This window comes from Mytilus californianus, unplaced genomic scaffold (genome assembly GCF_021869535.1).
Source record: "Mytilus californianus isolate M0D057914Y unplaced genomic scaffold, xbMytCali1.0.p SCAF_9, whole genome shotgun sequence".
Classification (NCBI taxonomy): domain Eukaryota; kingdom Metazoa; phylum Mollusca; class Bivalvia; order Mytilida; family Mytilidae; genus Mytilus; species Mytilus californianus.
Genome location: NW_026262745.1, coordinates 21785277 through 22072494, shown reverse-complemented (window position 1 = coordinate 22072494; position 287218 = coordinate 21785277). Strand labels below are relative to the sequence as shown.

Here is a 287218-nt window from a genome sequence, read left to right as displayed (position 1 = left end):
TCGCTCACCTTGGTCTATGTGCATATTAAACAAAGGACACAGATGGATTCATGACAAAATTGTGTTTTGGTGATGGTGATGTGTTTGTAGATCTTACTTTACTGAACATTCTTGCTGCTTACAATTATCTCTATCTATAATGAACTTGGCCCAGTACCCTTGCAGAAATAAATCCTGACAACTTTTATAATCAGGATATCTCAAGATTATCCTGGGATATCCTGAAAATATCCTGTTAGGCATTAATTAAGCCCTGTTTTAAGGAAAAAACTTAATGGGAGAATTCCAGGAAATGTCAGGACTTTCAAATCAAGCAGCTTAAAACTGGGGGAATTCTCAGGATATCTCGAGACTTTTAAAAATCATATTATATAAACCAGGATATATCAGGACTTTTCCATCAACATTCATCCTATTTTCAGGACTTTTACAAATTCTATCTGAATGAAAAAAAAACCCAATAAAGTCCTGGATGATTCCTGGTATTGGGACTTAAGAAAAAATATAATCTGTATTACAAATTCAACCAAATAAAAAAGAAAATCTTTGGGACTGAAATTAACTATTGTTTGTTAAATATATATATATATATATAAATACCGCTTCGATTCCTAACATCACTGAAGAGACATTAATTGTCGAAATCCGGATATGGTGTACAAAAACCTTTGCGCCTTTTGTTTGCGGTATATCATCTTTTCCGGAAGTTTATTGTTTTCTGTTTAGTATTAAATTTATAATTAAGATCCATTTATTACATAGGTGATCTGTTTATTTGGCAATCGCCAATGGCAGTCAGCAGGGTTTAAGAACATTTGTTGTTCGACCTGTTAGTCAAATGCGTTTTGTTAAAATATACTTTTTCACTTTTTTGGTCTTTTGGAAAATGTTGTTTGTGCTGTATTTAGACACCTCTAACAAGAAATTTGTTTTGCATGCACACGTATAAAAATTGCGGTTTTTATTCAACGCAATCATAGGTCTGAACGTTGTTTTCAATTTAGACTTGTTTATATATATATATATATATATATATATATATATATTTACATTCACATGAATACACAGTGTTCTAGTCAGGATTTGAAAAGGGAAGGGTGCTCTAGTCAGAAAAAGGACAATTTTATGTGTAAATGTCATTGAAAAAAGGGCAATTATTTAAGCCTCATGAAATATTAGCATATAACTCAGGCACTAAGGTAAAATCAAGTTTCAGTTAAAGAGGAGTAGTAAAATACAATACTTATGACACAATTTTTTATGTTTAACTATAAAAATCTCGGGTCATTAGAAGTAACCAATTACATATAAACACTGCAGCTGATTTCGTAACCTTAGTGGCTAATGAGTTACATGTGAGTTTAACAGTTGGTTCCATCATTTGTTATAATATTACTATGTTATCTAAATTGTGTTCATTTCTTTTAAAATTGAATTATTATTTGAATGCACTTGACAGATCAATTAATGGAGGTAAAGATGAAAAAAAAAAGTTTCAAAATATTTATATTTTAAGTGTTTTCAGGTGAAAATTAATTAAAAGTAATATTTTAATATGCATTTTCATTCAATTTGTTATACTATTATTTTTGTTTACGGAAAAAAAACATATATTAATGGAATATATTGTGAAAAGGTGATAAAAAAGGGGAAGTAACTTATTATTTTTGTCAAACATTTTTATTTAATGACATAAAGCAAAGATTATTGGTGTTAATTAACATTGTGTTTGACACCAAAGCTGTCAGGTGAAGCCATGCACTTAATGGGTCACTTAATTTGACATTTTACACAGCTAGCTGAACTTCCTTTTCATGGAAGATTTACGAATTTCAGTTTGACAGTATTTCAAAGTCAGAAAAATGCTGAGATTTTCGCGATATAAACGGCAGGGAACCAGAGAAACACCAACGGCTGTTTTGCCAGACAAGCTGGTCCGTTTCTGATTTTCTGCAAGATCACATAAGAGCGTTTCTATTAATTATCACGGCACTTAGAAAATTATCAGATCAATTATAGGCCATTGATCGACATTGCAAAACGTTGGTTTCTCAACTTATGTAAAATGTAAACCAGTCATGACCACGTGTTTTTTTGGTAATTGTACTGAACAGTCCGACCCTAGAAAATACCGTCCTAGATAATGCGGCCACTATAGTTCATCCGCATGCACCCTGTGCCGATTAAATTAAAAGTTGTTCTTTCTTGTATTTAAAAACTGGCCAGTAATAAATATTTTTATGCGACACCTTTGATCTATTTTTATAATACCGTTACGGGGACGGATCAACTTCTGGCCGATATAATATGAGGCGAGATTGTCACTTCAAGTTAGCGCACTTGAGAAATACGTCATCAAAATGTGATTACGCTGACATGGAGGATCAAACTAGAAAATCCGATGCAGATGTTTTCAGATAAGTGCATTAAAAATTTAATTTAACATGTGAATATTATGATTAAATATAATTTATTGAGGAACTATGATTTTTTTATGGTTTTTATTTGAGCAAATCAACATCAGAAAGTCTGAAATCATAAACTGAAAATATATTTATTTTTAAGACTTTTAACTTAACAATGAATAATCTTCTTGTCGCATAACAGTCATAACTGGTAGATATGTAAAAAATTATTGAGTTGTGTGAATGGTTTATATTTGGTGAAAATAATAAGTCACTGGGTTTTTATCTTCAGGGGATAAAAAAGGGGGAGGGTAATTAATTTGATTCTAAATGGCTTTCAATGTACTGTATAAACATGCAATAATATTTCTGTAGAATTTGTAATTTTATTGCTTCAAAATGTCTTGAACAATTGATTCTTTGTGGACTTTTTTTTATACTTTTAGGGAATTTAATGATTAAATGGAGCTGCCAATTTTGATAGTACACAGATTACATGCAGATTCCAGTTACCTTTACTCAGCATTCAGCAATACAAGTTTGAAGTACAGAGACAGCCATTTTAATTACAGAAAGGAGGAGAACATGTATCCCTTATATCTGACACACAATTTTAATATTATGATGAATATTATAATATTTGAAACTGAACAGCTAGCATCATAAGCCATTGTGAACAATGCGTATCTAAATACAATTAAGACAATGAAATGCTTTACAGCTTAAAGGTATTAGTGAACATGGGGAGGAGGGGGTGGGGTGGGAACCATTTTAATTGCTAATTTAACAATATAATCAGCCATTAAAAATGGCCAACAAGTTTGCTAGTAGTACATTGTGTACTAGTATCTAATTTTGATGGAAGTTTAACATTGTTTAAGGATCTGACATTAAAATAAATATGAGTCATTTTTTTTTAATGGGAACTTGACAGCCATTGGCATTGAAATAAGCTATTTAACATGACCAATACAAATACTCATTACTTATTAGAGGGTGGTAAAGTGTTATTTTCGTGCTACATGTTTTGCCATTTTTATTTCACGTGCAGCTGTGAAAAAGGTTTGTTATTCACAGTGTTTCGTGAAATTGGTAAAAAGATCAACGTGCAAGAAATTTTTAATTGTTCTTTCATCGTGAAATGGCAATTTTATTTCGCGTTCTTCCCTGCAGATACCCCCCCTTTTACGCCCCTCTTATTACAATACATCTTGCTGTAATAAAATAATTAGTCAATGTAATTCATACCGCAATGTTTATATATACGTCACAGATTTGATACAAAGGCAATCATCTACCTTATGAGGAATATGGATTTAAACTATAATAAAAGAAAATATTTGCAAAAGAACAAATTTGTGCATTAAAAATAGATTTTACTCAAATTTTGTAATTCCTTATAGAATACATGCAAGGCATTATTGGTCCTGAACTAAGGACATTCTCATGATATTCACAGGATATACCAGGATTATCCCAGGGCCAACTTAATGCAAGCAAATCTGTAAATCCTGACATCTGGATAATTTCCTGAGACCAGGACCTGATGAATCCTGAGCACAGGAATATCACAGGATTCTTTACTATGGTATTTATGGTCTGGATGTCTCTGGATATCCCTGGAATATCCTTGTTCCAATACCGTCCCATGTTTAACCCTATCTCAGGATAAGGATATCTCAAGATTGCCCTGGGATTTTTCACAAGATTATCCTGAGATATCCTGGGGATATCTTGTGATATCCTGACCCATTTTCGCAAGGGGAGCTCACGTCAATAGATATAAACAATTCACCACAATTTCTTGCAAGTTGGTGAAAGCATTCTTGAGTTATTGTATGAAAACTGGAAAATCCCCCTTTTTTTAATTTATAAAACCCCACAACTCTTAAACATATAATCTAAAATTTATAAAAATATATTATATCATGTCAATAGAAATTAACAATTCACCAAAGTTTTATGCAAATTAGTTCAAGCGTATTTGAGTTAATGTCCAGCATGTTGATGAATGACGGACAGACTGACGGACAATGGTATACCATAATACGTCCTGTAAACCAGAGTTCGCGAAAACTTATTTTGACCCGTCAGTCATGGGACCGACAAAGCATGATTATTTGTCAGTCCTACAAAATTTTAGCCAGTCCTACAAAATCTGTCAATTTTATCCTGAAATAAAATTAATAACATATTTATTGAAAAATAACTTTATTAATATTAGTTCTATTCTTCGCACCCACAGGCAAATTAAAAATGAAGGACCAGTTCAGGTCTTCTGATTGTTCTTATTTAAAGTCATCTTCACTATCCATTTCATCATCTGAATCACTTTCTCGGCTGTTACAGTATTTGTTTGCTCCATTGTAGGGTTCAATGGCCGATTGTTTGCCAGGGATGGCTCTATGAACAAATTTAGTAGGCCACGTGTAGATCGCCGCTTTGGTTTGTTTATAATAAATCCGTAAACCAGTACCGGAAATTGGCAGCGGGTACATCTGATAACCGATGTAAACACTTATTGGAAACAGTTGCGGTACATCTAATAACCGATGTAAAAAAGTGCCAAAATAAGCACTACAACGGCCGTTTTTACATCGGTCATCGGGACCGGCACTAGCCTTCAAAATACTGGTCCGAGCCTCATTTTGACCGACAGGACCGACCATTTTCGCGAACTCTGCTGTAAACATGCATATAAAAATTAAGTTTCCCCTATATAAATAAAATAATTGATTTCGTTAATTTCAATGTATCTTGGGGAACACTGGTCTATCTTCAGCATATCAATAAAAAAAATTCAAAGGGTGAACAACAATGAAACTGCAGCAACCCAACAAAACAAATAACTAAAGGACATCTAGAGGTCAACAGTTGTTGATTTCAAAACAGATAAGTGTCTTTACTTTACTTGTTATTTTTGACATTCTGTTGATCCCCATGTCTGCTTATACAAGATATTTGAACACAAAAATTCTACATTAGAATGCCTAAGTAAAGTCACCTTAAGCTTGTACCCAAGACCTTGACTAAAATTAATTTGGCTCATTTAATTTTTATAAAATTTTGACACAATATTTGATTTGATCCTTTGAAAGAAATATAAAAATTTCAAAAATCAACAAATCACTTTATCGGAAAATTTCATTGGATACATAGCAGTTTGGCAAACTAATTTTGATCATTGAGAAGCTTAATATTTTCTTTAAAACAATACAATGCGATTAACGGTTTAGCCGATTTTACAGAGTTATCTCCCTGTAGTGTTGGGTATCACCTTAATGTCAGATATTTATTCAGTCTCTCTACAGGTCCCAAGTTTATCATCTTATCATAGAATGATAAAGAGGCAAATTGTTGCTGTGCTTTTTTTATTCAATTATTTTATGGGAAGGTTAGTGCATTCAAAAGACTACTTGTAAATCTTGAACTTGATGAATGCTAGAATTATTGGGCATACATTTTCTGATAGGTAAATTAAAATAAACAAAACATTTCGTCTGTATCCTGAACATGATGAAAAAGTCTTTTTGGTTACTCATTATATTGCATTTAGAAAGAAAACAAATTTATAATAATGATATCTATATATGAATACATAAATGTTTAAGACTTTTCTGTGCCCTTCGGGAATATATCTATTTGCAACTTTGAAAACATCTAGTCTGGTTTTTTGGAGACAAAATTTATTCATTTGCATCAATACATCTCATCTTAGTTGGTTGACAGTCAGAAACAATGCAAAAAAAACTTTATAAAATATTTTAAAGGGTTCCATGAACCCTGTGTTTTGCCTGTTATGTTTCTCTTGCTTCTTGTTAAGATTTAAAGATAATTCTTAAAAGCAAATTTGAGTTTTCCTACAATTTGTGATGACAGACAGATGCACAAACCATGCTGAACAGGTTATTTTTGTTATTTTACTTTTTATCATAGGAAAGCTTCTAAGGGCTGTTCAAAATTTGTATATATAATAATTGCACAAGTTTTGACAAAGTTATTGATGTCTTAATGAACTATTACCACAGACCGAGTCTTAAAGTTATAATATAGGGATACAGATGGATTATGTAGGATTTCTACATCTATCTTCCACAACAAAATGTTTAAGACAACAAAAATTACAGAAAAAATAATTTCCTTATAAATGTTCTCCAAATCATGCATGAAGTATGAAAGCTTCTGTCAACATTTTATAAAATTCTATGATGGTTATTGATGTCTAATTAATTTTAATCCAAGACTTTACCTAAATGTGAACTACAAATAAATGAAGAATGTGTCCATGAGACATAGATGATGTAACGTTATAAAGGGACATAACTCAAGAATGATAAAAGTGATAAATTTGATCAGAGTTTTGTGGTTATAAGCATTGTGTATAAGTTTTATACAAATTGGTTGAGGCAAACTTAAGAGAACGGCAACCAATTTCAGGAAGTACGAACAGACTCGCAAGGATAACACTTAATGCCTACTCCGTTGCAGTATTTTTATTTAAAAGCTATTATATTCCCATAGATACACACACACAAAATTCATAATGGGTTTGGCAACTGTAAGTGTAATGCTGATCACACAAGCAAATCCATTTACCACTAAAATACTAAAAAAAAAATTCTTAATGTTTTCTTTGACAAATTGGATGCTTATAGATCTTGAATAACAGACTTGTTATCTCTTAATCATAAAAAAGCTGCCAAAGTTTTATAAATTTCTATGAAGGTTTGACAAAGTAATTAATGTGCAACAAACTTTAACTCCAGACTGAATCTACTTGTAAAGTGTAAAAAAACAAAACAAGTCCATTTATCATGATTTATAAGTTAAATAAGGAAAAAAATATATTTAGAAAAGTTTGCTCTGATTACTGTATTTTGGTCATAACTTAGCTTCTGTCCTTATTTCCATGAAGATTTGACAAAATTATTGATGATTGAAAATCTTAACCTCAGACTGTATCTATGTTAGTTTTTAAACTAAGTCCATTTATCAGTAAATTACGGGAAGATGAAAATTATTACTTTCAAAATTTTAATTGCTCTGGATTACTGTTTTTTTGGTCATAAACAAACTTCTGTCCAAATATCCTAAAATTCGATGAAGGTTTACATAGTTATTGATGAATGAAAAACTTTAACCTCAAGACTAAATCTGAATGTTAACTGTAAAAATAACTAGTCAATTTAGCAGTAAAATACGAAAAAAAATCGTAAGGGTTCTGCAGAACCCAGTGTCTCGCCTACTTTTGCTGTTAATCGCACACTCAACAAAAATGAGGAAAACAATCAATAAAAATATTCATCTCGATACTATCTTTTGATTGTAAAAAGCTTCTGTCCAAGTTTGGTAAAAATCCAGATTAGATTATGAATCTTATAAATGTTTTAAAAACTTTAACTGCATACTGTATGTAATGTTTCCTGCCAGAAAAACTAAGTCCATTTATAAGTAAAATAAGGAAAAAATGGAATTTTATTTTTACAAAATTTACTTCTGGATACCATCTTATGATCATAAAAAAGCTTCTGTCCAAGTTTAGTAGAAATCCAGGATAGTTTAAGAAAGTTATTAAAATTTCAAAAGCTTTAACCACAGAGTGAATATTTGTGGACGCCACCGCTGACAGAATGTAGGATCGCTATGTCTCGCTTTTTCGACTAAAGTCGAAGGCTCAACAAAAATGGAGAACACCTCATAAGGAACATTCATGCTATGTTTGGTTTCATTCCATTCAGTGGTTCTCTAGAAGAAGACTTTTGTATGCATTTCCCACAGACCTATGTTAAACTAAGTCCCCTGCTGGTGGCCATCTTGGATGATGGATCGGCTACAAAGTAACATCACTTGCTCAACACCTCATAAGGAACATTCATAATATGTTTGGTTTTATTCCATTCTGTGGTTCTCTAAAAGAAGACATTTGTATGTATTTGCCATAGGGTCCTATGTTAAACTAAGTCCCCTGCTGGCGGCCATCTTGGATGATGGATCGGCTACAAAGTAACAACACTTGGTCAGCACCTCATAAGGAACATTCATGCCATGTTTGGTTCCATTCCATTCAGTGGTTCTCTTGAAGAAGTTCAGAATGTAAAAAGCGAACGACGGACAAAGTTTGGTCAATAATAAGCATCTGTCCATATTTCTAAAATTTCATGAAACATTGAGTTATTGATGTTGAAAAAAACTTTTCAACCACAGGCTGATCGAAACCTAAGTGTTGACCCTTCTCACAAAAGAATCTATGGATGCTCTCATGACATAAAAGTTGCAGGCTTGACAAAAAGTGTCAAGTTAAAGATTTGTTGTAAAGTCAATTCATGTTTCAATAAAAGAGGCTAATGTACATCACTTATGACAACAAAAAAATCTTCGAATAAACAAGGACCTGAACAATTTGAAATTAAAATATGATGAACATTTTTTTTTCTCGCCATTAAGTTTTTATCATTGTTTATAAATTGTTGCATTAGAAAGTGAATGAAAATTGTCTCCACAGGCGGATACCCAGTTGAAATTAAACAAGAATGAGTCGATAGTACATAGATGCCCCACTTGCACGATCATTAAATTCTATGTTCAGATGACTGTGAAATTTGGGTAAAAACTCCAATTTGGCATTACAATAAGAAAAATTCGTAAGGGTTCCGCGGAACCCAGTGTCTCGCCTACTTTTGGTGTTAATCGCAGGCTCGACAAAAAATGAGGAAAAAAGTTAATAAAAATATTCCCCTCTATACTATGTTTTGATTGTAAGTAGCTTCTGTCCAAGTTTGGTAAAAATCCAGGATAATTTATGAATCTAATAAATGTTTTAAAACTTAAACTGCAGAATGTATGTAATGTTGACTGGAAGAAAAACTAAGTCCATTTATAAGTAAAATACGGAAAAAATGGAACAAAATTTTATCAAAATTTCCTTCTAGATACTAGCTTTTGATCATAATCAAGCTTCTGTCCAAGTGTGGTACAAATCCAGGATAGTTTAAGAAAGTTGTTAAAGTTTTAAAAACTTTAACCACAGAGTGAATGTAATGTTAACTGGCAGAAAAACTAAGTCCATTTATAAGTAAAATACGGAAAAATGGAATTTTTTTTTACAAAATTTACTTCTGGATACTATCTTATGATCATAAACAAGCTTCTTTCCAAGTTTGGTAGAAATCCGGGATAGTTTAAGAAAGTTATCAAAATTTTAAAAACTTTAACCACAGAGTGAATGTAATGTTAACTGGCAGAAAAACTAAGTCCATTTATAAGTAAAATACGGAAAAATGGAATTTTTTTTTTACAAAATTTACTTCTGGATACTATCTTACGATCATAAACAAGCTTCTTTCCAAGTTTGGTAGAAATCCAGGATAGTTTAAGAAAGTTATTAAAATTTCAAAAACTTTAACCACAGAGTGAATGTAATGTTTCCTGGCAGAAAAACTAAGTCCACTTATAAGTAAAATACGGAAAAAATGGAATTTTTTTTTTACAAAATTTACTTTTGAATATAATCTTATGATCATAAACAAGCTTCTGTCCAAGTTTGGTAGAAATCCAGGATAGTTTAAGAAAGTTATTAAAATTTCAAAAACTTTAACCACAGAGTGAATATTTGTGGACGCCGCCGCCGACGACGACGCCGACGCCGACGGAATGTAGGATCGCTATGTCTCGCTTTTTCGACAAAAGTCGAAGGCTCGACAAAAATCATATTTTAGAGAACATGTGTACTACATTTCAAGTTGATTGGACTTCACCTTCATCAAAAACTACCTTGACCAAAAACATTAAGCGAAACAGACAGATGGGTGGAGAGAGGAATGAACGGACAGTCACAAACAAATGGACACACAGACCAGAAAACATAATGCTCCTAAATAGGGCAAAAAATAGAAATGGAACTCTTTGATTAATAAACAGCTGCGCCACGAGTGCATGATACGCCCGGTGTCTTGTGTGTAAAGTTTTATTCAATAATCATAAATAATTTCTGAGATACTGCAAGACATGTGAAAACCCCCCTTTTTTTTTTACAAAAAACTCAATAACTCTAAAATAAAATTTTGAATCATCACAAAAAAGTATACAAATCTTAAGATTAATATAACTAAGAAGTGTGTAAAGTTTTAAGCAATAATCATGAATCGTTTTTGAGATACGGCGCGACATGTGAACCCCCCCTCCCCCACCCTTTTATAACAAAACACTCAATAACTCTAAAATAAAATTTTGAATCATCATAAGAAACAACAATGTTTCATGAAATTTGGATAAGTGGTTATCAAGTTAGGGTGCTGCCACATGTCCACCCTGGACAGACAGACAGACAGACTGACGCCAGACATTTATTTATATACCATAATACATCCTGTCAAAATTTTGACAGGTGTATAAAAAAAAAAACTTGGTATATTTGAATTGTTTACATCTGTTTCTATGGGCGTTAAAAGTTTAATAAGGGTGCATAATTTAGGAGGTTAGGATGTTCTGAATTGCATATACATGTTTTTACTTAAATCATAGTATGGAGCTTCCAGATATATTGTAACCTTTTATATTATATAAAATTTTCATAAAACAGTCAATTGTTGTGGGTGCAAATACAAATCTTTTCTTGTGCAGAAACATAAATTCCACCAAAAACAATTTCACAGATGACAAACATTACAATTGGATCTTAAAAATACATAACATCAAAAACACTTCTATTTCTTGTGTGTTATCTAGGGATATAAGTGTTCAACCTCTGAAATTATACAGTCTGCCTTTTTACCAAATATTTAAAAAAAAAAATTAATGATTTTGAACTTTCTAAAATTCCATCTAACAACCGATAAGACAAGTCTTTATTGACTAATTGCAGAAGAGTACATTAAATGATGCTAATAGATACATTTGTCTTTTGATGCCTTGTTCCCACGTACATTTAATTTGAATTGATTTCAAATCGAATGCGAATATAATTCGCTAATCTGGTTCACACTCTTTTTCTTTAATTCGAATTGATTCGAATTGGCTAAATTACATTATCCAATTCACAGTAGAAATGCGGTTTTGTTCATACGAATTAAAAGTTAACGTCATTCAGACAGTAAAGCGAGTTTGATATCCATTGCAATTTGAATTAGAATTTTTGTTTGGAAGTAAAACATTTCGAATGCGAATTTATACTAATTCAAATTAGTTACAGCGAATCAAATTTGATTTACGTGTGATTATGCAGCATAAAATATTACTGGCATATATTAGGATCATAATGGTGCTATGTGGATAAATTTATGGGTTTTCAGGAGCTAAATTAGCATCCCTAATTTATTCCTACAATGGCTTCCGTTTTGTCGATTGTAAAAATTAGCTGGCATAATGGGGAGATAATTTTGACTAAGTAGAATACTGACTGTCCATTTTTGTATATTTTCAGATTCCTTTTTAGAAGACAGATGTCGTCACAATTTTATGCAGTTCTTTAGCTTTTTATATACCATACAATTGGATCATGAAGTCAGCCAATTTTGGAAACTAATTATTGACTGGATTAAGTCAATATTTCCATGTCAAATATTTTTTGTTCAACATTAATTGACCACAAGTCATCAAATTAGCCAATGCTGCTAAATTATCGACTTGAATAAGTCCATTCTGGCAACTATTTTATTTAGGTCAAATATATTTTGTTTAAAATTAAATGACTAGTTAAAGCAATATTTTGTTTAAAGGGGAGACAACAAATAAAACTTACAAATTAAGTCCCCTTATTTTCTAGTCCTAGCAAAATAACATATTTATGTCTGAAATTCCTTTAAATCTTTTAAAACATTTTGTTAAACATTTGATTTTTTTTCAACTTTTACTGTCGAATTGTAACCTATATTGCTTCTTAAATTAAATATCTACATCAAAGAAAAAGTTTGATAGTGAAAACATGTCAAAACTTTTTTCTCTCACTCAATACTGCCTACACATTAGTAATAAATGCTTTTTTTGGTGAGGCTGGGTGGATTTGTCAAATAAGTTCAGAAGTCTTAACGGTGGTAAAATAGATTTGTAAATTTTGTCTCTGTTTTGAGGTGGGGTTTTTTCATGAATGCCTAATCATGAACATATTTAAAAAACATCCAAGAGTGTCTACCTTAATTTAAAAGTGTTGGTTATAACAGTTTTTAGAAATCCAATTCAGTAGAGATTAAACCACAGGACCTGCCAGTCAAGACTCAAAGTGAACAAAACGAAATATTTTGGGATTAGGTTATCTAATGTTCTTTTTTTGTGTTATTTTAAAAGGTGCTCTTTTCTAAGTTTAGTTTAAACATATTTAATTAGAGTGGATTGGGAAACAAGTTGTTGCAACTTATATTAATCCCTTTTCACTTTGCGGATGCGAGTGCTGCCATGTAGTGGCATTTCTTTTTGTAAAAAGGGGGCAGAATTAAGGACAGAAGCTTTTTAAGGGATTTTTTGAATTTGAAGCAAAATAGAAGGTCAAATAAAAAGTGTGGGCACTACCAAGACATATAACACTGTATTACAAAGTTCACATGATTCATTTTTTTCTCATCTCAGTTTTACCAATATATTAATAAGGAGAAGTGGTATGAGTGCTCATCAGATAACTATTCACCAGAGTTTAAATGAAGTGGATATGTAAATCAATTATAGGCCATCATATGCTTTCCACAGCTAGGCTCACACCACAAATATTGATTATTCTTTTGTTTATCAAATTATGACAAAGTTGACGATTTGAAATAGCTTCAATTCACTTTTTGGACCTCAGGCCCCACTGACTTAGGTTGGGGCCACATAGAGTTATCCTCATCTGTCATACTGTTATTCCCCAAATGAACAATTAGACATTTTTTTTATTCTAAATGCTTTCACATATTGATCTGATTTTTAGTATGCGAGTCTACTATGACAAGTTACAGATCATGAATTTGCTATAGAAATTACTGATGTCACATTACACATGACAACATTTTTTGGACGATCCGGCATCTTAAAAGTGGACATGCTTTGGCAGAAAACAATTATTAGACTGGTTTGGGCAAAGAAAAAATCTGACAAAGTTGAGTGAAGATAATTGTAGGACACATTTGGGGAAAAGAAATTGTACATGTTTGGTTTAGATACCATTTTGTGGACACATTGCAGGGAAATGAACAAGTTTGAGACTGTTACATGTATATATGGATAACTTTTAATCCAGGAACATGTGAAGCTATTTTTTTTCTGGCAAAATACAACAATAAACGAAATACAAAGGTCTCCTTTTCTTGTAGAACTTAACCTGAGAATGACCATGGTCCAAACTTCCAGTACAGGGTAACCTGTGTTTATCTGACAAACTGGGGGACCAGAAAAAAATGTAAGATTAAGTAGTGTGTTGGAATACTCCGGTTTTTTCTGCTAGGATCGGCATGATTTGGACCAAGACAATGTGTCAGTTAAAGGCAGGATGTAGTAATACTCAGGTGTGGGATGTCTGGTTACACTGTATATATTTTGTGTGTTCCTCTAGGGAGGTTATTTTGCACCCTTGAACTATGTATCAAGAGACCTTACATACAATGTAGCACTCATTTCAGCTTGTCATAATAAATGTGCAATAATCTATTGGTCAGTACCACTTTTTACTTGTTTACTAATTCATTGAGACATTTTTCTGTTTCTATGAAAAGAGATTGTAAAATAATATAACTTACCATGGAGCAACTGGAGGTAGGCGGTTTCCCTGAACTACTACTACTACGTCTAATGCGTTGATTGCCATGTCTTTATGTTATTTGCTTTGTATTCTCTATGTGGGCTGAAAACAAAAATTGAAACCAATGGTGAAAATTTGTTTACGAAAAAATACAATCTTAAAAAAAATATGAAACAATCCTTAAATGTAACCACTTATTGTTAAGTTTTTACTTTTTTATAACAAATTTATTGACTGTTCATCCCAACTAAAAAATAATTTTCCCACCATTCACCATGCATGCACCCTTAAAAATTGATAAAAATACTAATTTTCTCAAACCCAAAAAGATAATTAATTAATCTTCCCAACCAAAATAAAATATTAGATATTAAAAAAATGAATGTGACAAGAGCAAAACTGAAAAGAAACAAAAAATGATTTAAATTCAAGGATTGTTTCTTAAGATTTGACCACCTGACCACTGCATTCAACCAATCATATGGCAGTCCATCCTGTTTTGTTACCCAAAACCATAGTAACTGAAGAATTAAGGAGGAGAGGAATTCTGTTTACACCAAAAAAAAAAAAAAAAATTCCTCCAAAAAAAGATACCAATAAAAATATGTCTTCCAATAATTCTATTGACCAAAGTCTACATATTTACTGAAACAATTGTTAAATAAAATTTAGAAACTATTTTATTACCAATTCAATGACCACAAAATTAGAAAATAAAGAATTCATTGTGTTTGAAAACAATTGCAGATTGTTATAAATATCAAAATTATCAATTTTCCTATAGATTTAATTTTTACAATTTCTGTTTTTTCAAGCATAAAATAAAGGATTTAAATGATACCAAATTATTTATAAAAGAAGTTTTTAAATGAGATATTCCTCCTCCTAAAACTGATGAATATGTAGGCCATGGACAGCAGCTACCATTCACATAGCTTGTCAGTGGCCTCCAAACTTTCTACAACAGCTGGAAACATCTCCAGCCAGTGGTAGTTGTACATGTACATGTTATTCTGCTAATATGCATTATACAAAAAATTATAAAGACAACGAAAACTAAATATATTAAACACAGTAAAATAGAATTATTTTGCTTGTGTGTATATTTTATTTAACTGTGTGTTTTAAAGACTGAGGTTTCTTTTGCATAGATTTAAGTTTGTTATGTATTGATTTAATATTTCTGTGAATTTGCCATTATTTTGTCTGCCCATCTTCGACTTGTGGTCAGTGATTTTGCATATAATTTGTCAAGTCTCTCTTCGGCTAGTGGTTGGTGATTTTGACATTATTTTGTCCGTTCCTCTTTGACTTGTTGAGTTTTAATTCTCCCTTTATCTTCAACCTTTTTTGTTTTACGATAACAGTTATCTCATATATATCTCTCAACAACATTACACATGTATATTTCATTTTTTTTATGAATTTTGTGTACAAAATCTGAATATGCTCAATATTTGATCAGTCTTGAAGAAAAACTTATCAAATAATATATTTTTAATCATTGTTGAGGGTTGTGAAGCCAGAAATTAAAGAAAAATATTTATGTCCAAATTGCACAAAACAAATTAAAAGTAAACTAACTGTTCATTAAAATTTGAAAATTAATAATAAAAAATTGCATAAAAATAAGTTTCACAACTCTCAATGAAATTTTAAATACCACAGAGAAGGGAAACAAAAAGACAGGTCTTAAAGAGTAAAATAATTTCCGTTATTACTGACAAAGAACTGTTCTGTGTTTATAATTAAAATATTTCTTTAATTAAGCAACATTAATATGAAAAAGTGTTGCTTGAGATCAAATTTTTGCAAATTTGTGCCAAAGTATTATTAAGCATCAGAAATATCAAAACTGCATAATTTGCTTTTCCATGTCACCCCCCCCCCCCAAAAAAAAATATATACACATCCCCAATTAAATTTTTTTTTATATACAATGTACTTTCAAATAAATGTGTATACTAAAATATATTAATTTACAGATACAGAAATAAGGAGATTACAGTGGTAAATATATGATTGCCAATGAGACAACTATCCACCAAAGTTAATATAAAAAAGAAGATGTGGTATGATTGCTAATGAGACAACTCCCCACATAAGACCAAATAAGATAGATTTGATATTTTTTTTATTTTCATGTGTATTATATTTTTCCATTTATTTTAATTTTAACACACAAAAAAACCCTCCTCTGTATGGCATTTAAAACAATATAGAGCTATACTCATGAAATGGATCAAGTAGTCAGCAGTCTAAAATCATGAAGATGTCCACATCTCTGTAGTTTCATCTCTTTACAACACATGTACACATCAACCATATTAATGTTCATTTTTGCATCTACATCAGTTTTACGAAATCGCAAGCATAAAATCAACAACAAAAACATGAACATCTGACCACTTCAACTAACCTATTTTAATTTGCAATGATTTCCGGGCGCGAAATCTATTTTATACCACGAGATCACATGACCAAAACATTCAGTTTTGGACCGTAAAGTGTATACTTAACAATATACGCAATTAACAGAGTTCAAATTCCACTAAAAAAAATCAACAAACAATCATGATAAATAGAAATACTAATCAAAATGTTAATTTCAACCTGTTTGCAAACAACTTAAAAGAAATGGGTTGCCTCAATCGCAATTGACCTTGAACTTTGTTTGATAACTCAGAAACTGCATATACTCCGATTTTTTGTTCCCTGCTTTAAAAGGATCGGTGTAACCATAAGAAATTGACTGACTCTTATTTCTTTTTTCTTTTTTTAAATGCTTGACAGATGCAAGAACGATAATCATAATCTAATCAGTATAGTAAAGAGCAGAACATCAGGAAGACCCCCCCCCCCAAAAAAAAAAAAAAACAACAACAACAAAACTACTTTAGTTTTGGCAGGAAAGAGAATACCAGTAAGGTCTGTCTATAGAACTCATTTTTCAAGTTAGCGGTTTCGTTTGTTATAATGGTGCACATTTTAGTTTTGTTTGGAATTTCTTTTGGTGTTTTGAGGGGGGCTTGGTAATGTTGCTGTCTCTTTCCATTTTGTAAGTTAAGTATGTCTGGCATTTTGTGCGCGGAGGTATCCATCTTGCAACAAGATAATCGAAGTTTCAAACAAAAGATGAAATCGCCATTGCAAATAGGAAAAACGACCAAAAGTCAAACAACAGCCCACAAAAAACAAGACACTGAGCAACATGAACCTTACAAAAACACTCGAGGAGATCTAAGGTGATACTTAATTTGAATTATATGAACACAAACTGCAAGTACAATTGGACTATGTTATCTAGTCGGTTGATGCAGAGACATACTAATTGTGTTATATATCTCTGGTTGATGTAACCGGCAGTAGTGTCCTTATCAAAAAGCCTTAATTATCATCTAGTTATATTAAAAATATTTGAACTTCAACATCATCGTCATGTTAGGTCAAAGTGTATTGTTATTTTTAATGGACTTTCTCAGGCACACAAAGTGACAAATAACACTTTCAAGAATTACTCTTGTGCTTCGTTTAACGATTCCACTTGTTTTACATCAGTATCATACAAATTAAAATCAAGCAATTAAGATCAGAATCATATGTTTTGTCTTTACTCTTGGCTAAAACCGCTGGATTTGATTTTCCCCTTAATTTTATAGACGTGTATTTAAACAGATGAGATTGAAGTGGTACTGATTGCTTCGGTTTATACAGATCTGGCTCAATATTGTTTGTTATAGTTTAATCTGTCTTTTGCGAAGGCATTTCAGGAGATTATTATCTAATTTTGTCTTTTCAATGATCTGTTATCCCTAATCGTTGGGAACCTTTTGCATACAGTTAGCAATCCTGGAATGCGCGTAAAGTATAAAGGATTTCTTAAGGTATGGGCATCACTAAGGTTGCGAGTTCGAAATCAGCAGTGCCAGGTGCGCTCGACTCTAATAATCAGTGGCGTAAAGGGCGTACACCCCCTCTTCGATCACCGAAAAGTTATTTCATAATGTTTTTTACGATTTATATGATGTTTTAGCTTAAATCGTCCAATATTTTTCGTATCGATTCGATCGGCGGTAAATAATCTGTTTTATGGAATTACGAACTCTTTCAAAAATCCTTGATTCGCCCCTGATGTCTGTTGTAGGCTATTCTAGGAATATGTCGTTATCACGAACATCCGTATCCGACGTTTTTATCGTTGAGTCGGAATTTACTCTCCTCCACCAGACACAACCTCGGAGTAGAAGCTCTCTATTTGGTTTTAACCAGCAACTGAATTTTAAAGGTGAAACCAGTCCTTTTTTTATCGTTATCTATCTATCTATCTATACTCCTGCGTCAGTATCAAATAAATTGTTAATCTAATAAAATCAATTCCACCGCAGTGGAGTGATACTTGTTTACACCATAAGAATAAAAGAATGTTGACCATAGATTTAAATGATTGGCGATATCAAACGATTCCATGTCACCACAAAAGGATCAGTTCGGTGAAACCGAAGGACGTTACTCCTGCAGAGGCATACATGAAGACTAAAAGGTGTGTGGAGTAGGAGGCAAAATTCTGAAAGTGTCAAGCAAAACTAATGTTTCCCAAAGTCTTGTAGTGACATTTTAGATTTTGAATACTAGTTTAACAGATACAAGTAAGGGATTTTTCTTGTCCCAAATCACTTTAATAGTTACAAAGATGTAGGAAGTGTGGCTGTACTTGTGGAAATCTGATAAAAGATAGAATAACATATAATTTTGGATTATGTCGGTAAACACTAAAAAGCAGTGTTGAATTATATAGCACTGGTCAGGAGAGTTTATTTTCTCTATACTATCTATTTTGTGAAAGTCATCTTCGCTGGCCAAGGATTATGAGGAAGGGACTGTTGGCTAGCGAATATGCTGAAAGTTTTGCATTACACAAGCTAATGGCTTTCCTGTCATTTCAAGTTTAATAGATCCGATTGGTTTGTACCAAATTTACGAATAGACTTTTTAGTCTGGGTGAACATGTTGATTGCAGAGTCTGTTGTTCGTGCTGTATGAATGCTGTAGAATGTGTCCTCATGCTTATAGTGTATGGACTTAAATTTAACATATGAGTTTTATACGGTATGGGGTTTTCTCATTGTTGAAGGCTTTACGGTTGCCTGTAATTACTTACATCCCCTTCATTTGAACTGAGATGGATAGTTGTCTCATTGACAATCATATCACATCTTCTTATTCTTACAATCTAATTAAAATTAAATCTCCTCACTCTCGGCGCTTATTTTTTATGCTTGGTCGCTCCCACGCAGCGACCAAGCATAACAAATGAGCGAGTGAGGAGATTTAATTTTAATTAGATTGTTATTCTTATATATATGGTGTATCTATTACTAGTAGTTGAAATTTGGCTTTGAACTACTTCTTAGTAACCAAGTACCGTGACAGTTGGCCAAAGCTTTGAATCTTGTATTTTTGTGATCTGTTTGTTGGCTTAGTAAGTTAGCACAAATCTAATGAAAAAGCAAGCTCTGTCAAACAGATATTTACAGTTTGTACTTGTGTTGATACACCACTGCCCTAGTAGGCTAAGGGAGGGTTGAGTGCTCATCAACATGAACCCCGTAACATTCTATACGTGCCTGTCCCAACTCAGAAACCTGCAATCCAGTGGTTGTTTCTCGTGGCTATCAGACGTATTTGTTTGGTGTACATTGTTGTAATATAATCAGGCAGGTGGTTTAGTTTTGGAACAATTGATATTTTGCATACCTGAGCCTTTTATAACTCGCATACGGTGTGGTTTTGGTGGAGATGGTAAATTGACCTGTATTTGTTCACATCTCTCTTCTTTGACCATTTTGGATAGTTGTCTCATTGGTAATCATCTCTCTTCTTTGACTTTTTTGGATAGTTGTCTCATTGGTAATCACGCCTCATCTCCTTATTTTCATACTTAATATTTACTAGTGGATCAAGGTCAGATGAACCCTATAAGACGGACTAGTATACCGTATCATAATTCTATAAACCAAATATAGATGATCAATTATCTACAGTTTTTGAAAAACTGGCCTCATAAAAAGATTAAGCCATGAAACTGAAGTCAAGATAAGATCCTAGTTAAAAATGTACAGTGTACAAGGAAAAATGAACCCAGTATATAGGAAGTGAGCCCTGTTTGGCAGAGATATATCAGGCATCATTTTGCTAACAGAAAAAAGTGCGGACTTAGTCAAACCAAAAGTCAAATTACTAAAACAAAATACAGTATGAAGTATTAATTAAGTCTAGATTTATTCATCCGCTATTGTTGAAAAGTACAAACGAGATCATGCCTACCTGGAGAAAAATGGAAATAAAACCTCTAATTACTGTGTAACACATATTACATGTACTTATATATGTCTTTTGCTGTTCACACTCAACCTAGTTCCTTAAGTTTACGAGATAACCACAAAAAAACTGTTAAAATTTACATTTCAGGGGCTGCAACTCCAAAACAGTATTCAGCTTTTTACTCGTTTAAATGAGCCCTAATCCTTTCTAGAAAAAAAGCACACAAAATTGGAAAATTGGTATTTCGGGGATAATAATTTCAACAGGTTAACTGATTTTTCTGAAACTCTCAAACCAGATCCTTAAGTTTACGAGATAACCACAAAAAAACTGTTAAAATTTACATCTTAGGGGCAGCAACTCCAAAACAGTTGGACAAATTTTTAAAGAAGATAAATTCAGTTTTTTACTCGTTTAAATGAGCCCCTAGTTTGAATGAGCCCCTATCCTGAGCACACAAAAAAAATGAAAATTAGAAAATTGGTATTTCAGGGACAATAACTTCAACAGGTTAACTGATTTTTTCTGAAACTCTCAAATTAGCCTGATACATATTGTTTTCCTAAAACAAACTTTTACTATTAAGTCGAACAACAGTGATTCATGACAACTTTCAAAACTGGGGTGTGTCGATCAAAATAGATTTTTCAGGGGCAATAACTCCAAAACAAGTTGATTATTTTTTTCCCTGTTTCTGAGTAGATATATCTGGTCATGTGGATCATTAATGCAATCTTCACTTTTAATCTATGTTGCTTTGGTTTTAATAAAGATAAGTTAATAAATTGTTGCTTTAACAAGGAAACTATGCAAACCAGTCAAGGCTCATGTACTATAACTAAAGTTGTAGGGCAAAATTACTTCGGGAAATAACACATGGCAATGTTACCTTTAAATATACCTGAACACAAACTATGTGAAAGTTTAAATGAACAATAACGTGGAGGCTGAACCATATACCTGTAATCGCCATGGAAGTGGGATGTGCATATTGGAATTTGATGCGACTGTCGTACAAGTGAGAGTTTTAGCTAGCTATAATATCAGGTTCAATCCACTATTTTCTACATAAGAAAATGCCTGTACTAAGTCAGGAATATGACAGTTGTTGTCCATTCGTTTGATGTGATTGAGCTTTTGATTTTGCCATTTGATAGGGGACTTTCCGTTTTGAATTTTCCTCGGAGTTCAGTATTTTTGTGATTTTTACCTTTTAATACTGTAAATTCAGAAATTATTGCGATGTTTTTATTATTGCGAAAAATGTGACAGGGTTATAACAAGGATTTGTATAGTAAGAAATCAGATGATCCCGTTCTTATACAATTACATATTAACAAGCATTCTGTGAGTATTGCCCGCCCTGAAAACACATAGTCCCTTACCCGTTAAAAAATCATTGTACAAGAGCAAAGTGCTATACCTTGTCATGGTGTAAACTATATAACAAATATCCATTCAATATCTTCAAGCATGATGATTAAAAATGTCGAAAAATGATTAATGGAGTAAATTTTTTAAGTCATAGGAGCATAACTATGCACTAAATCATTATACTGGACCAAAATTCGAACTTGATTTGTAACTTGTCCTAACAACAGTGCACACGCTGAAATGTCTCGCCTTCTTTACTTACCATTGATATTATGTTGATAGTCCTAAATAGAAAGCTTTACTACAACTATTACATAGACTTAAAGGGGCACTAGCTACGAGATATATTAAAAATCTAATATATTATTGTGTTTGCTCAATCATTAATGAAATGCATATTGTGAAATAATATTTCGCTTTTACTTTTAGCAGCCAGTATGGTTCAATTTTGTCAAAATAAGCTAAAATACATTGATTATGAATTATTCACTTGCAAGTGAATTATTCGACCTCATTGAATCCGTATTCATGTGAACTTCAATTTAACCCCTTAGCTTGAGATGGATAACACGTGAATTGTATGTGTAAAGTTATTTAAAGGAAAAGAATGTCAACATTGAAAGTTAAACAAAGGTAAATCATTAAGATTTGATTGACTGATTCAATCCACAGAAAATCATTCTTAAATGTACACAGGTAAAAACGATGATAAACACTTATTTTTCATCTATAATATGAAATTAAATAGACCTAGAATAATCAAAGAGCACGAGTTTGCTTAATCTATTTATATCTATATTTATGCTTACATCGCTTATATGGTCATCGGATGACTTTTGTGCCCCTCTTCTTGCCGACTTGATTCTTTATTATTATGAGGCTGACTCATACAGGAGCTTCTTAGGAAGAGAGATAAGAAGTTAGCAATATCCTTTAACTCTACGTTCCGCTATATAGATGATGTTCTCTCACTAAATAATACAAAATTTGGTGACTATGTTGAACGAATCTATCCCATCGAACTAGAGATAAAGGATACTACAGATACAGTTAAGTCTGCCTCATATCTTGACTTACATCTAGAAATTGACAATGAGGGTCGGTTGAAAACAAAACTTTACGACAAAAGAGATGATTTCAGCTTCCCAATTGTGAACTTTCTATTTCTATGTAGCAACATTCCAGCAGCGCCTGCATACGGAGTATATATCTCCCAATTGATACGATATTCCCGGGCTTGTGTTTCCTATCATGATTTCCTTGATAGAGGATTGCTGCTCACAAGGAAGCTATTAAACCAAGAGTTCCAAATGGTGAAGTTGAAGTCATCCCTTCGTAAATTTTACGGACACCATCACGAGTTGGTTGACCGTTATGGAATAACCGTTTCACAGATGATATCAGATATGTTCCTTATGTCGTAACTACAATACCCTTCCCTTTTCACGAATGTGACTTACCGAATTAGACTATTTACCGGATTTGTAATAACATAAGCAACTCGACGGGTGCCACATGTGGAGCAGGATCTGCTTACCCTTCCGGAGCACCTGAGATCACTCCCAGTTTTTGGTGGGGTTCGTGTAGCTTAGTCTTTAGTTTTCTATGTTGTGTCATCTGTACTATTATTTGTCTGTTGTCTTTTTATTTTTGGCCATGACGTTGTCAGTTTGTTTTCGATCTATGAGTTTGACTGTCCCTCTGGTATCTTTCGTCCCTCTTTTAGAGGTCAACTCGATAATTAATAAGATGGCGGTCTAGACTAAAACACACGAAACGAAGCTACGTATTTTCATACCCGTGCCCTTTTAATCGTTTATTTTAGACTTTTAATAGTTTGGATAAATGTTTTACATTGTTATAAATCAAATATTAGAATTTGATTAAAATCGGTGAACATGAATTTGACAGCTAGTACCCCTTTAATATGATCCAAGAAAATGAGGTCAAGGTCATATATACCAAGCATGAAATACATTTACAACTTACAATCATTCAATACACTAAATATAGCTAACTTATTGCTTAAAGTTTTTTAGAAACAAACTTAACCAGGAAAACTAAAAATTGACTAATGAACCATGAAAATGAGGTCAAGGTCAGATGATATATGCCAGACAGACACATACACGTTAAAATCCTTCCATCTAACAAATATAGGTGATCTATTGCTTATAGTTAAAGAAAAACAGACCAAAACACAAAAACCTCAACACTGAGAAATGAACCGTGAAAATGAGGTCAAGGTTAAATAAAACATTTGAGACTGACATGTACATCATAAAATATTTCTTTACAACAAATATAGTTGACCAAACTCGAAACCTGAACTTTGACCACTGAACCATGAAAATGAGTTCAAGGTCGGATGACCCTTACCAGTTAGTCGTGTACACCTTACAATCATTCCATATACCAAATGTAGTAAACCTACTGCTTATAGTATCTGATATATGTACTTGACCAATATCTTCACGCACAAAGAAAAAAAAAGTGTGGGAAATTGATTTGTGGACTGACAGATGGACAGACAGATGGAGTGCAAACCTAAAGACTCACTGAAGGGAATGTGGCCAAAGAACCTCTATGGAAATGAGATGTGCCATAGTTCATACCTATAACGCAGGTTCTTCATCAAGTAAGCTAATCACAAAAATAACATTGTTGATGCCACTGCTCCTGCCAACTCTGGAAACAGCATGCCCTTGTCTTGTGTCTTTGCCCCCACCCCCCCCCCCCCCCCCCCCCCCCCCAGTTAATTTCAGGGGCAATAATTCCAAACAAATCAACATGTTTTTCTAATATATCCAGGTTTGAACAGTTTGTGTAATGAACAGTTTTACCTTGTTAATTTTTTCTCTCCTTGCTCTAGTTATCTATATTTCATTTTCACCATTATATTCTATTTTAAGCCATATCGGCCATGTTTGTTGATGAGTCTAAAAACTTCAAAGACATCCTATAAATGAAGCAGAAAACTTTACTTCAATCCACATACTAGTGTCAGGCATTAGGTTTTAAACAAAATTTCAAAGACAACAAACAACAAGAAATGATTGTAACAGGATGCTGTTACGAAGTCTCCCAAACGAAGCTCCCATAATTCGTAATTCCCAGGGTCGCCTGACATTGGGCAAAGTCCAGTGAAAATTGGTTTGGTCCAGCAAAGTTATATGCATTAGTGATGCCTGGGGACTAACCCTGTATATCATTCAAATCATCATCAGAATATATATGGTTAAGGGGTGGGGATCTCAACCACTTACAAGATACTAGAACATTGGGGGTGGGGGGAACCCCTGGGGACTGACCCTATACGTCATTCAAATGTTAGAGACATGACAAACAGGAATATATATGGTTTAGGGGTGGGGATCTCGACCATGTACAAGATATTAGAATTTTCTAAAATGGCAGGGGGTCGGGATGACCCCTGGGGACTAACCCTGTATATCATTCAAACCATCTTGGCATGACAATCAGAATATATATGGTTAAGGGGTGGGGATCTTGACCACTTACAAGCTATTAGAACTTTCTTAAATGGCAGGGGGTGGGGGTGACCCCTGGGGACTAACCCTGTATTTCATTTGATGTGCTTTATCATGACAAACCAGAATATATATGGTTTAGGGGTGGGGATCTCGACCATTTACAAGATATTAGAATTTTCTCAAATGGCAGGGGGTCGGGATGACCCCTGGGGACTAACCCTGTATATCATTCAAACAATCTTAGCATGACAAAGCAGAATATATATGGTTTAGGGGTGGGGATCTTGACCACTTACAAGATATTAGAACTTTTTTAAATGGCATGGGGTGGGGGTGACCCCTGGGGACTAACCCTGTATTTCATTTAATGTGCTTTATCATGACAAACCAGAATATATATGGTTTAGGGGTGGGGATCTCAACCATTTACAAGATATTAGAACTTTCTCAAATGGCAGGGGGTCGGGATGACCCCTGGGGACTAACCCTGTATATCATTCAAACCATCTTAGCATGACAAACCAGAATATATATGGTTTAGGGTTGGGGATCTTGACCACTTACAAGATATTAGAACTTTCTTAAATGGCATGGGGTGGGGGTGACCCCTGGGGACTAACCCTGTATTTCATTTAATGGAATTTTTCATTTAGAACATTTTCAATTAAAAAGATTGTGTCTATCACAAACGGTTTTCAATTTCTAATCATTTGAAAATTTTAAAATATAAAATCCCATAGGGTTCTATAGTAAAACCCTCTTTTCTTTTTGCCCCTCAAAGTACCCCTTAATAAACCCCATTGCACAAACAAAACCCTGATTGCACCACTAGACATGTTAGTCTAACATATTGTGAAACCCTAAGTTAATCTGACAAGCGGTTTTGGAGAACGGGTGCCGACAAGTTCAAATTTAAAAGCAGCGGAAGAAGAAGAAGAAGAAGAAGAAGAATAATAATAATAAGAACTGAGCAAAAACAATAAGTCTTCCCAAACTTCGTTTGGGAGACTTAATAACCTGTTGGTCAGACAATGGAGGCAAAGTGGTGGCATTGAAGGCTCACAAGGCCTTTTGGCCAGGCGATGTTAAAATCATGTCCAATTTATACATTGCAATGATTCTATACTCCAAATAAAGTTAATATGTTCTAATAATTTGAAAAAATAAAAAATTAAAAAAATTGTCATTTTTATGCAGGTATTGTTTTATGATAATGATGTAAAACTATCTATGCCACATGGAAATTTCAAACCTTTAAGCATCTTATGTCCGACATTCTACCAAATGTACAAATGTTTGTATCTTTTTATTTTTAATGAGATAACTGTACAAACAATCGATTCATGGATTTCAGCAATATCAATAACAATAAAATATCACCAACAAATCACATGTCGATGATAATAAAAATACGGAAACTATCTTAAAAATATTTCTGTTTAAAAAATACAACAATTTCTGTCTCAAGTAAAAAATAAAATACTTTATCAATTAAATTCTGCTTTGTTACATGTTTTTTAAGTTACTTGTTTAGTGTAATTACTATGGACAGTTATGTTTTCAGTAAAAGAATGATTTTGTAACATGTAAAGTCATACCAAACAAAGTTAAATATATAGACTAATAGGAATTTTAGTTTCAATCTACTTTTAATAGTTAATGTAATATTTGGAAACACGGATACAAGAAAATTACCACACGAATCCGTTGCCCAATCTATATAATAAAACTAGACAGATTCAGACCTAATATGTATTAATCAGCAAAACATAGATCTTTCCTCGTTATGAAATGATATACATGATATGTACAAATGTAGATATATATAATTTGTAAAAAAATCTTGTTTGATATGTTTAACAACTATAAAATTGTAGAAGGGAAATTATATACATATAAAAAGGTCATAATTTAAAGGAATGTCATGAAAGTGTGAACATCTTTATATCAAACTAATGCAGACATGATTATTATATACTCCCTTGTTTCTGGTATAAATCTCATTGATTTTGTAAAAAAACCTTTTTGATGATTCAAACTAAAAAAGAAAATATTGTTTCGTTGCTTCCAAAATTTAAAATTTCTCAATTAAGGTAAATCTGGATGATTAATAATTTGTGTAACTAAAGTTTGAGATGCAAAGTTAACCTGCATTGAAAACACAGTTTATTCTGTATTGAAAATGAATCAAGAGAAGACAACTCTTTAATTACAACATTTCAATGAATTGGTTCCTAAAAATAAATAACACAAATGAGGTATCTATTGTATGCAACATTTGAAATATTAGCAAAATCATTATTTTACTTTATAACTTCATTCTACTTTCAGAAAGGCAGATTTTAGTATTTAGTTTTATAACAATTCTATCTTTAATATTCATCTTTAAAAAAAAGCAGTCTTTAACCAAAACAAAATTTAAAATCATAAAATTTCTCAATTCATCCCTTTTAAAAAAATCACTTATAAAAAATGAAGGAGTTTTAAGTTAAAAAATAATGTCATATAGAATTAAAGAAATGTAATTTTTCAAATTGAATCCATAAATTCACTTTAAAAACATTTTTAAATCTTGCATTTATATAGTAAAAAGATGTAAAACTATGTACATTTCAAAATTCAGCACTAAAATTATGTTGGAATTGATTAAAATACTGAAAAAAGTCAGGGAGAAAACCTATTTACAATATATTTGTGATGGTTTTCTGTCATATTCACAAAATTCTCCACTATTGAGTAAAAATTAAAAAAAGCTCTACATTTCTTTGTTATACAAGTACCCTGAAACTATGTGTGATAAATTCATTTTGAAATGTACTTCAAAGAGAAACAATCTTTATGATTCTAATATTGCTATAGTTTATAATTGTGAAGCTGGATTGTCATAAGCGTAAGCTGCTTTTCCAATGTCTGTTAACTGTGAGTCAGCATTGTATAATTTTTCCTTGGTATTAAGTCCCCAGTCAGCTGTTGGCGTTGTTACTATTCTAAGTCTCTGTAAATATAAATAATATGTGGTTAAGTTGATGTTTGATGCAATAATATGTGGTTAAGTTGACGTTTGGTGCAATATGTGGTTAAGTTGACGTTTGTTTGGTGCAATAATATGTGGTTAAGTTGACATTTAGTGCAATAATATGCGTTCCAGTTGACGTTTGGTGCAATAATATGTGGTCCAGTTGACGTTTGGTGCAATAATATGTGTTTAAGTTGATGTTTGGGGTGCCATTATATGTGGTTAAGTTGATGTTTGCTGCAATAATATGTGGTCCAGTTTACTTTGGTGCAATAATATGTGGTCAAGTTGACGTTTGGTGCAATATGTGGTCAAGTTGACGTTTGGTGCAATAATATGTGGTTAAGTTGACGTTTGGTGCAATGTTATCTACAGTGGTTATCAAAAATGTAGATTACTGTGAATCAATTATAATTCATGGAGTACTAATTTTCATGAGTTTTGTATGGATAGTTGAACCAAAAATTCTTTGAAAACAATAATGCATTTCACAGTGAGCAACTCTCACAAAGAAGACCTTTTTGGTCTCTGTCTCTGTCCTGTTTCAAAATACAACTTAGTTACCTTGCAAATTCAATTGCAATCTTTAGCACATGTACCCAATGTTTCATTGAATAAAATTCTTAATTTTTAAATCCAACATTGTGCTATTTACGAAGCAACACTGCCAAAAAACAATTAATTAAATAATTGAATATTTCAGTGTATACTCACTTCAGTGACTTTCCCAGGAGTGATGATGAATTTATAAACAAAGTACAAAGGTATAGGACATAACACTACGGCAGTCACACACCATCCAATAATCTGGGCGAATTCTGGCAAAAATATTCCATCTTTTACTTTAGGTGGTACATACTCGATTAGACAGTATGCAAACAGACCCTGTAATGTAAAGTCAACATGATACATAAGCAATGGTTAAAATATTACTTTAATTTAGGTACATAGTCAATCTCATAGTATACAAACCATGTAGCTTTTCCCAACAACATAAATTGTCAAAAATCTGTAAAATTTATTCAGTATGAGCAGTGAAAACAAGTAATGAATGAAAAATAGAATAGTCTTAAAATATTATTTTACACTATATAAGACCTCCTCTTTTCTTTTATTCCTAGATGCATGGTGTTTAATTTAGTAATAGTTAACTATACGTTTTTGTTTACTTTTGCTTGAACCTTTCTTTTTTTCCAGAGAAGTGGGATGTTGTTGGTTGTTGTGGTATTTTGTACTGTTCACAGCATGTTGTGGAATTTTGTGCTGATTTTTATCACAATATAGGCCCTTAGATAATTGAGCATTTTGATCTCTGTTGTGCACTACCTATAGCTTTGCACAATACAATTAAATAGGAAGTATAAAAATGTTAAGAAGAGTATATTTGAAAAGATTTCGAATACTCATAAAAACATTTTTGAATTGTTTTACATTGTTATTTTCGATTTTGATAAAATAGACATTTTGTTAAAGAGCAGAAAATAAAATAATTACTGTTCAAGAAGAATAAAATACACATGAGACTTTAAAGCTACTGGTGTAACATGTCAAGGCCAAGAAGAAACCCACCATGTGCACCAAAACATACATATGAGCACGACTATAATACTCACTTGCATAACACACCTCAAAGCCAAGAAACTCACAATTCAACAATACACATATGACTTTTATACTTACTGGTGTTATACATGGTAAAGCCATAAAGAAACATATCACTCCCAATCCAATACACATGTGACTGTTATATTTTCTAAGTTTTGGGAACTCATCCTGTATACATGTCAAAACTGTCTCCAATAAAGCAAACTGCAAAATAAAAATAGGCATTACATATCACAAAGCTCAAAGAATTACAGCCGATTTCAATGAGTGTGTAAGCAAAGGTAATAGTATTGGTTAGCTTGCTTGCTAGCTGAACCGTGAAGACTAGGTTAGGTAAACTATCCTCCTTTTAAGAGTAGACTAGTCCGATAGATTATCTGTTTGTAGGACTAAGCTACTTTGAAAGGAGGGTAGTATACCTTACCTTATAATGACTTCATGGTTCAACTAGCAAGCAAGCTAACCAAAGATATTACCTTTGCCTACACACTCAATGGAATTGGCTGTAACAGTTGATTCTGTTTCATACTAATCTATGACTATCTTACAAACTGGACTTGTTGGTATTTCATAGGGAACCAATGCTTTATAAAATAAAACTTGCCTATAGGTTTGCAAAGAAATAGTCCACAACAATATAATTATTCCTAAATCCATAAAAAATAAAAGAATCCACAGTATTATTATCATTGCACAAATTAAAAAAAAAATGTTGGGAATAATATTCAAGTTTTGTTAAGAGTATAAGACGAAATTATCATACTAATGTAATAGATGGGTTATTTCCAGTCAAAAATTAGAAAAAGTCCTGGTCTTTTACAAAATTTATTAGAAAAGAACTCCTGTATTTTATATTACCATTAAACACGATTTATAGGTGCAAAGGGGAGATAATCCTTTTCCTTTAAATAAAATGTACAACTATCTGTCTTACCTCACTGTCAAGTCCAAGTGTAAACAACATGAAGAAAAACAAAACAGACCATAATTGAGGTAGAGGTAGGTTAGACAATGCCTCAGGGTAGGCTACAAAGGCTAATCCATAACCTGTAACAGAAAAAAAATATAATTAATGAATTGTATTTTCTGCTAGAGATTTTTTTGTTTGTTTTAACAGATTCTGAACAGAGGATCATTTCTGAATTGTTGTGATAGTCTCAGTGGTATCAAATTCAATATCAAATATCATCTTTGATTAAAATCTTAAAGGAAAATATGAATTAAGAAATAATTCATGGCAGCTGTAGATTTGTGGCTGCCATGAATTATTTGGATTCTAATGGGACAAATTCAGTAATTTTGTTAACTGTGATAGCCCTATATGCAAGATACTGTTTTGGCTGTTCCATTTTACCCCCATATGATAATATTATATAATTTAATAAAACAAAAAAATTTAAATCGTATTTTTCACCTACATATGTTCTTCTAATGTAATTTTATTGCATTCTGAGATGTATAGAAGCTTTAAAACACTGAGTGTTTACATTTGATTTTTTGATTACAAAAACATACATATGATGTCACCTTGTTTCATTGCCATGCAAAGACGATAATATTTCATGAAATTTTCCTTTGATGAAATTTCAGCACGAAAAAAAAAAAAATTGAAATGGACTGATATGTTTATTTTGCTTTAGAATAGATATAACTAAATGGTATCTGAATCTTGGACTATATTCTGTGGGTTTTAATGTCAAAATTTGAGAATACCTGGTAGTATAATTAAGTAGGGCGTAACACAGAACAGCTAGTTTTATGTAGTTATGTGCTTGCGCTAAAAGTAGATATACTATGATTATGCTGGTTGACGATAACAGGTTGTCATATTAGAATTTAAATTTTAAAATAGCTTTACAAATAAAGACCTAAGGCATGCTACAAGAAAATTACAAAGTAATTTATGGCAAACTATTTCTTCATCTAAATCTATTCCATAATCTCTACAATGTATTGAAAAGTAACGTTTGATTAAAAATGGAAAACATCCTTGCTTACCTCCCCTGGCAACTTCTGAGACTTGAAGTCCTGTTTTCTTAGCTAATCCTCCAAATGTTGTAAAGATGACAAAACCTGCTATTATACTGGTAACCAGATCCATTACAGCGATTAACAAGGCATCACTATAAATATAAACCAGTGTTTAAATAATAAAACATGACTATTAAAACATACTATAAAGGCCCTACAGATGAAGCTAGAAATAAAAGAATTTGTCACACAAATGCCATGCTCAAGCTTTGCAATTTTCGAGTTAAAAGGGATCTCTAGAACGGTAAATGAATCACTACCCAAATTCAAACTGTCTGTAAGCATTGCATATGAATTTCATTAGTTTGTAGCACTGTGTATGAGTTTCATTAAAATTGGATGAGTCAAGCTTTAGAGTTAAGAGTGCAGAAACAAAATTGGACAGACAGAAGGTAATAGTTAACTATAATAAAAATAATTACCAAAAAAAAACTGACCATGTTAATTACATTACATCCCATCATATTTGATCATATAAATATAAATAAAGACTTAAATTTTCTGTCAAGGAAAATTAATCTTACTCATATACATTGTTGCTGAATTTGTTGTAACTTCCAAACATTATAATTCCACCAAACGATACACTGAGAGAGAAAAACATCTGTCCTGCTGCAGCAACCCATACCTATAATAAATAAATTATATACATGTATATGTTAGACTCAGATCGACGTCTGGTCTACAATCGACGTCCAATTCGGACGTCAAATTCTCAAATCGACGTCCAATTGTTTGATCCTCTAATCGACGTCCAATGTGCCGTCATGTATTGCCAAAACGATTTCCGATTTATTGTAGTCTTCTCTTATCGATGTTCAACATCAATGAATAATAAAAAAAGAAATTGCTGCACTTACACTTATACATGTACATGCATATTAATAAATGGCATATGCGTATACTTAAATAAGAACCCAACGACAAAGAAAACAAAACGACATATATATAGGGCAACACTCAGTCTTCAACAATGGACAAAATAAAGAAGTAAATGCCAACTGTTAGAGTATTATAATTTGGACTCTGTAAGAATTTTTTCAACAAATTCATTTGTTTTACACCTGGAGTGAAAAATATACAAAATAAATTGGCATTATGTTTTTATGTTGTGCTGTTACACCACTGTTTCAGGTTAGGGGAGGCTTAAGCGCTCACAAACATGTTAAACCCTGCCAAATATTTTATGTGCCTGTAGTCTAGTGGTTGTCCTTGGTTTATGTCTTGCATATTTGTTGTTCAGAATTTTCTTTTGTTATAGGTTAGTTTTTAGTTCTATAATAATTGTTTTATATGTTTCATGTCGTGACCTTTAATTGCCGACTTTATCATTCCATGATTCATTGTTGAAGGACGTACGGTATAGATATAAGAAGATGTGGTATGAGTGCCAAAAAGACAACTCTCCATCCAAGTCCCAGTTTATAAAAGAAAAACGTTATAGGTCAAAATACAGTCTTAAACATGGAGCCTTGGCTCACACCGAACATCAAGCTATAAAGGTAAAGGGCTATATAATTGCTTACATTCACTTCATTTGAACTCTGGTGTATAGTTGTCCAATTAGCAATCTCACCACATCTCACTGTTTTTAATAAGCTCTTAAATTACATAAAAATTGATATCACAACCTGTAAACATTGGTAATACATTTAAAAAAAAAGATTTTTAAATATATTTTATTTGTCACATAACCTATGTTTTGGTTGTAAAAATATTGACCTAGAACTGTCTTTACTACTTTTTATATTTATTCTTCTCGGACAATCCACGTTTCAGTTCTGTTATAAACTTTGCTTGTCCCCATTTCCGCAGTTTTGTTCATTTGTTTTAGATATATTTCCGTATAATACGGCATGTTGGCCAAAAATGTCTCGGCGTTTGCATCTTTCCATAGGTCCATTAAAACAGACAGCGATTAGAGAAGCTTAAATTTGGACGTCAATTAGAGGAGCCAAACATTGGACCTCGGTTAGAGGGGGATATAATTTGCCGCTGATTTGGAATCTTATTTTATTGTGACGTCAGCTTTGGACATCGATTTGAGGAACGGACGTCGATCTGAGTCTTACATATATATGTTGTAATACATAATTTTAAAGATAAAATAAATATGTCCTTCAAATTAAAGTAAAACTTTTTCCTTTATAATTTTTTCAGGGCTATTAAAGCAATGGAAGGCCCTAAAACATATTGTGGTACTAGACAGACATGAGTAAAGGCACTTTTTACAATATATCTCATAGTAAATAGTCTGCAGTCAGGAATATCAACCTCCTTAGTTTCCCCTCATAAGGTATCATTGAAACTCACAAGCTGAAATACAAATTGCCCCCAGCATAGAAGTGAATTTTAATTTAAAAATATTTACAAATTAATCTTAAGGTGGTACCAAACACCTTGATTAAAAAATTTCATTGGATATATAGAAGTTAGACAAACACTAATTCTGATCATTGAGAACCTAATATTTCCTTAACATAATACAACATTATTAAAACACGCAGCTGATTTTTAGAGTTATCTCCCTGTAGTGTTAGGTACCAACTTGAAAGAGTTACAAATCAAAGACTTCTCAAATTTTAGGTACCCATGGTATAAAAAAAACACTATCATTAATTGACAAACACAGGGAATTGAATTTAAAACAAAATTCAGTACAATTGTCTATGATGATAATGACCACTATTTCTGTAAGTATATCTTACAATCATGACTCATATATATATAACTTTAGATCTGCTAGTTTGGACCATTCAGGTATCAAAAAATATTTTACTCCATCAATAGCACCATCAAGTGTAGCTCATCGGATCAACAAAATCAACAAGATAACATATGGGAATGTGGCTGTGAAATATACAACCTGAAAAGATAAAAAGTAAAAGTTCCAGTCCAGCAAAAAATTAAAAAAGATTTATGGGTTGAAAACCTACAAATAAATTCATATATTAAAATGCTAAGTTATATCAAAAGCCACCTAAGTTCATCGAAAACAATCCCCCTTTACGGAATGCATCCAAATTGAATATTTGTAAAATGGACTTAATGGCATCCTGCACAAACTTTGAAAATGCGTCAATAGCTTCTAACAGAACTTTTATCTCCAAATGTTACAATTTCAAAGGCTATATTGACAGTATCAATGGTAATAACAGAACAATTACTCAATCTGTCTTGGTAAAGTAAAACATAGTTTGTCTGGCAAAAATAAACAAATCTTGTTAGCTTAGGAATGAGCAAATCACTGTCGATTAAAAATCTATTCATTTCAAAACATATGATGTATAAATTTGCAAGGCAAACTATGGTTAATCAAACAAATATAAATAAGATCACACACACTTCCATTTCAAAGGTGCTCCATCAAATTATATTGTCTTAAACACACAAAATATAAATGAATGTGCTCTATATTATTAGACATTGACTTGCATACATATATATCATAAAACTTACTTTTCCAGATGACTTAATTCCCTTTACTAAACAGAGAACAACAACAATCCACGACAACAGCAGACAGAGTGCTAACTTCCATTGTGGATTTCCTGTGTCTGAGTAGAAATCATCAGCCTTGTTCATTACAGTTTTACTGAAAAAGAAATTGTTCTTAGAATAGGGTGGTATTAATCTTACAGATAACATCCATTTCATATTTAAACTATTTGGATTGTTGTAGTTGTACAAAAGACAACTTTTACTGTAGATTCCTTTTTATTTGTTAGATATTAATTTTCTGGGTTTTGTTGGAATAGGTGAACCAGGAAATTAAATGCTTAACGATTACATGTACAAATGTTCTATTGCCTTGAACACAGACATTGGTAAAATCATGAAATAAAATACCCCAAGTAAATAGGCTACTTGCTAATTCCCGTAATTGACCCTGTAATTAAAGATCCCTTTTTTAGTTGTCTCCCTTATGAGGGACATTAATTTTTATTTACAATGGAGAGCCAGCAGAAAGAGCAAATTTACCTGTGCGTAATGTGAGTAATCTTTAAGGTTTTTAAATCTTATGATTACATTAATTTGTTGTTCAGCTAAATACTTTTGACATCAGAAATTTTTTTTAATGAAAAATTAGTTAAACCGACGATACATCACTTTCAATTCATCATGCTTTGCATTGGTAAATGCCAATTTTGTTCGGTATGGAACCAGTCGACGATTGACAAAGGGAAGTAATTTGTTTGAAAAGCATGTAATAACAGAAACAAATCGGTAATTGGCAAATGGACTATTGGTACCCACGAAAATTAAAGAATCCAAAGTATATAATTATATCTTTCTTTACAAAAATAAAGTTTCAGGCCGAAAGACGTGTCAATTTTTTAACCTGATTTCATTTTTAAAAAGCAGATTTTATATATACTACTGTAAAATTTATAAACTTAACAAACATCCTTCCATAAAATTTATGACCTTGAATACTATGACCTACTCAAAATACAGCTGTGCTACAGGTACTGGGACATCTCCTTGGTATGTGACATTAGTACCGTTAAATCCCTGGTCAAACAATATAGAATCTGTACCGTTCAAAAAACATCTACACGCTTTGTTATCAGTCAATAATTGTGTAATGTTCATAGAGCAATAGTCTAATCTCTGTGTCGACTGCTCCACACATCCTAATGGTAACCATTCCTACAATACAAACATTGGAAGGTTAACTACATCTAGGTCTTGTTACAAGAATGGCTATATATTAAAAGACAATTGTGATAATAATTAAACATCCAGTGGCAAATATTACATGAATAACTTTTATTTAGAAGAAGACACCAATGTATATGAATTGATATCTATAAACCCAGTTTTAGTTCTCATTTAATTGTTTTATAAAATGTTTCATGGTGATTTCAAAGTCGACTATAAAGTATTTTTTTCTCATTTTTTAAGACTGTCGGGTGACCTTTAATTGCATATATCCACATTATACTTATTTATATGGTGGATAGTTGTCTCATTGGCAATCATACTTCATCTACTTATTTTTATATGAGTACTTGGCTGAAACTCTTTGAGCCAAGTGGTTTAACAATCCCTGTCAAAATTTATGGTGGACTTATCATGGCAGTTTAGAACATATATGGTTCTGGCAATGGGATCTGAAGTTTTTTTAAATATATCTTAGAAAAAATAACTAAATAAGGTTTTGACATTTTAGCGCAAAACATGCCTGCTATATACAGTTACACAATATTGCAAATTCACATGTTGTAATATTTTTCATACCTTCAATAATCAAAATGAATTGATTAGTATGTCCCTAGTAAGCAGTGTTTTGTATAAATGCTCAAAATGGCAGCTTTAGGTCAGCTTCAGGCATTCATTTTAGTCAAATGTTCAGAAAAAGGCCATTATGTTTTATGAGACTCGAGTGCATATACTTGAAACTAACTGAATTTTAGTCAAGTTTAGTTACTTCTCGAAAATTCCCATAATGAGAAAAAAGCTTTTATGTCTCATTGGCAATCATCATACCACAATTCATTTCAATCTGTGGATTCATTTATTTTCTTGGGTATCAATTAGGGGGGATTGAGGAAAACTTACATTTTTGTTGATATTTGATTTCTTGATTTTGCAAACCTCTGCTTTCAAAGCCTATAGAAAATGTGCAATTCGTTGTACATTTATATTCGTGGTTCACCTGTACCCACAAAACCGACGAAAATTGGTATCCAACAAATAATAATGAATCCACAGTATATGGAAAATTGAGCAAAATTTTGAATAATAACTGTTTCCTCATTTTTATAATGTCCATCTTGAAACTGTTCCAAATCCCTAGTCTAGACCATACTTACATCTTCACAAACAGTCCAGGGTAGAGTTTTCTGCATGGAGGAGAAGAAGTAGATCAGTGTATAGGCCATGATCACATTATAGTAGATTGCAACTACTAAGGATATTAGAGCCATAGATATACCAATACCTGCAAAGTTAATACATTTGTATAAGATTTATATTCAGTGTATACATGTAGGCCATGATCACGTTATAGTAGATTGCGACTACTAACGATATTAGAGCCATAGATATACCAATACCTGCAAAGTTAATACATTTGTGTTATTTATATTTAATACAAAATAAATTATTTTATAACATGAAGAAATTGAAAATATTTTGTATTACGGTATGTAATAAATCTTTGTACAAAATTCATCATTTACAATACATTAAACCTGCATAAAATTATTTTGTATAAAATTCTACACCTATAGTTTTCTCACATTTACAAATGAAAATTGTAAATGTATTTCAGATATACTTCAATATTACATGTACCAGCAAACTTTTCTCATCAGATGTGGAAAAACAATATAAGTTTTTAATACCATTAGGCAAAATAAGATCAAAATAAAAAAAAATAATTCTAGATTGCCAAATTCCACAAAGAAACGTTTTTTGTAGGTGAATTAAAACCCTATTTTTATTTCTTTCAAACATCACATATCTTAAAAATGTCTCTCCATCATCATCTCAAATTTCAAAGATTGAAACACTAATTATAAATTAAACAAATAATAAACCAATGATTTTTATCTTCAAACCATGAAATATCAATTAACAAATACTACTACAAAAACACTATTACCTTTAGCACTTGGGTTCATTTTCCAAACCCCTGTTGGTCCTAAACTATAGAATTGACCCATTACTAACTCCATGAAGTACATGGGCTTTCCTATCAGGAACTGTAGGACTAAATAAGCAATCAGGAAGGCAGCTGAAATTAAGAAAAAAATGTGAATAAAATTCTCAAATATTAAGATATATGATTGTTTGTTGGTTTATTGGACTGAAAATTTGTATGCAAGTAACCCATCTTGCTGCCACAGTTGTGGACCCTGCTGCCACAGTTGTGGACCCTTTGTACACAGATCAAATATTGAAAAGATTGTCATCTGCAACAGTTAAAGCAGTTGGAAGATTTTTTCATTGACTGATTGAGTTCTTCCACCAAAATCTTTTTACTTATAAAACAATAAAACAATTTAGTAGTGACACAAATATAAATAGAGACAAGTTCTAGTTTTGGATTTCATATCATAGATAAAACTATATTGTAGTGACACAAATATAAATAGAGACAAGTTCTAGTTTTGGATTTCATATCATAGATAAAACTATATTGTAATTTACAATATAGTTTTATCTATGATATGAAATCCAAAACTAGAACTTGTCTCTATTTATATTTGTGTCACATTCTCATTAGAAATATTTAGGTGTGATGCGACTTGTGATGATGGTTAATTAAACATTTAATATGTGAATGGCATACAATACCATGATAAACAGGAGATGCTGATACTTTATAATGATTTCATGCATTATGCATTGTTGCCTATAGAAAAAACTTAAAATACTCAATAAATAAAAATTTTAGAGTATAAATCTCTATTTTTTTAGCATGAATCTGGCAGCTAATGACACTAATCATTTAACATGTTTAGTTTCCTTACAGACTAACAGACTCAGTATATCAGTTCGGCGAAACAGACATTCCGGTCAGATATGGGATTCACATGCAACCCCTCAAAAAAAAAATACACCAGTTTTTTTATTCATCAGGTTCATTTTAATGCTAAATAATTCTGTTGAAAATATTTTTTTCTCATAGCAAAAAAATGGACAAGATTATTGTTTTCAATCCAGATACGGCCAGAATTTTTGTTTAAGGCAAAAATCAGGGTCAGAATTGTTTCTCTAAAATATCTCAGACTGCCCCCTCAAATCAAATGGTCCGTACCTTAGACTTAAAATCTATATCTAGAGCTTACTGACTGGGGATCACTATTCAGCAATGTTATTAATGGGCTGGGGCGTGTGGGGTTAAACATGTTTTCGTACATGTAGGTAAATAATATTGCTGTGGAACTTTTTTTTCATTAGAGTGTAATAGAGTATTACTTTCTGTTGGGTGGAATTGCGAAATAGAAGTCAATACGTTCAACTTCTTGCTCAGTACTTTGTCGCTTTGAAGGCGTCATCCTCAGCCTAAGTAATGTGTTACTGTAATTTGAATTTCAAAATGTCTTAGTGACGTTTTTTTCGACGTACTGGTCAACTCCACCGTAGCGAATCACATGACTTTGGCATAATCAATAATATATTACAGTAAATACGAGCGAAAAATATCTTTATAAGTAAAGAATTGTCGCATAAAAATTAAATACACGGGAAATGGCAAAGTTCACGAAGTCTAGTCTGATTAATCATTTTACAAAAAAAAAAAAAAAAAGTGCAAGCAAAGGGGGGGCGTACGCCCTCTACGCCCCCCTCTGGATCCGCCACTGCTAACAGTTAATCTTTTCTTCTATAAAATCTGGCTTTGTGAAAGGGTTAAAAAGAGTTATGTCAGACAATGTAAATTTGCAATTTACTAATTCAGAACAATAAAAACTTTTAAGTCAGACTTTTGGTTAGAATAACTTGATTCTGTCTATGTATCTATTACAAGCTAGAAATTTAATGAAAAACCTGCAGTGTGAAGGTGTTAACCATAATTTACATACATGTATCTAGTCTACATGTTCTTACTGTTTTCTTGTCAAATCCTTTAATATTATGCTAAATTTCAGACTAAAATTAATCTTTACATTATAACATATGAAATAATTTTAATACATGTTTAAATTCAATCAGTTTTCACATTGGTAACACATGTACTTGAAAGACATGTCATTAAGTTGTCTACATTTCAATTTACAAATCATTTCCAAAGATTTCTTTCAGTGAGTCATAACTATACAATGTACAAATATACACCCAGTTAAGAAGCAGTAAAGATCGATCAGATTTTAAATATTTGGGTAAAACATGATTGTCTTTTAAAAAACAAAGCCATAAAAACCAATCAACTTAAATGATTTAGTCAAACAAAACCTGTTATACCAGTTATTGTCAGTACATTTATTCTTTAAAATATTCAACTCCTTTAATTTGTCCTTACATGTATATGAGATACATGCAGTGATAAAATATTATTGCATTCATTAATTTTTCCCATACATTTCAGCTGTTAAAATGATTGTAATTATTAGGTAAGAGTAGATTCTTCAAATTGACAATGACAATTTACCCTGATTGACCTTCAGTCAACTGTGGTAACTTGTTCGTAAAAATGAACATTGGGCTAGTCAGCCTAGTGGCCATGCAATATCTTACTATCTAGATCATTGATTATCAACTAGTATTGTAAAATAAGCGCTCCGATATATTTCACTTAACTATGTTAATTTAAATCATGCATTAATGTGTCATTCAATGGTATAGTTCTATTTATCATTTAATTAACGTAAGCTTTAACAGCTATAAACATGAATAACAGTAATACCTCCTCCATTTTCATAGGCCAGGTAAGGGAAACGCCATACATTTCCTAATCCTACAGAAAGTCTAATGCATGACAGAATAAACTCCCATTTGGAGCCCCATTGTCCTCTATCTTCAGTATCTTCGTCAACATTTACATCAACATCTCCATTCCGTTCTTTTGAGCCATTATTTACATTGTAGCTATCTTTTGTGTCTATCTGCAAATAAAAATGTAGAAAATAGCTTTAATAAATAAATCAGATTCATCTAGTCTTGAGTTATTACAAGTCATAGAATATATACATTTTGCATTTCTGGTTAAAATCCTGATAAGGCCTGAACAAAATATAGTTATATTATCTGCCTCGCTATCCCTTCCCTTAATTTTTATGCTGACCCTAACAGATACTATGAACATTCTATTGTTTGAGCACAATTTACAATGATTAAGTCCCAAAATTCTCCATGAATTGTACATGTTATATAGTGTTAAAAAATAAAACGATTTTACCTGCATTACCTCTTTTTTCTGCCAGGAGATAGGAACCATTAAAATCATGTGTGTATGTTTGTTTATTGGTAGCAATTTTATTTTCTTTCATTGATCGTTTACAGTAGATTCATTTATTTTCGTGAATATCAATTTTTTCATGAATTAAGCTAAAATTGCATTTTTGTGGATATTTGTTTTCATGGTTTTGACAAAGTCTGTATAAATGCCAATTTAAAATTTCTTCTTCATTGATCAGTTAATTTCGTGGTTTACCTGCAGTATATACCAACGAAATTGTTGTCCAATGAATGATAATGAATCCAGTTTTTATAAAAAAACTCAGTGATTTTCCTAGTATTTAGGGGAAGGGGCCCATATCCCGGCCAGGGCCCATGCAATTGGGAATAAAAGTTCGTGAAATGTTGGATTTGGGGAAAATATATTAGTTCATTTATACCGATGGCTCAAGGGGACATTTTAATTATTGACTGGCAATAAAATGAGACAATTTAAATCATGTTACAATAGTTAATTAGGCCAAGTGAAAATATATGTGTGGTTCCAGTTACATACTTTTAAGAAAAAGGGTCGGTAGGGCGGCAATTTTTTTATTTTTTTTAAATTTTTATTTTGGATTTCCAAATTTCGGAAAAAAATTGTGTGTTTACCGAAATTGATTGTAGTATTATACACGCCCCTACTGGAAGTTCGCCATTTTTACATGTAAAATTGAGAATGGAAATGTGTTTGGTTGTAAAATAAACAGTCATGTCATGTTTTAGTTGATTTTGTTGCATTCTGGATGACAGAAATCTATGAATTTAATTATATAAATTCACAATCCTCAAAATTTGATCGTTTTGAAAATTTATTTTTTAGAAATGAAAAAAAAGGTTCTAGGGTCGGGGGGTTTAGACTAGGGTCGGTCGGGTAACTGGAACCACACATATATTTTTATTTGGCCTTATCAAAGGTACCAGGATTATAATTTAATACGCCAGACGCGCGTTTCGTCTACATACATGTAAGACTCATCAGTGACGCTCAGATCAAAATAGTTATAAAGCCAAACAAGTTCAAAGTTGAAGAACATGGAGGACCCAAATTCCAAAAAGTTGAGCCAAATACGGCTAAAGTAATCTATTACTGGGATAAGAAAATGACTCTTTTGTGATGACAAGAATTTTTTTTCTTTCTAGAAACAGACCAACTTTATAAACCAATATCATCTGGATAGAAGATAAAATTATTCACACTCTTAATTTTGATACCAAGTTCTTTTGGGGGATTTTGGGTCTGCACTCTGCAGTATCAGATCAATGTATGCCAAAATCTAGTCCAAATAATTATGACGTCTGGCAAGGCTATTTTAATTTTTTTCTGGGACGCCTTCCTAGTGACAAGCCTTGCCAGACGTCATAAGTATTTGTACTAGCCAAAATCAGCAAATTGCTTCATGCAGACTCTGCCTCCTTCACCATTAAAATGAATTACCGAAATCCTTTTCTGCTATAAAAGATTCTCATGCATGCACTTGAATACAATCCCCGACTCTTTCGTAAGAATAATACTTATTTGTTTTATATAAAGGTCTCCTTGAGTTAATTGTTTTGCAAAATTTTTATTTTGAAAAACAACAGTGCACTAAACTATTATTACCGGAAGTTAATTTTCTAAAAATGAAACTGAAACGAGCAATGTGTAAAAATTTCCGGAAATGTAAAAATCTAACCTTTGTTGATCTTTGTTATCCTTCATGACTTACTTCGCTTTAGAAATATAAACATATATATCGCTCATGTAAAATCATATATAAAATATCATATACAACTGTAGCCAGTGATTGAGTTGGGGGAGGGAGATCAGGGGGTTCTATCGAGGTTCTATCAATCCAGAGACATATAATACGTATTATATGTCTCTGATCAATCTAATTAAAATTAAATCTCTCACTCGTTCATTTTTTTTATGCTTGGTCGCTGCGTGGCACGCAGCGACCAAGCATAAAAAAATGAGCGAGTGAGAGATTTAGATTAGCCCATCCAGACAGATATGTAGTAAAAATATTACTTACAGTAAAAAAGAAAAAAAAACTTTTCACACACTTGAATGTTTATTGTTACACATGAATTGTAAATAAAACTGTATGGAAAGATTTAATGTTAACAATATGTATACATGAAAGGAAATTTTAAATCTACATGTTTGAAGTGTAAAACAAGAGCGCACAGGCTGACAACTTTTACCTGCTTAACTGACCATGGTTGATTTTATGTTACAAGTTGAAAGATAAAGGTTTTACTATAATAATCATAAACACTCAACATTAGCAATGACTCAATGTAAATGAGGTCAAGGTCAAAAGCAATGTTACAGACGGACATGTACATCCGACAATCATTCCATACAATAAAATTGAAGGATGAATTTTGAAAAATAAAAGGCAGAACAGGAGTTTGAGTTAAAAAATAAGCAGGATGAGCAACTTGGTAAAAAAAAAGTCAAGATGACAATTTGTGTAAAAAAAGTAAGGATAAACAAGTAAAAAAGGCAGGACCGAATAGAGTAAAAAATAAAAAGGCAGAACAGAGATAACAACTAAAAAAAGCAGGACCAAATTTGTCATCCTAGCTAGCCCCCCCCCCCCCCTAAAAATCAAATGGTAGCTCCCTAACTATGTAGTTTACCAATTGCTTATAGTATTGGTAAAGCACTAGCCCAACCATTCAAACTTATATTTTGCCAATTAAGACACCATTTATGAACACTACACCCTGGCCGTATTGGTCACAACATTTTGGAACTTTCGGTCCTCGGTGGTCTTCAGCTTTGTACTTGTTTTGGCTTTCAAACTTTTTTCATCTGAGCGTCGCTGGTAATTCTTGTGTGGACGTGGCGCGCGTCTGGCATATTGAATTTTTAACCTGGTACCTTTTGTTGGCTATTATTCGTTTGTTTCTCTGTCCTATATTTTCTCCCATTTATTTGTATTGTAGTCCTGTCATGTAATGTTGTCATTTTAATGTTATAATTAACATTGCCATTAAAGCGGGAGGTTTTTTTTTATAATAAGCGGGAGGTTTGGCATGCCACAAAACCAGGTTCAACCCACCATTTTTTTTTCTTAAAATGCACTGTACCAAGTCAGGAAAATGGCCATTGTTATATTATAGTTCGTTTCTGTGTGTGTTACATTTTAATGTTGTGTTTCTGTTGTGTCGTAGTTTTCTTATATTTGATTCGTTTCCCTCGGTTTTGGTTTGTGGCCCGGATTTGTTTTTTCTCTATCGATTTATGAATTTCGAACAGCGGTATACTACTACTGTTGCCTTTATTTACAGTCGTTCCAAATATCAAAAGTAGTTGACCTATTGATAATAGTATTGGGAAAATTACTAGCCCAACCATTCAAACTTAACTTTGGCCAAAGAAACATGCATGAACATTGGAACGAGGTCAGAAAATACCTGCTAGACATAAATGTACATCTTACAGTAATTCCATATATCAAAAGTAGTTAACCTATAGATAATTTAATTGAGAAACCACTAGTCCAACCATTTAAACTTAACTTTGGCCAAAGAACCATGCATGGACATTAGATCGAGGTCAGAAAATACTTGACATAAATGTACACCTTACAGTCATTCCATAGATGAAAAGTGGTCGACCTATATTTAATAGTATTGGGAAACCACTAGCCCAACCTTTTAAACTTAACTTTGGCCAAAGAACCTTGCATGCACATTTGATCGAGGTCAGAAAATACCTGCTTGACATAAATGTACATCTTACAGTCGTTCCAAATATCAAAAGCAGTTTACCTATTGAAAATAGTATTGGGAAATCACTAGCCCAAACATTCAAACTTAACTTTGGCCAAAGAACCATGCATGAACATTAGACCGAGGCTAGAAAATACCTGCTTGACATAAATGTAAACCTTACAGTCATTCCATATATGAAAAGTGGTTGACCTATATATATAATTTAATTGGGAAACCACTAGCCCAACCATTCAAACTTATCTTTGGCCAAGGTACCATGCATGAACATTAGATCGAGGTCTGACAATACCCGCTTGACATAAATGTACATCTTATAGTCATTCCATATATCAAAAGTAGCTGACCTATTGATAATAGTATTGGTAAATCACTAGCCCAATTTTCAAACTATACTTTGGTTAAAGAACCATGCATGAACATGAGTTCGAAGTCAGAAATTACCTGCTTCACATAAAAGTACAGTCATTCCATATATCAAAAGTAGTTGATTCATTGATAATAGTATTTGGAAATCATTACCCCAACCATTCAAACTTAACTTTGGCCAAAGAACTATGCATAAACATTAGATCGTGGTCAGAAAATACCTGCTAGACATAATGTACATCTTACAGTCATTCCATATATCAAAAATAGTTGACCTATAGATAATGTAATTTGGAAACCACTAGCCCAACCATTTAAACTTAACTTTGGCCAAAGAACCATGCATGGACATTAGATTGATGTCAGAAAATACATGCTAGACATAAATGTACATCTTATAGTCATTCCATATATCAAAAGTAGTTGACCTATTGATAATAGTATCGGGAATTCACTACCCCAACCATTCAAACTTAACTTTGGCTAAGAACCATGCATGAACATTAGACGATCTTAGATCGAAGTCAGAAAATACCTGCTTGACATAAATGTACATCTTACAGTCATTCCATATACCAAAAGTAGCCAACATATTGCTTACAATAACTGCGAAACAGACTTAACCAGGAATACTCGACATTGAGCATTAAACCTTCAAAATGAGGTCAAGGTTAGATTAACCCCCCCCCCCCCGACAAATATGTAGTAAAAATATTGCTTACAGTAAAAAAAACTTTTCACACACTTGAATGTTTATTGTTACACATGAATTGTAAATAAAGCTGTATGGAAAGATTTAATGTAAACAATATATATGAAAGGAATTTTAAATCTACATGTATGAAGTGTAAAACAAGAGTGCACATGCTGACAATTTTTACCTAGTTAACTGACCATGGTTGTTTTTATGTTCGAAGTTGAAAGTTAAATGCTTACCTAAAATAATCACATACACTAAACATTAACATTGACCCAATGTAAATGAGGTCAAGGTCAAAAGCAATGTTACAGACGGACATATCCATCCGACAATCATTCCATACAATAAAATTGAAGGATGAATTTTGAAAAATTAAGAAGAACAGGAGTTTGAGTTAAAAAATAAGCAGGATGAGCAACTTGGTAAAAAAAAAGTCAAGATGACAATTTGTGTAAAAAAAAGTAAGGATAAACAAGTAAAAAAGGCAGGACCGAATAGAGTAAAAAATAAAAAGGCAGAACAGAGATAACAACTAAAAAAAGCAGGACCAAATTTGTCATCCTAGCTAGCCCCCCTAAAAATCAAATGGTAGCCTCCTAACTATCTAGTTTACCAATTGCTTATAGTAGTGGTAAAGCACTAGCCCAACCATTCAAACGTATATTTGGCCAAGGGACCATTTATGAACATTACACCCTGGCAGTATTGGTCACAACCTTTTGGAATTTTTGGTCCTCGGTGGTCTTCAGCTTTGTACTTGTTTTGGCTTTCAAACTTTTTTCCTCTGAGCGTCGCTGGTAAGTCGTGTGTGGACGTGCATGGCGCGCGTCTGGCATATTAAATTTTTAACCTGGTACCTTTTGTTGGCTATTATTCGTTTGTTTCTCTGTCCTATATTTTCTCCCATTTATTTGTATTGTAGTCCTGTCATGTAATGTTGTCATTTTAATGTTATAATTAACATTGCCATTAAAGCGGGAGGTTTGGCATGCCACAAAACCAGGTTCAACCCACCATTGTTTTCTTAAAATGCACTGTACCAAGTCAGGAAAATGGCAATTGTTTTATTATAGTTCGTTTCTGTGTGTGTTACATTTTAATGTTGTGTTTCTAGATCTGTTGTGTCGTAGTTTTCTTATATTTGATACGTTTCCCTCGGTTTGGTTTGTGGCCCGGATTTGCTTTTTCTCTATCGATTTATGAATTTCGAACAGCGGTATACTACTACTGTTGCCTTTATGTACAGTCCTTCCAAATGTCAAAAGTAGTTGACCTATTAATAATAGTATTGGGAAAATTACTAGCCCAACCATTCAAACTTAACTTTGGCCAAAGAAACATGCATGAACATTGGAACGAGGTCAGACAATACCTGCTTGACATAAATGTACACCTTACAGTTATTCCATATATCAAAAGTAGTTGACCTATATATAATTTAATTGTGAATCCACTAGTCAAACCATTTAAACTTAACTTTGGCCAAAGAACCATGCATGGACATTAAATCGAGGTCAGAAAATACCTGACATAAATGTACATCTTACAGTCGTTCCATTATATATCAATAGTAGTTAACCTATTGATACTAGTATTGGGAAATAAATAGCCCAACCATTCAAATTTAATTTTGGCCAAAGAATCATGCATTAACATTAGATCGAGGTCAGCAAATACCTGCTTGACATAAATGTACACCTTACAGCCATTCCATAGATGAAAAATGGTTGACCTATATATAATTTAATTGGGAAACCACTAGCCCAACCATTTAAAGTTAACTTTGGCCAAAGAACCTTGCATGAACATTTGATCGAGGTCAGAAAATACCTGCTTGACATAAATGTACATCTTACAGTCGTTCCAAATATCAAAAGTAGTTTACCTATTGAAAATAGTATTGGGAAATCACTAGCCCAAACATTCAAACTATTCCATATATGAAAAGTGGTTGACCTGGGAAACAGGCTTAACCAGGATTACTCGACATTGAGCATTAAACCTTGAAAATGAGGTCAAGGTTAGATTAACCCTCCCAGACAGATATGTACTAAAAATATTGCTTACAGTAAAAAAAACTTTTCACACACTTGAATGTTTATTGTTACACATGAATTGTAAATAAAGCTGTATGGAAAGATTTAATGTTAGCAATATATATGAAAGGAATTTTAAATCTACATGTATGAAGTGTAAAACAAGAGTGCACAGGCTGACAATTTTTACCTAGTTAACTGACCATGGTTGTTTTTATGTTGGAAGTTGAAAGATAAATCCTTACCTAAAATAATCACATACACTAAACATTAACATTGACCCAATGTAAATGAGGTCAAGGTCAAAAGCAATGTTACAGACGGACATGTCCATCCGACAATCATTCCATACAATAAAATTGAAGAATGAAATTTGGAAAAATAGGCAGAACAGGAGTTTGAGTAAAAAAAAAGCAGGATGGGCAACTTGTTAAAAAAAGTCACGATGACAATTTGTGTAAAAAACGTCAGGATAATCAAGTAAAAAATGGCAAGACCGAATACAGTAAAAAAAATAAAAAGGCAGAACAGAGATAACAACTGAAAAAAAAGCAGGACAAAATTTGTCATCCTAGCTAGCGCTAGCCCCCTACAAATCAAATGGTAGCTCCCTAACTATATAGTTGACCAACTGCTTTTAGTATTGGAAAACCACTAGCTTAACCATTCAAACTTATTTTTGGCCAAGGTACCATGCATGAACATTAGATCGAGGTCAGAAAATACCCGCTTGACAGTAATGTACATCTTAAAGTCATTCCATATATCAAAAGTAGTTGACCTATTGATAATATTATTGGGAAATCACTAGCCAAATTTTTAAACTATACTTTGGTTAAAGAACCATGCATTAACATGAGTTCGAAGTCAGAAAATACCTGCTTGACATAAATGTACAGTCATTCCATATATCAAAAGTAGTTGATTTATTGATAATAGTATTTGGAAATCATTACCCCAACCATTCAAACTTAACTTTGGCCAAAGAACTATGCCAAGGCTCCGTGTTGAAGGCCATACATTGACCCATAATGGTTTACTTTTATAAATTGTTATTTGGATGGAGAGTTGTCTCATTGGCACTCACACCACATCTTCCTATATCTATCAACATTAGATCGTGGTCAGAAAATACCTGCTAGACATAATGTACATCTTACAGTCATTTCATATATCAAAAATAGTTGCCCTATAGATAATTTAATGTGGAAACCACTAGCCCAACCATTTAAACTTAACTTTGGCCAAAGAACCTTGCATGAACATTTGATCGAGGTCATAAAATACCTGCCTGACATAAATGTACATCTTACAGTCATTCCATATATCAAAAGTAGTTGACCTATTGATAATAGTTTTGGGAAATCACTAGCCCAACCATTGACACTTAACTTTGGCCAAAGAACCATGCATGAACATGAGATCGAGGTCAGAAAATACCTGCTAGACATAAATGTACATCTTATAGTCATTCCATATATCAAAAGTAGTTGACCTATTGATAATAGTATCGGGAAATCACTAGCCCAACCATTCAAATTTAACTTTGGCCAAAGAACCATGCATGAACATTAGATCGAGGTCACAAAATACCTGCTTGACATAAATGTACATCTTACAGTCATTGCATATACCAAAAGTAGTTAACATATTGCTTTCAGTATCTGAGAAAAAGACTTAACAATGGAATACTCGACATCGACCAATAAACCTTGAAAATGAGGTCAAGGTTAGATTAACCCTCCCAGACATATATGTAGTAAAAATATTGCTTTCAGTAAAAAAAAACTTTTCACACACTTGAAAGTTTGTTGTTACACATAAAATGTAAATAAAGCTGTATGGAAAGATTTAATGTAAATAATATATATGAAAGGAAATTTTAAATCTACATGTTTGAAGTGTAAAACAAGAGCGCACAGGCTGACAATTTTTACCTGGTTAATTGACCATGGTTGTTTTTATGTTGGAAGTTGAAAGATAAATGTTTACCTACAATAATCACATACACTAAACATTAGCAATGACCCAATGTAAATGAGGTCAAGGTCAAAAGCAATGTTACAGACGGATATGTCCATCCGACAATCATTCCATACAATAAAATTGAAGTATGAATTTTGAAAAATAAAGAAAAACAGGAGTTTGAGTTAAAAAAAATAAGCAGGATGAGCAACTTAGTAAAAAAAAGTCAGGATGACAATTTGGGTAAAAAAGTCAGGATAAACAAGTAAAAAAAGGCAGGACCGAAGAGAGTAAAAAATAAAAAGGCAGAACAGAGATTACAACTAAAAAAAAAAGCAGGACAAAATATGTCATCCTAACTAACCTCCCTACAAAATCAAATGATAGCTACCTAACTATATAGTTGACCAATTGCTTATAGTATTGAGAAACCACAAGCCCAACCATTAAAACTTATCTTTGGCCAAGGTACCATGCATGAACCTAAGATCGAAGTCAGCAAATACTTTCTGGTCATAAATGAACATCTTGCAGTCATTCCATATTTCAAAAGTAGTTGATTTATTGATAATAGTATTTGGAAATCATTACCCCTACCATTCAAACTTAACTTTGGCCAAAGAACTATGCATAAACATTAGATCGTGGTCAGAAAATACCTGCTAGACATAATGTACATCTTACAGTCATTCCATATATCAAAAATAGTTGACCTATAGATAATTTAATTTGGAAACCACTAGACCAACCATTGACACTTAACTTTGGCCAAAGAACCATGCATGAACATTAGATCGAGGTCAGAAAATACCTGCTAGACATAAATGTACATCTTATAGTCATTCCATAGATGAAAAGTGGTTGACCTATATATAATTTAATTGGGAAACCACTAGCTCAACCATTTAAAGTTAACTTTGGCCAAAGAACCTTGCATGAACATTTGATCGAGGTCAGAAAATACCTGCTTGACATAAATGTACATCTTACAGTCGTTCCAAATATCAAAAGTAGTTCACCTATTGAAAATAGTATTGGGAAATCACTAGCCCAAACATTCAAACTTAACTTTGGCCAAAGAACCACCATGAACATTAGATCGAGGCCAGAAAATACCTGCTTGACATAAATGTACACCTAAGAGTCATTCCATATATGAAAAGTGATTGACCTATATATATAATTTAATTTGGAAACCACTAGCCCAACCATTTAAACTTAACTTTGGCCAAAGAACCATGCATGAACATTAGATCGAGGTCAGAAAATACCTGCTAGACATAAATGTACATCTTATAGTCATTCCATATATCAAAAGTAGTTGACCTATTGATAATAGTATCGGGAAATCACTAGCCCAACCATTCAAATTTAACTTTGGCCAAAGAACCATGCATCAACATTAGATCGAGGTCACAAAATACCTGCTTGACATAAAAGTACATCTTACAGTCATTGCATATACCAAAAGTAGTTAACATATTGCTTACAGTATCTGAGTAACAGACTTAACAATGGAATACTCGACATCGACCAATAAACCTTGAAAATGAGGTCAAGGTTAGATTAACCCTCCCAGACAGATATGTAGTAAAAATATTGCTTTCAGTAAAATAAAACTTTTCACACACTTGAATGTTTGTTGTTACACATAAAATGTAAATAAAACTGTATGGAAAGATTTAATGTAAATAATATATATGAAAGGAAATTTTAAATCTACATGTTTGAAGTGTAAAACAAGAGCGCACAGGCTGACAATTTTTACCTGGTTAATTGACCATGGTTGTTTTTATGTTGGAAGTTGAAAGATAAATGTTTACCTACAATAATCACATACACTAAACATTAGCAATGACTCAATGTAAATGAGGTCAAGGTCAAAACCAATGTTACAGACGGATATGTCCATCCGACAATCATTCCATACAATAAAATTGAAGTATGAATTTTGAAAAATTAAGAAGAACAGGAGTTTGAGTTAAAAAATAAGCAGGATGAGCAACTTGGTAAAAAAAAAAGTCAAGATGACAATTTGTGTAAAAAAAAGTAAGGATAAATAAGTAAAAAAGGCAGGACCGAATAGAGTAAAAAATAAAAAGGCAGAACAGAGATAACAACTAAAAAAAGCAGGACCAAATTTGTCATCCTAGCTAGCCCCCCTAAAAATCAAATGGTAGCTTCCTAACTATGTAGTTTACCAATTGCTTATAGTAGTGGTAAAGCACTAGCCCAACCATTCAAACGTATATTTGGCCAAGGGACCATTTATGAACATTACACCCTGGCCGTATTGGTCACAACCTTTTGGAATTTTTGGTCCTCGGTGGTCTTCAGCTTTGTACTTGTTTTGGCTTTCAAACTTTTTTCATCTGAGCGTCGCTGGTAAGTCGAGTGTGGACGTGGCGCGCGTCTGGCATATTAAATTTTTAACCTGGTACCTTTTGTTGGCTATTATTCGTTTGTTTCTCTGTCCTATATTTTCTCCCATTTATTTGTATTGTAGTCCTGTCATGTAATGTTGTCATTTTAATGTTATAATTAACATTGCCATTAAAGCGGGAGGTTTGGCATGCCACAAAACCAGGTTCAACCCACCATTTTTTTCTTAAAATGCACTGTACCAAGTCAGGAAAATGGCCATTGTTTTATTATAGTTCGTTTCTGTGTGTGTTACATTTTAATGTTGTGTTTCTAGATCTGTTGTGTCGTAGTTTTCTTATATTTGATACGTTTCCCTCGGTTTTGGTTTGTGGCCCGGATTTGTTTTTTCTCTATCGATTTATGAATTTCGAACAGCGGTATACTACTACTGTTGCCTTTATTTACAGTAGTTCCAAATATCAAAAGTAGTTGACCTATTGATAATAGTATTGGGAAAATTACTATCCCAACCATTCAAACTTTACTTTGGCCAAAGAAACATGCATGAACATTGGAACGAGGTCAGACAATACCTGCTTCACATAAATGTACACCTTACAGTTATTCCATACATCAAAAGTAGTTGACCTATATATAATTTAATTGAGAATCCACAAGTCCAACCATTTAAACTTAACTTTGGCCAAAGAACCATGCATGGACATTAGATCGAGGTCAGAAAATACCTGACATAAATGTACATCTTACAGTCGTTCCATTATATATCAATAGTAGTTAACCTGTTGATACTAGTATTGGGAAATAAATAGCCCAACCATTCAAATTTAACTTTGGCCAAAGAACCATGCATGAACATTAGATCGAGGTCACAAAATACCTGCTTGACATAAAAGTACATCTTACAGTCATTGCATATACCAAAAGTAGTTAACATATTGCTTACAGTATCTGAGAAACAGACTTAACAATGGAATACTCGACATCGACCAATAAACCTTGAAAATGAGGTCAAGGTTAGATTAACCCTCCCAGACAGATATGTAGTAAAAATATTGCTTTCAGTAGAATAAAACTTTTCACACACTTGAATGTTTGTTGTTACACATAAAATGTAAATAAAACTGTATGGAAAGATTTAATGTAAATAATATATATGAAAGGAAATTTTAAATCTACTTGTTTGAAGTGTAAAACAAGAGCGCACAGGCTGACAATTTTTACCTGGTTAATTGACCATGGTTGTTTTTATGTTGGAAGTTGAAAGATAAATGTTTACCTACAATAATCACATACACTAAACATTAGCAATGACTCAATGTAAATGAGGTCAAGGTCAAAACCAATGTTACAGACGGATATGTCCATCCGACAATAATTCCATACAATAAAATTGAAGTATGAATTTTGAAAAATTAAGAAGAACAGGAGTTTGAGTTAAAAAATAAGCAGGATGAGCAACTGGGTAAAAAAAAGTCAAGATGACAATTTGTGTAAAAAAAGTAAGGATAAACAAGTAAAAAAGGCAGGACCGAATAGAGTAAAAAATAAAAAGGCAGAACAGAGATAACAACTAAAAAAAGCAGGACCAAATTTGTCATCCTAGCTAGCCCCCCTAAAAATTAAATGGTAGCTTCCTAACTATGTAGTTTACCAATTGCTTATAGTAGTGGTAAAGCACTAGCCCAACCATTCAAACGTATATTTGGCCAAGGGACCATTTATCAACATTACACCCTGGCCGTATTGGTCACAACCTTTTGGAATTTTTGGTCCTCGGTGGTCTTCAGCTTTGTACTTGTTTTGGCTTTCAAACTTTTTTCATCTGAGCGTCGCTGGTAAGTCGAGTGTGGACGTGGCGCGCGTCTGGCATATTAAATTTTTAACCTGGTACCTTTTGTTGGCTATTATTCGTTTGTTTCTCTGTCCTATATTTTCTCCCATTTATTTGTATTGTAGTCCTGTCATGTAATGTTGTCATTTTAATGTTATAATTAACATTGCCATTAAAGCGGGAGGTTTGGCATGCCACAAAACCAGGTTCAACCCACCATTTTTTTCTTAAAATGCACTGTACCAAGTCAGGAAAATGGCCATTGTTTTATTATAGTTCGTTTCTGTGTGTGTTACATTTTAATGTTGTGTTTCTAGATCTGTTGTGTCGTAGTTTTCTTATATTTGATACGTTTCCCTCGGTTTTGGTTTGTGGCCCGGATTTGTTTTTTCTCTATCGATTTATGAATTTCGAACAGCGGTATACTACTACTGTTGCCTTTATTTACAGTAGTTCCAAATATCAAAAGTAGTTGACCTATTGATAATAGTATTGGGAAAATTACTAGCCCAACCATTCAAACTTAACTTTGGCCAAAGAAACATGCATGAACATTGGAACGAGGTCAGACAATACCTGCTTGACATAAATGTACACCTTACAGTTATTCCATATATCAAAAGTAGTTGACCTATATATAATTTAATTGAGAATCCACAAGTCCAACCATTTAAACTTAACTTTGGCCAAATAACCATGCATGGACATTAGATCGAGGTCAGAAAATACCTGACATAAATGTACATCTTACAGTCGTTCCATTATATATCAATAGAAGTTAACCTATTGATACTAGTATTGGGAAATACATAGCCCAACCATTCAAATTTAATTTTGGCCACAGAATCATGCATTAACATTAGATCGAGGTCAGCAAATACCTGCTTGACATAATACACCTTACAGCCATTCCATAGATGAAAAGTGGTTGACCTATGTATAATTTAATTGGGAAACCACTAGCCCAACCATTTAAAGTTAACTTTGGCCAAAGAACCTTGCATGAACATTTGATCGAGGTCAGAAAATACCTGCTTGACATAAATGTACATCTTACAGTCGTTCCAAATATCAAAAGTAGTTCACCTATTGAAAATAGTATTGGGAAATCACTAGCCCAAACATTCAAACTTAACTTTGGCCAAAGAACCACCATGAACATTAGATCGAGGCCAGAAAATACCTGCTTGACATAAATGTACACCTTAGAGTTCTTCCATATATGAAAAGTGGTTGACCTATATATATAATTTAATTTGGAAACCACTAGCCCAACCATTTAAACTTAACTTTGGCCAAAGAACCATGCATGAACATTAGATCGAGGTCAGAAAATACCTGCTAGACATAAATGTACATCTTATAGTCATTCCATATATCAAAAGTAGTTGACCTATTGATAATAGTATCGGGAAATTACTAGCCCAACCATTCAAACTTAACTTTGGCTAAGAACCATGCATGAACATTAGATGATCTTAGATCGAGGTCAGAAAATACTTGCTTGACATAAATGTACATCTTACAGTCATTCCATATACCAAAAGTAGCTAACATATTGCTTAAAATATCTGCGAAACAGACTTAACCAGGAATACTCGACATTGAGCATTAAACCTTGAAAATGAGGTCAAGGTTAGATTAACCCTCCCAGACAGATATGTACTAAAAATATTGCTTACAGTAAAAAAAACTTTTCACACACTTGAATGTTTATTGTTACACATGAATTGTAAATAAACATGTATGGAAAGATTTAATGTTAACAATATATATGAAAGGAATTTTAAATCTACATGTATGAAGTGTAAAACAAGAGTACACAGGCTGACGATTTTTACCTAGTTAACTGACCATGGTTGTTTTTATGTTCGAAGTTGAAAGATAAATGCTTACCTAAAATAATCACATACACTAAACATTAACATTGACCCAATGTAAATGAGGTCAAGGTCAAAAGCAATGTTACAGACGGACATATCCATCCGACAATCATTCCATACAATAAAATTGAAGAATGAATTTTGGAAAAAATAGGCAGAACAGGAGTTTTAGTAAAAAAAAAAGCAGGCAACTTGTTAAAAAAAGTCACGATGACAATTTGTGTAAAAAAAGTCAGGATAATCAAGTAAAAAATGGCAAGACCGAATACAGTAAAAAAAATAAAAAGGCAGAACAGAGATAACAACTGAAAAAAAAGCAGGACAAAATTTGTCATCCTAGCTAGCGCTAGCCCCCTACAAATCAAATCGTAGCTCCCTAACTATATAGTTGACCAACTGCTTTTAGTATTGGGAAACCACTAGCCTAACCATTCAAACTTATTTTTGGCCAAGGTACCATGCATGAATATTAGATCGAGGTCAGAAAATACCCGCTCGACATTAATGTACATCTTAAAGTCATTCCATATATCAAAAGTAGTTGACCTATTGATAATAGTATTGGGAAATCACTAGCCCAATTTTTAAACTATACTTTGGTTAAAGAACCATGCATGAACATGAGTTCGAAGTCAGAAAATACCTGCTTGACATAAATGTACAGTCATTCCATATATCAAAAGTAGTTGATTTATTGATAATAGTATTTGGAAATCATTACCCCAACCATTCAAACTTAACTTTGGCCAAAGAACTATGCATAAACATTAGATCGTGGTCAGAAAATACCTGCTAGACATAATGTACATCTTACAGTCATTCCATATATCAAAAGTAGTTGACCTATTGATAATAGTATTGGGAATAACTAGCCCAACCATTGACACTTAACTTTAGCCAAAGAACCATACATGAACATTAGATTGAGGTCAGAAAATACCTGCTAGACATAAATGTACATCTTACAGTCATTCCATATACCAAAAGTAGTTGACCTATTGATAATAGTATTGGGAAATGACTAGCCCAACCATTTAAACTTAACTTTGGCAAAAGAACCTTGCATGAACATTAGACCGAGGTCAGAAAATACCTGCTTGACATAAATATACATCTTACAGTCATTCCATATATCAAAAGTAGTTGACCTATTGATAACCGTATGAGGAAATCACTAGCCCAACCATTGAAACTTAACTTTGGCCAAAGAACAATGCATGAACATTAGATCGAGGTCACAAAATACCTGCTGGACATAAATGTACATCTTACAGTCATACCATATATCAAAAGTAGTTGACCTATTGATAATAGTATTGGGAATAACTAGCCCAACCATTCAAACTTAACTTTAGCCAAAGAACCATACATGAACATTAGATTGAGGTCAGAAAATACCTGCTAGACATAAATGTACATCTTACAGTCATTCCATATACCAAAAGTAGTTGACCTATTGATAATAGTATTGAGAAATCACTAGCCCAACCATTTAAACTTAACTTTGGCCAAAGAACCTTGCATGAAAATTAGACCGAGGTCACAAAATACCTGCTTGACATAAATGTACATCTTACAGTCATTCCATATATCAAAAGTAGTTGACCTATTGACAATAGTATCGGGAAATCACTAGCCCAACCATTGACACTTAACTTTTGCCAAAGAACAATGCATGAACATTAGATCGAGGTCACAAAATACCTGCTTGACATAAATATACATCTTACAGTCATTCCATATATCAAAAGTAGTTAACATATTGCTTACAATATCTGAGAAACAGACTTAACCAGGAATACTGACAATACTCGACATTGACCAATAAACTTTGAAAATAAGGTCACGATCAGATTAACCCTCCCAGACAGATATGTAGTTAACATATAGCTTACAGTTAAAAAAAATTCACAAACTTGAATGTTTATTATGACAAATGAATTGTAAATAAAGCTGTTTTTAAAGATTGACTGTAAACAATATATATGAATGGACATTTTAAATCTACATGTATGAAGTGTAAAACAAGTGCGCACAGGCTGACAACTTTTACCTGCTTAACTGGTCATGGTTGTTTTTATGTTACAAGTTGAAAGATTTTACTACAATAATCATATGCGCTAAACATTTGCAATGACCCATGTAAATGAGGTCAAGGTCAAATGATATCTCAGACGTACACGCAGGGGCGTAGCTACCTTTTAAATGAAGTGGAATCACAAACTATAGGGCGTGGGGTCTGGGGTCGCCTTAGGCCCCCAATAGGTCCAGGGCAAAGCCCTGGTAAGGGGACCAGGGGGCGAAGCCCCGAAATCCGCATATATAGCGTTAACAATCACAACCGTAATAAAACTTGTAAATATTTGTTGTGGTTTTTTGGTCAACTATTTGTTCAATTTCGAGTCGAATGAAGACTAAACATTGTTGTTAGCGTTTTTTGTACGCCACGAGAGCCTTTAAAATCACGGAGATTTGTTCCATATGCTAGTATTTGTATTGAGCAATGTAGATGTATAAAAAACAAACAATAAACATAAACACAATACTATATGTGGAGTTTCTGTTAGCATAAACATCTTTGGATACTTGGTGGACACATTCTACAATATTTTACTGAACATATGTATTTATATGTTTAAAAATTCTGTGGGTAAAATCTTCAAGAGAGAGAGAAAGGGATTTCTAATTATACGCAGTTAGGAATTCTCAAAGTTGAAATCAATGAACTTCTTCAGAGGGAATGGTACTTTGATCACGATCTTTTCATGATATACGTTTGTTAATCATCCAGCTAATTAACAAATACATATGTATTCAACCAGTTGTATGGCAATATATAGAAGATAACAGTGAAGATAGCGTATTAAAATTTTGGTGTTTCTTTCGAACAAGAATCAGCAGTTTAGTGTCCGATTCGGACAGAAAATTCATTATAAAATTTAATGACAAAATAGTCCAGTAAAACGAGTTAGAATTAACAATTTATTTAAATGCTTTTACAATCAATTATTCGTATAGCCGGCCCATATAGAAACGACTTCGATTGATTGATTGTTGGTTGCTTAACGTCCAGTGTATATATTGCCATACAACTGGTCGTATTTATTTTACCAAAAAACATCTTGTATATAGATTCGATAATTCGAAGTCGTTTTTTTGTAAAATAAATAAAAACGTAATACATGTACTGGAATATGTGTACTTTTTTATAAAATAACAGCAGTTCCAACTTTTCATCTATTAATTTACGGAAACTATTGATTGATTGAATGGTAATTAATGTCCAGTAGCAAATATTACATGCACACCGGGACGAGAATACGTTGAAGTGATGTGAAAATGAAGTATTCGTGTTATCAAATCCTACATGTACATACTTGGTCAATTTTGAACTAGTTCACAAGGTAACAGTCATTATTCCGGGATCGATACGAGTTGAAGAGTCTTCATTATAGTAAGATGTGTGCTTTGGGGCGGAGCGGAAAATAATCATTTTCAAGTTTTTTTGTTAACCCTGAAGGGATTATGTTGGTTTTTTTTGCACTTAAGGCGAGTATACGTTATGGTGGTGGTACAGACAAATATGTAGCTGTTTTTTCTAAACAATGTCCGTAATATAAAAAGTTCCGCTATGTTTACACCAGTTGTATGTATTTATCGTACACATACATGTCTTACAGGATTAAAAATTTCGCTGCATGTTTATTCCTCTTGCTTTTATTCTATGGATAGTTTTTAAAATGCATACATAGAAAGACCAATTCCTGTATGTTAACTTTGTCGTCTCTCTCTCTCTCTCTGTTTTTATGGGTTTTTTTTTTGTGAAAACGACGTGGATGCACGTGCTGTCATGCCTCCGGGTAGCTACGCCCTGTTAACACGTCTATGATTAATTGATGTACACCCAAAAAAATAATGTGTTTGTCAGTGATTTTATAGGTTACAATCATTCCATACAATATATATAGTTGTGGACCTATCCACGAAAACTTAACCGATTGACCAATGAACCACGAAATGGATACCTCCCGGACAGACATTACGCTTTACAGTCGTTCTATAGACTAACTTTAGTTTTCTTATTGCTTATAGTATTGGGGGAAAACTAACCAGACCATGCAAACTTAACTTCGGCCCAAGAACCATGCATGAAGATGGGATCGGGGTAAAAAAATATCTGCTTGACATAAATGTACATCTTACAGTCATTCCATCTATCAAAAGTAGTTAACATATTGCTTACAATATCTGAGAAACAAACTTAACCAGGAATACTCGACATTGACCAATCAACCTTGAAAATGAGATTAACCCTCCCAGACAGATATGTATACATAGTAAAGTTGACATGTTGCTTATAGTATCTTGGAAAATGACTGAACTACGGAAACTTGACACTGACATTTGAACATTGTACATGAAGCCAAGATCATATGCTGGCTGCCAGAAAGACATATATACATGCAGCTTACAATCATTCCATTTACAAAAAAGAAGACGTGGTTTGATTGACAATTTGACAACTCTTCTGTATTGATAAGAGATCAATTAATGTCTCAGTCAGTGATTTTTACAGCGGATGACCGCGAGGGCATTCCAGTGTATTGCTGTCGCCTAGATTTCCATTACGTATAACTTTCGTGTTGAGTTTTTAACCGATCTAAAAACATGATAAATACGCAGAAATCATAAAACCTGAGTATACTGATTTGTATCACTACAATATAATAGTTATTATGGTGAGGTTGAATTCCCTGTCATTAATTTATCATACACACGTATACTTGCCTGAGAAAATAATTATATCTGTACATTAACCTCACATTCTGGTATAGAGATGTGATATTTTTTTCTGAGACAAGTGCTTGTCAGACCATACACAAGAACTTGCGGTCATCCGATGTGCAGTACTTCATTGCTTTGATTATAGGTTACAATCATTCCATACAATAAACATAGTTGTACTCCTGCTAAAAGATCTATCAACGAGTTAAGCAGGTATTTATATTGTGAAGAGTTGTCGAAATCCGGATATGGTGTACAAATTTTAGCCCCTCATATTTGTGATTTACCGTCTTTGCCGCTAGTTTATTGTTTTTCATTTTGTATTAAATTAATTACTAGTATATAAAGATCCACTTATGTCTTTGTTACATCTTGTAATCCATTTATTTGGCAATCGTCAATGGCAGTCAGCAGGGTTAAAGAACATAGGTTGTTCGACCTGTTAGGGGACGACCATTTGATATTCAACTATATTTATGATATTCGAAAACATACAATTTTTAAATTATTTGTTTATTTTAAATAATACATGTATAGTCAAGTGATTATGTACCATTTAATCAGAATTAATCATCATCCTCTGCAGAAATAAATCTTCTATATTCCCAACTGCATATACATGTCATGCATCATGTATTGCATTATACATACATAGTATTAAAGTTTGGTTGTAACTAGCCTCTCTTAAAAGTATTTTAAATATTGAAACTGATATAACTTGAAAAACAAACAGTATTATTTATTTACTCACATGAAACAAACCGGGATTTCAGTACGTAGGTGAAACTGGACGATATTTATCAAAACGCACTCAAGAACATCTGTATCGTTTTAAAAGACCCAATAAATTCAAAAAGTATCATTTATCAACACCTTAAGAAGCACAATCATCCTATTAAATATTTAGAAGGTCAACCTTTAGAAGTAGTAAATAAGCAGCCTGGTGAATTTCATTCAAAGTTTGTACGATCACGGAAAATAATTTAATTAAATTGGATTAAAAAATTACAGACAGTCAACCCTCTCGGTCTTAATGATAATATCATGGGAGTTGGTAATATATCAAGAACCGATTCTGTTAACATTTTGGATATAGTTTCTAAAACTGTTCGTAAAAACCTTTCTCATGGTCGTAGAAAAAAATCGCAATCAAAGAAAATTTCGGACCAATCATACCAATATTTCGGACCTAATTTCTATTTCAAAAAACAACGACAGACATTATCTGTTAACAAAGCTGTGTTCATTACCGGTTAATAAGTTAAATAAAGTTTTAGAGGATTGCAACACAATTTCATATAGCAGTCCTAAGTATGAAATCGTTCAAATTATAATGGCATATTGTTATTCTAAACTGTTTCCCAAAATTGATCGCCCTGAAGATCATAAAAAACATTTCATTAAAATAAATTATGTAAATAAAGGTTTTGAATTTGTAAATATTGCCGGTATTTTTAACAACCATTCTGTTAAAAAACAAATTCCTGGATATTTTGATAATACTGAGCTCCCTCTTATTTAGTTATATTTACAAGAAATCTACCCGGAAATTTGTGTTTAATTATAGCCAATTGTGTAAAGATGTTAATATCAGTGAAAATACACCTACTTCATGTAATTACAGTAATTCCGAATACATTTATGGACCCATTTCCCATGTTATAACAGGAGATCTTAACATCGTTCAAGACCGAGAGTTAAAATCATTCCTCAGTAAAGGACCTAAATATCGCCCCCCGTCAATTATCAATTGGAATGAGTGTCGTAATATCATCCACGACTCACTCCGTACTTACTGTTCGAAATGGATAAAACGGGAAAAAGTTGACAAAAAATCTTTGGACTCTTTTTTTTAATTCAGTAATGAACATAGTTGATATACGTATTCAACATTTTAAAGAACATTTTACTCTTAACAATAACCATAATAAACCTATTTCTCGTATCAAACATAAACTAAAAGAATTAGCCAAGGAATTTGTTTTTGTCCCGACCGATAAAGCTGCTAATAATATTAGTATTGTTTGACGTAAATTTTACATTGAGATTCTGCAAAAAGAAATCACCAATTCACCAACATTCCAACTGACTCCATTTTCAGAAAACGACATCTGTAACAAACATAAACTTTTAGCTACCGCTTTACAAGCAGAACCAAATACAATGAAAGTCACAACTATGTATTGGCTTCCGAAGCTACACAAAACACCTTACAAATATAGATTTATTTCGTCTTCAAGCCATTGTTCAACTACTAAATTGTCTATTCTTCTTACCAGTACACTTGATACAATCAAAAACCTGATAATAAATTGTTCAAATAAGGCCTTCGAAAATAGTGGAATTAATTACTTTTGGAGCGTCAAGAACTCGTTGGAAGTACTTGACAAATTGCATGCTTATATTGGTGATTTTGAATCTGTTCAAAGTTTTGATTTTTCTACCCTATATACCACATTGCCTCACATTCTCATTAAGAAAAAATTTACACACCTAATTAAATGGGCATTTAAAAAGTCAGAATGTGAATATATATGTTCAAACTCTTTTAGTAGCAATAAACAAAAAAACTATGTCAATTGGACATGCTTTGATACTATATCTGCCCTTGAATTTTTACTAGATAACATTTTTGTTCGCTTTGGACATTCCGTATATCGTCAGGTTATCGGAATTCCAATGGGGACTAACTGTGCACCACTTATTGCGGACCTGTTTTTGTATTGCTATGAGTTACAATTTATGACAAAAATCAGCAAAGACCAATCGAAACAACATCTGATACACAAATTTAATAATACTTTTAGATATTTGGATGATATTTTGGCTCTCAATAATGACGACTTCAGTATGTATACTAAAGAAATTTATTCTATTGAACTGACTTTAAATAAAGCTAATATTAACAATGACCACTGCCCTTTCCTCGATCTTGATATCTATATCATTAACGGAAAGCTTGATACTAAAATTTATGATAAAAGAGATGATTTTTCATTTCCTATCGTTAATTATCCATTTTTAGATGGTGACGTTCCCTTGTCACCATCTTACGGTGTTTATATATCTCAACTTGTACGATTAGCTCGTGTATGTTACAATGTTTTAGATTTTAACGAGAGAAATTTATGTATTACTGAAAAATTATTACACCAGGGTTTTCGATATCACAAACTAGTCAAAACATTTACTAAATTTTATCATCGGTATAAGGACATCATTCGTAAATATAGCTCAACATGCAGACTTCTTATACGTTCAGGTATTTCACATCCAATTTTTTATGGAAATATTCTTTATAAAGCACAAAAATGTCAGTATTCACCTCAGAAGCTAACAAAACCTTTAAATAGACTTATTAAGAAGGGATATAGTTACGATACTGTTGTCAGGTCATTAAAGATTGCATATTTTGGCGTTAATATTGATTCACTTATAGGGTCTTTGCATCGGAACTAAACACATTTATTTAAAAACCAGTTGTTGGCATGACACGGGTTATGTTCTTCTCATATATGTTATGATGGTATGATACTAAACCCCTAACGGGAAGGATTGTGCCTGATATTCATATGATGAAGACATAATCTTTCAATCAGTTTAATTGAAGTCTGGAGCTTGCATGTCAGTTAACTGCTAGTAGTCTGTTGTTATTTATGTATTATTGTCATTTTGTTTATTTTCTTTAGTTATATCTTCTGACATCAGACTCGGACTTCTCTTGAACTGAATTTTAATGTGCGTATTGTTATGCGTTTTACTTTTCTACATTGGCTAGAGGTATAGGGGGAGGGTTGAGATCTCATAAACATGTTTAACCCCGCCGCATTTTTGCGCCTGTCCCAAGTCAGGAGCCTCTGGCCTTTGTTAGTCTTGTCTTATTTTTAATTTTAATTTCTTGTGTACAATTTGGAGTTTAGTATGGCGTTTATTATCACTGAACTAGTATATATATTTGTTTAGGGGCCAGCTGAAGGACGCCCCCGGGTGCTGGAATTTCTCGCTGCTTTGAAGACCTGTTGGTGACCTTCTGCTGTTGTCTGTTCTGTGGTTGGGTTGTTGTCTCTTTGACACATTCCCCATTTCCATTCTCAATTTTATTGTCAAACATATTTCGCCGAGCGGAGCGAGGCAAAATTTGTTTGAAGGGTTTGGGAGCCGCCGAAGGCCCAAGAAGATATAGAACAAATGATGCAAAATCATGCTTTCTGGGTGTGCCCCAGACCCTTTCTTAATCTGAAAATGCAAGTTTTGTTTTAATAATTTTTTGACAATATTTTGGTCTCAAATCAAAAGACCAATATGCATGATAAAGCAAAAATGGAATTCACATACTAGTAGTTAAGTCTGTGGTTGCTGTTTTTTTTTTAAACTCATGATCAAGTTCATAACAAAATTACTAAATTACAAAAGGAATGCAACACTAACAGAATACTGAAGACAAAAGACAAATAAATAAGAAACATCGATCACGAAAAATCAGGGCTACGTCTGAGGGAGAACAGAACTTGCTTCTTGCAAGGCACTCGCCGTGAACACAATTTGATATGGAGACAAGCGTTTGGTTTTGAAATTTCCTATACATGAGGCATTTGCCTCATTGTAGTTACGGCCCTGTAAATAAAAGTGAGGTAAGTGTTCCTGAGACAATATTCCTCAAGTTAAATGAAACCAATTTTCAGACATATCAAGTATATTTAAATAATATTTATACTTTTATTATTAGAAGATTTGATAAGTGTTTCTCGATTTTTTTGGGGAAAAAAGATGAATTTATGAAGAATCTGGGGCCATCTCATACTTTCGATTAGACCTGCTGAGTTATTTATTTTTAATACATTGCAAGTCAGGTAATTTATTTTCAAACTACCACAGAACAAACCATTTATTTTTGTGATTATCAAGGCTGAGTTATTTATTTTCAAAATCCTCCTGCCCCCCCCCCCCCCCCCCCCAGAATATCAAATGGTCGTCCCCTTAGTCAAATGCGTTTTGTTAAAATATACATTTTCACTTTTTTGGTCTTTTGTAAATTTGTTGTATGTGCTGTATTTAGACCATTCTACAACGAAATTTGTTTTACATGCTCACGTATAAAAATTTCTGGTTTTTATCCAACGCTTTAAAAAATATAACCCAACTGTAAAGCACTGCGCGAATTCGAACTACCCCTTTTCATTTATCCCATTCGGTGCCAAAGTTTTTAATGTTCTTATCCAAAATCTTTCCCGAGTGAGTCTTTCCTCCCTATACCAAGCAGTGTTGTGGTCAATGATTGTACTGGTCAGTCGATTGCAATCTGTCTTAGTGTGGCCAGGGGATCTCAAATGTCGACTGAGAGGGAGGTCTGGCTTGCATTGGTAGTCGCTACGATGACCGTTCATTCGTTTGTGAAACGGCTGTTCTGACTCGCCAACATACTGTTTACCACATTTACACTGTAAGAGATACACAACATTTGAAGTCTTGCAATTAACATTGCAAAATATGGTGTATTCTGTACCAGTGGAGTGACTGTTAAAAGTCTGGGTATCCAGTATTTGTTTGCAAGTCAGACATCGTTTGTTTCCTCAACCCTTGCAAGAGCCCACAGATCATCGGAAGAGCCTACTTGAGAGGATAAATCAGCTCTCACAAGCAAGTCTTTAAGGCTTTTTGGCCTACGGAAAGCCAGTACAGGTGGCTCGGGATATATATATATATATATATATATAAGACTCAAATCTAAGACTCAAATCTATGGTGGGTTCCAGATCTATGGCAAATTCCTAATCTATGGTTCATTTGATCACAAACGTCAAACAAATCATAAATCTATGGCAGTTTTGTTTTTGTTTTCTCCAAATCTATGGCAGATTTCGATAATACGTAATTTTAAGTAACGTCATGTTACGTCCAAGCCATCGCTAACAGTGACGGTTTCGTATATCGAAGGATAAGAAAAGGACAGTTTTCAAGGACTCTAATTCATAAATTAAATAATTTTTCAGAATTCGAAATTACGTTTACGGAAATCACTGCAGATGAGAGAATACGTAGCAGCAAAATCGCGGGTGCAGGCAATTTCACAACAAATGAATATGTTTTTGGTGTTTTCGCTATTTTTGTTTCGTGTTTGCAGAGACATATAATACAAGTATGTCTCTGGTGTTTGTAAATTGATTCTTGTTTCCGCTCCTTGTTTTCTTGTTCTCGTGTTTCCTGTGGTATCCTCACCATTAAATGTACAATTTTTCACTGTGCATTTTTAAAATCTGGAATTTTATAAAAAAAAAAATCTCTAATTAGTTCATTGTTTTTTAAAACTCCTTAAGTTTCGGGGATACTCAACCGTAAAGAAATACACCCGGGGCATATTTACGTTGCTTAGATTCGCTAATTTGATTGGTTAATGAAATGATTTTGTCACGCATGTCAAATTTAACTCTTTCCCTTAATTCGAGAAATATTGAGTAAGTGAGACGTGTTTTAAGTTTGAAGTAAAAAAGATAGAATTTAAATGATGGCAAATACAAACATTGAATTGACAATGAAATAGTTAAAACACAGTTTATAAAAAGATCCATCATTTAAATTTAGTACAATTATGAGTGGGTAAAAATATCATAATCTTGAGTACAAATCCCTGAGATTAAAGAGTATAATTATGTATTTCAACTTTTCCTGTGAATTTTATACTGCTGTCAATGTCAATCTCTGTATATGCTATAAGAAATCACCCCTAGACATGAATACATACTTGATGAGTGATAAATGATCCAATAAACGTAAACATCCTAATGTCAGAAAATATAAAATGTCCGACTCTATTACAAAGATCTTATATTTAATTGTTGATACGAATTAAACGTGCTTAAGTTACCAAAGGTGGCATTTTACTGCTATAAAGCCCTTGATTCACAGCTAATTTCAATGTATGTGAAGATCAGTCAAATAAAATAAACTACCATGAAAGATGATGTGGGTGTGCTTGAGTCTTTTTCTTTATGCAGGGTACCCAACAATTTTGACTAAAATGGATTTGGCTCATTTAATTTCCATAAAGTTTTGACAAACATGTTTATTTTGACCTGTTGACAAATATAAGAATTATTCAAGAATATTCATTGTTGATCCACACAATTATTTCTCTTTACTATTAGTATGCAATAAAAACTTTCAGCTGATATTTCAAGAGTCAACTCCCCTAGGCAGAGGTGGATTATGGGTAAAGCCCAGGGGTCCCGGCCCTGCCAAACTTTTGAGGGGGAAAATTTGGTTGATTATAAAATGAAGCAACCCTCTTAAGTAGTCAGTGCCCCCCCCCTTTATGAAAATTCATGGATCAACCACTGCTAGGTCTAACCCCTTGGAAGTCTAGTTGCAAATATTTTGTGTATATTCAGAACATAATATTGAATTAAGGGGCAATGGTATTACTTGTTAAGTTGAGTTAAATCTGATATGGACACATCAGGTTTTTGTCGAGCCTGCGACTTTTGTCGCAGAAAGCTCGACATAGGGATAGTGATCCGGCGGCGGCGGCGGCGGCGGCGGCGGCTACGGCGGCGGCGGCGTTAGCTAACTTCTTAAAAGCTTTATATTTTAGAAGGTGGAAGGTCTGGATGCTTCATACTTTGTATATGGATGCCTCATGTTACGAAGTTTCCGTCAGTCAAATGTCCAATGTCCTTGACCTCATTTTCATGGTTCAGTGACTACTTGAAAAAAAAGTTAAGATTTTTTGTAATGTTAGATTCTCTCTTATTATAAGTAATAGGATAACTATATTTGGTATGTGCGTACCTTGCAAGGTCCTCATGCCCGTCAGACAGTTTTCACTTAACCTCGACCTCATTTCATGGATCAGTGAACAAGGTTAAGTTTTGGTGGTCAAGTCCATATCTCAGATACTATAAGCAATAGGTCTAGTATATTCGGTGTATGGAAGGACTGTAAGGTGTACATGTCCAACTGGCAGGTGTCATCTGACCTTGACCTCATTTTCATGGTTCAGTGGTTATAGTTAAGTTTTTGTGTTTTGGTCTGTTTTTCTTATACTGTATGCCATAGGTCTACTATATTTGGTGTATGGAATGATTGTAAGGTGTACATGTCTAGCGGGCAGGTGTCATCTGACCTTGACCTCATTTTCATGGTTCAGTGGTCAAAGTTAAGTTTTTGAGTTTTGGTCTTTTTTTCTAATACTATATGCAATAGTTCAACTATATTTGTTATGTGCGTACCTTGCAAGATCCTCATGCCCGTCACACAGTTTTCACTTGACCTCGACCTCATTTCATGGATCAATGAACAAGGTTAAGTTTTGGTGGTCAAGTCCATATCTCAGATACTATAAGCAATAGGTCTAGTATATTCGGTGTATGGAAGGACTGTAAGGTGTACATGTCCAACTGGCAGGTGTCATCTGACCTTGACCTCATTTTCATGGTTCAGTGGTTATAGTTAAGATTTTGTGTTTTAGTCTGTTTTTCTTATACAGTATGCCATAGGTCTACTATATTTGGTGTATGGAATGATTGTAAGGTGTACATGTCTAGCGGGGAGGTGTCATCTGACCTTGACCTCATTTTCATGGTTCAGTGGTCAAAGTTAAGTTTTTGAGTTTTGGTCTTTTTTTCTAATACTATATGCAATAGTTCAACTATATTTGGTATGTGCGTACCTTGCAAGGTCCTCATGCCCGTCACACAGTTTTCACTTGACCTCGACCTCATTTCATGGATCAATGAACAAGGTTAAGTTTTGGTGGTCAAGTCCATATCTCAGATACTATAAGCAATAGGTCTAGTATATTCGGTGTATGGAAGGACTGTAAGGTGTACATGTCCAACTGGTAGGTGTCTTCTGACCTTGACCTCATTTTCATGGTTTAGTGGTCAAAGTTAAGTTTTTGAGTTTTGGTCTTTTTTCTAATACTATATGCAATAGGTCATCTATATTTGGTGTATGGAAATATTTTATGATGTACCTGTCAGTCTTGCAGGTTTTATTTGACCTTGATCTCATTTTCACGGTTCATTGCTCAGTGTTAAGTTTTTGTGTTTTGGTCTGTTTTTCTAATACTATAAGCAATAGGTCAACTATATTTGTTGTATGGAAGGATTGCAAGCTGTAGTACATGTCTGCCTGGCATTGTTCATCTGACCTTGACCTCATTTTCTTGGTTCATTGGTCAATGTTTAGTTTTCTTGGTTAAGTCTGTATCTTAGAGACTATAAACAATAGGTCAACTATATTTAGTGTATTGAATGATTGTAAGGTGTACATGTATTTCTTGTTTGGTTTATATGACCTTGACCTCATTTTCTTGGATCATGTTAAGTGTATGTGATAGTTGTAGTAAAGCTTTATATTTAGGACTATCAACATAATATCAATGATTAGTAAAGAAGGCGAGACATTTCAGCGTGTGCACTCTTGTTAATTTATGTATTGTATTTTATTGTTTGATATTGACAGTGTGTCTTGTGATTCTTTTATCATAAGGCTAAGTTTAAGTAAATGTCAAGTTTGCTAAATATCCATTATATGCCATCTATTTTAACCCCCAAAAACAAGTTTACTTTGAATTTAATGTTTTTGACTCATCAATCCTCTTCCTGTCATCACAACTTCTCTGAAACTACTAACAGAATTTCAGGCAACTTTGATTCAACTTTTTTCTTGGAGTAATGTCCCTTGGAACTAAGAATTTTTGCATAAATTTACTTAATACTACTGTGGCTGTTTGTCATTGTAACTCTTTTGAATCTGAACTACAAAATTTCATGAAACTTTGCAGATAATTAGGATATACTACATGTACATGATCAGTACATGTGTATGTGTATATATACAGGAATTTATGATTCATTTTTGTCGAGCCTTCGACTTTAGTCGAAAAAGCGAGACATAGCGATCCTACATTCCGTCGGCGTCGGCGGCGTCCACAAATATTCACTCTGTGGTTAAAGTTTTTGAAATTTTAATAACTTTCTTAAACTATCCTGGATTTCTACCAAACTTGGACAGAAGCTTGTTTATGATCATAAGATAGTATCCAGAAGTAAATTTTGTAAAAATAAAATTCCATTTTTTCCGTATTTTACTTATAAATGGACTTAGTTTTTCTGCCGGGAAATATTACATTCACTCTGTGGTTAAAGTTTTTAAAATTTTAATAACTTTCTTAAACTATCCTGGGTTTCTACCAAACTTGGACAGAAGCTTGTTTATGATCATAAGTTAGTATCCAGAAGTAAATTTTGTAAAAAAAAAAAAAAAACATTTTTTCCTTATTTTACTTTTAAATGGACTTAGATTTTCTGCCAGGAAACAACACATTCACTCTGTGGTTAAAGCTTTTAAAATTTTAATAACTTTCTTATACTATTTTGGATTTGTACCAAACTTGGACAGAAGCTTGTTTATGATCAAAATCTAGTATCTTGAAGGAAATTTTGTAAAAAAATAAACCCATTTTTTCCGTATTTTACTTTTAAATGGACTTAGATTTTCTGCCAGGAAACAACACATTCACTCTGTGGTTAAAGTTTTTAAAATTTTAATAACTTTCTTATACTATTTTGGATTTGTACCAAACTTGGACAGAAGCTTGTTTATGATCAAATGCTAGTATCTAGAAGGAAATTTTGTTTTCTTCCAGTTAACATTGCATTCAGTCTGCAGTTAAAGTTTTTAAACATTTATTAGATTCATAAACTATCCTGGATTTTTACCAAACTTGGACAGAAGCTTCTTACAATCAAAAGATTTTATCAAGAGGAATATTTTTATTGATTTACTTCTTCATTTTTGTTGAGCCTGTGATTAAAAGAAAAAGTAGGCGAGACACTGGGTTCCGCGGAACCCTTACGAATTTTTTTTAGGAGTTGAGCAACTTAAAACTTAGAATTTTGACCTTGATATACTACGGCAATAGTTTGTCATCAAAACTCTTCTGAAACAACACTACAGAGTTTCATGAAACTTTGTAGATAAGGACATAAATATGTAGATTTTAATATCCACAAAAAATTGATCCAACGACTTTATAATATTTATACCTGACTGTGGTATGGGCTTTGCTCATTGATGAATGCGGTGGCCGAGTGGTCTAAGTAGTTACTACGGTAATCACTAGCCAGTCAACACTGAGGTTGTGAGTTCCAACCCCGCTCATGCAGGTGCACTGGACTCCAATCTTAATTAGCTAGGATTGTCAGTTTTCCTATCGAAGGTCGGTGATTTTCTCCGGGCACTCCGGGTTCCTCCACCAATAAAAACTGACCGCCACAACATAGCCTAAATGCGGAGCTCAAAAGTGGCGTTAAAACACCAAAAATCAAAAAATCAAATCATTGATGAATGCTGTACAGTCCTATAGTTTGTCATTTGGTCTCTTGTGAAGATTTGTATCGTTGGCAATCATACCACATCTTTTTTTTAGCTCTCCTATCTTGAAAGGTCAAGTGAGCCAAATTCTCGTCACTTGTCGTCAGTTGTCCTTTTACAAAAATCTTCTTCCTTTAAAACAACTGTGCCAAATTTGACAACACTTGGCTGCAATCATTATTTGAATGTAAAGTTTAAAAATGTGTCTTGACACCCTGCCTGCTAACCAACATGGTTGCCATGACTAAAAATAGAACAATTCTGTTGTCAGTCTCCATAGTGATTGGTAACTTTGCTGTGACAACCAATTAAAAACTAATAATAAACATGGCAAAATCAATTAAAGTTTACTTGATGATCTTTTACCAGTAACTTTTTACAAAAAAAATTATAAAATGTATGTTCATGAAACACCAGCACACTCTAGCTCATACTTGTTTTAACCTTGAAAACTTAAAATGATAAATGGGTTGAAAGCGGTTAAAATGAAAGGAAAGAATAGAATTTGATCCAGTATGTGAGAATGCTGACATAGGTTCTTTAATTGTAAACAAAATAAAAATATTTGAAACAACATGCATCATGTACATTGGAAAATAATTTGAAATTTCTGACATAATGAAAAATTAAATTCAAATACCCTCTTTAATCAGTACAAATTATGGCTTTGTAAGTATCAATGTTGTTACTTCTAAATTACATGTATTTATCATCACTTTAACAAACATGTTAAGTTAAATTATGTTTTTGAATTCACCTTTTACATGATATGGCAAAGCATTCCTGATTTTAATACCACTTATAAAGAAAAGAGATTCTACACATTTGACATTTAAAAAATATCTAGAGTTGCTCTTTAAGTATATCTTTTCGTGGAAGTTATTGAAAAAAACATTTTTAATGGTAATTTTTGGTATATATTAACTCAGATAGAATTTTCTGATACATTGCCAGAAGATAGATTTGCTGATGTTTTTTTTTTGAAAAAATATTTAATAAAAAGTATCGGTCAAAACTGCCTAAATTTGCGTAGATTGTTAAAGACACACTTTTTTGTGAATAAAATAAAATTTTTGAGATAGAATTTTGAAATAAAATATTAGAAGGTACTAAGGTAAAGGCTGAATGCACTGCCCCCTATTTCACATCATGCGTGAACAGCATTTTTATAACATCAATATCAAATATTTCTTGTCGGAAGAAATTTTGCTACACGGTTCAACGGATTTCAGCTACGAACAAAACATTGAAATATTCTTGGCAGTTCAAACATTCATACTCAGTAGCAAAAGATTTGTCATATGATTACAATCATCTTGTTCAACAAGTAATACTTATATCTTAAATAATTGTGTCCGTTGATCAGAAACATACACTTTATTATTGTATATCTGATGTAAAAAAAAATTTTTTTTTTTTCTATTTTGTGTTCACAACCTTATTACATGTATATGTTTTGTTAGTTTTCCATCTAGTGTAACATTGTTAATTTTTCTACACTCTACTCCTTGAGTATTACAATATGAAATGTTCTTATTTGAATTAGGAAACGGATTAATATAAGCTAACTGCTTGTTTTTGGATCCTATTAATTATTCACTTGTATTAATATGTAAATGCCAATTTGTGTACATTACTTAACCTGAATTTAATTAATAAAATATGTTTACACTAATGGCTGAATGTTGTTTTCTGCTCTATGGTCAGGTTGTCACTTTGATAAATTCCATGTTTCTATTTTTATTTTATTTCAAATTTGCTTTAAGAAAATAAAAATAAAAAATGGTGAATAACTGACCTTGTTTTCTTGCTACAAAAAAATATGACAATTTCTCTATCATTTCTATTTAATAAAAATTACCTTTTGAGTTATCTACCCTTCAATTACTAAGTTGACAATTTGAATTTGAACGAACTCATTTATTTGTTTTTTTCATAAATCAGAATAAATCACTTGTTTTACTTTATTCAGATAAACAGATGAACCCATAAATTGCCAATCTGTCTAAAAATTTACAGATTTAAGCAAAGAACTAGACCTATAGTGAACTCATGTGAAGATCCAGCCATTTTCAAAAGCGGAGGGGAGGGGGTTCCAACCTTATGTCCCCATTCTAATGCATTGATAGTTTTAAAAAAACGGGTTCCAACCCCTGGACCCCCTCTGGATCTGCCACTGGTGAACTGCTATTTTACAATCCAAAATGGTAGTATACTGGTATCTATACTAAGTATTCTGAACATTTTAGTCATGAAAAACATCAAAGATGTAATTCAAACAAAGTTGTGTCACTCTGTTACATTAAAATTCAATAATTCTATTTTTTTAAAACACGATCACTTACATACACTTTTGTAACTATTAAAAAAAGTGAAACAAAAAATTAAATCCGTAACAAAATAAAATATATATAAAATGGGCCTGGGAGAATAAAGGATACAATAAACTCTACTAATTAAAAATGTTTAATTAATATAAATTCAAAAATTACCATTAGAAAGAAATATTTTAAGAATTATGAAAAAGCATGTTTGAACAAATTAGTTTTCAGTTTTATTCTTAAAACCTTTTAACAGAATGAATGTTTTGTAGATCATATTCATGAACTATGTAGTTCTCACTTACCAAATGCCTTCTTTCAATTGAAAAAACTTGACCATTCATGTTTAACATGGTTTGTGAGTATCTTACCTGGCCGTAGACCCCTGATTAGTTGTATCAGTGGCCAAATAATAGGAACAGTAAAGAATGCACTTTAAAAATCAGTGCTTATAAAAAGCAACTAATTTGATAGAGCTAATGGCTTTAGTAGAATTGGCTGATCCAAAAATATTCATGAGGGGCACCCACTGACTGCCTAAGAGGGGGCTTACTCTAGTCATGCTTTAATTTATATAAGGATTCCCTAAATAATCAACTAAATTATTTCCCACAAAAGACAATTAGTTACTTTGACTAAGTGACTTTTAGATTAAAAGTTATTCCTTTTTAAGCTCACCTGGCCCACAGGGCAAAGTGAGCTATTCTCATCACTTGGCCTCCGGCGTTGTCGTTGACCGTCATTATCGGTGTCCGTCATTAACTTTTTACATTTTGAACTTCGTCTTGAGAACCACTGAATGGAATGTAACCAAACATGGCATGAATGTACCTCATGAGGTGATGACCAAGTGTTGTTACTTTGTAGCCTATCAAACATCCAAGAGGGCCACCAGCGGAGGACTTAGTTTAACATAGGACTCTACTAGGAAATACATACAAATGTCTACTTTAAGAGAACCACTGAATGGAATAGAACCAAACATGGCATGAATCTCCCTTATGAGGTGATGACCAAGTGCTGTTACTTTGTAGCCGATCCAGCATCCAAGATGGCTGCCAGCGGAGGACTTAGTTTAACATAGGACTCTACTAGGAAATACATACAAATGTCTACTTTAAGAGAACCACTGAATAGAATAGAACCAAACATGGCATGAATGTTCCTTATGAGGTGATGACCAAGTGCTGTTACTTTGTAGCCGATCCAACATCCAAGATGGCTGCCAGCGGAGGACTTAGTTTAACATAGGACTTTACTAGGATCGAAATACATACAAATAGATATAAGAAGATGTGGTATGAGTGCCAATGAGACAACTCTCCATCCAAGTAAAAATTTATAAAAGTAAACCATTATAGGTCACAGTACTGTCTTCAACACGGAGCCTTGGCTCACACCGAACAGTAAGCTATAAAGGGCCCCAAAAAATTACTAGTGTAAAACCATTCAAACGGGAAAACCAACGGTCTAATCTATATAAAAAACGAGAAACGAGAAACACTTATGAACCACATCAACAAACAACAACTACTGAACATCAGATTCCTGACTTAGGACAGGTGCAAACAAATGCAGCGGGTTTAAACGTTTGAATGGTACCAAACCTTCACCCTTTTTCTGAAACAATAGTGTAACATCACAACATAGAAAGACACACTATAAAATATCAACTGAAATAGCTTAACTCAATCAAAGGACATATTAACACCATTGAACATACACTGAACAAATAATAAAAGTAACATGTTATATCGTTAAGAAATGTTAAACAATTAAAGAAAAACAATATGCTCGAACAAAAATACCATCCATTTGCAATAACTTTAAACACAGGTAAATGAAAATAATTTTGTTGTCAGGTATACGTGTACAGTACCAATAGAGAAAGGAAATAATATTACAAAATAAATAATTTTGATGTTCATAGTACGAAGTGAAAATTTATAGTTATACCAAACACTTATAAAAGCTGGTATATAGACCAGATATAACCCTGAATAACCTTAAATAACAAAAAAGCAATACAATTAGTATCACCAGGTCAAATGTCTACTTTTAGAGAACCACTGAATGGAATGAAACCAAACATAGCATGAATGTTTCTTATGAGGTGCTGACCATGTGTTGTTACCTTGTAGATGATCCATTATCCAAGATGGCTTCCAGGGGGGACTTAGTTTAACATAGGACCCTATTGGAAATACATACAAATGTCTACTTTTAGAGAACCACTGAATGGAATGAAACCAAACATAGCATAAATATTTCTTATGAGGTGCTTACCAAGTGTTGTTTCTTTGTAGCTGATCCATCATCCAAGATGGCTGCCAGCAGGGGACTTAGTTTAACAATTAGGACCCTACGGGAAATACATACAAATTTCTTCTTTTAGAGAACCACTACTTGGAATGAAACTAAACATGTCATAAATGTTCCTTATAAGATGCTGATGAAGTGTTGTTACTTTGTTTCTGATTTACAATTTATTGTGTATCTGCTATGTTTCATGCCCCTGTCACTCGGCAAAGGGGGCATGGATGTTACCTTATTTGACAGTCCTGTCGGTCTCACATTGGTTTCCTTTCTCTAACTGGAGGATGTACTTCGGTGAGGTTTTGGAATAAGTGTCAAATGTTCGGACTCCTTGGTTTTTTTCCATACAATACAAGGTGAAATATTTTGCCCCATAACACCTATTTATTTTTCAACATAAGACTTAATAGCTCATAAAAGGTTATTTGACAAAATTTAAGCAGATTCTTGATTTTCTTTCTTTTGATTTGAGACCCAAATAATACCAATGGAAATATAAGGTAAAAGTTCGAGTCGGCCTTTTCCCGCCATATTTTATAAATCAAATATCTCGAAAAGGAGCTCCATGACCTATCAATATTTTTAGCTTATTTTGATTCTTAACTACATGTAATACTCTTCCAGCTTAAAGTATTAATTTTGAATTCTTGATTTATTTGATTTTACCTTAGATCACCTAAGTACATCCTTAAGTTTGCCTAACATGTGTTTTGGTTGAGAATATAAAATAAAATTAAATAGTTAGTAAAACTATGCTTAGAATATTTTGTGATAATAGCTCTGTTGTATCCTTGAAATCTGGTGCAAATATTGCAAGTTGCTACCTGTTACACAATGAGTACACTGTAATACTGTATTGATAAGTAAAAATGACAAATGTTATAAAAAAGAAAACAGAAAGTTTGAGATGATCATAATGTTAAGAAGAAAATGCCAATAATAAATAAAAACAAATTATTATTGTGATTAAGAGAAACATATCTAGAGCTCCTAATCAGCTGTGTTTGTTGCATTATTATGTAACAGTTACTAAGAAAACCCAATTCAATTTTCCTCAGTGTTTAAAAACCCAATTCATTCGAAGGAGAACCCAATTATTTATTAAAACTATGCCTTACCAACCCTATTAGCCGCTGTCAAGTGCGTTATTTACCCTAAATAATGAATTATTTTTGCGTAATTTATTAATTTGTTATATTTGTAATTTTAAGAAAGATACTTTCGTCATTAAAAGTGAGCACCAATCAAAAAGCAATAGTAACTACTGGGACATTCTTGGTCACTTACATTAACGTTAATGTAACCGAAACAATATGGGTCAAGAAATTACAAATGGCAGAACTGAGTCCTAATATGAATCTTTAAATCATTTGTAACAATAAAAAATCGGCAACAGTTCATAAAATTTCTTTTAATTTACGCGGAATAGAAAATCACCTCTTGTGCCAAAGAGATAGTTATATAAATTATCTCAAAACTGACACTTATTCTGAGGAATATAGAAATGTCACCCATATTATTGATTCACTCATGGAGAAAGGAATAACTCTGTGTGCAATGGCACTCAGGTCATTAAATAACCATCCATCATTATGATCATATATTTATAGGGACTGTTTTGTTTACATGGACAATATTTTGGTTTATGTCACTAAAATTGGGTGATTAAAATAACTTTCCATGAATGATGTTAAATTGTTTTAACACATTCACAGAACTATAATACTGCGACATCGTACACATGACAATGAATCAACTTTACCCAAACAGAGTAAATGTCTCAATTTGAAAACCATGAGAAAAAAAAAATACATTCAGGAATAATTGGAGTGAAAAAGTCAATTCAACCTTTGCCTGAGGGGTGAACTTGAACAGATAATGCAAAAGGAAGAAATATTTCACTCAATTACATTAAAAATGGTTAGTAAAAACTCTTAATTGTTAAATTTTAACTGGAGCTCTGCATGTAATCCACTTAGCCAGTGTTCATGCAGAAATACAATAAGATAACTCTATCTAATTGAAATGATATTAAAATTGTCTCCCTTGTATATTGTCTATATCAAATTATATAACCAATAATATCTATCAACTGCTTTGGATACTTAATCAAAAACCAATTGCTTCAGTTTAATATAAAGATATTAAACTTTTTCGAGTTTTTGCTTAAATTTAATTCAAAGGAGTCAAACCAAAGATTAATGTACTGGATTGATTTTGATGAAATGGGTGTATATATTTAGTTTTTTCTTTATACAGTCAAATGTATGTGTTTCATTCTTTCTCATCTTTTATTGCCTTTAAATGATGATTTTTACCCTTTTTGCATTTTTATTGGGGAAACTTGTATAAAATTGATAGAGTCGGAATATTTTGATTGTAAAATTTTCAACAATATTTGATTTTCTTTTACAAATTTTTTAACACTTTTCCAATTACTGCAACAACCACAAGAACAATACTTTATTTTAAGAGGGTTACACAGTTAGCTATATAACTAATATAAAAATTCAAACAAAATGCAAACATATACATTTCATACATTTATGGTATAAAAGTCAAGTATGATAATAATGTTCAATACAACTTGATAAAATGTGATGAAAAAATAAACATGACAATAAGCTCTCAATATATTTTCAACAGGTTGATTTCAATAAATGATCTGTTATTTTGTATTTGAAAGAATTAACATTTGTAATATTTCTAAACCGTATTGGCAAATTGTTTCACAAGAATGGTCCAGAATATACAAAAGATTTTTAGAACAATTCTATTTTTGGTTTAGGGAGTTTGAGGTTTCCTTGAACAACAACTCTCCAAGGGGTATGATTTTCTGTCTGAAACATGATGAATTTGTTAATAATAAGACATGATGGGGCATTATTTTTGATTCATTTAAATGTCATCAAAAACTTGTGATATTTTATTCTCTGTTCAACTGTCATCTAGTGTTTGAATAAGGGCTCGGAAGGAGCAAAAGGGCCTGTTTCTGGTATTAATCTAGCGGCTCTCTTTTGTAATTTTAATATCCTATTTAAACCCTCACAGCTGCAACTACAAACTATACAACAAAATCAATTAGTGGCAAGATATAAGGGACGACATCAAAAGTTCAATGATGGATAACTGACCCCCCTCTTTAACTTAATTTGGGAAAAATTGATTGACCAATATGGATATATGTAAAAATCAATGTCGGATAACCAAAACTTGCAGCAGACCAATGCCCCCACCACCCCCAAACTATTTGATTTCAGTTTGTTATACTACATTGATCTTTTGATGTCGTCCCTAAGTATTATAGAATAATTTTCTGCAGTCTAGATTTAGAAATTTCTTAATCTTTAATAGTAGATATAGCCTAGATGAAATTTTTGAGCATTATTAAGGTATTTAGTTTAAAAATTTGTCTGATGATCCTGCCCGCAAACAAAGATGGCAGACATGCCTAAAAAATGAACATAGGGGAAAATGCAGGTTTTGGCTTGTATCTCTGAAACTAAAGCATTTAGAGCAAATCTGACAAGGATAAAAATGTTGATTAAGTTGAGATTTATCCAACCTGAAATTTTCAGCTTAATCAGACACTTTGTTGTTGGGTTACTGACCCTGAATTGGTAATTTTAAAGAAATTTTGCAGTTTTTGGTTATCTTGAATATTATTAAAAATAGAAATATACTGTAAACAGCAAGAATGTTTTTCAAAGAAAGATCTACAAAAAAGTCAAATCATCCAAATTGCCAATTGACTCCTAAGGGATGCCTATTTACTGACAATAAAAATATTATTCATCACTTTTAAAAGACAATGGTGCTTAAGTTGAAACATTTTTGCAATTGCTTACTAGAATTTCATCGTCATTAATAAATTAATCTGAAAAAACTGAGTTATTTCCCTTTGAAAAAGTATTGTGAAGTCTTGCGTTTGGTTTTAGCTTCCATCTTAATAAAACAACTGTCAACAACACATTTAGACGTCTTATTTCAAAGGTTGGAAACAACTTCAGGAAAAAATTCTGTTGAACATAATACCATATAGTGGGTTATTTTTTGCGGCGTGTAAATTTTTGTTTATTTTCGCAGATAGAACAAAATTGCCAAAATAAATTCCGCCAATTTAAAAGTGTACATGTATTATAAGTATTGATACAAGTTTTGAATCCGCCAAAATATTTCGTATACCTTATTCAATAATTATCACGCAATTTTACACTCGCGAAAATAACCTGTTATACGGTATACCTTATTACCAATAACTCTCAAAATCACCAAATACAGCTGAGTGAGTTTCACTTGTTTAATTGAATAATGTGCATGCTCAATTTTGGAATTGAAAGTTGTCATCCTCATTATTTAATGCAGGGGAGTTGGCTGATATAAATGAGATAAAATTTGTCAGGAGTATTAAGATTATTTGCCATTTCATGTTATTTGTTGTAGCTATGAATTTTGTTGGTTTCAAACATATAAAAAGGGAATATTGATTAATAATAATTCTCTCTTAGCTACCAGTTACAAATGTTGTTTCAATTTAAAAAAAGATGGCTCAAAATATTATTGTCTTGAAAGCCAAAAATTCCACCTCATTTTGGTCCATATACATGCATCCTTTGTTTAGTTAGTTGCCTATTTTATGTCAAGTGCTTGGTCAAGTGCATGAAATATATGTCATCTAAAAGAGTAGGGAAGACAGGAAGCAATATGAAGATTTTTACATCAAGATGACCATGAGGTCATTCCGATGTATTGCCATTGCCCAAATTTCAATTATGCAAATTAGTTTTGGGTTTTCAACCGATCTATAAAAATTATAGATCCGCGGACATTATCTAGTGCAAAATAACATTACTTATCGCTTGTTTAAAATTCATTTTTTCAATGGATACTCTTAAAAATATTTTTTTTTAAACACAATTAATAATATGAAAATGTTTTGTCTTTACACACATATATATATATATATATAAGTAAAAAATATTGATAATATCTATGCACACCTTGTGGAAGAATATCTCAAGCCGTTTACGATAACGTTTTGCGACACTCCCGACAAGGACCGATAACTCTGTAATTGTTTTTGTGGGAAAATATGAATGGCTTCTCATATCCAATCTTTAAGAAAAATCGATTTTTGTCGAGCCTTCGACTTCAGTCGAAAAAGCGAGACATAGCGATCCTACATTGCGTCGTCGGCGGCGTCCACAAATATTCACTCTGTGGTTAAAGTTTTTGAAATTTTAACTTTTTTAAACTATCCTGGATTTGTACCAAACTTGGACAGAAGCTTGTTTATGATCAAAAGCTAGTATCTAGAAGGAAATTTTGTTAACATTTGTACCTGTTTTTCCGTATATTACTTATAAATGGACTTAGTTTTTCTTCCAGTTAACACTCTGCAGTTAAAGTTTTTAAAAAATTTATTAGATTCATAAACTATCCTGGATTTATACCAAACTTTGACAGAAGCTTCTTACATTCTAAAGAGAGTATCTAAAGGAATATTTTTATTGATTTTTTTCCTCATTTTTGTTGAGCCTGCGATTAACAGCAAAATTAGGCGAGACACTGGGTTCCGCGGAACCCTTACGAATTATTTTACAGAAGAGTCACAGTTCACCATGCACTTGCACTGCACTATTATTAGAATAGTAGAATAGAATGATATACAAATGGATGAAAATTATTTATACATGCAACTGTTATATTAATATAATATATCACTGTGTATCATCAGTACAGCAGATATAGGTACTAACCAAGTGGGCATGATCGATTTTGACCTTACACAGTAAAGAAAATCTTTGTTTTGCTTTATCAATATTAAATGTACATTTCTCAACATTTGAAATTCCTGCTCCGAAGTAATTTTTGCATCGATTTTCCTATTTCTAAAACAACTTTGATATTCTAATAAGAACAATTAACTTGTTCATGAGCAAATAGTTGTGAATTTTAACACCAACTTTCTATTTCGATACAGTTGTTAAAAAGAAATAGTTACAAATCATAAACCTACCTGTGATTACTCATTCCTTGAACTTTTTGGGTAATAAACGAGTATGAAAATAAAGTTTTTGTGTATGGTGTACAGCAACTTAACTATGCACCGTACAGAAGAATGTCAATTATTGAAACAGCTATACTTATTACACACACACAGCCAGGCCTTCTATCAGAAAAAGAGTTGCAATGAATATAGAATTATATTGGATAAGACGAGCGCCAACTTCTTCGACAAGTATTTGCACAAGTTTTTAGTAATCGTTCTTGTTTTGGAAAAATAATGAGACATCTCTTATCAACCTACGACCAAATCATTTCTTAAAACAACAATTATGTTTAGATTGAAGTACACATTAATCTTTTGTGAACAAAACAAAGATTTTCATTTCCGTGTAAGGTCACTCTGCTTGGTTAGTACCGATATCCGCTGTACGATGATACACAGTGTATATTACAACAAACCGCAGTGTATACTCTGGGACTATTATTATTATTTTAGTATAATAATCCCAGGTATACTGATTTGTATCACTACAATATAATAGTTATTACGGTGCGGTTGTATTTCCTGTCATTTATTCACCATCCACGCACGAACTTGTCTCAGAAAAAAATATATCTCTGTACATTAACCTCAGTTTCAGGTATAGAGATGTGATCTTTTTCTGTGACATGTGCTTTTGACCAACCACAAGAACTTGTGGTCATCCGATGTCAGTACTTCAGTACTTTGATTAACTTACTGTGTTATTTGAATCAAATTGAAAATAATGTTGACCTTACAGATTAGTCAGTTTAGAGACTTTAATATTGCTATTTAAAAATATACAATTCCAAATGACATTGTATACCATTTTTTTTTTATATTGGTATCACGTTGTCTCTGTCGTCTGCGTTGTCTGAAGACACTTGGTTTCTGGACAATAACTTTAGTTTAAGTGAATGGATCTCTATTGAATTTAAACACAAGGTTTGAAACCACAAAAGGAAGATTGGGATTGATTTTGGGGGTTATAGTCCTAACAGTTCAGGAATTAGGGGCCAAAAAGGGGAAAAAAACAAGTAATTTTATAGTTTCCAGACAATTACTTGTGTTTTGGTGTATGGATCTTTCTGAAATGGTATTGCAAGTTATCACAACACAAAGGGAAGGCTGGGATTAAATTTGGGGGTAATTGCCTCAAACGTTCAGGAATTAGGGGTCAAAAAGGTGCAAAAAACAAACGTTTTTCTAATTTCCAAACAATTACTTGAGGTCATTATAAGTGTATGGATCTCTCTGAAATTGTACAGCAAGGTATCATACCACAAAGGGAAAGCTGGGATTGTGTTTGTGGGTAATTACTGAAAGGCGGGTTAACAATATTGGGGGTTGGGGGTGGGGATTTTTTTTTCTTTAAATTTTCCATTTTTCCATTGATTTATTTTTCTTGTTTGTATATTAAGGCAAAAAATACTGATATGACGGAAGATTATACACACCAAATATGATGTGTAAATTATTATATAAAGTATTGTAACATGAATGGTAAATTTTCCTTTGATCTTCTGGTGAGTTAACTCGGTTATTTTTAGTAGAGTGCGTTAACTGAATGATTTTTTAGTTATTTCACTCTCCAATCCCGCCGTAGAGAACTTCTCGTTTGAAAAGCAAAGAAGTGGAGGAGCTTAAACCAGTGTATTAACTTCCATCTCAAAAGTTGTTAATGCACAGTCTAGCTCCGCCTCCTTGGGGTAGTAATTAGGGAGCAACCATTTGAACTTCAAGGGAGCTATGTTTTTTTTTGTCTCAGTCGGAAATTTGTTTTCGCACAAAGCGCGATCAATCTTATTTAGTTTTTCAACACTATCAATCAAATTAATTTTTTAGCTCACCTGGCCCAAAGGGCCAAGTGAGCTTTTCTCATCACTTGGCGTCCATCGTCCGGCATCCTGCGTCCATAAACTTTTACAAAAATCTTCTCCTCTGAAACTACTGGGCCAAATTTAACCAAACTTGGCCACAATCATCATTGGGGTATCTAGTTTAAAAAATTCATAAGGGTTCCGCGGAACCCAGTGTCTCGCCTACTTTTGCTGTTAATCGCAGCCTCAACAAAAAAGAGATGAGGAAAACATTTAATAAAAATATTCCTCTCGATAAATTTTTTTATTGTAAGAAGCTTCTGTCCAAGTTTGGTAAAAATCCAGGATAGTTTATGAATCGATTAAATGTTTTAAAAAATTTAACTGCAGACTGTATGTAATGTTAACTGGAAGAAAAACTAAGTCCATTTATAAGTAAAATATGGATAAACAAGTACAAAATTTAATAAAAATTTCCTTCTAGATACTAGCTTTTGATCATAAACAAACTTCTGTCCATGTTTGGTACAAATCCAGGATAGTTTAAGAAAGTTATTAAAATTTTAAAAACTTTAACCACAGAGTGAATGTAATGTTTCCTGGCAGAAAAACTAAGTCCATTTATAAGTAAAATACGGGAAAACAGGATTTTTTTTTTTAATTTACTTCTGGATACTATCTTATGATCATAAACAAGCTTCTGTCCAAGTTTGGTAGAAATCCAAGATAGTTTAAGAAAGTTATTAAAATTTTAAAAACTTTAACCACAGAGTGAATGTAATGTTTCCTGGCAGAAAAACTAAGTCCATTTATAAGTAAAATACGGAAAAACAGGAATTTTTTTTTTTTAAATTTACTTCTGGATACTATCTTATGATCATAAACAAGCTTCTGTCCATGTTTGGTAGAAATCCAGGATAGTTTGAGAAAGTTATTAAAATTTTAAAAACTTTAACCACAGAGTGAATGTAATGTTTTCTGACAGAAAAACTAAGTCCATTTATAAGTAAAATACGGAAAAACAGGAATTTTTTTTTTACAAAATTTACTCATGGATACTATCTTATGATCTAAGTTTGGTAGAAATCCAAGATAGTTTAAGAAAGTTATTAAAATTTCAAAAACTTTAACCACAGAGTGAATATTTGTGGACGCCGCCAACGACGACGACGACGCTGACGGAATGTAGGATTGCTATGTCTCGCTTTTTCGACAAAAGTCGAAGGCTCGACAAAAATGTGTCCGATGACCTGGCTAACCAACCAAGACGGCCGCCATGCCTAAAAATAGAACATAGGGGGTAAAATGTAGATTTTGGCTCATATCTCTGAAAGCAAAGCATTTAGAGCAAATCTGACACGGGGAAAATTGTTAATTAGGTCAAGATCTATCTACCCTGAAATTTTCAGACAAATCGGACAACCCGTTGTTGGGTTGCTGCCACTGAATAAATAATTTTAATGAAATTTTGCAGTTTTTGGTTATTATTTTGAATAATAATAAAAAAAAGAGATAAACTGTAAAACAGCAATAATGTTCAGCAAAGTAAGATCTACAAACAAGTCAACATGGCCAAAATTGTCGGTTGACCCTTTAAGGAGTTTTTGCCCTTTATAGTCAATTTTTAACCATTTTTCTAAAATTTTAGTATTCTTTTACAAAAATCTTCTCCTCCGAAACTACTGGGCCAAATTTAACAAAACTTGGCCACAATCATCATTAGGGTATCTAGTTTAAAAAATGTGTCCAATGACCCTGCCAACCATCCAAGATGGCTGCCATGGCTAAAATAGAACATAGGGATAAAATGTAGATTTTGGCTTATATCTCTGAAACCAAAGCATTTAGAGCAAATCTGATAGGGGTTAAATTGTTTATCAGGTCAAGATCTATCTGCCCTGAAATTTTCAGACAAATCGAACAACCTGTTGTTGGGTTGCTGCCCCTGAATTAGTAATTTTAACCAAATTTTGCAGTTTTTATGCCCCACCTACAATAGTAGAGGGGAATTATGTTTTCTGGTCTGTGGGTCCGTTCTTCCTTTCGTTCGTTCGTCCGTTAGTCCATCCGTCTGTCCGTTCATCCCGCTTCAGGTTAAAGTTTTTGGTCACGGTAGATTTTGATGAAGTTGAAGTCCAATCAACTTAAAACTTAGTACACATGTTCCCTATGATATGATCTTTCTAATTTTAATGCCAAATTAGAGTTTTTACCCCAATTTCTCGGTCCACTGAACATAGAAAATGATAGTGCGAGTGGGGCATCCGTGTACTTGGGACACATTCTTGTTGGTAATTATTTGGAATAATTTTATATTTATAAGAGATAAACTGTTAACAGCAAAAACGTTCAGCAAAGTAAGATCTACAAATAAGTCAACATGACCAAAATTGTCAGTTGACACCTTAAGGAGTTAGTGCCCTTTATTGTCAATTTTTAACCATTTTTAACCATTTTTCTAAAATTTTAGTAATCTTTTAAAAAAATCTTCTCTGAAACTAGTTAGACAAATTTAACCAAACTTGGTCACAATCATCATTGGGGTATCTAGTTTAAAAAATATGTCTGATGACCCCGCCCACCAACCAAGATGGCCAACATTGCTAAAAATAGAACATAGGGGTAAAATGCAGTTTTTGGCTAATATATCTGAATCCAAAGCATTTAGAGCAAATATGACAGTAGTAAAACTGTTCATTAAGTCAAGATCTAACTGCCCTGAAATTTTTAGACAAATCAGGCAACCCGTTGTTGGGTTGCTGCCCCTGAATTGGTAATTTTAAGAAAATTTTGCAGTTTTTGGTTAATATCTTCAATATTATCTTATAGATAAACTGTAAACAGCATTTATGTATAGCAAAGTAAGATCTACAAATAAGTCAACTTGACCAAAATGGTCAATTGACCCCTGAAGGAGTTATTGCTCTTTATAGTAAATTTTAAACAATTTCGTAAATTATGTAAATTTTTGGTAAACTTTCACAAAATGTTTTCCTATGAAACTTCTGAGCAAAGTTCATTATAGATAAAGAAAATTGTAAACAGCAAGAATGTTCAGTAAAGTGAGATTGACAAACACATCATCATGACCAAAACACAATTTTATCATGAATTCTATTCTCGTTTATAATTTGTGTCCTTTGTTTAATATGCTGCTTGCGCATAGACCAAGGTGAGCGACACAGGCTCTTTAGAGCCTCTAGTTTCAATATTTAACACTATAAGTTGTGGGGGAAATCTGGATTCAGAATTTATTTTTTTTGTCATCTGCTTGACCAGAATAAATAAAACTTTTCATCAAATTGAGGATCAGAATATTATTTAGAAGAATAGAAAACATACCCCCCACATAAAATTCTATTTTCGTATATTGAACAAGCTTCAAACATTTGTCCCTGGACCTTACGTGAATTCAACACACAATCAATTAACTGATCTTCCCCAGTTTTGGGGAATGAAAGAACATTTTGATTTACCTTCATAATTGGTATTAGGGATATGTTTCCTTTTTATCACAACGTCCTTTGAAACTACAAGTCTTTTTTATGTTTTGATGGCAAATAATCATAGAATAAATTTTTGCAGTACCCTGCCCCCCCCCCCTCACCCCCCCCCCCCCCCCCCCCCCCCCCCCCCCCTTTTCTCTCCCAACCACAACCCTTTTTTCAAGTATTTTTGGGAAGAAAAAATAAATGACTATCGAGTATGAATCAAACAGCAACAATTCTTTGAATTTTAAACGTACCTTTATCGGACAAACAAATCCAACTGACATTAATTTTCTGAAATCATATATAGTATCACGCCACTATTTTATTGACGTATGATATCTAAAAGTGCAGAAAAGTTTTATTGTTTAGGGTTTAACCTTTAACATGTGTCATAGCCCATTAATGTTACAAATCATATATAGACACGCCTTACTCATTAACATATTTAATCCACTCAAAGCTACGCTCGTAAAAGGCGTGCTATATATATATAACTTATGCAATAGCAGGAAATCTTCAATTGCATAGTATTGTGCATTAGCAGGAAATCTTAAATTTCACAGTATTGCGCAATAGCAAGAAATCTTCTATTTCACACTATTGTGCAATAGCACAATATTGCACCAAAGCAATAAATCTTCAATTGCACAGTATTGCACAATAGCAAGAAATCTTCAATTGAAAATAAATACAAATATTTCTACCCATTTCAAATTTTTAAAGATCGATCTTTCACCACATTTATAGAAACCTATATTATTTAAAAAATTTGATCACAATCCAAATTCAGACAGTATCAAGCTTTAATGTTGTGTCCAAACTTGCACCAACTGTTCAGGGTTCGACTACTGGGGTCGTATCAGGCTGTGCTCAGCGAAGCATTTTGTTGTAACGTATTGTTGTCTATTAATTAACAAGCATAACTATGATCATTTTACTTTTCTGTATTTTCAGACAAAACGACAAAAAAAGCAAGAAAAATGATTGGTATACTATGTATGGTGAGAGAGCTCGTCGACTTAGTAGGTCTGTGTCCGTATGGTCCCTCGGTTAGACCATGTGTTGAGCCAGAGAGTAGTTCACCCCAGGTTCAAGGTTTGTGTCGTGATGAGCATGTTCCTTCCCCTGTGGTAGAGTCTCCTGAGCTACCAAGGGCTGCTGACCCCGAGCAGTGTTTGGTGGACCCCGTGTTGCATTGTTTTCAGCAATGCCATTTGAGGTAGAAGTCATTTCTACTTTGGATGACACTGTTGAAAATGATACAGCGGTGTTTGAGGAGGTAGAGGAACATGAGTTGGTCTTCGACAAAGATGATGCTGACCTTTTCTCAACCTGGGAACAGGAGCAGCAGCAGGCTGATGAGTTTTGGGAGGATTTGGAGAGGAGAGTTCTTGAGGTTTCAGAGGAGGTGGAGGCCCTATCCGAGGATTGTGGTGAGGTAAGACACAGGTTGGAGAGTGATGATGAGACTCTGCAGATGTTTGGCGCAAACTTGGAAAGTGAGGGTCGAAATCTGCAGATGCAGTATGTAATCTCCAGGAATTTACCTTGCTGTGGTCCTTTGGATTTAGAAGAAGGTGTAAGTGATGTGGAGGAGCTGTCTCTAGAGGATGACGAGGTCTTTACTAGTGAGCAGGATAGAGTTGTGATTTGGGACCAGGAAGGCAGAGCAGCTATGAGGAGAGTTTGGTTCAGGAGGCATTTCATGGAGAGTCATGGTCTGAATGGTTTTTGGAGGACTTTTAGAGGGTACAATTTGAGGTGTCGGATGTTTCAGCTTAGTATCGTGTGTTGTTGAGAAGAGTAGGTTCAAATTTGTATTTTTGTTAGTTTTGTCACTTTTGGCCAGTTGCCCCCAAATTACCTGACAAGTAATAAATGAATGACTGATGGTATTGATTGATCCATTGGTTGATGTTTTAGTGATGATTGTATCTTGAACACTTCATTGACGGTTTGGTCTTTTAATAGGTCATAACAGGTTAGGAATTTTCTGGCAAAAATGAAAACTATAAAAAGATAGAAGTAAACCTGCCCTTAGTCTTACTCCCCGAGTCCCCCCCCCCTCTACCCATGTACTCTACCCTTACTTTCTTTGTATATATATGTATATATGTGTAAATAAAAGCATGATTGTTTAATACAATTTTTAGTTAAGTCAGACATTGTATGTTACTAAAGGTAGATGTATAATGTTGTTGTAGTATGTTATCATCATTAGGATATCAGAGACCTTCATATGTACAGTAATGATGGAAATAGAGTATTAATTTTGTACAGCAAAAACATTCGGAATCACTAGTCATTTCGGTGCGAATTCTGGATTTCACTATACCCAAGGTAAAACTTGTAATTATCACATGACATCATCATTGAACTCAACACACCTGACTTTATCAGTAATGCACACCTTCAAATTTGATATGGATCAGACTTTGAAAAAAAAAACAGCAGAAATTAGGAACCGATCATCAATCTTTGTCAGTCAACATTTTTTGGTGGTGTTTCCCTTTTAATGACCTTTTTTTTTACCATATTTTGGACATATACTATTTATAGATAAAAAAAACTATGAATTATAAATAGATAGAATAAACTATAAATTATAAATAGATAGAATAAAAACTATATTATAGAGAGATAGAATAAAAACTATATTATAGAGAGATAGAATAAAAACTATATTATAGAGAGATAGAATAAAAACTATATTATAGAGATATAGAATAAAAACTATACTATAGAGAGATAGAATAAAAACTATACTATAGAGAGATAGAATAAAAACTATACTATAGAGAGATAGAATAAAAACTATATTATAGAGATATAGAATAAAAACTATACTATAGAGAGATAGAATAAAAACTATACTATAGAGAGATAGAATAAAAACTATATTATAGAGAGATAGAATAAAAACTATATTATAGAGAGATGAATAAAAACTATATTATAGAGAGAGAAAAATTTTAAAAGAATTTACAAATTATCAGCAAGACGAGATCTGTTTTGTGGAAAAAAAACTATATAGAAGATGTAGTGACAATGTACAACTGAAATGAATCAGTAAATGATTGAGATCAGAAAAGTCTCAAATTCCCAAGGTCTTAGAGATAAGAAAAGTCTCAAATTGCCAAGGTCTTAGAGATAAGGTTTAGAAAGGTCACATGTTTATGTTCTCCCAGTTATCGTTGCCATCTTACAATATCTTTTTCTTTTTGATAAACATGACTTATTTTTATTTGGATTTTTTCTAAACTATTTTGTAAAATGTAAAATAAAATAACACCTTTCTTAATTAGCTCTTAATGCACCCTACACCTGGAAACCTGGTATATGAAACTTCTTGTTTAATCATCCCTCCATGTCTAGTACATCAATATAAAACCATTTTATTCACAAAGTATCAAGGAACTAACCTTGGTGGGATAACTAACATGATACTTCCTAAATAGATTGTCTGGAAGATGTGTGAATGAATGAATGAATGAATGAATGAATGAATGAATGAGATAATAATAGAGAGCAGAGAGACAGATATCTTAAGGGTATTGTGTACTGTTCTGTGGAGGGAAGTTATTTAGGAATGTTTATAATTCTAGTAATTTTCAGAACAGTTTGGTATTTCTGAGCTAGGAAAAATTTACTATTCAAAGAAAAATTTATTAATGTCAAATTTAGAGTCAGATTAAATGTATAACTGTTCCAGTAGATTTTAAAGTCAATATTAATGAATTTATTCAATTTTTGTTTTGTGTTTAGCTTTCATAATTTTTTTTTTTTAATTTTCATAACTTTTTCTTCAGACCAGTTATTTATAGGTTTTTATTTTAGTATAGGTGCTGTATTATGAACATCGTTCTGAAGGGCATGACTCTGACCTTGACATCCTTGATCAACCTTGAGGGTCTCCTCTTTGAATAATGACCTTAAAAATCATCCCATAGTGCCATATCTATTTACATAGACCATGGTAAATTCTATAAAACCTGGTTAAGTCAAATGGTCCACTCCATGATGACAACCTGAACAAATTAAAAACCAGTGGCATTTGCCTTACTTGTTTCTTTTTATTGACATAATTGGTTAACATTACAATAATTACGACGGAGGAGCCAAAATTGTGTAAACATACAACACAACTGACTTAAAAATTCACACACTAAAAATTCACACACAAAAAATTCACACATTAAAAATTCACACACAACGAATTCACACACAAAAAATTCACACACAAAAAAATCACACAAGCAAAGAAATATGACAGTCACCAACAAAAAAAGTTCTTGGAGTTGACAGTACAGTAAAGTAAAACATAATGACATATACACTGGTAAAAAATCATTTTTCCCTACAGTTGGCGCAGTAGATACCTCTGCTTTATCTGACTGCATGACGTCCATACTTGTTTTATTTTAGAACTTACAATTGTCCAGTGAAGGTTATAGTTGTAAAGGTGTTTAGATCTCTTGTTAGTACAAGTTACAGTACTAATATCTGTCACTTAAGTAATACTGAGAATAAAAGTCACTACAACTGAACTTTTCCTGCATACGATTGGTTTCCTCACATTACTTGGTATTTTATGCAAAAGTCTATACTTTTTTAATATTTTGGTCATTAGTTTTTTCCCTGAAAGCTGAAAGTAACATTTCATTGAGATATTTTATTGGGACTGATTCAAACACAAAACATTGCAGATTTGTGATAAAAAATAACATAAAATTCGTTTTTATTATTTCATGTTTGTTAATTAATATCAAAAGTAACCTGCAATATATTTAATTTTAATTTGAAGCAATGTGTTGGAAAGATGGTCTCTGATAATTTGGTGGTGACAAACATTCTACTTTTATATAAAAAAAAAAAAAAAAAATACACTAATAAATATGTATAATAATTAATAGTTTTTTTCAGGTATTTTAATCCTTTCTTCAGTTTAATTTCAGAATGTTTCTGATAGACTGGATAGTGGTTGAGAAACACAGAACATCATCAGGATTTTGATGAAATCGTGATGAAGTAATGGATACATTATTTTCATGGGAAGGCGGAATTGAATTATATCGTGATGAAGTAATGGATACATTATTTTCATGGGAAGGCGGAATTGAATTATATCGTGATGAAGTAATGGATACATTATTTTCATATTTTCATGGGAAGGTGGAATTGAATTATATCGTGATGAAGTAATGGATACATTATTTTCATGGGGAGGGCGGAATTGAATTATATCGTGATGAAGTAATGGATACATTATTTTCATGGGAAGGCGGAATTGAAATATATCGTGATGAAGTAATGGATACATTATTTTCATGGGAAGGCGGAATTGAATTATGTCGTGATGGAAGTAATGGATACATTATTTTCACGGGAACTTTCCTTTTAAATATTTTGAATAAAAACATCAAAATTTATTAAATTGTAAACAAAATCACCAAAATTTTATTAATTTTAACAATAAAAACAAAATTTGTTAGATTTCAAACAAAATTTGGCAATTTTTAATTTTTTTTTTATTAAATTTCAAACAAATCACTAAAATTTATTAAAGAAGCATTAAAATATATCCATGTAATTGTTGATAAAGAGTAAAAATGCTTTTTTAAAGACATAACTAAGTAATTATCTTTTTCTGAATTAAAATATATAACTGTTCATTTTTTCCAAATTTGAATAAATAACCATTCCATTTCCTAAATTTAGATATCAAAATTTAGCTCACAATAACTAAATTAGTTTGAAAATTTTAATTTTCAGTGTTTCACTGAGATTTGGACTTCCAACAACTTGAATTTAACAATACTGCATTATTAAAGGGTATGATTGCAACATGAATACATTACTTACTTTTTTTTAAAATGTTTAAAAATTGAACACTAGCAAGTCAGTAGAACATTACCTATAAACTAGACATGAAACCCAATCACCATACCCAATCACCATACCCAATCACTATACCCAATCACCATACCCAATCACTATACCCCATCACTATACCCCATCACGTTACCTAATCACAATACCCAATCACGATACCCAATCACAATACCCAATCACGATACCCAATCACAATACCCAAGCACTTTCACTTAGCATGACACCCACAACCATTAACACTGTATGGATAGAATAAAAGGTAAAGTTTATACTGGCTTGCTGATGTTTTCTTCTTCGTTTTCTTTAGTTATCCCCTCGCCCCACATAGCAACAGCTTTATATATAGTTGACCTGGGACTGAGCTTTGGAGCAGGTTGGGTGGAATGAGGCAACGTCCAGGAACTGGAATTTGAGCTCAGAGGTCTTAGAGGAGAAGCCTAGGGGTCTGATGAAAGGGAGAGTGAGACTCCAGGCACTTGTATTTAAGGGCAAGGGGGTAGGGGATAGTTAACCCAAAACAAGTCCAGGGACTTATTTTTAAGGGCATGGGGGTCGGGGAGGGTTATCCCATGGGGGTCCAGGGACTTGTTTTTAAGGGCTTGGGGGTCAGGGAGGGTTACCCTATGGGAGTCCAGGGACTTGTTTTTATGGGATTGGGGGTCAGGGAGGATTACCCCATGGGAGTCCAGGATCTTGTTTTTAAGGGATGGGGGTCGGGGAGGGTTACCCCATGGGAGTCCAGGGACTTGTTTTTAAGGGATTGGGGGTCAGGGAGGGTTACCCCATGGGAGTCCAGGACTTGTTTTTAAGGGATGGGGGTCAGGAAGGGTTACCCCATGGGAGTCCAGGGACTTGTTTTAAGGGATTTGGGGTCGGGGAGGGTTACCCCATGGGAGTCCAGTGACTTTTTTTAAGGGTTTGGGGTCAGAGAGGGTTACCCCATGGGAGTCCAGGGACTTGTTTTTAAGGGTTTTGGGGTCAGGGAGGGTTACCCCATGGGAATCCAGGGACTTGTATTTAAGGGCTTGGGGTCAGGGAGGGTTAACCCATGAAAGTCCAGTGTATTTAAGGGCTTGGAGGTCAGGGAGGGCTACCCCATGGCCTAGTGTAATAGAGATGAAGTTGCTGGGTAAGGAGGGGAAGTAAGTAATGTGTTGGTGTTGTAATTTCACACTGTTCTGATACTGTTTAGTTGCTTTAAAGTTTGTGAAGTACAAATAACCCTGTATTTTTGGATGAAATGCATTATAAATTTCAAAATAATGAACACTTCCCTTTTCTGAATTTAAATAACACTTTCTGTTCTGGATTTTAAATAAATAACACTTTCTTTTCTGAATTTAAATAAATAACACTTTCTTTTCTGGATTAAAATAAATAACACTTTCTTTTCTGAATTTAAATATAAATATCACTTTCTTTTCTGGATTTTAAATAAATAATTCCTTTTATAGTTTTTAGATAAATAACCATTTCTTTTTCTAAATTTAAATAAATAAACCTTCCTTTTTCAAAATTTAAATAAGTAATCCTTCCTTTTTTAAAATTATAAATAGATAAACCATCGTTTTTATTAAATTTGAATAAATAACCATCTCTTTTTTTAAATTTGAATAAATAACCATTTCTTTTTCTAAATTTAAATAAATAACCTTCTTTTTTCTAAATTTGAAATAATGACCCCTTTTTTTGTGTGCTGGTGGTGTTACTACAGGTTTGTGTATGCGTCTAGTGTGGTTGGGAGTCATAGACTCTTACACTGCCGCTGGATAGCTTATATTCATAGGTGAAAAGAAAGCTGAGTGCGTAAGTCTTTCCATCCAGTACATAGCCTCTACACTAACAAGACTTCTACAGTGCCTCCCCGTGACAGCACATGGTAACTAGGATCTAGTGTCCTAGGCTTAACTGTAGAGGATCTCGGAGTAGCAAGGACCCTAGAGATGAAGTGTGTAGGCCGATCGACATGCGTACATCCCTAGCACTCATCAACCTTGCCCCAGTTATGGGTTAAATAGCTGGCTGAATGATGGTCATCAGCCTTGAAGGGATGTCTAGGAGAAGAAAACTCTGATATGAAATTTTTGGTAGATTTGACTCGTCAGCCTTGGTCTGCAATTGATCTAAAGGAAAAAAAAGCTTGAGTAAAGATTCTCTGGTTCTCCAGGTTTGGGATTGAGAGATATGCCAACAACCTATCCTTGTAAAAAGGAAGAATGATTATATACCAATTAATCTCCCAGATGAGGAACATCACAACCGGGTCTGCATGAAGCTTTAACATTCAAAAGACAAGGTAAATATGCATAAGGTACATATAGTAGATGTCTAGTCATTTCATTTGAGTAGTTATGATTTTGATGTATAAATTCACGTCTGGATATAGTATTACATAAGTCCACAAGATAATTAACATGGAGCACCAAAAATATTCATTGATATTCTGTTTTAGTGTAGAAAAGGGATAAATTTCTAAGGGAGCAATCTGACACTAACCAGAAAACCAGATTGAGTAAAGGGTCATCCATAATTGTCAACCATTTTCCAAAGTGTACAAAACATACACTTGGGGGGAGGGGGTTAAAAAATCAACATTTTCAAAGTACGCTTTTTTTATTTATCAAAAAAAACAGTCAGATATGTTTCAGTTATTTTCAATGCAAATTTCTATATTAAACTAAACTATAATAGACTTGATCTTAATTTTTTTTAAGAATGATTGAATCTTGTCTTGAAATCTGAAAATGATTGATGTACACTTTTTAAGGGAGGGTAGGGGGTCTGAAAAAGTGTATGTTTTGTACACTTTGGAAAATGGTTGACAATTATGGATGACCCCTAATATCAACCCAACAAAATGGAGAATTTTAACAATGGTGCTCCTGAAAGAATAGGAAGGGTACACAGTTCCTGCTCCACAGGTCACAATTAATAGTTATGACCAAAATATGTATTACAAATAAGAATTCATAGGTTGAAAAAAAATCATGCATAAACTAAGAATAAAAAACTATAAAAATTCACGAGAATTAGCCTAGTAAATTAAGAAGTAGTATTATGCCATGTTAATTGGCACTCATACCACATCTTCTTATATCTATGTATATTTATTAGATAAAATGTTATGTATTAGTAAGTTATAAGTTATTATTTATTATAGTGACATGTGTATCATAACATACATCTAAACAATTACATGTATATACATAACAATTTGATATTTACACCTGGCCCATTGGACCTATATGTCACTTTAGCAATATTGTATCTAATTTATCTGTATTAACTGCTATGATTAGATGTTGATTAATTGACTAAATTCCATATACATGTATAGATATCGAAATAAGATGTGGTATAATTGCCAATGAGACATCTGACTCCACCAGAGACTAAAAGATATATAAGTTAACAACTATTGGTCAACATACAGGCCTTCAATAAGTGTTTAAAACTATCACAGTTGATGGATTCAATTTTTTTTCAGTTATCCTGGATATTTTGAAAACACGTAAATGATTTACTGAAGGAAAATCGAAGGAAAGTAGGACCTGGATGTAAAATAATACCAACTTTAAGGTATGTATGTTGACGGTAACATTAAATCCTTGTTTCAAGGTAACATTAAAGATAATGAACGGTTCTAGTTTATTGCTTCTATAATAATACAATACCCAATTACAGATATATAATATGAAGATGTGGTATGATTGCAATTTTGAAAAAACTCCTCAAGAAACCAAATGACATATAAATTAACAGCTATAGGTCACAATTCTGCCTTCAAAAATGATTAAAAACCATACCACATAGTTTGCTATAAATGGGCCAAAAAATGAAAATTGTAAAAAAATTCAATCGAGAAAACAAACTGCCTAATTCATGTCCAAAATAATGAACAAAACAAATATGTAACACAGCAACAAACATTAACCACTGAATTGCAGGCACATACAGAGTGTGGCAGGGTTAAACTAGTTTGAAGGCATATTGTCCTTATCCATCAAATCTTTGGTTAAATGAAAATTTTTAATCCATGGTGCCTGAAAAAATTAACATGTTTATTTTAAACAAATCTGAAGTAAAATGTAAGTACAATGGTGGCATTTCATACTTAAGATGCCATAAGATTTAATACAGTTCTGAACGGCTTTATATGAAGAATTTCTTTAGCCTCTGTCTCCTGGTTACCCCATATATGGATAAAATGTAAATATCTTCTGACATCAACATTATATATATTATTTTGTGAATTTTAGTTTGTTTTGAATGAAATTTTATTTTCTATTTGTAGACAAAGCGTGCTTGTTAATTTAGAAATCAACTGAAGCAGAAGAATGGATTCTGTTGATCTGAGGAACTTGGAAACACTTATTGACAAAAAAATATGTAGTAATACATAATATGTTTAAAGAGAGAGATAGAAAGAGGTGGGAGAGCCAGTTGTAAAGATTTATTCTTTTAAACCAGATATGTTGATTACATTCGAATTTCATAGGCCTACAGTTCCCCCCTAAATGGTCTAAGTTAATACATGTACTAGGTGTTTAATGTAAGACTTTGATGTGACTTGTGAGAACAATCAGCTGCCATTGGTTTAAATCTATTTTTATGCCCTTTCAGTTGGGGGGGGGGGGCATATTGTTTTACTCCTGCCCTTACGCTCTACCATCCTATTATAGGTATATAGATATAAGAAGATGTGAAATTGGTGACAATGAGACAACTCTCCATCCAATTCACAGCTATTCCAGATAACTACTCCTAGAGTTTAATGAGTTATCTCCCATATTTGTAGGTACTTTTTGTCTCACCTTGACGCAGTCAAAAAGCAAGACGTAGGTATGCTGTTTCCGGCGTCGGCAGCGATGGCGTCAACAATGTATTAGTTTGTGATTAGGTCTAGTTTATGGTGAACCACGAGTGGTATGTCAATCATATTTGGTATGCAGTTGTATAAGCATTGGCACATCTAATTTCCATCGAGATTATTTGGCCCTGCCCCCTAAGTCATGGTCTATTGACTTCGAAACTTTTGCTTATTTTACATGTATTAGTTTGTGATTAGGTCAGTTCATGGGGAACAACAAGTGGTAGGTCAATGATATTTGGTATGCAGTTGTTTAAGCATTGCCATATCTCATTTCCATGGAGATAATTTGGCTCCGCTCCCTTAGTCATGGTCTATTGACTTTGAAAATTTTTCTTAGTTATCATGTATTAGTTTGTGATGATTAGGTCAGTTCAAGGGGAACGATTAGTGGTAGGCCAATGTTAATTGGTAATCAGTTGTATAAGCATTGGCACATCTCATTTCCATGGAGAATTTTTTGGCCTCGTCCCTCAGTCACAGTCTAATGACTTTGAAACTTATCTTAGTTTACATGTATTAGTTTGTGATTAGATCAGTTTAAGATGAACTGCTAATGTTAAGTCAATGATATTTGGTATGCAAATTTATTGGCATTTGCAAGTATTGTTTCCATGGAGATTATATAGCCCCAACCCCTCTTCATGGTTCATTGACTTTGAAACTTTTACATAGTTTACAAGTTAATTTGTATTTAGGTTTGGGAACGACTTATAATAAGTCAATGGTATTTGGTATGCAGTTGTATTAGCATTGGCACATCTCATTTACATGGAGATTGTTTAGCCATGTAACTCGGTCATGGTTCATTATTTAGCCATGTAACTCAGTCATGGTTCATTGACTTTGAATATTTGCATAACTTGTGTAAGATGTTAAAGTATTGCTATTTTGATTTAAACATTTGCATAATCAAAATTACAAAAAGGCGAGACATATCTCTGTGATAACAGTTTATGATATTTTGATATTTCCTGATAAGGCTAATGCAAATAGAAGATTTAACTTGTTTTTAAATTTAACAAACTGAGCATAAGTTGTGAGGAATGGAAACTAGCAGGCTGAGTTTTATGGTTAAGGGGAGGGAATACACTTGTTTATCTCTTCATATGAGCTAGTTTTGTTCACTGCATGGAAGGCCTGCAATAAATTAGAATGTATTAGTTTTATATATAATTGTTATATATTTTTTGTTAGATATGCTATATAAGATGTAAATAAAGTAAGATGACAGTATTATTTAGAGCTCTGTAAATAAAATCGGCTTGTAAACATAATAATGCATTAAGTGGATTGGTCTGACATTGGGATTTCAAATTATATTTACGTCGTCATCATCTACAAAAGTGCTTCCATTCTCAATATTATCTGATATTAAACGCCCCTTCCTCCCAATTATGACTTCATTTTAAGTTTAATGAGTTATCTCCCATATTTGTAGGTACTTTTGGTAACAGTATTTCATGATAAGGCTAATGCAAATAGGAGACAACTCTTGTTTTTTTGTAGAAAAGAAGATTTAACTTATTTTTAAATTTAATGGTAAATCCTGTGACTTCGTAAATTTTTTCTTAGCTTTAAAATAATATTTAAAACCCTGTCCATGAAATTGAACATTGCTCCTCTTGATTTTAGTAAGTGAATTCTTTTGCAATAGTTTAAAAGAAATGTCAAATAGTATTTCATTATGCATTAGAAGGAATGGTATATATTTTATAGAATGCTAGTATTGTTTTACTTGTATGTTTAGTGGTCACTAAAAATGTAATATATTATTATTTGTTTTCCTATTTACTATTATCAAGTGGAATAAAATGACCTAATTTCCCTGTTTGCTAGTTCATAACGATTATAAAGTTGAAATTTCTGTAACAATTAAACACCTATGATTCTTCCCTACAATGTATGAGTTTTTTTTAAAGCAGGGTGTATTTTGTTTCAATATTGCCATATTCTTATGTCTTAAGTAGCAGTATTATATAAGGTGATTGCTACCTACATAAATCATTTCTCATTTAAATAAATAACATTTATTTGAACTTTTTTATGTTTCTTTAAAATATTATTAAAATAATATTTTGTTCCGCTTTTTAGAAATAATTTTGTTTCAGTTATTTTGTGAGGAAGAGTTTTGAGTTTAAATCCCTGGCTGGGTCAGACCACACAAGACTAAAAGCTGGTATTTGCTTGTAATAATATTTCAGGTTATATTTATCCCTTCAGAATAATATTTTAGGGTATAGTGATTCTATAGATATAAGAAGATGTGGTATGAGTGCCAATGAGACAACTCTCCATCTGCTGAATTATGTTTTGGGGTATGGCGATTCCTGTCGATTTTGAGGTTCACTTTTGATTCAATGGTAATCATTTGAAATTGGTTTTTTTCGCTTGTTTTTTTTACATAGATCAGGCCTTAATGGTTTCTGCATTTGAAATTGTATCATGTTTTGTTATATTGGCACCTCTTACAACTTGCTTACAGTGACCTATAGTTTTTAACACCTACATCATGAAATAAGTACCTACTAATTTGTACTACTAGTATATAGTAATAACACGGTCTGTCATCTGACATTTGTGTAACCTCGGATCAAGAATATCAGGACCTGTTATGTTTTATGCACAGTATACCTTTAAAATGAAGGTACATTGTCATTAGACAATAATCAACATTTGATAGTTATTTCAAAGCTATGTGGAGGTAATCTGACTAGCATTTGTATGACATAAATGTGACATTTTTCATGCAAAGACTTGCAAGGCAAAAAGAATAAGATACCATTAGTTATTATCGTTTATTGGGAAAGACTGTACTTTGACATTTTCATGGCTTTTTTTTTTGGTTTTACTCTATTGTTGAGTTACTGTCACATTGTATTTACCCAAAACGTGACATCTTCTTGGAGCCTTTTGAAAACCTTCAAGGAAACCAACTAAAACTGGACTACTTAGTACATTTGAACTTGTATAAAAAAAATATTTCACTTCTTGCCACAGGAAACTTGGATGCAATGTTTTTATCTTATTATTGTGGTAGGTTTTTCATTAGTTATTTTATAAACATAATATAACTTATCATACTTGATTACATGTATGGGAAGTTAAGTCGCCATCTGTGTTTAGGGTTCACAGATACTATACCTCCCATTTAGGTATAGTAACGTCCCCGCCATACATATCAAGTATCTGCTAGTACTGGTATGAACTGAGGGAGATAGATCACTCAGTTGGACCCTGACCGTCAGACCAAGGGTGACTTGGTCAGACTGCGACCAAGTCGTGGTCTAAACCTTTTCCATAGTACCATGCATGAACTGAGTGAGATCGATCACTCAGTTGGACCGTGACCAAGGGTGACTTGGTCAGACTGCGACCGAGTCCAGACCGTGTACCATGTATCCGCTTTACTGGTACAAGTTTGGCAAAGCCCCGTGGCTATGTCAATATGTTTTTATCCAAATTTTAATTGGGGATGTTTTTAATTTTTATCCAAATTTTAATTGGGGAAGTTTTTATCTTTTTATCCATATTTTAATTGGGGATGTTTTTATCTTTTAATCCAATTTTTATTGGGGATGTTTTTATCTTTTATTCAAATTTTTATTGGGGATGTTTTTATCTTTTTTTCCATATTTTAATTGGGGATGTTTATATCTTTTAATCAAATTTTTATTGGGGATGTTTTTATCTTTTATTCAAATTTTAATTGGGGATGTTTTTATCTTTTATTCAAATTTTAATTGGGGATGTTTTTTGTCGAGCCTTCGACTTTTGTCGAAAAAGCGAGACATAGCGATCCTACATTCCGTCGGCGTCGTCGTCGTCGGCGGCGGCGTCCACAAATATTCACTCTGTGGTTAAAGTTTTTGAAATTTTAATAACTTTCTTAAACTATCCTGGATTTCTACCAAACTTGGACAGAAGCTTGTTTACGATCATAAGATTATATTCAAAAGTAAATTTTGTAAAAAAAAAAATCCATTTTTTCCGTATTTTACTTATAAGTGGACTTAGTTTTTCTGCCAGGAAACATTTCATTCACTCTGTGGTTAAAGTTTTTCAAATTTTAATAACTTTCTTAAACTATCCTGGATTTCTACCAAACTTGGAAAGAAGCTTGTTTATGATCATAAGATAGTATCCAGAAGTAAATTTCGTAAAAAAAAAATTCCATTTTTTCTAATTTTACTTATAAATGGACTTAGTTTTTCTGCCAGTTAACATTACATTCACTCTGTGGTTAAAGTTTTTAAACTATCCTGGATTTGTACCACACTTGGACAGAAGCTTGTTTATGATCAAATGCTAGTATCTAGAAGGAAATTTTGATAAAATTTTGTTCCATTTTTTCCGTATTTTACTTATAAATGGACTTAGTTTTTCTTCCAGTCAACATTACATACAGTCTGCAGTTTAAGTTTTTAAAACATTTATTAGATTCATGAATTATCCTGGATTTTTACCAAACTTGGACAGAAGCTACTTACATTCAAAAGATAGTATAGAGAGGAATATTTTTATTAATTTTTTTTCTCATTTTTGTTGAGCCTGTGATTAACAGCAAAAGTAGGCGAGACACTGGGTTCCGCGGAACCCTTACGAATTTTTTAACTTTTTATCCAAATTTTAATTGGGGATGTTTTTATCTTTTATTCAAATTTTAATTGGGGATGTTTTAAATTTTTATCCAAATTTTAATTGGGGATGTTTTTCACTTTTAATCAAATTTTTATTGGGGATGTTTTTATCTTTTATTCAAATTTTAATTGGGGATGTTTTTATCTTTTAATCCAAATTTTAATTGGGGATGTTTTTATCTTTTATTCAAATTTTAATTGGGGATGTTTTAAATTTTAATCCATATTTTAATTGGGGGTGTTTTTAACTTTTTATCCAAATTTTAATTGGGGATGTTTTAACTTTTTATCCAAATTTTAATTGGGGATGTTTTTATCTTTTATTCAAATTTTAATTGGGGATGTTTTTATCTTTTATTCAAATTTTAATTGGGGATGTTTTTAACTTTTTATCCAAATTTTAATTGGGGATGTTTTTATCTTTTATTCAAATTTTAATTGGGGATGTTTTAAAGTTTTATCCATATTTCAATTGGGGATGTTTTAAATTTTTATCCAAATTTTAATTTGGGATGTTTTTAACTTTTTATCCAAATTTTAATTGGGGATGTTTTTATCTTTTATTCAAATTTTAATTTGGAATGTTTTTATCTTTTATTCAAATTTTAATTGGGGAAGTTTTTATCTTTTTATCCAAATTTTAATTGGGGATGTTTTTATCTTTTATTCAAATTTTAATTTGGGATGTTTTTATCTTTTATTCAAATTTTAATTGGGGATGTTTTAAACTTTTTATCCAAATTTTAATTGGGGATGTTTTTATCTTTTATTCAAATTTTAATTGGGGATGTTTTAAATTTTTATCCATATTTTAATTGGGAATGTTTTAAATTTTTATCCATATTTTAATTGGGGATGTTTTAAATTTTTATCCATATTTTAATTGGGGGTGTTTTTAACTTTTTATCCAAATTTTAATTTGGGATGTTTTTAACTTTTTATCCAAATTTTGATTGGGGATGTTTTTATCGTTTATTCAAATTTTAATTGGGGATGTTTTTATCTTTTATTCAAATTTTAATTGGGGATGTTTTTAACTATTTATCCAAATTTTAATTGGGGATGTTTTTATCTTTTATTCAAATTTTAATTGGGGATGTTTTAAATTTTTATCCATATTTTAATTGGGGGTGTTTTTAACTTTTTTTCATATTGGCTGTATAAGTCATGCTTTAGTCAAATCAGAGACTCCAAAATTGGTACTCCGAAAGGAAGAGACTGGTGGTCACTGCGGCCATTTGTTTCGGTGAACTAGCACCTTAAAGTCCAGATAACCCTCAGGCCAGCTGGCTAGTACATTAGCAGACAGGTACTTTTGTACCATTTGGCATTTTTAAAACTTTTGGCAATTTTTACTTTAGACTATTTTTTTTTTCATTTTTTTTTAAATATTTTTAAAATATTTTTTAAATATTTTTTACACCTTTCAATTAAATATATATTTTGGCTGCAAAATGGTTATCCAAGGATAATTTCTTCAAATAAAATTTACATCACACATTTTGGCTTATTGTAACTTTGGCTGTTACCTTAATTTTAAAAATAATGATAACCATTTAATATTGAAATAAAAACTACAACTCCAAATTAGCTCAATATTGAAAAAAAAACATGAAAAGTTTAGATCTTCTTTTCAGTATTGAAATTTTTCATTCTTCCATGCCTGGTACTTCATGATTAAAATCTTTTCATCAACTAACACTTTCATGGGGATATTTAACACACAGAGTAGGCTAATATAGGTGGTTAAGGTTGATATGGATAAGAGAGAAATGGAGGGAGGATGAGGGTAAATAATGAGAGTGGTATGTATGGATATATGTTCTATAGGGAGAAAAAGGAAAAATTGAGTAGATGAGGGTAATATTGAGAGTTGTATGTAAAGTAGTTAGGGAGAGAATGTTAATTTCTTTATAAGGGCTTGATGTACTGGTCTAATGGAAGTGCAGTTTTCTTTTTTCTCTTGTGTAGTTCTTATTTTCTTCAAAAATCTGGAGTAAACATTTTAACTTCTAAAAGTACTGCTGTCAAAAATTAACAAGTTAACAGCCTTTTTTGTTACTGATTATGTGCTGCTTATATATAAACATTGTAGCACTTCTCAGTGACTTGATAGGGTTGCAGCTTTTCATCAATTTTAACAGCATTATCTTACAGTTATAGATGCAGTGATCAGCACACTTACACTAGTACTATATTAATGTTTCTTTTATTCTGAGAAAATTTGCTTTCAGGTCTTATATAAATTTCTTGGTCTAATGTTTCTTCTGTATCTTTGCTGTCATGTTTGTAGTTCATTATCATCATATGCGTTTTATCAGTCTTAGAATGCTGAAATTGTGTGTAGGGTGTACTTCACAAGCAACATACAAAATGGGTCACTAAGCCATTCTATAATGGCATACATCATTTTATATCCAAGCCTCTTTTAAACTTTTTAAAAACAGCTTTGGTACTCCTGTCAGTGTTTGAAGCACAGCAAAGTGGAACTAGACTCTAAAATTGGTATATACTGGTTCTTACGCTAAGCATGCTGGTGTTTGGAGTCGAAATATTGAGTCTGGGATAGGGTGACACATTTCCATTAGGACTTTCTTGTGAACTTGCATGTTAAAAAAATTCACATCATCTTTTTAGCTGGGCGAGGTGAGCTTTTCTCATCACTTGGCGTCCTTCCTTTAATTTTACTGGGGCATCTTGTTTAAAAAATATGTCTGATGACCCAGCCTACCAAGATGGCTGTCATGGCTAAAAATAGAGCATTGGGATAAACTGAAGATTTTGGCATATATCTCTGTAACCAAAACATTTAGAGCAAATCTGACAATGGGGTAAAAATGTTCATCAGGTCAAGATTTATCTGCCCTAAAATTCAGACAAATCTAAATTGGTAATTTTAATTTTTTTTTCCATTTTTGGTTATAAGCTTGAATATTATTATAGATAGAGATAAATTGTAAACAGCAATAATGTTCAGCAAAGTAAGATCTACAAATAAGTCAACATTACAAAAATTTTCAATTGTCCCTTTATGGAATTTGTGCCCTTTAATGTAAATTTTTAACTTTTTTTTGTAAAATTTTGTAATCTTCTTCTCTGAAACACAAATTCGACCAAACTTATCCACAATCATCATTAGGGTATCTAGTTGAAAAAATGTGACCTATGACTTCACCTTCCAACCAAGATGACTGCCATGGCTAAAAATAGTATGTAGGGATAAAATGCAGTTTTTGACTTATATCTATGAAACTAAAGCAAAATATAACCGTTGTATTATTTCATGCATCAATTTTAAACATAAATCAGGTGAGCGTCACAGGCTCCTCTAGTTTACATATGCATGATATGTAACACTTAGAAATGTGAACTCCAACCCCACCCCAACTTTTCCGATTCCCCCAAATGTGTCAACATGACATCACTGAACTGTAAAACATGTCTTAATGTAAAAGGGCATCATCATGTTTAGTGATGCCTGTAACCTTAAATTGAAAACTTGATCAACAGTTTATCATTTAAAGAGCTTTTAAAAGAGGGACGAAAGATACCAGAGGGACAGTCAAACGCATAGATCAAAATTAAACTGACGACGCCATGCCTAAAAATGAAAAAGACAAACAGACAAATAATAGTACACATGACACAACATAGAAAACTAACAAGAGTGCACACACTGAAATGTCTCGCCTTCTTTACTAATCATTGATATTATGTTGATAGTCCTAAATATAAAGCTTTATTACAACTGTCACATAAACTTAACATTAACCAAGAAAACTAAACATTGACCAATGAACCATGAAAATGAGGTCAAGGTCATATGAAACATGCCAAGCAGGCATGTACAGCTAACAATTCTTCAATACAACATATATAATAGACCTTTTGCTTATTGTTTAAGAAAAACAGACCAAAACACAAAAACTTAATACTGAGCAAAGAACTGGGAAAATGGGTCAAAGTCAAATAAAACCTTCGCGACGACATATAGATCATAAAAAATTTCCATACACCAAATACAGTTGACCTATTGCATATAGTATTAGAAAAAAGACCAAAACTCAAAAACTTTACTTTGACCACTGAAACATGAAAACGAGGTCAAGGTCAGATGACACTGTGACCTGCCAGCTAGACATGTACACATTAACATCATTCCATACACCAAATATAGTAGACCTATTGCATACAGTATAAGAAAATCAGACCAAAACACAAAACCTAACTATAACCACTGAACCATGAAAATGAGGTCAAGGTCAGATGACACCTGCCAGTTGGACATGTACACCTTACAGTCCTTCCATACACCGAATATACTTTACCTATTGCTTATAGAATCTGAGATATGGACTTGACCACCAAAACTTAACCTTGTTCACTGATCCATGAAATGAGGTCGAGGTCAAGTGAAAACTGTCTGACGGGGCATGAGGACCTTGCAAGGTACGCACATACCAGATATAGTTATCCTATTACTTATAATAAGAGAGAATTTAACATTACAAAAAATCTTAGTCACTGAACCATGAAAATGAGGTCAAGGACATTGAACATGTGACTGACGGAAACTTCGTAGCATGAGGCATCCATAAATAAAGTATGAAGTATCCAGGTCTTCTACCTTCTAAAATATAAAGCTGTTAAGAAGTTAGCTACTGCCGCCGCCGCCGCTGGATCACTATCCATATGTCGAGGTTTCTGCGACAAAAGTACTCAACATGTGGCACCCATCTTGTTGCTTATGTTATTTCAAACCCGGTAAATAGTCTAATTAGGTTGGTCACATTCATGAAAAGGGAAGAGGATTGTAGTAACGACGTATGGAAAATATCCGATATCATCTGTGAAACGGTTATTCCATAACGGTCAACCAACGCGTGATGGTGTCTGTAAAATTTACAAAGAGATGATTTCAACTTCACCATTTGGAATTCTTGGTTTAATAGCTTCCTCAAAATGTGATGTTTATGACTTTGAGTATGAATGTCCTACAAGTACTGTATTATATATGACATATAAATATATTATAATTCGGCTCAATAACCATCGTTCATGGTACAAAACCAACAAAAACTGTCCTCTCACAAGACATCTTCGTTCAACGAAACATTCTTTTGATAATGTTACTTTCCAAATCATAGAAGTCAACACCGAGTGGGACACCACGGCGAGAAGGAGAAGAGAAAATTTTTGGATCCACCAACTCCACACTTTAGAACCTGATGGTCTTAACGAAAAAGATGAGAAAAGATACAGGAAAGATAAAGAATAATTTAGTACACAGCATCGTCCTTTTTATCCTGTAATATTGGCCAATGGACGTTGCTAACTTCAACTACCAATTTTGTAAAAATCTTGAACTTCATCCAAATTATGTATTATTTTCAAGGCAGCTAAACTCAAGTGCAACATATACATTGAGCTGCAAAAGTTTCTTATCATCTACATCCGAGTTCACCTGGATAGCTGCACGCTTGATAAAGCTATATATAGTTAGTCTAGCGAAATATTGCGTTTATTTTCATCATTTTGTAAATATTTTAAACATTCTTATATTTACATACTAAATAGTGTGTTAAAACTACATTGTTAGGCAATCTATAATTTTATTTGTGTAATTGAATTAATCTCTGTACTGATTAATCCACACTCCCATAGATTTGTATGTCATGTGCTGCTATTTATAGGCACTTACATATAAATATATTAATATTTCACTCTAAAATTATTAAAGATTTTGACTCTCTAAAAGAAAAGTTTAATTTATCACATGTTACAGATGACTTGACTTACTTGAGTTCAGAGATAACAATTGAAGAGATAGTAACAGCTATTCGTTTAATTAAAAATGGCAAAAGCACATCAGCCGACATGATTTCAAATGAAATGTTGAAAAATGCAATCCCTGTTTTAATAAAACTACTTCATAAACTCTTTAATAGCATATTCGAATCTGGTCAATTTCCGAAAATATGGAATGAAAGCTTACTTGTTCTCTTGCATAAGAAAGGGGACAAATTTGATCCAGGGAACTATAGAGGTATATCTATTAGTTCCAACCTGGGTAAACTTTTCAATAAAGTTTTATATAAACGTTTAGTAAAATTTATGGATATCAAAAATTTAATAAGTAAAAATCAAATTGGTTTTAAAGAGAAAAGTTGTACAGCTGACCACATATTCACTCTTAAGACCATAACTGATCAATATAGACAAAAAAAGAAAAATGTTTTTGCTGCCTTCGTAGACTTAAAAAAGGCATTTGATACCGTATGGCGACTAGGTTTATTTTCTAAACTCATAAAACATAATATCTCCCAAAAAATGTTTAATGTTATTTATTCAATGTATACTGATACAGTATGTAGAATAAAATTCTCTAATGGGCTGAGTCCTCCATTCCTATCAGAAAGTGATGTTAAACGAAGTGACGTATTGAGTCCCCTTCTTTTTAACTATTTTATAAATGAACTAGTAGGTAATCTTGATAAAAAACATACGGATCCAGTTGCCATTGGGGATACCTCTTTGAACATTCTTTTATATGCAGACGATATTGTTTTACTATCTGAAAGCAAAGAGGATCTACAAAAATCTCTTGATATTTTACATGAATATTGTTGATCATCAAAACTACAAGTTAATACCGATAAATCAAAAGTTATATTTAATTCTAATGGCAAGACATTGTTAAACCATTTTACCTATGATAATGCATATCTTGAAACGGTTACAAATTATTGTTACTTGGGTATTGTTTTAAAGTATAATGGCAATTTTTGCCTTGCTGTGAATACTCTAATGGAAAAAGCCAGGAAGCCATACTTTAAGATAAAGAAAACTATAGGTCTCAACAACCCATGTAGACTTCTTGACAAATTGTTTGGTTGTTTAGTTACTCCCATTCTTACATTTTGTAGTGAACTTTTGGGGGTGGATTCACATTTTAAAGACTCTGATCCCTTTGAAAAACTTCATGTTAAATTTATCAAGGATATATTAGGGGTTCACTGTAAGGCATCTAATGATGGATGTCGAGCCGAACTTAATAGAATTCCCTTGAAAAATAAAATATTATATTCAATATTCAACTACCTGAACCATATAGTTTCTTCGGAAAATTCTTTGGCATATGATATATTCACTAAATCTGTAGATTCAAACCCTTGGGTCATAAAGGTCAAGGGTCTTTTGAATGGACTTGGAATGTCTTATATCATCAATAACTTTAATTATGTTAAAGGTAATTTAAATTCCATTAAACAAATAATTAATGGCCAATGTTTGCAAGTTCAAAATGCAAATATATTTGAATCAAAAAAGTTAGACTTTTCAAGAGTGTCTACATAATGGGCAGAAGACCACCCTATGTTGATGTATTGAAAAACAGAAGTGACAGAGCTGCAATATGTAAGATCCGTATAAGCGCTCATATACTGATGATTGAAAGAGGGAGATATCTAAATATTCCCAGAAATGAGAGATACTGCTCTGTAGGTAATTCTGGTCAAATTGAAAATGAAAAACATTTTCTTGTACACTGTAAAAAATACTCAACTAAAAGGGCCATATTTTACCAAAAAGTTTCAAATATAATCGCTGATCCTACAAAATTTCAAAAACATGAAAATAATATAATCTTTTTATTAAATAATAATTCATACACAATCCTAAAATTGACTTCCTCTTTCATTTCAGACAGTCTGAACCTGCGTAAAGCAGAACAAACTCTATAAAATTGTCAATATGTCTAATTCATAATCATTGTTTATAATATTACATATTAATATAGTCATTATTTGCAATACTTATTATGTATGATCAACTATGTAATTAATATACCATAAGCCTTAACCATTGATCACCATTTATTGTTGATGAGTTTGTGCTAATAAATAAAATATTTATTTATTATCTACCAAAGTGAAATCAGAGCAAGATGTCTTGTGATGGGATTGATGATTATCTAGCCGAATATTTCTTCCACGTACTGAATTCCACAGATGCTATATGTCAAAACATAAACAGAGTTCTCCGTTTTACAGTTGCAATTTACGTAGATGGTATATTTTTGTTTTGTAAGGGAGCTGATGAAAGATCTGCTAGTATTAGCACCTTTACAACGTAAAACTAGAATCTACAATATATATGAGTTAATATATGTCATTATTGTGGCTTATGTAATTAGGTAGACAGGATGTAAAGTACATGTCAAATTAGATGTATAAACTTTTATTTGTCTTTGTAAATTAGTACTTTTACATTTTAATCTATTTTTGGTAATATCCATTTGACGTGACTCGGTACTTATACATCCCGTCATTGTGTTATTGTGCTATGGTAACTTTTTGTATTATTGTCTTTCGTTTTTGCTTATGTGCTTTGTCAATATGCCTTTTTGTTTTTCTTTGTTGACATATAAATTATGTTTGAAATTTGATTAAGGTTATAACACAATGTTGACTGCTGTACTCCTATTTGTGATATTTGTAACTATTTTGTCTGTTTGTTTTGTTCATACATCGTTGTCAATATAATACAATTTTATGCGACTGTCATACACGTGAGAGGTTTAGCTAGCTATAGAATGGTTTAATCCACCGTTTTCTACATAAGAAATGCCTGTATCAAGTCTGACAGGAATATGATAGTTGTTTTTTGTTCGTTTGATGTGTTCGAACTTTTGATTTTGACATCTGCTTAGGGCCTTCCGTTTAGAATTTTCCCCGGACTTTTGCTATTTTACTTTTTAGTACATGGCAGGGGGTCTTAGCGACACGTACATACAAGTCATACATTAATTTGTTGAATATCTAACTACTAATGGGTGTCATAGGAGGTCCACGAATGTTTTGATTGAACTGATGATGATGAAGCTGATGATGATGATGATGATGGAAGTTTTAAACGACCTTTACTGGCTTTACAGCGGCTCTCCCACGGTTGGAAGATTGAACTGTTCGTGTCATGACTAGTACGATTAGGTGTCAGATTTTTTTTTTTAATTAATAGTTATAATTAGGTTTTGTTTTTCTGCCAATCTAATTTTCTATAATTTTACATCAATATGTTTTGAACTACATTTGCATTTGAATAATTACATTATATCAAGGCTCTTGTTTAGCCCGATCCAAACAACTGTTCTGTTCTGAGCTGTATACTGGTAAACATGTCGGGTTAACATGTACCCCCGTGGTTACTTCCAGGCACATTGATCAAGTAACCAGATAACTGCATCACAGTACCAACATCTTCATAAATGTGGAACTTATTTACTTTTGTAACATCGGTCCAGGTATAATGCAGTTGACACTAAATACCATGAAACTTTCTTCATTGCATAAAATGCAGATGTCTTTCTGCTCGTCAAATGACAGTTTACTGATTATCGTTCTGTACCATTTCTGAAGGGCATGTAGGTCAACTTGCTATTGATATGTACCATAATTCAGAGGTGCATGTAGGTAGCGCTGTTATTGGTCTGTACCATGATTATCTGCGGTGCCTGTAGGTCACCCTGCTATTGATATGTATCATAATTATCTGAGTTTCCTGTAGGTCACCCTGCTATTGATCTGTACTATAATTGTATGAGGTGCATGTAGTTCACCCTGTTGTTGATCTGTACCATAATCATCTGCGGTGCCTGTAGGTCACCCTGATATTGATCTGTACCATATTATTTCAAATGTGCCAATTGGTCACCTTGCTATTGATCTGTACTATATCATATCAAAGTTGCAAGAGGTCACATTGCTATTGATCTGTATCATACCCTTTCAAAAGTGCATGTAGGTCACCTTGTTTTTGATCTGTACCATTTCCAATGAAAAGTGCTTGTAGGTAATCTTATTTTAGTCTCTCTCATATCCTATCAAAGTTGCTGAAGATTATATTTCTGTTCATATTTACCATATCCTATTCAATTTTCAAAATTGCCTGTATTGATCTGTACCATATTATATCCTAGGTGCCTGTATATCACACTGCTTTTGATCTTTGCCAATAATTTCAACGGTACTTGTACCTCACCCTGTTGTTTACCATGTCATATTATAAATGTATGTATGTCCCCTCGTTATTTTCCATATCACATTATATGTGCCTGTAGGTCACCCTGTTAATTACAAAATCTTATCACAGGTGCCTGTAGGTCACTATGTTATTTACAAAATCTCATCACAGGTGCCTGTAGGTCACGCTGTTATTTACATTATCTTATCACAGGTGTCTGTAGGTCACCCTGTTATTTTACATATCCTATCATAGGTGCCTGTAGATCACCATGGTATTTATCCATAATATCATAATATAGGGGGCTGTAAATCACCCTGTTATTTTACATATTCTTTCATATGTGCCTATAGGTCACCATGTCATTTCAATATCATATTATAGTTCTGTTATTTTCTTTTTCTTATCTTAGGTGCATGTAAGACACCATGGTATTTATCCATATTGTATTATAGGATTCAACCTTCATGCACCTATGATACAGATCTATATTGGGATTGGATCTGAAGGCTCCAGTAATATGCAAAAGTGTAGATAAATATCTGCGTAACCTGCAGCACATATGATAGGCTATGTTAGAGATAAAAGTTGTGTGACCTGCAGGCACCGATTATAGGCTATGTAACATTTACATAGCAATCATGTGACCTGCAGGCTCCTATGATGGGCTCTGGTAAGGATCTATGAGGATAAGACCTGCATGCACCTATGATACAGATCTATGTGACGTGACCTGCAGGCTCATATGATGTGCTCTGGTACAGATACATATCAGTGTGACCTGCAGGTAGTTACAAAAGGCTAATGTTACGTATGAATAAAAATATGACCTGAAGACAATGATGGTACAGATAATTTTTGGTTTGATATGAACATAAAAAAGCGGTGAAACCTACATGCACCTATAATAAACCTGCAAGCACTAAAATATGATACAGTACACAAAGCAGTGGTGTGACCTACATGCACCCATGAAGGGATATAGTACATACAAAAGACTGTGTGACCTACAGGCACTTATGATAACTGGCAGTCATCTATGATGGACTATGATAAACAAAAAAAGCTGTGTGAGTCACACAGCTTTTTTTTTTATCATAGTCCATCATAGATGCTTCCAAAACGGTCATATATTCCGGACATTTGTATAATGTCCGGTAAAAGTCCGGCTGGGCAAAGCACGAAACGGTCATCTACTTTTTAGATTTCAAGGCTTTCTTAGGAGACGGTCATTTTAACATAATTCGCGATCTTTTTGACCCAACCTTTTGCCTTTAACAGCCACACATTTCCGGTCATAAAAGTGACATGATCATTAAGTACTATCAAAACAACCCCTACTTTAATACCTTCTCATTTTAATCAAGGCTAATTAGTTGTCGAACAGCTGAAATTTACCTGTTCAGGTGACAGGTAAACTATTTTGAACCGGACATTGATCGGTCTATTCAAAGTTATTTTCTTACATTTCACCGGTTTGCATCTAATTAATATAGTAAAAAAGATTTAAATCATCAGAAATACATTAACAAATAAGATTTGTTGAAAAAATTAGAGAGGTGAAAATGAAAAATCGTCATAACCACGTTGTTTGAACCAGAGACATGTCTCTGTTTGAACTAGTACACGTGTGCGCATGTGCATGTGCGCAGGTGTGAAATTTAATTATGCATCCTAATTTCTTTAAAAAATGCTTAAATTGTCATTGATACCTTTATCTCACGTTTATTTCGAATATTTTCTTGAAGAAATAACATAGAATGAGCTACTTACACTCATTCATGCTTTGCAAACGTACACGGAATTTACTTATCCGTCTCTGGTCCATGTTTGACCATTGTCAAGATAACATCCGGTTTCAGATTTAAAAACGAAAGAAAATTTTTGACAACGTTATTTTGCACAAATAAAGAGTCTAAGGCAGATATAAGTACGCTAATGTTGCACACTTCGGATGATGCACTGCCAATTTAACAGTTTACGTCAGAACTTCGAATTTGAATCAAAGAAAGTTTAATATCGTTTTTTTTAAATATCAATCATTGGGAGGGCCAACTCGGCAACTGATTACCATAATTGCCTTTTGTTTATTTAGTCTTCAGGGATTAAAATCGGGATAATATATAAAATGTCCGGCTGGCTAAAAATAATTTTGGAAGCCCTGTGTAACAGTGTGACCTACATGCACCTATGATAGGTTATGGTATAAATAAATAGCAGTGTGACCTGCAGGCTACTATTAAAGGCTTAGGTACACATATATGGTGATGTAACCTGTAGGCACTTATGATTGGCTATGCATGGTGCAGATCTATAATGAAGTGACCTACAAGCACCTATTATAGACCCATGATTGGCTCTGGTGCAGATCTGTGGTTATGTGACCAGAAGGCACATATGTTAGGCTACCGGTATGGTACAGATAAAATGTTGTATTGCCTGCAGGCACCTTTGAATGGCTATATGCAGATCTATGGTGGTTTGACCTGCATGCAACTATGATAGACTATGGTACAGATCTATGGAAATGTGACCTGCAGGCACATAAGCAGGACTATAAACAGATAGATATCAGTATGAACTGCAGGCATCTATGATAGTCTATGGTACACATAAAAAGTTGTATGACCTGCAGTCACCTATAGACTATGGTACAGATGAAACGCTGTGGGACCTGCCGACACCTATGATAGCATTTGGTGCAAATATATAGTGATGTGTACAGCAGGCACCTATGATAGGATAAGATACAGTTAAATAGCAGTGTGACCAACAGGAACCTATGATAGGCTATAGTGCAGATAAAAAGTCGTATGACATACAGGCACCTATGATAGGCTATAGTGCAGATGAACAGTCGTATGACCTACAGGAACCTATGATAGGCTAAAGTGCAGATAAAAAATCGTGTGACCTACAGGAACCTATGATAGGTTATGGGGCAGATAAAAAGTCGTGTGACCTACAGGAACTTATGAGAGGCTATAGTGCAGATAAAAAGTCGTGTGACCTACAGGAACTTATGATGGGCTATGGTGCAGATAAAAAGTCGTATGACCTACAGGCACCTATGATAGGCTATAGTGCAGATGAACAGTCGTATGACCTACAGGAACCTATGATAGGCTAAAGTGCAGATAAAAAATCGTGTGACCTACAGGAACCTATGATAGGTTATGGGGCAGATAAAAAGTCGTGTGACCTACAGGAACTTATGAGAGGCTATAGTGCAGATAAAAAGTCGTGTGACCTACAGGAACCTATGATAGGCTATGGTGCAGATAAAAAGTCGTATGACCTACAGGAACCTATGATAGGCTATAGTGCAGATGAACAGTCGTATGACCTACAGGAGCCTATGATAGGCTATAGTGCAGATAAAAAGTCGTGTGACCTACAGGAACCTATGATAGGCTATGGGGCAGATAAAAAGTTGTGTGACCTACAGGAACCTATGATAGGCTATAGTGCAGATAAAAAGTCGTGTGACCTACAGGAACCTATGATAGGCTATGGTGCAGATAAAAAGTCGTGTGACCTACAGGAACCTATGATAGGCTATAGTGCAGATAAAAAGTCGTGTGACCTACAGGAACATATGATAGGCTATAGTGCAAATAAAAAGTCGTGTGACTTACAGGAACCTTTGATAGGCTATAGTACAGATAAAAAGTCGTATGACCCACAGGAACCTATGATAGGCTATAGTGCAGATACAAAGTCGTATGACCTACAGGAACCTATGATAGGCTATAGTGCAGATGAACAGTCGTATGACCTACAGGAACCTATGATAGGCTATAGTGCAGATCTGTAGTGAAGAGACCGACAGGCACCTATTATAGACTATGGTGCAGATCTATGGTAATGTGACCTGCATGTACCTATTATAGTCTTTGGTACAGATAAATAAGCAATGTGACATGCAGGCACCCATGCTAGACTATAGTGAAGATTTATGGTGATGTGACCTTCAGGCACCTCTGATGGGCTATGGTACACTTAAAAAGCTTTAAAACCTGCAGACACCCATGATAGGCTTTGATCTATGGTGATGTGACCTGCATGCATTTATGGTACTGATGCATAGCAGTGTGACCCTAAGGCTCCTATGATAGGCGAGTACTCTCAGATCTGTACTTAGTGTATTTTTGTTATTCGCATGAACAAGTAACCATCAACGTCCACTTTGTATTTTGTTAGATGTTTTTCTATTTAATTTATTTGATGTGACCTGCCTTTTTCAACTGTTTTTATAGTTTGTTATTATGTTCTACTGTTACACCACGATACCATTTTATGAGAGGGTTGGCGCCTTCAAGTAGTTTAACCCCGCCACATTCTGTAAGTGCGTGTCCCAAGTCAGGAACCGGTAATTCAGTGGTTTTCATTTGTCAGTTGCAAGAAGGAAAGGTTAACTTCTAATTTACATTCTGCAGAGGATATGCCTAAAGAAGTATAGACTATATTATTTTCATACTTTGAACGACAATATTATTTTATATCTCTACCTGTGTGACGTTTACATTCTGACGTCAAATGCGCGATTCTACGTTAGAGTCAGTGTTAATCTGGCCATTCGCTCCTGGTACTTAAGATCTTTCAATCGTTTATTGGTGGATTTGACATACTTAAATAAAATTCAAATATAAGGGAGCAATGAATGAGGTTGTTAAATTTGATGTGTGCCTTTTTGTGTTTCTTTGTTAAATGTTTGTTTGTTTTTATTAAGATACTTGTTGTACTTGTACATTCTGTCATTATTGTTTATGATACAATTATTCTCGAATTCTTGTCTTTCATTTTTGCTAATGTGCTTTGTATATATATGCCTTTTTATGTTTCTTTGTTACATATATGACGTAGCTCTGTACTCATACATCCCGTCATTGTGTTATTGTACTATGGTAAATTTGTGTATTCTTGTCTTTAATTTATGCTAATGTGCTCGGTCTATATGCCATTTTGTGCTCTTTTGTTACATATTTGTTTGTTTTTTAAGTGATTAAGATTTTACCACAATGTTGACTGCTGTATTTTTGACATATTTACCTATTATGTCTGTTTGTTTTGTTAACGCATCGTTGTCAACATAATGGAATTATATGCGACTGTGAGAGGTTTAGCTAGATATAAAACCAGGTTCAATCCACCATTTTCTATGTAAGAAAATGTCTGTACCAAGTCAGGAATATGACAGTTGTTAACCATTCGTTTGATATGTTTGAGCATTTAATTTTGCAATTTGATTAGGGACTTTCCGTTTTTGGAATTTTCCTCGGAGTTCAGTATTTTTGTGATTTTACTTTTTGTTGCTGTGTTTCATATTTGTTTTTCGTTTATTATTTTGCACTTAAATTAGGCCGTCTATTGTGGAGAGTTGTCTCATTGGCAATCATACCACATCTTCCTTTTATATATATGGTGCAAATCTAAAGTGATGTGCCTTGCAGGCACCTACCACACAGATATATAAATCAAAGTGTGACATGCAGGCATATATAATAGGCTATGATACAGATAATAAACAGTCTGACTTGCAGACTCAAATGATAAGCTATTTTACAGATCTTAAGTGGTGTGATCTGCAGGCACCTATGGTACAGATACATTTTTGGTGAGACCTGCAGGCACATTTGATAGAGATAACTTATGGTGTGACCTGCAGGCACCTATAAAATTGTATATGATCATACGCGAAGATATATGCAGCACTACTTTTTTATAAGTGGTGACTGGCAGTAACCGTTCACATAAGCTTTTATCCTCGTGCCATTCTGGCATCCTGACCTAATCTAATACTTCGTCGAGCAGTTGGCCAGGATCCCAGGCTACAACCTTATTTGGCAAGATAAGTTAAAATTACCGCCCACTTATATAACTTTATTTCCTCTATCATAGAGTTTTGTTGTACATGAACAATATTCCTGCGCAAATTGCTATTTGGGAAATATAAACGACTTGTAATTACCGAGTTTCGGCGATGAAATATTTCATACAATTGTTCTTTGACATCGTAGCCAAAAGCACAGGGGATAATCAACTACTTACGGATTTCTATTAAGCACTACTTCCTATGTGCAACTTCAAAAGTTTTGGGTAGTTCGACGATCATTTAAGGTTTTTCTGGTCATATTTTTATATTCCAGAAATAAAAGTATTAAAAAAATGTCCAATTAGTTATAAATAACATAATAGCCAGCTAGATAATAACAATGGCACGTATTTCAGCATTTATTAGGTAGAACACAAATCTAGGGTGCTCGCATAAGGCAGCTTAACTGCCTAAAAATCAAAACCCTGACCACATGCACACCTTCAATATATGTACAAACAGCCAGCAAAGTGAAAACTTCCTAGCATTCAAACTGTAGGAGGAGTTATCCGGAAACGCTATGCCCCTCTTATGCAAGTATATACTCCAATCAAAGAGCTGAAAGCTCTGAGGAAAAATGACGCCACTGTCTCTAATATTGTGATATTTTTATGCAAGTCTTGATTTTCACATACCGTAAAAAGTTTAACATTGCAACATGTCTCGTAAGCATATAATTGATATTCGTATATGTGTCTGTTTTTTCAGTACAAATGAATAGGTCAAGACTACCTGAATGATCTACAGTATCCAATTACTACTGGCTGTTTTTTTGTATAAATAAATAGGTCAAGACTACCGGAATGATCTACAATATCCAATGACTACTGGCTGTTCTTTCGTACTAATAAAAAGGTCAAGACTATTTGAATGATCTACAATATCCAATGACTACTGGCTGTTCTTTTGTACATATAAATAAAGACTACCTGAATGATCTAAAGTATTCTAAGTAATGTGATTTTTTTCTTGCAATTACATTTTTCTTAATCAAGAATATAGACTACTAGTATCCTTTTCAAACCAAATGATTATGAAGAGCCTGTTGTTAGCAAGCTCTTATACCCCACATACTCATTAAATAAGTTACTAGTGACCTAGTTATTTCTGTTACTTGAAGCAAATTATATTTCTGTATATTTAGACAATAGTATAATATTGTTTTACTAGTTTTATTTCACCTTGAAGATTAGACAAATAGGTATACTCCTTCGATTTTTTATTTCATGTCAGTCAGGTCGCTTTATATGAAACTTGAAACCACTTCTCTGCCATATTGTTATTTCATAACAACTCTGCCCTTGACCATGTTGACCCATGTAATTGATTTCATTCTTTAACCATATATCATAGTCAGTTAGTGTTTGATTTTGCACTCCCACGCCACCTTTCGTGTCTTTCATGTCAAATGTCTGTCTCCATTTAATTTAATGACATTGAACAATCATGGTATTAAACACAATTTCAATAGTGATAATGCTGTTCTCGTGGGTCACCATATATTCAACTTGGGTAGCATTCCAGTTATTGAAATTTGTGTCAGATTAGAACAATGATCTAGATCTTTAGGAATGGATCTTATAATTTAATATGGAGCCATAGTATGGGACCCCTACACGGTAACAAAATAAACTAAGCTTGAAAGGATACAAGTGCCGTTTGAAGTATCTTTAGCCTTTTCTCATCTGATGAATTTTTCTACCCTTTCCAGTCACTATAAAGTGTTACAACTTTAATTTATACACAACACATAAATAGTAATTGGAAAGGTACTGCCATTGCATGTGTAATGCAAATATATTTTAAAAAAAATAATGTAAGAGTTGAAATTGATACAACTATCCATAAGCCAATTGACCAAAGAACGAAGATTTGCACAATCACAGAATGCATATGCCTGGTTCGGGTTTATAAATAAACGACTGTTTAAATACAAAACATAAGAAGCGACAGTAAACAGTAAAAATCGATTTGTACCATCGACATGATGAAATTATGAGGTCGTCAAAAAATGAACTTTGTGATAATTTACTCGTTCCCCAAACCTGAAATAATCCCATCGTCTACTTTCAAAATGCTTTTTAAATGAATGGGACCGTCTTTAACCTAAAATATATGCCATACTGAACGTTTCAGCTTGTTTATGGTGAGTAAAACTGCGTCTTACAAACAACTGTTTACTTTCAGTTTGAGTTTATCGTGACTTACGATCTAAAAACTAGAGACGTTCCGAAATCCTGTTTTGTAAACAAAGATTCATACGCACCGCGTGGGTATAACCGTATTACTAATTTCCGATTTTTAAAATCTTCGTAAACCTGGATAAAGACCAGTTTCTATCCAATGGATATCAAAATGATTCCGATTTTCACTTTTTTTAATGATTGTAAAGTTGAAATGGCATGAAAGGCTGACATTATTTAGGAGAACTATTTTGTCTAGCGATTGCTGATCATTGGAGGGTAAAAAGTCCAACACCATAACAAAACGGATCTATTTATCATGTATACATACCGATTGTTTACGATTGTAAGTGTAAGACTTGTGCATAAAAGTGAAAGCTCGAATAAATATGAAAAATATAACAAAGGGATAGCTCCAAATACCATTTAATAACAAAAAACATATGGACAAGTCAAGATATCTTTTTGGTAAATAAAATAAAGTATGTAAACTGGTTCCCGTCCGACTACAACACTTTGTTCGAGTGTAGCGTAATACAAGCAGATTCCAGTTAGTGTGTTAAATAGTAAATATAAAACCGAGTGCGGTAGGCGGAGGCAATAATCGACTTCCGTAAGTTCTGGTCAATTGTATCGGAAACATGCCGCTGATAGCGTCATTTTCCAAAATTGACAAAGTTCAACTATCTCCCAAAAGAGCAATTATTAATAAAAATCAAAACCCTGACCACATACACACCTTCAATATATGTACAAACAGCCAGCAAAGTGAAAACTTCCTTGCATTCAAACTGTAAGAGGAGTTATCCGGAAACGCTATGCCCCTCTTATGCAAGTATATACTCCAAAAATGACAAAGTTCAACTATCTCCCAAAAGAGCAAATATTAATAAAAATCAAAACCCTGACCACATGCACACCTTCAATATATGTACAAACAGCCAGCAAAGTGAAAACTTCCTAGCAATGAAACTGTAGGAGTTATCTGAAAACGCTATGCCCCTCTTATGGAAGTTGATACTCCAAAAAATGACAAAGTTCAACTATCTCCCAACAGAGCAAATATTAACAAAAATGAGGAAGTAAATCAATAAAAATATTCCTGTTGATACTATCTTTTGATTGTAAGAAGCTTCTGTCCAAGTTTGATAAAATTCCCGGATAGTTTATGAATCTAATAAATGTTAAAAAACTTTAACTGCAGACTGAATGTAATGTTAACTGGAAGAAAACAAAATTTCCTTCTAGATACTAGCATTTGATCATAAACAAGCTTCTGTCCAAGTTTGGTACAAATCCAAAATAGTATAAGAAAGTTATTAAAATTTTAAAAACTTTAACCACAGAGTGAATGTGTTGTTTCCTGGCAGAAAATCTAAGTCCATTTAAAAGTAAAATACGGAAAAAATGGATTTATTTTTTTACAAAATTTCCTTCTAGATACTAGCTTTTGATCATAAACAAGCTTCTGTTCAAGTTTGGTACAAATCCAAAATAGTATAAGAAAGTTATTAAAATTTTAAAAACTTTAACCACAGAGTGAATGTGTTGTTTCCTGGCAGAAAATCTAAGTCCATTTAAAAGTAAAATAAGGAAAAAATGGATTTTTTTTTTTACAAAATTTACTTCTGGATACTATTTTATGATCAAAAACAAGCTTCTGTCCAAATTTGGTAGAAACCCAGGATAGTTTAAGAAAGTTATTAAAATTTTAAAAACTTTAACCACAGAGTGAATGTAATATTTCCCGGCAGAAAAACTAAGTCCATTTATAAGTAAAATACGGAAAAAATGAAATTTTATTTTTACAAAATTTACTTCTGGATACTATCTTATGATCATAAACAAGCTTCTGTCCAAGTTTGGTAGAAATCTAGGATAGTTTAAGAAAGTTATTAAAATTTCAAAAACTTTAACCACAGAGTGAATATTTGTGGACGCCGCCGACGACAACGACGACGACGACGACGACGCCGACGCCGACGGAATGTAGGATCGCTATGTCTCGCTTTTTCGACTAAAGTCGAAGGCTCGACAAAAATCAAAACCCTGACCACATGCACACCTTCAATATATGTACAAACAGCCAGCAAAGTGAAAACTTCCTAGTATTCAAACTGTAGGAGGAGTTATCCAGAAATGCTATGCCCCTCTTATGCAAGTATATACTCCAAAAATGACTAAGTTCAACTATCTCTCAAAAGAGCAATATCTCTGTACTAACAACAAAATTCTATTTAAATTTACCTGTGTACGTTATTTTGTTTAAAGCCATTTTGTCCAAGGTTATAGTTGTCTTTTTGACATTGTGTCACTGATCAAATTTATTGGTTCAGTGTATGTTTACTTGTTTTTGTTAATATGTCTTTTTGATTGAGTTAAGCCATTTCAATTGATATTTTATAGTGCGTCTTTCTATGTTGTAATGTTACACTACTATTTCAGGTTAGGGTGAAGGTTGGCGCGTTAAAACATTTAAACCAGCTGCATTTGTTTGCATCTGTCCTAAGTCAGGAACTTGTTTCAGTGGTTGTCGTTTGTTGATGTGGTTAAGTGTTTCTCGTTTTTTTATATAGATTAGACCATTGGTTTTCCTGTTTGAATTGTTTTACACTAGTCATTTAGGGGCCCTTTATAGCTTGCTGTTCGGTGTGAGTCAAGGCTCTGTGTTGAAGGCCATACTTTGACCTATAATTGTTTACTTTTTACACATTGTGACTTGGATGGAGAGTTGTCTCATTGGCACTTATACCACATCTTCTTATTTCTATATACTCAAAAAATGACAAAGTTCAACTATCTCCCAAAAGAGCAAATATCAATAACAAGAGTGCACACGCTGAAATGTCTCGCCTTCTTTACTAATCATTGATATTATGTTGATAGTCCTAAATATAAAGCTTTATTACAACTGTCACATAAACTTAACATTAACCAAGTAAACTAAACATTGACCATGGAACCATGAAAATGAGGTCAAGGTCAGATGAACCATGCTAGGCAGGCATGTACAGCTAACAATTCTTCCATACAACAAATATAGTTGACCTATTGCTTATAGTTTAAGAAAAACAGACGAAAACACAAAAACTTAACACTGAGCAATGAACCTTGAAAATGAGGTCAAGGTCAAATAAAACCTGCGTGACTGACATATAGATCATAAAATATTTCCATACACCAAATATAGTTGAACTATTGCATATAGTATTAGAAAAAAAGACCAAAACTCAAAAACTTAACTTTGACAACTGAACCATGAAAATGAGGTCAAGGTAAGATGACACCTGCCAGCTAGACATGTACACCTTACAATCATTCCATACACCAAATATAGCTGACCTATTGCATGCAGTATTAGAAAAAAAGACCAAAACTCAAAAACTTAACTTTGACCACTGAACCATGAAAATGAGGTCAAGGTCAGATGACACCTGCCAGCTAGACATGTACACCTTACAATCATTCCATACACCAAATATAGTAGACCTATTGCATACAGTATAAGAAAAACAGACCAAAACACAAAAACTTAACTATAACCACTGAACCATGAAAATGAGGTCAAGGTCAGATGACACCTGCCAGTTGGACATGTACACCTTACAGTCCTTCCATACACCGAATATACTAGACCTATTGCTTATAGTATCTGAGATATGGACTTGACCACGAAAACTTAACCTTGTTCACTGATCCATGAAATGAGGTCGAGGTCAAGTGAAAACTGTCTGACGGGCATGAGGACCTTGCAAGGTACGCACATACCAAATATAGTTATCCTATTACTTATAATAAGAGAGAATTTAACATTACAAAAAATCTGAACTTTTTTTTCAAGCAGTCACTGAACCATGAAAATGAGGTCAAGGACATTGGACATGTGACTGACGGAAACTTCGTAACATGAGGCATCCATGTACAAAGTATGAAGCATCCAGGTCTTCCACCTTCTAAAATATAAAGCTTTTAAGAAGTTAGCTAACGCCGCCGCCGCCGCCGCCGCCGCCGCCGGATCGCTATCCCTATGTCGAGCTTTCTGCGACAAAAGTCGCAGGCTCGACAAAAATCAAAACCCTGACCACATGTACACCTTCAATATATGTACAAACAGCCAGCAAAGAGAAAACTTCCTAGCATTCAAACTGTAGGAGTTAATTGGAATAACTATATACCCATATTGGGACAGACGGATGGACGGACAGGTGTAAAACAATATGCCCCAACTTTCAGTTGCGAGGAATAAAAATCGTCTTTAAACAGCAATAACTCCATTAGGGAGTCGACTTTAAATTTAAGCCATGATGGCTTATTTGTAGATCTTGTCTTGCCGATCATTTTTGCTATTTAAAGTTTCTATACATCTATTATAATTTTTAAGGTAATAGGCAAAAAATGCAAAATAATGGGTAAAAAATCGTCATTAAAAAGAGCAATAACTCAAATAACGAGTCCTCTGATGATTTCAGCCATTTGCACTTTTGTAGATTTTGTCTTGCTGATCATTTTTCCTCGTTACAGTTTGTCTCTATCTATTACAGTTTTCCAAATAATAGGCAAGAATGAAAAAAATTGGTAAAATTTGACATTTAAGGGTAACAAGAAATGATTGTAACAGGATGCTGTTACGAAGTCTCCCAAACGAAGCTCCCATAATTCGTAATTCCCAGGGTCGCCTGACATTGGGCAAAGTCCAGTGAAAATTGATTTGGTGCAGTAAAGTTATATGCATTAGTGATGCCTGGGGACTAACCCTGTATATCATTCAAATCATCTTGGCATGACAAACCAGAATATATATGGTTTAGGGGTGGGGATCTTGACCACTTACAAGATATTAGAACTTTTTTAAATGGCATGGGGTGGGGGTGACCCCTGGGGACTAACCCTGTATTTCATTTGATGTGCTTTATCATGACAAACCAGAATATATATGGTTTAGGGGTGGGGATCTCGACCATTTACAAGATATTAGAACTTTCTCAAATGGCAGGGGGTCGGAATGACCCCTGGGGACTAACCCTGTATATCATTCAAACCATCTTAGCATGACAAACCAAAATATATATGGTTTATGGGTGGGGATCTCGACCATTTACAAGATATTAGAACTTTCTCAAATGGCAGGGGGTCTGGATGACCCCTGGGGACTAACCCTGTATATCATTCAAACCATCTTAGCATGACAAACCAGAAAATATATGGTTTAGGGGTGGGGATCTTGACCATTTACAAGATATTAGAACTTTTTTAAATGGCATGGGGTGGGGGTGACCCCTGGGGACTAACCCGGTATTTCATTAGATGTGCTTTATCATGACAAACCAGAATATATATGGTTTAGGGGTGGGGATCTCGACCATTTACAAGATATTAGAACTTTCTCAAATGGCAGGGGGTCGGGATGACCCCTGGGGACTAACCCTGTATATCATTCAAACCATCTTAGCATGACAAACCAAAATATATATGGTTTAGGGGTGGGGATCGTGACCATTTACAAGGTATTAGAACTTTCTCAAATGGCAGGGGGTGGGGGTGACCCCTGGGGACTAACCCTGTATTTCATTTAATGGGCTTTATCATTTAGAACATTTTCAATTCAAAAGATTGTGTCTATCACAAACAGTTTTCAATTTATAATCATTTGAAAATATTTAAAAATAAAATCCCATAGGGTTCTATAGTAAAACCCTCTTTTCTTTTTGCACCTCAAAGTACCCCTTTATAAACCCCAATGCACAAACAAAACCCTGATTGCACCACTAGACATGTTAGTCTAACATATTGTGAAACCCTAAGTTAATCTGACAAGCGGTTTTGGAGAACGGGTGCGGACAAGTTCAAATTTAAAAGCGGCGGAAGAGGAAGAAGAAGAAGAAGAAGAAGAAGAATAATAATAATAATAAGAACTGAGCAAAAACAATAAGTCTTCCCAAACTTCGTTTGGGAGACTTAATAACTCATATAAGAAAACGTCTGACAGTCTTGATGTAAATTGACAGCAGGTAGATCTCAACATTCTGAACATTTCTGCCCCATCAGAATTTTTCGATTCATAGCGATTTTCAAGATATTAGACAAAACTTGCATTTACCCCCATCTTCTATTTTTAGCAATGTCTGTCATGTTGGTTTTCAGGTTTATTAAAATGTTCTATTTTTAGCCATATCTGCCATCTTGGCCCAGTAGTTTCAGAGTAGTAGATGTTTGTAAAAGTTAAGGGACGACACACTTAGTGTTTAGAAAAGCTCTTTGGGCCAGGTGAGCTAAAAAGTGATTCTTTCATGGGATTTGAAAGTTAAAGATGGACTCTTTACATGGGAGTTATATTATAATTACTTTTGTTTGGCAACATACACTACCATATCTTGTTTTGGTATATGCAATAATTGAGCAAGTTATAATTATAGTTGGATAAGTCCTCAAATCTTAAACTAAATAAGCATATAATTAGTAGAAAATGTATGTATGTGCATGAAATCATCTAAATTTATTTGCATATGTTATCAAACTGCTACACTATCATCTACCTGAAAGATTGGACGAAGGGACGGCTTGAACGGCTGTTTAATGTCCAGTGGCAAATTAAATGCATATTCAGGACCAGAACATGACAATATGGTATTAAAATTAAAGCAGCAAATACCAATGTTCTAGTCTTTGGTTTGACCAGGCCTGGGTTGGAACCCACGACCTCCTTCACTCAAGGGGAACATGTTACCAAGAGACCAGCTAGACAGTTTCTGAAAGATTTGATTTCATTGAAACTTTGTGTATATGGAAAGCAATCAAATGGACTTTTTTATTATTTACAACACTCAAACAAATTGTGAGTAACAAATAATGTAAATTTAAAGGATCAAAATGTAAATGAAATGATCATCATATGACTACATCAATCTTCTGTGGCATCAGTCCAAACAGTCTGTACTAACAGGTCGTACTCTACCAAAGACCCATAAATTTAATGTCCATATCTGAAATATATGATTGTCTCCCATATTATTACTAGTTCACTGTTTTAAAAATATATCAATATAGGTAATCACCATAAAGTTACTACTATCTACTATAAAAAATTAACAGAAATGATTTTTTAAACAATATTAACCTTAATCTTAAAATAAAAACATACTGATAACATGTTTAAAAGTGACCAGATAAGTTAAATGAATCTCTCCTGAGTGGAGTTAATGCATGCACTACAATTAAATGATAATGATTATTAAAACCAATACATCCTTTAATATTTAATATTGTGTGGGAGGAAAAGTTCTCAATTTGGACTTAAAACATGCTTTTGTTATTTAAAGTATCAATTGTGAATGTCAACATTTAATTCATCTAAATTCTGGAAATATATACTTCTGAAACTCCCACTCTCTGTTGTCTAGAGGACATACTTGTCTAGTCTTTAGCCATCTGGATATACAGTGGAAGTGGAATGCATGCTGAAATCATTCAAAGAAATACATCATTAATGTTTAAACAAGCAGTTTATTTCTTCAATAACCATTAAAATATCTGACAAAAAAATAAAACACTCTTCCAAAAGTAGTTTAATATATAGTTTACTTTTATAAATTGTGACTTTGATGGAGAGTTGTCTCATTGGCACTCATACCACATCTTCTTATATCTATAAACACAATCTGATCCAACCACAGTTTCTTTCATCTAATCAAACTGTTCAATGGGGCAGAAATTTTACCAAACTACTCTAGGAGAGCCAAATTCAGTTTTTAATGTTAGAAATGCAAGTGCAAATAGAATGAATACTTTCAATCAATCAAGGTTTGAAATCAAGCTGTCTTCAGTCAGTAGTTCATGTTTATTTGTATTGTAAAATTAAATGAAAGGTAAAGAAGACTTGTTAAATTACTATAAAACTTGCAGCAAAATGTCTTCTTGATAATTTTTGAGGCAGTTGATCATATCTAAATATTCAGGGGCAAAATAAAATGGCCTTATTATACCTTCGCCTTAAATAATTCATAATGTTTCCTTAAAAATAAGTTGCCTTTCCAATTACAAGAAACAGCTGGCATTGAACATGAACATAAGACACGGAATGAAATTACTTTTAGCTGAAATATTATTATTCACTAAACTTTCCTTTTTGTCAAATTGTCTGTCATCCTTTTGAAAATACTTTCTTTATTTTCTTTTTTGGTGTGTTATTGATTATTTGGAGTTTATAATTATTGCACTTAAATGTGCTGAATCAAATTAATTTGCTTTCATAAAAAAAATAACCTCTATTTAAACTGATGCCCAAAATTCTGAGCAAAATATCCTTTGATTCAGCATCAGTTGGAGAAACTCCATGTCAAATTGGAAGGGGGAGGGGTATGATAATATTTGTTTATCTTCAATATTCTTGAAACATATTCTAGCATTAATTATACTAAACTCAATATATTAGGTTTTATTTAAAGTGTGTTCTTTTTAAAAGATAGAAGATAATCAAAATCATCAAAGGGCTATGGGTTTTCAGTCATCACCTCTGATAACAACAAGACTCTTCCAATCAAAAGTATAAAAAGTTTCCATTTTCATTTTTTTTTTAAATCATCAAGATGATAAAAGGGCAGGCAATGCTTAATATTAGGAAAAAAAAACAAGGGTTCTTATTATACCTCTTGTTTTTAATTTATTGATACAAATCCTGCTATGAGCCTTTTTGTCTATCAACTTACATTGCATACTCCCCAAGCTACTGTACATTCTTCACTGGTGGCAGAGGCCTGGTTAGCCTGACATTCTATACACAAATCCATGATGTGATTCCTACAGATAGCACAGTTGTCTACCACAATGTCTGGAAATAAAGAGAATGTAATTATAACTGTAATTCAGGTATAATTCTCATGATAAGTTCAATGATTTCCATTTTTTTTTCATTATCTGAATAAAAATTCAACATTCATGTATCCATGTTTTATTAATGTGCACTATACACCACAATGTCTGAAGCACCTGAGATCACCCCAGGTTTTTGATGGGGTTCATGTTGCTGAGTCTTTGTTTTTCTATGTTGTGTTTTGTGTACTGTTGTTTGTCTTTTCGTTTTTTGCTATGGTATGGTCAGTTTGTTTTTGACTTATGAGTTTGAAAATCCCTTTGGATTTGGATCTCTTCTAAAGTCTAGAGAAGTTGTAAACAAAATTCTATAGAAAATACCTCATCCTGTGAGTACCAAATTATTTAAAGGACATAAACATGATAAAACATCATTAAGATATTATAGCTAAAGACCACTGAAAAATGTTCACCACTTGGGACTGGCACATTAACATGTGACCGGTTTGAACTATTGTTTTTGAAAGCTCCCCTCTGAATCCATATGTAAAACTTCTATCAATGTAATAATAATATATGTACATGTCCACCTGAAATAATTTATCAATTTAATAATGTACATACCCCAGGCCCATAGAGCTACAGCATTCCACTAAAATAGAAAAGATTGAAAAATATACTATTTATACATGGACAATCAATCTACAATATGACAGAGATAGTTGTAATTCCTTTGATATTAGGTGTGAGTAACCAGCAATTGCAATAATGCATTTTATCATTACCATTAGCTGTACATGTTATTGTATCAATAAAGGCTTATTAAAGGTGTCAATGTATAGTTAAACTTGGTCTGTAATTTATATGATCCTGCTCCACATGTGGCACCTGTTTTTTTTTTCCTCATGTAATTACAAACCTGATGATAAGTAAGTTTAATTTCGGTAGGTCACATTCTCAACCAATCCTCATTGTCAATTTCTAGATGTAAGTCAAGATATGAGGCAGACTTAACTGTACCTGTTTTATCGTTTATTTCAAGTTCGAACAGATATATGAGTTCAACCTAGTCACCAAATGTTGAATTATTTAGTGAGAGAACTCAATCATCATCTATAATGACTATATAGCGAAAAATTATAATTTCATCAGAAATTATTTAAAAAAATTATGATGGCGAGGTATCGATTAAAGTCATTTGGATAAAATAAAATAGTAAAATTATCTTGACTAGCTATTAGTGATAACTAATACCACTATTTCCTATTTAGGAAACTCGAGCTGCCTCATATAATTTACCAATAATTTTTATTGGTTAACAGATTAACTCTAAAAATAGAATTAACAGTAACACAAAAGATGTGTAAATAATATTGTCGAACAAGGAACAGATTTTTGATAAAATTTCGAAATATATTACTTTTTTAACTTCAAATCTCTTTTTTCCAGCTTTGTCTGATCCCAAACCTGAAGATTCTCCAAGATCACCGTCATCGACATCCATAGCAGCAGCCATTATTTATCAAATTTCCGGCCTTCTTAATTTATCGTCAAATCTGAACTAAACTCTTGAGGAGTACCGAAATTCAAATTTGTAGATTTTCATGTGGAACGAAATTGTTATCTATTCTTTTTTAGAACAGTGAAGGCAATTAAAATAGTCACATAAAACAATATTCCACAGGTTCCATACCGATTTGAATATCATAGTTAATATTATGTAATAATTTTCTTGTCAATACTATGTTTTTTATTTTTATTTTTTGCAATTTTTTTATTTTTATTTATCATTTCTTTGTTTTGCTTATGCATTACCTGTGCTGTAGCTGCTTTCAGACTTTTGCTTGTGCTTTATAGTGTTTAATTTTGCATGTGCTACTTGGATCTAGATAATGTGTGCTCTTATGTGCTGATATTTGACATTTGTTTTAATATATATATCTTGCCAGAGACATATATACACATATATATATATATATATATATATATGTCTCTGATCTTGCTTAGCTTTTACTAGTTTTGCATGTGCTATCTATGTATTAATACATGTATGTGCTGTCTGTATGTTTGTGTTGTATACGTATCTGATGATATTACATGTATGTTTTGTTATTTAATATCAGTCGGTTAAAGAGCTCTTAAGAGCTCATATGTTCCTTGTTATTATGTATATATGCAACCCGACTTTAAATACAGATTACTTTACTTTACTTTACTACTTTATGTTAGACCAATAAAATGTTATGATACTTTTGGTTAGAATATGTAAGCTTTCATTATTGTTGGTATTTTTATGTTTTGAAAATAACATATTATCTAGCAATATGAACGGTTATCTTTATTTGTGATTGCTAGGTGACTTATATATCTTTCGTGACTTTGTACATATACCGTTGTCATATTTCAAAACGAAAAAAAACAAAAAACAAATGTACGCTCACGTCAAATTACTAGTACAGTTGTCCCTCAGTTACGTAACGACAGAGCAGTTTTCTAGCTTTTTTGTGCTTGTCCAAAGACAGGAAGGCCATCAGAAAACTGCTGTTGCCTTTATTTACATCGTACTGTTGTTCTTGTTTTCAATAACGGGATTTTGGTTTTCATGACGGATCTTTTACTGTCTACAACTTTTTAAGTCTTGAAGTGATTTTCATAGCGAGGCAAAAGATACCAAAGGAACACATGGAACATTCATACTCATAATAGGTCATAAAACAAACTAACATGGCAAAAAAAAACGAAAAACGAACAAAAGACAAACAACAGTATACAAAACACAACATAGAAAACTGATGACTGAGCAACACGAACCCAATCAAAAACTGCCAGGGGTGATCTCAGGTCTCAAATCTTAGGTGCTACGGAAGGGTAAGCAGATCCTCAAGTGCTCCACACGTGGCACCCGTCGTGTTGCTCATGTAAGCATAAACTCGGTGATCAGTCTAATTCGGTACTGAGGTCACATTCTCAACCAATCCTCATTGTCAATTTCTAGACATAGGTCAAGATATGAGGCAGACTTAACTGTATCTGTTGTATCCTTTTTTTCAAGCTCTATGGGGTAGATGCGTTCAACAAAGTTACCAAAATTTGAAGTATTTAGTGAGAGGACTTCATCTATAGCGGAAAGCGAAGTTAAAGGATACTGCTAGCTTCTTTTCTTTCTTCCTATAAGAAGCTCCTGTATGAATCTTGGCGGGTAATGTCAGTATCAGAGATTTTTTTTGTTTGAATCAGAGTGATTTTTTACAAATACGATTTTCCCTCCATAAGACGAGATATACGTGTATCTACGTTGGTCATTCTTTTTTATGAAACAAGACAGGACCAATTCTTTCAATTTGTTTAAAAGATATTGAAATATTGATAGACACTTGTACGAGGGTCTGGATGGGGTCCTTCATTTCTGTATTCTTTATGTTTTAGCACCCATTATTCTCTACCCTTATTTCTTTGATCCATTTTTCTCTATATTTTTTTATTCATATTGGAAACTATTTTTAAATGGATACCACCGGGATCTTTTGAAATTAGTATATTTAGCTGGTTTAGGACAGTGGAGTCCGTTTACTTTAAATATAAACATGAGGAATGCATTGTTCCTGGTGAACAAAAAATAGCAAACATAACGCCAATTTAATGAATACTGACATGATCAAGACTGGCACCAGTGTCACTATCACGTCAAATATTGTATCAAATATATAAGAGATCACTTGATACAAACGACTTAAACATTTCAAGTTTGGGCAACTATATTTAATAATATATTGTACGAATTGTAATATATTTTCCCAAAGTCCACATTCTACAGACGCCTATCCTATTCATTAAGTAGATCATAATAAATCACAATCCTCCACGTGCTGTTTTACTTGCGACACTGTCCTTACTGGTAGACCTGCAAAATACTTCTGATACTATTTTCTATATAAGTCTGGTTTAAATCACTGATACAGATGTAAAAAGAAAATTATAAACACAAATGGTTTTAATTTAGATGTATGTAATTTTGAATGTAGCCACGCACCAAGAAGTTTATTTTGTCCTTTTATTGTCCGCAGTGCGACGCGTTGCGGGGGATACAGAGATATCGGACGGATGGACGTGCGTTCGTGCGTCCGTCCGTCTGTCCGTGCTGCACCTCATCAACTTAATACTTTTTAACTTCAATATGTTGAAGATTACCAGAAGGTATTTGCTAGGGAAAATTAAAAAATCTGAACACGTTTACAATAAATTTCAAAAACATTTTTTAATTAATATTTTTGTTTATAGATAAAATATGTATTTGTTCAATTTGGGATTTTGCACAAGACTGAAATGCAGGCTTCTGGCCACAAACTTATTTTTCTAGGAAAAAATGAATATAAATGGTAATTTGTGGGAGATAACGGCTGTATAAAGTTATGTTCTTTTGATGGTACTATAAGTATGTATATCATAAAAATAAGGAGATGCTGTATGATTGCCAATGAGACAACTATCCACCCAAGTTCAAATGAAGTGGATGTAAGCAATTACAGGCAACCGCACGCGGCTTTCAACAATGAGAAAAACCCATACCGTACAGTCGGCTATAAAAGGCCACGATATAAACCAATTCAACAGAGAAAACTAACGGCTTAATTTATAACAAAACAATATATACAAAAAACAAACATGACGGACACGAACCAACGACAACCACTGAACCACAGGCTCATGACCTGGGACAGACATATGAAGAATGTGCCTGGTTAAACCTGTTTAGTAACAGATAGAAAACTCAGGGTAAACATTCATAGAACCGAGACAAGGGGCAGTGGCAAATATTTCATGTATATGTTTAACACAAAGAGGATTACCCCGGTACCCTTTGCCAAAAAAAATCTTTTTTTTTCTTCTATTTGCCAACCGACTTTATGTTATGAATTGTAGTTTCACTTTCCATATTCGGTATTTATTCTAATTTAAGCTCCACGTAGTAAAAATCACGTGATTCAGGAATATAGTATCTTGGAGTTGGACTATTTCTTTCTTTTCGGGCGGGTACTCCAAGCAATCAACATGCATGTGTATAACGGCACTGTATATTTTCTTATTAAATAAAAAAAAGTTGCCGGTCCGGTACATGAATAGATCGGTTAGAAATCAAAGTTTTACTTTTAATTAAATTAGAGGGTTGAAAATAGAGAGCACAAAAAGGGGGGGGGGGGGTGTTCCACAGGGAATATTTCCTTCTTATGAACTCTATATCTGAAAGGTTTATATATTTTTTTTATTTAATTGAAAGAGAGAAAAACAAATGTAAGACAAATTGTGAATGGTCTTTCTTCCTTTCTCCGGTTTTCATTAAGGAATGAGACATGTATGACGGAATACAATGTATTTGACTTGATAAAGTATGGAAATTGACACTATTAGAAAAATATGACTGTGTAAAGATAGAAATAAATTACACAGGCTAAATGTACCCTGAAGTGAACAGAACAGAAACCAAACACAGGTGGTTTGGCATGAAGATCCCTATGAACTACTATTTTAAATTTCCTACCTGACATGAAAAACTAGAAGGAGGAAAAATGATCGGAATCAAGTCTACAAGTGTAGTCGATGCATCAAGATTAATTTTCAAACGGGTTGAATGAAATGTTTGTTTGATGGGAATCTATCTTTAGTAATTTTGAATGGGTTCACTTTTTCCGTATCTCTTTCATAGAAAAAGACGTAGGGGTGTAGCATAAAACTATTTCCAAGCACTGGTTGAGCTCTCAACCCTCCCCTAACCTGGGACAGTGGTGTTACAGCACAATATAAACGGAACAAACTATAAAAAGCAGTTGAAAATGGCTTAACTCATATTGCTTGTTTGAGATGGAAACAAATTGATGTTGTATTTTGTGACTGATGCAAGATTTCTTCTTTGCCATGTAGTCCATGTTGACCAGCTTAGATGTTCAAGCATGGCGGTTATAAGTACACTACTTTGGTAGCTGTATTGATTTAATGTATACCGGACAGCTCTTCCCTGGATCACAGTTTCGATTTTATTTATTTGTTGTTTCTGCCAGGGATCCTAGACAACACTGAATTATTCTACTTTTGGTGTGACATATCATGCTTTGTAAGCAAGCTCTTTAGTTTTTATGCAGTTGGTTTTTACAGTTTCCATTGTGGAAGTCAGTAAGTGATGATATTGTTAAAAATCTGAAAAGAATTGTACACGGGGAGCGCTTACTGAATGCAATTTTCCAAAGCGTCTGAGCGTCTGTGTGTCCGTACGTCCGATCTTGTGAACGCTCTCACGTGTATAATTCTTGCCAGATTTTTTTTTTATTAAACTTATATAAGAGGTTTATATCAGCAATGTCAAACAAGTTTGAAAATCAGTGTCGATCAACTATTTATAAAAGAGTTATGCCCCTTGAAAATATTAATTATATGGAAAATGGCATTGAAAGCTCTCTCACGCGTACAATTCTTTCCAGATTTTTTATTAAACTTATATCACCAATGTCTCGGACATTTCGAAAATCGGTGCCAATCAACTATTTTTAAAAGTGTAATGCCCCTAATTGGAAATCAATTATGCCACGGTCGCATGGAAACATATAGCCTAGTAGTCGTAGTAGCTGACTTTTTGAACCAGGGACTTTGTTAGTATAGAAAGTCCCTGCTGAAACCCGCTTCATTTTGACTCTGTTGGATAGTTGACATGTTCATGAGCAATCATATCACATCTCTTTATTCTGTATGACGTCACCGTTTATACGTGGGGTTGACCGATTTCCGAATTTCGATTCGTATAATCTTTCGATTCGTATAATCTTTCGTTTCGTCTGTAAATCCGTTAAATAATTTATGTACATGTTGGAACATCTCGGAAGGGAAACATGTCAACTAACCAAACACCAGCCTCCAGGGATCATAAAAATGGTCCTGGAGAGACGGAAAATACGGTCAAAGATGGGAAAAGTCCTCCTAATCATCCAATATTTGATGCAATCAAATCTGGGTAATTTCAACCTCTAAATCCATCCCAATTGCACACATCCGTCTTTTTCTCTTGCACATCACATCATCTTATCTGTTTTACATGTTTTACTAATGTCTATGAAACACAGAGAGTTTTGTAAAGTAAAGTAACTAATTATGAGGATTCAAAGGATTTTACTTGTTAAATGAAGCAATGAAAACAAGTTTTAAAGTTAAAAGTTATTGTTTAAATTTAGAAATGAGTGTTTGTTTACAATGTTGCTAGTCATTTACGAGGTTCAATGATATCTACATTTTGAGCTTATGTAGCTGGATTGAGATATATTAGCTTTAATGTCAATATTTGTCTCTTTTGAAATTAAATTGCAGTTTCTGCATTAATACTAAATCATACTTGGGATTGTAGTCTAAAATTTCACGGACACACTTATTTTTTTTTATTAAACTTTTATTATTATTTTTAGGAGGATTTTTTTTATGGAAAAAGTAATAAACATTTAGAAAAATATATTTTAAAGCATTGCTACTTTATTATAGTTGCAAATTATTCAATTATTATGATTATTATCCGAATGAAAAACATGAAAAATAAGAAAAAGATCTCCTGTAGTTGGTGATCGCAATACTGGTATACTAGTATTGTCCACAATACTGGTATAAAAATTTTGTACCAGTATTGTATTCCAGTATTGTACCAGTATTGTGTTTTTTTAAAATAAACAATACATATAGGTAATTAATCTTTTATTAAAGGTGTCACATATATATTGATAATGATATTAACATATGACATGACAATTGTATGTTTAACTGATGATGCCATTGATGGTACACTGTGATTGTAATCAAAGAAAATTTTAAATCTTCTGATGTTTTTTTCTTAAGGGAACTGTACTGTCTCAGCATTATAACAAACTATTTACTTTCTTCTATGTTTTCTTCCAGCTTTCTCTTTCAAGTTTCAATAGTATATTTTAGTGAATTTTATATTGACATTAATGCTGTTATAGCTTCTGTATCATCAGCATTGGTATTGTTTATTTCTTCTTCAGATGGCATTTCTGCAACCCCCACTTCCTATAATGATATTTATGTATTCAGTCTGTGGACTTTCTCTTACGCTTACTAGATTACAAGCTTGTTTAGATAGCACCTGTACAGCTCTCTTACTGTAGGAGCCGTTCTTGTCTAGTATTAGTATTTGAGTATTTGTACCAGTAGATATATCTGCTTCAAATTGTATTGCCCACGGTTCTGAATCAACCTCTTTAACTACCCTTAAAATTCATGTAGACAAACTAGTTAATTTGATTATAATCAGGTTCCCCTATTAAGCAACTTTTTATGTTTAATGGATTATTGATATCTTTTATCATGTTTATTGTGAAAGATTGATAAGAAAATAAAGACAAACAAATGCTTATAGTATACATGTATTAAAATATCTACAAAATATACGATGGCATACATGTAAATGCTGAATTTACAGTGTCATAGTGTAATAATTTGCTTGAATTTATTAAATAATAACTCAGATAATAAAGCTTTTATTTTATTTTATCTAAATTGAATTAAATAAAATATAGAAATATGATAAAATTATTAGCAATTATTTATATAATTAACAATTGTTTGAATAAGATGAGTTAATTACAATAATCTTTTGTTTATTTGTACAAGTATAGTAATTATTTTTAACTGGTTGTTAATTGATTTCACAATTATCTTCTATAATCTTTTTGAGTTCATTTAATCTCCCTTCATTGATCTTCAATATCTAATTTTGCTTAAAATTCATTTTTCATTATACACCTTAAAGTATAGTGAACAATACAACTACAATACTGGTATATCAGTAATGTACCAGTATTGCTGTTTTTTTAAAAAAAAATTACAATACTGGTACAAAATTTTTATACCAGTATTGTGGACAATACTGGTATACCAGTATTGCGATCACCAACTACAGGAGATCCTAAGAAAATGAAATTTCTCTAAAAAATTAGATGTAAAAGGTGATAATTTGCCAGATTTTGATTGGTAAATATGTGGGAGACATTTTACTCCAGACAATTTTTTAAATGTCACCTCTCATGCAGACCAATAAAAAATCAACAATTTAAAAGACAATGAACAATGATGAATTGAAATTACTATTGAAAAGATTATGCTAAAGTTATAAGTTTCGGCCTCAGGCCTTTATTATAGAATGTCAACTTAAAATAAATACATATTGCTTCACTTTTATTTCTTTTCTAATGTATAGTAACTTGTATGTACATGAAGTCATAGATTACTACTTCACTTTTGATATTTAAAGACAATAATGACAGAACATTCAGTTTAATAAATTTAATAACACGTGTACATCTGAGAGGGTGATAGAGCAGATTGTTACCCCATGAAAATTTTTTGTGAATCTTGCTTTGCCTTGGTAAACAATGTTTTCACAGGGTATCAATCTGCTTTATCACCTTCTCAGCTATGTCATGCATGTGTTATTAATAAACATGTAATAGTCTGAATGAGCTGTTAAAAGCAGGATGAGCTATACTTTTAAGTGTTTACCATGTTTACATTGTACAAATGTACCTGTTTACTGCTAAAAGTAAAAAGCATGAGAAACTTTTGTTTTTTATTTTTAAGATAATTGTGAACAATATATACATGTATACAAATTTCTTTGATAAACAAATGATAAAGGTTCATCATTTGCTTTTGGCTAAAAATGCCCTTCATGACACCACAAAATTGAATCAGCATTCAGACAAACCTATGACACTTGAAAGTTTAAACTCATGACAGGGCCTTCTCATTTGTGATGACAATTTGTTGGCCATTATAAGGTAAACATTTTTGTCAGTTTTCAATAGAAAATTATCTTTATGCAAAAAATAGTTCTTTCAAAATATATGAATCTGCTTGTTCATGTTTACAAAACAGCAATTTGTACATAACCTGTATATTTATATTATGACCATAACTAATAACTGTATTTTTAAAGACAGAGATGTTCTATTCAAAGCAAACACCATTCAAATTAATTTTTTTTTGGGGGGGGGGGGTTACTCCTAAATGTCCTACATTGTAGGTAACATTTTATTTGTTAAAAATAATTCTAATTAGATTTAGTTTTCACCATACAATTAATGTAGTTATGAATATACTTTACTGTCTTTTTATTATTGTATGGATGTTCCTTAAACATGTTAAAAAATATGTCTGGACATTTGAAACTGTTTTGTTTCAGTATGTTGGTACCAGTTCAAACAGCAGCTGAAGATGGACCTTCAGTTTTCTCACTCAGAGATGATAAAGGACACACTCCTGCCCACTGGGCATGTCTTGGAGGCCATACTGTTATACTTCGATTTATCTTAGACAACAAAGGCCCTGTTGACGAGGCAAGCAATAATGAACTAGGAGCTCGTCCAATTCATTGGGCATGTGTGAATGGACATGTAGCAATAGTTGACATCTTACTTCAGGCTGGTGTTTCTATAGATGTTGTTGACAATAAAGGATGTACACCATTAATAGTGGCAGCACAATATGGACACACAATGTTAGCTGGTTACCTAATGGGTAAAGGTGCAAGGCTACAGATAGTAGACAGGGATGGAGATAATGCATTACATTGGGCAGCTTTTAAAGGTATACATTTAATAAAATAGCATATTGTGTATTTCTTCAGAATTTTTTTATTTAAGTTTATGACAGAAAAAAAATTCAAGACAGGTAATAATACATGGAAAAATTTTGTTATCAGTTTTTTTCTGACCACAAACAATCAGAAGATGAATACACGCCACTATCTATATGAATTTTGAAGATGTGGTACATGTATGATTGCCAACGAGACAACCATCCAACATAGTCTAAATGACATAGATTTATGCAATCACGATTTTCAATACTGAATAGTGTGCAAATATTGCATGTAAGAAGGAGACACTTGATTGATGTGTGGTTCACTACTAAGTTGTTACCTGTATAAGACAGGAGAAGTCCTTACCCTATATCTACAAAATGAAGCATCACATACACTGACATTTTCCTATGCAGTGATCACAATGGCAAAGTTTGAAAGTATGATGTATATTAAAATTTGAAATGCGGTGTAATGTGAAAAAATCTCATATAATGTTTTTTTATCATATTTTTCTCAATATTATAATAACTGTGACTTATAAGAATGTCATTATACATGATGATGCAAAATTACCTTTTCAGGACAAAATGAATTAATGAGATTGTTGATATATTCTGGTTTTAATCCAAGACAGAGAGATAACTATGGACAAACATCACTACATTTATCTTGTATTAATGGTAATCTAACAGCTGTCAAAGAACTATGTGAACAGGTTAGTTAATATTAATGATTCAGTATAGGAAGTTCTTCTACTTCAAAGAAAATATATATATACTTCAGTAGTGATATATGAAGAGAGCAGAGAAGTTTTGTAGGAATAAAGATGATTAAATCAGAAAATTTTAAAAATAATTTAAAAAAAAGATGTTTTACCAGAAAAATGTTGTTGAGAAGATCAGTCTTCATGCTGAACCACAGGCCCAGTAGCCCAGGCTTGTAAAATTCCTTTCGGGCCTGTAAAAATCATTCCTACAGGCCAACAGAATCTAACTAAAATTTTCCAAAAATTGAGCTCAGGGCCTGCAGATTTAAAAGCTTATCGTGAAGACTGGAAGATGTTTAACCAGGAATTAAAAACAAGAAGCCAATCAGACATATTGAATCAAATATTTGCTCCCGTAAAAAAAACCCAGAAAATTAGATCTCCCTTTTTCCCAAAAACAGAAGTCCGGCCTGCTTTAATGTCCTTCTCATTGTTAATGTTACATATCTGTCTTCATTGCTGTTTAAGTTGAAGACATATATTCTTTGTCAAGGCTGATCTGAGTCATAGATGATATGAAATCTTACCCAGGTATACATGTATATAGGTGTAAATTCATTTCCAGTCTTGATGACTTTCGCTCAGTCTTTAAAATGCATTTGTTAATTTTTAGCTCTAGTTTGACTTGCAACTTCATTAAAAAATGCCAAGAAACCATGCATGAAACAGTTTGGATTATGTCTTATAATCACGAGTGAAATAAGTTTTTAACATTTAAAAAGGGGAAAAGGGAAGATTTAACATCTGACTGCATAAAGACAATTTTCAGAGAACAGTTTAAATCTTACCTTATAAATGGGCATCTATGGGAAAACCCTGCCAAATTCTTCTTAAAATTATGAAAGGTGTTGTGACTAGATTGCAGTTCATTTTAGGTTTTAGAGAGAGTATTTGGTATGTCTAAAAGTCCTATGGTTGGAAATTCATAGTTGACGTCAAATAATATACAGATAATGCAGGTTAATTCTATTTTTAGTATCGAATTTGCATAAAAATGTTTGTTAAAAACAGGTATTTCTTGAAATTATTTATATTATTTAGAGTAAATACTGAAAAAAGAGTGGATTTATCTAATAATTTGGGTTTTCTTTTAAAATATCATGTAGATGGATATATTATTTTTACCATCAATTTTTCTTTAATTGTTGGTTAAAATTGTATTTTTTCTTAAATTGAACTTAATAATCAAATGGTAGTAATACATCAAAAGTCATTTAATATGGTACAATATTTTGTTTAGCTGATATAAAATAATTATAATAGTGATTAATACATATAATGGTAATTTGGTTTCAAATTAATTTTAGTGGTTTAAAAATGAAATAGAAAACTGAAAACTAGAGCAGTAAAAAGTAAAATAACAAAAAATACCGAACTCCAAGGAAAATTCAAAACAGAAAGTCCTTTATAAAATCTCAAACACATTAAAGGAGTAACTCGAATAATTCTGCGCCCTCTAGCGGCCTATAGCCTATCGAGGGCTTGAAGGCATACAGTGCAAATATCTCGTCAGTCGTTCCCTGTAAGAGGGAACCAATCAGTGAACTCAACCTTCGATTTTGCGCGCTTACAACTTCCTGTAACTTTTAATGCGGGTATTTCAAAACAAACATGGATGCTGACCAATCACTTCAAATAATACAAGATAGATACGACTTTATATTCAAAGAAAAACAACTAGATTCTGTCAAATCCATCCTGAAAAACAAGGATTGTTTCATTGTATTGCCAACTGGATATGGAAAATCCCGCATTTACTTCCATTTACCAGAGCTATTTGAGATGACAACAACGAAGAAATCGTCAATTCTGGTTATATCACCGTTACAAGCCCTCATGTTAGATCAGATGAAAAAGCTTCAAGACATGGGTATAACAGCCACAGTTGTAGGAGAATGTCAAAAAGATAAAGGTTAATATATTGTAATTTCGATTTACTGAGAGGGTTGGCCTTAATTAGTTAGAGAATCCGTCATTAAAAAAAGGGGGAAGGTTGATGTTTTTTTTTATCTCATAAATTAGTCATAATATTTACTAGAATGATATTATATTTAAAAAAATTATGTTGAAATTTTATCATGAATATTGAAACTGAACTTCCAAGTTAACTGATATGCATAATAATTAATATAAATACCTCAATTGGTAAACAAAAGCTCATCATTATTACCAAGACTGGCAAGACTGTCTTTCTCTTTCATATCAGAGTATTTAAACACAGGGACTCGGTTAGCAGATTAAAATTTTGTTAATCAATGTTTTTTATATTTTTTTTTAGTATTTCCTGTCTATTTGTATTACTTTATTAACATATTTGACGATGACATCGATATTTCTTTATTTTCTAGCAATGTGCAGTTTTCTATCCATATCCGTATACAGAAAAATCTATCGATATTTCTTTGTTTTCTAGCAATGTGCAGTTTTCTATCCATATCTGTATACTGAAAAATCCTAATCTGCTAACCGAGTCCCTGTGTGTTTAAATATATTTATAAAAGATAGTTTTATAAAGCAATATAATAATCTGTAACTTTTCATTCATGTCAATTACTATTTATTTATTTTAATATTTGCAACAGGTCTCAACCATTTCTTGTTAATGATTATAAAAAGATGAGGTATGATTACCAATGAGACAACTCTCGACAAGAGACCAAATGATACAGAAATTAACAACTAGGTCACCATACTGCCTTCAACAATGAGCAAAGCCCATACCGAATAGTCAGCTATAAAAGACCCGAAAATGACAATGTAAATAATTCAAACGAGAAAACTAACGGCCTAATTAATGTACAAAAAATGAGTTTGTGCAAATAAGATATATTATATAATATGTATTTTTATTGTGTTATTTTTTCATTCTGAAATTTTTTATTTCCCTTATGTGTTGTATGTACATTTTTTGGCTAAAGTTCAAAATTTTTGTTTTACAGGTGTGGCTGATAGAATATCTGCAGGAGATTACTCTATAGTTTTTTCATCCCCTGAGGCTGCACTCCTGCCAGGTTTATGGAGAAGAAGTCTTACAAGTGGAAATTTCAACACTGCTGTAAAAGCTGTAATCATAGATGAGGCCCACTGTATAACTGAATGGTGAGGACAGTTTCTAGTTGCATGTATACACAGTGACACCAGAATTTAATATTTTCAGAATTATTTTCCTCTATTGTTTTTGTCATTTAATTTAAATTGGGGCCATCTTAAAAGTATTAAGGTCCTTAAAAGGCTATTTCAGTACTAGTCAAATAAACTCATAGATACATGTACCAGGATTGAAATTTTATATTTACACCAGACGCGCTTTTCGTCTACAAAAGACTCATCAGTGATGCTCGAATCAAAAAATGTTTAAAAAGCCAAATAAAGTACTAGAGATTAACTTTTTTACATCAAATTCTCCAAACAAAAAAAGCTGAAAAGGATTTCTGTGTATTTGAATAAAATGGGATATACAGCTAACTGCCGTTTATTTACTTTCAACTTACTTTTATTTTCTTTTTATCTTAACAATTTTTTATTTCACTATCTATATTTATTGATAATGTTGCCATAACAACCATTATTGTAACATTTACTTCCGTCTTTTGTGGCGGCATAAAAATGAGTTTTATTAATCTTGGCAGGTTAGTAAAAATTGTAAAGATATAGTTTTTGTTTACCTTTATACTTTTTTTTGTGATATGTCATGATCAGAAGTCAGTAGATAATATTTGTAATTGTCCTTTCAGGGGTGCTGAATTCAGACAAGAATATTCCATGCTAGACGAGTTGAGATCTATTTTTCCTGAGAAAACACCATTTGTTGCTCTAACAGCAACTGCAACCAAAGAAATGAAACTTGAAATTCTGAAAAAACTCAACATGGACCAAGACAGGACAGATACAATATGGATGCTTCCTGAAAGACCTAATTTAACATACGTTGTTAAGAAAACCACTAAGCAAATGAGCGACTTGCAATGGATATTGGATGATATAAAGGTGAAAGAAGGAAAGGCTAAAAAGACCATTGTCTATTGTCGTAACATAAGTTCATGTGCAGCATTATATGAATACTTTTTCTATGAACTTTCAGAAAGTGCAGATGATGTTCACAGTAGACGCATTGCCATGTTTCATCGTTCTACAGCTGAAACAAACAAAGTGCATGTTATGTCTGAATTTCCAAAGATAGATAGCAAAGTACGTGTTGTGTTTGCAACAATTGCATTTGGAATGGGTGTTGACATTGCAGATGTTGAGCAGATTATCCACTGGGGTGCTCCTCGTGGACTAGAACAATTCACTCAGGAGAGTGGTCGAGCAGGTCGAGACGGAAGACATGCATTGTCAGTTGTTTATTATTCAAGTTTTGACATTTCCAAAGGCAGGTGTAAAGAAAGTGTAGTTGATTTTTGCAAGAAAGTGAAATGTTGCAAAGAAATTTTGAGTGACTACTTTAGTCTAGACAATAAGCCACACCGCAGCACAACAAAGACTTGTAAATGTTGCTCATTCTGCAAAGCAAACTGTGAATGTGGGTCTTGTGATAGATTAGACTTTATTCATAATATTGCCTCGACACAGCAACAATATAAATTACAAGATGAAGATGCTGATCTACACAGACATATCAGTGACAATGAAAGCATTCTCCTGAAAGAGAACTTGCTCGATTTTTTTAGTATACTTGAAGATGAGGATGCACCAGGCTGCACATATCTCAACGACTCAGCAATCAATGAAATCGTTCGTAACGCGCCTTATCTTTACTGTGAAGAAGACATAATTTCACTTGGTGTTGGTGATATTGAACTTGCCAGAGAAATACTTTTGTTGATTGAAGAAATTGTCTAATAAAATTTATTAAATATTCCACAATCTCCATTCAATAATGTATGTCATTATATAAAAATAAGGTATGACTGCCAATGATTAGACTCTCCACCTGACACCAAATAACATAGAAGTAAACAACTAGAGATCGCTGTAGGGTCTTCAACAATGTGCAAAACCTATACTCCATAGTAAGCTTTTACGGCCCCATAATGACAAATGTAAAACAATACAAACTATAAATTCAGAAAACCTAGCTGCCTGATTTGTATACCACAGAATGAATGAAATTAAAACAAGTTTATATTCAACAACAAACCACAACCACTGAAACTGCCAGCCTTTCCAAAGCAAGAAGTAGAGCTCGGTCATATTCTTCAATGATCTTTTGTTAATACATGTATGTTCTATTGTCTCTGGACCATTAAAAATCCATAAACGAGATCCTGATGCATTGATTTTTGTTTGCTTTATAATGTCCAGTAGCAATATATAGTGTTGCATATTCATGACAATTAATCCCATTTGAGTAATTTTTGTCGAGACTGCGACTTTTGTCGCAGAAAGCTCGACATAGGGATAGTGATCCGGCCGCAGCGTTAGCTTACTTCTTAAAAGCTTAATATTTTAGAAGGTGGAAGATCTGGATGCTTCATACTATGTATATGGATGCCTCATGTTACAAAGTTTCCGTCCGTCACATGTCCAATGTCCTTGACCTCAGTTTCATGGTTCAGTGACTACTTGAAAAAAAAGTTAAGATCTCTTATTATAAGTAATAGGATAACTATATTTGGTATGTGCGTACCTTGCAAGGTCCTTATGCCCGTCAGACCGTTTTCACTTGACCTCGACCTCATTTCATGGATCAGTGAACAAGGTTAAGTTTTGGTGGTCAAGTCCATATCTCAGATACTATAAGCAATAGGTCTAGTATATTCGGTATATGGAAGGACTGTAAGGTGTACATGTCCAACTGGCAGGTGTCATCTGACCTTGACCTCATTTTCATGGTTCAGTGGTTATAGTTAAGTTTTTGTGTTTTGGTCTGTTTTTCTTATACTGTATGTAATAGGTCTACTATATTTGGTGTATGGAATGATTGTAAGGTGTACATGTCTAGCTGGCAGGTGTCATTTGACCTTGACCTCATTTTCATGGTTCAGTGGTCAAAGTTAAGTTTTTGAGTTTTGGTCTTTTTTTCTAATACTATATGCAATAGTTCAACTATATTTGGTGTATGGAAATATTTTATGATCTATATGTCAGTCACGCAGTTTTTTTTCTCACCTTGACCTCATTTCCAAGGTTCATTGCTCAGTGTTAAGTTTTTGTGTTTCGGTCTGTTTTTCTTAAACTATAAGAAATAGGTCAACTATATTTGTTGTATGGAAGAATTGTTAGCTGTCCATGCCTGCCTAGCATGGTTCATCTGACCTTGACCTCATTTTCATGGTTCATTGGTCAATGTTGAGTTTACTTGGTTAATGTTAAGTTTATGTGACAGTTGTAATAAAGCTTTATATTTAGGACTATCAACATAATATCAATGATAAGTAAAGAAGACGAGACATTTCAGCGTGTGCACTCTTGTTATACTTTCTACCTATACCAGCATACTGTTCAGGGGCAACTATTTCATGCATACTTAGGTCAAGTTTAAATTTATAGCATTATTCTTTGTTTTTTGATTTTCTTTGAAATTTCTTGGTGAAACTATATATACAATATTGATTCAGACTTATTTGTCCAGTTAAGTTATCCAATGAGTGCACATGTACATTTACTGGTTCCAGTTTCATTCAATTGGCATGATTGGGACTTTCACGGATTCTGAAACAATTATTTGAATGTGATAAACAGTACGTTATGGAGTGTGTAGTATTTTGGTAGCATATAGGACGAAAATTAAATCTTATTTCATTGAGAATTATTCAATAATTTCTTTTCATCTTTGTAACTGTTCTCAATTTTTACTACTAAAAGTAGAGCAATATAGAATGTAGGACAATATAAATATGGTATACTATATTGATGTATGAATGTATAGCATATTTATATTTAAATAAATTGGTTTTTTATTGTTGTACAGTGCAGGTGACATGTTTTTGTTCAAATCCTTGGTCTTTAGACAATAAAGTTGTCTTATTGGAAATCCACACATTCATTCACGTTACTTTTTAATGACTCTCATGTTTTTGGTTTGGTTGTATTGGTAAGTTGCTGTTTCTGTTGTTACACACTCAATAAAACTGATAGACCTGGTATATAAATTTAATACAAGGAAAATTTTTAAAACACAACACATGAAAATTCACAAGTTAGTTTCAATATTATATAAAAAAGCACTGAAAATGAAATTATATACATGTAGCTACTTTCTGTACAATAAAAATTTATATAATCACAACATTAAAGTACTTTGACAAGTATCAATATTATATAAAACAGCACTGAAAATGATTTTAGATACTTTCTTGAAATTGGTAATTTAATATTTTTGAGCTGGATCAAATTTTTAGAGGTATTAAGTTCACGTGTATATACATGTATGTCATCAGATGAAATTATATCTTCCAAAAAAAAAAAGCACTGCAAGCAAGAAACCATTAAAAGCACTAAATAAATAAGTATTATTAACACAGGTAAAAAATCAACTATATACATTGCCACTTATATTGGAAATAAAATATTTTTAACTAGGCGGCCAAAACTCATCACCTTTGAAGTAAATGGATTTGTAATATAAACACTGATTCATATTTTATATTACTTGACTCTGGTGAAAAATACTTCTGTGTGTCAATTAAAACAATCTATATACAAATGTACATATATATAAAAATCTATAGTAAATTATAGGTCAAAATAGCCAGTGGAACTTCTTTTTTGGCAAGCATGGAAAATGGACTACTTCATTCATTGTTTATAAGAATCAACAAAAATGTTTAAACAATAATCTATTTGAAATGTCCATTTGTTCTCTATAAATTATGCTTTATTTCTGAATTGAAAAACAAAAAACAAAAATTGCAGCATTGCCTTATTAACTTGTGTGTTAGAGCAAGATGATACAGAAGATGTGAAAAATTTGTTACATCAACACAGCACTGATTATTGCTGTATATACATGAGAGTCTGAAAGGGGTACATGTATACATAATAGGAGAAAGAATGTGCAGAATGAAGGGCTAAATAAATACAAAAATTGAGAAAAAAACAAAATAGAGAATAATGGGATGCTTAAATATAAAGACTAGAGATTTTCATGCCAAATTAATAAAGAATAGAGAAAATGGCTATAAAAATTTAAGAATACAGAACAGAAGGAGCCCTCCCCCATCCACACCCTCATATATACAAATTTTCTTGACTCAAATCAGGATTTCCTGATGTGTCAAGTCTGGAATGGTCAATTGGAGATTCAAACAAAGGTTCAGCAGTGTATATACATGTATCCTCCATCTTGGTTTCAGTTTCTATATCTATGGGGATAGCATAACTATGATCATCTGCAAAGAAAGACACAAGTTAATCTTTATTCAAAATTGTAGTTTTCATGCATAAGGCCTACACAATTTTTTGCTAATTATGATCACACCCACCAATATATCTAAAGTTTATTGATCCTATAACTCTAGCTAATGAACTAAGGAAGTCATCACTACAACATATTTTATGTGAAAACTTTTTTGTCCCAAACCCTATTCATTTTAGTAAACATAATTTTAAATTGTACATATATTAAACTGTAGCTTCAATTTTCTACGTGTAGTAAAAAAAATGTACCATTGCATCGTAAATAAAAAATATTCAAAATGATAAGGTATTCATTGAACACAATTATATTATAACTACATGTATACTAGGCATATACAAGTACATGTACATGTATTTCATTTTCAAATTTGTACATGTATATTACTATTCATTAAATATGTTATAAAACTGTATAATTTTTATATAAATGATTAAGTTTATTATTTCAAACAAATACAACATGGACATACTAGTACATGTACACTTAAAAACTTAAATTGACTAAATTTATTTAGATAAAAAGATTAATACTGAGGCTCGTAGAAAATTATATAATTCACAAGACCAGCATATTTTGTTTAATATTTTGAAAAAAGTTACAAGATATGTACCTAAGCTTGAGTCCTTCGTATTACTATTTTCTTTGTTATGCATCTCTGCAACCTTATTAGCCCATTTCTTCACTGGCAGGTCAAAACTCTCACATATTCTGTCAATAGTGGACAATGTTGATTTGTATGATGTACACAGTCCTGCACGGTTGAATGTAGTGTAAACCTGAAATCAAATTCCATCTAAATTTAGAGCATTTCAGATCAATACATACTAATTCATAGAAACAATTATACTACGAAAGCAAGGAGATATGGTATTTCCTAGACACCAAAAAGTAAAAATTGTATGAATGGTTGCATATTTGAGAACAAAAAAACTACCAGTGTACTCTACACACTACATGTACATTTTAGCCAACTTTATTTTTCTTAATAGGGAAGCGGAACACCACTAATTTTTTTACAAGTTTTACACATGTAAATACATCCTTTTTAAAATTCAGATAAAAATAAAATTATATATGCCCCTTGACTCACATGACTAACTAATTAATATAAATTTGGGTAAGCATTCTTAAGTTAATTGTTACTTGTACATTAACTGTACTACTGACCAAATACAAATCTCCTGACCATTTACACTATTATTTACCAAATTCATACATGTACATGTAATAATTATATTTAGTATGCCAGTCTGAAAATTTGAAATTCATATTATTCCACTCTAACTCAAGTCCACAACAAGACTTGATACAACTCTTGGTACATTATTCTCTTTTTTGCCAGCAAGAAGTCTGAGGAGGTCAACTGTAGTGGGGCATGTGTTCAGCAATTGCTTATGTACTGTCTTCCATGAAAATCTAGCTATATTTGATGATCTCAACACAGAGTTCTTATCTGAACATACTTTGTTTACTTCCTGGTTTATAGTTTTCTTAACAGTGTTAACTAGTTCTTTCTTGACTTCGTCAATTTGAAGTAGATGGTTCAGTGCAGTCTTGTATTGTTTCATTACAAGAGCCCTACAGGCCAGCTTAGTAGGTCCTTGTAAATTAGTTTTTCTTTTACTATGGCGGTAATCAATTTGCACCTGGAAAAAAAGTAAGAAATGTACATTACGTGTTATGATTTTGTTACTTATCATGCTTATAAATAAGAAAGAAAATAAATTGCTTACAAAAGCTTACAGAACTGGCTACATGTATAATGAACATGTACAATAGCAAAACTTGTTGCATTCCTTAATACCAGTAAACTGAGATACATGCATATTTCAAATAAGTTACACAAATGCTGCATTACATGTATGTTGAGTTGATTTTTTTCTAAATCAAGAAGTGGGAGATACAATTGCAAAGTTAAAAAATCATGGCTTAAGTCAGGGTATTTGTAATTTACATGTAAAAAAGGTTCAATGATCATTAGTTTAAGAATTTAATGTTATCTTATATATATACCTTGACTTTGGGGCCAGGAGACTGATTCTGTGAGTGTGACTGTGTTTGAGTTCTTGGAATGGGTGTAGAGAACTGCAGTCTCCTTCTATTGCCTTTAGGAGTTGATCCTCTGGGTGGACTCAATTTCTTTCCTTTTGGTGTACATCCAGTCTTAGAAGGGGTTAAACAGTCCCTGTTTCGCTTTACACTATTGTTGCCACGGACATATTCTAACTTGATGGTGAGATTCTTAAAGTTATTAGAAACTTTTTCTTTGAGAGTGTCAGTCAACTGTTTGCATTTTTTCTGGCTGTTGTATATGGTTTTAAGAGATTTAAAACATGCATCACATACATAAGTGTCTTCATTTTCTTCAACATACTTTCTCAACAGATTTTCCTCCAACTGGTAACAATTTGCAATAGTTTCAATTAGATCAACATCACTATGTTTCATAAGTTTACGTCTTCGCTCCGTTTTTAAATTGTTCACATCAAAATAATGTTGACAATGCAAACACGTGTTGTCAAATTCCATTGTTATGAAGGTGTTTACTTTTAATCATGCTCCGCCTTCTTTTCCAGCTATTTGCGAACAGGTAAATAGGTAATATAACCTAAGGAGGTTACTAATCGTATCATCTGTTTATGCTCCGCCTTTTTCTCCCGCCTAATCTGTTATTGTAAACAATTGCCCATAATTCACCGCGTCAATCAATTTCCGCTTTGACGCGTTCTAACTGTGTATGCATTCAGGCGTTAATGTAGCAATCGGAGATTAGACGGAGATCGGCGGAATATAACGACTGACATTATTCGGGTTATTAAAGGAGTGGAAAAAGTAAATTATGTCCCCTTGTGGAACTCTTAAAATTAGAGGTAGATATGGTGTTATAAGTAGAAGGAGGCAAACAAGCAAAAGATCATAAGATGGAAAAACAGTGTCTTTTCCGGTTCTCCAGACTGGTATTGTCAGTGTTGTTCACTTTTTTTTATTCAAACAGCATTCAAAACACTAAAATTGTAGTGCTTACATGAAAGAGTTACTTCCTCTTTAAAAATTTCCCCCAAAAACAAGTTCAGTATGAATAATTTATCCAAATAACTTTGACGTCTTGTTGGGCTATTTTCTTTTTCTGCCATCCTATCACATACCTGCCAACTTTTCAAAATCTCCATGGAGGATTTTAAGTGCAAGAAGACCTAATACTCCTCTTATATTGTCATAAAAGTTTTTTTATCTACTGACTAGTACTGTTAAAACTGTTAAATGGTATGAATGAGTAGGTATGTGCTTAAATACCCTTTAAATCATTTAAATGCCTATTTTGAGGTGTTCAGTTCATATGATAAAGAATTTCAAAATTCAAGTCATCACCTCTCAAGGGGGAAATCCCCATAAATCGTGAAAGTTGACAGGTCTGCTATCACTGAATTTTGCTCTTAAGTAATTTTATGATAAAATTTTCACTGACAACTGTAAATGAATGAAAATATACAAACCCTTACCTTTTCTGTGCTTTCTGGTGCTAAATATTCCCCAAAATATCTAAAAGTAATGATAAAATAATTTACAATTTCAGCCGATATGACAGTGACCTAATTATTTTATTCATAAGTTTTCCCAACATCATTAATCATTTCAAAGTGTATAAAATAAATCTACCAACCAAACTCCATAAAATTTGATGGATCAGAATTTTCAGATAATATATATATTGAATGTTCCAGAAATTCAGGTCTATCAAATTTTATGGATTTTGGTTTGTAGATTTATTTTATACTCGTAGATATGAAGGAGTTTGGGAAATATCTTGATGTCAGCGCTACATAGTAATCAGTCTGTCTATAGGTATCCCACCCTCTATGAAATTGTCACTTATTTAGTGCAAAGATTTCAATTTTAACATAACCTTATAATTGTGAACACATCAGGAATAAATTCCTGGAATCAAAGTTTATACGCAACTAAAGGGCATACAATATAGTTAATGGGGAGGTAATGACGTTGCTAATGTAAAATGTTGTTTTTCGTGACTTCAATCTGCAGCATATTGGGAAAAGATGCAATTTTGGAGTGATTTTAACCATTAGCTTGAAAAGGAGTACTTGAACCCCTCCTTTTTTTAATGACATTTGGGTTGATACTGTTTGAAGATTATTTGTACCAGTTTTTATCAGCAATCTTTAAAAAAAAAATTGAACAGATAAATATACAATGTACAGCAAAAAATGCTGTTTTTTAGTGTGAGCTTTTCTCATCACTTGGCATCCGGCGTCCTTCGTCTGAAAAGTTTTACAAAAATCGTCTCCTCTGAAACTACTGGGCCAAATTTGACCAAACTTGGCCACAATCATCATTAGGGTATCTAGTTTAAAAAATATGTCCGATGACCCCGCCAACCAACCAAGATGGCGACCATGGCTTAAAATAGAACATAGGGGTAAAATGTAGACTTTGGCTTATATCTCTGAAACCAAAGCATTAAGAGTAAATCTGACATAGGGTAAAACTGATTATCAGGTCAATATCTATCTGCCCTGAAATTTTCAGACAAATCTGACAACCTGTTGTTGGGTTGCTGCCCCTGAATTGGTAATTTTAAGGAAATTTTGCAGTTTTTGGTTATTATCTTGAATATTATTATAGATAGAGATAAACTGTAAACATCAATAATGTTCAGCAAAGTAAGATCTACAAATAAGTCGTCATGACCAAAATTGTCAGTCGACCCCTTTAGGAGTTATTGCCCTTTATAGTAAATTTTTAACAATTTTTCATAAATTTTTGTAATCTTTTACAAAAATCTTCTTCTCTGAAACTACTGAGACAAATTTAACCATACTTGGCCATAATCATTATTAGGGTATCTAGTTTAAAAAATTTGTCCGATGACCCCGCCTTCCAACCATCATGGCCGACTTGGTTAAAAATAGAACATAGGGGTAAAATGCAGTTTTTGGTTTATATCTCTGAAACTAAAGCATTTAGAGCAAATCTGACAGGTGGCAAAAATGTTCATCAGATTTAGATTTATCTGCCCTGAAATTTTCAGACGAATCCGACAACCCGTTGTTGGGTTGCTGCCCCTGAGTTAGTATTTTTACAGTAATTTTACAGTTTTTTGTTATTATCTTAGATATCATTATAATATCTAATATCTAATACTATTAATTATGATTTTACATGTTTCCAAAGCATCAGTAAATACAGCTGAGTGACACAGGCTCTTGAGAGCCTCTAGTTTTCTGAAGTCATAAAAATTTAATCAAAAGAAATTATTTCCAAAGAATTTTTACACAAATTAAGAGCATATTTTTGTAAAGAAGATATTCCAAATCTTTTCATAAAAATCTGCATGTGTTTATTTTTTGAAACAAAAAAGTTAAGTACATAATGTATTCAAAGAATAGAAATGTCCAAGAAACCAAAATCTTTAGTTTATGCCTAAAATTTCGGTCCAATTTATCTCTATGTGTTGCACCTAAAGGTATATTTATTATTACATATTTGAATTGAATATGTGAAAAACAGCTGGTATGTGGGATCCAAAGTGTATCATATGCCCTTAAGCTACATGTATCAGAAGACATGAAAAAAACTTAATTAAGTTCTTTGTCGTTTGTTTTAGGATGGTGCTGAGTTGGATCTTAAAGATAAAAATGGGAAAACCCCACTGATGTTAGCTTCTGGTAGAAAGCATCAAGATGTCATAGAGTATCTCCGAAGACAGATCAAATCTAAAAATAGTTTTATACCTAAATTAGATATTTTGTAAGTATCCATATATTTATATCTTTTCCAGTAATTTGCAGTCATGGACAAATATATTTGAATTAATAACAGTTAACCTAAGTTGAAAATCCTTTAATAATATTTTTTTGCATTATAATATTGAAATCAAGAAGTTTACAACCATACTATTAAGTTGTACATTACCATGCTGAATGTGAGGGGACTATTTTATCAAACTATCAACGATGAAGAAGGAATTGATGTAAAAAAAGGAAATGCGGTATGACTGCAGCCTTCAAATATGAGGAAACCCCATATTGTATAGTCAGCTATAAAAGGCTGACATGAAAAATGTGAAACAGCTAAAAAAGAAAACTTATGTCCTCATTTATAACAATACAATTTACAAAAAAAAAATATGGTAGCCATGAACCAACAACCACTGAATTACAGGCTCCTGACTTGGGACAGGCACATTTTTGGGAATTTTTTAAAATTTATTTTTGAGGTAATATAAGAAATTGTTCATTTCGTGTTATACAGGAGTCTGCACATTTTCTTGTGAAAGAAAATAAAAAAGGTATTTGAAATATATACATGCATGTTAATACATATAATATTAATTATAAGTTGATAGATGAAGGTAAAATGTTAGTTTTTCCTTGACTGAATATCTAGTAAGTTTTATTTCTTACAAGCCTAGTTATATGGTACATTTTTCAATGCCTAACAAGACTAATACTGAAATGTTCCAAGTTTATAAGCAAGGTTATATATTTTAGATCTATAGCATTTGGTCCCCCAGGGAACAGTAAAGTAGCCATCTTGTTTTTCATGGTGAACGTGTTGTGCTGGGGTTATCCTATGTATATTATTAAGGTAAGTCGGTTATAACATAAATTATGAATCAGCTGAATTTTCAGAATTTCTATATTTTTTACGTTAATATAGAGAGTAGAGTCAGTGTACTGTTAAGGGGTGTTAAGCCACTATGAATTGAAACATTTTTCATTCACTAGCCACAGGTCATGGTTTACTCTGCAATGCCAACAATACCACCCCAAAATATCACTACAATGAAATTCTACAAACGTTTAGAAATATGGGTGAAGTAATCCATATAATGCCTAGCTAGGTCATTGGTAATTTGTCTAAATTTAAGCAAATGGAGATGTGCAGTATGTGTCAATTTGGGAACAACTTAAAGACAAAAAAACCCAATCAAATACAAGACATCAAGCATATAACAGTAAATTTTTTAAATTTTTTAAATTCTTTTTATTATATGTTATAAATTTTTTTTCTCTACTATGATCTTATTTGATAACATAGATAAACTCATCATAGATATCAGGCTTAAAATTTATTATGCCAGACGTGCATCATGTCTACAAAAGACTCATCAGTGACGCTCATATCAAAGTTAAAAAGGCCAAATTAAGTACGAAGTTGAAGAGCATTGTGGACCAAAACTTCCTAAAGGATATATATATATACTATATTGTTGTCTTCTTGTGGTGATATATCAAAATTTTGGCAAAATTTTATAATATTTCCTGACCAATGTAGGATGTATTCAAATGAGAAATCTACCGTATGCCAGTTGATATCCACATAATTGTTATGATATTAAATTTCTCTGGGTAAAGACAATTTAATTATACCCCAGTCCCAACTCAGAGATTGAGTGTTATTATTACTGTTATACTTCAATCACCTGACCGTCCATCAGTTTGTTCGTCAGTCCATAAATTTTATGACATAAGATTCAATTTCTGTATTATGAATAGATTTGAAATTTTGTCTCGAACTTTAGTATGATGAGTTGTAGTGTTTAAACAATTTTCAGATTTGCTTGGCAGTCAATTACTCATGTTACTGTTTGACAATATTCAAAATGTTTATAATATCCACTTATAATATGAATTTTTTTCAGTACATACTTCTCAGCTTCTATATTCTCTAATAATTTAATATTTAATTTGGGTCATTATTTTGATTATTTATTATTAGTTGAACTGTGTAAGTGAAATTTAGGTCTGCTTGGCAGTCACTTCCTGTTTTACAATACTTTCTATTTTCATTAAGCCCACACAGGGTATGAAATTTTTTCAATGCATATGATTCAATTTCTATATTAAGGAATGATTTCATTTTTGGTCCGGAACAGTATAATGTTGAGTTGTACAATGTAATCAGTTTTAGGATCTGCAGTCACTGCTTTTTTTTTTTTTTTTACCATACTTTGATTTATATCATACCCATGGCCACTGAAAATGGCATTTTCCATCAGTGTTTTATAACAAAAGGAGGTATAATTTGCATGGAATCATGTGCAACTTCTTTTTCCAGATGTGACAGCATATTACAATTTGTACCTTCGGTATACACATGTATGCTGTTGTGACATTGTTCTTAAAAGGCATACAAAGTATTAGCATCATTACTATACATGCTATAGAAACCTATATAAAGTATGATAATTTTCTGTACTAACCATTAGCTATAATAATTTGCATTCCTTAACATGTTGATAATAATTTTGTGTATTTTGCAGTGTTTACCCAACACCTGGTATGACCTTATGTCATTACATATAATTTTTGTGTATTTTACAGTATTTACCGTACACCTGGTATGACCTTATGACATTACATATAATTTTGTGTATTTTACAGTGTTAACCGTACACCTGGTATGACCTTATGACATTACATATAATTTTTGTGTATTTTACAGTATTTACCGTACACCTGGTATGACCTTATGACATTACATATAATTTTGTGTATTTTACAGTGTTTACCGTACACCTGGTATGACCTTATGACATTACATATAATTTTGTGTATTTTACAGTGTTTACCGTACGCCTGGTATGACCTTATGACATTACGTATAATTTTGTGTATTTTACAGTATTTACCGTACACCTGGTATGACCTTATGACATTACATATAATTTTGTGTATTTTACAGTGTTTACCCTACACCTGGTATGACCTTATGATTTTACATATAATATTCTTCATACTGAACATCATCATGTGGTTTTCATTGTTCCATGCCAGTACAACAGATCCTGGATATCTGCCTAGAAATGTACCAGAATATGATTTAGCTATTAAACAGGTATGTGTCGCATTTATAGATCATGGATTTGTTTATCATTTAGCAACTAGAAGCAAACATTTAAAAATTAGAATTGAGTATATGTCTGCCATGCTTAATTCCTCTATGACAATGTTATTATCATAAGAAAGAAATTATCAATAGCCCCTTATATTCTGAAATGACAAATAAATGGTCCAAATAAAAGAATTCCTTACTTTTAAAGGCACTTTTCATGGAAAATAAATGATTATCCATTGTAAACGATGATATTTATATTCTAGGTTGCACATTTTGATGAGTGGAAACAAGGAGAGAATCCATTAAGTAGACTGTGCCATACATGTCGTCTTGTAAAGCCGTTACGATCTAAACATTGTAGAGTTTGTAACAGATGCATAAAAGTCTTTGACCATCACTGTCCATATATATACAACTGTGTGGGATATAAAAATAGGTAGGTTTTTTGTTGATACTCTCCTGTGATTTGTAAAATGATCTTTCTTGTGTAGTTTGTAGTACATACTATATGCCCTGGATTCTTAGGGTAGTAATTTTCATTACATTTCTGTACTTATTATAACAAAATACAGAGAAGAAAATGTAAATATTCATCCACAATTTCAAACCATTTTCAAACAAGATTTTCTTCTCGGGCTATTGAATTCTCTAGTATATATGGAAAAAATTGACACATTAAAAATTGCAAGCTGCTGTTTCAAATTTTGAAGGTTTGAGCATCATGTGAATTACAGTGAATAATATATTCATTTTTCAACATACATGTATCTGCCAAATTAATGTTTGCTATTCATACAATATCGCTTTTCATGATATATGAAACACTAAGTATATAATCGATTAATTGATTGATGATTGTGTAAGGTTCATGTAAAATTTTACAGGTATGATCAAAAGGAAATACCTGACTGATTTGAAACAAATGCATATACACTTTGTTTAGGTCCATTTGCAATCTGCAATCAGTCTAATTAACTTATGTCCTATCCAGAATTTGAGCCAATTTTCAGTTATTTCAGTACTCAATGCAAATACATAATCTTGTAAGGGAGATACTCATTAAGAATAGTGACAAGGATTGAATGATGCCGAACTTCACAAACATATGAAAAAGATGTTATAAATACTGTAAATTCAGAAGTCTTTGCGATTGCAAAAATTGTGACGAGATAGGTTTTCCACATAAAACTCACATTTGATAAATTTAGATGCCTTATTTGTATGCACCAGTTCCTGAATTAAATGCAAGCAAAAATTTCTGAATTTATAATACAAGATTGGCGACATTATGCAATAACAGAATTGTAAAAAAATGATGCATTGATTTTTGTATGATAAATGTTTTACACGTGTATTTGAATTGCTGTTTATTGTATTAACTAAAGTACATAAAAGGTGTAACAGTTATAGATCAGTCTTACTCTTCAATTTTCATCGTCCTTAGCTGATTTACTCTAAAATGTGACAGTAATTTTGTCTCTATACAGAGTAATATTGTATCTTAATCACTAGTAATTACCCTGTTTGACAGATTATATTTACTGTGACAAGTTATCTTAAACTGGAGCACCTTGTGTGTATTGTATTTAATTATGTACCACTATTACTAACAATTTAATTCATGTGTGTAACCTGTCATATTTATTTATTAGTTTTAGTTCTCTTAAATATCATTTCAATGATTAATTTATTAGTTGTTCTTTCTTTCAATATCCCAAATCTAAAATAACAGTTGTTTTAGTAGGCACTTTTAATTCTTTTGTTCTTAATGCTTTTAGAAACTGCAATTCTGAGACAAACATTTTGCCGCATTTGCAGTAACATATGAGACTTAACTAGGCTTTCATAACTAAGCTTTAGTATTACAATGTTACTAAATATTTTATTTTATTTTTATATTAAGCATGCAAAATTTTATTGAAATAAATGTATTTATTTTTTAAATCGAATACATTTTATTCTCTTTCTAGGCAGTGGTTTTTCATTTTTGTTTGGTCAATGTTTCTGTTGGCGATGTGTACTGATTTCTTTGCATACTACATTTTAAGTGATGAATTTGATTGGGCCATTTGCATTGGGGCTATAGAGGCGGGAATAGCAACTATAGGAGTCACAGCTGTCACAGCTATGATGGTAAGGTGATAGATAAAAAAAATCAGGGAACTTGAGGTCACTTTGTTTCCAAGAATGCAAGTGTGTGAAGATTGTAAAAACTAATTTTGTCTCAGAAATGTAGTCTACAAAAGGTGTTTCAGGTTGATTGCTTAAGTAAATCCCTTTCAAAACTAATATTTAGCCATGGTCAAACTTTATGCTAACTTTATCTCTGGTCTTTCTTTGTAGAAAAAATACTATTGTTTAGAAATGTTATATTCTGATATTTGTGCACTGAAAAACTAGTTTTCGACTGACCTAATTTGAGCAAGAGTTCTTTCCCTTTTTTCGCCATATTGGAGGTTCACATGGACTAATCCTGATAAATCAGCCAAATTCAACATGTTATGCAGACCATTAAACTTTAGAAAAAGCTATTTTTTTATCAATTCAAAATGGTTAAGGACTTGCTTATTTCATTACTACGATCTAGTAAGGATTTCTTATCTGAACTGTTTGTATATGTTTCAAAATGGTTAGTTGAATTAAGAGATTCAACCAGTTGCACCTCCAATATTATGATCAACGGAAATAACTAACATTCAAATCACGTCGTATCAAAACACATCTTCTAGTCAAGGTTTTGAAGATGCAAGTAATTTTTGTTATTTACAGCCGATTTCATTGAGTGTGTAGGCAAAGGTAATATCTTTGGTTAGCTTGCTTGTTAGCTGAACCGTGAAGTCATAATTAGGTCAGGTATACTACCCTCCTTTCGAAGTAGCCTAGTCCAACAGACAGATAGATTGGTCATCTGTCGGACTAGTCTACTCTTAAAGGAGGGTAGTTTACCTAACCTAATAATGACTTCATGGTTCAGCTAGCAAGCAAGCTAACCAAAGATATTACCTTTGCCTACACACTCAATGAAATCGGCTGTAAAACATTTTGGATTCATTTAAAAATAATTGAATAAACTATTGATAATTCAAAATGTCATTTATTGGTGGAGCACAAACTTTGTAACAATAAATAAATCAAGATATTGGTGTTGCTTTTTGTGGGCTCATCATCAGTTGTCTCATTTACATACATCCATCATTTCATTTATTGATATCAACATTGAAGTCTGCTATAGAAAAAAATGAGAGAAAAAATTATCATTTTGAATGTGAAATCTTTTGACATAAATCAAAAATTTATTATTTTAATGTCAATCTCATACTGGACTTTGATTTGAGAAAAGGACTTGAGATCATGAGATCAGACTGAATTAAATTGTAACATATTTGTAACCCCAGATTCTCTTTTTAGTTTTGTTACTTCTATGTTCATTAATCTATAGAACGCAGTCCACCTTTTTCACCTTTTACACTATTTTACTAACTTGCACTTCACACACATTTATTTCAAATGTAAACAAAAGATGAATGTGTCATTCACACACTTGCAGGTTACCTTAAAGAATGTGACTTCAAGTTCTCTTTATTTGTATATATATGTGTATGTTCAATTAAGAATACTCTCTTTTCAGGACAGGTTAGCAACCAACATGGCAGCCAGATGGCATTGATCATGATCATTTGAATGTTTGATTTTTTCAGAGTGACATTTATATCATTTGTTACCTGTGTAGGAATGTTAGGTCCGATCTGTATGTTTTTATCTGTGTACACTATCAATAACTACATGGAGTGGAACTGGATTTATAAGATATACATGGCTATTATGGTTTTCTTTGAAATAACTGCAGGAAGTCTGTTCATAGGTGGGGTAAGTTGAACAATGTTTTATTTGATAAGTACTTTTCCAAAATTTATCGGTTGGAAGATAGGGGGATGTGAGGCACTCAAATTAATTAGATATGGGTGGTCACATTTTCTTTAGAATTTTGTAAGAATTATAAATAAATTTAAAACATTTATTTTATGGATGGTAATGGTCTTGAAATAGTGCCCCCCCTTTTGCATTCAATTCTGGTAAAGCCTTAAGACATTTGATACTCTGTCTTTACTTTAAATAACAAATTAACTTTAAAGACTGAAAAAAGTAGCCAGTTTTAAGTGTATCATTTGAATGGACTATTTAAGTAAATCATATTTTATTGAATAAGTTAACATAATAAAATATTCTTCTGTTTTCATTCATTGATTACGATTATAACAATATGATATGTAAAGAAGTGAAAAATTCATTCATCAACAAGAATATGTTTGATTCTATTTTGTCTGTCATGGAACTAAATAGAATTTGATTTTGTAATCATAAATCATAAATGAAAAGATGTGGAAAAAATAAAAAAATCTATCATTTTTTTTAAAATATAACAATTTTGATATTGATTTTTTTCAGATGTGGCTTGCTGCTGTAAACCTGACTACAAATGAGTATTTAAAACACAAAAAGTACAAACACCTGGTGGATGAAAATGGAAAATTAAAATATGCTTTTAACCAAGGAATATTAAACAATTTTCTAGATTACTTTCATATCAAACCTCTACAAGAGGAAGAAATCTCAGATCAAATCATGATCACAACTTTATGACAAGGTGAAAACAGCTTATAGATTATCATGTACAGGATGACAAATATTGTACATTTTTCAATTACAGGAAATGCTAAAAAATGAAAAAATCTGTAAAATATCCTTGAAAGTTTAAAAACAAATTGAATTACCTCCCTTGTGATTGTTGATTCGTCCCTCGAAAATTGGTACCCATATGTTAAACAGGTACTCATGGGCACATTTCGTGGGTCGATACAAATAGGTCAACTTGATAGAGGTGAACCCTGATCTCGATTACGCTTGATGCAAATGTTCTTGAAATGTTTTGCAGTGTTATTTATCAAGCTCAATTTCAACCACAATGCAAGAACCGCAATCCTTGAAAACTACTGATAATCCTGGAAAAACCCTTAGATTTCATGTCTGATTAAGAGTGGCAACCCTGCAATTATTATCTTAAACAAGGGTTTATCAATTTGATGGAAGCATGAAACTTATGACATGTTATTTTCATTTTGAAGGAAGGAGGAGACATAGTATTCTTATCATACCCCTCCTGGAGAAGTTTAGAGTCCTGAGAAACTGAAGAGTATCTCTTTAATGAATATAGTAAGAAGTGAATGTCTATATTTAACAAAGTATGGTTTACTTTGTAAAGAGAAATTTTAGTCTACCTTGACTCTGACTCTGTAATGGAAGTGAAAGAAAATAAGATATTTGTATTACTTTTCTGGTTTGAAAGGTTGTTCATGATGTCACCTTGTAAGTCAGTCATTGGTTCCCTGATATTGACTTCATTTTTAGCCATCACTTGGCGTCCGTCGTCGTCTGTCGTCGTCCGTCTAGTGTAAACTATTTCAAACATCTTCTCCTCTGAAACTATTGAACCAATTCCAACCAAACTTAAGCTGAATGATGCTTAGTGTATCTAGAATAAAGTTTGTGTTTTATTTACTGTTTCGTCAAATAACATGGCCGCCATGGCTAAAAATAGAACATAGGGGTAAAATGCAGTTTTTGGCTTATATCTCAAAAACCAATTTATTTAGAGCAAATCTGACATGGTGTTTAAAGTGTTCATTAGGTGAAGTTCTATCAGCCCTGAAATTTTCAGTTGAATCTTATAACCCATTGTTGGGTTGCTGCCACTAAATTGGTAATTTTAAAGTAATTTTGCAGTTTTTTGGTTATTATCTTGAATATTATTAATGATAAAGATAAACTGTGAACAGCAAAAATGTTCAGCAAGGTAAGATCTACAATTAAGTTCGGATGACCAAAATTGTCAATTGTCCCCTTATTAAAGGAGTTTATGCCCTTTAAGGACAATTTTACACAATTTGTTTATCATGTTTTCTAACTTTAAAAAATCATCTTCTCTGAAACTACTGAACCAATTCCAACCAAACTTAAGCTGAATGATTTTAAGGGTATCTAGAATAAAGTTTGTGTTTTATTTTCTGTTTCTTAAAAAAACATGGCCACCATGGCTAAAAATAGAACGTAGGGGTAAAATGCAATTTTTGGCATATATCTCAAAAACCAAAGCATTAAGAGCTAATCTGATGAGAGGTAAAAATGTTTTTTAGGCTTAGCTCTTTCAGCCCTGAAATTTTCAGATGAATCTAACAACCCATTGTTGGATTGCTGCCACTTAATTGGTAATTTTAAGGAAATTTTGCAGATTTTGGTTATTATCTTAAATATTATTAATGATAAAGATAAACTGTAAACAGCAAAAATGTTCAGCAAAGTAAGATATACAAATAAGTTTCGATGACCAAAATTGTCAATTGTCCCCTTAAGGAGTTATTGCCCTTTAAAATCAATTTTTCACAATTTGTTCATTTGGTTTGCTTACTTTAAAAAACCTTCTCCTTTGAAACTGATGAATCAATTTCAGCCAAACTTGGGCTGAATGAGTTTCAGAGTATCTAGTATAAATTTTGTATTTTATTTTCTTGTACGTCAAGAAACATAGCCACTATGGCTAAAATGAAACATAGGGGTAAAATGCGTTTCTTTGATTTTGAAGAAAATATGACAGATACAAAGAACATTTCAATGGAAGTTTTAAGCCATTCATTAATATATATTGAAAAGCAAAAATAATCATTGATGAAAGATTTAAGCAAAAAATTACAGGTGAGCAATTCAGGCTCTCGAGAGCCTCTTGTTATGATCTAGGTTCAGTCCAACTTAAATAACTACAATGAATACATTTTTGCCTCGCCTTGACAAAGCCAGACAGAAAGACTTAGGTATGCTATTGCCGATGGCCCCCTCAGTCATTGTGTATTGACTTTGAAAATTTTGCTTACTTTAAATGTATTAGTTTTTGATAAGGTCAGTTTATGGGGAACCACTAGTAGTAGGTGAATGATATTTGGTATACAGTTGTATTAGCATTGGCACATCTCATTTCCATGGAGATTATTTTGCCCTGCCCTTCAGTCATGTTCTATCGACTTTGCAAATATTGCTTACTTTACATGTATTAATTTGTGATTGGTTCAGTTTAAGGTGACCACTAGTGGTAGGTCAATGGTATTTGGTATGTTTTACATAGTTTCATGTTTAAATATTGCCATTTGGATTCAATATTTGCCTGATACTACCAAAATTACAAAAAGGGGAGACATATTTCTGTGTCAACAGTTTATTCCTATTTTTGATTATGGATCAAAATAATGCCAGGTAGAATAGGTAAACTTAAAGAGCAGCAAGAACTATTCTTGAACTACCTTATTATACCTGATCAGATACACTGTTTGATGAAAAGTTATCATGGCTTAGATTTACTGATTGTTTAATCTACCATAACTTATAATTTGAATTATTGATATGATTGTCATATAATCTTGACTTAAATTTCATGCCCCAGTGGTGAGATGAAGTTTTCATGATGAGGGTTGTTCCTTAGCAATTATACATGATAGCTCCATAATATTTGTGTTGATTGGTTGCAAGTATAATTTGGTCTTAAATATGCCTTATTGCATTGACCGTATTTGATATGATGTATGGCCTTGACCTTAAGGCTCAGGTGGAGTTTTCATGGTGATGTTTGTTTCTGACACTATACGCGATAGGTTCAGAACATTGGGGTATGTGGATTGGTTATGAGGAATAAATGGCCATTTAGGTGTCCAATATCTGAGCTGAACAATCAATATTTGACTTCTATAACCCTAACCTCAGTTTCATGCTTAAGTAGCCATGTTAAGTTTTTAGATGAGGCCTTTTTTTCAGAAAAAATACATGGTGGTTCAAGGTTTTTTTTTTTGGCTTTGTAGATTTATTTTGAGGATTATAGTTCTGTATGACATATGCCTTTGCCTTCACCTTTTTGGATTGATTAAGAGGAGTCTATCATCTATATCTACAGCAAAAGCATGTCTAGTAACACAAACAGAAATTGATAAATTTCATATTGAATTGACAAGTTGCCAGAATTTTTTTTGAGATATATAATAGTTTTTATTGAAAGACCTCAGTTGGTATGAAATGGTCTTAAAATTCATCATGTTATTTATAGACTATTTTTTATATCTTTTTTTTTAAAATCTTTTTTAGACTTTCCACATGACATCCAATATAACTTCTAATGAAAGAGTTAATCAGAAGAGATACAATTACCTGAAAGATGGGAAAGGTGCATTCTATAATCCATTTGATAAAGGACCTGTGTCTAACTTTAGGGACTTCTTCCATATGAAACGGGAACTGACAGAAAAAGATGTAGAAATTCTGAGTTTATAAATAATGTATTTAAATGAAATATTGTAAATAATAACTAATTATTTTTATACCAAGATTTGTGTTACATTGTAAATATGTTATATATGATCAAATGATTTATTTATTATACATTTATGTTGTATGCAAATATACATTCAATTGGGATATTTTGGTTGTTTTTACCATAAAGTAGTAGAAAAAATTTGCACATCATGTCAATTCCATATTTTATTTTTGTCATAATGGTTTCCATAGTAAAGTTGAAGTTAGTTGTGTACACATCTAACTGCACACTAAGATAAGAGATCTAAAGTTAATTACCGGTACTGAAAATATTGCATTTTATTTTTTTGGTTGAACTTTTTTTTTGTGTGTGTTTAATTTTGTCACTTTCATCAATATGCTCAAACAAGCCAAAATAAGACTATAACCAAACTACCTAATTTCCTGTAGATATATTATTAAATAACAAAAAGTATGTTTTTGAGAAAATTTTTACCTGAACCATATTTCCTACAAAAAATTCTTAAAGGATGCTAATATTTACTATTGTTTGAATTGTTTGCAAAAGTGCATAGTTTTTGTTTTTATTTTTTTCTTACAGATTAGTAAATTAGGTCAGAATATTGTTTACATTTAGACCTATACAAATACAACAATTGAAATAGACTACATGCATTTGTTGAAAAGGTTGTGTAGAATTTTTCAACATTATAACCATCAAACATATCCTTTTCATGTCCCATGTTTTCCAACTTAAAAAATACTGATTTTCAAATTAAGTGATTCAAACAAAATGAATTACAAATAAAGATAAAATAAAGACATCCAATGCCCCGATCCATAGGTGTTCTGCATTTGGGTCGTTTAGAACTTTCCTTACAGTTTGAATGCTTAACCATCACAGAAGACTGTATTGACCTTTGGATACCATTTTAAGGGAACTTGGGTTTTTTTGGGGGGTGAGGGGTGTATGTTACATTTACTCAACATCTTTTTTTTTTTCATTTTTTGTCGATATTTTCTTTCTTAATATTACAGATTAATGAAGAACTAGAAAACAGGATTACCATCAGAAAATTGTTTCCTCTTAAAAGTATTCCTATTATATAGTAATAGAACAGATTTCATATTTGGCCATTAGACTGGCAATTCAATTTATAAGTGCTAATACATTATACATCATTGTTTATTTTTTTCATTTGAATAAGAAAAATAAATCATTGTCATAGAATTGACACACTTTTTTCAGCATTGCAGAAATTGTCACTTTTCTAATATTTAATATTGAATTATTGTTCTTACAGCTTTTAGTAAAAGCAATAGTCTCATATTAGAAAGTGATTTGAACTTAGACAAAACTGACCAAAGCATAACATTGAGATAAAGTTTGAACAGCTTTGAAGAAATAAAATTTGATGTGGAGCAATGTAAATAAAACTCTGACAATTCAGATTTCTTTTTAAAGAGCAGTGAACAATTTTTATGCCACACCTACGATAATTGTAGGGGCATTATGTTTTCTGGTCTGTTCGTCCGTCCGTCCGTCCGTCTGTCCCGCTTCAGGTTAAAGTTTTTGGTCAAGGTAGTTTTTGAAGAAGTTGAAGTCCAATCAACTTTGAACTTAGTACACATGTTCCCTTTGATATGATCTTTCTAATTTTAATGCCAAATTAGAGTTTTGACCCCAATTTCACTGTCCACTGAACATAGAAAATGATAGTGTGAGTGGGGCATCCGTGTACTATGGACATTCTTGTTTGAAAATAGTTTTTGAATAACAATATATACTATAAATCTTCAAGGTGTATTTAAAAAATTAAACTGTCAGGGGTAATAATTGTTCCTAGTTAATTGAATTACATATAACTTTTTTTAAATAATCTCTCTTAGTCACCCATGTTTCATATATTTGAGGCATGTAATTTTACTTCCAAAATTAGGGAAAAAATTTCTTAATACTTTAATCATGACAACAAATGCTGATTGCCTTGGTACAAACACTTTGCAAATGAAAGAGGTTGGTTTAACTGAGTTTTGTAGTGTGTCAAGCTTTCACACTGTAAATAACAACTGTGGTTAATATTTCTTGAAAATCATTTGCACTGATAATGAATGTTTGAAAATTTGTGATTTTACATGAAATATACAAGAAAATGTTACGTTGGTTCGTTCATGTAATTACATAAAAGAATCTATTTTAAATTTTTATCTTGTAAATATCATTATTTAGTATATAGCATCAAGCATCAATGTTAGAAATCCATTGCACAATCAGTCCACTTTATGAAGTTCTGATGATATGTCCATTTTATTATTTTATGTGTTCACCAAATACCGTTAGGTTGTCTAAACCACTGTTTCGTCTTGTTTAATAATTGCACAGTTTAAGATTTTCTGCCATTTGAATATTTTAGTGTAAGTGTTGGTTGAAGTATTTTTGTGTCATCAGCAAATCTATATTTTTTAAATAATTTTTTTTAAAACATTGTGAGTCATTTTGCACCAGTTGTTTTTGAGGGTCATGATTTTAAAGATAAAAGAAAAAATACAACCTTGCAAATTGCTGGTAGATTTTTATATTGATTTGAGGATGGATAAATCATGGATTTACTAACAGTCTTAAACAGTTATTATGAATAAAATTTATTTCAAAATAATAGTTGCCTGGTTAAACTAATAGAAATTAGTATTGTAATAAAATATGAACATAAAAAAATAACCTTATTTTGAAATATCATTGTAAAAACCCAATAATGAAATGATTTTTTCCTGAACAAAAGTTACTTAAACGGACTGAAGAGACACACAAGTTTAGAAATGTACAAGCTATCGTAGTCAGCTATAGTTTCATATAATAATTATTGGGTAAAAAATTCACTTCTTTGGAGTTGGTTTTGAATGTCAGTGGTAGAGAAATGACCAAAGACATAATTTTGTGAATGCAAGTTTTATCATTTTGTATGTCAATCATGATTGTGTCATTGAATGTATCATATTGGATTCAACATTCATTTAGCATGTTGGTGCACATGTTTTAAATTTTACTGTGAAACAGTGTTGGATTATTAGCATGTTATCATATAAAAGAAATTTTACAAATATCCATTTTCATTCTGCCATTTACTCATGGCATATACTTAAGTATGATGATTTATTTTATACTTTTTATTCCATCTTTACACATACATGTTATTTAAAAGGAATTCCAGTGAACCTTTTTTTAGGAAGAACCTAATTCTGAACACAAGTATCTTGATATATTCCCTGATTAAATTGAAATTAAGAATCTTGTCTCACAGAACATTTTACACTTACATTGATAGCTTTTCCATGTTTATGACAAGAAACATTTTTTCATTGAATTCAGATTTGTTAATATTCTACCATCTCATTAACAGAAAAACAAAGCTTTTCTCTGTATTAACATTCTTCATCAAAGATGTCTGACCCATATTGAGCTAATCATCATAAACATTTCTCAGAATTCTGACATTTGGACAATGTATTTAATTCTGCACATTCATTGGCATTTTTCTATCAATATGCTTACAATAGAAGAACCTTTTTTTAGCTTATTAATATATAATGAGATCAAATTGGAATATTTTTTTATCAAGTACATGGTCTATTATAATCAGAATACATTTATCAATGCTCAGTATATGTAAAAGTATCAGTTGTTGATAAGATATTTTACAAAAATATAAATACAATCACACATTTGCAAAATCAAATTCTGACTTTTTATTAAATTCATAATAATAAAAAAAAATCTGAAATTAACCTCTTTATATTTTTTTATTTGGATATTTGTATTTCAAGTGCTTGTCAGTGATACATTAAATATGAAAAGAATTGTGCATTGTGGAAAGAAAAGGGAAATTGTTACATGCCTTATTTAGACATAAAAATCAACATATGTTAAACTGTCCTCATTGTTAACTTTCAGTATTTATATCATTTGTGAAAATAAAGCACTTTTTATGTAATTGGTTGTTATGGAAAAAAAGGATGTGTGTTATGTTTACCAATGAGACAACTATCCACCAAAGTTTAAATGACAAGGATGTAAAGCTATTACATTGTTGCCTTGTTTTGATTATAAGAACTTTTGTTAATCTCCATAGATCAATGACTCGTGTTCCTGTCTAAGAAGAATTTAGCCTTAGAATAATTCATCTTCAAGACACCATCAAGAATTGAAGAAAGAAACCTAAAAATGTGTAAACTGATTTTTCAATTTCACAATGCTTGTACTTGTAATTCTTTCTGAAGTTTTGTTGCAATATTTTATTTTTTTCCCTTGCTTACCAGTGTTATTTTGCCATTACTTGATGTTGTCCACTGTAGACTATTTTAGTATCTCCTCAAACTAATCGGTCATGAGTAGAAGGATGGCTGATGAATTTATCAATGAGACAACAACAAAAAACCAATAGAAAAAAATACAAAACCCTTCAACTCTTGTTTTCAGTCTTCCTTGTTTGTAATGAGCATCACAGATGTTGAGTATTTAATAATATTGTTGGTGATCTTCTTTTGCTAGATGTGGGAATGAGTCTTCTTTGTTCAATACAAGAAATAAGCTGTCAAATTGACAGCAGTATTTGGAGGTAACCATTGTTGGAACTAAGAGGGCAGCCAGTACAAATGAATTTGATGTATTCTAATGTTTGGCGCCTTCTAACCTGCCACATTATAAACGGTAAAAGGGAAAATAGTCAGAATTCAAACTTTACCTCCATTTTGTCATCAGTAACACCATTTTAAAATTTGAACAGTTCATAAGATATTGCAAGGAAAAGTCATGAAGTGCCTTTCTAACCTATCCCGGGCCATATATCTTAAACGGCAAAAGTTAAAATTGTCAATATCGGACTTGACCTCCATTTTCTCATTAGTGGCAACATATTAAAATTTGAAAAGCATTGGCAGAATGGTTCATAAGTTATTGCACAGAATGTATAGAACAGGGATAACAAGAATTCATATCAACACATCCATAACACTATCTATAAGAAAAGCATCACATTACCATGATGCTCAAAAGACCTGGGGTAAACATTGCTTAAAAAGTATTACTATACAGTATGGTTTTCCTCATTATAGAAGGCCGTAGGGAGACTTATATTTGCTTATATCTTCATGGTGGGTAGTTGTCTCATTTGCAATTATACCACATCTACTTATTTTATATGTAAGAACATTATATCGATGCAAAAACCATTCATTAACTAAACTTCAAAAAAGACCAAAAACTTAAAGACTATCAATAAGGTCCAAACTTATAAATGAGAGGCATGCAATATTATAGAACACCATTAATCATTAAAATGTTTTAATTAAGACATCTGTAACATGATTATAAGAATACATAGTGATTCAACAATCGTGTAGAAACCACACAGCAAATAACATTAAATATCAACTTTAAACTTTCCAGAAAGAGAAAATTTAAATAAGACACAATGATAAATGTAATTTTTTTCAGCTTTGGTAACTTGAAAATATGTCATTTCTAAAACACTCCATCAAGGTTCATTCTTTATCTCAATGCAAAATGTATTTGACTTTCCTTACATTCACGAAAAAGACTTAAAAACTTTAAAATATTTGAAATAAATAACCAGATGTAAGTCTAAGTTTCAATGCAGTCATTAGTGCTAATGACTACTGGAGTCATTTTCATCAGCAATACCAAAAATATTGAATCAGAACAAGAATAATAGTTAGTTATCTTGCACTACACCTACATAGAGTAAAAGCACCATCTTTTCTATGAAGAAAAAAATATTCCATCCACTTTCATCATATTTTGCAATCCTGTTGATTTTATCATTTGTGATATATCAATGTTCGTAGATTTTTTGGGTTCAGGTGAACCACAAATTAAAATTTTCAACGAATTACAAATTTTCTATAGGCTTGCATAAAGACTTGGGCAAACCTTGAAATCAAATATCCAAGAAAAATGCAGGTTTTCCTAAATCCACAAAAAATAAATGAATCCACAGTATTCATTGAAAAATTGCACAAGCAGAAGCACAAGTTATACAGCAATACTGATATCCACCACAGATACATGTATATGCAAGTTATTCATCTTTGTTATATACACAATAAAATAAATACAAAATATCAACCATTAAGAAAACACAAAATGGTTTATTTAGATCCCAATACAATAAAATATTAAAAATAGCTATATGTCATGAATCCAGGAAAAAACATAATGCTGAAAAAGATGGGATTGTTTCAGATCTTTGGTTATGACTGAACTTGTTTTATGGTTTTCAACTTCAACTGAGATTACATTCCACATTTCCTTCATGATCTGAGGGTATGTCTAGAATGTTGGCCAAGGCTCGGCACAAATAGGACATTGTTCCAAATCTACCACTAGGAGCACTGTCATAAAAATGTAAACATATTCCTGTTGATCCTTCACACTGTTTCACACTCTCCAGTGGTATATCCTACAAGTAGTAAATCAATATTAACATTAATATACAGACTGATCAAGAAGTGAGATCTTGATACAGTGTTTGATTTACCTAAAAAACAATATTTACATGTACCTGTATTCATAGAACTCAGGTATTTGACATATAGTCTGATCTGTGATGCTCCTTTTGAAATCATCAATATTGTTTTAAAATTTGTCAGGTGGTCTCATCTATGAAGCTCACCCTTTTTTTAAAATCATGAATATATTTTGGATGAAACCAATTTCAATCCTATGTACTTACATTGCCAATAAAATCTGATGGTTCATAAACAGGACTACAACTCAAATGTGGAGCATAAATGGTAAACTTTTGTAACATGCAAAAGTTTTAAGTGTGTTATGAATGTAATCTTACTTTTTCAAATCTTTTAATTACATTTTTTCTTTAATTTGTTAAGCCAAAACCTTTTAACAAAAATTGGTTAAAATGCCTATATATCACTTTCAATTCACCATGCTTAGCATGAACAGCAGCCCATTTTCTCAGGTTTATCTCAGTATCTCAGTCTACAATTGGAAAAAGGAAACAATTTGTGTTAAAAGTGTGAAATAACAGAATCAGATCAGATATTGGCAAATCTATATTGTGTTCAACATTAATATCATCTGTGCTACAAACTTATCTATAGGTTTCTCAAGTACACTTACAACAACAGCAATTTTCTTTTAACTATCTTCTAATAATTACCTGATCTTTAATAAACAATGCATTAGCTTCATGAACTAATTTATCTACATGTATTTCATCCATTTTAACAGTCCACTCATTCTCTGAAACCATTGTGAGAACTATGAGAGCTTCCACCATTAGCTGTCTATACTCTGGCTGTGGTATAGTGTTCAGTACTGTCTCAACCCTCAAGGCAAATTTAAACTCTCCTGGAGTCATCTGTAAATTACACAGAAATATTTCCATAACTAATGTGGATTCATTTATTTTCGTGGGTTTCAATTTTCATGGATTAATGAAAAATGTATTTTCGTGAATACTTGATTTTGTAGTTTTGTCAAAGTCTGCATACAAGCCTAAAGAAGATGAATACTTCGTTGAACACTTAAATTCCTAGTTTAGTAAAATCCTTAAAAAATTGGTACAAACCAATAATAATCAACCCACAGTATACAACTATTTAAGTTGTGGTGCTGACCTTATTTGGTTTAACCTTGCCAAGGGATAGCTTTGCACAAAAATGGTGTAATGAAAGAATCTTAAAGAGCAAGCTCACATAACCAACACATCAACTTAATTTTAGGAGGTAAACAGCATACATTTTTAGTCTTTTTTATAGATGTTATCTTGCATCCAAATTTGGATCCAATTCAAAACAAGGTTCTGGAGTTATCACCTATTTTCTGCACTGATTTGCTTTTTTTAATCCCAGACCTTGACAAGTTCACAACTTAGTTGAATCTTTTTTGCATTAAATGTGACCCTACTTAAAAGTTTTGAAGTCTGTCGGATGGGGACGTTAAATCTGAGGTACCGTGTTCAGGGAGTACCACGCTCTTTGCACGTTAAGATCCTTCTCAACAAGCTCTTTTTGAGTGGTCCGTAAGTGACCAATTGTTTGGCAAAATTATTTCATACTGGTTTTGGCTTTGATATATTTTTCTGTGGTTTATAGTTTAACTATTTGGTAATTTGGTTTTCATGGTCTTACTTTTGTCTAAAATCTGTTAGTATTCATACTTTGATGAGTTGAGCCTTTTTTCAATTAATGTTTTATAGTGTGTCCTTTTATGTCGTATTGTTACACCACTATCTCAGGGTAGGGTGAAGGTTGGCGCCAGATAAAACATTCAACACCGCTGCATTTGTTTGCACCTGTCCTAAGTCAGGAACCTGATGTTCAGTGGTTGTCGTTTGTTGGTGTGGTTCATAAGTATTTCTCGTTTTTTATATAGATTAGACCGTTGGTTTTTCTGTTTGAATGGTTTTACACTAGTCATTTTTGGGGCCCTTTATAGCTTGCTGTTTGGTGTGAACCAAGTCTCAGTGTTGAAGGCCGTACTTTGACCAATTATGGTTTACTTTTACAAATTGTGACTTGGATGGAGAGTTGTCTCATTGGCAATCATACCACATCTTCTTATATCTAATTAATCTGCAGTAAGTGAGGATACAGATTTATTATCCAAAAATCAACTCTTTTGAATGAATTTTAGACTATTTGTAGTATATAATACTACTACTATAGACATGTGGACACCATATATATATTCAATAAGGATCTCCCCTCCTAGTGTATATATCCAAGTTTAATTGTTTCTTGTGTCAGAAATTTTTGTGGGCATTAATTATTGCCATTGTTAAACAATTGACAAAATTAAAAGTTTAATAATTGTGAATGTAAATGTTGCATACAAATAATGCTTTCAAAATTTCCAATAAGAGTAGGTCAATTTTGACAATAATAAAATCATAGAGTCCAAAACAAATTATAGTATCAAAAATAACATACCTCTCTTGTTAAACTGTTAGGTAAAAACTTTCCTTCTATTGACAATCCTGAACACTGTAATAGAAAATGTTTATTGATAATCCTGAACACTGTAATAGAAAATGTTTATTGATAATCCTGAACACTGTAACAGAAAATGTTTATTGATAATCCTGAACACTGTAATAGAAAATGTTTATTGATAATCCTGAACACTGTAACAGAAAATGTTTATTGATAATCCTGAACACTGTAATAGAAAATGTCTATTGATAATCCTGAACACTGTAATAGAAAACGTCTATTGATAATCCTGAACACTGTAATTCTGTACCATGCATCATACCTTGTCTATTAACTGTCTTATTATAACCACTTACCACTGATAAAAAAACTTTCTAGATTGTAAGATAGAACAATCTAGTACCCCAATTAATGTCCTATCGAACTTTTTCCTTTACTTACCATCAATAAAGACTGTATGACAGATACTTTCTGGTACCTTGCCCTATCTATACATCTCTTCAATAATACTTACCATAGATAAAACTTTCCAGACTCTAGGATAAAATCCTTCTGGTACCCTGTTTAATGCCCCATCTAACCGTCTCCTCCTTAACCATTGTCCTTGTCTATCTGTTGTTATATCTTCCTCTTCAGTCTCAGGCTGATTCAAAGCATAATCTAACATCTGATAAAATAAAAAAGATAACTTAGACAACAATATGTTTTTTTTATTATTTTCAAAGGAAGTTACTGACATTTTCAATCAATAATTAACAAGCCCGTCAATTGAAGCATTACTACACTAAATTCCCAAAATGAAAAAAACAAAAATACTCCAAAGTGTTTGGCCTATATCCAAGCTCCATGCCAAAACATTTTCTCTAAGTTTTACCAAGCTTGCATCTGACCTTTATCTTGTGAAAAATTTATACTTTTTAGTCCATGATTGGTTGTTATTACCCTACATGTGTGTTCATCGAAGAATTAGATGTAGTGTTATTGATATATAGCAAAGAATTCTCCAAATTGATACTAGTAGCTGTCTTAAACTTACATTGAGGTACAATATTTTTCTCTGTGTAGAAGGCCTCAAAATGACTTTGAGACGAAAAAACAGTCATAAAAGCATTGTTCCTTCGGTTTTGAGTTTTTTCAAGTGTGTGTGTAGATATTGTGTGATGAATAACACAAAACTACCTTTTTAATATAACTGCAACTAACAATCTGACACCAACTCCTCCTCTTAACACCCATAAATCTTTATAATAAATAGTACTCATTGCCATAAAAATACCTTTGCAATTTAAAGAATCTATGCAACAACTCTATGAAATCTTCCATAGATAACCTCCTTAGTGAGGCTATATTTCATAGCCAGACTAGTGTCTTAGAGAAAACTATATTTCCTTTCTCAGATATTATGGGCTTGAGTTACCATATTTCTGCACTTTTAACTGTTTATTTCCTCTCTCAGATATTATGGGCTTGAGTTACCATATTTCTGCACTTTTAACTGTTAAATCTAAAAACTTCAAAGATTGACCTTTATCAACCAAGTTAAAATAAAAAATATAACTACCAGAGTTAAAGAAATATTTTATCTCATGAGCAAATCAAAGGATAATTTGTTTCTTCCTTCTTTTTTCTTATCTTTCAGGGGAAAACCAGTGATAAAATAGGATGCTGGTGCCAACAAAGCTATTTATATGAATAAGCTTCCAATCGCAGAACATGAAATTACCACTTTATTGCAAGAGACAATTTAACTTTAAATTTAAGTAATTTTTATCAATCTAGCTGAGTGTTGAATAAAACCAATAAAAAATATCAAAATTATTGTAAACTTGTTCTCATCCAAAATATGCATCAAATATTTGCCAATGGACAGATTGATTTCTAGACAAAGACAAATTGTATGACTGACTTACATCACTTGTTAATTTCCTTACTGTCTCTTCCCTCACAATACTCTCACCAACTGAGAAGAACTTGCTATCACCTTTGTCAGAGAAACAAAAATTTATAAGTGATGAAGATTAACATTCCATCATTGAAAAGCATAAACTATCCAAAACAAGAACACTCCTCATGCCTGTCACTCTCACAAACCAACAGCTAACAGATGAATTATTATCAAGTTATTAACCAAGAGAAAAATTGTAGTTGAAATGTTCTAACAATCATAAAACTTGCTTTTGGTAATAATAGAAAAATATGTTCTTTTCTATAAGTAGAAAAGTTCACTGAAATTCCCTCATTTTGAGTAATAAAAAAGCCAATCATATTAAATTAAACATAATTTTTTTGGTTTAAAATTAAGGAAATTTTCTAATCAAGATGCCTGGGAATTATGAAGCATGAATTTTTTAAACTGTTCCCATTTTTATTTCAGCACCCTGTCTTAAAATATCATATGCACATGTCAATTTCTCTTAAGATCAGGACAAAGATGCAAAACTCTGGACTAACAAAATCATATATGCTACTTAAAAATATAAATTATAAGTACTTCAGATTAAATTGTTAGAACATTTCAATATTATAGAAAATAACAAAAGTATATAAAAATGATAGAACCTTCTTTTGTGGTGATTTACTGAGTCTGGCAAATTGGTTAGCCTCATCTTGCTTTTTCTTTGATTTTACACGTAAACAACTTTCATCATCATGTTCAGAATGCACTAAAAATAAAAACACATGCAAAACAGTGTTATATATAACAATGCATTCCACAACTGCACATCCTTTTGTGATTTGAATGATTATTGCATAGCAAAACAGCCATTTTGCCTTACACAAATCATATTTACTCTAGCAGAGGGTTAATATACTTTTTATTCCAGTAAATGTTAAGATAAATCATAAGACCTTACCCTCCCAAGCTAAATTTTGAAATAAATGTTTGCTGTATATTCCTATTCTATTTGCTATAAAGCACAATTGTATATATAGAAAATTCATATAAAAATATAATAAAACTGCCAAAGTCATTTACTATATAATAGTATGAAAGCATAAGCAAGGTAAAAAAACATTGTATACTGAGAAAAGTTACAGAAGCACCATGGGTGCATAAGCTGAGTTGCAATCTTTATAGATGAGTTGTTTCAACCTTGACCTTTGACCAAGTGACCCAAAATTCAAACATGTTGTTTGTCATCTCATGGGTCAATCACATTTGGTACAAATTGAAAATATGTTTCAAAAGATAACATCCTGATTCTGGAAACCAAAAGTTGCCAAAACTGCAGCTTCAATAGATGCTGTGACCTGATTTTTTGACATATTTATATAATTCATTATTTGTATAATTCACCCAAAATTGAAAAGGCATCTTTCTCCTACCATGGGGTAATATAGAATTAAGTTTGGTAATAATTAGACAAATGTTTGAAAAGATAACATATGAAAACCAAAATTTTGCCCAAATGTTAGCTATTAAAAGCTGCAGTGACCTTTACCTTTGACTCCAAAATCAATAGAAGTCCTTTTCCAAGGGGCATTATCAGGCAAAGTTGGATAAAGATATTCCTAACTGTTAAAAAGATTTTGTATAAAACTGAAATGTTGATGAAATGAAAAATTTACTTGATAAAGTATCACTGATAGCATTACTTGTGGACAATGCAATTAGTTTTTCAAAGGATAAAACAAAATACTAGAGTTGGTTGATACATTCAAAAAGAACTGAACCAAAGACGAGATATTTAAGGTGTATATTCCATGAAAAAATTGACATGTATCAAATGAAAATAAAATTTACAATATTTCTCAGAATACAATGACCTGATGTCAAATTTACAATGCAATCAATGCAATTAACTGCAACAGACTTGTGTAAGCTAACAAAAGCATATCACCCATGCTTGCATTACTTTTTTATGCAAAATGATCATACAAATGATAAACTGTGGTTTTGCATATCAAAGTTTTACCATATGATATTTTTTTGGCTTTTTTAATTTGTAAAATTAGTAAAAATACCTGTGTATTTCTGCAGGTGTTTCACAAGATTTTGTTATTTATACAATTTATAAGCAGTTACTGCCATAGGTTGAGGGAACCAGATTGCCTAGGGTAAATCAATGAACATGTTCTAGTAGATGCAATATTGAGCATTTAATAAAAAAAAAATGATTGTTAATGACCTATTCTATGTAATGTATAGAGACCTTTACCAAATAGTTAACAGTCTGGTTTGATGTAACAACGTAAGCTGTAGCCACCTAAACAGATAAGTCACCAAAGTCCCTATACAAAAAGTCCATCCAATATTGATCACATACAAATGAAACAGAATCAGCATTTTTTGCAAGGGAAATAATTCTGATTTTTGTAGTTATCATAGCAGCTGTGAATATATATTTTTTTCACATTCAAGTGTAAATTATTACCTTTTATTCATGTTAGAAAGCAAAAACTTCAAACAGTTACTCATGTTAAAGTGTTTACAAGTTCAGAAATAACAACTGGAATTTTATTTTCCATTATTTCTGTTACTTTACCAGCAGTATAAGTACACTAGTGAAAGTTCATCATACAATTATAGATCATTAGATTTTGCGATTGGAAGGCAAACAAGAAAATTTTGTTCTTTATGATGTTAAGAAAGGTGATGAACTTTTCAATGTATATTTATAATGCCTTCATAATTACTTTTTTCATAATACATGTATTGATTAATGATTAGGGAGTTAGTAATACTTTGGGATATAACATGTAAGGGGAAATAAATTTTACTGCAAAGTATTTTTATGGGATTTTTTTCACACCTGACAAAGACACAGATTTGGGTTAATATCTTCAGTGTTTCAAATATTTCTAAAACATGAAATAATACATATAAATAAGTGTGTGTGCTGCAAATTATATTTACTTACTCCATTCATCATTTTCTAGTGGAAAATATTAATAAAATAAAATGATGGTCATGTTAAAAAAATTCTGAAATAAATTACATGTTGAAATTTAATATTTTTGGTAGAGAAGTGCACAAATTTAGTAAGAAAAAAAAAACAGATGTTAAATATGCATAACAAAATGTATATCCTCTAAACAAAATTTTTAATCATTTGTAAATTTCGGAATAAAATTTACTATATTATTATAGTACATTTTTTGCATTGATTTTTATTTTATGCTTTTTCATGTACATTTCATTATTCCACTGATCCTGATAAAGAAAAGACGGTTGAGTACTAAAAAATTAGCTTATTCTGCCCAATGTCCATGTGCCTGTCCCTAAACAGGAGCATTGTCTGTGCTTGTATCTAATCATAACTTAATGGTTTTTGTCATCCTGAAATTTTGTGTAGATGACAGATCTTTGTTTTATTCTTTACTTTTCTAGACTTGAGGCAATTAAGGGCTAGACATATTGTACATGACATTTATCTTTTATTGAAGAACTTAAGTTGACCTTTAGAGGTCTTTAGGGTTATTTGTGTCGCTGGCCTGTTGTCTCATTGAGAAATATCCAATACATCCTGTAAATCTTAAAGAAATGTATAAACTGTCAATGGGAACAACCATGAATAGGATAAATCTTAAATCAAAAAAGCAACTACAGTCTTAGGTCAAAAGTTTTTCACCACTTGGAAATTCCAATATGTATTTCATATAAAAACATTGTCAAAAACTTCCTTCAGATCCGATTTAAATGCAATTTTTACTGCCAAACTCAAAAATGTTTACAATTCTTTTTATAGTTATAAGGAAATATTTTTATGATATGTCATTACTGAGAAATCATTCTATAAAAATTTATATAAAAATGTTGAAATTAAGTGTAATTATTTCTTTTAAAGCCATATATACATATATTTTTATCGCAGAAATTCATAATTGTCTTTAAACAATGATTTCCTTAAAAGTATAAATCATAAACATATTTCATACTTATTGCCAGACTGCAGACAGAATTTCTTGGTAAAAATTTCATTCAATTTGGACAAGAAATAACTCAAGGAAATTTTTTATATGACATACACATTGGATATTCAAATGGTGAAATACTTTTGACCTCAAATTGTAAAAATATAAAAACAAGATATATAATTTTTTACCTGAAGGTCCTGAAAAAATACCAGTCAGAAAAATAACAATTATATGCTGATAACAATTATTGCCCTAGACAAAAGAGAATAAGTGACTAGACTTCTACTACCGGTGTTAATGATATTGTGTGTTAAATGTTCCTTCTTTACAACATTCTAGTGGGGTTACACCTACTGATTGATTCTTTGATTGTTGGTTGCTTAACGTCCAGTGGAAATACACCTATTGAAAGGAGGGATATACACAGAACATATATATACATGACCCAATCTTTTTTTTATCCCATGTTTAGTAAAATTAGAATAACATATGTTTCATAACTTACTTCATATTAAGAAACCTTTCATATATATATGAACACACTCTGTCTTGTCTAAAAGCAGAGTTACCATGAATTTTTTGTCAGTTCTTTCTAACGTAAAATTTTTATTGCTTTGCACTATTAACATACATTAATTGAAATTCCCTTTTCCCAATTCTTGTTTTCTAATTGAGTAGGACAAAAAAAAAATTCCCACAAATTTTTAATTGTAAAGTTTTTCAGTCAATTTTAAAGCCTATCATTAAAAAAAAAACAACAGAAAGTAGCAATGGTGTGCAAAATTTATCCCCACTTAAGACATTGAAAATAATCCATGCTCAATGGATTAAATAAAAAATTAAAGAATTGTCAAACAGAAAGTGACTGAAAATCATGTTAAAATAAAGATACATAAGAAATGTAGTCTTTTTTTAAAATGGGTCTATAAACAATTTTTGTATGGTTTAGATGGTGAGTAGATTCCTTCTCAAACCACAATCTTTATGATAAGTGATTTCTAAACAGACATTGATACATTAAATCTTACCTGCACTGATTATAAATTCCTTTCCACTTAGAATATGATGGAGTAATGTTTTCATCTCAAATGGACTCAAATTAAGTAGATGGTCTGAAGCTTCATCTCCTACAAAGTTACAGGGGATACAAAAATAAATAAATTCTTTTACTATCAGACTTAACCCAATGATTTTATCTGTGAGCATTCAACATACAATTTTCTATAATACACAAAAGCTTTACGTACAAGACATACCATTACTAGGTTGGTTTTTTTAACGACCTTGACTACCCATGCAGGACTCGCACGGTCTGTACAAGATGTATTTGAGTGTAAAAATCAATTGTTTCAAGTAATTTTTATTTAGGTATATAAGAAATCTTTTGTTCATTCAGGATCAGTTTTATGAATTTATAGGTCTGTACTCTGTGTAAAGATTTCTTTTAACAGGTTTAATTTAACACCACATTGTTTCAATGTCACTTATTTCAAATTCAGTTTTTCTACCAACTGTCATTTTTCTTTAAAATAAGCAACCAAACCACCTCCACCATGCCAGATTCTATCTTTTCTATTTAAAATAATACCAGGATTTTGTATCAAATTAGCCTTGGTTTGGTAGCAAAAAGTGTTTCATAACAGTTTATATCTATTAAATTGTATTTGATTTCATCTAACTTGTGTTCAAGTGTGTAGGCATAAAGTGAGCATATTTAAATACCCTTGTTTGAAAAAAGTCATAAACGTTATCTCTATATTCAGATATTTCTTCTAAATGAGTAAGTTCATAACAATTGTTCAGTAAGGCTAATACACTTGATCCCAGGGAAAAACAAAAGTTAACATCAACAGAAGATATGGCTTAAGGGTCAGACAACATACATAAGAAAACAGCAACAATTTACCGAAAAGGAGCCAATCCCTGTTTGGATTGGTGTAAATTTGAGAAGCAATTGATGCTATCAACTTCAGGCTTCATAAAAATAAGAAGATGTGGTATGATTGCCAATGAGACAACTATCCACCAAACTTCAAATGAAGTTGATATAAGCAATTATAGGCAACCGTATGGCCTTCAACAATGAGAAAAACCCATACAGTATAGTTGGCTATAAAAGGTCTGACATGAAAATTATGAAACAATTCAATTCACAAAACTAACGGCCGAATTCATAACAAAACAATTTACGAAAAACAAATATGACAGACATGAACCTACAACAACAACTAAAGGACTCCTGACTTGGGACAGACATATAAAGAATGTGGCGGGGTTAAACATGTTTGTGAGCTTCACAACATAAGAACAAACTCTAAAATCAGTTGTTTGTTATTTTTTTTTTGGAAATCATCACCGTAGGAGCATCACCCATTGTAGTAATAACTTATGCCTCTTAGTCAGTTTTAAAAGATAGGTTAACTGTTTTACACAAAAAATCATTAGATGGCAAACAGTTTACTTCAGTTCTATATCATACCTTTAATTAATACTTTTAGGAGTAATGCTAATTGGATATAAAGTATTAAAATGTAAATAATTCATTGCTATCTTATCATTACCATCTGGGACTTTAAGTGAAGATACTATGTTTAATGTTATGTTGAAAAACAACTTAGATTGTCTCTTTTTTTATATATATAAAGCTAGGTAAATGACACATTTAAACAGTAAATATCTTAAGCCGACAAATTACAACATTTTTATTCTAAACACATCATGTGAACCTGATTGCTTCTCCGCTATTACCGGTTTTACTTAAGACTTGCTTTCATGCAGAAAATACTTTCAGATCAGTTTAAAACAAACAGTAAATTCCAAAAATACTAATACAAAATCAAAACTTTCAATGTTTAACTGTTGAAGTTTACTTGTCCTTTTTTCAAATTTATAGCACCATTTGATTTATTTCCAAAGGTAGAAGTTCTATAAGATACAGCTACACCTTGCTATTAATAAAGAAGGGATTTCCCACAGGTGCGCTAAATTTACTATACTCCTTATAATTATGTGACTGAAAATAAATTCAAGATGCAATTTTACAACCACCGTATCACAAATAGTATCCAATGGGGTCTTGGTGCTGTGTTTTTATACCCCCAAAAAATTGCACCCATTCCCTTGAATATGTAAAGTGTTCGTGGAATTTTGCATGTGCAAGACAACTGTCCCTTAACCTTTTCCAAAGAATCTACAATTCCATTTTTACCTTGGTCTTCAAATCGTTCTTTAGAGTATTCTTCCAACGATATATCTTTACAGCCGATTTCAATGAGTGTGTAGGAAAAGGTAATATCTTTGGTTAGCTTGCTTGCTAGCTGAACTGTGAAGTCATTATTAGGTTAGGTAAACTACCCTCCTTTATGAGTAGACTAGTCCCACAGGTAACCAATTCTATCTGTCTGTCGGACTAGTCTACTCAAAAAGGAGGGTAGTTTACCTAAGCTAATAATGACTTCACGGTTCAGCTAGCAAGCAAGCTAACCAAAAGATATTACCTTTTCCTACACACTCATTGAAATCGGCTGTAAGTATGTTTTATATTACATTTTTTTTATTATTATTTATAACGTACAAGATATACCTCATCTCCTTATTTTTACATTAAGAGAAATCTTTCTGTACATTTGTGAATGTAAAAAAAATACTATGAAAACACTTTTAAACCTAAAAGTCTCCAAGAAAAGATGTAATGTTAAGCACTCAAATTAATTAATTGTGGGTGACTGCATTTTCCTTAGAATTTGTAAGAATCATAAGTTATATGAACATTTTATATTATGGGTGGTAGGGGTTTTAAATAAAGAGCTGTGCCATGAGCGCATGATACGCCCATCGCTTTTTCAACGAATAAAGTTCCATAACTCCTCAATGTCATATCAGAAATTTATTAAATAAAAAACTTAAGGGAGGTTATTTATATAGATATAAACCATTCACCAAAGTTTCATGAAAACTGCTCCAAGCACTTTTGAAGTTTTGAGTTATTGTCCAAAAATGGAAAATCCCCCCTTTTTTATAAATAAAATCTCATAACTCTGAAACCTAAAATCTAAAATTTATAAACATTATAAGGGAGCTTACGTCAATAGATATAAACAATTCACCAAAGTTTAATGAAAACTGCTCAAAGCATTTTTGAGTTATTGTCCAAAAACTGGAAAATCCCCCTTTTTTAATGAAAAAAAACCCATAACTGGGAAAATGTAAAATCTAAAGTTTATAAAAATCAAAAGGGAGCTCACGTCAATAGATATAAACAATTCATCAAAGTTTCATGCAAATTGGTTAAAATGTTTTTTAGTTAATGTTCCACATGTTGACGACTGACGGACAGGCACATGGAAGAACAACGGTATACCATAATACGTCCCAAAAAAGGGCGTATAAAAAATGGCTCCTATGCCCACCATGCATGTAATTCTGGGACAGCCCTTAATTGAATTAAGTCATTGTCAATTAGATGGAGCTTACAGAAACACATCTTACCACATCAGCTGTTAGATACCAACCAAATAAAAACATCTACAGGTCAAAATATGAGTTTAAACAATGATCACCTATACTGTGACCTGTATTTTCTACCTCAGCTGAGTGTCTATGTGCAAAACCTTAGCAAAGTTCTTCAACATTAACTTTACCATAATTCATGCTATAATTCTAACTAAAGTTCACAGTCTGCAGTGATATTTTGTTTTTCCGTTTTTTTATTAAGTACACTGCCAAATATGGCAATCAATCAAATCAAAGTCATACCATGAAACATACACTTGCACCTTTTTTTGTTCATTGTATTCATAATCATAATAGCAATACAAACCTGAACATTTGAGAGTTCTTGCTAATTCTGAGGCCATGACTTGAATTATAAGACCAACCCTCAATCTCAACATTTCTTTAAATAACTTTGGTTCTGTTCTTATAAACATAGCTAGATATATCAACAACTCCTAATAGGAATAAACAAAGCTCATTAAGTATCATCTAATTCCTAAAATAAATTTCAAAATCTGAAGTAACATAAAGTAAGACAACTAACTAATAAATATTATGAAATCAGAACTTTTTTATATCTTCAAGCTGAAATTTTCTATTACATGTACTTCAATTTTATTTTCTTGTCTGGCAACAACTATGGGATATATAACAACATTCAAACATTACATTTAATAATAGACCCGTGTTGCATATCAAAGTGATTCTCTAGTTCATGGTTGATTCTAAACCTTCACTGATACCATCTTGCAGGTTAAGTCCTTTTTAGTTGACAATGCAGCAAATTATTTTTGCAATTTGCTAACACTGTCGATGCTTTCATATAAGAGAAGAGATGATTGCTAAATTCAAAATCATTTATAATTTTGTTTTTTTCAAGTGACAATAAGTTGCTCATGAAAATTAGTTGAATAACAGTAAAACTTTCACAAAAACCATCACCTGATCATCTACTGTGTCAAATCTATCAAAACCTTTTATAATAGACTTGTAAATGCATTTTCAATATAAATCTATCTTAAAGTGTTCCTTATACCTGAGTCAGGGACGCTGTACTCAAATCTTCTCCATAAACCTCAAATATAATAGCTGCTAGCTCATCTGGGGGCAGTGGTCTGAAAGTATATTTTCACTTGTAAATTCAATGATTATTTTTTATCTTCTAAAAGTGATATTAAAAATAATACATTCATAAAAAGGATTTAAATTTGGCAATAAAAGTATCTACTTAAACATATATCATTGGCATACCTCTAATTAATAGCCGTGAATCTTTAGGTAAAACTGTAAATACATCTATATTCATCATAACTGGAAAAAGTTTAATTAAACATATATCAAGTACAGCAAAAATGTAAGTGAATTTCTTAATTTCTAAATTTGCCTCTTTAGGCAGTTACCTATTTTTATAGTGCCTTTCATGGGTACCTTGTATGTTAAGATGGAACAGCCATTGTGGACAATACCTATGTTTGTTGACAGTTTGTCTCACCTTATCATCTTAAAATCATAGGAAATAGTAAGAGATGTCTTTCATCTACATATCTTTAAATCAGTCTCAGGAACATTGCTCCTTTATCATATCCAAATTTGTATGTATCAAATACTCTGAAGAAACAGAAAGGTAGAGTAGGTAACTTACGCTGTAATAACTTTTTCATTGACTGATGGTAAACCTACTGACAGCTGTTTCTGTCTAACTAACAAATCTGTAGCAGACTGGAAATATATATATATATATATGTATATATAACAGTACAAACTCTAGCAATTTCTTTCCTTAAGTAAATAGAATATAAAAATATCAGCTTTCACAGTGACAACAACAGGACTACAAACAGATGATGAACATCACAGAAACGCCACCATAAAATTTCTGATAATAGTCTATGAATGAAACATCACAACAACTTTACTGTATAAGTCCTGATAATAGTCTATGAATGTGTTAATAGATTGATTTTCTATTTTTCAGATTTGTAATGAGGTTTTAATTTTCTGTCAAAAGAAAAACTACAAATTAGATTTTTATTTTATTTCCTACCAAAGATATTGAACTTGTAAACAAGAGCTTTATTCTTCAAAGAAAAAAAAATATTATCATATATACATTGTACATCTTTTTTCTGCAACATCAACTATCGTAGCTAAGAAAGACCATTTCAGCAAATGACTTTAGCAAAACTCTTTTTAGGTTTTTTGCATATCTTGCCTCATTTTTTAAAACCAATTAGACTAAAGTAAAATTTCAGGATAAAATAAACCATGAAACTAGACGTACTAATGCCAGTTCTTCTACTCGTTTCTTTAACATTCCAGCTGTATGTCTAACTAACCACCATTGCTTCCAGTGTCCAGCCTATAAATTAATCAATTAAAATGGATTGAGTTCAGTAGAATATAAAGATAAGATATACTAGATGACTGTACAAACAGCTTTGCTCAACAAGTACTTGTAAAAACTTCACCCTTGGACTAATGCTCATAGCTGTACAAAAAAGATGCAATAGTGTTGTGACCGCATTATGGACAAATTAAGTTCAAGGTGCATGTTTAGTGCAAGGACAGAAGTGTTCGTCACCTACAAATTTTTCCTTTATATTTCATATAACATTTTCTCAAAAACTATTTTAAGGTTTGAAATGTGCAGAATTTTTTGAATTTTATTTCTTTATTTGTTGATAGATCTGTCTTCTATTGTTATTATATCTCCTTATGTAAACATAATGATGATTTTATCTTAAATAAAATATATAGCAAATTTCCTGACAAAAAAAGAAACCATTTTTTTTTAAATAATCAGAAAATGAAAACACCACAAAATTAAAATTTTCACCAAATTAACATCATAAAGATGTGACAATTCCCCTTCTTGTGGTACCAAGAAATGACTCTAAAATACATTTTTAGAAAAATTGAAATTTATAAAAAAGAATTGAATGTGACAAATACTTATGGGTTGCATGTTAATCATTATTCTTAAATACCTGTATGTGATAAGAACGTTCTCACTATAGACAAATATTACAGTACCTGTCATGACTTCATAGTTTAAAGCAATGCTAAGAAAACTCTTAATCTTTCTGTAAGATGAAATAATTTGATTCATAGTTGAAGACCTTTCAGCATCTTTTAAGGTGAAGAACAGCAATATACGTTAATAAATTGGGTTTTCCCCAATTGTATATTTGTCTTGTGTACGTCATCTCTTTTCTATTCTTTTCCAATCATATACTGTAAATTAAGAATTTATTGCCAAGTTTTTATTATTGAGAATAATCATACATATATCTGTTTGCCGATTTTTCTGTAATCTCACATTTTTGCCCATTCTTCAAAAATCACAATAATAAATGCATGCAATAATTTCTGAAATAACAGTACTTACCTTCTCATACAATTCTACAAGTAATTCTTTAAGTGTACATTGTTTACCTCCAACTTCTAATTTCCAATTAGGGCCACTGTAAATATTGGAAATCATTTTGAGAAAATGTGGGTTTTTTAGGGAGGGTTAACATAGAATTATGTCTATCATAGACAGGGGAGACAAAAAGCTTTCATTATTAGGGAATGTGTATTTTTTCAATGTCAAAAATTCAAGAAATACAGATAAAATGGTCTGTAAAATTGAATCTAAAAATGAAAAATGTCTTATTCCAACCCCAATAATATAATAAAAAAGATGTGGTTTGATTGCCAATGAGACATCTTTGTACCAGAGATAAAGTCCTTTTTCAACAATGAAAGAACTATTCATCTGAGATAATATAGGTTTGAGTGAAGCTACAACAAAGTCCATTTTTTGACTAAGTAAAATCCATCAAAGCTATTTGGATAGTAAAATTAAAAAAAAGAAGATTTCTACATCATAGCGATATGTCCTTCGTGCTGTATAAATGAGGAATTAAATTGTGTGTCACAATGTTTAATTGTGGTACAATAGTCAATATATGGTAAAAGTCCCATAACCCCCATAAAAATGGTCATATCAAAATGACAGTACAATGTGGTCAACTACACATGATGGCAAACAATTCTACCAAGCATGAGAGCTTTCTGTCAAATGATCTAAGAGGAGTTGCATACACAAGGTGACACATTACAATACTCCAAAAAAAGTTGAAGTCCTATAACTCCAATAAAATAGTCAAATCAAAATGGCAGTAAAATATAGTCAACTACACATAATGGCAAACAATTCTTCCAAGTATGAGAACTTTCTGCCAAATTATCTCAGAGGAGTTGTGTTCACAAGGTGTTATTGTCACAATACTAAATCAAATGGTCAAAGTCCCATAACTTCCTTTAAAATGATCAAATTTAAATAACTACACATAGTGGAAAACAATACTAACAAGTATGAAAGCTTTCTGTTAATCTGTCTCAGAGGTGTTGGGTTCAAAAGGTGTTATTGTAACTCCAAAATATAGTTGAAGTCCCATAACTCACAAAAAAATGGTCATATCGAAACAACGTTCTAATATGGTCAACTACACATAATGGCAAACAATCCTACAATGTATGAGAGCTTATAAGTGACATATTTTTCACTAGCAATATTTTTAAGGCACTTATCTCCCTTAAATAAATTTCATATTTATTTTTATGTCCACCAAAGAAAAGTGATACTTTTCACTAGCAATATTTGCAAGCCAGTTATCTCCTTTAGATAAATTCATATTTATTTTTGAGCTAAAAGTTCAAGATTTAAAAATTATTTTCATTATTTAGATATCTGTGTATTTTTTAAGAATTAGTAGTTTGAATTCTTTGTGACAGGTTTTACTCTTTTTGCAAACATGTCAAGATAAGATTTTTGTTTAATATCTTGAGATTAAGGATTAAGATATTTTCCTGTAATTGTTATCATCCAAGTTTTGGTCTTTAACAATAAGTTTGAAACTAATTGATAAATAAGCTGAATAAGCACCTTTTAAATGAGCCTCCTCATGGGGTTTTTGATTATGTGATTACTTGGCCGTTTTTATAGTGATTATTTGATTACCAGACCAAATATTTCATGATTATTTGATTATTTGATAATCTAGGACTGTATTTTTGATTATTTGATTATCTTGTTTCAAGAAATAATTAATGATTATGTGATTATATTGGAAGAAAATTTGTGATTATGTGATTACTTGGACACCCCCATGAGGGGCCTCTTAAATTAAAGCTGTTATTTCCTTTGTAGATTAAGTACAAATGTATGTACTATGTAATGATATGTTTAAAACTAATGTTTGGTAACCCATAAGATTTTATGCTGTCAATAGTGGGATTAAAAAAAGAAATAGTCCAACCTTTTGTAATGAAGGAGTATATCTGATTGGACAATCATTTTATTTTGTGATTGATAGGTCAAGCAATATACATGTATAAAAAAAATACTTAGTTTAGTTAAAAATAAAATGCACTGCAGGGCGCAGCTAGATAAGACCGCAGAGGTCGAACCCTGAACAGTTGGGGCAAGTATGGGCACTACATTCAAGCTTGATATAGCTCTGAATTTAGATTGTGATTAAATATTTGACACAGCATAGGTTTCTGTCACAGAATGAATGTGGTCAAAGAACTGAAAAATTGGAAATTGGATTTTACCTATTATGGTCCAATATCCAAAATCTAAGTACACGGTTAGATTCGGCATATCCAAATACACCAAGAATTTAATTCATTTATTTGATAATGGACCATAATATCCAAGTTCACCAAGAATTTAATTTATTTATTTATTAATGGACAATATTAGCTAAGTTTTTAAAGGAGTTCGCTTCATAAAAAAAAAAAAAAAATATATATTTAAAAATATATAGCATTCTGAAAATTAATTCATACTGAATACTAAACAAACCTACCACAAATTTCTTCAAAAAATTTCATAGAGATCCATACACTTAAACTAAAGTTATTGTCCGGAAACCAAATGTCTTTGGACGATGACATGATAGCAATATACGATCATATAGAAACAATATCCAAAATATCATTCATCATTAATACAGTCTTTAAAAATCTATAAAACTTACCTCTTATTATTTTATCTAATAATGAACAGTAAATTTCAAACTATATTTATACATTATTTCTAAAATTAGAATATGATGCTATATCTATTTTTGATGAAATCAAACAAAGTTTAATTCTGAACCTTTTGGACCTCAACGTGAACCAATTTGATAATGCGGCCAAAAATCCAAAGTCTAAATACACAGTAAGATTCATCATATCAAGGAACTCCATAAATTCAATTTTTGTTGAAATCAAACAAAGTTGAATTTAGGAACTCAAAATCAAAAATCTTATTACATGTTTAGAATCAGCATTTCAAAAAAAAACCTTGCATTCAATTTTTTTTGAAATCAAACAAAGTTTAATTTTGGACCTTTTGAACCACAATTTGGACCAATTTATAAACTGGGTCCAAAATCCAAAATCTAGATACATGGTTAGATTCAGCATATTAAAGAACCCCAAGAATTCAAGACTTTGAATTAAAACCCATTGAAATTGCTCAAGAAATAAGCAAAGTATTAAAAATAGTGTTGTTTTTGGGCCCTTTTTCATAAACGGTTAGGGCCATAACCCCAAAAATCATTCTCAACCTTCCTTTTTTGGAATAGAACCTTGTGGTACAATTTCATAGAGATCCATAGACTTATACTCAAGTTATTGTCCAGAACATGAAAATTCTACTTTTTAATGGCCCATAATCCCTAAACGGTTTTGGCCATAAACCCCCCCCCCCCGAAAAAAAAAATCAATCCCAACCTTCCTTTAAAGGTATGTAACCTTGTAGTACAATTTCATAGAGATCTGTACACTTATACAAAAGTTATTGTCCTGAAACAAGAAAAATGCTTGCTTTTGGCCCCTTTTTGGCCCCTAATACCTAAACAGTTAAGACAATAACACCCCAAAATCAATTCCAACCTTCCTATTGTGGTATGGAACCTTGTGTTACAATTTCATAGAGATCCATACACTTATACTCAAGTTATTGCCTGGAAACCAAAGTGTCTTCATACGACGAAGACGCAGACAATGCCATAACATAATGCGAATGCAAAAATTTTATGGTTTTATAAAAAATTGAATTGAAGCTTAGGCGTTACTGAGATGATGAACTTAACGGTTAATGGTTACATAGGCAAGAACCGTAATTGTTAAATGGATTGTACATATGTATATATATTTGAATGTTGAAATAATTAACATTTTATACAATTGAAGATGCATTTGTTGTAATTTACTTGATGATGACCACCACAGCCAGGCCTAACCTTGACCATCCACCAATTAACCAATCAACTCTATCATGTGTCAGCTAGTCAACTTCCAAAATAACCCACGATAAGGGTTGAGGTGCATACCCAGTTGCACTTCACCCTTGTCAAATTGTCACAATACTAAACAAGAGTGCACACGCTGAAATGTCTCGCCTACTATACTGACCATCGATTTTATGTTGATACATGTAGTCCTAAATATAAAGTTTTATCACAAGCATCATATTAACATTTATGATCCAAGAAAATGAGGTCAAGGTCAGATAAACCAAGCCGGTAATACATGTACACTTTTAATATAATCATTTCATACACCGAATATAGATGACCTATTGCTTATAGTATAAAAGAAACAGACTAAACCATGGAATTTTATATTGACCAATGAACCATGAAAATAAGGTCTAGGTCAGATGAACCCTGCTAGACAGACATGTACACCTTAAAATCATTCCATGCATCAAATATAGTTGACCTATTGCTTATAGTATCTAAGAAACAAAGTTAACCAGGAACACTGAATATTGACCAATGAACCATGAAAATGAGGTGGAGGTCAAATGATACCTGCAAGACAGACCTACACCTTACAATCATTCCATACACCAAAATATAGTTGACCTATTGCTTAAACTTTAAGAAAAACAGACCAAAACACAAAAACTTAACATTGAGCAATGAACCATGAAAATGAGGTCAAGGTCAAATAAAACCTACCACACTGACATGTACATTGTAAAATATTTCCACACACCAAATATAGTTGACCTAAAGCATACAGTATAGAAAAACAGACAAAAACACAAAAACTTAACATTGAGCAATGAACCATGAAAATGAGGTCAAGGTCAAATAAAACCTGCCAGACTGACATGTACATTGTAAAATATTCCATACACCAAATATAGATGACCTAATGCATACAGTATTAGAAAAATAGACCAAAACACAAAAAATTAACATTGAGCAATGAACTGTGAAAATGAGGTCAAGGTCAAATAAAACCTGCTTTTACCACTGAACCATGAAATGAGGTCAAGGTCAGATGACACCTGCCAGTTGGACATGTACACCTTACAATCATCAAATACACCAAATATAGTAGACCTATTGCTTATAGTATCTGAGATATGGACTTGACCACGAAAACTTAACCTTGTTCACCGATCCATGAAATGAGGTCGAGGTCAAATGAAAACTGTCTGATACGCATGAATACCTTCCAAGGTACGCACATACCAAACATAGTTATCCTATTACTCATAATAAGAGAGAAATTAACATTACAAAAAATCTTAACTTTTTTTTCAAGTAGTCACTGAACCATGAAAATGAGGTCATGGACAATGGACATATGACAGACGGAAACTTTATATCATAAGGCATCTATATACAAAGTATGATGCATCCAGGTCTTCTTCCTTCTGAAATATTAAGCTTTTAAGAAGTTAGTTAAAGCCGCCACCGGATCACTATCCCTATGTCGAGCTTTCTTTTGTCGCAGGCTCGACAAAAAATGGTCAAATCCTATAACTCCTGTAAAAATAGTCAAATGGTGGTACATTATGGTCAACTAAACACGATGTCGAAAAATCTTACTCTCAATGAAAGCTTTTTGTTAAATGGTCTCAAAGGAGTTTCACTCATTTAGGTGTTATTGTTACAATTCTAATAAAAATGGTCAAAGTCCATTAATTCCCATAAAAAATTTCAAATCAAACTGAATATATAGCAGAGTCAAGAGGTTATGACTATGCTTGGGTGACAATATGTGATGCACAAAAGGCACTATGATATAATAAGGGCATTTCAATAAGGCCGTTTTTAAAGAGGAGCTCTGCATTCTATCACTATTGTTGAAATAACAGACCCAGTTGCATTTGTATTTTATGGTTTATGACATTGTGCTCAACATGTTCAAATTGAACCAAACCCTGAAGTGTAAATATCATATATGCAAATTGGTTTTTGTTGTAATTAAAATAGCATTGTAGCTAATAAATGGCAAATTTAAAAAACCTAAGTACTTACTTCTTCATAACAAGATAATGTATAATATCAGCTTGTTCATGTAACACCTCAGTCTGATTCAATTGTTCTATTAACTCCCTTTGGTCTACACTTTCACTTTCACTTGTAAAGCCAAACTTATGACGTGTTATGATCGGAGAACCTACAGGACTTGGTGCTCTATCACATTCTTGTGACATGGGATGTAGTCCTCCCTTTAAATGATGTAACAAGTTGTCTTCACGGTCTTCAATAAGAATGTAGAAATAAAATTAAATTTACAGCAGTGCAAATATATAATTATATACTTATATATAAAATTTATACTTAATGAGGGATTGTGATGGAAATATTATATTTTTTGGAGCATATCATTCTTTGTTTGAAACATCCAAATCAAAACCTCAATTATAAATACTGGTACTGGTTCATTAGCTAGAAACAATATTTATGTATTTAACATAACTAGCCATGAACATTGTCAAAATATATTTGTTCTGCCTAACAGAAGTTGCTCTGGAAACTTTGCTATAAACAATGCCATAATAAATATTCTTTACCATGTATTCCGTAATGAACAAATACTGTAATTATATTCCAGAATACATTTTCCAATTGGAACTAATGTTATGAAAGAACTTTTATTTCCTGACAACACCAGTCCTAATAAAACTTAAATTTCTACATTTACAAGATATCTTAACAAACATCTTCAAAATATGTAGAAAATTAGTAATTAATATTCTATCTGTTCAAGAATGTTTTTGCTATTACTATTAATGAAAGGTCTTAATAACAAGAAATGATTGTAACAGGATGCTGTTACGAAGTCTCCCAAACGAAGCTCCCATAATTCTTAATTCCCAGGGTCGCCTGACATTGGGCAAAGTCCAGTGAAAATTGGTTTGGTCCAGTAAAGTTATATGCATTAGTGATGCCTGGGGACTAACCTTGTATATCATTCAAATCATCTTGGCATGACAAACCAGAATATATATGGTTTAGGGGTGGGGATCACGACCATTTACAAGATATTAGAACTTTCTCAAATGGCAAGGGGTGGGGGTGACCGCTGGGGACTAACCCTGTATAACATTTGATGTGCTTTATCATGACAAACCAGAATATATATGGTTTAGGGGTGGGGATCTCGACCATTTACAAGATATTAGAACTTTCTCAAATGGCAGGGGGTCGGGATGACCCCTGGGGACTTACCCTGTATATCATTCAAACCATCTCAGCATGACAAACCAGAATATATATGGTTTAGGGGTGGGGATCTTGACCACTTAGAAGATATTAGAACTTTCTTAAATGGCAGGGGGAGGGGGTGACCCCTGGGGACTTACCCTGTATAACATTTGATGTGCTTTATCATGACAAACCAGAATATATATGGTTTAGGGGTGGGGATCTCGACCATTTACAAGATATTAGAACTTTCTAAAATGGCAGGGGGTCGGGATGACCCCTGGGGACTAACCCTGTATATCATTCAAACCATCTTAGCATGACAAACCAGAATATATATGGTTTAGGGGTGGGGATCTTGACAACTTAGAAGATATTAGAACTTTCTTAAATGGCAGGGGGTGGGGGTGACCCCTGGGGACTAACCCTGTATTACATTTGATGTACTTTATCATGACAAATAGGAATATATATGGTTTAGGGGTAGGGATCTCAACCATTTACAAGATATTAGAACTTTCTCAAATGGCAGGGGGTCGGGATGACCCCTGGGGACTAACCCTGTCTATCATTCAAACCATCTTCGCATGACAAACCAGAATATATATGGTTTAGGGGTGGGGATCTTGACCACTTAGAAGATATTAGAACTTTCTTAAATGGCAGGGGGTGGGGGTGACCCCTGGAGACTAACCCTGTATTTCATTTGATGTGCTTTATCATGACAAACCAGAATATATATGGTTTAGGGGTGGGGATCTCGACCATTTACAAGATATATGAACTTTCTCAAATGGCAAGGGGTGGGGGTGACCGCTGGGGACTAACCCTGTATAACATTTGATGTGCTTTATCATGACAAACCAGAATATATATGGTTTAGGGGTGGGGATCTCGACCATTTACAAGATATTAGAACTTTCTCAAATGGCAGGGGGTCGGGATGACCCCTGGGGACTTACCCTGTATATCATTCAAACCATCTCAGCATGACAAACCAGAATATATATGGTTTAGGGGTGGGGATCTTGACCACTCAGAAGATATTAGAACTTTCTTAAATGGCAGGGGGTGGGGGTGACCCCTGGGGACTTACCCTATATAACATTTGATGTGCTTTATCATGACAAACCAGAATATATATGGTTTAGGGGTGGGGATCTCGACCATTTACAAGATATTAGAACTTTCTAAAATGGCAGGGGGTCGTGATGACCCCTGGGGACTAACCCTGTATATCATTCAAACCATCTTAGCATGACAAACCAGAATATATATGGTTTAGGGGTGGGGATCTTGACAACTTAGAAGATATTAGAACTTTCTTAAATGGCAGGGGGTGGGGGTGACCCCTGGGGACTAACCCTGTATTACATTTGATGTACTTTATCATGACAAACCAGAATATATATGGTTTAGGGGTGGGGATCTCGACCATTTACAAGATATATGAACTTTCTCAAATGACAGGGGGTGGGGATGACCCCTGGGGACTAACCCTGTATATCATTCAAACCATCTTAGCATGACAAACCAGAATATATATGGTTTAGGGGTGGGGATCTTGACCACTTACAAGGTATTAGAACTTTCTTAAATGGCAGGGGGTGGGGGTGACCCCTGGGGACTAACCCTGTATTTCATTTAATGGGCTTCATCATTTAGAACATTTTCAATTAAAAAGTTTGTGTCTATCACGAACGGTTTTCAATTTATAATCATTTGAAAATTTTAAAAAATAAAATCCCATAGGGTTCTATAGTAAAACCCTCTTTTCTTTTTGCCCCTCAAAGTACCCCTTTATAAACCCCATTGCAAAAACAAAACCCTGATTGCACCACTAGACATGTTAGTCTAACATATTGCGAAACCCTAAGTTAATCCGACAAGCGGTTTTGGAGAACGGGTGCGGACAAGTTCAAATTTAAAAGCGGCGGAAGAAGAAGAAGAAGAAGAAGAAGAAGAAGAAGAAGAAGAAGAATAATAATAATAATAAGAACTGAGCAAAAACAATAAGTCTTCCCAAACTTCGTTTGGGAGACTTAATTATCAACCATGAGTTAGTACAGCTGAATATTTATTTTACAGCATTGTTTATATGTACATTTATTTAGATTAGAAAGTATTTTGTTCATATTCTAGTACTGGGTCCATTAGTTTTTGTTATCTTTAGCTTGTACTACAACTTATGATCATTATTCATGGGTAGGTACAGTGTAATTTTCATACTGTTAATTCAGAAATTTTTGTGATATTTTTATAATTGCGTCAGGTTAGCGTTCACAAAATAAAAACTCATTACTTTAAATTCTGATTGCATCATTTATATGCAGTTTTTCCTGAAATGTCAATAATCAATCTTGCTTTCTTTGTCCATTGTTCAAAAATTGGGATAATAAATGCTCACAAAATGTTTGAGTTTACAGTATTCAATTACATGCAAGCATCAAAATCTGTGACATAAAAATATCAGAAACATAATGCCTTGATAATAATTTACAATACATGTATTTAACAATGGGTAAAATTTGCTTTATTTTTACATACTCATATTTATAATTTTTATAAATTCAAGGCTGATACAGATAGTAGCTAAAAGATTTTTGATGTATATATTTCATATAACAGACAATTATTACAAATTTTGCACCTGATGAAAGTATTCCATGTGTCAGTTCAATAATATTGTGAAGACTTTTGATACGTCATTACTTTTCAAAAGAAGTACTTGTATCAGCATCGGTTACACCTGATTGATTCAGGTAAGAGGATGATCATGTGATAGTATGATAACAAACTCAAAACAAAACTCAAGTGCTCTTATGAAACAGGTGAACTTACAATACAATAACATACAAAACATACCATCATGTGGCGAGGAGGGATCACCAGGACTTGTGCTGCCATCTGTTAGTAAAACCACACAACAGTTAATTTAAACATGCTAAGTGTAAAACAGAAAGACACAAAGAGACTACACAAGATGACATTACTAAATTTTGACCCAACTTTTGGTTGTTAAGTGAAGACCTTTTTTCCTTCCCATGTTTTAATATCTTTTTTCAATAGTATATATATATACGCAGTATTCACGATAAACTTTTGAATCTACAGGTCCAAAGCTGAATTTTATGAAAATTTTAATTAGATTCTATTGGCCTGTATAGATGATTTTTACAGGCCCGACAGCATTTGTACAAGCCTGGGCTGGTACCTATATGCCTGTGGTTGAGCGTGATGACTGTATACGTAATTCAAACATTTTAAAAATTTTGGCCAATTAGTATTGTAAAAGGACTAAGCCATTTGAATGAGAACATTACTTACCCTGATGTGCATTCATATAGACCATTAAGAAAATCCAGAACTCAGTTTTAGACTAGTAAAATTTGATATCAAACTGGTAGTCTCTTTGTTTATCTTTTATTTATATCCCAAAACCATAATAAATCAATCTTTAAAACCATAAAATGTTGCATACATATACATTTACTCAGTTCAAAACAATATCATATTTAACAAACACCTTGCAGAATGATTGATTTGGAAAAAAATCATTGGCTAATTTTTATTAATCTGATGATGTGCAAAACCTTTAAGAGTATCTGTTGGTAAAAGCATAAATGTAAACACTCTGCCTAACTAGAGACAAACAAAACAAAGAATATTATATGTAATCGTATATATGGTGAAGTCATCATTATGTGAACACACCAGTTTCCATGTACTCACAGGTCAAAACAATTCATGTTAAGTTTTAAATAAACTATAAATTCGTAAGTTATGCCATTAAGAAACTAAAATTGACTGACCATCCAGAAGTTCTAGGACTGTATTACTATACCTAAGAGGATATTTTTTTTCCAATTTCAGCAAATTTAACAAAAAGGGCAGCAAACCATCATATTGCTATCTCATTGGCATTAGCTTTTTATATCTCTATTCATACATTTTACCCTACATCTTCATTCATCATCCAGTCACATATATTTTAAAAGATAATCTATAGTAACTAGTCTAGTAAGATTTATTTTTTTTAAGCTTAACTTTTTCAGTAATTGCAATCTTGTGCAGTAGATTCAAATATATAAAAAAACAATAAAAACACAGTCAAAGTCTTGAATATATGCAAAAAGGATTCTAATTAATTATACCTGTTTACCTATATATAGCATGCAAAGTTCTGAATATTCAATTACTTGGCTACACCTAATAAAGACTAAAACAAGAGTGCACACGCTGAAATGTCTCGCCTTCTTTACTAATCATTGATATTATGTTGATAGTCCTAAATATAAAGCTTTATTACAACTGTCACATAAACTTAACATTAACCAAGAAAACTAAACATTGACCAATGAACCATGAAAATGAGGTCAAGGTCAGATGAACCATGCCAGGCAGACATGTACAGTTTAACAATTCTTCCATATAACAAATATAGTTGACCTATTGCTTATAGTTTAAGAAAAACAGACCAAAACACAAAAACTTAACACTGAGCAATGAACCGTGAAAATGAGGTCAAGGTCATATAAAACCTGCACGACTGACATATAGATCATAAAATATTTCCATACACCAAATATAGTTGACCTATTGCATATAGTATTAGAAAAAAAGGCCAAAACTCAAAAACTTAACTTTGACCACTGAACCATGAAAACGAGGTCAAGGTCAGATGACACCTGCCAGCTAGACATGTACACCTTACAATCATTCCATACACCAAATATAGTAGACCTATTGCATACAGTATAAGAAAAATAGACCAAAACACAAAAACTTAACTATAACCACTGAACCATGAAAATGAGGTCAAGGTCAAATTACACCTGCCAGTTGGACATGTACACCTTACAGTCCTTCCATACACCGAATATACTAGACCTATTGCTTATAGTATCTGAGATATGGACTTGACCACCAAAACTTAACCTTGTTCACTGATCCATGAAATGAGGTCGAGGTCAAGTGAAAACTGTCTGACGGGCATGAGGACCTTGCAAGGTACGCACATACCAAATATAGTTATCCTGCTACTTATAATAAGAGAGAATTTAACATTACAAAAAATGTTAACTTTTTTTTCAAGTAGTCACTGAACCATGAAAATGAGGTCAAGGACATTGGACATGTGACTGACGGAAACTTCGTAACATGAGGCATCCATATACAAAGTATGAAGCATCCAGGTCTTCCACCTTCTAAAATATAAAGCTTTTAAGAAGTTAGCGAACGCCGCCGCCGCCGCCGGATCACTATCCCTATGTCGAGCTTTCTGCGACAAAAGTCGCAGGCTCGACAACAAAGCTCTATATGGACTTTCAAAATAAATATAGAAGATCTAACGCTGACAAGTCTTATTCTACAATTACTGTGGATTCATTTTGATTCGTTGGATACCAATTTTCGTGGGTTCCGTGGGTACAGGTTAACCACGAATTCAAATGTACAACGAATTACATATTTTCTATGGGCTATGTATGCAGAGATTGGCAAAACCATGAAATCAAATATCCACAAAAATGCAAGTTTTCCTCAATCCACGAAAATAAATGAATCCACAGTAACCAATTTATATTTGCCCTATATTTGAGGGGTATTTTTTTCAAATTCAGATGATGCATTCCCTAGTACCCCAGCACTTATTCATTTATTTTTAAAAGTTGTCTGATAAAACAATACCAGAGTGGATTCAAAAATAAACAAAACACATCACTCATACCATTAACTACTGGGAAAGCAAAGACTAGAGACAGTAAAACACACAATATATTGTTTGTAATAATTATGAATGAGCTGTTTATGATGAATGAATATCATGTGAAATGTTAGAAATTATATATCACTATAATACATGTTAAGAAAACATGCTAGGTAAAAAAAAGAAAATTCAATACTGTGCCTTAACATTTAATCATGATTCTTCATCCAATAGACAGAGCTTAAAGCTATCAACATATAAAGAAGCAAAAACAACCCTTAACTTACAACAATGTGATTGATTGATTGTTGGTGTTTAAACAAGTTAGGTTTTGACCAAAGTTTTACTTATCATTTCATCATTTGGTATTTAAAAGCTCCCTAAACCTACCAGAGATTTTTCAAGTCTCTATCAATAGATTATACCATCTCCCTCTGTGGTCTTTTTCATTATGCTGTCCCTAAGGTGGAGGATTTGTTCCAAGACAAAGTAAAACCAAAGAATATTTGCTGAAAATTCTTGTTCCATTACAAAGCATGTCTAATATTACATGCAGTTCAAAGATTTCCTTTGGACAATTGATTATGATCCATTCATCTTCATTCAATCAATCATTCCATTGGCATATGTAATCAAAGTTTAACAATCCAAATCCATGCAACCAATCAAAATGTGCACTAGCATCATTTAATTACAGGTACACTAAAAATACCTACAGTTTTGTGTGTGTATCAACAATAAATGCAAATTTCATTTTTTCATTTTTTTAAATAAAAAAATATAATTCAGCAGAAACAAGTTGACTTAAACATAAAGCAGTTTTCATCCTAGTTCTGATAGGTTTAAGTTAGCAATCCTAAACAGTAACATACAAAGTGGGCTTTCAAGTCAAGTTGATTTCAGGGGAGACAAATATATTTAAAATAGGAATCTTGTTATTTTTTTAGAAATACTGATATTAAAATAGCTGACAAGTTAAGACTTAGAATGACACATATCTGAATTAAAAAAAAAAAAAAAAAAAATTTGTTGTTTGTTTTTTATCATTAGATTCTATAACTCTAGGTTTTCTAATAATAACATTTTAAAATAACACTTTTAAAACATTTCGGAAATTTGACCAAAAACAGGTAAAGTGTTGACTATAGCCTACATCTACTGAAAACAAGAGAGTTATTCAAAGTAAAGTGTTGACTATAGTCTACATCTACTGAGAACAGAGAGTTATTCAAAGTAAAGTGTTGACTATAGCCTACATCTACTGAGAACAGAGAGTTATACAAATTTAGAGTTTTTAATATATTCTGGAAAAAAATTGGTTTAAACCAAGCATAGTCACTCAAGTGTTGTAACAGAAGACTGGGAAACTCTTAGTACAGTAAATTTAAGAAAGATTCAAAAGAAGCACTGTTAAAAAGTCTATATACTAAATCTGTGAAGAATCATTCTAGTGAAATTAAGGCACAATAAAGGTTGTAAAACAAGATACTTTGTATTCATTACCTGTTGAAGCTGAACTCAACTGAACTTTTTTCAGACGTTCTTGGAGTGCTCAAGAAAAAAATATGTAATATCTAAGCACTCTTTGTGTATTTCACATCGTAACCTTAGAACATAAGATCTGGTTTAAAGTGTTATTTGTGATCTGTTATAACAATATTTGCATGATATATGTATCCACTTAATGATCATATATATATTTCACTGTTTTAGAAAGTCTTTGTAATTAAAATCCCCACCAAAAAATTTAGTAACTTTATGAATTTATTTCTCCCCCGCAGCGCTTTAAATAGATAAAGGATTATTTTCAAACTGATGATATTACTAATAAACTTGTAAATTGGTTAAAGGAAGAAAAAATAAATAAACAAAATTAAAAAATTTATATGCAAGACTCAGAATATAAGTCTAAAAGCTGGCATAAAATAAAATCCCCTCATTTAAGATAAAATATTCTTATATCATGCAAAACAATAATGTTTTTTCTCCCTTTTTATGTGTTTTTCTACTCTATTTTGATCATTTACTAATTTGAATCCATAATAAAACAAATCAACATTACATCACATTGTAAACCAACACTAATGTGATAAACTAATTCTATTTGATAACTTTAGATATTATTTCTTACGGCAGTGATATGTCCATTTTATGTGTGAATTATTATGGATAAAAATTAATAAAATAAACAGTAAAATAGTAAAACTTTAATCAAATTTTATTATATATCTGGATTATAGAGTTGCAGAATGAAATGCTACAAGACTTTTTAACAACCAACATGCTGTACTTGTATAATGCTTATAGCTTAAACATAAATCTTAGTCTGTGTAGTTTGAAACACATTTAATCTGATTTTGATTATCTTGTGCTGAAATCAAAACAAAATTACAGTAAGCAATCTTGAAAAATGTTTTATAAATTGACAATGTAAGCCAAAATGCGAGGCAACAGTATATAGAGTTTGTTATTTGGCAGGCAAACAATTTTTTTTTTGTAATCTGTTAGTGGTCAGTGGAAGCTTAATTCAAAGCTGAAGAAAAGATCAATTTTAGTTAAGATGCATTGACACAAAAACTGGCAGACAGTATATTTCCCATTTTATGCATTTCAGTGGCTACTTTAATTATTTGTACACAATTTGAAGGTGAAATCCCTGTTTCATAGATTGAAGAAATCTGAGGACTCAAGCCTAGGAAAAACCAACAACTTTTAGCAAAAGAAAAATTTTACTGCATTTTTTACACACCATGCAATTTTTGGTTCTTTCTTGAGCAGGCTCATTTGATCTGTAAAGGTAATTGCATTTAGTAACCTTGACCTTTCACCTACTAAAAATGTTTCACATTTACAGTCCCAGAATTAGTAAAAATATATATATCAAAATTTTTGTCATTTTCACTAAAATACTGTAACAATGAGAGTTGACTAATAATATCAAATAATGATATTGAAGTACTTTTTGGATAAAAAAATCTTTTTAATTAGGTGACTGCTAAAAGAAGGATTTAAATGGATGGATATTTGCTTTAACTCGGCTATCAATTTTATTCTTAGCTCTAGCAATAATTGCAACAAACACCTGACCTTTATCTTGATATAAACTTTGTGATTTAAAATCAATTATAGTGACTTGACTTTAATCATTTAACTCTATTTACTGTCCATAAAAAAAGTCTATTATTTTACTCCCTCTATTTCTAATCGACAAAAAATCAGACCTTATCCTAGTTTGTATCATCCAATCGAAAATGGTTGTAGCTCTTCTGTAAAAGTTGGTAAAATTTATCACTATCTGAACAATATAGTCAGAAAATTCAATTAATTCAGTATTTTCAAAGAATCATAATTAGAGAGAAAAACTTACTACCATAATATTGAGCTAATAAATTTTAAGCTAGACATTAATTATGGATGGACAACCTGGACAGGAATTATAAGCAGCAAAGTCCTATTGATATAATTAAGCGCTTGGATGTAATTCAGACATAACTTAGGGTTTTAAAATAAACTATTCTGATGGATAGTTTTCTCTGACATTGGCAATCATATCGCATCTCCTTATTTTTATATTAGGAGACTGAAGAACAATAAGTGCATAGCATCATTGACAACTAAATATACCATACAATTCTGATAGGTGATTATAAATTTACATAAACAAATTGAAGGGTGAAAAAAAACAACAACAGATATTCAAAATAGAAAATATAAAAAATAAAGAAAACCTGAACTGAAACAGTTTGAACAAAAAATTACACAAATATATTTATTATTTCTAAAAAAGGTTTTGTTAGTTGATATTGAAGATGCATGTTAAAAAGTTCCAGCACAGAAAATCAAAATCAGACTTTTGACAATATTTCATATAACAATACGTTCATATAAATACATATAAAATGCATGAAACACAGAAGGGATATTTTTTAATCATTCCAAACTACACAATTACGTTTAAAACTTACACGACTTTGTCCTGTCTATGGGAAATACAGTAATACTAGTCTGATGAATCAATGTCAACAACCTTTTTCTAACTTTTCTATGGCTATATCTTACTGCCATGGGAGTTCATAAAGTAGTGTGATATGCCAAAGAGCTGCTTACACTTAGAATGAACCTGACTCAATCTCTAACTTTTTCATGAATTTTATATGTATATTTGGATATATCTGACTGAATGTCATGAATTTTTCTTCCTTAGTCTGGCAGATATTGTTACAGTTCCAAAGTCAATGTTTTCTGTTCAATAAAAATGTTGGTTTTTTTTTGTTTGGAATAGATTATACAAGCAGACTGAACATTGCTATATTCACAATAATATATAAATCACTTTTGCTGCTATTATGATGCATTTATAAATGAAATTCACTTGTTGCCAGTATCTGTTGAAAAAAGAATTGAATGAAATAATAAAACAAATTTCTGAAGTAAATTCATTGATCTGTTGATTTTAATGTTTGTATACTAAATATTTTTCTATGTTTCAACCGAGATATATTTATTTGTCTGTGGTCTTACACTGTCCTTTATTGTGAAGTTCAGGCTTGAAATTGTCAAATTTTATACATTTGCATGTGAAACATCCCAACAAAATATTCCCTCAAGTGACTAAATTAAAAACACCTAAAGCTGATTAGCAAACTTATACAACTCTCCTTAATACTTCTACAGATTTAAAACTTACCTTGAATATTTTCTGGGTCTACCTGAATTGATCTTGACCTTCTAACACTGCCATGCACAGATAGATTTTTCCTTGAAATATGTCGTCTCTTCATTTTGTTACCAAAAGATAATAATTTTGGTCTTGATGTACCGCCAGCTAACCCCTTCATTATCTGATTAAGCTGGATCTCTAAAAAATTATAAAACTAAATCAAAAACTGTTGACACATAGATATGACTTTTGCCTTTATGTGATTTTGATAGTATAAAGCAAATGTTGAATAAAAGCGGCAGTTCTTTATTGCAAACTAAATGAGACTTTTCCACAGAGTCATCTCCTCTTGGTCAAGGTATTTAAACTTTTGTCTGTTCTATTGTCCCATTGAATAAATACAATAGCTATTCTTCTCTGTGTAGTTTATTCACTGATACCTTTAAATTTCTTCTGAGAAAAATGCATCACTCATTGATTTACCTGAGAAAACTAGAGGCTGTCAGAGAGACAGCAGAGGTCGAACCCTGAACAGTTGAGCAAGTATGGAAACTACATTTAAACTTAAAACAGCTCTGAATTTGAATTGTGATTGAATATTTGACACATCATAGGTTTGTGACACAAAATGAATGTAGTCAAAGAACTGATATATTTGAAATTGGACATTTAAATACCTATTATGGTCCAATATCCAAAATCTAAGTACATATTAGAATCAGCATATCAGAGAACCCCAAGAATTCAATTTTTGATGAAATCAGACAAAAGTTTAATCTAGGACCCTTTGGACCTCAATGTGGACCAATTTGATAAAGGAGCCCACAATCCAAAATCTCTCAATACATGGTTAGATTCAGCATTTCAAAGAACCCCATAAATTCAATTTTTGTTGAATCAAACAAAGTTTAATTTTGGACCCTGATTTGGACCAACTTAAAAACTGGGCCTAAAAATCTAATATTTAAATAGAGTTTAGATTCAGCATTTGAAAGAACACTATATATATATTTAATTTATGTTGAAATGAAACAAAGGTTAATTCTATCCATAATATTTTCTGTGCAAATGGAAATAACTCAAACTGGATAAATAGTTCTCTAAAATAAGATATGATGCAATTTTTCAAATTATAATCAATAATATAATAACAACAACCAGTGATGACTAAGTTCTCTAAAATTAGATATGATTTAACACTCAAACATTGTTAGAATCAGCATATCAAAGAACCAAAGAATTCAATTTTTGATGAAATTAAACAAAAGTTTAATTTAGGACCCTTTGGACCTCAATGTGGTATTATCTTATTAATAATGAAAAGCTCGACCGTTTACAAGTTCTTAAACATGAGGGGGGTGGGGGTGACCCAAGGGGACTCACCTTATATTTCATTTGATTTGTTTTATTGTCCCATACAAGAATATATATGGTTTCGGGGTGGGGATCTTGACCATTTACAAGTTTTCAAAAAGAAGGGGGTGGGGGTTACCCCAGGGGACTTTCCCTCAATTTCATTTGATTTGTTTTATTGTCCCATTCAAGAATATATATGGTTTAGGGGTGGGGATCTCAACCGTTTACAAGTTTTCAAAAAGAAGGGGGTGGGGTTTACCACCGTGGACTTCCATTAAATTTGATTTGATTTGTTTTATTGTCCCATACAAGAATATATATGGTTTAGGGGTGGGGATCTCAACCGTTTACAAGTTTTCAAAAAGAAGGGGTTGGGATTTACCCCCGTGGACTTCATCTATATTTCATTTGATTTGATATATTGTCCCATACAAGAATATATATGGTTTTTGGGTGGGGATCTTGACCGTTTACAAGCTATCAAAAAGAAGGGGGTGGGGGTTACCCCAATGGACTTCCCCTATATTACATTTGATTTGTTTTATTGTCCCATACAAGAATATATATGGTTTAGGGGTGGGGGATCTCAACCGTTTACAAGTTCTTCAACAGGAAAAAGGTGGGGGTGACCCCAGGGGACTCGACTTTTATTTCATTTGATTTGTTTTATTGTAATATACAAGAAGAAAAATGGTTTCAGGGTGGGGATCTTGACTGTTTACAAGTTTTCAAAAAAAGGGGGTGGGGGTTACCCAAGGGGACATCCCCTAAATTTCATTTTATTTGTTTTATTGTCCCAAAAAAGATTATATATGGTTTAGGGGTGGGGATCTCAACCGTTTACAAGCTTTCAAAAAGAGGGGGTGGGGTTTACCCTCGTGGACTTCCCCTAAATTTGATTTGATTTGTTTTATTGTCAAATACAAGAATAAATATGGTTTAGGGGTGGGTATCTCAACCGTTTACAATTTCTCAAACAGAAGGGGGTGGGGGGTTACCACAATGGACTTCCCCTATATTTCATTTGATTTCTTTTATTGTCCATACAAAAATATATATGGTTCAGGGGTGGGGATCTCGACCGTTTACAAGTTCTCAAACAGACACGCTGGGGGTGACCCCAGGGGACTCACCTTTTATTTCATTTGATTTGTAACATACAAGAATATATATGGTTTCAGGGTGGGGAGCTTGCACATTTACAAGTTTTCAAAAAAAGGAGGGTAGGTGTGAACCCGAGAACTATCCCAATATTTCATTTGATTTGTTTTATTGTCCCATACAAGAATATATATGGTTTAGGAGTAGGGATCTTGACCGTTTACAAGATAAAAGCACATTATCAAACTGAAGGGGGGGTAGGGGTAAGAATATATATGATTAACGGACACTTAATTATCTACAAAATGTCTAATACTGAACAGTAAATTCCAAAACTTCATTTATACAGTCCTACTAGTAAGTTTCAAACTTTATATATACAGTCCTAAAGATCTTATCAGAAAACAGAAAATTTTCAGATAAATCTGTCACTCCAATGATTATCATATGCTAAAATATTTCCAAGATCTAATTAATATTGAAAATAAATCATTATCATATGCTAAAATATTTCTAATATCTAATTGAACAGAACTATGGTTGTTTAACATAGTTCTCTAACATAATTAATAATGTAATAATCTTCAAAATGTCTCATGATATAGCTTATAATCATTACCACTTAGGAAATAGATAATTTTAAAATAAATCTGTCACTCCAATTTTTATTCTGAGATAAGACAAATCATAACATGATAACAAGAGTAAAATATTTAAAAATTCTACTTTTGGATATTAAAAATGGCGATAACTCACAAAGGAGATATACTAAAATCTTGAAAATTGAACTAGACCTTCATTAAGTCCCAGGAAACAACATATTTAAATTTTAAAAAAATTTGTTAAAGCGTTTTCATGTTATTGTGCTGACAGTGTTTGGCAGCTGCCCATAGATCAGCCCAGTCGCCCGCCGTACATCACCATTTTAATAACCGATATTTCCTTCTAAAATCCGGTTAAAAATGATCTTCTAAATAGATGAAAATACATGTAAACTAAAAAAAAACTGCATGTGTTTAAGTTTTGCTCATTTTTTGTAAACTGTACAGTGACCTGTAGTTATCTACATCCTTGTCCTAGTATTTTGTATGTGTTTTTGGATTCTTCTTTTATTGAAGTGTTTCTCACATATTCTTTTATTTATAATAATCATATAAAGAATTAATAAGTATATTTTTAGCAACTAACTATACATGTTATCTTTAATATAATAAACAAACCTTGGGGAGAATCATCAGGCAAAAAACTCAGCTTGGTTACACAAGAGGTTGTTAAAAAATCTCTTAGTTTCCCCATGTGTACCCTGAAATTATTGTATGTAAAATAAAGGCATAAGCTGTTTTTTAACATACAGCAAAATCTAATATTTGGTTTATGTACAATGTACAAATTATCCAGGTTCTGATTTAAACTGCGAGAGAAGTTAGGGCAAACCATGTATCCTATACACAGACACACACACACACAACAATATGCATCCTGTCAGAACATCCAAGGAGTTTAATTAGAATTAAAAAACTGTAGTTTTACTTCTATATTTGTCTCTAACCACCTTACCAAAGGCATCCTATTTATGCAAGCGATAAATCCTCAGCAGGATGTTCACCAAACAAAATATTAACTTAGTTTCTATTCACACGCACACTGTCTTTTATTAATGCTTTTTACTTATATCAAAGAAGTATCATGTATGATAACTAAAGGGGAAATTAATTTCAAAACAGAATATATCATAAACATGTATAAGATACTGGATGGGATTTACAGAATAGAGAATAATGGGCAATGAATAGACAATAAAAGGCAAAAAAAAAAAAGAATGGTGAAAAATGGCCTAAAATTAAAGAATATAGAAATACAGACCCCCTCCAGACCCTCACATTTAGTGAACAAATACCTTGTTCCAGCTATATAACCACTTTGTAATTTCTTTATTGTAGCTACTAAGGCAGTTGGCAGGTTCTGGCAGGAATCTGAAATTCACAGATAATAATTATAATTGTATGTCTAAAACCAAAGCTATCAAAGTGCATAAGAAAAGAAATGGTAAAATTGCTTCTGCCTTTTAAATACTAGTTTAATTGTTATATGAAGTTTTCTTATGATGTTATAAAAGGTCAACAATTTTAACAAATGTTCTTAAAATATCAATATTGTTCTTTTTCTCTCCAAATTCTACAACCTTGTCTTTAACAGAAATATATTTTCTATTCATTAAACAAAATCAAATTTCTTCAAAAACACCAGCTTCCATTTCATGTTTATAACATTTTCATACTGTTCTGTAATAGATATGATAGTTTTAACTTCCCTCTCATTGAAATAATAGTAAGAATTGTATTGTGTTTCTTTAAATGTTATGAAATCTTTAAGCTTAATATTTGAATAACCAGGTTGTGAATTTCTTAATTAAAGTTTCTTCTATAAATATGGAACAAGATATCTTAATAAAATAAACATATTTGCAAGTTTCCTGTTAAAACATAAAAGAGGAAATACTGTTTTTTAAGATAAAAGTGCATTTCTTTAATATTCTGAATCTATATTCATCTGTATAATATTGCTATTTGATGTAGAATTACTAAGAATACATGTTTGTATACAATTAATACAGCAAGAATACAATTTCCTCACTATATGTAATTCACACATTAAGTAAATGAAAAATAAAATTCAGTTTCAGTTCTCCAATTTTTATATTTAACAGAAAACTGACAACAAATGCTAGCTAAGATGCTGACACAAAGCACTACTAGACAAAAAATAAGCTTGACATTCACAATACAATCATGCAAAAATAAGTAGTTTTATATCAATGTTGTTCTGTTCCACTTAAAATAGTGGAATTATTAATCAGCAAGTCAGTAAAAAGATATATGCAGTTACAATTGTTTGATTTTTTGCAGAATGTTAAAAAAAGCAAAAAGTGGTGCGACAAAATAAGGCAATTCTTCCTAGCATCATTTTCCAAAAATAATTAACTTATCTTAACATTTTTTTCTTCCTTCAACAAGATACACATATGCTTCATTTGCTCTAAATATCACCAATCAATTTCATGCTGATAAAAAATTCTCTGGCTCAGAATCTTTCAACTTGTCATAGATAAATATTCCTTGGTTTTCTAAGCAATGTGCAGAGTAATTTAATTAAATCGTTTAAACTTTAACTTTTTCAATTGTCAACAATAATTAAACTATAGTTTGCAATATTTCTAATAAGACCACCTCCGCGTGCAAGATTTTCTCGCTGCGTTGAAGACCCATTGGTGGTCTTCGGCTGTTATCTGCTCTTTGGTCGGGTTGTTGGTTCTTTGACATATTCACCATTTCCATTCTCAATTTTACCATTGAAGTTCAAATGATACAAAATTCTGAACAACAACAAAAAAACTGCATGATAGGTAAAAGGTCATGTTAGATTAACTAACAGTGTTCTATAAACTTCTCATTTATATACACATTTGAAATGCTAGTTCTGATCTACAGCTAAAGGAAAAATCCTTATATGGAACCCTTGTTGGTCTCCATAATTTTAAGATAGCTTTATTTTACAACGGATACCTGTTTATAATGCAGAGATTGATTAAGTTACTATGAAAATATAGGATTTTTAAAGTCACAGCACCGAAGGCTTGTCCACGTAGCCTATGGTAATGTTGAAAAAAATATTTTGTAACTGTTCTCTAATTGTTTCCTAAAATTGCCACCAAGGCTGGAAATAATATACTCTATGTATTAATATCTGTGTTTTCTCCTCTCCAAAAGTTCAAATAGTTGTGAAAAATGCCAATTAAAGCCATTTTCAACAAATTTTAGGGAATTCCTCAGTTTCAATGGTTCATTTTCTTTCAGGATCTTTATTTTTTTTTGACATATTTTTGATGATTAGGACATTTGCCTGAGTGGTTTTTTTCTTCACAATCAAATGATATTGACAGAAAAGTAAAAAAAAAAATTCTCCAATTTTTATGCTATTTTCACATTTCTCAATCGGTGTGAGAAAAATATTTCTCATCTCTATCATCTCTAGAGAAAAAATTTTTCTCAGCAAATGATTGGTCGAAATTCAATTATGACGTCAAATTTTCTTGATTTCTTTTGAATTTCCTATTGTGACGTCATGAAAAAAGGTGACTATACCTGATGACGTCATATATAAAGAACACAATTTTCTGCAAATCTTTGAAAAGAAAGGATAACTTTGTTTAGATATCATCTAAAAATCTTTGGAGAAACAGATTCAAACACTATATCTCGTGTATTACGATATTTCTCCACTCTCAGCAGTTAAATCTTAAATATTTAAAAACCTTGGCAAGCCTCTCATTTCAAATATAAAAATTTAACTGTCTCGAGTGGAGAAATATTGTTACACAGTTGATACAGTGGTGGAATCTATATTTCTCATATTGTAATACATGTAATGTGAAGTAAAATTATCAAATAAACACTATATCAATGAATTTCAAGATATAACAGAGTTACTTCCATTTGATTTTTATGTTTCATGCTTTCTATGTTTTCACTACCACCATATACTGAACCTTTAAATCAATTTAGGTATTTTTAAACAGGCGTATACCCAGTGTTGAAATTAAACAAAAGAAATGGCACTCTTTGTTAGAGAAGGTAAAAAAGGCCAAATAGGTATATTTGAATTGTTTACATCTGTTTCTATGGGCTTTAAAAGTTTAATGAAGGTGCATAATTTAGGATTTTATGCATCTTACATACATGTTTTTACTTAAATTATAGAATGGAGCTTTGAGAAATTTGTAAACTTTTAAATTATAGACACATTTTTATAAAACAGTCGATTGTGGTCGATGCAAATGCATGTGGATCTTTTTTTGGGAAAAATTGTAAAAATGGGCAATAATTTCACAGAAAAGAGAAGGTCAAGTACACTTTTTTGTGTTCAGGCGTGTTTGAGTTGACTTTTCTGTCTTGAAAATGTATAAGCAAAAATATTTGATACATCATCTTGCTTCAGATTCTATTATTTTTATATATATAGGCTACAGGTTGATTTAATAACATTTAAAATTCACAGTACTAAAAAATGAAATATATGGGTCAAGTGAAATACCTTTCTAATGAGTCATAACAACAGAGTAGGTGTGTTTGAATAACAAATATTTACTAAAAGTACTTGACAACAGATGTTACAACTGGATCTTAAAAATGCATAACTTCAAAAAAACTTTATTTTTTTGTGTGTGTTATCTAGGGTTATTAGTCTTCAACCTCTGAAAATTTTTAGTCTGCCCTTCCACGTAATATTTAATTAGAATTTTTCAAAATGTTTTTGAACTTTCCAAAATTCCCCCTGACAACATATCAGACAATAGTTTTAAAGTTGACTAAATGCAGAAAAGTACATTGAATGATGCTCAATAGCTAGTAGATACATGTGTCTTTAAAATACAACTGGCATATAAGGATCGTAATGGTGCCATGTGGATAAATATATCGGTTTTCAAGAGCTAAATTGGAAGTGTGTCATCCTTACAATGGCTTCCATTTTTACGATTTGAAAAATTAGCTGTCGTAATGGGGAGATAATTCTGAAGAAGTAGAATCCTGACTGTAAAGGATTAACACACTAGTTAAATGTTTTGTTTTCTGGAATTCAAATCAAATAAAAACACTGGCTTTGATGGATGGATAGAAAGCATTTGAGAACGTCAATCAAAAATTTCCCCTTCTGTTATTTCTAATTTTCTCTCAATATCTGATATTCCATATTCATCTCCATTCATGATAACATTTAAATCACTTCACGTTTGATTTAGTAAACATGAAAAAATGTGACAGTATATGGTAATATGTTGTGAAATTTATCTAAAACCCTCTATACTTCAAACAGACTGTTAGATGAAATCAATGCATTCTTGTTACCCAGAGTCACTAAGTACAGAGATTTGCAAAAAGTAATTAGATACTAACCTTTTCAATATATTATATCTTTATATGCAAGTATATCTTTATTTAAATTATCATTTTTTTCTGAATTTAATGCCAATTTTAAGGGTACATTTCAATAAAGAAAAAGTAAATATTCAGTAAAAAAACATTTGGAAAAGACATCCAAAAAGAAGATAAAAACACAGAGATCAACAGTTCAATTTTGAACTTCAAATATGCATCCTTATACCATGATACAAATTAATACTATAAAAGTTACAATGTAGGCTTTTAATGTTTTGTCAAATGTCAAAAAGGATGGACATTTGTTCCATATGATTGAGGACCTCAGTGGCAGATTGGTCTGAATATTACATCTACAGTGATCACTAGCTTGTCAGTCTGCTGCTATGATATAGCCATGTGTTCTGAAAGTGTCCCTAAGCACCCAAAAATTAACCAATCAATAAAAGTGACCTGTTTCATACTGGGAACTGTCACATTGAAGTTAAAAAGGAACCTGAAATAATCACTTAAAGCATGACCAATTTTTCAATGTACATACCACCATGCTTTAAACTAGAAACTGACCTACCCAGTTTGTTCAATGTGACCTTGACATACTCACTTTGTTTAATGTGACCTGCTTTAAATTAGAAATTGACTTACTCACTCTGTTAAATGTGACCTTGACCTACTCACTTTGTTCAATGTAACCTGCTTAAAATTAGAAATTGGGCTACACACTCTGTTAAATGTGACCTTGACCTTCTCACTTTGTTTAATGTGGTCTGCTTAAAATTAGAAATTGGGCTACTCACTCTTATCAATGTGACCTTTCCATAGTCACTTTGTTCAAAGTGACCTGCTTTACATTAGAATTTGATCTACACACTCTGTTTTATGTGAACTACTTTAAATCAGAAATTGACCAACTCACTTAGTTCAATGTGACCTGCTTTAAATTAGAAATTGATGTATTCAATTAATCAAAATGACTTGCTTTAAATAAAATAAAACAAGAATGTGTCTAAGGACACAAATGCCACCATCAAGCTTTGCGATTTTCCAAGTTAAAAAGGGGCATAACTCTAGAACGGTAAATGACTCACAACCCAAATTCGAATTCTGTCTGTGTTTTGTGGTTCTAAGAATCTAAGCATTGTGTGTGAATTTTAATTAGGAAAACTTAAGTTAGAATGCAGGAACGATAAAATTTGCAATTTTCCAAGTTATAAAGGGGCACTTTAGAACAATGAGTGACTCACTGGCCAAATTCAAACTCTGCGAGTTTTGGTTCTCAGCATTGTGTACAAGTTTCATAAAATTTGCACGAGGCAAAATTAAATTAGAGTAAAATAAAATTAACCTACTCACTCTGTTACATGTGACTTTGACCTAGTCACTTTGTTGTTGACCTGCTTTAAATTTCAAAATTGATGTATTCACTTTATTCAATGTGACATGGTTTAAATTAGATATTGACCTACCAACTTTGTTTAATGTGACCTGCGTTAAAGAAGAAACAGTTGATATCAACTTTCACTTGAGAAGCAGCCCAAATGACCTTTTCTCAACACCAATAATGACCTTAGAGTAAACAAACACTGCCGTGCAAGCTTGAAAAGTTGACCTAAAATACAAACTTAAAATATATTCTTACATGAACACTACCTCTCCAAAACAATCACTCAGGTGTGAAATACTGGTCAGGTTGACCTTCTTCAAATTAGGGGCACAGAATATAAATAAACAAATGAGGATTCAAATTTGGAGGCTTACATTTCTTAAACATAGACATGAACAGGTATTTACACCACGAGTCTCCCAACAGTTCACCTAGCTTTGATGAAGCAAATTAAATATGATTCCATTATATAATATATAGTGTCTAAATACTTTTGCACATCTCTGTCTACTTAAAACTACACTAGAACTGTATATGACTATTTTTTTTATTTTTATGTATAACTACCATATACCCTATATCAGGTTTTTTTCACATCAGCTTTTTTTTTGCCGTTTAAGTTTTCGATGTGTATAATTTTCACTGAATGGGAAAATGCACGCGAAAAAATCATTGTATTGTATTATTAAAGATGTAAACAACATATTAAACTTGATTGACTGACAGATAATCAATCACAAATAAATATGTGTACTGCAAACTAAAATGCACATAATTCGGAGATCTTTCAATAGTCTTTTAAATTAAATTCATTGTGGCATGGTAAAATAAGAAGGATTTCATTATTTTTGTGCTGGTATAACAGATCATTTAGAAAGCATATATATATCCATTTAAATGTGATTTATCTTAATTTTATTTTTACATTATATTCCAAATGTTTTGGTTTTGACAACAATCAATATATGTTGTTAACATTAATGAACATGTCACTGATTGCTGTGTTGTCAATAGGTATGACATGTAAGATTAACCAATTAATTATTATGAAAACAGAGATCTAAATTAATTTGGCACACTCCTGTGAAATGCCGATCAACACAAAAGACTGATTTTATATATAATGTTATTTCACCTTTGTGTAAACTTGATAAATTACAGTTTTATGTATGACACATCAAACAGCTATAAATCTAGGGTTAGGCAGTGAAATTTACGCTGGGTCAGATTTTTGTGTTTCTGTAGGTGCCCCAAACAAAGCGAAAATTAAGCATGCAAAATATCTTACCAGGTCATAAATAACAATGTGAAAAAATTACAACACAATGTTTTCAATATTTTTAACATTAAGGGATCACATCATATGCCAAATACCTCAATCAACTCTAATGCAGCAAATTTACAAAGGGATATGATGTAAACAAATTAATATATATGTTTGTCTGTCTTTAAAAAAAAATCAAGTTTTAGTCTTGTAGTGGAATTGCCAAATTACGTTTTGGACAATTTTGATACTCATAGGCAATAAGAGACTTTTATCTTGTTGGCCCACTGTTCCTAATTTTTGGTGCTCTTACAAATTTCAAATCTTTTTATACATGTAAAAATATTGGAATGTTTAAACCAAATAACTTCATATTTACTTCTGACATCAGCAAGGAAAATCAGATTACTTGGATATACATTTTTCCACCAATAATTGAGTGAAAACCTAGAAAATTTTACACATAGAGAACTCTGGTTTTACAAGAATGTCAATTATGTTGTTTATTTACTGTGGTTTTATTATTTTCTTGGGATATCAATTTTCATGGATTTTGTGGATATCAGTGAACTGAAATGTAAATGTCCAACTGAGTACAAATTTTTTTATAGGCTTGTAGATTTTGGCAAAACCAGGAAATCAAATATCTACGAATCTACAATGTTCCCTCAATCCACAAAAATTCATACCCATGAAGAAAAAAAATGAATTCACAGTATAGACAACCTACCTAAAACATTATGAGACACTATGAATGTCATGGTAGGCCGTCCCAAACCTTTCCAACTAGATTTCAGAAAAGAAACCTCTGTTCTAATCAAATCCACGATAAATTTTGAATCAAGAGACAGGTAAAACTGTTGTTGGTCCATAAACTACAAAATAGAAAATTTCTCAATTTGTCGATATTGTATTATATAGGTATGAAAAACACATGTGTGCCATGACTGCCATACAATTGAGTCAATCGGTTCTGTTTTGTGGGATTGCTGGTATACAAAACCAAATGGAGAAATAGTTCCATTAGAGCAAATCATTGTTCTGGATATCTCTGAGATATTTAATTGAAATTTAACAATGAGGACAGAATTCTGAATCAATCCATTTTACTCCTTATGATCTGTCAATATAAATCAAGTACCAGTACTCTACAAGGTCAAATATGATGAATGAGTACATATCAGAAACTGAAACACTACACGTGAAATGCAGAGAAATTCATATGAAAGATTTCATTAGCCTATCTTCAGTAGATTCTCTTATTAAAGGTATATGAACTATAGTAGGTAATATTGCCATGGAATTGAAGTTCCTTTATAATATTAGTCCTAATGGAAGAAGTATTACAGTATTTGTTCCTAACAAATTAAAGCGTATAGCATATTTGTTCGAAAAGGAAAAGGTTTTATAGTATTGTTTATAAAAAAGTTTCCAGAGGAGCTTCTGTTAGTAGAAACAAATATACAATAACAATATAAGACTCTGAGCTAAAAAAATGAAAATTCTGAGTGAACAAAATCTATAACTAAATAGTTATGTACAAAGAAGTCATGAAAATTGCAAACTGGGTATTCTCAAGAGAGATAAGAGGATGAAATAGTGATCAGAAATAGGGGATTCAAATGGTAAATGTAATAATTTAGATAGCATAACTGAACTTAAGTCATTAAAGTAAAGTGTGAAATACCAGTCTGTTTTACTATGTTCAAACCTGGTAACTTTTATAAAGCTACTTTTGTGAAAAAAATATAAAAAACTAATTATTTTCAGAACTTACTGGTATGATGATCTCATGTAAAAACATGATTTGATGATAATAGAAATTAAAATAACAATATATTTCCATCATGAAAGTCATGTACCTTTCTTTCAAATCTGCAGAAAGCAAAAGCTAGATAATAATAGCTAAGCATTTCATTTTGTAATGTCATTTGATAATAATGTACATGTGTATTTGATTATATTCTTAATATGATATGTCTATGTTAATGACATTACAATCCAATTTCAAAAACAGAAATAACCTATAGCTTGAGGTTCAAAACTATTTTTAGAAGAGCTACATCAGCTAATTTTTATTCATGTTAAAAATAGTGTTAGTAAGAGAAGCGATGAAAACATTTTTAGTGTTAAAATCATCTGAGAATGTGTAAACTTAAAATAATTCTAATCTGGGAATAAAAAGTGTTTAGTTATTTCTGTCCATTCTCTCAAAAAAGAATATGATAAAGAAATGAAGCATTCACACAATACCTAAATACTAGGCAAACACTGACCTTTTAAAAGGGGAAGTACTGTAAATTCAGAAATTATTACATGCGTTTATTATTGCGATTTTTGAAAAACTGGGAAAAAATGCGAGATTAATTATTGCGATTTCAGGAAAAAGTGAATAGAAATATATGTATTAGATATCAGAATGCGAGTTCTTATTCTTGCGATACTCATACAATCGCATTATTCACATTAATAAAAACCTCGCAATAATTTCTGAATTTACAGTAATATTTATTAAGAACATGAGAACAATAACCTTATTTTTCTTGCATTTTACAATATGAGTGTGCACAGACTGTTCAGCAAAAATAAAAATGTGTGCAGCCTGCACAGCAAATATGAGAATTTGCATATATCCTGCACAGCAAATATGAGAATTTGCATATCGCCTGCACAACAAAATTGAGAATTTGCACTTGAGTAAATTACAGTGCCAAAGTACATATGAACTAAATTTTCAATTTTTGGCAATATATAAAAGAATTTACTTTATTTTGTTTATATCCTCATATCCACCTTTAAATTTGATCAATGACTTAAAATTAAGCAAACCCTTATGATACTGAGGATTATGGGTAATTATATGTTGATCACAAATACATTTTATGTCTGTACCTTTACCTAGGTGTCAGTTTCTGGAACAACAATAAATTTGTAAGCATAATGGAATAATCTGCTAAGCTTAAGCTTAAGTTTGGTGATATAAAAAAATGCATGTTTACTTTTAGAACAAGCAAAAACACAAATCAAAAGGCACAGTGGCATATTAACAGAATTAGTCTATAAATTGTAATATATAATTTTCATGCATTTTAGATTCATCATGTGTAAATCATCTCACTAGGAGCATGTTGTAAAATTAAAATTTACTCTGAGAAATCGTTAAGCTAAAGATTTTTTCTTATACATTTTAGATATAGAAAGCCACCACAATATGTCCATGGTATTCCTACATATTACATCAAAAGATCTAAAATGCTTGAAAATAGAAGGACAAGGTTAATAAATACAAGTAATTAAAATAAATGGGTTACATCAGACCTATAAATACAGAAGATAGATGAACTATAATGGTCGGTCTGCCAAGCATTCGCCAGTTCCTGGATAAGTACTCCATGTCCGTCTCAAACATGTTTACTAACAGATTTATATCAAGGGAAAGATAAAACTGTCTCTGATCAACAAACTGAAATAAAATTTTAATCAATTTGCCTTACATACTGTTTCACATAAACTTTGATAAAATAATTCAAATGTTTTGCAGGCCTGTTAAAACTGGAATGGTTTTGGTTTTTCAGACTCATTTTTTTTAAACATTGTCGTTTAAGCATGAAATAATTAAAAATTTGCATTGCTGCATATCAGAAAACGGCATGGTATCCATTTCTTGAATGGCTGTGCAAATTCATGGATCTATTTTCTGTGAGAAAGTGTTTTTATTAATCATTAATTTTTATTCAGAAATAACAAAATAGTTATGGGAAATAAGCAGTAAAAAAAGTACACACTTGTCTTAAGTAGGTTTATGATAACACACAGAATGTAATAACACAGTCATGTTTCTTTGTATTTATTCAGAGCTGCATACCTGCGTGTTTTGTAATTTAAATTTAAAACAAATCGTCTGATTTTTTTAAAGCATGGGGTACCCAGTATATAATATAGGCATCAATAAGGGCAACCTTACATTACCTGAGACAGATGTGACACAATGAAGCATGGGATGTATTGCACTGCTATAGCACTTAAAAGCCACGAAAAAACAAGAATATATGTCCATAGTACACTATCCCCACCTCACACTTTCACATTTACATGTTCAGTAAACTGAAGACTCTCGGTCAAAACCTCCATAAGGCCTATATCTTAAAAAGTTCACATAATAATAATCATCTGTACTAAGTTTCAAGTTGATATGACCAAAAGACTTCATGATAAACTATCTTAAACCAAAACTTCAACCAAATACATGAAGGAAAAACAGACAAACAAATGGACTGAGAAGACAGACTGATGGACAAACAGACAAACAAATGGACTGAGAAGACAGACTGATGGACAAAACAGACAAACAAATGGACTGAGAAGACAGACTGATGGACAAACTATAATGCCCCCTACTATTATAGATGAGGCAGAAAAACTAACACAATTGAAGTGATATAACATGCAGAATTTTTTAATGATACAACATTTGCATCTTTGATAGCTATTTTATTATTTTTAAGAATCTCAATTTATGTCAGACTTGAAAAGACCAATTTAACAATTTTTAAAAGATTGTTTTTAAAACATTTTAAGACATTCTATTCTGATAATTCCTTGCTAGAACTTTGTGTCTGTTGTCCCTTGGTTGTTAATTTTTAGGCCCCGTCTTTTTAAGGCCCCTGTGCAAGTTTAAATCCTGCTGTCCTGCTAGTCAACAATCGTGTTTATACCATACATTTGTCCATTATCAATATGCTATTTTGTGATGATTTTTTCTCATCCTATGATTTTGAAATACGCAAACTATTATAAATGTATGAATAAAGTCGTGGAGATGATCACACAAAATAAGGCTGTGATAAAAAAACACTAATTATTTCGTAAGACTGTGGTCTAGTGTACTTATGAAAAGAATTTGACAAACCAAAGCGCCATATATGAATAAACCGTTATTTGCTACATCTGAATGACAAGTGTCATTAAGAAAAATGAGGTACTCTTATTAATAAAGGGAAAATATATTATTTATCTAACATTACAAGAGTTTACTTTCAATAAAGTTTGCTGTTGAAAATCAAATGGACCAAAAGCAGACTTCATGCCTGGTTGGTTAGGAATTCTCCCAACAAATTACATAATTTAGAATTTTGGTATAGTTTACTCAAAACAGAAACATAACAGCAAGAATATGAAAGTTCTATGCCGATGCAGAATACAGCCAGACAAATTAAGACCTGAGTAAGAAGTCATGCATAAAGGAAGTGGAAACTTCAAATTATACAAAAAAAAGTGGTGGCCAAATTTGTGTGAGTAATGTTAAAAAGATAAGAATGCCCCAGTCAAACATACAATATAAAATAAGGAGATGTGGAAAGGTTGCCAATGAGACAATTATACATCCACCAGAGACCAAATGATGTAGATGTTAGAACAAGCATATACATACAAGCTTTGCAGCTGAAAATGTCACATAGGGCGCTATCCGATTAATAATACATTACATTCCTTCATGAATTGTGGTGTTATTTTAATGTTAATCAAATGAGTCCATGCTGCTTGGTGACAGATTAATCATACATAGAATAACAGATATTAACAAGAGTGCACACGCTGAAATGTCTCGCCTTCTTTACTAATCATTGATATTATGTTGATAGTCCTAAATATAAAGCTTTATTACAACTGTCACATAAACTTAACATTAACCAAGTAAACTAAACATTGACCAATGAACCATAAAAATGAGGTCAAGGTCAGATGAACCATGCTAGGCAGGCATGTACAGCTAACAATTCTTCCATACAACAAATATAGTTGACCTATTGCTTATAGTTTAAGAAAAACAGACGAAAACACAAAAACTTAACACTGAGCAATGAACCTTGAAAATGAGGTCAAGGTCAAATAAAACCTGCGTGACTGACATATAGATCATAAAATATTTCCATACACCAAATATAGTTGAACTATTGCATATAGTATTAGAAAATAAGATAAATGTGGATAGTGTCCACATGTGGACACAGATGATGCCCCCGCTTGCATATCATATAGTTATAAAGGGACATAACTGAAGAACGGTAAAAGTGACACTACCCAAATTTGAACTTGATCTGAGTTTTGTGGTAATAAGCATTGTGTGTAAGTCTCATAACATTTGGTTGAGGCTAACTTAAGTAGAGAACAGAAACTAAAAATTCAGCAATTTTTCTATTTGTAATGATGCATAACTCTAGAACGGTTGTGTATAAGTTTTACAACATTTGGATGAGACAAACTAAAAAATTCAGCAATTTTTATGTTTATAATGGGACATAACTCTAGAATGGTAAAAGTGTTGCCACCTAATTTCGTACTTAATCTGTATTATGTAGTAATTAGCATTGTGTATAAGTTTCATAACATTTGGTTGAGGCAAACTCAAGTTAGAGAACTGAAACAAAAAAAATGTACTTGATCTTTACTGAGTTTTGTTGGAATGAATATTGTGTATAGGTTTCACAATCTTTGGCTGGGGAAAACTTCAGTTACAGAATGGAAACTAAAAAATTTTGCAATCTTTCTATTTATAAAGGGGCATAACTCAATAATGGTTAAAGTGACACTACCCAAATTCAACTTGATCTGTGTTTTATCAGTGGTAGTCAAAATTAAACATTGCATTGTATAAAGCATTGATTGTAGTTGATTCAACTATAATCATGGTCAAAGGAAGATAACTCCAATTTTAAAAATATATTATATAAACTTGATATTTAGAAGAAAATAAAAATTTTGCAATTTTTCCTTTTATAAAGGGGCATAACTCTAGATCGGTTAAAGTGACACCACCAAAATTCAAACTTGATCTGTGTTTTGTGGTAATAAGCATTGTGTATAAGTTTCATAACATTTGGTTGAGGCAAACTTAAGTTAGAGAACGGAAACTAAAAATTATGCAATATTTCCTTTTATAAAGGGGCATAACTCTAGATCGGTTAAAGTGACGCCACCAAAATTCAAACTTGATCTGTGTTTTGTGGTAATAAGCATTGTGTATAAGTTTCATTACATTTGATTGAGGCAAACTCAAGTTAGAGAACGGAAACCAATTTCGGGACGTACGTACGTACGTACGTACGTACAGACGGACAAGGGTAAAACTTAATGCCCCCTCCGGTACGGCGGGGGCATAAAAAGACCAAAACTCAAAAACTTAACTTTGACCACTGAACCATGAAAATGAGGTCAAGGTAAGATGACACCTGCCAGCTAGACATGTACACCTTACAATCATTCCATACACCAAATATAGCTGACCTATTGCATGCAGTATTAGAAAGAAAGACCAAAACTCAAAAACTTAACTTTGACCACTGAACCATGAAAATGAGGTCAAGGTCAGATGACACCTGCCAGCTAGACATGTACACCTTACAATCATTCCATACACCAAATATAGTAGACCTATTGCATACAGTATAAGAAAAACAGACCAAAACACAAAAACTTAACTATAACCACTGAACCATGAAAATGAGGTCAAGGTCAGATGACACCTGCCAGTTGGACATGTACACCTTACAGTCCTTCCATACACCGAATATACTGGACCTATTGCTTATAGTATCTGAGATATGGACTTGACCACGAAAACTTAACCTTGTTCACTGATCCATGAAATGAGGTCGAGGTCAAGTGAAAACTGTCTGACGGGCATGAGGACCTTGCAAGGTACGCACATACCAAATATAGTTATCCTATTACTTATAATAAGAGAGAATTTAACATTACAAAAAATCTGAACTTTTTTTTCAAGTAGTCACTGAACCATGAAAATGAGGTCAAGGACATTGGACATGTGACTGACGGAAACTTCGTAACATGAGGCATCCATATACAAAGTATGAAGCATCCAGGTCTTCCATCTTCTAAAATATAAAGCTTTTAAGAAGTTAGCTAACGCCGCCGCCGCTGCCGCCGCCGCCGCCGGATCGCTATCCCTATGTCGAGCTTTCTGCGACAAAAGTCGCAGGCTCGACAAAAACAGTATCATGAATAACTTTTTGGATGGTTGAGAAGAAGTTATCCACAAATATATAATGTAATTAAAAGAAGAGCAGTTTTAGTTAGGAAAATACAAGAAGTAAAAGATGAGCAGCTTAAAAAATGATGTTTTATCCCATTCAAATGAAGAATATGATATTTTAAATGTTATTGAGATGACAAATGATGGAAATACTCTGTTGATGACATGCTGACAGAACCTTATTTCAAAATTATTCTAAATCTCTGGGTTTTTTATCAACACAATTTGTATATAGAGATTTTTTCATTTCAGAAAACAGTGGGTAATGTTCTGAGCATCATGGTTGCATCTGTAACAGGTGAGCATGATTCTATTTAGAAAATCACATAGTCTCCTTGGAAATTACACCCAGGATCTCTGTGTTACAAGTCAGTGCTCTAACAGACTGAGCTAAAGAAGCACTTCCCTAGGTCAACAGCTTACAGTTAATTAAGTATCTACTACTCAAGAGAAGCAATCCTGTCACACTTCCCTCACCTCAAGAGTCATCATACCATTATGACTCTCACAACACATACCCTGGCTAGATATCATCTCTAACCACTGTGTGTTTTTAAGTTGGGCACCGACAAAATGCAACCGGAAAGCATGATTCTTACTAGAAAATAACATTGTCTCCTATGAGACTCAAACCAGGGACCTCTGATTTTGAAACCTACAAAATTTTTTCAGTTTAAAAAAGGTTTTTGAAGTATATCATGTATACAGAGTGTATAAAAAGACCAGCAAGATTATTAATATGCCCTAATGTTTCATTTATTTCCATAAAGCCAACAATTTCATTTTCTTTCTGCAGATTTAAAATACTAGATTCAGTCCATCCTTATGGTAACATACACATTACTTTCTTCATCTTTATATATTAAACAGAACTCTTTTGCAATTTTAATAAATCAGTTTTAGGGTAAACAACCTTCAAACATAAAACATTATAGTCACTAAGTTATTTTAAGTAAACAATCAGAAAAGTAAAAGATATGCATGTGCCTTGTCTACAATAAGTGTCATTAGCAAGCAAAATCGATATACTCTGAGTGTAATGATAATTTTGTTGCATACAATCTTTGACTTTAAGCTCTGTATTTAAGCAGAAAAGCATTGTGAGGTGCACTTTGTAAAGAATACAATATAACATTAACTGCAGCATATTTAATGAAATTCCATATTTGAAAATTGATTATCTGTTAAATTTGAAAAATCTCAATCTACTATTTAGTAACAATTTTTAGTAAAATTTTAGTGTGCTTTCTAAGCTCCCAATGCATTTTATAAAACCTTAAATTTATATAGTAAAACCCACTTTCCATTTTTGTTAAATAGTGAGTTGCAGAAATTTTGAGATTTTATTACAAGCACAAAACCAAAGCATCAAGAAACAATTTATTTGCTATTTTTAGAAGCACACCTAAAGATTCTTCAAGAACTGGAATGACAATGGTAGGTCTGCCAATCATTCTCCAATTATTAGAAACATAATTCAACTCATTTTTCAAAGCAAATACTTTATAATCCATATCTAGCGAAAGGTAAAACATGTGAGAGTCTATGTTCTGAAAGCAAAAAGTATAAACTATTGAAGAAATTAATTTAAACTAATTCAAGTCATCTTTTCTTTCATTTTTATACGACCGCAAAAAAATTTTTGGGATCGTATAATGGGCTGATGTCGTCATCGTCGTCCGAAGACACATTGGTTTCCGGACAATAACTTTAGTTAAGGTGAATAGATCTCTATGAAATTTTTTAAGAAGGTTCAATACCACAAAAGGAAGGTTTTTGATTCATTTTAGGGGTTATGGGGCCAACAGTTTAGGAATTAAGGGCCAAAAAGGGGCCAAAAACAAGCATTTTTCTAGTTTCCAGACAATAACTTGTGTGTAAGTGTATGGATCTCTCTGACATTGTACCACAAGGTTCCATATAACAAAGGGAAGGCTGTGATTGAGTTTGGGGTTAATTGCCCCAAACATGTAGGAATTAGGGGCCAAAAAAGGGCCAAAAACAAGTATTTTTCTAGTTTCCAGAGAATAACTTGTGTGTAAGTGTATGGATCTCCTTAAAATTGTACTACAGTGTTCCATACTACAAAGGAAAGGCTGGGATTGAGTTTTGGGGTTATTGCTCCAAGGGGGGTTTCAAAAAGTTGGGGGGGAGGGGGGGATTTTTTTTTTCTAATTTTTTAAGGGATTGATATTTTTTTTTCAAAATTTTTCAAATTTCGAATTTTTGAAAAGTTTCAAGAAGAAATTTTCAATTGCACAGTATTGCGCAATAGATTTGTAAGATCTTTGACCACATTTATTTTGTGTCAGAAACCCATATTATGTCAAAAATTTGATCACAATCCAAATTCAGACAGTATCAAGCTTGAATATTGTGTCCAAATTTGCCCAAACTGTTCAGGGTTCGACCTCTGCGGTCGTATCAGGCTGCGCTCAGTGAAGCATTTTATTTTAATTGAAATTGACTTGGAATACCAAAAAAAAAAACAAACAAAAAAAACCAGCAGAAAAGTATAAAAGTACTTCTGGATTTACCAAATAGTTTTTGTTTCAGGTGGTCCAAGTCCCAATTAAGGTAGACCCAGTACTCATTCAGGTGGACTGAACACTATTCATGAAAACCAAGTAATCAAACCTATCTTTCCATTTTAACTATAATTGTGTTTTAGTTTTTGCACTAATACAATAGTTTTAATCTAAATAAATGGAATGCCACAAACAACATATATCACTCTCTGGAGTTTCAGGGTTATGTGATAGAGATAAATCACTTTTAATATTAGTAATGGTAAAAAAATATACTTAGCTAGTTATATAAAAATAAGGAGATGTGGTATGATTGCCAATGAGACAACTTCCCACCAGAGTTAAAATAATGTGAATGTAAGCAATTTTAGATCATTGTGCATCCTTCAACAATGAACAAAAACCATACCCTATAGTCAGCTGTAAAAGGCCCTGACATGTCAAAATGGGAAAAAATTCAAAAGAGAAAACTAACAGACTAACTTATAACAAAAGAATTTAAGAAAAACAAAAATGACAGACATGAACCAACTACAGCCAATGAATTAAAGGTTTGTTCATTTATGATCTGTCAAAAATTAATTTTTAACAAAGGGAATGAATTATGCACTACAAAATGCAATAAAAAGCATATATTCTGTTCAATCAAATTATAAGTTTGCATTCCCTGCAATAAAATCAAGCTTCAAATGCTTAAAATACAATATAGTAAGTCAAATCAAAATTTTATTGGTGGGGTGTTTTCAAACCTAGCAATTTTGAAGATACTGGCATAATAAAAAGTGGTCTTCCGACCATTCTCCAGTGCACAGATAAGATATCTACATCTGTCTTGAATGCGTCACAACGCAAATCAATGTCACATGGAAGATAAAACTGAGTCTCATCAACAAACTGAAAATTAATATTATTTAATTACATCTTTCAATTAAAATTTTGTCAAACGTAAATAACAAGCTTAAGTAAAGGTTGAAATTCTAAACATGTGTTAAATCTTATGAACAGATTGGATATCTCAGTTTAATCAATAAAATATATATCTTTAAACATGTTAAACATATTAATGTCCCTTACAAATATTCATCAAGTTTTTTTTTTCTTTTCAACTACTATGAACTTAACTTTGACAATAAAAATAAAACTGAATTCTCTGTTTTACTTCTTCAGAATTCATTATTTTCTAAAATATTGAAAAAAATTCTTGATCTTATCAAATTTATTACAACACAGATGAACAAAGACAAATTATACATTGACAATATAATAGACTTCATTCTCTATTTATCCAGTTCTGGTTTCAATATTTACTTCAATTTTAAGAAAATTTCCTTATCTAATCAATTCTATGAACATCTGAACCAAGATAGGTAATATCATATTACAACATACCTGTGGTATAAAGGCCAACATCTGTTCATTCATTACATATAATTTACTTGTAGCTAACAAACCAACTTCACTAGAAGGTCTACCAGTTAATCCTAACTTCTTGTTTTTACCTACAATTATTTAATTACACCATTTTAGCAGTATACTAAATTGAATGTTTTCCATACCAGGTTATGGTATAAAATAGGTGAAAACAAATGGAATGTCTCTCCACATGGCAAATGAGAATTAAACCTTAACATGTGTCCATACGACATGATATCCCATTCTCATTTTCAAATATCTATGTTCAGTGAACTGTGAAATCATGCTCAAAACCCTTAATTTTACATGTAATTCAAAACGTTCAGTTTATAATGAATATGTGAACAATGTTTCAAGCTGATATTACCACAACTTCATGGTAAAATACCTTTACAAAAAACTTAAACCTGAGAATGTATTGATTTAAAACTTTCACATTTCCTTGTTTAGTGAACTATAAAATCTGGGTCAAAAACGTATTTTGGCATATTATTTATTTTCCAATCATAATAGACATGTGTATTAAGATTCAAGTTAATATGACCCCTACTCCATGGTAAACTACTTTTATCAAAACTTTAACCTGATACAGGACGGCGCACGGACAGATGGACGAAAAGATTCAAAAACCTAATGGCCTCCTACTATCATAGGCGGGTCATAAAAAGGGCTGTCATAATCCAGAGCAGATGTTCAAAGGCACAAATTCTGTCGGTAAAGGGTCAACCATAACAAAACAATTTATGAAGTGCAGCATATTGCTAAAAAAAAATTTAAACTTCCTTCACCTCATTAAATAATATCTTAATCTTTGACATTATACAAAATAAAATGCAAAGAAAAATCTATTTGGATTAAAATGTTTGGTACACAGTTCCTAGTCGAGATGAGATTAAGCAAGACTCCAAGACTTCATCTTTCGCACAACTGTATCTAGTCGTTATGATGGTTTATATCTATCAATGACTGATAGCTTGATTAATAAAGTACTAAATGTACTAGTTATGCAATAATACAGAAGTCAAATATATAAACTACATTAATTATTCATTATTGAATTAAATGACTGCAAGGTAAGCTGACAATAGAAGAGAAATATGATAAAATTTCTTATAAGGAGGATGGAATGGCTAAGAAAACTTTCATTTTCATGAAATTTTCTGCACAAGAAGACTTTAATTACAAACTAAAATGTAGCTGAACGATAACAAAAGTCATCTGTTATCTGAAATTACTCAATATACCATATATAATCAGATCAATATCTAGAAGTGAGGCTCATAATAGATAATAAAACTGTCCTTTTTATGAATTTCTTTATTAAAAGAACCAGAATCGGGCAAAAAAAAAGGTGAGTTAATAAGACCAGATATGCATAAAGTTTCTTGCAGGTTAAAAAGGCAAAATTACAATCAAAATTCACGTCATAGAGAAACTAACAAAACCAGGACAAAAAACCTAAATGACGAAAAGATAAACAAGTCTCCATAGCACTTTATAAAAAACTAATGACTAAGCAACACAAACCCCGTAAAATCTAGCAGTGATCTATGGTAATCCAAAAAGGAAAGTAGATCCTCCTACATATATTGCACTCATTGTGCTGCTAATGATAAGTACAATTTTGGTGATAAGTCTTGTGTCCATATCAAAGAACTGCGGAAAGAATTGTGGTTTTGACAATTGGAACATTCCACTGTTAGATACACCATAACGGTTGCAAACACTCTCTATAAAATACCATTGGCTGTTAAAGAGTAGATCTAAGTTAGATCTCCAGCAGCTAATTTTTTTTAAGATTAACATGCTAACTAAGTACAAAGAAAAGTGTTGATCTTAGTTAGGGCCAGGGGTCTTGAAATTTATTAATTTAATTTTTTTGGACTAGAAAGTCGACACTGAGTGTCAGTTTTATAATCCTAAAAAAATCAATCAATATTTTGTAACTGACAAAAGGGCATTGATAATTATGTCTGATCTTTGTAAATTTTCAGTTAAAAAAAGAGCTGCGCCATGAGCGCATGATATGCCTGTCGCTTGTTCAACTAATAAAGTTCCATAACTCCTCAATGTCATACCAGAAATTTATACAAAAAAACTAAAGGGATTTTATTTTAATAGACATAAACCAGTCACCAAAGTTTCATGAAAACTGCTCAAAGCATTTTTGAGTTATTGTTCAAAAACTGGAAAATCCCCCCCCCCTTTTTAGGAATAAAATCCCATAACTCAAAAACATAAATTCTGAAATTTATAAAAAACAAAAGGGAGCTTACCTCAATAGATATACACAATACACCAAAGTTTCATGAAAATTGGTTAAATAGCTTTTGAGTAATTGTCCGACATGTTGAGGACGGACAACGGTATACCATAATATGTCCCGTAAACGGGCGTATAAAAACATTCTTGACCAAAATCCCAAAACACATTTAGGTCAAGGACCTTTTAGTATCAGCAATGTCTGAAAAATATGATCTTTTCTGGACCCTTGGTTTGGACTCCTGCAGCTAAAATGTATAAGATAAACTTGGTAACTATATACCTAGTAAAGAGTAGATCTGAGTTAAGACTCTTGCAGGATAGACGTGTATTGGATTAACCTGGGAGACTGTCTGAACACTTATCCCATGCTCCTCTAACTTATCCTGCATCCAATTATCTTCTGCTAGTACTACGACTGAAAAAAAATATTGGCTATATATAGAAACTGGTGGTTTTTTTTTAAAGACTAAACAATTGTATTTAAAGTTTACTTTACATTTGTAAAGTTTTCATCATTCCATAATTTGCATAATGTGATTTTTTTTATTTTTGTGGTTGTGTGCTGATTGATACTTTAGTCTTAGATACATAATTTTTGAATTAGTTGTTACTGGCCTTCAACTACCTGTCAGTATCTGCGAGTACTCTCAGATCTGACTTTTTTGTTGTAGGGATGCATAAATACCCTGCCACGTCTGGTCTGTGTTTTTGTTTTTCTGCTGTGTATCAATCTGATGAGTTAAGCCCTTAACAACTGATTTTTACAGTTTGTTCATATGTTGTACTGTTACACCAATGTCCCAGGTTAGGGGAGGGTTGGGTGCCCGATAACATGTTTAACACTGCTACATTCTGTATGTGCCTGCCCCAAGTCAGGAGCCTGTAATTCAGTGGTTGTCATTTGTTCCTGTACATCATATTTGTATTTCGTTCATTGTTGTTTTGCATAAATCAGGCTGTTAATTTTCTAGTTTGAATTGTTTTACATTTGTCATTTGAGGGCCTTTTATAGCTGACTATGCAGTATGGGTTTTGTTCATTGTTGAAGGCCGTATGGTGGACTATAGTTGTTAACTTCTATGTCATTTGGTCTCTGGTGGAGAGTTGTCTCATTGGCATTTATATCACATCTTCTTATTCTTATAACAAATTTTCTCTGTTAAACTGTTTCCAATGTTTTTGTTCTTTGATTTTATCAAAGCAATTTTATTTGTTTTCAAAGACCTGTGGTTTGCCTTTAAATATACAATAAGAGGGGTGTTGATGGAAGAAAGGTGTAAGTGACTTGTCAACATATCTCTGTGCAAATCAATTCAACCTTTCGCACATTTCCATTGAGGTTTAAAACTTGTTGCGTTTTATTTTACAAAAAACTGCAAAGTGTACTCCCACCTTCAGTATGTGATAGTTTTTCAGTTACAAAGTCTATTTGTTTATAGCACATAGGTGTATACAAACTACTTAGATTTGTGAGAATGAGTAGAAACTAACAAACCAATCTACAAAAATAAAAAAAAATAGTATCCAATGAACAATATTATTATCAAAGAAAGTAGATAAAAAGTCAAATCTAAGATAACACAAGTACAGGTTTAACATTTAAACATAATGAACAAGACTTGTGGTTTGCCTTTAGCCTTTCATACATTGTTGTCTCATTGGCAATCATACCACATCTCCTTATCTTTAAAAGTAGAAGGTGATGCAAAGAAATCATTTTTATCCAAACAGCTAATAATATAGGATTATACAAGTTTGCCACAAATACATAACTAGAAAATAGATTAGAAGTAATCATTTTAACCTGAACTCTGATTATGACTCACTTACAATATCCACATTAACCAATTTTGAAGAGTTGCACATTTTAGCCCTTACCTCTGATAATACAGGTTTATACTTATTCAACGTCAATACATAATAAACAAGGAGATGATAAGCAATAATTTCTTATTCTGATCTTTTGTTGATATTGGATAAGACATCATTTTTTTGTACATCTTAAACACTAAATTATGAAATAATACTTTTTTATCTAATTATACAGTTACCTTGTACAACAATATCAGGTTTAGGTTCAGACACAAGTCTTCTGTTCAATGGATCTAGCTCTCCTGGTGACAGGAAACCCTGAAAATCAAACAAATCCCAAAATATGGGTTTAAGAAATTGTACAATGGCTTGTTCTTTACTCATATTAACTGAAACAAATCATTTTTTAATTTTAAATTATTCTAAAATGTTATATAGCTATAGTTCATTTCAACTTTTACATTTCAAAAACGCTAAATATTTTTTCAAGGTAATGACTGATAAAAAGAATGTAAAGCACCTACTAACATTATTTCAAATAGTTCCTATCAAGTTTCACACAGTTTACCTTTTACCAACAGTACTCCATACAACAGTGACAATAAAGTGATGGCAACCATAGCAATGTGGCTCAACAAACAGTACTCCATACAACAGTGACAATATAATAATGGCAACCCAAGCAATGTGGCTCAACAAACAGTACTCCATACAACAGTGACAATATAATGATGGCAACCAAGCAATGTGGCTCAACAAACAGTACTTCATACAACAGTGACAATATAATGATGGCAACCCTAGCAATGAGGCTCAACAAACAGTACTCCATACAACAGTGACAATATAATGATGGCAACCCAAGCACTGTGGCTCAATAGACAGTACTTCATACAACAGTGAAAATGTAATGATGGCAACCCTAGCAATGAGGCTCAACAAACAGTACTCCATACAACAGTGAAAATGTAATGATGGCAACCAAGCAATGTGTTTCAACAAACAGTACTTCATACAACAGTGAAAATGTAATGATGGCAACCAAGCAATGTGTTTCAACAAACAGTACTTCATACAACAGTGACAATGTAATGATGGCAACCAAGCAATGTGGCTCAACAAACAGTACTACATACAACAGTGACAATATAATGATGGCAACTCTAGCAATGTGGCTCAATAGACAGTACCTCATACAACAGTGACAATGTAATGATGGCAACCCTAGCAATCTGGCTCAACAAACAGTACTCCATACAACAGTGACAATATAATGATGGCAACCCCAGCAATGTGTTTCAACAAACAGTACTTCATACAACAGTGACAATGTAATGATGGCAACCCTAGCAATCTGGCTCAACAAACAGTACTCCATACAACAGTGACAATATAATGATGGCAACCCTAGCAATGTGGCTCAATAGACAGTACTTATAAAAAAAATACTAATAATAATTGTGTCGATCAACCTGACATGAATAATTCACTAATTGTCCAACAATATTTGGGTAGCCTGGTATCATGGCCTAATATCTTCTTCTCATTGCTAGCGAATTGGAGTGTCTAGTAGTTATCCAGGATCCCAGGCATATTTGAGGGATCAATAAGGGGTCATACATATGATTGACTAAACATTATCCTAAGATATCCTTATTAAAGAGGGAATTTTAAAGTACAAAAAAACATGTTGGAGTAATATAGAGGTGATATACGAGTTTGGGAGGTTTGACAATGGGAAATATAGCAAGGAAGCAGTGTATTTGGATTTATGGTATTGACATGCAGAGTGAATTAGCTTCACTTTAAGAACAAAGAACAGTACTTATCCTCTGTCAACAACAATCTGACTTATTTTTAGCTATGACAATACAATTAGCATAAGACAAATTCAAGGAAAATGAACAGATCTACCTGTTGAAATGCATGCTCCATTAAGGTTGAGAACCACTCAATTTTATGACAGTGAAAATGAACATACCTCTGTAATCAGTTTGGCTAGTATATAAAGAGATTCTCCCCATAATTGTGGTAGTTTGCCAATGGCATGTCTTTCTTGGCTTTGGGGTTTTTTCTTCTCTAAGTCAACCTACAGCAAAAAACAAGATTTAGGTCCAAAAGTTTTCTTAATATCTTTTAGAATTGATGGATTTTGCAAATATCAAAAATTAAACTATTGACTAAATAAGTAAATCATGTGTGTTCTGTCCCTAAAATAAGGATAAAAGCATGTTAAGTGTTAGTTAGATATGGTCTCTAGATTCTGAGGTTTAACAATAAAAAATTAACAAATTAGAAAGGCTTTAATGACAGCCCAAAAGACACTTAGGTATGTGGAAGTCTATTTTTTTTCTACCTTTTCATTTGGCACTGCATACATTTCTGGTACAAATGGAATTCCTTCATCAGATTTAATTATCACAGTGTCCATCAGTTTGGAATATAACTGGACCTGTAAATAATATAAGACATGTATCCAAATTTTAAAATAAATCATACAGTCAATTAATTTATGTTTATCATTGTTATTTTGCTTAGTTTCTTCTGTTACCTATTCTAACATCGGACTCAGACTTCTTTTGAACTGATTTTAACTGTGCCTTTTGCTGTGTGTTTGTTTATTCCAAATAAGTATAGGGGAGGGTTGAGATCTCACAAAACATCTTTAACCCCACAGCATTTTTGCACCTGACCCTATTCAGGAACCTCTAGCCTTTGTTAGTCTTCTGTGTTTTTTAATTTTGGTTCATTTGTATGTTTCAGAGTTTAGTGTGGCTGAACGAGTATACATTATTGTTTAGAGGCCAGCTGAAGCCCCCCTTCAGGTGCGTGATTTTCTTGGTGCATTGAAGACCCATTAGTGGCCTTGGGATGTTTTCTGCTCTTTGGTCAGGTTGTTGTCTCTTTGACACATTCCCCGTCTCCATTCTCTATTCTCATGTATTTTTATTGGTAGATTACTTATTTAATGGAGTGTGTGCATGCTTTAAAATGTCAAATATAATTATCAATTAAATATTTAAAAATTATCCATTGATTTGCTATGTCTTAATATAAGAATCATTATTTCAATTCTTCCAAACTAAGGTGATGTAGAGATTTTTAAGGCCAAAAAAAAATATGTGTGTTTCCTATTACATCAATTTTCATAATATGGTAGGTAGGTAGTCTTTTTTTTGGGGGGGGGATCGGATTGGGGTGGGTGAGGGTTGTAGTTAAATTCGACTGTTTTAAGTGGGTTCTATTTATCTCAGTTTCATAATTGGTTTTGATATGCATCTTCAACATTTGTAAACCTGTGTATTCATTCGTATCTGATATTGTGGTATCATGCCATCAATATAATAGAAAAACAAAGGATATGGGGTATCCATCCATCACAAAATCAGTAAATGCACAGAAAAAAATAAGTCAATTTGGCATACACGTATGGTTTGTGTTGTGGTCTGATAGCAACATGAACCCCAACAAAAACAAAGGGTGATCTCAGATGCTCTGGAATGGTTATAGAAATCTGAAAATCAAATGGGATGTACATGTCCCTCCCATTATATGTGTCTATATATCCAAGAACCTATGTGTTTTTAGCATTCATGTGTTGACATTGGTCATAGTGACATGTCAGTAAACTGCTGGCTACTAGCAGGTGCAGGGATCACACTATTTTAGAATGAGGGAGAAGTTACTTCTCCTTTTGAAACTGATACGAAAAGTGGTGAGACTTAAGAGAAGTTACCATTACAGTAACAGGTGTCATTGTTTATGTCTTAAATCGTCATTTATAGTTATACAGTCTTATTGTTCCACTTGTTACCGTCCGGAACTACCAACAAAATATCTAGCACTATTGAAATTTTAAAGAAAGGAAAATTAACTACTGTGGATTCATTTATTTTCGTGGGTACCAATTTTCGTGGATAGAGGAAAACTTGCATATTTGTGGATATTTAAATTCGTGGTTTTGACAAAGTTCACATGCATTCCTTTAAACAATTTGCATTTCGTTGAACATTTAAATTCGTTGTTTCCTTGTACCCATGAAATCCACGAAAATTGGTATCCAACGAATATTAATGAATCCACAGTATTCTGTTTATGATATTCATTGTTTCTCATTAAAACATTTAACAAATTTAAAAGCAACTTACATCTGGGACTATTATACTAATAGTATAATAGTCCCAGCTTAAAACAATGAATTGCATTAAAATATATACTTCTAACTAAGGTGATCCAACCAAATGTTTATTTATGTGTGCTGAATGTGTATTTTTCACTAAGCTCGAGTAATGAGTAACGGAGGCCAAAGAAAATACTTTGATTTGTTTGCACAGAGACAGAGACTAAATATGTCTCTGGTTTGCATAATCTACAAAGTCAATGCTTTCAACAGGTTTCTAAAGAAATAAATTGTCTGTATCTATGAATGTCTATAAAAAAAAAATGCTGTTTCATCAACTTGTTTAAAAAATATTTTTAATAATTAATAAGAAAATATGTCCATAGGTCACTATGCCCGGCTCACACTATCATATTTTCATGTTCTGTAAAGTGTAAAATAGGGTCAAAACTGTAATTTGTCATATAATTTTAAAATTTCACAACATTATGAACATGCATTTATATGTGTAAATAAGTTTCAAGTATTTTACAGTAAAGTACCTCAACCAAAAACTTTAACCTGAGAATTTACTGGTAATTGGTTTCATACTATCACATTTCCATGATCAGTGAAATGGGAAATAGGGATAAAAATCGTAATCTGGCATATAAGTTTAAAAGTTGATATCTTAATGAACATTTGTACAAAGTTTTAAGTTGATGTGACCTTAGCTTCCTGGTAAACTACTTAAACCAAAAACTTTGACCTGATACAGGATGGATGAACAGAGAATGTAACAGAGGCACAGACCATAAAACATAATACCCACTACTATATAGTAGACATGACATAATACAAATTTCTAATCTTGTAATATTTTGAAAGACTTCAAATGTATTTACGATCGTAAAAACTAAATTTTCTTACTTCCTCTTTGTTATTAAAAAAGGCAGCATCAAGTAAAAGGTATGCAAAGAACATAGGCCACTGACATTCAATGTGTTCAAACACTTGTAGTTCCCACGGTTCATAGTGTAATCGGTTTCTATCCTGAAAATGAATACACAAAAAACATGTAATATCTATTTTTTTCCACAATACATATCTATAAATTCAGAAATCAATGTGCGCATTCATTATTGTTATTTCTGGATGATCATCTAAAATGCAAGATTTGTTCTTGTAATTTAAAATATGAATAAGTAATATGTGGGGCATCTCTAAAGAGTACTTTCATTCCGTTGTGTAGAACTTTCAGTTCATAAAATGCACTAGTGTGTTCCTTCTTCACGCTAGCTATATATATATATATATATATAGTGTGTTTATTCTGTTGGATAACTCATCAGAGAAATTTGACACTAGTGTACTAAAAGGAACAGTGCCAGATAAGATTCACTGTTACATATCCCTCAATGAGACAACAACCCAACAATACAATAACCAAATCTATGATGAATATTTGTACTTGGGTATACTGAATACTGCAAATTGCTATTTTCTGTTAAGACAAAATTCCAATATAGGAATCAAATGGTTTTCCAGTAAGAGAGACGAGAAATGAAATTAATTAACTAAACTGTGTTGTTATCTCATAAAAAAAATGCTTTAACCCCACTCCTTCTTTGGTGTCTGTCCTAACTGTGTTCAATTACAACAATGGATGTCTATGTGAATTATTGTTTCTTTTTTTAATAATGAAAGTGTTGTGACTCCAACATGGTCAGACCAGCGACCTTGCAATCTGAAGTCTCATTTAAAGGGACCTTTATCACAGGTTTATTGTTAAATATAAACCTGTCAAATTTGCTTAAAAGTGGAATGGTGAGGCAAACATGACATTTTGACCTAAGAGGGAACACTACTGGAGCCCCATTTTTCAATGTGAATATTACTAGTCTCTCTTAACATAAAATATTGGCTCATAAAAAACATCCATTTTTGTAAAGATTAGCAAATATAAGGCTATGCAATTCCATGTTTCAAGTAAAGCTTACCTCTTTTGCCGTCCAGTGACCATCTCTGAGAAACCTAGCACAACCATACTTTCCCTATTAATTAACAAACAAAAAAAGAAGAAATGAAATAATATTATGCTTCTAAAATTAACTTGTGTAAATAAACCCATGGTCTCATTTTATGTGATGTTATAAAATAGTGATTCTTCATACAAAACTTCTGATTTTTTTCTATCATTCCTTAAAAAAGTATTTGTAGTTGTATCTTATAGTATTTGTTACAATATAATGTTGACTTGTTGTATCATTTTCAAAGATAATACAACTTTCCTGATACTATGAATTATCATAATTTTGTACCCTGTATATCCTGCTCATCGCTCACTACTTACATCCTGTTTACAGCAACCCAACAAAAAAAGAAAAGATAAGACAGACATGTATGCTATCCTTCATCACTAGTATTTTATAAGTAAAGACAAATAAGAAAGTTTCAATATATTTGATCTTTTAATTTTGATTTTTTTTTTGCTTTCTTCTCAATTTTCATGACATAAATATTCAAATAATGTACATAAATGTACCAAAATATTAAAAAACCAACCTGTAATTTTTCTTTAATCATATTCTTAGTTTCATCAATTATTCGAGTATCATCTACTGCAAATGCTGGAAAACTTATTATAGACAGCAAAGCTGCATCGATTTCCTATAAAATGTACAGAAAAAAAGTCATATATACCACACAACTACTATATCACAAAGCACACAGGAACCTTAATCATACTTGAAACTTTTTTTTATTGTTTTAATCAGGAATTTCAAAGTGAAACTGCTTTATTTTTCATAGATACAAAGATAAGGTTTGCAAGTTTGGCTGTACCTGTAGAAAACTTATTTCAAATAGAATAGCACATCCTAGATGTTGTTAACCGAGCCCGGAAATTTAGATATGATCCGGGTAAACTTTTCAATCCTTTAAATAAACTTATTCTAAAAGGTTACCAATTCATCACTGTAATTAGATCTTTGAATATTGTTTTTGTTGGTATAAATATTGATTTTGTTATCAGTAAATTAAAATCAAACTAAATATTATTGTTATACACATATGCACATTCACTGTACTACAATCTGCTGATAGCTATATTCTGGCATTGCACAAGTCAAGGTCATGTTTTTCTCTGACTGTTAATGACATCTTTACACTAAATCCATTGGATGTTGGATGTGAACTGATTGATATTTTAGTCTTAGATACATGATTTTTTTATTAGTTGTTTTTGGCTTTGAACCAGCTGTCAGTTACTGCCAGTACTCTCAGATCTGTACTTTGTGTCTTTTTTGTTTTTAGGGATGTATAAATACCCTGCCACGTACAGTCTGTATTTTTGTTAGATGTTTTTCTGCTTTGTATTGTTCAGATAATTTAAGCCCTTTTTAACTGATTTTTATAGTTTGTTCTTATGTTGTACTGTTACACCACAGTCCCAGGTTAGGGGAGGATTAGCACCTTCAGACATGTTTAACCCCGCCACATTCTATATTTGCCTGTCCCAAGTCAGGAGCCTGTAATTGAGTGGTTGTTGTGTTTTGAGTTGTGCTGTTACACCACTGTCCAGGGTGAGGGGAGGGTTGGTGCCTTTAAACATGTTTAACCCCGCCACATTCTATATGTGTCTGTCCCAAGTCAGGAGCCTGTAGTTCAGTGGTTTTTCATTGGTTCATGTCTGTCATATTTGTTTTTCGTAAATTGTTTTGTTATAAATTAGGCCGTTAGTTTTCTCAATTGAATTGTTTCATATTTTTCCATATTTTTCACTAAGGCCTTTTATAGTCGACTATATGGTAAGAGTTTTTCTTATTGTTGAAGGCTGTACGGTTGCCTATAATTGCTTACATTCACTTTATTTGAACTTTCGTGGATAGTTGTCTCATTGGCAATCATACCACATCTCCTTATTTTTATATTAGTCAAGTGACTTTATCAAAGTTTCATCTTTGCAATTATGTTTTCAGCAAACAGAAGTTTTTCTTTAAACAGCTCTACTATGATATGGCAACCATAACTGTATAGACCAATATTTCTAAGGGTACTTACTTTTGAATTTGATTCTCTGGGTAACATTGAGTGAAGAATGGCCTGCAATAGATATTTTCAAAATGTTAAACAGCTATAAATGTAAAAATCTTTATTTACTTAATAATTGTGCTGTGAAAAAGCAAAAATTTGTGTTCCAACATAATCCAACCCATATTTCTAAAAATAAAGCAACAGCTTTTGAGACTTAGAGATGGTTAACTATGTCTAATGCTAAAAAATATATCAACCATATTTTAAGACTACTTTTTCCACCAAAAATAATGACTGATATTCATTCTTAAACCTCAAGTAGCATTCTTTACAAAGCACAAAAATGTCAGTATTCACCTCAAAAGCTAACAAAACCTTTAAACAGACTTATTAAGAAGGGATATAGTTACGATACTGTTGTCAGGTAATTAAAGATTGCATATTTTGGCTTTAATATTGATTCACTTATAGGGTCTTTGCATCTGAATTAAACATATTTATTCTAAAACCAGGAGGGATTGTGCCTGATATTCATATGATGAAGACATAATCTTTAAATCAGTTTAATTGAGGTCTGGAGCTAGCATGTCAGTAACTGCTAGTAGTCTGTTGTTATTTATGTATTATTGTCATTTTGTTTATTTTCTTTTGTTTCCTATTCTGACATCGGACTCGGACTTCTCTTAAACTGAGTTTTACTGTGCGTACTGTTTGTTTTTTCTATATTGGCTAGAGGTATAGGGGGAGGGTTGAGATCTCAAAAAACATGTTTAACCCCGCCGCATTTTTGCGCCTGTCCCAAGTCAGGAGCCTCTGGCCTTTGTTAGTCTTGTATCATTTTTAATTTTAGTTTCTTGTGTATAATTTGGAGTTTAGTATGACGTCCATTATCACTGAACTAGTATACATATTTGTTTAGGGGCCAGCTGAAGGACGCCTCCAGGTGCGGGAGTTTCTCGCTGCATTGAAGACCCATTGGTGGCCTTCAGCTGTTGTCTGCTCTATGGTCGGGTTGTTGTCTCTTTGACACATTCCCCATTTCCATTCTCAATTTTATTGTTTCTGAATAATTTATATAATTATGACATGCACATTTTTAGAAAGTCAAAAAATTGTTCTTACACCTTATATGTCATATTCATATCATCATACATAGTAATGACATTCAAAATTTGAACCTCAAAGCATTAAAAAAGGTTTTAAAATGAGATTGAACAAATCAAAGGACATATGATGTAGCTGCAATCTTCTGACACAAGCTATACATGTTTGTACTTAGCTTTACCATGGTCAAATACTAAACCTCAACACTTTGTCACTGCAAAAGTCCAAACATGCTGTATTAGAACATACCTGGCACTGTTGAGCCTCATCAGGTAGTACATGTACAACAGAATGAGGTCCTCCTCTGGAACCAAACAGATCTAATTCATTAATAGCTTCTAAGGCAGCCTGTAATTTAAAATTTAAAAATAACACATGAGGAACTTCTAAAGGCCTTTCATAAGTCAACAGTGCTGTCTAAAACATTATTAATAAGATTTGAAAAGTTACAAGTTTATTTTTTAACTATTTTGATTTTATTATATGAATTACAATATTTTAAAATGACTGGAAAAAAACGAACTGACATCTTCAATTCATGTTGTTGTTTTTCTAATGCCAATGTACATTTTCTTTGTCTTAATTCCCTTCTAATAGAAAGCTTAAGAAAAAACATCAATTTTTATTACTTTTTTTGTTCATAAACCTTTAACTATTACTTCAATTTTACTTTTCCTTATTTAAGATGTTCTGTATATGAAATAAACTGCATACCCCAAGAGCGCATGATATGCCCTTAATGTGCATATCAAAATTGTTGCAAGAACAAAATGTTTCCACTGAATCAATCAAAGTAAACTCAAGTTATGATACAATATATGTATAATTTACTAAAATCTGACAATTAAAAAAGTCCCACAACTCTGGAGTGACAAACCAGAAATCTTAATAAATCAAAAGGTAGCTCCCTTTCATCAATCCCAACAATAAGGTAAAATTTGGAGGAAATCAATCCAGGAATACTGGAGTTAGTGCGCTATTTGTGAAAAATTGCCTTAAATGTAACAGTTAAAGTTCCGTAATTCTGGAAAGACAAACTGGAAAATTAAAAAAAAATAAAGGAAGAATGTGTCTGAGGACATGAATGCCCCACTCAAACAAATGGAATGGGAAGAACGGAAAGACGGAAGGATTGACGGTCAAGGGTAGCACTTAATGAGCACTTAATGCTCCTCGTATATAAACCAATACTACCTTAGCCATTCCTATTGAACTGGAATTCAATTCTGGAAATCCATGATTGGTTTTATCTCCTCTTTCCCATATACCATAATCCTGAAATTAAAAAAAAACTATACTGAGACATTGATTACAGGTAAAGTTCATAATATGGAAGAAAAACAGAGTTCACATCTCATAATATATATTTAAGGATAGGCTGGGTATACGTCAATTACCGGTAGACAGCAACCTTAAATAATTTTGTTGGTTTTTTTCTTTTTTATAATTACAGTAATTGTTGTGGAACTCCGAATTCCCTTTTTAAGAGTAGATTTTCTAAGGTATTTTCTAATTAGATCTGCATAAAGGTAGAAAAATTTGCTGCATTCTCCAAACAAAATGAATCTCAGTATCTCTAAATGTGTCGTGGTCTTCTATCCAAAATCATATATCTTAGTTATAACAATTTACTGCTATGCACTTTGAGATATTGTCATGTACTATATATATTATTTGAAATAATGTAATGTACTGGTACTATCATTTGAGATACTGTAATGTACTATCATTTGAGATGCTGTAATGGACTTTCATTTGAGATACTGTAATGCACTATCATTTGAGTTGCTGTAATGTACTATCATTTGAGATACTGTAATGTACTATCATTTGAGTTGCTGTAATGCACTATCATTTGAGATGCTGTAATGCACTATCATTTGAGATACTGTAATGCACTATCATTTGAGATGCTGTAATGCACTATCATTTGAGATACTGTAATGCACTATCATTTGAGATACTGTAATGTACTATCATTTGAGTTGCTGTAATGTACTATCATTTGAGATACTGTAATGTACTATCATTTGAGATGCTGTAATGCACTATCATTTGAGATACTGTAATGCACTACCATTTGAGTTGCTGTAATGTACTATCATTTGAGTTGCTGTAATGTACTATCATTTGAGATACTGTAATGTACTATCATTTGAGATGCTGTAATGTACTATCATTTGAGATGCTGTAATGTACTATCATTTGAGATACTGTAATGCACTATCATTTGAGATGCTGTAATGCACTATCATTTGAGATACTGTAATGCACTATCATTTGAGATGCTGTAATGCACTATCATTTGAGATACTGTAATGCACTATCATTTGAGATACTGTAATGTACTATCATTTGAGTTGCTGTAATGTACTATCATTTGAGATACTGTAATGTACTATCATTTGAGATACTGTAATGTACTATCATTTGAGATGCTGTAATGCACTATCATTTGAGATACTGTAATGCACTATCATTTGAGTTGCTGTAATGTACTATCATTTGAGTTGCTGTAATGTACTATCATTTGAGATACTGTAATGTACTATCATTTGAGATGCTGTAATGCACTATCATTTGAGATACTGTAATGTATTAATGTTAGAGTTGCTGCAATGTACTAGTATTTGAGGTACTGTATCTTTCACACATCATAGAAACTTCTAGCAGAGTTTTTACCTTAATGTTGTATGTTACCTTAAATCTCCCTCCCACACATGTTTAGCATGATGTAGATTGCCTAATAACTTAAATGAATGCAATCAACCAGTTCTTTAGTGTGATGTCATGAGATGTTTAATTGTATTTGTAATGTAAATTCAGAAATTATTGCAATGTTTTTATGAATGCCAAAAATGGGACAGTATCCATGGCCAGTTTGCATTAATAAAAAAATTGCATTCATAATTTCAGTAGTGATTTTCCTTCACAAAATATTTGCCATTCGTATTTATAATATCTCACATTTTTACCAGTAATCAGTGCTTCCCAATAATAATGCATGCAAGCATTTATTTCTGATTTTACAGTACTTTTAAAAGTAATTCACTCACTGGAGTTCTATATGCAGATTCTATATAAAATACAAGGTTCTGTACGAAAGATACTTCATCAAGTGTATACACAATTTGTAAACCTACAATAGACAAATCAATCATTGACTTCAATACATGTATGTGCATTGTTATATCTCATATTTAACTAAAGGCTCTAAATAGCCCATGTCGCTCACCTGCATCTTCAACAATGGCCACTTTTTAGCAAAAATAAGCATTAAAGGAGAACAACTGACAATTTCAGTAATGTTGACATATTTGTAGATCTTATCCTGCTGATATGTTTTTCCTTTTTAAAGTCTCTATTTATCTATTATAGTTTTCAAGATATTGAAAACAACCAATTGAAAAAATGTTAAATATGAATTATTTCATCATGTTTAATTTTTTATAAAAATTTATCCAGTATATATCCAACTATATGTTTATTAGTTGAGTGTATCTACTACCTGAAGCTGTGATCTGTGCCAGCATCAGTAGGTACAAGGAAGTAGCATCGATCTGAAGATGTCCCCATTGTGTATCTCCTACAACAGTTTTACCAGTCAAACTACAGTACTTGGCATGAAGAGCATCAGTTTTGTTCTGGCTGTATTTAAATTTCTCAAGCTTGTTGACTTGCATCATCATACATCTTAACAGACCTCTCATCAACTTTACTACTGACTGCAAAAGTAAATATAAACTACTGTGGATTTATTATTATTGGATAGATACCAACTTTTGTGGATTTCGTGGTTAAACATTAAAGGTGAACCATGAATTTAATTGTTCAACGATGTACAAATTTTCTATAAGCTTGTACGCAGACTTGTACAAAACAACAATATTAAACTTGACCTCCATTTTCATGATCTTGAAATCACTAACATCTTTTTGAAATTTTGAAAAGCATTATTTGACTGTTTCATATATTAATTACATGGAAATGACTCTTAAAGTGTCATAATCCAATATATATAGGACAATAACTCCTCAAGTATGTCATTAGTAACAACATATTAAAATTTGAAAAGTATTGGTTGAACAGTTCTTAAGTTATTGCATGGAAACTGTTGGCAGCTGCCCACCCGTTCCTTTCAGTCTGCTGTACTTTACTAAATTAATACTAGTAACTGCTAAACTGGACTATTCCTTTGAAATTTTTTTTAAAATCTTAAATATATGGTTTCCCTTTACCATAGGAATTTAAACTAATGAATGTAAAAAGTTGCAAGTCAGTTCCATCTATTTTCTTATCATTAGTCTTTTATTGTTATAAGGTTTGCAAGACAGACATCGATGCTCTTAACATTTCATAAAAAATATTGCAAACAAGACTTTAAATGAATTCAACTCCCAGCATGCCACAGTCATAAAGTATGTCACATTTGACTGATTCCAATAAATGAAATTAATAATTTTCAAATTTCCACTTTATTACATTGTATTAGTTTTCATATATAGATATAAAAGCTTGGTGAATATTTTATGTTATAATAAGCATATTAAGATGATAAATCAAAAATTATAAATTTTCTCTTCAAAATTTATAACCAGTCATATTTTATTGGCATTGTATTGCAAGATCTTATGTATACAGGCTGAGTTTTTATTACAAAATGTAATCATGTTAATAGTAAAAACTTAAATGATCAGATTCATCATGAAGATCATTTATCTGGCTTAGTACTGACTGGCTTCTATTGAAAACTCTACCCATTTATTCCTTTTTTTCAGTACAATACTATACATGTATATGTTCCGTACCATATGAGTATTTGGACCATACGTGTATGGTCATGACCATCTGCATATATACTCATATGGTCAGACCATACGTGTATGGTCTGGGTAATTAACATTATGAACGTTGAAAAGGTGTCACAAAGAGTTTCTAAAAATGAAATCTGACTTATTTAATCATATGGTAGTCATTTTTACATGATTAATTTAATAGAGTGAATATTACTTACAAGTAAGAATTATAGTAAAATAATTTTAACATGGTCATTATCGATTTGTCCATACGAAACGCAATATGTCGACTTTGGAAAATTACTTCAAGAAATATCTAGATGAACTGTTAAACAGTAAGTAAATTGCTTAACTCACAGGCACTTTGGTCATTGAACCCTCTTTCTTTTCTTTTTAAAATGTCTTTTAGTGTTTTTATTTGTTTTTATTAAATTATAATTTTTCAAAAACTTCTTATTGTTTTTAGTAAATTTGTTCATGTGTTCTTGCTCCTATTCATACAATCTTACAATGACAGTAATATCGTATGAATAGGAACAAGAACACATCAATTTAATGAAATAAATAGAAATAACAAGACATTTTGTTTCTGAAATAATAATTTAAACACTAAGAAAACAGAGAGAAAAAAATCCATGCCAAAAACACAGGTGGTTTCACTTACGGACGAATATCGGCAGTATAACGGCAATTTAAATTGACTCTTAGCGAATGCAAGATAACAGATACACCAAGACGCAGACAATATGTAAAAGATAAAAGAATTCAGATAGTAACTTGTGCAGTTTTTTGTTTAGAGAATGAGCTCTGTGTTCCTGCAAAGAAAGATAGAATTATTAGAAAAATACCTATATGGTCTAAATACTCGTATGGTCCGGCCCGTTAATGACCAAACGAGTATAAAAGGCGTATGGTCCAAATACTCATATGGTTCGGAACATATATATACCTGTTCTAATTCAAATGATTTGGCCCTGTCTTCATCCAAATCTGCAGTTTTCCTGTAAGCCAGAGCCAAACCCCATACTGCCATAATGGAATAAACATTGTCTCTGACCCAAGCATGAGTGTTTGTATCACTGGCTGGAAAAAGTCCAGTAACTGGATTCTGAAATAATAAATCATAATAATTAATTAATTTTCAAATATTTTAACCAATTTCAAAAAATGTTATAAAGAATAGGCGATACATACAAGTGTAATAATAAACATAGACATAATCCATAACATGTATTTCAAGTGGGAACATATTATTGGTAATCCCTCATTACAAAACTTGTTTCATGTCACTAAATTTTACATAAAATGAAAGATATTTTGTGAGCACGCTCACATACTCCATGCGCCTGAATTGTCACTAGGCAAACATCTACATATTATGTCCTCATTAACTACAAAGTTTCATGAAATTCTGTTGCACAGTTTCAGAGGAGTTGCACCTACAAACCTACAAACTGTTGCAGTAGAATATTAACTACTAGAAAAAAAAAATTAATCATAATTTCCTGTCAATATGCACATTTACATAGTATGCCCTAATTATCTACAAAGTTTCATGAAATTCTGTTATGTGGTTTCAGAGGAGTTGTGATGACTAACTGTTGCAGTATTGTATTTTAGGCCAAAATTCTAAATTCAAAAGGGGCATAAGTCCTAGATTAATTTCCTGTCAATATACATGATATACACATCTACATCATGTACATAGTATGTCCTTATCATCTACTAAGTTTCATGTAATTCTGTTGTGTTGTTTCAGAGAAGTTGCGATGACAAACTGATGCAGTAATATATTTAGGCAAAAATTCTTAGTTCAAAGGGGCATAACTCCTAGAAAAAAGTTAAATCATAATTTCCTGTCAATATGCACATTACATACATGACATAGTATGTCCTTATCTACAAAGGTTCATGAAATTATGTTGTGTGGTTTCAGAGGAGTTGTGATGACAAACGGTTGCAGTAGTAAACATAGTTTCCTGTCGATATGCACTATTTGACACATTCCCCGTTTCCATTCGCTATTCTACCTCTACATAGTATATCCTAATTATATACAAAGTTTCACCAAATTCTGTTGTGTGGTTTTAATAACAGGACTGATGAATGGACGGACTTATGGATGGGTCAAAAGTTGAGTGGGGTATAATAATTTTCTGATCAACTTTTCAGTCTTTCCCTTTTAAATAAGGAAACATGTACTTCCTGGATCAGAATAAACTGTTTCAAAATTAGGAAGGGTGAAAAGAAGTTCCTGTCCCAAAGTCCTGTACTATTGGCAAAGGTTCTGCTTACTGCATGCTCTATTGAGTTATTATTTCTGTTGTTTCCAAAGGCCCTTATGATTTTAGAAGGCACATGAAAACAGAATAATCAAAGGCAAAAACAAGTTTTGATAAACATGTATAATAATTCAATTCAAATACCATTCAAACTAATTTTATTGATTTACAATTGGTAAACAAATGACAAATAACTCTGATCATCCCCAACTGATTTTGCTATTCATTACAGTTTTCCAATTTTTAACTCCAAGAAGGGCATTAACATGTTTAAGGTTGTCATATTTTCAAAACAACACATCTAAAAAAAGTTTATGGACCATGAATTGCAAGACTGTACTTGCTGTCTACACAGTTCAGCTGGGGCCGTTCTAAGGAAGTATAGAGGGTCATATGGGCTATCAAAGAATGACCCGGTTGCAATCACGACTACAGACAGGATTTGGGGCGAAGTAGTCCAATATTTATGAATATTTTTTTTCTGTTACAACTTCCTGCGTCACAGCAAAAATTAAAATATCCTGTCATGACGTCATAATTATTTAGACTAGGGGCAAGGTAGACCAAATAATCATGACGTATTGAAAGGCTTTTTATTTTTAAGGAAGGCAATACAGCAAAAAACTAAAATAGCCTTTCAAGACGTCATAATTATTTGGATTAGGCTACCGTCACTAGGCCAGTACACAGGCAGTAGCCGAGTAGGTGCAAGGGGGTTAAATAAATTTATCATATCTATCTTTATAATCTTATCTCAGAGCAGTTTCTGATTTTGCTGAACACCGAAATTTTTCCTGTTTGTTAGTGGAAGGATTTGTATTTTAACCAAGGATTTGTATGCAAATACTTGTTATAACTTACTGTAAGTGTAAACAATCCTTAGACCTTAGTTTGTGATAGTAGGTTGATTGATTTTACCTGATGTTTTAGAATCGTTTTATTGACAAGACGCTGGTAATAATCAAGACGAACTCCAGAATTACTTCGATTCCGCATATTTCAGTAGGTATGATAGAATATCATGCATAATTAACCTCCCTAAACCATATAACCTCCATCGTCTGCATTTTCTAACTTTTTAATACACAAGGTGAAGGTCACACAATATTAAACAAAACTTTTTCTATTTAATTCAAATGGTTCTTTATGGGTACTCAAAATTTGAAAAAATATTAATGAAATATCAATAGCTTATATTTGACTGCGTAAATTTGAATGAGAGAGAAAAAACATACCCTATACGAAACTAATGTTTATTATTTCATACTTCCTGTGTGAAATTTTGAAGGTCGGGAGTTGGGAAGATACAACTCAAACTGTAATTATTTCTAAGCAATTCTTTGGTCATAGGTACCATGATCAAATCTCAAGTAGTGCTAACAATATATGCTGTTATTTTGATTTTTTTTAAAGATGGTTGATTAACAACAACCAGTTTCAAAACTTAAAAAAAAATTACTCCTGGTTGATTTTCAACGTTTTCTTTAACATGGGTCACATATGTAATGAACCAATTCAATACTAGACAAACGTTTTCTTTGGAAAAAAAAATCAGTTCTCTTCTTCTTCCGGTAAGCTTAGATTTTCATCCGTATTCATGAGTGGGGCGAGTTGGCATGTTTTTATTTGAAAATGTGATAATCTCCTTTTAATTATGGGGCAAGTTGACAGGTCTAAATTCAATGGGATATTAGGCTTTTATTCATAGAGATTAAACTCCTTTCAGAAGTGGGTATAAATTCAGCTGGATTTAATTCTTATTTCAAAAGTGAAGCGAGTTTGCAGACCTTTAGTCATTAGGATTAAGCCTTTTCAATAGTGGGACGAGTTGGTCGGCCTAAAATCAACTGGATTAAACAATATTTCATAAGGAGGGCCATTTGGCAGACCTTTATTCATCAGGATTAAACTACTTTTCATAAGTGGGGCGAATTGGTAGGCCTAAATTCATCAGAATTTAATTCTTTTTTTTTATAAGTGGGGAAAGATGGCAGACATTTAAAATTTATTCATTGGGATTAAACGACTTTTCAATAGTGGGGCGAATTGGTCATGTTGGTAGGCCTAAAATCATCGGGATTACACTACATTTCATAAGTGGGCAAATTCAGGTAGGCTCAAATTAGCTGGATTTAACTTTTTCATATGTTGGAAGAGTTGGTAGAAAGTGGGGTGGGTTGGTAGAAAGTTTAGGCGAGTTGTTAGAAAGTTGGGGCGATTTGGTCTCGGGGATGATTTTGCAATAGGGCAAGTTTGTCATTGATTCATCATAAAAATATTGATTCAAAGCTAATGTACTGTTAGTTTTAGTGTAAAATTTTGGACATGATGAATATTAATTTATTACATATTTAAAACTCACAATTTAATTTTTGATTGTAATATTCTTCTAAACTATACATTTTTTACCTGTACAAATGTATACTGGAACCACATTTATTAATCTATAAATCCCACACATTTATGTTTCTTTTACACATTCTTTTTCTTTTTAGATTAATATGGGGAGACATTTTGGAGGCCTTAAGGCCATGAAATCACAACAAATTCATTGGACATTATCTCCATTTGAACAGCGAGCATTTGCAGGATTTTTCTCCGTAGGATTTCCAAAAGGAGTACGGAGGATGACTTATGCATTGTTCCGAGGAGTTCCTAGTGAGTCTTTTCTTGATATATACATTACTAGCCTCTCATCTACAAACATGATATATTATAAGTGTGGAATGAATACGGATTGATGTTCAATAAACCTTAAATTATTTAGTACACAGAACATATTAAAACTTAAATGGCTTTCAAATGTTAAGGTCTGAGCACTCCTGATGAAGGTAAATCCAGAAAAGTGCTTTTGACAAATTTTTAAGACCAACATACTTTCGATTCTTAATTATTCCTGGTGTTCTAATTTTAAAGGATTTCATGAGAAAGTTAAAGTAAATCTTCAACAAAATGCAAACTTTTATAGTCTTGAATGAAGAATTTGTTAAACCATGAAATCAAACAGCTTCAGTTCATTTCATGAATTAAAGGAATCCATATGCCTTATTTCCCTACTTACTGATAATTTTTATTTCCTTGATGTTAATGTTTTGATATACATGTATCTTAATGAAAGCCTTTTCCAATCGAAACCTTAGATACTTTTATTTTCATAAAGAGATGAGAAACTATTTCTTTAATTTGCATTTTTAAGTGTGTTTACAAATATCACTTGTTTCACCTTACAGTGATAGCACAATTATTCCTTTTTGGGTTCTCTTTATATTGAAATGAGTTCTAAGGTTTGAAGTTTCACATTATCAAAAATGGGAAACATATTTGGAAGGGCAATAATAAAAGTATATGGTAATAGATATTTATTTGTTCTTATTATATTTCAGTCATTGGTTTAGCTTGAAGCTTTGTTTCTGTAACCTATTCTTAATTTTTCATTGAAGGATTTGAAGAAACTGTTTTACTAACATGAATATATATACATACAAAACAAAATTGATAAAAAACATAATGGTAAAAATTAATAAAAAATAAAATGATAAAAGTTTGTTTTTGATAAATTTTTAATACATGGAATAAGAACTCATTGAAAAAACCAGGCTTAAAATATTATGCCAGAAGCGTGTTTGTCTACTCAAGACTCATCAGTGGCACTCAAATCAAAACAGTCAGAAAGAGAAACGGAAAAACATGGAATCCTTTGCTTTAAATAGTCCTATTACTACATGTACTATGGGTTCAAAATTTCAAATGACATTGCAAATGGAAAAGTATAGTGGTGGAATTGATATACATGTATATAACACAGTTACACACTTACACAGAAAATGTTATATGGGTCTTGGTGATATTAGATTTAATGAACCTATAAGTTATCTAAAATATACCATTATTTTTTCAACTATCCGGAAACACATTAGAAGCCAGCTTTCTGAAGTAAGAACAAATATTCATTAGTCATAACATTTTCACTTCTATTGTGTTGTTGTTTGAATGTGACTTGTGTCATTCATTTTATACTCAATATCTTCTTAATGACGACCTTGGTTAAATTATGAGCATGAATATGACCTTGGACAATAAAAAAATGGACAGAACTTTAAATAAAAAAACAGCTATAATTGATAAACAGTCTTATGCATAGTAATAAAAAAAAAGACACCACACTGAAGTGGGTCAGTACATGATGTATTTAAAGTTGAACTTGAAAATGTTATAATTTGTCGTTTCAGTTATCTGCGCAACCTTTTATTTAATTAACTGGGGAGACAAGGAAGGATTGAGGACAATTAAGAAACTACCAGGACAATATGATAATGATGTGTAAACAGACTTTTAAGTAATGAATGCAGAATGTTGTATAGATGTTTTTAGGATTAAAATTTGTTATTATAAAACAGTCGTAGTTGATTGTTATTTTCTTTAGACATCTATTATGATATGATAATCAGCATACCAAAATTTGTGAAAAACATGACTAGTTTTGCCTTGCTATTGAATGTTCGTTCAAAATGTAACAATTTGTATTGATATATCAGATTTTGATAAATTTTCATATATTCATAACATAAAAGTTTTTGTTAAGGAGGATATAAGATATTAGTCAAACTGAATTCTATCTAAACCCTTATTCATTATTCCTTGCCAAAAGATATTTTTTCCTCATTTCCATAGCTCTTATTTCTGAAGTCATTTATAATTCATACATTTGTATATGTGATTACTGTAATTGTCTTCTAACTTCTTATACTTGTATTTTTGAAAATTCCGAACTCATTTATTTACTGACAAGAAGAGTTTTTCCATCCTCTGAATGATTTTTTTCTCTCCTCCCAAATCCATTGTTAAAACAATGGGTACAGAGATGCTTAATCACTGTAAAAGCAAACTGACCTATACAAATTGACAAATAAATTAAACATTTAAGCAAGGTTGATGACCACTTGGCTTAAACTGCTTGTATAAAGATGAGCACTTGGCTTAAACTGCTTGTATAAAGATGACCACTTGGCTTAAACTGCTTGTATAAAGATGACCACTTGGCTTAAACTGCTTGTATAAAGATGACCACTTGGCTTAAACTGCTTGTATAAAGATGACTACTTGGCTTAAACTGCTTGTATAATGATTTATTTTTCAATAAGAGAGCAAGATGATCCGTAGGTGGGACCTACAGTTTGGAATCACCCTTAATGTATGAATAAGAATGCAAGACATGGTAAAATACAAAAAATACTACAGTTTGTGGTCACTTTTAATAAATGTTGCAGAATGCAAGACATCATGGACATGGGAGAAAAAATAGTTTTAGTTCATCGTTAATGAATGTCATACAATGCATGACATGCACAAAAAATACAAAACTACAGTTCTATGTCACCTTAGATGAATACTGTAAATTCAGAAATTATAACGAGGTTTTAATTAATGCAAATAATGCGACTGAATGAGTTTCACAATAATAAAAACTCGCATTCTGATATCTGATACATACAACTGTATGGAGATTTTCCTGAAATCGCAATAATTAATCTCACATCTTAGACCTTTCTTCAAAATTCGCAATAATAAATGCACGCAATAATTTCTCAGTATTATTTACAGTATTATAAGCACAATTTAAGACCTTAAATGAATTCAGATGCAAGACATGGTCAAAATTTTTAAAAAAACTAAAGTTTTCGCTCACTTTAATTGAATGTAGTACAATTTCAGAAAGATCCATACACTTGCACACAAGTTATTGTCATGAAACTAGAAAAATGCTTGTTTTTGCCCCTTTTTTTGCCCCTAATTCCTAAAATTTTGAGGCAATTACCCCCAAAATTAATCCCAGCATTCCCTTTGTGATATGGAACCTTGTGGTACAATGTCAGAGAGATCCATACACTAACACACAAGTTATTGTCTGGAAGTTACAAAAATGCTTATTTTTGGCCCCTAATTCCTTAACTGTTGGTATCATAACCCCCAGAATCAATCCCAACCTTCGTTTTGTGGTATTGAACCTTATGGTAAAATTTCATAGAGATCCATTCACTTAAACTAAAGTTAATGTGCGAAAACCAATGTGTCTTCTGACGACGACATCGTCATACCAATATACGACCGCAAAATTTTTTTGCGGTCGTATAAAAACTAAACTATGACCACTGAACCATGAAAATGAGGTCAAGGTCAGATGACAGCTGCCAGTTGGACATGTACACCTTACAATAATTACATACACCGAATATAGTAGACCTATTGCTTATAGTATCTAAGATATGGACTTGACCACGAAAACTTAACCTTGTTCACTGATCCATGAAATGAGGTCGAGGTCAAGTGAAAACTGTCTGACAGACATGAGGACCTTGCAAGATATGCACATACCAGATATAGTTATCCTATTATTCATAATAAGAGAGAAATTAACATTACAAAAAATCTTTACTTTTTTTTCAAGTAGTCACTGAACCATGAAAATGAGGTCAAGGACAATGGACATATGACAGACAGAAACTTCATATCATAAGGCATCTATAAACAAAGTATGAATCATAGAGGGCTGCCTTTCGTGGGAAAAATTTGGTTGAGGGAATCACTGAAGCATGACTGAAGCGCCCCCCCCCCCCCTTAGGTCAGTCAGCGTCCCCCTTATGAAAAGTTCTGGATCCGCCACTGCTGTCAAAACACAAATAAGAGTGCACATGCTGAAATGTCTCGCCTGTTTTACTAACCATGATTGATTTTATGTTGATGGTCCTAAAGATAAAGTTTTACTACAAGTATCACATGAACTTGACATTATCAAAGATCCTTTTTATACGACCGCAAAAAAAATTTTGTGGTCGTATCTGGTATGACGTTGGCGTCGTCGTCCGGCGTCGTCGTTGTCCGAAGACACATTAGTTTTCGCACTCTAACTTTAGTTTAAGTGGATGGATCTCAATGAAATTTTACCATAAGGTTCAATACCACAAAAGGAAGGTTGGGATTGATTTTGGGGGTTATGGTACCAACAGTTACGTAATTAGGGGCCAAAAATAAGCATTTTTATACGACCGAAAAAAAATTTTGTGGTCGTATATTGGTATGACGTTGGCGTCGTCGTCGTCGTCGTCGTCGTTGTCGTCGTCCGGCGTCGTCGTCCGAATACATATTGGTTTTCGCACTCTAACTTTAGTTTAAGTGAATGGATCTTTTTGAAATTTGACCATAAGGTTAAATACCACAAAAGGAAGGTTGGGATTGATTTTGGGGGTTATGGTACCAACAGTTAAGGAATTTGGGGCCAAAAAGGGGCCAAAAATGAGCATTTTCTAGTTTCCAGACAATAACTGTGGAACGGTGTATGGATCTCTCTGAAATTATACTACAAGTTTCCATACCACAAAGGGATGGTTAGGATTTGCTTTGGGGGGTTATGGCTCAAACCGTTTAGGAATTAGGGGCAAAAAAGGGGGAAAAACAAGGTTGTCCTGGTTAATGGACAAATACTTTAGTACAAAACATAATTTAAAGCAGTGTAAGGGAGATAAATCAAATACATCATTGAAATTATCTCCCTTACACTGCTTTTAAATTATGTATAAAGTAATGGTTAATGAACAATAAAGATAATCTAAAACAGTGTAAGGGAGGTAATCCAAATACAACGTTTTGGTTACTTCCCTTACACTGCTTTTAAATTATGTTTAAAGAAATGCATATTTATAAAGGAAGACCAGTAAAAATATCTGCAAATGTTTTCATCTTTTTTTTTTTACAAAAAAATCCATATGAAAGATTTGACACTATATTTTTATTAATTCTATTATAAAATAGATTAAGTTAGCACTATGGTAAATTTAAATGGGTAATTATGGTTGCCAACTCCATTGGAAATTTGAATTGAGATTATGACCATATCTTGAGGGAAAGAATTTTTTTGGGGGAAAAAGGGGGGGGGGGGGGATAAAAAGAAATTGTGGGGGGCCAATTTTTTCTCATTTCAGATTTCAGAAATTAAAAAGAATTATTCTTCAAATATTATTTTTTTTTCAAATTTCAAATATTGAAAAATTTCAAGAAGTAATCTTTAATTGCACAGTATGGCGCATTAGATTTGTAAAATCTTTGATCACATTTATTTATTTGTTATGCCGAATCTAACAGTGTATTTAGATTTTTAATTTTGGGTCCAGTTTTCAAATTGGTCTACATTAATGTCCAAAGGGTCCAAAATTAAACTTTGTTTGATTTTAGCAAAAATTGAATATATGAGGTTCTTTGATATGCTGAATCTAAACATGTATTTAGATTTTTGATTTTTGGCCCAGTTTTCAAGTTGGTCCAAGATAGGGTCCAGTATTTAAACTTTGTTTGATTTCAACAAAAATTGAATATATGGGGTTCTTTGATATGCTGAATCTAAACATGTATTTAGATTTTTGACAATGGGCCCAGTTTTCAAGTTGGTCCAAATTGGGGTCCAAAATTAAACTTTGTTTGATTTCAACAAAAATTGAATATATGAGGTTCTTTGATATGCTGAATCTAACCATGTATTTAGATTTTTTATTTGTAGGCCCCGCTATCAAATTGGTTCATATTGAGGTCAAAAGGGTCCAAAATTAAACTTTGTTTGATTTCATCGAAAATTGAATTATTGGGGTTCTTTGATATGCCAAATCTAACCGTGTTTTTAGATTTTTAATTTGGGTCCCGTTTTTTAAATTGGTCTTCTTTGAGGTCCAAAGGGTCCAAAATTAAACTTAGTTTGATTTTAACAAAAATTGAATTCTTGGGGTTCTTTGATATGCTGAATCTAAACATGTATTTAGATTTTTGATTATGGGCCCAGTTTTCAAGTTTGTCCAAGTTGGGGTCCAAAATTAAACTTTTTTTGATTTCAACAAAAATTGAATATATGGGGTTCTTTGATATGCTGAATCTAACCATGAATTTAGAATTTTTATTTGTGGGCCCCGCTATCAAATTGGTTCATATTGAGGTCAAAAGGGTCCAAAATTAAACTTTGTTTGATTTCATCAAAAATTGAATTATTGGGGTTCTTTGATATTCCAAATCTAACCGTGTATTTAGATTTTTAATTTTAAGTCCCGTTTTTTAAATTGGTCTACATTAAGGTCCAAAGGGTCCAAAATTAAACTTAGTTTGATTTTAGCAAAAATTGAATTCTTGGGGTTCTTTGATATGCTGAATCTAAACATGTGTTTAGATTTTTGATTATGGGCCCAGTTTTCAAGTTTGTCCAAGTTGGGGTCCAAAATTAAACTTTGTTTGATTTTAACAAAAATTGAATATATGGGGTTCATTGATATGCTGAATCTAACCATGTATTTTGATTTTGGACATTGGACCATAATAGGTAAATTAAAAAAATTCAAGTTCTTAGACCACATTCTTTCTGTGTCAGAAACCTATGCTGTGTCAAATATTTAATAACAATCCAAATTCAGAGCTGTATCAAGCTTGAATGTTGTGTCCATACTTGCCCCAACTGTTCAGGGTTCGACCTCTGCGGTCGTATCAAGCTGCGCCCCAGCGAAGCATTTTATTGTAACTTCCAGACATAACTTGTGTGTAAGCGTATGGATCTCTCTGACATTGTACCACAAGGTTCCATATCACAAAGGGAATGCTGGGATTGATTTTGGGGGTAATTGCCTCCAAATTTTAGGAATTAGGGGCCAAAAAGGGGCAAAAAACAAGCATTTTTCTAGTTTCATGACAATAACTTGTGTTTAAGTGTATGGATCTCTCTGAAATTGTACTGCAAGGTACCATACCACCAAGGGAAGGCGGGGATTGATTTTGGGGGTAATTGCCTCAAAATTTTAGTAATTAGGGGCCATAAAAGGGCAAAAAAAACAAGCATTTTTCTAGTTTCAGGACAATAACTTGTGTTCAAGTGTATGGATCTTTATGAAATTGTACTGCAAGGTTCCATATCTCAAAGGGAAAGCTGGGTTTGAGTTTGGGGGTAATTGCCCTAAACGTTTAGGAATTTGGGGCCAAAAAGGGGCAAAAAAACAAGCATTTTTCTAGTTTCCAGACAATAACTTGTGTTCAAGTGTATGGATCTCTCTGAAATTGTACTGCAAGGTACCATACCACAAAGGGAAGGCTGGGATTTATTTTGGGGGTAATTGCCTCAAAATTTTAGTAATTAGGGGCCATAAAAGGGCAAAAAAACAAGCATTTTTCTAGTTTCAGGACAATAACTTGTGTTCAAGTGTATGGATCTCTCTGAAATTGTACTGCAAGGTACCATACCACAAAGGGAAGGCTGGGATTGAGTTTGGGGTGATGAATCATAAGGGGGTTCAAAAAATTTGGGTGGGAATTTTGTTTTTCCTTTTTTTCTTTAAAATTTACCATTTTAAATTGGTTATTTCTGATTTATATATAAAAGCAAATAATAATGATATGGTTTGAATAGGTAAATTAAATTTTTTTAAGTTCTTAGACCACTTTCATTCTGTGTCAGAAACCTATGCTGTGTCAAATATTTAATTACAATCAAAATTCAGTGCTGTATCAAGCTTGAATGTTGTGTCCATACTTGCCCCAACTGTTCAGGGTTCGACCTCTGCGGTCGTATCAAGCTGCGCCGCAGCGGAGCATTTTATTGCAAATGAAATAAATTTCATGAAAATGAGGTCAAGGTCAGACAACAAAATATGACAGACATGTACACCTTACAACAATCTTTTCATTCACCAAATATAGTTGACGACCTATTGCTTATAGTATACATGAAACAGACCAAACAATGAAAACGTAATATTGTCTAAAGAAACATGAAAAAAGAGGCCAAGGTCAGATGAACCCTACATGACAGACAAAGCTTCCGAAGCTGCATAAAACTCCATACAAATATAGATTTATTTCGTCTTCAAGCCATTGTTCCACTACTAAACTATCTATTCTACTTACTAGTACACTTGGTACAATCAAAAACCTGGAAATTAATTGTTCAAATAAGGCCTTTGAAAATAGTGGAATTAATTACTTTTGGAGTGTCAAAAATTCGTTGGAAGTACTTGATAAATTGCATGCTTATATTGGTGATTTCGAATCTGTTCAAAGTTTTGATTTTTCTACCCTATATACCACGCTGCCTCATAATCTTATTAAGAAAAAATTCACACACCTGATTAAATGGGCATTTAAAAAGTCGGAATGCGAATATATATGTTCAAACTCTTTTAGGTCATTTTTTAGTCACAACAAACAAAAGAATTATGTCAATTGGACCTGCTTTGATACTATAACTGACCTTGAATTTTTACTAGATAACATTTTTGTTCGCTATGGAGATTCCGTATATCGTCAGGTTATTGGAATTCCGAATGGGGACTAACTGTGCACCACTTATTGCGGACCTGTATCTGTATTGTTATGAGTTACAATTTATGACTAAAATCAGCAAAGACCCATAGAAACAACATCTGATTCAAAAATTTAATAACACTTTTAGATATTTAGATGATATTTTGGCTCTCAATAATGACGACTTCAGTATGTACACTAAAGAGATTTATCCTGCTGAACTGACTTTAAATAAAGCTAATACTAACAATGAACACTGGCCTTTCCTGGATCTTGATATCTTTATCTTTAACGGGAAGCTTAATACCAAAATTTATGATAAAAGAGATGATTTTTCATTTCCTATTGTTAATTATCAATTTCTAGATGGTGACGTTCCCTTGTCGCCATCTTATGGTGTTTATATATCTCAACTTGTTCGATTCGCTCGTGTATGTAACAACGTATTTGATTTCAACGAAAGAAATCTCTGTATTACTGAAAAATTATTACACCAGGGTTTTCGATATCACAAACTAGTCAAAACATTTACTAAATTTTATCATCGGTACAAGGACATCATTCGTAAATATAAATCAACATGCAGACATCTTATACGTTCAGGTATTTTACATCCAATATTTTATGGTAATATTCTTTACAAAGCACAAAAATTTCGGCTTTCACCTCAAAAGCTAACCAAACCTTTAAACAGACTTATTCGGAAAGGATACAGTTACGATACTGTTGTCAAGTCATTAAGGATTGCATATTTTGGTATAATATTGATTCACTCATAGGGTCTTTGCATCGGAAATAAACACATTTATTCTAAAACCAGTTGTTGGCGTGATACGGGCTATGTTCTTCTCATATATTTTATGATGGTATGATACTAAACCCCTAACGGTTGGGATTGTACTTGATTTTCATATGATGAAGACATAATCTTTCAATCAGTTTAATTGAGGTCTGAAGCTGGCATGTCAGTAACTGCTAGTAGTCCTTTGTTCATTTATGTATCATTGTCATTTTGCTTAGTTTCTTTTGTTACCTTTTTTGACATCGGACTCGGACTTCTTTTAAACTGAGTTTTACTGTGCGTATTGCTATGTGTTTCTTTATTCTACATTGGCAAGAGGTATAGGGGGAGGGTTGAGATCTCACAAAACATGTTTAACCCCGCCGCATTTTTGCGCCTGTCCCAAGTCAGGAGCCTCTGGCCTTTGTTAGTCTAGTATGTTTTTTAATTTTAGTTTATTTATATGTTTTGGAGTTTAGTGTGACGTCCATTTTCACTGAACTAGTACACAATTTTAGTTAGGGGCCAGCTGAGGACCACCTCCGGGTGCGGGATTTTCTCACTGCATTGAAGACCCATTGGAGGCCTTCGGCTGTTGTCTGCTCTTTGGTCGGGTTGTTGTCTCTTTGACATATTCCCCATTTCCATTCTCAATTTTATATATTTATAAATTTACAATAGATTTAGATGACAAATGCAAAGTTGTATCATCAGCATATAGATTAGATTCAGTATATTCTAAGGTTAATGGTAAGTCATTGATATAAATAAGGAACAATAAAGGTCCAAGTAAAGAACCTTAAAGAACTCCAAAAGTTACAGTTTTATATTCTGATTCAGTGGTTCCTAATTTAACTTTTTGCATTCTCTGAGAGAGGTATGATGAAAACCACTTTACAGAGTGGCCATTAAATTTGTATAATTTTAGTTTTGGTTAAAGTATATTGTGATTTGCTGTATCAAAAGCCTTCTTCAAATCTAAAAAAAGAATAGCGGTAAAATTTCCATTGTCCAATTCCTCTAACCATTTATCAATTATTTTAATGAGTGCTGTATGACAAGAATGTTTTTCTCTAAATCCAGACTGCTGTTGTATTAATAATTTGTGTGTGGTTAAGAATAAATATAGTTGTTTAAAGACAGTTTTTTTCAAATAACTTGGACACAGAGGGTAAAATTGAAATGGGTCGATAATTGTTTGGATCTGTTTTATCCCCTCCTTTAAATATGGGAGCAACTTTAGCAAATTTTAATATATTAGGAATTATTATGAGTGTATTTCTTTCTAACACAAAGGATGCAAACGGCTAAGCGCGCACATGTTTTGATCATTTGTTTCTTACATACTTTTGCAAAGTTTACATAAACTTCGACAAACTATGCACTCGCTAAAAGTGCGTCTACAGTTTGTCGTTCATTGTTTGTTAGTACGAACGCTACATTTGTTTCTAACTTCAACCTTGAATTTAAGTAAAATTATAAGAAAACATTGGAACAATCTGAAAAAAGACAAGCAATGCAGTGAAATCTTCGCCCTAGTGCCTATCATATCGTATAAACGTAACAAAAATATAAAAGAATAACTTGCTAAATCAAGGCAATAGTTGGGAGACTTTTGAAAAGGGACCAATGCTTTAACAGTCTAAGCAAAAAATCCCGAAACACTGTTAGTAATAATCTTAATTATAGGCAACAAACTTTCATACATATGAAATAGAAAAAAACGGTGTAAAGTCTTGAGATTTATTATTATGTTGGTTGAAGGAACCGCATTTAATTATAGCCGCGTAATAAGTCTGTTTACCAACAACATGTGCATGCATTATTGGAAGTTCAAAACAGGGTCAGTAAACACTGATTAAACGATGTATTTGTTTCTACTTTTGTAGCGTTTAGCAAACGATAACAAACGCCACACAACGTTTACAAAATTTAGGTTAGAAAGAAATGCACTCTAAGTGAGCAAGGGGGCTTGCTACAATCTATCTTGACAATGGTCCAACTTCATCAGTTCCGGTTGATTAAGTTATGTCTAGATTTTTATAGCTTGTAGAACCTCATCATTTGTGACAGTATATAATGAGAATTTAGCATCATCATTTATTTTTTATTCGACATAGTTATTAATTTTCTCAGATTGAAAACTTTTGTGAGGATTTGATATCAGTTCTCACCTACTGTGCTAAAATGATCATTTAAGCAGTTAGCAATATCATTTTTTGTCGAGCCTGCGACTTTTGTCGCAAACTCTGAGCGAGACATTAACTTTCTTAAACTATCCTGGATTTCTACCAAACTTGGACAGAAGCTTGTTTATGATCATAAGATAGTATCCAGAAGTAAATTTTGTAAAACAAAATCCTGTTTATCCGTATTTTACTCATAAATGGACTTAGTTTTTCTGCCAGTTAACATTACATTCACTCTGTGGTTAAAGTTTTTCAAATTTTAATAACTTTCTTAAACTATCCTGGATTTGTACCATACTTGGACAGAAGCTTGTTTATGATCATAAGATAGTATTCAAACTAAATTTTGTTAAAAAAAATCCTGTTTATCCGTATTGTACTTATAAATGGACTTTGTTTTTCTGCCAGTTAACATTACATTTACTCTGTGGTTAAAGTTTTCAAAATTTTAATAACTTTCTTAAACTATATATCCTGGATTTGTACCAAACTTGGACAGAAGCTTGTTTATGATCAAAAGCTAGTATCTAGAAGGAAATTTTGTAAAAAGAAAATTTCCTGTTTTTCCGTATATTACTTATAAATGGACTTAGTTTTTCTTCCAGTTAACATTACATACAGTCTGCAGTTAAAGTTTTTAAAACATTTATTAGATTCACAAGAGTGCACACGCTGAAATGTCTCGCCTTCTTTACTAATCATTGATATTATGTTGATAGTCCTAAATATAAAGCTTTATTACAACTGTCACATAAACTTAACATTAACCAAGAAAACTAAACATTGACCAATGAACCATGAAAATGAGGTCAAGGTCAGATGAACCATGCCAGGCAGATATGTACAGTTAACATTTCTTCCATATAACAAATATAGTTGACCTATTGCTTATTGTTTAAGAAAAACAGACCAAAACACAAAAACTTAACACTGAGCAATGAACCGTGAAAATGAGGTCAAGGTCATATAAAACCTGCGCGACTGACATATAGATCATAAAATATTTCCATACACCAAATATAGTTGACCTATTGCATATAGTATTAGAAAAAAAGACAAAAACTCAAAAACTTAACTTTGACCACTGAACCATGAAAACGAGGTCAAGGCCAGATGACACCTGCCAGCTAGACATGTACACAATCATTCCATACACCAAATATAGTAGACCTATTGCATACAGTATAAGAAAAACAGACCAAAACACAAAAACTTAACTATAACCACTGAACCATAAAAATGAGGTCAAGGTCAGATGACACCTGCCAGTTGGACATGTACACCTTACAGTCCTTCCATACACCGAATATACTAGACCTATTGCTTATAGTATCTGAGATATGGACTTGACCACCAAAACTTAACCTTGTTCACTGATCCATGAAATGAGGTCGAGGTCAAGTGAAAACTGTCTGACGGGCTTGAGGACCTTGCAAGGTATGCACATACCAAATATAGTTATCCTACTACTTATAATAAGAGAGAATTTAACATTACAAAAAATGTTAACTTTTTTTCAAGTAGTCACTGAACCATGAAAATGACGTCAAGGACATTGGACATGTGACTGACTGAAACTTCGTAACATGAGGCATCCATATACAAAGTATGAAGCATCCAGGTCTTCTACCTTCTAAAATATAAAGCTTTTAAGAAGTTAGCTAACTCCGCCGCCGTAGCCGCCGGATCACTATCCCTATGTCGAGTTTTCTGCGACAAAAGTCGCAGGCTCGACAATAAACCGTCCTGGATTCTTATCAAACTTAAACAGAAGCTTCTTACATTCAAAACATAGCATCTAGAGGAAAAATTTTAATAATTATTTCCACATTTTTCTTGAGCTTGCAACTAACAGCAAAAGTAGGCGAGACATTTGGGTTCCGCGGAACCCTTACGAATTTTGTTTATAAGTACTTTTCCTTCGTGTGTTAAAATGTCAATTTGCGCAACACAAAAGCAAGAAATCTTCAATTGAATATAAATTCAAATCATATAACCAATTTCAAGTTCTTTGACTACATTTATTCTGTGTCAGAAACTTATAATGTGACAAATATTTAATTACAATCCAAATTCAGACCTGTATCAAGCTTGAATATTGTGTCCATTTTTGCCGCAACTGTTCAGGGTTGGACCTCTGTGGTCGTATCCGATGGCAGCTGCGCTCGGCGAAGCAGTTTATTGTCACTTACTGTGACTTGACTAAGTGTTATTCTCCACCCATTGCAGTTCATTCAAAATTCTTACCCAATTGCAATTTATTTTATCAAACCAAACTGTTCAACTGGTCAGAAATTTTAACCAACTACTGTAGAAAACCACAGTCAATTTATTAAAGTACCTACAATTTTCTCATAGTTAATTAAAAAAAAACGCTGATCAATGACACTACGATTAAATCGACGGTTTCTTCTGTCAGACGGAACCGTATATCTTACAACAATTCTACAAATAACTAGAGGCTCTAAATATCCATTCCTGTGTCGCTCACCTGCATCTTCAACAATGGCCATTTTTTTAGTAAAAATCATCATTAAAGACAATGAGGGGAATAACTCTATTTAGAGTAAACAGACAATTTCAGTCATGTTGACATATTTGTAGATCTTATCTTGCTGATAATTTTTCCTTTTTTAAGTTTCTATTTATCTATTATAGTTTTCATAAATTACCATTAATGATAATTTATGAAAACTATAGCGTTTTTTTTATTAACTATGAGAAAAAAGCCATGTGCTGCTTCTTCACTCAGCATGCGGTATTTACAAGCAAGAGCAAACAAATGGTCTCTCTGCTAGGAATCCCCCCTCCCCCCCCCCCCCCAAAAAAAAAGTAAAAGGAAGGATGCCATGTCGTCCAGCGAACTAACGATTAACATTGGAACTAAAAGATTGTAATAGTTGCCACTTGACGTTAAATAACCATTCGTCCCTCTACAACTACTAAGACATAAATGACGTTTTTTTCTATTTTTTTTTAAATCAATTGAATAAACACACGACTTTTCAGAAGTCCAAAAAAACATCTTTAAATTACTTTGAAATAGCTTCGTGTTGAAAACAATGATATATCGTAAAATTTCCACGTACGGGGAAATTTGAAATGACCTTAGCAATGGATCAATTGATACTAGTCGGTCAGAATAAAATAAAATATTTCATGATGTAATTTTATACTTAGTTCTATTTCCGCTCCATGCTTGAATAAGACGGGAAAATTTGAGACAACGACACGGAGGATATTTGAGGCGATGTTTTGATTGATCGACAAACGATGAATTACTTTACGGAAAATTACAAAATAAACATCAACTAAATATGTTGATTCCATTATGCGTTTTAAAAATTATAATAGCGAAAAATGTTAACTATATAGATTTATGTTGTAATTCGTTAGAAAGATAAAAAAAAAAACAACGAAATAAATGTTCACTATATAGATTTATTCCGTTACCATTGAATTCCGTTGAGAAATTGAAAAATAACAGAATAAATGCCAAGTTAATAGATTTATTCCATTATGCATTTAAAATTGTATAACTTTACTCAATGACCAATATTAATCTCATTCAATTTGATGACATGTTTTATAGAAACACGGGGGATCAATATAAAATACAATGTTTTAGAGAATTCCGGTAAATTTTGAGAATCAGTATAAAAGACAGTGCTTTAGAGAATTACGGGGATATATAAGAGGGTGTGGATGGGGTTTACAGAAAAGAGAATAATGGGCAAAATGTGCAGAATAAAAGCCAAAAAAAAAAAAATAATAAAGAATAGAGAAAAATAAGCTAAAAAATAAAGAATAGAGAATAATGGGGTGCTAAAATATAAAGACTATGATAGAGAACGACAGGCAAAATTTACAAAGAATAGAGAAAAATGGCCTAAAATATTAAAGAATACAGGACTGAAAAAAACCCATCCAGACCCTCATATAAGATAGTGTTTTAGAGAAACGGGGAAATTTGATGGTCGGTATATAAGACAGTGTTTTAGAGAAAAACGAGGAAATTTGAGGATCAGTGTATAAGATAGGTTATATATAACTTATATCGAGTAAAATATTATCACTATAATCAGTAATAAAATATCCACATCCTTATCCTACTCATTGGAGGGTTCATATTTTGGGTATATTTCAGAAAATATAGGGCTATGTAATTTGGGGGTAGAAAGAAAAAAATAATTTTTCAAATATAAAATGGATTTTAGATATCCCCGTTTCATGTGCGGACAGGGAAAGTTAAGCCCAAAACAATACCTTTTTTTAATTATTTTCATAGTTAGTGTGACAAGTCTTTATATAAGTCACCCAAAATTTCGGCAAATACGAACAATGGATTGGAACATCGATATTTTTTAGAGTTCGTCATGAATTTTTAATTTAGTAACACTATACAGTGTTTGATATACTTATCTAAGTAATTACTACTAAATTGCAACAAAAACAAAATATTTTGTATTATACCAAACGAAATTGTAAAAAAAACAAACTGGACTCGGTGTCCTAAGAAAAAACTGATTGCTTTGATAATCCAAAACCCTCAGGCTACAGGAACCACAAAAAATAAATTATTTAAACAGTCTTAAATACATTTAAGTTGTTTTTAGTGGTTACCTAATCCACTGTCTAAAAATTAATGGACACTATATAATTAATTCCAATTATTTCATGTATACGTCATATATCTAATTAGCAATTTGGAATTCATTTTTTTCGTGAGATCCTTGTGGGTAGGACTGGACTTACTGAACGTTTCAGGGTAAAGACTTCCCTTTTTCTGGTAGACATGCGAAAGTTAATGCAGTTATGTTTCATTTCGTTTCTTATAATAGGATATGCTGATTATAGTGAAGCTCTAGGGTAAGTAAAATTAAATTGCATGCACATTTCATTCAAGTTTGAATAAAGTAGTTCCACCGATGAGTTAGTAGTTATCAAATGAAAAAAATATTTTTCCAATGTTAAAAGAAATAGATATATTCAATGGTCATTACATATATATTCTTAAAAAGGTTCATATTAATGATATGTATATATCAGATATTTTCATAATTAGGCATTTTGTAATATGACCGAATTTACAAAATGCCTAATATAAAGCATAACGCATAACGCATAAAAGATTTATTTTAAGTCGGGTATACATATAACAATACATTATAAGCTCTGTAAAGCATTTAACTGACATAGATATTATATAAAATGACTTAAAATGCCTAGTCATTCTGTAAAATTACTGGCATTTCATTGCCTGTTCAGTTTCAGGTTATTTGTAGAAAAAGAATATCATTGAGATATGACCAAAATATCTTGCAAAGAAAATACCTAATGATATATTAAAATTAACTAAGTTTATTCTTCGAATACCAGCTGGGAAAGTTTGTATGTCTGTAAGTTTTTTTTAAGTGAAACTACGTTAAGTTTGTACTTACTGCTTCTTCTTCTTCGTATATATTTCCAATTAGGAACACCAAGTAGAAACAGAATTGTTTTCACTTGTATTTAATAGATTTTTTACAGTATTATATACATCGGATAGTTTTAAAATATAAAAATTTGTTGAACACTCCAACCCCCATGTACAAGATAAAAGTGCCATCCAATAATATATATACAACACTATCGTGCAAAGCAGGTGCAACATATATACATCCGTTTCCTTGGGTTATACTACAGGCAGGTTAAAATTTTAAAATTACTATTTGAAATACAAAGTTTGTGTTTTAGATAGTAATTTTATGATCTTTTTGTTATGATGACAGAAGGACAGCTTGTTCTTACAATAAAACAACATTTTTAGATAATCTAGATTCAAAACAAAAGTGTGAAATATAAAGCAGAGAAAAAGAAGAATGTTGTTTGTTTGCGTTCAGTGGCAAATACTTCATGCATATTTAGGACGAGAATAAATTGCCGATAAATCAAATAGGTAATCTCTGCAAATGAATTGATAATAAATCAAATAGGTAAGCCCTGCAATGGATTGATGCGATAATGGACAAGAATTTTGACTGCCGATTGAAAAGAAGGTATGGTGGATAGGGACAGATGTTACCTTCCGACAAGCCACCCTTTAAAATTATTCTTGAGAGAACGTGGAACTTTTCTTACACAAGGCATCATATTTAAAAATGTCCCCATTCAGAAAGAATGCAAATGTATACATGCTGTACATCAAAAGAATTCCTCTCTAAAGCATTGGTTTCACCATACAAGGACGTGTTTGGCTGTGAAGTAAAAATATGAGTATCTTCATCGTCACTGCCTCAAGGAAATTCGTAGGTCATTATAATCTGACGAATTAAGGTGACAGTAATGTACTGATGCTAGAATAAAACAATGAACGAAGAAGAGACAAATCAAGGTGCGTCCAAAGGGTAAGCGTCTCCTGCAATACATACATCACCCACTATGCGACGAATCTGATTCAGTCTGGTGAATGCTCTGATAACACAAAAGATGTAAGTCAAACTAATCATGCTAATAATACTTCGAAAGAGAAGATATTCATGTGTGTACTGTTTGCAAAACCCCATGTTTTTCAAACGTTTTTAAAATGTTGACAGAGCTGAAAAGGTCATGGTCCGGGTTTCACCAAGTGTGGTTGTAGTGCAAAGACCAGATTTAACGCCAAACGATATATTTGCAAAACATCAGGACAATGTGCAACATAACCTGCCATCCAAATATTTTATGATATAACAAATAATTGTCGAGTTCAGTACTTGTGGACATTTTGAATAATTCAGCTGAATTTATTTTTGATAATTAAATATCTTTAAATGCAAGCGTTAAATTTCAGTAATTATCATGGATAAAACTGCTGTGTTGTTCTATACTTTCCATGGCTCAGTTTTTGTCTCGCCTTGCATGGTCAAAAAGCGAGACATAGGTATGCTGTTTCCGGCGTCGGCGTCGGCGGCGTCGTCGTCAACAATGTATAAGTGTGTGACTATGTCAGTTTACGGGGAACCGCTAGTAGTATAGGTCAATGATATTTGGTATGCAGTTGTATTAGCATTGACACATCTCATTTCCATAGAGATTGTTTGGCCCTGATCCCTCAGTCATCTATTTACTTTGAAACTTTTGCTTAGTTTACATGTATTAGTTTGTGACTAGGTAAGTTTATGGGGAACCACTAATGGAAGGTCAATATTTGGCAAGTAGTTGTATAAGCATTGGCACAGTTCATTTCCATTGAGATTATTTGGCCCCGCCCCCTCAGTCATGGTCTATTGACTTCGAAACTTTTGCTTCGTTTACATGTATTACTATGTGATTAGGTCAGTTTATGAGGAACCTCTAGTAGTAGGTCGATATTTGGTATGCAGTTGTATTACATGTAGCATTGGCAAATCTCATATCCATGAACTTCGGATTGTTTGGCCCTGTACCTTCAGTCATGGTTCATTGACTTTGAATATTTGACATAACTTACATTTAAAATATTGCAATTTGCATTTCACTATCAAAATAACAAAGAGGCGAGACGTTTCTCTGTGTTAACAGTGTATGTGAACAATTTATTCTATAAAATAATTCAGGTATTTTGTAAATGCCTTTTTATCTATTTTTCTAGGCATTCTGTAAGATACCTGAGAAAAATATGTCGACACATAAAATGCCCAAATTTTACAGGCATTTGAGAAGTGTACGCAAATTAATTTACTTAGTATTCAAAATAAACCATACCGAAAGATAATAATAACGATACTTATATGATAAGGTGTCTACTTAACCAGGAGGACTAACTTTTTCGTTTTTTAAGTACGCAAATTAATTTACTTAGTATTCAAAATAAACCATACCGAAAGATAATAATAACAATACTAATATGATAAGGTGTCCATTACTTAACCAGGAGGACTGACTTTTTCGTTTTTTAATCTAGTAAATTGGCATTGTCCTTTTCAAGGATCAAACACATGAATGTACATCCATGCACTTGGATGTACCTGTCGAACTCTATTACAAACGGAATATCACATCTTAATATCTGCGATGATGTTGTTGATAAAACCCGTAAATTTAGATACCGCCCATGTTAACTCATTGATCTGTTGATTAATCTTGTTCTTAAATCTTACCAATTCAACTCTGTAGTCAAAATCTCAGATTTTTTTGATTTGTAATGAGGCAATATATTAATAAGATGGTGTGGTATGATTGCCAATGAGACAAGTTTCCACTAGAAACCAAACGATGTTAGCATCTATAAGTCATCGTGTGGCCTTCAACAATAAGCAAAACCCATATAGCAAGATATTAAAGGCCCGACATGACAAATCTACAACAATTAAAACGAGAAAACGAAAGGACTGGTTTGTGCAAAGAAACAAACATGATATACAGCAACAAACGACAACACTGAATTACAGGCTCCTGACTTGGGACAGGCACATACAGCTTGCGGCGGTGATAAATAGGTTTGCGGTTGCCCAACCCTTCCCTTACCTGGGACAGTGGTATATCAACACAACATACAACACAAGAACAAACTATAAATAATCATCGGAAAAAGGCTCGACTCAGTCAGATCGACACAAAGCACACAAAAACAACTTAAAAGACACGAAATACCGATCTGACAGAACTCTCAGTTTCTAAAAGCTAGTTCAAAGCCAGTTTTAACTATCAGTTAAAAAAAATAAATAGGAAAGACATCCTTTTAAACCCCTTACATATATATGTTTATGCATATTACGTCCATAAAAGGGGGTTCACAAGGGAGTATTTCTAAAACTTCATGTATCTTATTCATTTACAACTGATTTTTTACAGTTCGTTCAGTTTTTGGCAAGGTTGTTTAATCTGAGTTCTTACCAGGCCAAAATATTAACTGTTTTTTTTTAAATCCTCCCCGTTCACTTTTATGCCTGTCTAAAGTCAGAAGGCTGTACGTGAGTGATTGTCATTGGTTGCTGTCTACAATATTTGTTTTTCGTTTATTGTATTGTCGTAAATCAGGCCGTCGGTTTTGTCATTTGGATTGTTTCACATGCATTTTGTCAATTGAATTTGCTTCACATTTTGTCATTTGAATTGTTTCACATTTTGTCATGTCGGAGCCTTTTCTAGTTGACGATAACCTATATTTGCTGACATCCCCGTCATTTGGACTCTGATGTATAGTTGTCTCATTGGCTATCATACCACATCTCTCTATTTTTTGGACGACCATTTGATTTTTGAATGAAAGGGGTGCAGATTAAAAAAAATTCCCCGAATGGAATATTCATTTTCATTTTTTTTAGCTGAGTTGGCTTATGAATGCTGCGCGAAAATATATTTTCATTTTCACAACTATTTCCTGCATTGAGTTGCATTTTGTTGAACAGAATATTAAATTTCATCCGCGCGGTCCGAAGTTGGCCAAGATTATTTATTTTCAAATCCAAATATAAAACGGTCATTCCATTATATATTGGTTTTAACAGAAGGGTTAGTCAGTTAGTTGCGTGATGGAAAATTATCATGATGAACAGAAATGAATACCAAGATATTTGAATTTATTCACACATTCAAGTTCAACAGAACTAAATATATGGTTGATTTGGCTGTAGAGACCTGTCCTGTGGAAAACCTTTCGTTTTTTTGTGTGTCCATAGTTAGACACCAGTCATTACAATTATAATACTTTAGTAGATCAAAGTTCTTTTGGAGTCTTCCAGTAGATTTTGATTGTAAAATAACATCGTCTGCATACACCAAACATTGCACAAGTTTCTTTTGGAGTCTCCCAGTAGATTTTGATTGTAAAATAACATCGTCTGCATACACCAAACATTGCACTGCACTGGTAAGTCGTTCAATGTAAACAATGTATGCATTTTGGTAAATCATAAATAAAAATTACAAAAACTGAGATTACTAGGTTTAGGTTATCAGCATCTTAATACAATAAATGTCTTATAGTCTGTTATTCCATTATGTATCCTTTTGCATGATTTGTTCAGTGCATACATAAGTTCATATCGCTATATATGGAAACAAAGCCATGTTCTAGTTCCAATATTGTTTTTTAATGCCGATAATAGAATTAAATGTGTTTTATGATTTAAATATTTTTGAATAGCTTTTTTAGAATGTTGTGTAAATATATTAATTTTTTTTTAAACCGTCTCTCATCATTCTTTTTACAATGGCATGAATGATTTTAAGAGTTTATTGTGATTAGAGGTTAATGAACATTTTAGCGAAAAATTAAAACCATTAGGGGACGTTATAGCGCAGACACCATAGCCCATTTTAGACTTATCCATTCACATGTATTTTCGATATCCCAAAGTTTAGCGAAAACCTACCTGGTCCATACTTAAACCGTGAACAGTATTTATGGTGGTATAATGTTAAGTTTTGAGAGATAATTTGTTATAATTTGTTTTATTTATGTTTACATCCCAGCTCCTTTTGTTCTACCAAGCTTGATCTGAGCAGGATGACCCCTACCAGATCACCCTAACTTGAGTTTCGTTGTTCTGTAACATTTTGGCGGGAATGTTAATAAAACTTACAAATATTTATACGGAAAAGACCGCATTAACTATCAAAATTAATGTAGAAAAATCCAGTGTCTAAACTGGGAATCGAAACACAAGACCTTTAGCATATAGACCCACGATTCATACCTCTACACCAGGACAACTGGATACAAACTCACAAGTTAATTTAACATATTTAAACATTGTGTCCGGGGCTCATAACGGGTATATACTATATAGTAATATATAAAGTATATAATAATGTTTGTGTGGCGTTCTAAACTAGATTTTGTGAAGCTTATACGATTTTTTATCTGATCTAGAACAGCTGGGATGTAAAATAGTTATCCCATTCGGACTTGGTGTGTCAGTGTAAGATCACCCTCCGGCCATCGGGGTGATCTTACCCTGACACACCGCGTCCTCATGGGATAACTATTGCTAAACATTGTATTCCTAAAGGTTATCGGAATAAACTGTTATTGTATTGTATAACGTATTATATAATCATAATGCTTTTTATCACAAAATCAGTTAACAAGGGTTTATTTTTTGCATTTATTTACTTAAATCAATTAAAATGTAGTTGCTAAAAACAACAAATTACATTATAACAATAGCTATTGTACTTTGTAAGTGTAAAGAAAAAAAAATGTAATCTTAAAAGGGTTTTCTCCTGGTTTGCCTACATTAAATTCTACCAATTATCTATTAGTAAAGTATAAAAAAAAAAGATAAAAGGTTTAATGAGCATACAATTGTATGGTCTGTTCCAACTTTATAGGTATAGTTAAATGTATCTGTGATTTCTATATCAGAGACATACAATACAACATGTCTCTGTATATATTCAGGTATCTTTCATTGCGTAGTTACATTGTTTATATGTGTAAAAAATAAATACATAAATTAATAAATAAACGAAATATTCTTCCAATAATCGACTGTCAAATCTATCGATTGATTTAACATACAACTAATAAAAAAAAAATGAATTCATTTATAAAAGTGTCTAAATAATTCATCAATTACGTTTTCAGTGATGATACAAATACGTACACATATGTATGATACACATGCTAAAGTTGTCTATTATAAATATTATACAAACATAATTTATAAAATCTATGAAGCAAATTTATATATAGTCATTGCAAAGAGGAAATATATACAGCACTATATAAAAACAAGTGTCATGGAGCACTATATGTAAAATGTAAAAAAAATACATTTATAAATGTGTCAAAACAATATATTTACAAAATCACAGATCACAATATTTCACAAAGTCATTCAGTTCAAATGAAGTAGCTGAGATGCTGCGTCAGAGTAGTATATCCCGTTAATGAGTCCACGTTGGTATCTGTCTTTCAGTGGCTGAAGTCTGGTGTCTATTACTCTGTATTGTCATCTTTTTGGTGGAGTTTCCTCCTGCTGCATACTGGATAATTGTACATTATGTTTATGCTTGGATCTTCTTAGGGTGTGTATGTTATAGTCCCTTCTTAATCTTATTGTACCACCTTTCGAGGTCATAAGCAAATGGTTGGCTTCGTAACTTCTGTTCTAAATTTATATTACGATTCAAATTACTAAATTATGTTGATATATAATGTATAGAAGCTTATTTCTCCGTGCAATATTTTGCACAAAAAAGTGAGTACCATAAAACCTTGTGCATGTTTGGTGGTGCAGGGTACTTCAGTCACATAGTGGTTCAGTAAAAAAGTGGTACCCCTCAACCCAAAACGCTGTCACGTACTCGGGTAAATGTAAGCTGGTCCTCGACTACACTTTGTTCATAGTTTGAGTGTAGTGTAAAACAAGCGGATTCCAGTTTAGTAAATGTTGTAGCGGGTACGTTGTCAGCTTCACCAATGTCTTCCAGAGTTGTAAACCAAACATCTCACAAAAGAGTGAGAAATTATTAACAGCTCTTTGATAAACTGATAAAACTTGTTTTTAATCTTTACCTCCGAGTTCTGATTATTGATTGAAACAAGAAAACACATTTATTTGTTAAAATTTACAGTTTAATTCTTCTGGTATATAAACATTTCAGATAGAAGTATTTACAAAAATTAAACAATTAAAAAGGTAAATTTTCCAGGTCAATTTGTAAGATAATTGCAAAAAAATTTTTGTTATATATATTTTGCACATTTTTTTTAATTTAATAGTATCAATCAGCCTATCTTTTATAAAATTTTACAGGTAAAATAATTTAAAAGGTTAATAATATGACTGTAATTCATCAAAAAAAAAAAAAACAAACAAAAAAAAAAACAACTAATATTGTTAAATCCAAAAAACACCTTATATTTTTATAAACCTGCCAAAAAAAAAAGAAAAAAAAAGGAGGGAAACCAGGATGATACCGATAACAGGAAGACATCATAAAAATCGAGGTTGTGAGTAAAACGCGAGAGTCTGGTTTCTGCATGGACATCCATCTTCGAGAGAACAAGAACCATGACATGTTCGGTACATTTAGATTCGTTGGTAAAGAGACATATAATACAATGTATAATGATAATTTGTATTATATGTCTCTGGTTGGTAGAACAAATGACAAATCATTTGGATTTTGGAATCACAGTAGCGAAACATTAATGTTCTCAAAAAATTGGCAATAACTATAAACATTTTAATGATATATTGAGAATTGTATTTTGATCTATTTTCAGGGGCGGATCCAGGATTTTAGGTTGGGGGGACGCAAACTTAAATTTTTGAGATGAAATTATCGAATATTCTTTATTAAGCTGAGGACAACCCGTGCTTTTCAAATTTTTTTTTGGGGGGGGGGGACGCCCGCAACGACCCCGCCTGAATCCGCCCCTGATTTTCATTTTCACATCAAAGGAATCGAATGTTAGCATTGAATTTGTGTAAACATTCATGTCATCTTCTTCTTCTTTAGGTATACACTATTCCATCGACATCCGATGATTACATATTGTCGCACGATAATACAAAGTTTTGACTTGTATGATCTTGTATGATCCAGAGACATTAATAATCTGTATGATCTAAATGTTCTTAGAATGGGAATAAAAAAACACGTTTCTCTCCCCTTTACAGATATTAGCTTGCTTTGGGAAACTTGCTAGATTGATTTTTATGATTAACAGTAGCATTCTCAGATTTACAGGACAGAGGCTGATTATTTAGGGAATCACTGAAGCATGACTGGAGCGGGCTTACTCTTAGGCAGTTAGTGGGCCCCCTTTAGGAAAGTTTCTGGATCCGCCACTGCGGGGGATCTCAAATAAAAAAAGACAATATACAAATGTACAGACTTCTGGCAGGGGTATGAAAGCATTCATACATTGATGTTAGCGAAAATCCCTACTCATACTGATTCCAACTTCCCTCCCCTACTCCCCCCCCCCCCCCCCCCCCCCCCCAGCCGACATGTTAACATCAGAGAGAATCCAGTTTGTCATAAAATTATAATTCTAATAAATTGGCACAATTTTCGAAGTTTTGATCAAATTGCTGTTTTTGATTCATGATAGCCTTAAATTTAAAAACATTACAGTTCGATAAGATTACTAGAACACACCCCCCGAAATCGCAAGCATTTAGAGCGTGGTTCAAAGTAGGTAAACTGATGTAGGATGGATTTTTGTTAAAGATTTTATGACTGAAGAATTTCAGGAAAGGTATCAAAAGTCATAGATACTTGGACAGAACAATTTTTTTAGCCCTCCCTCTTTTTAGCTCACCTGGCCCGAAGGGCCAAGTGAGCTTTTCTCATCACTTTGCGTCCGTCGTCGTCGTCGTCCGGCGTCGTCTGTTAACTTTTACAAAAATCTCCTCTGAAACTACTGGGTCAAATTTAACCAAACTTGGTCACAATCATCATTGGGGTATCTAGTTTAAAAAATATGTCCGGTGATCCGGTCAACCAACCAAGATGGCCGCCATGGCTAAAAATAGAACATAGGGGTAAAATGTAGATTTTGGCTTATATCTCTGAAACCAAAGCATTAAGAGCAAATCTGACATGGGGTAAAATTGTTTATCAGGTCAAGATCTATCTGCCCTGAAACTTTCAGATGAATCGGACAACCCGTTGTTGAGTTGTTGCCCCTGAATTGGTAATTTTAAGGAAATTTTTCAGTTTTTGGTTATTATTTTGAATATTATTATAGATAGAGATAAACTGTAAACAGCAATAATGTTCAGCAAAGTAAGATCTACAAATAAGTTGTCATTACCAAAATGGTTATTTGACCCCTTAAGGAGTTATTGCCCTTTATAGTCAATTTTTAACCATTTTTCGTAAATTTTTGTAATCTTTTACAAAAATCTTCTCCTCTGAAACTACTTAAATTTAACCAAACTTGGCCACAATCATCATTAGGGTATCTTGTTTAAAAAATATGTCCAGTGACCCGGCCAACCAACCAAGATGGCCGCCATGGCTAAAAATAGACCATAGGGGTAAAATGTAGATTTTGGCTTATATATCTGAAACCAAAGCATTTTAGAGCAAATCTTACATGGGGTAAAATTGTTTATCAGGTCAAGATCTATCTGCCCTGAAATTTTCAGATGAATCGGACAAGCCGTTGTTGGGTTGCTGCCCCTGATTTGGTAATTTTAAGAAAATTTTGCAGTTTTTGGTTATTATCTTGAATATTATTATAGATAGAGATAAACTGTAAACAGCAATAATGTTCAGCAAAGTAAGATCTACAAATAAGTCAACTTGACCAAAATGGTCAGTTGACCCCTTAAGGAGTTAAATTGCCCTTTATAGTCAATTTTTAACCATTTTTGTAAATTTTTGTAATCTTTTACAAAAATCTTCTCCTCTGAAACTACTTGGTCAAATTTAACCAAACTTGGCAACAATCATCATTGGGGTATCTAGTTTAAAAAATGTGTCCAGTGACCCGGCCAACCAACCAAGATGGCCGCCATGGCTAAAAATAGACCATAGGGGTAAAATGTAGATTTTGGCTTATATATCTGAAACCAAAGCATTTAGAGCAAATCTTACATGGGGTAAAATTGTTTATCAGGTCAAGATCTATCTGCCCTGAAATTTTCAGATGAATCGGACAAGCCGTTGTTGGGTTGCTGCCCCTGATTTGGTAATTTTAAGAAAATTTTGCAGTTTTTGGTTATTATCTTGAATATTATTATAGATAGAGATAAACTGTAATAATGTTCAGCAAAGTAAGATCTACAAATAAGTCAACTTGACCAAAATGGTCAGTTGACCCCTTAAGGAGTTAAATTGCCCTTTATAGTCAATTTTTAACCATTTTTTGTAAATTTTTGTAATCTTTTACAAAAATCTTCTCCTCTGAAACTACTTGGTCAAATTTAACCAAACTTGGCCACAATCATCATTGGGGTATCTAGTTTAAAAAATGTATCCAGTGACCCGGCCAACCAACCAAGATGGCCGCCATGGCTAAAAATAGAACATAGGGGTAAAATGTAGATTTTGGCTTATATATCTGAAACCAAAGCATTTAGAGCAAATCTGACATGGGGTAAAATTGTTTATCAGGTCAAGATCTATCTGACCTGAAATTTTCAGATGAACCGGACAAGCCGTTGTTGGGTTGCTGCCCCTGATTTGGTAATTTTAAGAAAATTTGGCAGTTTTTGGTTATTATCTTGAATATTATTATAGATAAATTTTAGTCAATTTTTAACCATTTTTCGTAAATTTTTGTAATCTTTTACAAAAATCTTCTCCTCTGAAACTACTTGGTCAAATTTAACCAAACTTTGCCACAATCATCATTGGGGTATCTAGTTTAAAAAATGTGTCTGGTGACCCGGCCTGCTAACCAAGATGGCCGACACGGCTAAAAAATAGTACATAGGGTAAAATGCAGTTTTTGGCTCATATCTCTGAAACCAAAGCATTTAGAGCAAATCTGACAGGATAAAATTGTTCATTAGGTCAACATCTATCTGCCCTGAAATTTTCAGACCAATCAGGCAATACGTTGTTGGGTTGCTGCCCCTGAATTGGTAATTTTAAGAAAATTTGGCAGCTTTTGGTTATTATCTTGAATATTATTATAGATAGAGATAAACTGTAAACGGCAATAATGTACAGCAAAGTAAGATCTACAAATAAGTCAACATGATCAAAATTGTCAATTGTCCCCTTAAGGAGCTATTGCCCTTTATAGTAAAGTTTTTACAATTTTCATAAATTTTGTAAATTTTTACATATACTATAATCTCTATAATGTAATAAAGTAAATACCAAATACACTTCATTTATTGTATTATTGCATTGTATTGTGAGCCAAAATAATGTTCCTGTGCAAAAAGTTCCAGTGGAACTTATATCACAGGAATTATGTTCTGGGAGAACTTTTTTCACAGGTAACTTCTATATAATTTGTTCCATCTCTATAAAATAAGTTCCACACTTTACCTGGTGAAACAAGTACTGGATTGGTGAAATTTGTTCCTTACCTAGTGAAATAAGTTCCGGGTTTATGAGATTTGTTCCTTACCTGGTGAAATAAGTTCTGAGTTTGTGACATTTGTTCCTCACCTGGTGAAATAAGTTCCTTGTCTGTGAAATATGTTCCACTGGTTAAACAAGTTATCTTATATACTGAGCATTTGTCATCAGTGAGTTTAAAGTTATCATTCAAGTGCATTATAAAAATAGGTATTATATTAATAATATAATAGATAAAAAGTGTAAATCATCCAGTTTGGATCATATGGAGTATAGCAAATATTTAATTATATACTCTGTAAAAAATATCTAAATGACACTTTTGAACCAGAAAAGATTGGAATAAGAAAAATCATTCAGAAAAAAGTATAGTTAAAGAGGAACATATGTATTATTTGAAAAGGACAAAGTGACTTGATCATTTATAAATATCAAAAGACACGTAGAAAAAAAGAGACACACTCTTTTGAAACTGTGCCATGTCCTAAGTACATGTATGAGTAGAACACGGAACTATGACAGTTAAAGGAACCAAGGAGGAATACCGCATAAAACTTAAATACAAATTATGATACATTACCATCGCATTTATTTCTTATCTTCACCCTATAGTTACAGTCATGCCTTCAATTGCAAATGTATCCCATGCAAGTACACTTAAAACTAATGTCACAGGAACTTATTTAAAACTTTTTAATATTAATTGAAACAAAATTCATGGAGCTATAATTTTTGTTCTAGAACTTATTTCACATTTGGCCAAAAAATTAGTTCCGGAACAAGTTTTACAGTGTTGGAACATATTTTCTGTGATATAAATTCTGGTGGAACATATTTCCTATGATATTTGTTCAATTTTTTGTTACATAATGTATGTTCATAGTATACAGAAAAAGAGAAAATAATTGTCCTGTCCCAGAGTACCTATGAAAATTATGGGTAATTTTAAACAGTCCTAAACAGAAGTCTTTTCTATGACTTAAAAGTCCTTCGATGAAGGAAACAATATCCGGATGCCTTTATTTTTGTTTTCCTCCAAAAATAACCAAACCAGAATAATCATAAGCAAGGATGACAAATGCGACTATGCATGGTACCCATAGGACACAAAGGCGTGATGATTAATTTATTGTGGAAGAAAGAGAAGCGACACACAAAATGAGGTCTTCTCATTTAATAGTATAGATTTCCTGTCAATTAATAGTTTTCTATCTGTCCGTAGACTGTTGCATTCCATTGAATAGTTGTATTCATCACCGATAGCAATGCTGCACAATGGGCACTTTCTTTGTTCTCGTGGTGTATTTTGCCATTTGCCTTCTTCGATTGGTAGCTTATTGGTTTATTGTCCTGAACCTCGACAGTGTTATTATATCGTTATCATTAATTATGTTTTAAAGGTAATGTTTGAAATTGTGTGATGTCTTGTTTAGACAATAATTCAGAGTTTTTGGTGAATTGTTTAGGTTTCCTGACCATGACTGTGTAAATTGATCTTCCAGTATTTGTTTAATTACTGATTTAATGTTAGACGTTGTGTTTTGGAATGACCATAGGTAAGAGAATCCACAATTGTCAAGAATACTTTTCATTTTAATATCTAACGAACGTGATCGAATTATGATCGAAATGTTGTTTCTTGTGCCAACTTGAAAAGGTATTTAAACAATACAGCAGCGAGTTTGCTTTCTTTACCATTAATAATCTTTGTCCAGTAAGATTAGTAAAGGGTAACGACCCAGTTCTCCATAAATAGATATATTTTGTACACACGTTGGGGAAACTATAGTAAAATGTGCATGACATGATTTTACAGGTCAAGCAAGCCAAATATGGATGCAATTTTTAACAACACTATATTTATGTATTTGGCGGAAGAAATCAATGACAAAAATCTAGATTGATAAATACATACATTTATCTTATTTCAAACACATTTCCAGAGGAAAATAAGAAGTGCAATTAAGTATTTTACTTCAAATACTTGCAGACATAATGTTATAGTGTAGTTTTTCAACTAAATGATCCTCATTCTGTCTGTTACCCACACATTAAAAGTAGTTGTCACTTTTTTCTTTTGTCTTTTGAAGAATATTTTTTACAATGTTGATACTTATATAATAATTGAAGAAAAACTTTTCAATACTAATATATGTCTTTGTTCACTAAGATGTTTGTAAATAAGTTTAAAAGTAATTACATGTATATAATAAGTATTAATTAAAGTATTACGGAGTTTTATTTTAAGATTATATTATTTTTATATTTATATTAATTATGTAACTTCAATGGAAATGTAAATTGAAGTAGAGGAAATCTCATTGCTTATGTCACTCACTCAAATGCTGTTCAGCAATTAACTCTTAGGCAGAAAAAGAATTAAGAAGTTTGAAGAAAAATTTCCGATTTTTGTCTCGCCTTGACAAGAGTCAAAAATTGAGACTTAGGTATGCTGTTTCCGGTGTCAACAATTTGTTAAAGTTTGTGATTAGGTCAGTTTAAAGAGAAGCACTAATGGTAAATGATCACCGTAAATCAGTGATATTTGGTATGCAGTTGTATAAGCATTGGCACATCTCATTTCCATTGAGATTATTTGACTCTGTCCCCTCAGACATGGTTTATTGACTTTGAAACTTTTGTATAGTTTATATGTATTAGTTTGTGATTGGCTAATTTAGGTCAGTTAAGGGGGAACTTCTTATGATAAGTCAATGATATTTGGTATGCAGTTGTATAAGCATTGCCACATCTCATTTCCATGGAGATTATTTGTCCTATCCCCTCAGTCATGGTCTGTTGACTTTGAAACTTTCACATAGTTTACATGTTAAAGCTTGCGATCAAGTAAGTTAAAGGGAAACCACTTATGATAAAAGGTCAATGATATTTAAAATGCAGTTGTTTTATCATTGGCATATCTTGTCTATCTCAGAATATTTTTAGTGCTGTTCATTTAGTCATGGTTCATTTAACTCTGAGTATTTTGCATAATTTACAGGGTAAAAAATGCGTCTGGGGTGTAACATGTTTTGTGATATCTCAACCCTCCCCCTATACCTTTAGCCAATGTGGAATAAACAAACACACAGCAAACCGCAGTCATAACAGTATAACTCAGTCTAAAAGAAGTAATAAACGGTATCATGCCAACAACTGGTTTTAAATCTTTATGAACTTAAAAAAGTACATGATATGACAACTTTTGAATTCCAATTAATATTGAGTTATGCATTATACACTGTAAAAGTACATAAAACATGACAGCTGCAGGTCTTCAAATACATTGCTTTGCATAAACATTTAGTCTAGAGTTAAAAATTTTAAACATCAATATTCTTTTGAACCTTCATGGAACTTAACATTTGTTATCTTCAACAGATGCTTCTTCATAAGCAAGTAATGGCACTTTGAGCAAAATTTCAATTTTTTTTGGACAGCCAACATAACACTTCTACACTGACAGCTGCAATTTGCAAGCAATACTCAAAATTTTGCTGAACCCTAGACTATTTTTTGAAAAATATTGTCCTCTATAAAAATATTTATTACTTATCTTTATTAACCCATTCTACAACTATTAAAAAGGTATTCTATGTGAAAGTTTCAAAAGCTTACACTAGATGGGTTTACATTGTTTTAAACAATAGATATCGGACCATTCACCAATGGCATTTTGGACCTATAACCCTTTAGATTAGATGATTACAGAACATGTATTTCTAGCTAGTATAGAGGTCCATTGAACAAACTGTCCAGGTGGTGATTTGATTACATCAATATACACCAGAGAATCATGTTTTGAAATAATTTAGAGTTTCTTTTCCAGTGTGAATGTACAGAGAATAGTTTGGTATGAACAGAAGAGTACCAAATATGCATGCAGTTTTTGGAGCTGGGGACGCTGCACGAAATATGTGTAAGTACTGTATTCAGTGCTTTTAATGCATTGTAACATTAATAAAGGTTTATTACAGTCTGAGATGCATTTTCATTATGAGTTTGTTTGCTTTATCTCAAGGTTCAATCGACATACAAAATAATTTGAGACAACAGGAGGTCCTTTGATTTTCGTTGTCTACAAATTCATATAGTCCGTAATGTGAACAGTGTATTACAACTTTTTTCATATCCCTTCTAAATTTATTTCTTCATGTTTTATGCCTCAAATAGCAAGTAAGGGGATGCAGTTACACTGTGAACAAAATTGGGTCATTAATTATAAAGTAAATTAGTGATTTGGTCCA

General features: G+C 32.3%; 5 protein-coding genes and 2 long non-coding RNA genes across 21 annotated transcripts; 4 read left to right on the top strand and 3 right to left on the bottom strand.

Moving 5' to 3' along the window:
* Positions 1 to 28155: 28155 nt before the first annotated feature.
* Positions 28156 to 41803, bottom strand: LOC127715819 (sodium- and chloride-dependent neutral and basic amino acid transporter B(0+)-like). Its single transcript, XM_052221960.1, has 9 exons — positions 41798 to 41803; positions 41306 to 41504; positions 38561 to 38692; positions 37767 to 37894; positions 32472 to 32575; positions 31915 to 32039; positions 30851 to 30963; positions 29992 to 30120; positions 28156 to 28290 (listed from the first exon to the last, which is right to left on the bottom strand). Exons 1-9 carry the CDS (start codon positions 41801 to 41803, stop codon positions 28156 to 28158), a joined length of 1071 nt encoding a protein of 356 aa, XP_052077920.1.
* Positions 41804 to 96481: 54678 nt separating this feature from the next.
* Positions 96482 to 101624, top strand: LOC127714163 (uncharacterized). Its single transcript, XR_007987588.1, has 3 exons — positions 96482 to 97061; positions 98253 to 98344; positions 99060 to 101624. It is a non-coding gene; the product is annotated as an uncharacterized LOC127714163 (long non-coding RNA).
* A 23546-nt stretch (positions 101625 to 125170) lies between these two features.
* LOC127714164 (uncharacterized) lies at positions 125171 to 126428 on the top strand. The gene is made up of 2 exons (XR_007987589.1): positions 125171 to 125628; positions 125776 to 126428. It is a non-coding gene; the product is annotated as an uncharacterized LOC127714164 (long non-coding RNA).
* A 2716-nt stretch (positions 126429 to 129144) lies between these two features.
* Positions 129145 to 132713, bottom strand: LOC127714159 (E3 ubiquitin-protein ligase RBX1). The gene is made up of 5 exons (XM_052220179.1): positions 132579 to 132713; positions 131783 to 131810; positions 131056 to 131177; positions 129722 to 129807; positions 129145 to 129333 (listed from the first exon to the last, which is right to left on the bottom strand). The coding sequence occupies exons 1-5, from the start codon at positions 132672 to 132674 to the stop codon at positions 129321 to 129323; spliced, it is 345 nt and encodes a 114-aa protein (XP_052076139.1). The 5' UTR covers positions 132675 to 132713; the 3' UTR covers positions 129145 to 129320.
* A 5289-nt stretch (positions 132714 to 138002) lies between these two features.
* Positions 138003 to 172110, top strand: LOC127714155 (uncharacterized). Of its 3 annotated transcripts, none has more exons than XR_007987578.1 (10): positions 138003 to 138155; positions 141387 to 141790; positions 142370 to 142503; positions 156540 to 156682; positions 157426 to 157522; positions 159623 to 159775; positions 160039 to 160211; positions 161746 to 161908; positions 163474 to 163642; positions 164222 to 164356. XR_007987578.1 is itself a non-coding variant. In XM_052220170.1 (10 exons), the coding sequence occupies exons 1-9, from the start codon at positions 138034 to 138036 to the stop codon at positions 164414 to 164416; spliced, it is 1590 nt and encodes a 529-aa protein (XP_052076130.1). In that variant the 5' UTR covers positions 138003 to 138033; the 3' UTR covers positions 164417 to 164420; positions 167954 to 168099. The 3 variants fall into 3 exon arrangements, 2 of the variants coding, with proteins under 2 accessions (XP_052076130.1, XP_052076131.1); XM_052220170.1 differs by lacking the exon at positions 161746 to 161908 and adding an exon at positions 167954 to 168099 and having other exon boundaries at positions 164222 to 164420; XM_052220171.1 differs by lacking the exons at positions 163474 to 163642; positions 164222 to 164356 and adding an exon at positions 167954 to 172110.
* Positions 144134 to 147464, top strand: LOC127714157 (uncharacterized). 2 transcript variants are annotated; one of them, XM_052220172.1, is made up of 3 exons: positions 144134 to 144466; positions 145494 to 145653; positions 146289 to 147464. In XM_052220172.1, exons 1-3 carry the CDS (start codon positions 144166 to 144168, stop codon positions 147394 to 147396), a joined length of 1569 nt encoding a protein of 522 aa, XP_052076132.1. In that variant the 5' UTR covers positions 144134 to 144165; the 3' UTR covers positions 147397 to 147464. The 2 variants fall into 2 exon arrangements, with proteins under 2 accessions (XP_052076132.1, XP_052076133.1); XM_052220173.1 differs by lacking the exon at positions 146289 to 147464 and having other exon boundaries at positions 145494 to 145751.
* A 1332-nt stretch (positions 172111 to 173442) lies between the features above and the next one.
* On the bottom strand, positions 173443 to 252821 carry LOC127714149 (probable phosphorylase b kinase regulatory subunit alpha). Of its 12 annotated transcripts, none has more exons than XM_052220150.1 (35): positions 252654 to 252821; positions 250403 to 250561; positions 248166 to 248382; positions 247714 to 247796; positions 245852 to 245932; positions 244907 to 245005; positions 243581 to 243622; positions 242084 to 242188; positions 241519 to 241572; positions 240449 to 240571; positions 237776 to 237871; positions 237401 to 237508; positions 235659 to 235737; positions 233888 to 234022; positions 231319 to 231428; positions 230679 to 230823; positions 212665 to 212740; positions 211988 to 212070; positions 208338 to 208508; positions 207616 to 207630; positions 205154 to 205201; positions 200809 to 200850; positions 196771 to 196996; positions 190836 to 190911; positions 189729 to 189806; positions 189090 to 189166; positions 188484 to 188562; positions 187773 to 187902; positions 183982 to 184080; positions 181957 to 181971; positions 179654 to 179757; positions 177609 to 177761; positions 177092 to 177145; positions 175318 to 175518; positions 173443 to 174597 (listed from the first exon to the last, which is right to left on the bottom strand). In XM_052220150.1, exons 1-35 carry the CDS (start codon positions 252729 to 252731, stop codon positions 174421 to 174423), a joined length of 3618 nt encoding a protein of 1205 aa, XP_052076110.1. In that variant the 5' UTR covers positions 252732 to 252821; the 3' UTR covers positions 173443 to 174420. The 12 variants fall into 12 exon arrangements, with proteins under 12 accessions (XP_052076110.1, XP_052076108.1, XP_052076111.1 ...); XM_052220148.1 differs by lacking the exon at positions 230679 to 230823 and adding an exon at positions 228807 to 228951; XM_052220151.1 differs by lacking the exon at positions 230679 to 230823 and adding an exon at positions 222667 to 222811.
* Between the last annotated feature and the right edge of the window lie 34397 nt (positions 252822 to 287218).

What these genes read in the sequence shown, in the direction of transcription:
- LOC127714159 (XM_052220179.1), bottom strand. Translation starts at nt 132,674, where the DNA reads ATGGCTGCTGCTATGGATGTCGATGACGGTGATCTTGGAGAATCTTCA. An exon ending in TGTAGCTCTATGGGCCTGGG is followed by an intron (nt 131,178 to 131,782) that starts GTATGTACATTA and finishes CTTTATTTCCAG; the next exon opens with ACATTGTGGTAGACAACTGT. An exon ending in TAGCTTGGGGAGTATGCAAT is followed by an intron (nt 129,808 to 131,055) that starts GTAAGTTGATAG and finishes GAATGATTTCAG; the next exon opens with CATGCATTCCACTTCCACTG.
- LOC127714157 (XM_052220172.1), top strand. Translation starts at nt 144,166, where the DNA reads ATGGATGCTGACCAATCACTTCAAATAATACAAGATAGATACGACTTT. An exon ending in AGAATGTCAAAAAGATAAAG is followed by an intron (nt 144,467 to 145,493) that starts GTTAATATATTG and finishes TTTGTTTTACAG; the next exon opens with GTGTGGCTGATAGAATATCT. An exon ending in GCCCACTGTATAACTGAATG is followed by an intron (nt 145,654 to 146,288) that starts GTGAGGACAGTT and finishes TTGTCCTTTCAG; the next exon opens with GGGTGCTGAATTCAGACAAG.
- LOC127714149 (XM_052220150.1), bottom strand. Translation starts at nt 252,731, where the DNA reads ATGCGGAATCGAAGTAATTCTGGAGTTCGTCTTGATTATTACCAGCGT. An exon ending in AAACGATTCTAAAACATCAG is followed by an intron (nt 250,562 to 252,653) that starts GTAAAATCAATC and finishes TTATTATTTCAG; the next exon opens with AATCCAGTTACTGGACTTTT. An exon ending in TCCCTCCTCGCCACATGATG is followed by an intron (nt 196,997 to 200,808) that starts GTATGTTTTGTA and finishes TTCTTATTGAAG; the next exon opens with ACCGTGAAGACAACTTGTTA.
- LOC127714155 (XM_052220170.1), top strand. Translation starts at nt 138,034, where the DNA reads ATGTCAACTAACCAAACACCAGCCTCCAGGGATCATAAAAATGGTCCT. An exon ending in TTTGATGCAATCAAATCTGG is followed by an intron (nt 138,156 to 141,386) that starts GTAATTTCAACC and finishes GTTTTGTTTCAG; the next exon opens with TATGTTGGTACCAGTTCAAA. An exon ending in ATGATTTAGCTATTAAACAG is followed by an intron (nt 159,776 to 160,038) that starts GTATGTGTCGCA and finishes TTTATATTCTAG; the next exon opens with GTTGCACATTTTGATGAGTG.
- LOC127715819 (XM_052221960.1), bottom strand. An exon ending in AATGAACCCAAGTGCTAAAG is followed by an intron (nt 37,895 to 38,560) that starts GTAATAGTGTTT and finishes TTAACTTTGCAG; the next exon opens with GTATTGGTATATCTATGGCT. An exon ending in CTTTACCATGTATAACACCA is followed by an intron (nt 28,291 to 29,991) that starts GTAAGTATAAAA and finishes TTATATTTACAG; the next exon opens with AGACTTAGAATAGTAACAAC.